The 231780-nt window shown below is 33.0% G+C and overlaps 1 protein-coding gene across 1 annotated transcript; it reads left to right on the top strand.

Annotated features, from left to right (window-relative positions):
• Positions 1 to 89032: 89032 nt before the first annotated feature.
• MESK2 (misexpression suppressor of KSR 2) lies at positions 89033 to 214951 on the top strand. The gene is made up of 9 exons (XM_077446076.1): positions 89033 to 89160; positions 96128 to 96217; positions 166833 to 167032; positions 176399 to 176519; positions 201912 to 202053; positions 203748 to 203894; positions 203983 to 204264; positions 204354 to 204438; positions 214671 to 214951. Exons 2-9 carry the CDS (start codon positions 96180 to 96182, stop codon positions 214847 to 214849), a joined length of 1194 nt encoding a protein of 397 aa, XP_077302202.1. The 5' UTR covers positions 89033 to 89160; positions 96128 to 96179; the 3' UTR covers positions 214850 to 214951.
• The last annotated feature ends 16829 nt before the right edge of the window (positions 214952 to 231780 follow it).

Below are 231780 nucleotides of genomic sequence, written 5' to 3'. Positions count from 1 at the left end.
GATTCATTTCTTCTCCTATTCTATTTTTCCAATATTTCCAATATTTTTATACTTTAGTTTAGTTATGTAATGTGCTATTTAATCATATTATAGCTTTCATTCTTTTCCTTTTCATTTGTTTATTTTGTATTTACCTTTTTCATTTGTTTTATATTTGTAAATTTCAATTTCTTCTTATATTCTATTTTATAACCTTTTCCAAATATTTTAATACTATAGTTTAATTATGCAATGTTCTACATATTTTGTCATGCCTTTATTCTTTAATTTTTAATTTGTTTTCCTTATATTTATCTTTTTCATTTTTGTAAAAATCTATTATTGGACTCGGATGTTACATATATTATTTATTTACTATTTGTTTTTTTTTTATACATATCTATGTACATCCTGTCTGTTGATTTTTCAATTAATAAAATAAAATAAAAATGGTCACCTTTTTATTTATCCCATATTAATTGTATTGAGAAAGTTCATCTTAAATTTATTAAATCCGTACGCTACCTTTTTCCTACCTATACCCATTCTACTGTTTCCGATATTTTAAAAATTCTATCTTTTAACAAAAAGTTTCTGTCAGGCGACGACATACTGATGCTATATTCTTATTTAAGCTCATAAATGGTTTCCTTGATTGTTCTGATTTACTGAATAAGGTTAATTTCACAATCCCAGTTCGGTACTCTAGACACGTTGCACTCTTTTCACTCGATCCTTTCAATACTTAATGCCCGATTCACCAGATGCACAAATCTTTTTTATCCACCAATTTGTCAAAGCAACACTTCTTTCAATAGTGCAATCGTTCGTATGTGCCGTATTTACGATAGCTTTGATGATTGTCCTGACCTCTTTAGTGACTCTTTTAGTATTTTTAGGAAAAAGGTGAAGAAAATAATATGTGGTTGATTTGCTTCTTCACCCTTATAGTCTTTCTTTTTTTTTAAATCTTGATGTTTTTGTAATTTTACTTTTTTATATCACCATGTGGTGCTCACTGTAAATGGAATATTATATTTTTATTTATGTTTATTATTATTTTTTGTCTCATTATACAACTTTATTTTTATATTTTATTCTGTATGTGTGCCTATTTAAATAAAATAAATAAATAAAATACTAATTCCCAAAAATATTCTTATCTGCAGCGCGTTTATCGTATGTTTAACGGAGAGCTGAATGAGGTTGATCTATTTGGTATTTCCCTACATCAATTCAGGTCTAACATCAAGAGAATCTTGACCGATTGATTCATTTCTTATCCTATTATATTTTATAACCTTTTTCCAATATTTCCAATATTTTTATACTTTAGTTTAGTTATGTAATGTGCTATTTAATCATGTTATGGCTTTCATTCTTTTCCTTTTCATTTGTTTATTTTATATTTACCATTTTCATTTGTTTTATATTTGTCAATTTCAATTTCTTCTTATATTCTATTTTATAGCCTTTTTCCAATATTTTAATAATATATTTTAATTATGCAATGTTCTATTTTGTCATGTTATAGCCTTTATTCTTTTATTTTTCATTTGTTTTCCTTATATTTATCTTTTTCATTTTTTTTTATAATGTTTGTAAAAATCTGTTATTGTACTCGGATGTTACATATATTATATATTTACTATTTGTTTTTATACATATCTACATCGTGTTGTCTGTTGATTTTTCAATAAATAAAATAAAATAAAATAAAATATCTCTGCGAGTGGTCTGGTTCACTGCATCGAAAGTCAAAAGATCCTAGAGCAAAGGTCGGATATCAAAGATCGAAAATCGAAAGATCTCAAGTCGAAAGATGGAAAAGAATGTATTCATGGTAAACGGTACTATGTATGTATGTATATACATACCTTGAAAAATTCGAAATTATTCGTTTATCATGCATAGGGGAGAGTGGTGTACATATGGACGAATTTACCCGTGGACAATGACTTTATTTCGGTCGGGGAAAATATTTTTGCTACACAATGTTCAAATTCGAATTATGAACATCGAATATTGGCAACATTCAATCCACCTTTTGGTGCCGCGCGCTGCCAGATTCGAGTTTTTTCGAGAATTTCGTTATTTGGGACTCAAAAGTAAATATTTACCAACGAACTGTTTGTTTTTTCATATTTATTAAAATAACTATTCATACAATATATGCATTTAGTTTTGTATAGTGGTTACGACGGTATTGGTAACGACGATATCTGTGTTAAAACGTAACCACAAAGAAGTGTATTTTAATATTAGTTGAATATTTTGTTTTGTTGTACCTTTGGACATTTATTTGCTTGTACCTCCGGACGCGTCCAGAGGTTAAGGTTAGAGGTTTCAAGTATTATGTTGCTGAAGTTATGAATAATCCGATCGAAAATGATATTGAAATTATTTCTTGTGGTCGATGACAAAAACAGATTTCTTGTGGTCGATGACAAAATTAATATTTGTCAAGAGGAAATTTCTGGGAAATTGCCTCCTCCTCGAGTGGTAGGCCAGTCTGGGAGACTCAAATCACAGTTGGAATTTAATGTAGACCTTGAGAATTTCAACATTGGATGAAATAGTTTACTTTGTATAAATTATCATATCTGTCCAAAGGTACAACATACACTGTCCATAGGTTCAACATAGTGTTGAACCTTTGGACAATTTTTTTGTCTCTATTATTTTTGCAAAAAATAAAAAAACTGTTATGCTATCATTAATTTTTCTTTTTTAATTTTAATCTTGAATATTCAACCTATCTAATGACATTAAAAAGTTTGTATAAAACAATAAAGTTGCTGAGCTATGAGTGAAAAAGCGAAAATTGTCCACAGGTACACCACTCTCCCCTACATATGAAAAACGGTTAGTATACATATATGTATATATGTATCAGTGGCGTGCGGTAAAAGTATCTCTCCCCCCGTCGTACATCCTCACTTAATTTGCGCGAGCAGGATACAACAGGAACAAGAGGAACAGGCTTTTCCTCCCATATCTGCGCGCGCACATTAAACAAGGCTGTATGACAAAAAGAGAGATAATTTCACCGCATGCCACTGATATATATATTATATATACATAGTACCGTTTACGATGCACCCTTTTTTTATCTTTCGACTTAAGACCTTTCGATTTTCGATCTTTGCCTTCCGATATTTGCTTTTTCGACCTTTTCACTTTCCAAAATACAACTGGAAGATACACTTCAACTGTAACCTATACATATGTATGTATGTACATATGTAGTAAGAGATGGACCAACTTTTTCAGAAAGCATTGCATGGCGTTTAAATTGCTATATATGTACCTATACTATACTAGTATTAAGTGTGATGTTTCTAAATAGCAAACAGTAAATTTTCATAGTCGACTAACAAATAAATGTACTTATTTTGCATGAACTAACGACTATGTGCATAATAAAATAATAAATAATATTATGAAAGAATGTTTTTTCCGTACTCCACAGACGATGGAATACTAATAAACTTTGAAAACGCGTGTTTTTTAAAGTTCTTGCCCTCTGGATTTGAAGAGTGATTAAATATATTTTTTTTTAATTCTTAAAACTCGGACCATCGGTCGAGAAACACTGATTTATAAGGTTTAAATTTGTTTCCTATATTGCTTTGTTGAATTCCTAAAATACGCAATGTATTGGTATATTGCCATTTTCCAATTCCCGGGACTCGAGCTGCAGCTCTGGATCATTCACGGAATTCTTGTTATTTTATTTTAATGAAATACATATACACATACATACATTATACTTTACATATATATTTTAGCGTACAATGTCCAAGTTTCACATACATTTTTCCTATTACGCTCTAGATTAACATTAGAATAATATGATTACTAACCAAATTAAATTAAAATTGTAAAATAGAAAATGATCAGTAGATCAGTAGCTATTACAATAGATATAAGATGTATTGTGAACATAATTTCGTAATAATAAAAATCATTTAAAAATCAAAAAAAAAAATATATATACATATATTTTATGTGTAAATTTATATAATTCCTCATCGCACGATCTGGTACAATCTGGCTGAACAACCGTCTCGAACTCCGACGAAAAGGTCTTTCAGACTGTGTTTGTTGGGGGAAGGTGTGGGGGGGGGCCTCATGTTGAGGGTTTTATAATTTGACTTTATTGATCTTTAAATTTGTAAATATGTTTATTAAATCAGAAGTTATTAAAAAAAAAGAAAAATTAAACAACACATAATATACAATATTACTAGTATTTTAAAAACCTGATATTTTATACCTATAAAAATTATTTGAAAAAGCTTCTTAAAAATACTAAAAAACTAATTTCCGTGAATTTTACGACCTTTGTGTATATGCTTTGTTGTTTCATTTTACTGAAGTGCAATCGAAAAGTGTTCTATTTTTTTTTTTTTTTCTTTGTTTGAGCGTTGACAACTTGAACATTATTTTTCGGAATAATGCAAAAATAATAGTCTTGTACAATATAATTGTGAAATAGTTTTATTAAAAAACATGCAATACCTGGAGCTGGAAATGAGCATTGCTGGGACTCGAATCATTGAAAATTCCGGGAATTACCAGGAACCGATTTTCGGATCGATCGAGGTCGGAAACAATACCTAACACACATATATATGTATATATATATATATATATATATATATATATATATATTTATGAACCCGGCATGCGTTGCAATGCCACAATAACGCATGCAATTCCCGCTCCCGTTCCCGTTTCCGTTCTCGTTCCTATTCCCATTTGTCGGAAAAATGCAGGCAGCGAACACATTTGAAATTATTCAATTATTTGTTTATTTTGCAATGCCATTCATTCCAGTTTTTCCCGTTTCCGTTTCTGGTTTTACACGAATTAAGTATATGGTTTTCCGATGCGTGAGCAGACCACATACTCCGGTTATTTTCATAAACTCCTTTGCAGTAAAAGAGTTTCCAGTCTTGCATCCCGTTGCTCGTCTGTTTCTTTCGTACTTCAGGTGTAGATTGACCAATCGCTTGGGTGGCATAATTAATTGAATGTTTGTATTGGTATTGTAAATATTCCTTTGTTTTTGTAAATTTAATTGTTCGTTGGTTTTCGTTGATCGTCTGTTTTTTCCGTGACTTACGCGAATACGAATTTCCTTTCTTCAATTGGCAGGCGTCGCGTTTCAAATAATGGTTGTAGTTGGCGGACTTGTACATATATCGCATTTCAAATAATGGTTGGAGAAAACAACGTCTTTTCAAAACCGTGTCCAATAACGCATGCAATTCCCGTTCCCGTTTCCGTTTCTCGATACGTTTCGATAAGTGAATGTTTCAGTTTCAAATTAATCTTCAAAATAAGGCTTCGCTCGGTATTTGTAATATAAACCGCTTAAACATGACTAATCTAATAGCAAAAAAAATAAATAAATTTAAAAAATAATTAAATTACTGTTTAATTTTTTATGTCTCTTATATGTTTACATACATATATACCAGGAAGGCCTAACAGGTAAACCCTAATGCGCCTAACAGGAAAGCCTAACAGGTAAACCCTTCCTGAGCAACAATGCAGCATTTTTATTACATGAGTCGCTAAATTACGAGACACTGACATAATCAAATAGTGATAGTCATAAATCATACTTAAATAGTAGTGACATAGTGGGTATGATGGGCTTTAAGCCAAATTAATGGAGGAACCGTTTCAACAATGAAATCAGATAAATTGGCAAACTCTGATAGGAAACGATCGACTTGGAGTCACAAATATCCATGTCTGACTGCAGCATTACAGATAACTCAGAATAAATTCTTCTCAATTGAGGTCAACTCAATATTTACCTATTGACTTATATTTGGGTCGAATTTGATAAGTTTTGACTGATTAACGAGAATTCAAAATTCCCGATACAAATGGTTGTTTGTATGGTGGAAGCGTTATTTTCAGAAAATCGTAATTTTATTCACGTTCCTATGATTATTTTGAAAATGAAGGTTTGTTGAGAGCTTCCCTTGGTATGTACCTTTAATTTGAATGCAAAACATACCTAAAAAAGTTTCGAATTTTATGAAATATAAGGAGGCCAAAATGACCTGTTTATTTTGACGCAGAATGTCATGTTTCATTATTTTTTCTACAATCATATATACTTATATTCTTTTATTTGTGTTTATTTCATTTCGTTTCATTCCTAGACGTAAACAAACCCCATGAGACGATGGGATATTCCGCCTACGGAAATATTTTACAGCGAATATATGAATGCTTTGAATTTTAAAACCAGACATTTACAATTCTGTCAAAACCAATTACGAAGAACGTACAAAAGAAATACATTTGATTGGTAACTACGCAATGAAGGGAACGAGTCTTTACCTACATATGTATATGTAGATTCAACTTGGACCGCCATTGCAACAGAATAATCGATCGAATGTACATATGTATGAATATTGAATCAAATATAATACATCGGTGAAGCATTTCAATGGTGAATATTCGGATTTATAAGATGTCGTTGTAGGATTATTGGTAACCCCTAGTATTAGAGTGCTCTCCTCCATTAAATCGAGTAGCCCATTTGTCAAGCACATTTTCCACTTTTTGCATGCTTATCTCGATAACTTTGACGACTTCCCTTCAGATTGAACTACATATTTATGTATATACATACATTCATACATGCAAGAATAACTTCGAATTTTAACAGTTCAACATCAAGTTTAGCCCCCATCATTGAAAGTTTGATTCAATTTAATTTATAACTGAAGGTATTGTTTCTTTAACGTTTGAAGGACGAAGCGTCGAGATCGAACGAGTGTCCCAAACTGGGGTCGAGTAAAACCCCAGCATTTTTAAATCAAAATACAGCTTTTCTCAATACAAATGGGTTCAATATATATCTTATCAATCATTTTATACATTAACATAAAAAAGTTTTAGTCCTATAGCATGTTTTTGACTATCAAATTTTGACATCACCACGCAAACGCACATAGGTAAGACCAAAAGGCGACTGCATGACTCAATAGCCACGCGACAAAAGTGACGAAAACAATAGCTTGCGAAAATATAGCTGTCTCTTTCTCTTGCATTGATTCATCAATCAATAAGAATATGCAAGCGAATAGTCAATAATGTGAATTATCGCTACCGCCTTTAAATCATACTTTAGAACGTAGAAATGTATAAATGTATTTTTTTACGATGTACCCCTTTTCTAAATCATACAAAATCTAATAAAATAAATTTATTGTAGTTCATTCTAAGAATACAAGAAATATAGGGTGTATAGCTTTGAAAACCATATAGTTATTATGAAAAACGTAAAAATTAGGGCACTTGCATACCTCACTTCGGTGAGGGAGGGTAAAAAACAATATATAATAAAAACATTTGGAGAAATTTCATCACCATATGTACCAATCTGGTTTAAAAATGTGCCAGTAGTGTCGAAAAATCTCTGGACAATAAAGACTTTCCCCCAATATTTGATTGCTCAACTGATATGGCGTTTGTTCACAATGCTATTGGTTGTGTAATTTGGATGATCTATTCACAAAATACTGTTGCGTAGGGGTGGTTTCAGGATCCAAATGAAAGGCAATAGTCGCTTCACAGAATTTATTCAACGATTTAGAAGGTCTACACATAACCACCACTCACTCCAGAATAATCTGATCTACCGTGTGTACCTCCTTATAAAGGACAAGTTGCACACCATTCCCCGATCCATTTATGTACATATCTATTGCCTGGGCACGTACAGGTCTACCATGCTGATTTGGACGCACTCGCCATGATTTGAGAACTCCAGCGTATCCTTTGTTCGGGCACTTACTGAGTGCCGTTAGCCTAATCCGGGGAATCTATTGTTCCCCTAAGAATGGACTTAGACAGTGGATCAAGACTCAATCATGCTCCCACGTTACAATACTATACCAGCTGCCTTTCAAGGCCTCAATATGATAAAATATCTCGGTGGTTGCGTTATTGCTAACCACCGAAAGCTCCCGGGATCAAGCCCTGCGTTGACCTCGATTGAACAGAATTTATTTGGAAGTATTTTTGTAGTACTGCTGAGCATACTTGGATATTTGTGACTCCAAGTCGATCGTTTCCAATCAGATTTTACCAATTTATCTGATTTCCGAAAAATTAGATAGAACGCAATAATGATAAATTAAGAATTTATCGTTATTTACTTTTGAATTTATTCACACTTTATTGAAACTTAAATAACAAACATAAACATATTAAATTAAAAATATTATTAAATAGGCTTTTGAGCTCATTTTACTATTATGATGTACATAAACATTAGAGTAATATAATACTATGATTACTAATAAAATAAAATTAAAATTGTAAAATAGAAACTGATCAGTAGATCAGTAGCTATTAAAATTTAAAAATCAAAAATAATATCAAAGAATCTGCACAAATTCAAAGGTACACTTTCAAATTGAATATACGATTCTCATTTTTTTATCATTACTGTGTTCTATCGAATTTTTCTTATACATCAGACCTGTTGTTAATATTTATATGTATTTTTTTATTTATTTTCTTGCTTATACATATGCGTTGCGCAATTTTGTCGCCGCGCTGTTTGTGTTGGCGTGATTTAATCACTGCGCGGTTTCGACCAAGAAATTTTATCCCGCGCGCCTTTGTCGGGACACCAATTGCAACACTGTAAAAAAAAAAATTTATATTTATTGCAGCACTGTTTTAAACTCAAAATGCAATTTGAGCGTCTTATCATCTGCAGTAAAAATGAGATGAAGATTCGTTTATAATTAATTTATGTTAAGAGACTTAATTCAACTATACATACATGTTACAATAGCTAGACGTCTTTTATATAATATTAATCGATCGAATTCAAATATGATTCCGTCATTGTGTCACTTTCAAATGAAAAAAAAAATAAATAAATAAAAAAAAAAATATATATATATATATATGTATATATATATATATATATATATATATATATATATATATATATATATATATATATATATATATATATATATATATATATATATATATGTATATGTATATGTATATCAGCGTCGATTTCTATGTAGCTATTTTCGTCTGTTCGTTATTGATTAAAATGAACAACAAATTCATTATAAATATATATATATATATATATATATATATATATATATATATATATATATATATATATATATATATATGTATAATGAATTTGTTGTTCATTTTAATCAATAACGAACAGACGAAAATAGCTACATAGAAATCGACGCTGATCTTTGGAAATCCCGAAACGGGGAACCCAAGAAGTCTAAAAAGTGCTCGGGGTTTTAACAAGAACGATGACCGTTCCCACATAAGGAAGGAAACGAAGCCTTGCAATATTATGGATAGGTATATAAAACGTGAAATTTAATTAAAGTGTTTTCAGAATTTCGAAAATCGATATCGCACAGGTAAACAACAAACCGAAAACATGTGAATGCCGAAACAAAGTTTCGAATCATACCATTCGTTGTAGCGTAATAATTACATATTGTAACACAACTGTTGTGTGTTGAGATTAATCTCGCACACACTCGTTCGGAAAACTGTCGTTGGAAAAGCCATTCTAAGCAAAGTTTTATGTATGTATGTATGTACATATGTACTACATACGTTTATTGGAAAAAATTATGTAAATAACTGTATCCCATACATATGTGTAAATGAATACTTTGTTGCATATCGATATCGTTGCATACTCTGTAATCATAGGTGATTAGGTAAGGTTTTTTTTTATCCTTTGAAATTATTTCTTGAACACGTCCTCTATATATTTATTTATTTTTACATTGATATATACCAGGAAGGCTTGAAAGGAAGACCTGAATGCGCCTTCCTGGACAACTAATTACAAACAATGCAGCATATTTTATTATAACATAAATCACTGTGTTTCCAGACCTGGAAGAACACGAAATAACAATTAATTAATTAATTAATTAAATAATTAATCTATTGAGACATCTATGGATTTAGATGTTGTATATAATTTTTACAAATTATACACACAATAAATACAGAAGATTTGTGACAGCAGGAAAAATGATTTTTTGCCAATTTTGAGGAACCGTTTCAACAATGATCAGATAAAATTGGCAAACTTTGATAAGAAACGATCGATTTGGAGTCACAAATACCCCCAAATCTAACCAGCATTATGGCGGATTGAACCCACTGATCACTTGGTGCTAAAAATACACGCTACCATTAAGCCATACTGCTGGCTTAAAATATATCTGCACGCACTTGTGAAATCATCTGTACTGTCTGGAATTCGCATCAGTCGCATTGATTTGGGCATATTAAGTTATTAAATAAAAAAAAATTAAATTAATGTGTCGGTTCTGTGTTCGATCCACACGCGGTCGAAGTTTTTTCAAATACCTTTTAAATATTCAATATTTATATCTAATTGTTTAATATTTATGAATGTACGAAGTACATATGTACTTCGAATCAAAACGACTATTATAGTACGGCGAGCGTTATCTTAGACAGACAGACACACAGAATAGCGATATTTTTATTTTATTTTGTTATGAAAATTTACAGTTGTATTAATGACGAAATTGTTAACAAAAAATAATAATTAAAAGAAAAATCATTATATATTAGATTATTTTGCAGTTAGAAAAAACGTTAGTATGCTCGATCTATACTCTGCGATTTAGGTCAAAACTCACCCCCTGGAATGTTTTATTGTTGTATTGACATAAGTTTAACAGTGATTCACATATGTATGTGAAGAATTGTAGCGGAAATTCGTCGAAATAATATTATAAGATCGTACGAATTAACAATGATATGAAGACACGTCCATTCACAGCTGGAGTCTACATAGGCATGCGATGCCGTAAGATTTTTGCGCCTTTAGCCTTCTTAGGGTGACTCGACAAAGCTGTGTACGACAATTCGGCAATCAAAATTGGAGGTTGTTCGTGAGTATTTAAAATTGTTGAAATATCGTATTGTAATAATATTTTCAGTTTTAGCGCAATTGATTTGTTTTAATGGTATTAAATCCCGAATTCCCAAGAAGTTGAATTATATATTTGTTGATAGAAACATCTAATTTTCAAAATATTACAGTAATAGTCCTGGGAAGATTTTTTACATATGGTAATTGGATTATTAGTCACATCACGATCGCCCAAAAGACAACTTTTGCCATGAAATCGCGGCTACGGTATATTTGGCACTCGAATTCTCGTTAGTATGATAGTGATCGTTAGTATGATGGACTTTTCGGCTGCTAGATGTTCCGTTATAGAGATTTTAGTGTCTTTTGGGCGAGCGCTCTGTGACCAATAATCACCGAACCCATGAATATATGTATTAGGTGGAGACAAGTACTCTATCAAAATAGCCTATACACGTAATAGCCCAAAAAAAGAAAAAGCCCCCACATTATGTATTTATATCGTTGGTTTTTTTTAGTCTTAATTTAATGTATGTAGTTTTTTAATGTAATTTGTGTAAATTTCAAGATCACAAAACGGATTCAAACTTTAATTACGTATTTTTTTTAAAAAACAGTTATCGAAAATACATATTTATATAACTCAATCTCCGTTTATAATAACCGACACATACTGAATATTTATGACTAGATAAAAGTAGTGCTAACTGTTTAAACTGGGACCATTTAAACATGCATATGTATGTATGTATATGCGGGCTGTATTGTCCGGGCTACCATTTGTCGTCGCCCAAACAAAAATATTCACAAATAAGCTCCATTTATCTATAATTTGTATATACATACATTCATGCAGACAAATATTGGCCTCACATATCGGATGGTTGCCTGTACAAATGTACATATACTCGGGCAGCGCCGGGTATATTGACCTTAATTAAATACATATTATGATTTCGCCCTCACATTAACAATATATTCGGGCATTGTAAATGTATATACTATATACATATAAATCCGATCCCTGTATTGTGCTATTTATGTACACACATATGTACATATGTATGCATGTCAAACGCATAAATTTGATTCGAAATTCAATCACGGATATTGCCACAGTCAAAATAGTTCATGATAATATTACAATTGAACGGAGTTAATGAAATAGTTCGTTTGACGAATCGCATTATTATTGGCCAAATCAATAAAGCTGATTTTGGTTTCGTTCTAAGAATCTTGGTGACAAATCTGAATGAGAAGTCGTCAAAAGCAGTGCACCGATTCTCAATCTGATATACCTATATAAATATGAATGTTTGTTCATTTCTTCGATGTATAAATCTACAGTTTTCAACATAGAAACACTAAGTTTGGTACACCATTTATACTCCCACGTCCTGTGGGATAGATACAAAATTAAGAAACCTTTTAAACATATATGTATATATATATATAACGTGGTGACCCGACGTATGTAGCTGCGCACGACAATACCGCGCCGACAAACCGCGCCGCCAAACCGCGCCGATAAACCGCGCCGACAATGCCCCGCAGAATTGAACAACAAAATGTATCAAAAATACGTTTTTTGATTTTATCCGGGTTTGATTTGATTTTTAAATGCATTTTATTATTACGAAATTATGTTCACAATACATACATCTTATATCTATTTTAATAGCTACTGAGTAAAGACAGTAGTGACAAATATGTATGTAGAGGGGTGGGTAGTCAATTTGTGAGGAACTGTTTCAATAGTTAAATCGGCAAACTCTGTACTGTACTATGTACTGTTATGTTGGAAAAATTGTTATTACTTTTGTAAAAAAAAATAATCTAACCATATGTGTCGCCTACATTATCATTTTCAGTGATGACATATTCAATAGAGGTTGTTATATGTATTTGTGAAGGCTTACACCCACTCGTCGGGAAAGTGTGCGAATTCAACAGACAGTACATAAATTGAGAATAGGGTTGAGTCTTTATAAATACAACGACCTCTACCAGGCCCGAGAGCAAGGAATAAACATACAATAAAGTATTTATTTGCCGAATTTATTTCATATAATCCTCTTAAAGGACTTTCGCACTCAACCTCAAAGTCAGAGTTTCATTATCAAGTATCATATATTACATATATTCAGTCAAATTATTATTTGTTGGTACAAATGCCCTCGAAAGTCGTATCGAAAGGGTGAATTGTACATATGTATATGTAAGTTGTCTAAGTACCGAAATCGTTCTGTCTTGTCGAAATATTAAAACATACCTCATGCACTTGAAACAATGGCTCATACAATTAATGAATTATTCTTCGTATATCGACGATATTATGAAATAAAGCATTTATCTAAACTTCAATTTTTGTTTAAATTTTAATAAAATGACACATTGAACGCAAAAAAAGTATTGATTTAATTTGCGATGATTTATTCTGGACCACGTAGTATTAAATTTAGCAGATTTTATTCGGATGATTGATTTTGATTTTTAAATACTTTTTATTATTACTAAATTATATTCACAATACATTTTATATCTATTTTAATAGCTACTGGTCTACTGATCATTTTCTATTTTACAATTTTAATTTAATTTGGTTAGTAATCATAGTATTATATTATTCTAATGTTAATGTACAGCATAATAGGAAAAATACCTCAAAAATTTATTTACAATTCTTATAAATGCTCATAATACATCTAATACATAATATTAATAATTAAAGACTCTCTAAAGTCGATGATCTAAAGCAGATTGTGTTTAGGTAATCTTTAGAAATTTATGTTTTAAATGTTAAGTTTTTAGGTTTTTTAAAACTGGGTTTTCTGCTTTACATATTTTCAAAATTCTTAAACAGGTTTTTAAATTTGGAAAGTCAGTTTTCAAATATGTACTAGACATAATATGCAACAATTTTTTCGTGCAAAGGTACAAAAGCTATTTTTCAAATATATTTCGAAAAAAATATACTCATGTATGTATACTCGTTCTTGAAATAAATTCCAAATTCCAAAAGGATATAATTTATTATTTTTTATTTTTTATGATCATTCGTTTTATGATCATGTCTGTCACTAAAATTACGTGACTCAGATGCCTAATTACAAGTATTTTATAATTTCTATCGGATATAAAATAAATAAATAAATTTTAATAAAATAAATATAAAATGTTACAAATATGTACTTATATATTTCACATGCCGCTTTGCCGATGCGGAGATCTCGTGCGCGGCATTGTCGTGAGCGGTTTTGTTAGGGAGCTATACATCGTAGGCAACAATATCTACGGCAGACGAATAGCGTTGTTTGTGGATCCAATAGGTTATACGATAATTCGCTTAATTTATACATACATAGACTAATAAATTAGCATGTAAAGCAAATTAAATATTCCCACTTGTTTGAGTGGGCGGTCTTATACTATTTCAAAAGCATACTCGTAAAAACGGATGCTATAAAAAATATAGTTCGGAATCTTATTGCAATGTTACCATGGAAGCGTATAAAATATAAATATAAGGTATGGCTTTTTTATCACGCGTTCAAACTTATGGTTGCTTTGATTTTTTATCGTTGAAAATAATTTCCTATAGGCTTATAAATAACGCATTCTCGTTCGGAAAATGGAAAAGTGAATTTTCACGGGTGAGAATGAATTTCCCGTTGGATGATTCGATTGTGACCCGCATTTGCATTTATATGATATAATATAGTGTAGTGCTCACTTTGCATAGAGAAATTTTATTTTATTAGTATTCTAAGTCTCGTGGTGTCATACATATGTACATATATTTCCGTTACGTTAAATTTCTAGAATAAATATAACAAAATTCAAAATCATTCATAAACATTGAACTGGCGTGATTAATCGTTGATGTTTTCATTTTGAAAGATATCAACGATTAAAGAATTTAAAATAAATTATTTAGATTTCGAAATGAAGTCAACGAGATATTGAGACATGGGTATACTTCAGTACGCACTCAAAATCAAAATACAATTGTATGTAAGTACAATTTGCAACAAAACAGTTCGTGTCAATGGATTACGTCATCGGTTCATTGCGTATGTTACGCTTGATAATAAACCGTCTCCACTTTCACATTCGCCAAATCGATGAGAGTTCACTGATTTTCATACATTTCAATTGATTGTGTGACAGGTATAGACTGTGAGGCTTAAGGTGGATATTCACGTAGAGATTTGCCTGCAAACAAATCGGCAGACTAGCAATTTTTCAAATAACCTGTTAACCTTTGTCAAATCTATTTTCTAACCATAAGATTTTTGAAACTAAATTTTATCATTATTATATTTTCTAATTGATAAAAATTTCATGGATACGTTTATAAAGTCTATTTATACCATCCAACAGTTCACGGCTACAGCACAGCACAGCACCGCACGTAAACGACAGTTGCTATTCATACTATTCAGCAACGCACGCTTCGGCACGTTCAGACAAGTTTCGACCGAGTGAAAGGCAAAATCGGCTTTCATATATGTACATTACAGAACGTGACAATACAATGCAATATTGCTTGGGTGGTATCGTTGAGTCAATATTGTCACAATAAGCTATTTCAATGAAAATACTCATATGCGCATGCGCAAATTCGTTAGTACGCGTGCACTCGCTACTATGACGTCATGCGTGAATATTTCCACAGTGGCCAAATAAAAAGGTATTTTGCTTGATATGCTACGGTGATAGGTACTGATGTATAGTATGAATAGATTTTGTCAACTGCTGCCGTTACGCCTACGCCACGTTAGACATGTATCCATATAAAATGTATATTTTTCGTACTGGTGGTTACGTACAGCTTCCGGTACGTGTTGTGCTAGTATGAGTAGACTTTTAATCTTAAATAAGACATAATTTTGGCAGAAAATTCATCTTAGATGTGTAAATATATTTAAATGGACAATCAACAATACAAAATAATCTTATTTTGCGCTCTACTGTCGGCGCGCTAAAGTCGAAGTGCCATATAAAAAGTCGTCATCATTACTGTATTTACATACATACATGTTTAAAACATTATTAAATGATGAATATTATAAATAAAACACTTTTTTTAAGTCATTAAATAATGAGCTCAAAGTTTTTATCTATGTTACATTGAAATTATAATTTCACTTACTCGAGCAGTGAGTACGGATGTAACAATAGAATTACCAATTTACTTGTCAGTGTCAGTGAATTTGTAATTCGAACGCAACGACGTACACGCGATAGTGCACGTCATACTACCAACCCTAACTCAACCTAAGCTATATTAACCTTAAATAAATAAAACCAATCCTAACTTAACCTAACGCAACCTAGCCATATATAAATAAAACCAATCCTAACTTAACCTAACCTAACCTAGCCATACATTAATAGCTGTCGGAGTGAGGATGGAGAAGAGCGGGGCTGTGACATGGGGTGGCGCGATTCGTGTCGGCGACGCACTCACAATAATCTTAATAATAAAGGCATTTCATTATAATCCAACTGTCAAAAATTATAAGTTCACTAATAGAGGCCATTGAATATGTAATTTAAAATGTAACTATACCCAGTGAAAATGTAATTACATAGTAAATAAATTATATTTGTCAAGTCGATTTCAAAATTGCATTATATAAAAATTGTTCAAATAACAATTTTCATAAAGGAAGTCAATGGGTTTGTCCTCGCAGTATATACAAATGTAAAGGTATATGTATGTACATATGTACATACGTATCATTGCAATCAGAGTCCCTTCAAAATATTTGTCTGAGACCCTACAAGAGACATATTAAAGACAAATCTCTCGACGTAGTTTCAAGCTTAGAATCTAAAACATTCTATGCATTATTTAATATTGTGTTGAGTCCTTGAAAAGCAGTATACTCATTTTTGAACCCGAGTGATTGTATAGGTATTGTAAACTAAAGCCGTGTCCCAGCCTTGCAGTTGGTAGACAAGTTGCTCATCGTTGAAAAACAGCAATGACAAAAAAATTCCTAGTAAATTCAGTCAGACTATTCCTAAACGGAGATGTACATCTCTGCTGACAAATCTCCTCGTCAATGTCAAACTCTATTTTCTATTGTTCTTCTGAACATAATGCGTCTCTCAAACGATTGATACAGTAGAACATACATGCATCTACAATAATTGCACAAATTGGCGTAAAATTAAAGCACGGTAAGGTAGATAATCTGAGATTTACCATCATTATTCTGAAAGTCTGCATTTTCAGACCGTGCTTTGTTTTATATATGTACGTTCGACACGAGGAGCGGCGTCGTCGTGTCAACAATGAGATTGGGAAAATTCAAAATCTTGTTAAAACTTTTATTTCATTACTTTGAATTCCGGTTGGTTTGCACGTCGCGTAAGATTGAATTATAACCTTATTTTCTCGCCAAACATTTGAGTTGTTCCAGACGCCTAGTTTTTATGGAAATCCAACCCATTACTTTCCAACCCCCCCCCCCCCGTGTCTTCTAATGATCGTCTCTACAGATAATTTATTATCTCTCGCAGTTGAAGAGCTCATAAAATGTGAGACAACCGTCATCTACGCATTGTGGCGATGAGTATTTTACTTTAGTAAAATCGCATATCGTCACTGATGACACTGTTCGACAAATAACGATTTTTTTTTGGTTCAGAGACAAGATATGACTTTTCTTATAGATCTATGCCCAGTACATACGAATCTGGTAATAAAAAATGTTGATTGGCTCAAGATTCGGAGATGTACAATGTGTTTTTTAAATCGCGCGATTTTTCTATATCTTGGTGTTGTTCGGTCGATGTCTCAAAATCTGTCAATTTCATGTTCAAAATGAATATAGGAATCTATAGTCGGGTATTTTATTTCATTTTTTGTACTTTTCAGCTTTCAAATCTCTCTAATTAGTCGTTCAGTTCAAATCAAAAGTCAAAAGTGCGTATTTTCACTTGGGATTTTTATCCACTGTTAATACTATTTTATATTCAGTATTTTCTATTGAAACATGTTTATTGAGATAGTGTTCTGGCCACACTATTTTTTGTTTTCGTTTAAAAGGGTTAATTGGAAGTGTGCCGAATTTTAAATCTTTTATTACCAGATTCGTGTTTACTGGGCATAGATCTACATATAAGAAAGTCAAATCTCGTCTCTGAACCATTTTTCGTGTCGAACAGTGTGATTAAAGGGCGGATAGGAAGCGTGTTTTTTCCAGGAATCAGGGCATTTTGGGTCTATTTACAAAGCTAGAGTGCAAAAAAAAGGTTCTTCATAAAATTGGACAAAGCACAGCGAAAAATTAACATTGAACGGCACGCTTCCGGTCCGATCTCTACTAATGATCATAGACAATGGTGCCCTGCGCACCATTGTCCATTTTTATGGTGAACCTCTTTTTTGCTCTCTAGCTCTGTAGTTTGCCCTGTTTCCTGGAAAATAGCCCCAACATGTACATGTTATCGTATTCACCCCCCCCCCCCACTCGACCCGCAATTTCCAATCACATTTTGTTTCAGTTTCGCATTGTATTTTGGTCAAGAAATACAACATTGTTCTGATGTACAATACAACATTGTAAGTTGTTGTAGAAATACAACATTGTAAGTTGTTGATATTATTAATTTATTTACGGAATACATATATGTATATATATATATATATATATATAAATATATATTTTATACTAGTTGTTTTACCCGTCTTCGCTCAGTATTTATAATATAAACAGCTTAAACATGGCGAATCTAATAGTAAATATTCATTTATTTTTTTATTAAATTTATTTGAAACGAAAAAAATATAATATTCAACCAATTGAATTGTCGCCATAGAAACTTTGTATTGTTTAAGAAATTCCCAACCAAAGATACAAACTAGCATACAAAGTCTCTTTCGAAATTATATATTAGACTAATTGAAATTTTTATGTTTTAGACGATAAAAGTGTCAACGTCATGTTACGGACAGCAAAACTTACTGTTATAGTATTAAAGACTTTGCATTGAATTATATTATAATAATATTAAATATGTATAATAGTCAAATAAGAAATAATTTAAAAAAATATATATTAAAAGTTATTTTACGTCCTTACGATGTTACAACACATTGCACGAATGCGACAGCAAGCTCGATAAGACTAAAATGTAATATTAGTTGTACATTAAGGTTTCCAACAGGTCTCTTTTCAAGAGAACATTTCTGTATTTTTATTTTGTATTGCATTTAATTTTGTATCATATTGTACATTTCGTATTTTATTGTGTATTTTTGTAGTATTTTGTATTTTATTGTAATTTTCGAACAAGCCGGCTCTACTTATATAATAGCTATTAATTAATTTAAAGAACATAATGCTTAAAATGTTTAATATTTCATATCTTAAATGACACTGTTTCTTATAATCAAAACTTTTATTCATTTAAATAGGTTTATACTTTATACATTTAAATTGCCAATTAATGTTATTGATAACTATATAATAACCTTATTGTTAACATATTATATAAATTAAAAAATAATAGCTTAAGACAAGAAAACAAACAACATTCTCTTGTTTTATTATCGACCCAAACTTTTTACTTTATTTTAATTAGTCAGACACATACTTTTGGTTTCCACGGTTCATAGAAATTATTCAACGCTAATATTAGATTTCCTTTGATTTGGTTATAATAATTATAATCAATATAATCGTCCCCGTTTTGCTTAAAATATATTTTTATTTTATTAATTATAATAATTCTTTGAAAAATATAAAGCAGTTAGTTGCCCAGTTTGGCCTCGGAAGTGATTAAACTTTTAATTCATGCCCTAATTACCATCCTCTCTCTTAGTATCCTCTCTCCTCATCCTCATCCTCATCCTATCTCTCTCTCTCTCTCTCTCTTATGGATTTTCACTGTATATGCATATTATTATTATTTAAAACATATTTGTTATTATAAATTAAAACTAGCTCATTTTCTCCTAGTTCAAAAAAATTACCATGATATTTTATAATTTAAAAATAGTAAAAGATTCAATCACTGTGGGAACAAAGTGAAATTTATAACTAATCATGTGAATAAATTCCACATTCAATTGTCATTTAAATCTGTTTTTCGATTTCTGTGAGAGTAAAATTAATTTGAACGAAGCCAAAACAAATGGGGTATCTATAAAAATGGAACCATTTTTTGTATGTATGTATGTATGATTGTGAAACAAATTTTAGAATGCCAGAAGTATTCGTTATTTTTATTTTTTTTTTATTTTATTAATTGAAAAATCAACAGACAGGATGTACATAGATATGTATAAAAAAAGAAATAGTAAATAAATAATATATGTAACATCCGAGTCCAATAATAGATTTTTACAAAAATCAAAAAGATAAATATAAGGAAAACAAATTAAAAAGTAAAGAATAAAGGCATGACAAAATATGTAGAACATTGCATAATTAAACTATAGTATTAAAATATTTGGAAAAGGTTATAAAATAGAATATAAGAAGAAATTTAAATTTACAAATATAAAACAAATGAAAAAGGTAAATACAAAATAAACAAATGAAAAGGAAAAGAATGAAAGCTATAATATGATTAAATAGCACATTACATAACTAAACTAAAGTATAAAAATATTGGAAATATTGGAAAAATAGAATAGGAGAAAAAATGAATCAATCGGTCAAGATTCTCTTGATGTTAGACCTGAATTGATGTAGGGAAATACCAAACAGATCAACCTCATTCAGCTCTCCGTTAAACATACGATAAACGCGCTGCAGATAAAAATATTTTTGGGAATTAGTATTGAAAGGATCAAGTGAAAAGAGTGCAACGCGTCTAGAGTATCGAACTGGGATTCTGAAATTAACCTTATTCAGTAAATCAGAACAATCAAGGAAACCATTTATGAGCTTAAAGAAGAATATAGCATCAGTATGTTGTCGCCTGACAGAAAGATTGTTAAAAGAAAGGATTTTTAAAATGTCGGAAACAGTAGAATGGGTATAGATAGGAAAAAGGTAGCGTAAGGATTTAATAAATTTAAGTTGAACTTTCTCAATACAATTAATATGGGATTAATAAAAAGGTGACCAGATAATTGAGGCAAATTCAAGGTGAGACCTTACAAAGGAAAAATAAAGTAATTTTAGTACATAAGGATCATTAAAGGGTTTTGTTGAGCGGAGTAGGAATCCAAGAGATTTAAATGCTTTGTTGGTAATAAAAGAAATATGTTCAGAGAAATCTAGTTTTTTATTGAGTATTACACCAAGATCCTTAACACTTTACTGTCCGCTCACGCGTATATGCGTGAATAAAAACTTTGAGTAAAAGTCCGCTCACGCGTATATACGTGAATAAAATTAGCTTGCACTTTGTGTACATACACGCACACAAAAGCAAATTCCCATACATATATGTATGCATACATATCTATATGTATGTATGTATATCTATATGTATTTATTTTAACGCTGAGATGATCTCATCATCGGTTAAAGGTCATCTGAAAATCTTGAATTACTTTTTTTATATAATAGAATTTTTGAATTGAGAAAAAAAAATTTAAATATTCTCATCATCTTAACGATATAATTAATTGCAAAATTTAAAATGCAATAATTTTTTGTACCAGGGTAACCATCCTTTTTTTATAGAAAAAAATTTTTGAAGTGGGAAAAAAAATCTTAAAATATAGCATCGTCTTTAAGCTATAAATAATTGTAAAAATTAAAATAAAATAATTTTTTGGACTGGGGTGACCAACCTTTTTTTTTACAACAAAATCAGATGAAGTCAGAAAAAAAAGAAAAAATATTAAAATCATTTTTGGGCTATAAATGATTGCAAAATTTTAAATATAATAATATTTTGACTAGGGTAACCACCCTTTTTTTATTCAAAAATTTCTTCAAGTTGAAAATAAAATTCAAAAATATTCCTATAGTTTTTATGCCACAAATGATGACAAAATTTCAAATAAAATAGTTTTTTGGAGTAGGGTAACCAAACTTTTTATATAACATTTTTTTTAAAGCTAGAAAACATCTAAAAATATTACAATCATCTCTGTGATATAAATTATTGCAAAATTTCCAATATAATAATATTTTGACTAGCCTTTATTTATTCAAAATATTTCTTCAAGTTGAAAATAAAATTTTAAAATATTCCTATAGTTTTTATACTATAAATGATGACAAAATTTCAAATAAAATAGTTTTTTGGAGTAGGGTAACCAAACTTTTTATATAACATTTTTTTTAAAGCTAGAAAACATCTAAAAATATTACCATCATCTCTGTGATATAAATTTTTTGACTAGGGTAACCAGGCTTTTTATACAAAAACTTTTTTCGAGTTGGAAATAAAATTTTAAAGTCTTAATGCTATAAATATTGCAAGCTTAAAATATTACTTTTGAGGCAGGGCTTACCAATCTTTTCATACAACAATTTTTAATGTGAAAAAATAATCAATATAATATGTAAGTAATGTTTAATGACAATTTATTATTATTTTAATTTAAAAAAATAAATAAACTTAATTTAAATTTTAAAATTTGTATATCGTTGTTAAAAAATTATTTTTAAAAAATTTGAATATTTAATAATTTTAAAATAAAATTAGATCAAATCAAGATACAGTTAATAATGTATGTATGTTTAACTTTAAGCGAGAAAAAATCCAAAAATATTCCCATCGTTTAAATGCTTTCAATTATTCTAAAATTTAAAATAAAATACTATAATTTTTTGACTACAGTAACCAGCCTTTTTTATACAACAAAAAAAATATTAAAATATTCCCACCGTTCTTATACAAAATTTAAAATAAAATAGATTTTCAAAATAAATTAGATTATTTTGTCAATTAAAAAAATTCGTTGTATAAAAAAGGCTGGTTACCCTAATAAAATTTATAGTATATTAAATTTTAATCATAAAGATGATGGGAATATTTTGAGATGTTTTCTGACTTAAAAAAAATTGTTGTATAACAAGGTTGGTTGCCCTTGTCAAAAAATCTATTTTATTTTAAATTTTGCATAGGGACGATGGGAATATTTTTCGATTTTAATCTCACTACAAAAATTTTGCAAAAATTTATAGTATTTTAAATTTTAATCATAAAGAAGATAGGAATATTTGTAGATGTTTTCTCACTTAAAAAAAATGTTGTATAAAAAGGATGGTTACCTTAGTCCAAAAAATTATTTTATTTTAAATTTTGTCATCATTCATAGGCCATAGCATAAAAACAATGAGAATATTTTTAGATTTTATTTACAACTTGAAAATATTGTTGCGTAGGGGTGGGTGGAGGATCTAAGTAAAAGGCCAAAGTCGTTTCACAGCATTTATTGGTGATTAAGGAGATACACGCACTGGCAGTGCTCCGTCCAGAATGTCTTGATATCGCCTTATAAAGGATAGGTCTCTCAGGGCATCTTCAACGTCCGATTTGCTTGCCTATTGTTATGGTCACGTACTAGATGTCCCACGCTACCGCTGTGGGTTCTGAGAACTCTACCGGAATGCGACCCCGAGTTACCGCTACTCCCGCTAAGTGCATTCGGGGGAGATAATCCTCGAAACCAATTATAACAGTCACACAGTCTCTGGGACGCTATTCGGCCTAATCCGATTGCACTTACTCGGCCTAATCCGAGTGTACGTAACAATATTTTTTGTATACAAAAAGGCTGGTTACCCTAGTCAATATTTAATCATATTTTAAATATTGCAACTTCTTCAGTAGGATTCATCATTGGTGAGTATGAATGTAAGTAATTAAAAATATGGTTTGTACGTTCAACCAGCTCACTCACTTCTGGGGTATGCTGGTATCACTTCTGGGGTATGGTGGATGCTGGTGTTGTCTAACACTAACCATACTTTTTCAAGGTTAATACTTAATCTTTGAGAAAAACCGAGCTTAACATTATTATTTTGACATCTTGGTCTTGAACTTTCGCAATTTACAAAAAAAAATAAAATGTCGTCTCGTAATTATTAATGGCTAAAGAATATTTTTTAAATAAAAAATTTAGAGAATCACCGAATCAAAATTGTTAATGTATTTACATAAAAAATACAGTTTGAGAATAATTCTTGGAAAATAAATTTTATGACCTCTTAAAAATAGTTGCCTTTTTGAAAACCAAAATATCGCTTAATATCTTTAAAAAATTTAAAACACAGATGATACTGTTCTCAAGGATTCACTAGTTGATTTGGGATACTAAAAAAATATACTTATACTTTACAGTTAATTTAAATTAAACCCAAATATCCTATTTAAACATTATCCTAAGCAACTATTATTCCGAAGCAATTACAAATTGTCTCATTTTCAAATGTGTCAAAAATGATTTTATTCTTCACATTTTTGGAATTTTGATTTACCATGGTCTGTCTATTACTGTCCACTACTACAAACTTCAGTTTTATGCTATTTTTATATTCATAGGCTATTCGGATGACATTTACGTAATTTATTATTTTTTAACATTAATTCGCGTACTCCAGTTTAAAATCCCTGGTTTTAATTTTTAGATGTTTGCAGAGTGATATAATTAACACTGTTTCAAAATATCACTACAATACAATCATTATTCTAGAAGTAATCAAATGCACAAAAAAGGCTTTTTTTCTATTGAAACTGAAATCGGCCCGGATTCTGGTGAAAATGGTCGCGCACATTTCCGGACATGGGTGCAAACAATCCACGCGTCAAAGCGGGCGGTAAGGTGTTAACACCTTACCGCCCGCTTTGACTAAATATAATGTTACATGAAGAAGTATCTGTATTAGAGATAGAAAGGTTAATGGTAGAATTACTATTGAAAGTGGAGTCAAAATAGTTAGTAAATAACAGCAAAAATGGTACAGATTTCAGAACCATGTGAAGCCGACTTATTTCCATAATACATTACGGAAGGATATGAAGAGGAGGTATTTTTTTTTTAATTTATATATGACCAAAATGATTTGGGATTAGTTTTAATATTATTTTGAATTAGAGAAATATAATTTTTTAAAGCAGATTAAAGAATATTTTTTAATTCGAACTCTTAATAGTGAAAAACTTTGATAATCTAAGGGATTTGAATAAATTTTAAATTTTTTATGGAATTTGTTTTTTTCTTTTATTATTTTAATAAGAGACGATGTAAACCAAGGGGGATATTTGGTACGTTTAGATTTAAGAGTAAAAGGGACGTGGCATTCAATAATATTTCGTAAGGTATCGTAAAATTTTTTACAAGCTAAATCAATATTTAAATTGGACAAAAGTGAATTCCAATTGATATCGCTTAAAATTGGAATAATTGTAGCATAGTCAGCTTTTCTAAAGAGGAAAGTTTTATTATAATTATAATTCAAGGGTGAAGATTTGTTGTAAATTATTGAGATGCAAAAGGATAAATGATGGGAATCTTCATGGATTAGCGTAGAGTCAGCACGAGAAATATATAAGGGGAAACTACTAATAGCTAGGTCAAGAATACGATTATTAGTATTTGATAAATAATTGTATTGATAAAGTTTATTATAAGATAAGAATTGAGTACAGGAAAGGGAAGAAAAATTAATACAATTGGAAGGAAATAGATGCAGATTTGAGTCGTATTTTGTCCAATCAATAGTGGGAAGATTGTAATCACCGAGTAAAATAAATCGATCCTCTGGATAATTGGTTATTAGATCAGATACTTTATTTAAATGGGTAACTAATAGAGTTTGGTGAGAATTACCAGGAGGAATATAAACAGTACAGATATTTAGTTTAAAAAATTTAGTGGTAATAGTAATCCAAAGGTCTTCTGTGGAAGTTAACCAATTATTTTGAATGACAGAGGGTAGATTATTTTTCACAGCTATGATTACACCACCACAAAATATTTGGTTATGAAGAGAATAATCTCTGTCACGTCGAAACACCTGATATCTGGCATCAAAAAACTCACTATTATTGAATGAGTCATTAAGCCAAGTTTCTGATAGACAGATAATATCATAATTATTAACTAATACATTTTGAAGAAAAGAGTCAGATTTAGTTCGGAGACCTCTGATATTTTGATAATAAATGACAAGACGATTAGAAGACATTGTAAAAAAGGAAGTAGATAGAGCACGTAGTGATATAAATATAAATATCCATATGCATAAATGAAAATAGATATATGCATATAAACATACACATACTTGCATACACAGATATGGAATTATTGAGCAAACCATCCTTGGTGATACCAGTTGAAATGCAAAGGTATACATAGACACAAGTATAAAAATGAACTCGCACCTTTTTTAGTTTACGAGTAAAATATATGTAAATAGCATAGTTATATAGTAATAATAAAAATAATAAATTATATAACCATACGTATATAATTGTTTGCACATACATTATAAGATGTGATGCAGACCAGTAGACAATAAATGCATAGATAATTATTAGGCTATTAAAATTTAATATCGCACTTAGTCATTTGATTTTGCAAAGATCTGATTCTTTTGAGATTTGTATGATGTTGGAGCTTGCACTTTTTCTAATCATAATTTTGCAATCTTTAACCCACAAGTACATAGGCGTAGTTATATTCAGTTTTCAATTGGCGTGCTCGCTTCAGTAATAATTTATTCGTTGGCGTAGGGTGGTGGGCGGGCCTGGAATATTGATATCCTTGGTGGTGATGCCGCGATCAGCAGGTCCTTTGACCACTGATGACGTGTGCACAGTGACGCCCTCTCGCTGTTGCTGTTGCTTTGAACCTGCAACGCCCTGGGACGGGTGCGGGTGCGGTTACGGCCGCACACGGTGTATGGTGTCAATATCTGTGTCGCACAACTTGTGACCCACGACACCACATATAATATAGACACTAGATTTTCACCCTTTTTCATGGGTATGCCGGATATTTCTACATTGTTTTTTCTACAGAATTGATCTTGCAGATTGTTTTCTTGTTTCAGTTCAACAATAGTATTTTGCGCCTCAATTAAACCTTTATTTACATCAGAAAAGCAGGAAATTTTCTTTTCAGCAGTGGTTAGTCTCCCATCAAATTCGTCAGACTTAGCCTCTATTGTGAATAATTTATTGTTTATGTCTGTGATTACAGATTTTATGTTTTCAAACTCATTTTTCATGGTATTAAAGTCTGCTCGAAAGCTTTTAATTTCATTAAGTATATCAAATAAAGATGGCTGAGGACTGATGACTGAGTCTTGAGAACTGAGCATTAGCGATGAGGACTGAGACGGCGGAAAGGGGTTAGGATGGATACGGCAAGAAACGCATCGCCATTTTTCCTTATTCTTTGACGTCATTTTTTTGTATTTTGTTTCCGAAATCCCCACACAATCATGGTGGTAAGGTTCTTCACAAAGCTCGCACAGCACATAATTAGTCAACAACACAACACTTTTGCATTTATAGCAAATCATTGTTAAGTATTATTAGTTATTAGCGTCACAATTTATAATTTAAATAAGAGAATATTCTCAAAATTTCGCACAAAAATATGTATGAAATAAATAGTTTTTTGTTTAACAATGTTGCATTATGCTGTAATGTTGTAAATATGCTCTGGGTTCGAGAGTTAATATATAATTTCAGAAATCAGTTTGATCACGTTCGTTGCCAAACGAATATTATTTGAAGAAACAAAAGAACTTTTTTTTTTTTTTTTTTTTCTTCTTTTTTTTCCAAGTGAAAATTTTCTTTAAAATATTACCTTAGAAATCAGTTTAACCACTGTATTTAATCACAATTGCAAAAATTTTAATCAAAAATTAAAGCAACACCAATAACTCTACACAATATGCAAAACACGACACCATTAACCGACAATATTTACGAAAAAAGCATCCAAATAGCGGACGAGCAAAACAACGAACCAGCTAGTTATTATGCTACCTAGCAACTATGCATAGGGTTATGCTATGTATCCCTATGCATATCCCTATGCATAATAACTATGCTAGTTATTATGCATATGGATATGGCGTGACGACCGATCGTGTCGAGGAAGCGGGGGGAAGCGAGGTAGCGAAGAAGTGGGAGGGGTGCCCCTGATATTGATCACCTGACTAGGATTGGTTGACGTCAGCGTCAGATTCGCTGTGCTGAAAAGTACATACATCCACGAAAACGGCTCCCGGAAAGATACACTGAATTGCACTGAATTATAGCGCAGTTTCGAAAAGTCATAATTTTCAAAGGCGCTCAAAAAGAACTTATGCAATAGAACTCCACAAAAAAAAAGGTTAGCACCCTCGGATAAAATTCAAATACCCCTTGTCGCTTTTTTATGAAATTCTATTGCGTTAGTTCTCTTTAATCATCTTTGAAAGTTTGGATGTCTCGAGAGTGCAACTATCTCGAGTGCATTTTTTCCGGTCACTCACGAAAATTCATTCATAATTTTGACACGCGCGCGCCCGTAACTATAAATTAAAATTACATTACACTTTATCATCATATTTATATAATATCGCTATTCTCTCTGTGTGTATGTGTGTGTATATGCGATAATGCTCGCCGTACTATAATACCGTTTCGATTCGACATATGTACGTCATAGTTAAAACCTACCAAAATAATGTACGAATATAATAACGAAAGAAAAAAACTTATATATATATACTGTTTGTTCCCAATGGTTCGTCTAGGCAAGTCTCTGAGCATTTAGCGCCGTCTATTGAAAAATTATTTAATTAATTAATTTTTCTATTGTTTATATGTAGGTGTAGATAGATAGTTTTACCATTATTTTTTCATATTAAAAAAATAAATGTAAATATATAATTAAATATATTTAAAAGGTATTTGAAATAAATACGACAGCGTGCGGATCGAACACGGAGCGACACATTTTTTTTTTTTTTTAATTTAATAACTTAATATGCCAAAACCAATGCGATGATATTTTGTTTAATTTTACTTTTTAATGATTTAATATGCCCATGCGATGATATTTCATCGGGTCCAACACTAGTTTATACCTATGAATATATAACTTTATTTTAATTCATGTATCAATCTCTTTCCGAAACTACCCGTTAAAATCAACGGGTCAAATAATATACATACATATATGATATTAAAAGTACCACTCAATTCATATAATTGTGTTAATCGTATACATGATAATTAAATTTTTTGAATCTGAAAAGACAGATTTGACCAGCTTGATTGATTCTGATTGAACTATGCGACAAACGAATTGCTAGAAACTTATCTACCAATTTGTTTTCAGACAAATTGTGGATTTGAATCGCCTTCTAATGACGCGGCACACTTAAAGTCAACAAAAAAACATGTTCAGAGCCACACCTAAAGTGTTTCGCAAACAGTCTTATAATTGAATAAAACTTTTCAACCTGTAGGAGCAAATAATGCAACGCCGAAAAAAAGATCAACTTTGTTAACTTTTGAACATCTTGTCGCTTTTTGCGTCTCCTACCCGTCTTACTCGGTGCTCTCTCGCCTTCGACGCGGTCGGTTTTTAATGGAAAATGTTTTGCTCGAGTTTTCAGCCGGTTTTCAGCCGGTTTTCAGGGCCGCTTAACCGCGCCAGCTTTTTACCGCCGCGGCGGCTTTAACGGCGCCCCCCAATTCAAACTTTAACAATTTCCAGGGGCAGAACAGAGCGCACGCGCCCCCTGCCGCCCCTCCCCTCCTTGTATCCTGCCTGCATGAGCTCGTATGTCTTCCCAGAAACCCTCAGAATCCACCCCTCCCCTCTCCGCTGAAAAAATATACACCTCTGAAAGCTTTCCGGTTCTCGCAAGTCTCCGCGGCGGGCCAATAATATGCTCTGCTTACTTATTCAGATTGGAACATCGCCTACTTTGCTTTCGGCACTGCGACTGCCTGTATACTGTCGTTATGATATTTGATGAGAGTATGAGATTGGACGTATAACTACATATGGGCATATATTCGAGAGAGTGCAATATCGACAGTGGAATCAGTTTTGTTTGAAGTGCGAATTTGATTCTTGCGAACTCGATCAGTGCATAGACGGGCCATCAGAAAAAAATTCATTTTTATTATATACTAGCTGTATTACCCGGCTTCGCTCAGTATTTATAATATAAACCGCTTTAACATGATTTATCTAATAGTGAAAATTTTATTAAAAAAATTTTTTGTTTTTTTTTTTTTTTTCCTTCTAGGGCTTCGCCCTCGGTGCCCCCTGAGCCTTTGCACTTATAAAATAAATCGAATCAGCGCCTATGAATTGATAAAAAAATAAATCTAATCATTTGTTCGATGACGGCTGCGCCCCATTAGCTATTGCTATTGCCGTTTAGGGCTTCGCCCCTCTACGCCCCCCTTAGCTATTGCCGTTTAGGGCTTCGCCCCTCTGCGCCCCCCTTAGCTATTGCCATTTAGGGCTTCGCCCCTCTGCGCCCCCTGTGGTGCCCCCGGAGGAACCCCATGGGGGTGCGCCCCTTGCGCTCCCCGCGGGGTCCCATGCGGCTGAGCCCCATAAGGTTGCACCCCCTTCGGGGCCCCATGCGGCTGCGCCCCCTTCGGGGCCTCATGGGGCTGTGCCCCTGTGGCGCCCCTAGCGGGGCCCCCTAGAACTACACCACCTGCGCCCCCTTTGGGGCCCCATGCGGCTGCACCCCATAAGGCTGCACCCCATAAGGCTGCACCCCATAAGGCTGCACCCCATAAGGCTGCACCCCATAAGGCTGCACCCCATAAGGCTGCACCCCATAAGGCTGCACCCCATAAGGCTGCGCCCCCTTCGGGGCCCCATGAGACTGCGCCCCCTGTGGCTCCCCTGGCGGGGCCCCATGAGCCTTCATCCCTTGCGACCCCGCGGGGACTTTGAATCCATTGAATCGAAAAAAATCGAATCGGCGCCTATGAATTGAAAGAAAAAAAATCGAATCATGTGTTCGATGCCGTCACCGATCTACGGACGATGAACCAAGGATACATACATACATTCATATATACAAAGTCTCTTTCCAAATTGTATATTAGAGATGTATGCGTTATTATCTTTCTTATTTCTATACTAGTCATATTCAATATCATTGAATATTTATTTATTTACTAGTAGAATAAGGCATGCAATTCCCGCTACCGTTCCCGTTCCTGTTTCAAGTGATAGTTGGAGCTCAACTAACGTCGTGTCATCATAAACCAACTGGTAACGTGGTTACCAATGAACACATTTCCTTGACTACATAATGGCGCTTCAAACTTTCGCGTACTCTTCTCGGGCATGCATACAACAAATCTTGAAAGTTCCATCGAAATCGGTTCTTTGGTTTAGAAGCCTATTCGAGACATACAGATAGACAAAAATTGATTTTTATTAAAAAAAAGAATATGTATATACATAGTTAGATTCTTTGTCCAATTATATTATATCACTGTATGTTTAATTATTTATTGTCCTATTTAGTCATATTTTAGTTTTCATTCTTTTCTTTTTCATTTGTTTGTATGTACTTTGTAAAAATTTATAATTGGGCTCAGATGTTCTTTTGTTATATTTATTCTTTGTTTTTATGAATTTCTACATCTGAAACCTGTTGATTTTCCAATAAATAAATAATTTCAATACACATACATATGTATGTGACCTTGGACTTGAAAAGTGTATTTACGAGATTTTTCACAATCTCACGGGTACAATTCCACCCAAATACGATTCTTATTTTATACCGTAGTAATTACACGATAAAAACGGGGTTTTTCATCCGCGGATGCTGCAAGTCAACACTTACATACGTGAGACGAATCCTTATGGCAATCGACGCAACTGGGACCGTTTCCCGTGCGAGAACATCCTAATTTTCAACGCCATATTGCCACGCCCATGTTCGCATTTAAAATGTGAATGTTTAGTATGTTTCATTGCCTCGCATACATTATTTATAAATTTCGATCACAATGCTCACCGAGCTCCCGACGCGGCGACAAAAATAAAGCGAAGATTCCTGTGGGACTCCTCCGGGAAAAACAGGAATGGCGCGGCGCTCCTTTAACCGAACTTTCAATTCAATACTACATATGTATATAAAACGGAATATTGATGGATTATGATTTTTTTAGTTGTATTTATGATGAAATCATTTAGTATATTTACATTTCAATGATGGATATGTACATATACATATATCTCATTGAAGGTTGAGGGAATCTAAAAACGGTATCTCAGATATCTTCATATTTATTTATTTATTTATTTTTTACATATATACCAGGAAGGCCTTACAGGTAAACCCCAATGCGCCTTCCTGGCCAATTACAAATTACAATTACAATGCAGCATTTTTATTACAAGTCGTTGAATTACGAGACACTGAAAAACTCGCAAATTAACGAGACATCTATGAATTGTACATACATTTTATTGTACGTTAATCAAATAGTGGTGACATAGTAGGTAGGAAGGATTCTTTTTTAGCCAATTTTTAAACGGGAACCGTTTCAACAATGAAATCAGAGAAAATTGGCAAACTCTGATAGGAAACGATCGGCCTGGAGTCACAAATATCCAAGTCTGACCAGCAGCACTACAGATGTACTAAGAAAAATACTTTTCAATCGAGGTCAGCTCATGGGATCGAACCCGGCGCCTCTCGACGCTAAGCAGAAGCTTAACGACCGAGCTATGCTGCTGGCTAAATATGAAATTGTAGGGTTATTATCCTTGGCTATATCCTAGTGCATTCCTATTTGGAGTCTCGTCTCATTGGAGTCTCGTCGTGTTATGTTTCTGGGAAAGCACTTTTTTAAGCTATTAAATGGAATAGTACACAGTCCTCAGGATCTTAATGAATTTAAGTTTTATGCACCTATTAAGTTCAGGGACCTGAGGAATCGAGTGATTTGTTTTCTCCTCCTGTGGCTCGCACAAATATGTTGGCAACGTCTCCAATATCTAGAGCGATATACAATCTGCTCAACCGGGTTGTTGGTGAAATTGACCTCTTCAATGTAAACTGTGCTAAACTGGTTGAGTGGTTGTTGAGCAACGCCAGTGGTTGATTTTATCAATTATACATGTCAATGATTTTTCCACCAAGATATAATAGATTGTTGTTATAATTATGATTAGGGTTATTATTATTATGATGTTATAATTGTATGACTAGCCACAGTGACGAGTTAGAGCTTTCTGTAATATCACTAAAATAGTTAAAAATAAAAATATGTATATACGGTCGGTCTCCTTTATTTCATTTCACGGATGTTTGCATAAGATATAAAATAAATATAAGATATATAATATACGCGATTTCTATTGGTAAACTGAAATATTCTTACTTCTGACTTCTGATTCACTCAACTAGTGAATTGAGTTGGAAAAATAAAAAAAATATTTTTTTTTATTTATTTTTTAAAAAATTTTATATTTAAAAAATATATATATATATAAAATCTAGAATCCTGCGGCTGCGCCCTCTGAGGCTGCGTCCCCCGCGCCCTCTTTGGGGCTCTGGCCCCATGCGGCTGCGCCCTCTGCGCCCCATGAGGCGTAATGCGAATTCGATTCCTTTTTCAGATTCCGATTAATTATTAGTATTCGTATTGTAACTTTATTTTAAATCGTATATCAATTTATTTCCGAAACCATCCGTTAAAATTTCAACGGGCATAACAATAGTATGTATATAACAAGTGAGCGGACAGGAAGCGTGGTGTTCATTGTTAATTGTTCGCGGTGCTTTGTTAAAGGTTCGCCAAACCTTTTTTTTTTGCACTCTAGCTTTGTAAATAGACCCAAAACGCCCTGATTCCTGGAAAAAGCACGCTCCCTATCCGCCTTTTATACATAACATACATTTAGCCAGCAGCATAGCTCGGTCGTTAAGCTACTGCGCCTAGAGGCGCCGGGTTCGATCCCATGAGCTGACTTCAGACCTGGATATTTGTGACTCTGGGTCGATCGTTTCCTATCAAAGATTGCCAATTTTCTCTGATTTCATTGTTGAAATGGTTCCCGATTAAATTGGCTAAAAACCTTCCTACCTACTATGTCACCACTATCTGAGTATGATTAATGTACAATAAAAAGTTATGTACAATTCATAGATGTCTCGTTAATTTGCGAGTTTTCAGTTTCTCGTAATTCAGCGACTTGTGTAATAAAAATGCTGCATTGTTTGTAATTGGCCATGAAGGCGCATTGTGGTTTAGCTGTATGGACTTCCTGGTATAAAATGTAATAAAAATAAATAAATAAATAAAGACGAATTTTAGTATTTTTGTTTGCCTAGCAAATATACGTAGTATACTAATAATGGTACCCTATATCATATGGAGTTACAGCCAGGGATCAATAGAAAATTCAGTTTACTAAACTGAGTGACGCCGGGTGGTTCAGCTTGTTCTCCGATAATCCAAATATCAGTAAGTACGTTTCAATTCTCAGGATTTGAACCCAGTACACGATCGACACTAGCTCAGTGTGTCAGTAGGTACAATTTCATTGATTGTCGGGGTTGAAAACGGTTGCGTACCTTTCCCCTTTCTCCCACTCTTTTTTTTGTTATCCTGTCATATTATTTTTCGCGTCGTCGTCTTTATTTTGTGCTGGTGTTGTTGTTTTTTTTTTTATTTTATATATTTTTTATTTATATTTTTTTTCCCGTGGCACGCGTCTTGTCTTGGCCGCGCTGCTTACTTATTTATCATTCCGTGTCATACGAGCTCCTCTCCTTGCATTGTGTCACGGTTAATCTTCCCTGTCCCACCCTCTCCTCCCTCACAAAAATACGTACCCTACCCCCCTCTCTGAGGTATAGCAAAGCAAAAAAGAACCCCCACTCCTCTCCACTTCTGCTTTGCCTTAACCCCGTGCGACAGAACGTTTTTATTATATGGCTTATGCGCAAAAAAAAAACTCGTTAAATATACAATAAACAACGTATACCACTTCGGACGATCGAATTTTCAATTTTGCGGGGTTTAAATTCCAATTTCAATTCGTATCAATGGTGAAATTGTTCTATAATCAAATTAGAACTATATCCTATGTTGCGTGAGACTTACTAGAACCGAGCATGCTGTCGCATTCGTGCAATGTGCTGTAACATTGTAAGGACATAAAATAATTTCTTTATTTTTTTTAGTTATTTCTTATTTAACTATATATGTAATATTATTTCAATGCTGTTGTACCCGATGACATATCATCGTATGGGTGTTGGCATATTAAGTTATTAAATAAAAAAAATCAAAAGAAATGTGTCGTCGGTCATGAATTCGATCCCCACGTGGTCGACCTTTTAAATATATTTAATTTAATATTTATATTTAATTTTTTAAAACGAAAAAAATGGCAAAAACTACCTACCTACCTACATATGTACATGTAAACAATATAATATACCAATAGAAAAATTATTATTATTAAAAACATTTTCAATAGATGGCGGTAAATTCTTACCCAAGCGGAAAGATTGGCATCGATTAGTATATATAGAAGTTTTTTTCTTTTGTTATTATATCTTTGTATACGTTTTAGAAGTGACGTACATATATGCATATGTATATATGTCGAATCGAAACGACTACATATAATGGTACGGTGAGCATTATCTCAGACAGACAGACACATAGGCAGAATAGCGATATTATATATACATATATATATATATATATATATATATATATATATATATATATATATATATATATATATATATATATATATATATATATATATATATATCTATATATATATATATATATATATATATATATATATATATATATATATATATATATATATATATATATATATATGCATATATATATATATATGTATGATAATTCAATGCAAGGTATTTAATAATATATATAATATCATATTACTGTTATGCTGTCCATAACTTGACATTGACAATTACTTTTACCGTTTAAAAAATATGAATTTCCATTAATATAAAATATATTCATATTTCGAAACTAAATTAATAATACCAACAACTTACGCATGTTTTATATTAAAATTTTATTAATATAAATATATCAAAATACTAAACACGAACTCAAAATTAAAAGTAAAATTCTACCGAAAAGCTATACGCACGAACAATGTTTTATTTTTGACCAAAATGCAACGCGAAACTGAAACGAAATGTAATTGGTCATCGCAGGTTGGGTGGGGGGTGAATGCGATAGCATGTAAATTTTACGTAAATAAGTGTACATCTTAAACCGATTCGACTATACATTATTGTAATGTTATCTACAATGGTGTCATCATTTAATAATATGGAAATCAGTGTAGGTTGGCATATGAGAGGTCCTGGGTTCAAGCCCTGGTTAGACCTCGATTTAAAATAATCATTCGTTGTATGATTTGTATCCGAGTTTGCAGATTTAATTGTTAAAACAATTTCTTACAAATTGGTTACCTCCTCTTAATTTGCCACGATTTTTTGTCGACACCGCGACATTAGCGCGCAGTAAGGTACCCTGACAAAAGCGCGCCGACATAAACGCGCAAGACATAACTATAAAACAAATTTAGTTTTTCCAGTTTCTGTACAAAAATTACTTTATACCAGCGGTGTTACCCGGCATCGCTCGGTGCCACTTTTGACGGTTTCTTTCGTTTAGCACGGTTATAATAAAAGTAACTTGAAATGGAAATGCATTCTATGTAGTAGTGACGATACCAAAAAGATCTTCATTTGTTTTTTTATTAACTTCTTTTTACTTCTTACTTAAAATAAAATTGCCTACAAATCGATTTTTGCCAACAGTATGCCTCGGTGGTTGGGCTTTTGCTTAGCGTCGAGAGGACGCCGGTTTCGATCCCGATCGACCTCGATTGAAAATAATTCATTCCGAGTATTTTATGTAATGCTGCTGGTCAGACTTGGATATTTGTGACGCCAGGTCGATCGTTTCCTATCAGAGTTTACCAATTTTTCTGATTTCATTGTTGAAACGGTTCCAGATTAAATTGGCTAAAAACCTTCCTACCTACTATGTCACTACTATATGATTAATGTACAATAAAAATGTATGTACAAACAAATAAATGTATCGACACTTTCGAGTTTTCAGTGTCTCGTAATTCAGCGACTTATGTAATAAAAATGCTGCATTGTTTGTAATTAACCAGGAAAGCGCATTGGGGTTTACCTGTTAGGCCTTCCTGGTATATTCGTATATACATACATATGTATATACAAATAAAAAATAAAATAATGTAGACTAAAAATAGCAGGGTTTTTCTTTCTGAACGACCTTTTGTTTCTGATTTTTTTTTAGGTAATGATTATGTTAAGCTTTAAAAATGCGTTTTAAAATAAAGCAAATGGGAATAAATCCTCATTTATTTTAATATTGCGCGCTTATGTCGGCGCGCTTATTTCTAAACACCCTGATCGTCCCAACAAATTATTGGTAAGCAAAAGTTTATCTACATATGATAGTATTTACATATTTTAAATTTTGAAAAAACATGTTAATGGAAACCCGCTTGATAACTATTGCTTACTATTCTGAAGTACGGTCTGTTATTATATAGAAAAGGCAACTTTCGATAACAAACACGTTAAGGAAACAAGTATTCGAATCTACAAAGGCAAATATGATATTGCATTCATTGAGCAAATCGATCCCCTGTTGCATTGTTATTTATATTAATATAATATGTACGTCGAAGGAGCGAATGCGGCAACTAGGACCTTGTATCCTTTTGAGTTCAAGTTCTCATTAGCTAGAAATAATGGCTTACTTTGATGTCGACTAGTTAACAAGTACTCTTCCGTCTTCCGAAACGTAATCTATCGACGTCTACAACGCATACAGAGTCCTCCATTATTATCAGAAGACAATATCGTCCTTTGGGATGCTTACCTGGATACGTAGCCCGTTTCCTACATAATGTATGCACAATAACTATTAATTGTTTTAGTTTCTTGATAAATATACAAACAGACACAATATTTCCAGCTAAAATAAATTGCTTAAAATCAGTAACATAAAAAGTTTACACTCTTAGGATAATAAGGTCACTAGCAAATTCATCGAATGTTTCTATGAAAGGACTTGTATCGTGACAAAACGTCTACGGACAAAAATTCGAACGACACAACGTCTAGGACAAAATGATAACGCGACATAATGTCTACGGACAAAATGATACTGTAAAAAATAGTCAAAATACTTTTAATTAAGTGTACCAACTCAAAAGAAGAAAAAAAGGTTCACAATAAAGAAAGTGGAAAAAATCATGGTTTTCTTATTAGTACGAAGAATTCAAAAGTTGTTATTGAATTGTAAATAGGTTTTTGAGCTCTTTTTCCTATTATGCTGTACATTAACATTAGAATAATATAATACTATGATTACTGACAAAATTAAATTAAAATTGTAAAATAGGAAATGATCAGTAGATCAGTAGCTATTAAAATAGATATAAGATGTATTGTGAATATAATTTAGTAATAATAAAAAGCATTTAAAAATCAAAAATGAAAAGTTATCATGATATGTACAGTTTGTTATTTATGATCAAATTTCGATTATACTGGCATATCTAATAGTTTTTGTTATAGGACGTACATAGATCTACCTTACTACAAATGTGAATATTTTGAATATTTATGTAATCAATTTGTCCGTAGACATTATGTTGCGGTGTGTTTTGTGAAAGGTTTCGATGATTATAATAAGATATGTATACCCTTTAGGTATAAACGCAAACTAACAAATGACAGTTTAAAATAAAATAAAAAAAAATTATAAAAATAGACCACAGGCCACATTGAATGTCGTCTATTGTCATTACATAAATATTCTACTAATATATGTACATATTTACATATTTACGTTGCAGCTAAATTTTGAACAAAAATACTCCTATTTTTTTCCAGCTTCCTTTAAGATTTCATCCAGACGTACAGCAAATTCCCAGTCTTGTACTTTTCATGCCTCAAGTGGAAGGCAATTGCACTTGAGAACAACCGTTCAAAATCATCGAATTTAAAGAGTATCTAAATAACATATAAAATGTATTATGAACATTCGATAAGAATTATAAATGGATTTTCAAACTTCTTCTCCTAGCATCTGAATTCATTTAATTATAGTTATAACTAAAATACGACATACAAAACATTAAAAAAGGAAAAACATAAACTAACTACAAACATCATAAAATAAACATTGTAAAATATAGATAATGATCATTGGACCAGTAACTATTATATAAAATAAACTGAATAGTCAAAATTATTTAAATTATATTTAACGCGTATTTTTACTATATAAATACAAAAATTACATTTCACTTCAACTGAAGAATCCGTCAAGAAAGAAACGTGGACTTGGAAATTGATGTCAACATGCTTATTATATCTGTACCTGAAAGGTTAAGCATCCTATATACATATGTATGTACGTGTCCAAACTTGTTATCATTTTTGTAGATCTATTAAAGAGTACATATATGAAACTACATATAATATGTCCTGAGTAAGTTTCTTGTAAAGTTAGTAAAATGTTAATCGGACAATACATACAATAAAACAGTACATGTATGCATGTATGTATAATATGAATATAATATAAACATGCATTGCGTCAGTGCGATGATTCTCAAGAATCGTCCGGTGAAAGTGCTACTTTCTTTCCGTTCGAAGAATACAAAAACCGACGACGATTATAAGAAAGAAGAAGGAGTAAAAGAATATGAAAAAAGAGTTGGCATTTTCTTAAGAAGAACACATTTTCTAATTACGCGTAATTACATCGAATCACAGACTCGTCGCGTCGATGATGAAATCATCGTGCGATGTGAATTTTTTTTGTCCTCATTGTGTAAATCCTATTTCGCAACGTTCGCGTGCAAGGTTGAGAGCAACCTGACATTTTATTTATATCATCAACAAATTCTATATATAATATTTTGTCAGACATCCATAGAGGGGCTCGAAAGTTGGACATTTTACCATCCTGAATTTAATTAGTTACTAATTTATTTGGTAGAGTAGTCCAAATTTTAGCCACTCTGTTTAAAAAGAGGACTCTCTAATTTATTTGCAAGAAATATCATTGTGTAATATGAAAGTGTGACCTCTCAGATGCGTGATTTTGTTGAACGATAGAAGATTAATCATAAGACAATAGCGATTATTATTTATAAATGTTTCATTAAAAAAGTATCGTTTTATTTATTTAAAAATGGACATAATATTATTTAAAAGGGAGTTTTTTGTTATAAAATCGGAGCCTCGAGTTAGTAAAACCCGGAGACTCCGGGACAAAAACCAGAGATGTGACAACCGTAGAAAAAATGGCCTTATATATGTACATACATACATACGTAGATATGTACCTACATACATACATTGTATGTGCGCGACTTTCGATAAATAAAATTATTTTATTTAATTGTGAGTACTTTATTTTATTTGAGTTGAAAAGAAATCGTCTGTTCGCTAATTGATCTAATAGATTAATTGATGCAAAAATTGGTCAATCTCTCTTTACACCATTAATGACCATTAACGTCTCTATAAAATATTTGATTTCTAATATGCGAATGTATTTTATCGGTGTTTGTTTGCTTGAAATAATTGGTCGTATCAAATTTTCTATCCAAAACAATCAAACATCTTTAAAAATATTTTGTGTGATACATCTATAACATCAAACTCCGTATGTATGTATGATCATATGGATGTCTGTATTTAAATATTTAATCAAAATAATAAAAAAAACTGATATATTTTACAATTTTTTTCTTCTTTGTTGGCATCATAAGCAAATGGGCTTGAGACTCATTGAACTATTTTTTTAATATTTTTTAATTTAATTGTATTGTACCAACAGCCTTATTACCTAGAGTTTTATAGCACATAGCCTTATAGCTCACAGCTTTATAACCCACAGCCTTATAGCCCACAGCTCTACATATAACCCACAACCCTATAACCCACAGCCTTATAGCCTACAGCCTTATAGCCCACAGCCTTATATCCATAGCCTTATATCCTACAGCCTTATAGCTCACAGCCTTATGCCATACAGCCTTATACCCCACAGCCTTATACCTCATAGCCTTATAGCCCACAACCCTACATATAACCCACAACACTGTAACCCACAGCCTTATAGCCAACAGCCCAAGTTACAGCTAAATAAGTTAAAGCCAAAGCACAACACTAGTTACAGCCAAATTAATTACAGTTATATAAGTCACATAAATTACAGCTCCATTAGCTACCGCTACATTCATATGTAAGCTAAAGCTTTATAGCTTACAGCCTTATAGCCTAGATTCTAGGCTATAAGGCCTAGGCCTAGGCTAAGCCCTAGAGCCATATAACTAACAGCCTTGTCGCCAACAACCACGTAGCCTAAAACCATACAGCGTACAGCTACATGGTTTACATATACAATATATATGTATAGTTTACAGCCACATAAGTTACAGTCACGTAAGTTACAGCCACATTAGTTACAACCAAGTCACAGACACATAAGTTACAGCTACATTATCTACCGTCACTTATTATTTTTTTTTTTTTTTTGCATATATATCAGGAATGCCTTACAGGTAACCCCAATGCGCCTTCCTGGCCAATTACAAACAATGCAGCATTTTTATTACACAAGTCGTTGAATTACGAGACACTGAAAACTCACAAATTAACGAGACATCTATGAATTGTACATAAATTTCATTATACCTTAATCAATTTTAAATAGTGGTGACATAGTAAGTAGGAAGGATATTTAGCCAATTTTAACGGGAACCGTTTCAAAACTGAAATCAGAGAAAATTGGCAAACTCTGATAGGAAACGATCGACCTGGAGTCACAAATATCCAGCACTACAGATATACTCTGAAAAATTAATTTTCATTCAGGGATTGAACCCGGCACCTTTTTGACGCTAAGCAGAAGCTTAACGACCGAGCTATGCTGCTGGCCTAAGCTACAGCCACATAGTGTACAGCTACATTGTTTTCAGCCACATAGTTAACAGCCTGAGTAACTTAAAAGTTATCAATGTTTATTGATAACTTTTAAGTTATGGGTGTTAAGAGGGCTGTACACCCGAAACCTTAATTTTGTTGCCGTTCCTTTCTTCGATATATATATTGAGTGAATGCGACAGTTTCGCTTCGACCAGATAATACCTATTTTAAATCGACAAAATCGAGGTTTCGTATTCTCCTATTTTCTCCTCCAAATCTGGACCAATTTTTAAAAAAATTTCATCATCGGTATGAGAAAGATATTTTCTGTGCAACTATGCGCGTATTTTTTTTTAAATCGACCGTTAAATAAGCACGCTGGACTCTTTTCGTGGGTGTAAAAAAGAGGTGATTTTATAGATGTTTGGCGGCTCCTAGCTCCTATAAAAAATAACTAATCAAAAAAATAAAACGATAGATGCATCCCAATGGTAGATATCCATAGCATATTAAAAAATAATTTCTCTAGTGCCATAATTGAGGAAGGGAGAAGTATAGTACGTTTGTATGGACAAGGCGCTCCTGTCCAGCCCTCTTAACTATATAATTCACGTTACACTATTTTGTAAAACAAAACGCTTCTCAGTAGATTTTTTTCTAATGGTAAAGTGAAAGTACATAAATGGAATGAGAGCAAATATTCAAAAAGTAGTAAAAAATATACTATATTATTTTCTGAGCACAATTTTTGTAAATTTAATTTTGAATAAAATTAATCTGCCACGTTATTGATTTAGTGGTACGTAATGGAAACTTATTTGAATTTAGTGGTCCGTGAGATCCAAAAAGTTGGCGATCGCTGCTCTGAACGATCTTATGCTAAATTTAAGATTTCTATGTACAAATTCACAATAAAGCCTCGACATAGGCTTTATTGTGATTTTTTTACAAAATTGAATATTTTTGAAAAATCTCCTCTTTTTACTAACCTATTCTTACTTTTTAACATCCCAGTTGGTAAATCTATATATAGCTTATAGCTTTATTTTAAAAAAATATGTAATAATATTTTAATAGTATATATTTATATCTCAAATGCGCATATAGGGATTTATATTTATTGATGTTCGATAAAAATTTTCGTCCTATACCAGAAACGAAAGAAAAAATATTTTCTATGTGTCTGATTGGCACACATATATATGTACATATGTATGTATTAATCTGTGAAAAACCGCTACTATTGACATATTTTTAGAGATTTCAAGTACGTAATGTATGTACGTATTTATAATTATTACATACACAACTACAAACTTCAGTTATTTCCAATTATTGAAGTTCTATTTTTGATAAGCTTTTATCCACTGATTTTATTTAGCATACTTTCTTATGGCACACCTGCAATTTCACAGTCACACGTGTCACTGAAACATCACAAGATTCTGCACATATTTTATGGGTGCACGTGTCGTCGTGGTATCATTTGTCGTGGGATGTGTTACACTTGATGGATGGTCTTGTCACTCAATAAGTAAGCCTATGTCTTCGGGGACCCTCATCCACAGCCTGCCGAGACGATCGTTATCGTCGCTGTTATGACCATCATCATCCTTGTCTTTTGTCTCTCTTTTTTTTTGTTGTTTTGATACCGGCAAGACTAGTTTTGCGCGATCGAATCGAACGATCGCGTTCCGGTTTGTTTGATTGTCAGTCGCACTGGGATAGCGTTCCGGATCGTGTACTCCGGGTTGAATCCCGTTCCGGTCAAGGTGAGCTCGTCGAATTCCACAATCTAATACCAACTTGCTTGCCTGAATCAAAACACCTCGATTCTAACTGATTATTCCGTTTTATTATTATTATAAACTGAACTACGCATGCACATATATGTATTTACTGTTGTTGTTGTTGATGTGCGCATAGGTTATGTTCTTGTATAATATTATGTGTGTCCACGAATGAATGAGGCAATCGCTTGGGGCTATGAGTGATTCTTAACCTATTTACAATTCGTTGCCGTCTAAAGAGTATACGCTGCCTTTTCCTTATATGAATTTGTTTTGATTTTTAAATGCTTTTTATTTTAATAGCTGCTGATATACTGATCATTTTCTATTTTACATTTTAATTTAATTTGGTTAGTAATCATAATATTATATTATTTTAATGTTAATGTACAGCATAATAGGAAAAAGAGCTCAAAAACCTTTTGTTTATATCATTTATATACTAATGAAACGCATATTATCTATGCTCGAAAATATACGTCATATATATGTTACAGTTGAAGTTGGAATATATATTTTGACTAGTTGGAATATTTTCCATCGAACCTGGTACCAACTACCGTTATATATGTACATACATAGTTACGCTGACCATGCGTCCTTTATTTAAGAGGACAGTCCTTTGTTTCATTGCCCTGTCCTTTAGATCTATTTTAGCCTTAACTCGGAAACTGATCAATATTTACTAAATTTAACCCTCAGAATTCGAATAAGACAATGATTTTTGTTTATGAGATAATAGTGGTTTTACCCGGCTTCACTCAATATTTGTAATATAAGCCGCTTAAAAATGACTAATCTTATAGTAAACATTTTATTAAATTTATTTGAATATTGTTTTTTTTATTAAATTGACTGTCACTAACAAACATACATATATAGTAAGTCTCTTATAAAAAATTATATGTATACGAAATTATATGTATACCAGAATCCGGCGCCTGCGCCCCTCTTGACTGCGCTCCCTGCGCCCCTCTTGACTGCCAAATTTCTTTCGAAATTATATGTAAACCAGAGGCGAATTTGTTGTCATATAAACTTTGATTTGTTTTTGTTTCCCACCCAACTATAGTTACAAAGACTCTTTCGAAATTATATATTAGATGAGCGTTTAAAAATTGCGCAATTTTTTTTAGCTTTTACAGTCTTCTATTTTTTTTTTTAGCTTTTACAGACTCAAAATATAGAATTGCTATTCCAAAAGTGAGTATTGAATTCAATAGATGTTTTCCGTATTGATTTCTATTTTTTATAGTTAAAAATATAGTTTTAAAAACTTGAGAAGTTAAAAATATACTTCTTTTTTACACATTTTTTCCCGCGATGTATGTAATGAGCTAATTTCGCAAATCTTTCACTTTACTGCGTTTATTGGTTTTCTATCTCAATATTTTTTATCTAAATGTACACTAATTCGAGCGGTAATATATAATAAATGTTATTTTACGGTATTTTATAATAAATTTTACTAACTTATAAAGCATTTTTTTAAGTTGTAAAATGATTTTTTATACATACATATGTCCTATAAAATATCTCAAAAAAATTTGGTCCTCGTAGTTATGGTTGAAGTGTATTTTCAGTTGAAATAATATTTTTTTTTACTAATATATTCCGTTAGTTTAATCGTACGGCTAATTACATTCCAACTGGTCAAAATATATTACAACTGAAAATACAGTTCAACTATAAGTTGGTACTAGGTAAGGTGGAGAGGTTAGATTTTCGTGAAAACGTCACTCGGCTAGTAAATTGAGTTGGAAAGCCACATTTTTTTTGTTTTGAATACATTCTTAGAGTCATCGTAATGCGGTACTCACTACATCTTGGTACACATTTTTTAAATAAGAATCAAATGTACATATTATAACATACCTACATAGTATTCAAGTTTAATTATTAGTATTGAACTGTATGTGAATTGTGTAAAAACGTACCTACATACATTGGTACCTATTGTGGAAGTAAATTCTCTTTATTTAATTATACATAAGTTCATATCAGATTAGAAACAGTTTGGGGAGATAGCTCTGAAGACACGGAAAAGGCGTGGTAGAGTCCATACCATCCCAAGTGCGCATGAACCCCATATTCTCACTTTATGTAGTTTCGTGCTATGTTTCAGCGTTGTAAATTTTCATGACGTGCTATTACATCCAAGTAGTTCACTGTATTGCCCATTAAGTAGTTTTCACCTTAGAAAAAATTAGACTTCAAAACTTTAAAGAGATGTGTATATAGGGATAGTCATAGTGGCGAGTGCACACGTACTAACGAAAGTGCGCGTGCGAATATTTTGATATTTAATTTTTATCTTTGTATCTTTTGTTTTTTCATGTATACCTAGCAATAGTGACGCCCTGTAATATATCTGTAATATCACTATAGCTTAACTGTAATAAATAAATACGACGCAAGCAATATTACGCTTTATTGACGCGCTCTGTAGTGTATATGTAAGCTGATTTTGTAAACGAAAACAAGTCTGAACTTGCTGAAACGTGCGCTGCTGAATAGTATGAATACAAGTAGTCTTTTCCATGCACTGATGTGCCGGGCTGTTGACGTGCAGTGCTGGATAATATGAATAGACCTATACAAATGTAATTTGAAATATTTATCTATAATATTATAATTATGAAAAAATTGTTCGATTGTATCACATTTCTAAAGGGGGCGGCATTTTGAACTTTGCCTAAGGGCGGCAAATAATCTCGGGATTTTACGGCAAAATAAGGATCATTACAACATATGTACATTCATATTCATAGCAAACTACTTTCATACATATATTTATATACATATATACTGATTATTTCGAGGATAAACGCTTATAGACTAACCGCATTGTGACAGTAATAGGAGGGTGAGATGATTATGTATATGGAATCATCTTAACGATTAAGTCAGATAAAATCAGCAAATACTCAAAGAGATTGAATCCAGTTAATGGTAGTATGTATAGGTACATCCTTGCAGATTTACATACTGTATGTGACATATACTGCAGATATGTATATAAGTAATAAAAGCCACAACCGCAACTATACATATTGAATTTCAAACGCACAATAGCCTCATCGCAGTGTTGCCGTTCACAATCGCATCGAATCATTCATTGTTGTTCATCATTCTGATCATCCAACAGTCGCACCTACGTCCAGTCATCTACCAGCAGTCCTACAGTCAACCATCATGCAGCATCCAGAAGTTCCACAACCAGAAGTGCCTCAAATAGCTCAATACATAAGTGGATCGGTGAAGCAGGAGCAAGTTACCACCACGGATCAGAGATCTTTCACGGTACAGAGTGTGGAGCACAGCAAAGCGACAATGGTGACTCAAAGGTAAGTGGCGGATCATATATTTATATATATTTTTGTACACGTGGTAAATCATTAGAATGATTGTGATTCGAAACTGTTGAAACTACGTATGCGGTAACTAGGACAATGTCCAGCAGGTAGTTCGGTAGTTTGCAGATGCGATTGATGCAATCGTGATGGAGAGGCACTCAACCGTCAATTTGACGCACGGTGAATGTCTGATGTGTGCAAACTGTTTATGTGTTTTGGCAATGTGCTATCGGCTACGAGCGTCTAATGAGGATTTCTCTAGTTTGCTGACTGTTTTTGAATGTCGCTGGAATCATTTGATTGCTTCACTCTTATTCGAAATTGTCAGATGACCCTGAAAAATCCTGAACCAAAGTAAAATAATGAATATACACACTATTTAATCAGTCTCGTGTACACATGTCATATCATTGAATCACACTATTATGTTTGTGAACTACATACATGCATATGTATGTATGTATGTCAAAGCTACAGGTATTAAAACTACTTTTGAAATAGGTACATATATTATTGTATTGTTGTCAATAATGGTAAACATATACGAAGATATGAATCTCTTCTGTTATTTAAGAAAAAATTAACTCTTTCAATTTATATCTGTGCAAATACATAGTATGACTCATATTTTAAACTATTGACAACTTCCTAGAAATAGTTCTAAGGAATATCTCAGAAAAAGATGGTCGAGGAAAATCTAAATGAGTGTTATTTTCCTGTTAAATCAATTTTATAAAAAAAAATTCTGGTGTGACCAACTCATGACTTTGTCTATGTATTTGAGGAATATAAGAAGGTTATAAAACAAAATTCGATATTGAATCGTACAGACAGTTAATGAAATACTAATAACTATGACAGCGATACAAATTGAGCGCAAATGTATGGAAACTTGCACAAGACGAAAGTTCTAATTGTGGTTGTCGGATTTTGTTCAAATTTTTTTTAATAATTAAAGTATTATAATACACATTAAATATCAAGAAAATACAAATAATTTATTAGATCAAAATAAAATAATGAAATATTGTTTAAAAAAAAAATACTACTTCCGGTTTACGAATTCTAACCAAAACCTTATCAGCTCTAATTTAGTACATAAAAAATACAAATATAAATTTTCAGCTTGATACGTTCAGGGGTGTGGGCAGAATAGTGGGCACAACATTTTTGACCTTTCTAAGAGGAAAATATCCCACTTTCGGTTCATTAAATTTAGTGATTTTTTTATTATTTTCATTACATTGATACAAGAATTATACTTGAATTTTTTTGTGAAGAACACATATTTAAGGGGTCGAAAAAAGTAGTGGAGGAAAATCGAAAAGAGTAAACTGCCACTTCCGGTTGAGGGATGATTACCAAATTTTATACATAATTTGTTATTACGCTTCGACTTCTAGATATGAATTTTCAGTTCAATAAACCAAAAGGTTTCTGAGAAAAACATAAAAAAACCTCGATTCTCCGGAGTAAAAGTATTACTTCCGGTTCAGATAAAAATATTAAAAATTATAAGGTTATAAAGATTATTATTTCTATTATATCTAAAAAATTTCAGTCCGATTCAGTAAGCGGTTTTGGAGATAATTGAATTCAAAAACTTAAAAAAAAGAGGACACCTATAAGGGGAGGTACCATTTTCAGTCAACTTAAAAATTGGAAAAAAATTTACGACATGTCGATAAGAATTTTAATAACCGATACTAAGTTTCAGCTCGATAGAACTAACGGTGTAACGGTTCCCCAAAATACACAGACACACACTAATTTTTTCAAGATCATGAAAACGTGATCAGTAATCGATTCAGTCAAAATCTCGAGTTCGAATTTTCACATGGTCATAAAACATCATCTATTGTTACTACGTACATACACAGATAAAGTAAAAATATCTTTCGATCGTATCATTGAAATCTAGACATTGAAATGTATGTATGTATGTATATTCTATCAGCTTAATTACACCTACATATATTTATATATAAATATGTATATTGAGGCAGACAACGTAGGAATTGAATGATTGAAAGGGCGAAAACACATGGAGTGGTACGTGGTACGTATTTTCTTTAGATATTTTTAAACATGCGAAACAACGCAGCACCCCTAACTCATATACATGGTACACAATCCGAAAAATCCCCCCCTGAAGTGTTTTCGGTGATATTTTATCCTTGTATTTATCCTTGCTTGACAGTGATCGATAACGGTGAATCCCGAATTCGAGGAAATATAGGAGAAACTTGTCGGTTGCATATGGATATGCATACACGTGCGACCTTCCAATTCTACACGTGCAAGTATGATACATATATGTACATATGTACATACATACATCCGAATTCGGTTTGAGGAACACCCACTGTTTACGGCCCCAGCGGAAAGCTCATAACACATACAGTGTGTGTTCGCCCTTATGATACTAACAGACGGAACGATTTGTCCTCGCAATAATTTATTAATATTTGGAAAAGACGACAATATTATATTTCCCCATGATGCTATTTTCGGGTTGCCCTGAGCGACACACCTATGGTATTAAACGTGTACATATATAAATGTATATATTAGTAGCAGTATTACCCGGCTTCGCTTGGCATTTGTAATATAAACCTTAAAAATGACTAATCTAATAGTAAACATTTTATTAAATTTATTTGAATAGTTTTATTTTATATAAATTTATTTGAATACTCATTTGTTTTTTATTAAATTGACTGTCACGAACAAAAAAACATATATAGTAAATCTCTTATAAAAAATTATATGTTCCCTCCTGGCGTCTGCGCCCACTATGGCTCTGCCCTCAGCGTCTGCGCCCTCTTGAGCTCCGCCCTCGGCGTCTGCGCCCCCTAGGGCTTCGCCCTCGGCGTTCCTTAGGACTCCGCCCCCTATGGCTTCGCTCTCGGCGCCTACTCCCCCGGGAACTTCGAATCCTTTGAATCGGCAAAAAGCGAATTATTGGTTCGATGACGTCACGGATTTCTACGAACGAAGGATACATACATACATGTATACAAAGTCTCTTTCTAAATTATATATTAGATAAATTTTGAAATAATATTCAAGTGGTAGGTAGGTTTTTTTTTTGTTTGTCCGTTGTGCAAATCTACGTTTTTCAATTCAAATCCACCAAATTTGATAAACTACATATCTCGCAGTAAACTATCTATCTAAAATCGTAGACTGTGTTTGGAAAGGGGTCAAGAGTCTTAACTACTCTGAAAACGTTACATTTTTCGTTAAGCGTTCGTTCAATTTTCACCAGCCTGAGCAAAGCCGAGTAATTTAGCTAGTACATACATACATATTTTAAAAAAAATGTCTGATTCTCTCTATATTCTCTTATATCTCAGACATGCTTTACCCAATATAAATTAAACTTTGGATGATACAATTCATCAGTGGCGGACTGGCCATACAAGCGAACATGCCCGATGGCATGTGGGCCCCACTATCTGTTAGAAAATATGGGCCCTCAGTAAAATTAAATAACTTTTTATTAAATTAACTCATCAACCAGCGATTTAAATTAAGTTCATACTTTAAAAATAACATTTGATTATACTTCGACGATATAGTAAGATTTAAATACACAATTTTAAACAGTTTCCATCCACACATCCATGTATATAGAAATATAGGATAGGGGACCCCTCCCCAAAATCCCGATTTTCGATTAACATTAATTGAAAATATTATGCATTTTTTTCAGGGACGTAATTTGGTGGGGGGCATAGGAGGGCACTCAACCCCCTAAGTTAAGGAATAGTGTGAATTTAGAAAATATTATGAATTTAATGATTAATGAGATTCTATGGATCTATGAATGCTACGTTTATTTCTTATGTATGTTACTTTTGGGTAACTAATAAAATAATCGCTGCCATGTGCTTTGAAAAAAAAAATTATTTTGGTTTTTAAGTGGTATGCCGTGGGTAAAATTCTTAGAAATTGTTCATTCTATAGAAAGGTCCCCTTTACTTTATTTCGCCTCAAAAACAGATGTGTAACGTTTATTTTTTCAAAAGTTTGTATATTTTTTGTTTTCAAGAAAGATTTTAAATTAATATTTTACTGAATCGGTTCAATCACAATTGATTTTATTTTTTGCCGTATTTTTATTTTATGTATTTGCAGACGTCCATTCTCTCACGAAACAACGAATGAGATGAATTTAAACTTCATGTGTAACAGATTCGGTCCAAAAAAAGTTTTAGTTATTTAATAAAATTGCTTTCTGACCAATACCTTATCAAATTTAGTACACAAAGAATACAAATATAAATTTTCAGCTTGATACGTTTAGGGGTGTGGTAAAAAATTTTTTTGACTTTTTTAAGAGGAAAAAATTCCACTTCTGGTTAATTAAATTTGACGATTTTTTTTAATTATATTTTCATCACATTGATACAAGGAATTATACATAAAATCGTGAAGAGCAGACATATTTAAAGGGTCGATTAAAATAGTGGAAGAAAAATCCGGTAAACAGCCAACAGGAGTAAACTGTCACTTTCGGTTAACGGGTGTTCACGAAATTTTATATATAACTTGGCATTAGGTTTATAATTATAGATATGAAATGTCAGTTGAATACGTCGAAACAAAAGTTTCCGAGAAAAAAATAAAAATACCTCGATCTTATAGGGTAAAAGTACTACTTCTGGTTGAGATAAAAATATTTTTTTATTTACATACATATCCATATATAAAATAGTAAAAATAATAAAAAGACACACAGAAACACACTCAGACACACAGAGCCGCACACATTTTTTTATATTATGTAAACGTGATCAGTGATCGATTATGTGAAGATTTTTGGAAAAAAATTTTCGCCTGCGGCGCTTTTTTCACTTTACATAATATTTTTTCAAAAATAAACTTATTTTTTTCATATTTATAACTCAATAAAGTGTATGCAAAGAATATTTTCCATTTTTATTCCGATATAAAAAATATTTTTTGAAAAAAAATTCAATTTGACAAATCTTTGCCTGCCCTCCCCAAGAAAAAGCTGAAATGACGTCCCTGATGTTTTCTACCGAAAGTAAAAGCCGGTTTTATGCCGCATTATTTTATGATCCATTCTATTTACCTAGGACAAGGGTTAAAACGAAATATACAATGTAATTTATGGATCTATTTTGCTTTTGCCGTTTTTATTGTACCTAAATTTGTTTATTCCCATTTTTGAAAATTTTATTTATTTTTTACCCTTGATTTTTAGCGTGATGGAAAGAAGAAAATTTTGTTATATGGGGGGGGGGGGGACAAATTTTTTTAACCCTGGGGGCCCCCTTTTAACTCCTGGCATGCACTAATTTCAGTCCCAGTCCGCCACTGCAATTCATATATGTATAATATTAAATATCCCATTGTTTGATTAAGAGGGTTGTAAGTTCAAGCAAACCAATAAAATAATAATTAAATTTTGCATATTATCTATATCTAAATATGTACTTATGTATGTTTATATGTACACATGTTTTACCATGATCACATTACAAGTTTTACCGCCGAGGGACACCTATGGTATTAAACTAATACATAAGTCTATAAAGTTATAGATTATAAATTTGAAATCATATTCAAATCATGGGTAGCATGGATTTGCCAATTTGATGAGGAACCGTTTCAACAATGAAATCAGAAAAATTGGCAAATTGTAATATAAAACGATCGACTTAAAGTTACAGATATACAAGTCTGACCAGCAGCAATACATAAATACTCGGAATAAATTATTTTCAATCGAGGTCAGCCCACGGGATCGAACCCGGCTATCTCTCGGTGGTTGGCATTAACGCAACCACCGAGCTATGCTGCTGGATATATATTTACGTAGTTGGACTATTTATTCTTCGTCGCAATAGTACTAGTAGGTAGTAGGTAGAATATCTAAATTTGTATTAAATAATAAAGAATTTGATTTATCTTTCGATGGGCCATATCAAAATATTTTATTAAAAATGTATTGGAAATTTTGATTGTTTTGCTTTTAAGATCTTTTTCTAAAACCGTTTGTTTATTTATCAAAAATGATTCGGTTAATTGTATTTTTTCAATACTAGTTATTTTTTTCAATGTACATGCATACATATACATATGTTACAGTTGAAGTGTAACTTCCAGTTGTAATATATTTTTAATAGTTGGAATATATTCCATCTAACTTGGTACCAACTACCATTATAGTTGATGTTTTTTTCAGTAGTAATATATTTTGACTAGTTGGAGAATATTCTGTCTAACCTACGTAAAGTTGATTCATATGGCGAATTACATTCCAACTGGTCAAAACATATTACAACTAAAAATACAGTAAGTTCGTATCAGGTAAGATGGCAAAGTTAGGTTTTCGTGAAAACATCACTCCACTAGTAAGTTCAGTTCGAAAGCCACATTTTTGTTTTGAACACATTCTTAGAGTTATCGTAATTTGGTACTCATTACTTTTATTCGTAATACCTAACAAATATTAACGCATTATTCAATTCTAAAGCATTTTTAAAAACATTAAAACTGTCAAACTCAACTGTTATATTACAAGGTTTTGCGCTCGAAGAGTTTTAATATACTAGTTGAATTGTATTCGAATATGAATGACCTAAAACGCCAGTTGGAATATATAACAACTAAAAATATACTTTCAAAAATATTTTTTCATCCAATTTATCCAAACACGATTGACTTTTTCCAGAGTTAACGTACATACACACATATGTACATAAAAAGGTATTTCATAGACTCAAAACATTATTAAATAATGTAACGAACGTTTTAGCTTTACTACGATCAAGATATTTTTACCAAAACCTTTTCCCCAAAATCCATCAGTCAATTATTAACTGCTATTTATGTAGGGTTGTCAGATGTCAGTGACTTTACAGATCAACTCAAAGTCGTCACTATGGCTACAAGTATATTCTGTATACTTGTCTACAAGTATATTTATGTATATTTTGAGTTAAAAACTTCTGTACGAATTTAAAAAGTAGTAAACCGGGACATTTGGGCGCCCCAAGAGGTCTGGATACCGGGACACGAGACAAAACTGGTGACGATCCCGATTACTCGGGACGCCTGACAACCCTAATTTATGTCAATGTGATCTTAAAATCGTATTTCATAAAAGATTCTTAACTGTTTTTTCTCCGATCGTATCAAAAAAAGTTCACGCATCAAACAAATCGTAAATAGTCTTTCAAGTCGATTATGAACATCTTAATCGAGCATAATCAGTAGTAAAAGACGAGCGATCTTCGTCATATTCTTACATCCTCACCACCAAAGGGTCCTAAGGTGAGCTGACCAATTGGTCGACCGCTGCAAAAGGATCTGGCGACCGGAAAGGGTTAAATTTGATAGGGTCACACGTCTCGGAGCCCACATCGGCCGACTGACGTTTATCCCCGGCTATGAAAAGCGCGATGAATATTTTAAGCGGTAGGGGGCTCTCACACCCTCCGAGGACCCGGAGGGAGGCCCAGATGGGGGGTCAGTGGGGAGGAAGCGGTACATCGGTTCAGGGGTGTAGGGTGTGGAGTGTGGAGATCTCCACATTGCAGATCGTGAAAAACGGCCGATTTGTATGCGAGCCGCGCGAACACTTATCTCCGATTGGGTAGACGCGATACTCTTCAGAAAATGCTTCAGATCGAACGAGCTAGTGGAGACTGGGGTTGGACTATGTAGTATGTACATTGCACACTGCATTCGGCTTCGTATCGGAGAATTGATTAACAAGCAGTTGATGGTGTTTCAAACTTTCAAACTCTCAGCCTCTCAGCCGAGACTGTCGAGGGTCTTACTTGTGGTGTGAGGTTAGATAGAAAGTTTCTGGATTAGAAGGAGTAAATTTACCGAACTGGAGAATCCATATTGTTGTACATAGACTGATGAATCTATAATACATGTACATATTAGCGAGCAGTGTGGCTCGGTGGTTGCGTTTATGTTTAGCACCGAGAGGTTGCAAAAACTTTTCATTATTTGAAAGTTTAAAAGACCTAAAGATATACATATTGTTGCGAAGGGGTGGGTGGAGGATCCAAATAAAAGGCCAAAGTCGCTTCACAGCATTTATTGGGTGATTAAGGAGATCCACGCACTGCCAGTGCTCCGTCCAGAATGCCTTGGAATGTCCAAAATACCTGCTTATAAAAGACAGGTCGCTCAGTGCATCTTTCTCGACACGTTTGTTTACCTATTGCTATATTCACGTATCAGATACTCAGTCCCACGGTCTCGGCATGCAGTTCCACGCTTTCGCGCTGTCAGTTCTGAGAACTCTAGCGGGAAGTGGCCGAATTCCGTTACCGACCACTAAGTACATTCGGGGGTCTCCATTATTAGCCGACAGCACTTTGGCATATGCTACAACCATCATTTAAAGCCATTCTTCATCCACAACTGGATGAGGGCTTCCATTTGTCTCTGTTTTGAGCAACTCTCATCCATCTCTTTCCACACATTTTTTTTTGTTTCCGTTCGCCCATCCCTGTGGTCTTTTACGTTCTCTCGGGTACCATTCCAGCACTTCTTTCGTCCATTATTCTAACCACGTGACACACCCATTTCCATTTCAAACTCTTCACTCTCTCTACTAAATAACATGGCTCAGCAGTATGGTTCGGTAGTTGCGTTTATGCTTAGAACCGAGAGGTTACCGGTTTTGATCCCGTTATAATCTTAATTACTGCTGGTCAGACTTGGATAATGTTGACTCCAAGTCGATCGTTTCTTATCAAAGTTTGCCAATTTATCTGATTTCATTGTTGAAACGGTTGCTCCATCAAATTGGCAAAAATCATCCCACCCACTATATCACAAATATCTAAATTTGATTTATGAACAATATGTAAAAAAATATGTACGAGTCTAAATCCATTAATTAATTCATTGTTAATTTCGTGTTCTTCAGCTTTCGAAATACAGTGATTTAGGTAATGAAAATGCTGCAATTTTTGTAATTAATTGTCTAGGAAGGCGTGCTGGCGCCTACCTGTTAGGCCTTCTTGGTATATATCTAAAAATTTATATCTAAAAGTTTATACCTAAAAAATAAAAATATATATATATATATATATATATATATTAGGCTCAAATGGTAGTATTCGAGTAGTTATAAGACAGGAACAAAGAAGTGGAAGGACCTGTTGTTGCTTTGATTATTATTGATTAATAAATTTCAATTCTAAACAACTTTGACCCGGTTTCGGTTGATTTCATTTGAACAAACGCTTCGTTATTGTAGTCGGTGTATACAACAAAATGAGCACTGAGGTCACTAGAACCGGTCAGATCTTTACTTTTTACTTCTAGAAAGCGTCAAATCTAATAAGTATATAATCTAAAAAATGAACGACTTGTTTTTCTAAGTAAAGTAATCTTGTTTATTAATCTAATGATACTTGTTTATTAATCTAATGATACTTGTTTATTAATCTAATGATACTTGTTTATTAATCTAATATATAATTTCGAAAGAGACTTTTTAAGTATGTAAGAAAATATGTAATGTTGGTTCGTAAATCCGTGACGTCATCGAACAAATGAATATTCAAATAAATTTAAATAAAATAAAACTATTCAAATAAATTTAATAAAATGTATACAATTACATAGATTGGCTATGTTTAAGCGGTTTATATTTTTTTTACCGAGCGAAGCCGGGTAAACACACTAGTATATTATATTTATATACATATATGATATGTAGGTGCTGTGTACACGTACATATGTACATATATGGAGAATGATTCTGAGTTTGCAGAAAAGTTTAAATTTATTTTGGTTTTCCAATAAGTGCTATTCTCTCAGTGAAATTATTAAACAGGCTCTCAAACTTTTTCGGGTGTTGATCCGCTTTAAGGTTTTTATTAGTTTCACTTCGATAATTAGCCTAACAAACTTCCTACACTTTTCCGATCGCTTTTAAACTCTGCCATTTTGCGAGGTTTGGCCGCCGATAGAGATTTAAATTGGGTCCACTAAGTCGATGGTGAAATTATAATCGTAATGAACATGTTTAAGAATCCAAAAATTTTGGACTTGTTTGTTTGAATTTCTGTCTCCAACTCGTTTAGTCAGATTTTAATTGTTTAAACGCCTATGTATAATTTTATTATGTTCAGACTATATCTTATAAAATTTGCATTATAGGCTCTCATACATATATATTTTTGCTTCACTAATTGATTATATTAATGAATGATAAAATGTTTATATTACATCAGCGGTTTCCAAACTTTGTGCTACTACGCTTCCCTAAAAAAATTTTTTTTTTCCGTGCCTCCCTACCTTTTATTTTTTAATAGATATAATAATATAGACACGTTTTAAATAATAAACCTTTATTTAAAAATAAAATACTGAACTCTACAATTGACAGAATAATAAAAAGGTTTTGCTATAACATAAATTTATACGAACACGTATATTTATTTTTATATTAAATTACTAATTAAACTACATCTAACACATCAAAATTGAATGCGAAGGATGTTGTTGTTTATTGGCACAAAGTTTATCAAATCTTGGGGGCAATATGGAGAGTGCCACTCGTAACTCCTTTTCGACTATTAACCTGGCTCGATATTTGGTTTTCATTGCAGCTAGTGCCGAAAAGCCCGTTTCGCATAAATAAGACGTTACGAAAGGTAGCAGCACTTGAATTTCTTTCCAATACAAAGATTCATACTCTCCACTAGGATTCATCCAAAATTTAATTATGGTTTCATTTTGAAACTTTTGTTTTAGTGAGCTATCGCATGATAATTCTATCAATTTTTATTTTTCGATGGTTGTCAGCTCGAATTCGTCTTCTTCATTGTAGTTAAATGGATTCTGTATCCACAAAAACTTTGAGAAATCAAGGTCTTTGAAATAATTGGAAAAATGCAGCACTAAAACATCCAAGTGGTCGGTAAAAATATTTTTACTTGCTTCAATATTGGCTGTGGCCCAGAAATCTTTGGAAAGTGAAAACCTATCCAAATCATTCTTTTGTAAATTTGATTTCCATAACTTCAATTTTTTAATGAAAGCTTTTACTTTGTCTTTTTGAACAAGTGGGTGTATTTGTGATCCCTGCATTGATTTATTTAAACCGCTCAATTTTCCAAAAATTTCAACCAAATAGGCAAGTTTAACAATACATAAAATTATCGTTCGTCCACAAATGTGCCTTTTCATGTTGGTTTTCTTCGAGAAAGGTTGCTATTTCTTCTTTGAGTTCAAACACCCTTTAGAATCATTTTTGCACGAGATAGCCAGCGAACTTCACAATAATACAAAAGTGAGGTATAATTAGCTTCCATATCAGCACACAGCTTTGCAAACAGCCTTGCTCTCAAAGGACTATTCTTAATGTAGTTTATAATTTTTATAACTTTTGTAAAAATGCTGTTCAGTTCCTCGCTCATATTTTTTGACAATAGAGCTGCTCTGAGAATCATACAGTGCGTCCAGATAGCATGTGGTGCTTTCTTTTTGATCAATGCTTTAAGACCTGCTTTGTGTCCGGACATTGAGTGAGCTCCGTCGGTACACAGTCCAACGCAATTATTTCACTTTATGTCGTTTTCTTAAAAAAAACTGTCTATTATATTAAAAATTTCAATGGATGTGGTCTTCCCAAGAATGTGTTTGCAAAATAATATATCTTCTAATATATTATTATCCGCGACATATCGAACATATGCAATTAAATGGGCATCTTTAGCTAAAACAGAGCGTTTGCAAAGGCGCAATTTTTAAAATCTTCTTCTCCGGATATTTTTTTATAGGAATTAAATGTATATATAAAAATGAAAGAAAAATAAAAATAAACATTCATGCCTTGAATTTTTACTGTTAAGCTACGATATGAAGTTTTATTTATTTGTAGATATTATGGTATGAAAATTATTTTTTTATTAAAAAGTTTTGGCGCCTCCCAGTTTGGAAACCGCTGTATTACATTATAAGTGCTACGACTAAATGCGAGCACATTAAATTTTTACAGATTTCTGCTCGGTCTGGTTTATCTTTGTTTTCAACCATCCGATTTCGACTTTCTGGCTTCATTTTGGACTGAGAACGTCTTATCTGAAATGTGATATTTTACGAACCATATATTATATTATACATATATATTAATAGTTTTTAAGTGCTTTTGAGATTGTTTTGCACATGTAAAAAAAATAACTAGCACGCCTTATCTACATACATACATATATCAGGCCAAAACTCTCCCTCTGGAGTATTTTCCATGCATTGATAGGTCTCACAGTGATCGAAAACGAAGATTCCCATATTGAATAAATGTAGGAGAAATTTAAAGCTCATTTTTATAAGCCTTTTTATTTGTTGTCTTAAAAATGATATCCAAAAATATTCGACAAAAATTTTTCACTTATTTTTAAAAGGAAACAGATTGAAAGTTCATTACTAATTCAAGCAATTATTACTGTAAAATCTGATCAATTTAATATGTTTTAGCATTGTTAAGTCTAAAATTTAAGATTTTGTAATTTTTTAACTAATTTTATCAATAGCTTTATAATTAACTAGCTGTATTACGCGGCTTCGCTCGGTATTTTTAATATAATCCGTTTAAAAATGACTAATCTAATAGTAAACATTATATTAAATTTATTTGAATAGTTTTATTTCATATAAATTTATTTGAATAGTTTTATTTTATATAAATTTATTTGAATATTGTTTTTTTTATTAAATCGACTGTCACGAACAAACACACATATATAGTAAGTATCTTATAAAAAATTATATGTACGCCCCTGGCGTCTGCGCCCCCTAGGGCTTCGCTCTCGGCGCCTTCGCCCCCGGGAACTTCGAATCCCTTGAATCGGAAAAAAGTGAATTATTTGTTCGATGACGTCACGGATTTCTACGAACGAAGGATACATACATACATACATATGTATATACAAAGTCTCTTTCCAAATTATATATTAGATTGACAGTTTTTTCATTAAATTTTCATATACATATATATATATATATATATATATATATATATATATATATATATATATATATATATATATATATATATATATATATATATATATATATATATATATGTATGTTTACTATCCTAAGTACTCATATCTGCTTGGATGAAATATACTTTTTTTTCTTCAAAATGGCATATATCATTATGCAGGTGCATATGCACATACATACATACATTATATTCAAACGTGCAAATTGCAAAATTGCAATCGAACGTCCAAGTGTGAAGATTTGCATGCGAATGCATCCTAGACGAGTGAATGCAAATGACTTTTAGTGTTGGTCCCCAATCCGCTTGGACGACGACGGTCAGTATACATATGTACATACATACATATGGCCCTGATCGACAACACCGAAATAGAACAATGGCTTGTTCTACTGACCGTCGATTTGGCCAACGCTCTGACCTTTTTTTCACGCTTTCTATGGCGAATATATAAAAATTTCGCGCGCTTTTTCGCACCCAGCCCACGTAGGCCGCGTATATACTCGCTTCGGATTAAGATTCATAGTGCAGGTTGTTGTTAAAAACTTTCAATTTCGATGTTTTTGTATATGTATTTTGAACTATGGTTAGGCAAATTTATAAAAAATATACGCGGCTCAAATTTGTTCCTCAATATTTTAATGAAATGAATATACAGCGTAACTTTCAAAATACCCAAAGTAAAACAGAAAACGAATCTATATACACACGTACATATATAAAATTTAATGTTTGTCTGTCAGTCTGTCTCGAATAGGCTCCTAAACCACTGAAACGATTACGATGAAACTTTCAGGATTTGTTGTATGCATGTCTGGGAAGATTACTGTGAAAAAAAACGGGAAATAATATTAATAACTTAATAATAATATTCGTAATTCGTATTATCGACGCGAAAGTATGAAGCGCCATTGTGCAGTCAAGGATATCTGTTTGTTGACGAAGCAACGAAAAATTAACAAATACAAAAACAAAGGAACATTTACATTACCAGTGTTTTTATTGATAGGTAAAGTAGGAAACTACTATTTCATACAGAAAAAATAGCCAGTCGTGAAAAAACGTACCCGTTCCTCTTGTTACCTCCACGCCAACAACTACGACGATTCAAATAATTGCCTAAGATACCTATGTAATCAAATTTAAAAATTTTAATTTAAACAAGATAATAATCACGACCAAACTGGAGACAATCTAAAATGCCTCTTCTACATATCAAAAAGTAAGTTCTTTAAAAGTTTTTTTACTTTCTCAGTCTTAATTGATGATCATGATCTTGAAAATCTGTATAGTGCTGCCACAACCATGTCGCTACAAACTGATGTGCTTCTTATTCTCTCCACGTCATCAACTATCAAACATACATATGTAAATTCAAACTTATGTATGTATGTACATAAAACTACTTTGCTTCAAATTCTTCTTTCAAACCATTTTTGTGTCTTGGATCGAGAATCATTCCTGATTATTTACACCAAGTGTTGGCGCAACGTTAGACATTTGAGTGCTTCCCTTTTGGCGAAAATCAAAGATAGCATTGACCGACACTGTACAGTGCATACTCAATTGAATTTATTTACTCGCTGCAAATTACAAGGCAAACTTGACAAAAGCAATGACCCTGACATTTCACATTTAGAGTTTGAGACAAAGTGCAGCTAAAATGAAAGCCACAATGCTCAAATACAACCACACATGACTCTAGCATACGATATTATCAATATAATACATATGTACGTACATCAAATCAAAACAACAAATTTACATGCAATCAATCGACACGTACCCATGCAAATTTGTGCAGATTACAGGGTCACTCGTTTCAGATAATGATTCCTAACTAATGAATGCACGTCAAATTTCCGACTATCGAGAACTTATCGACACTGTCCTTGACCTTTAAAAAATTACACGTCGTCACTTGACAATCATTATCAACTTTATTTATTGTATTATTGCATTTTTTAATTGATCGATGACATTCGGGTCAAGGTTTTTGGCAAATAAGTATTTATCTCGCTGCGCATATTATATAAAACTCACCAATTTATGTCACCAAGGAAATGTTGTTTATGATGAACGTACAAATTCCATCGATGACACCTAGGTTGTCAAATATTGTATACTTTGTCCTCCTTCGTCAGTCTATTCTAACAGCTATGATAAACATCTGAATTATGCAATAGTTTCAAAACAGATTGACTTTTGTCATCGTTAGATCAGTATAAAAGAAAAGGTTCGCTTTTAAATACTTGAATATTCTGATGAAATACTGGTTTATACTATTTTTACCATGGTTTCACTACAGGATTGCCCCAAGGACACCCAAGACCAACATGACCAACAAATACAAAGAGAAAGTAGATATTCATCACTAAAATGACCAGACAATAGTCCCGACTTACAACCTATCGAATATTTACAGGCTATTATAAAGCAAAGGGAATAAAAACAACACCGTGGGGCAAATTATGAGTTAAAAAAAACTGTTGAAAATGTATGGTTTGCAGAAATTTCGGACGACATACTAAAAAAAGTCGTATTGTCCCAGCCGGCAAGTACCATCCCATCATAGAAGCAAGACGATTGTCTAGTAATTATTATATTACTATTTATTGTTGTCATATGTCCATTGCCTATGTATTTTAATTCATAGAAAAATATATACTGTAATATTATTTTAGCTAGAGACATTTGAAATACATATAAGAAAAATGCCCTATTTTGCATGTTTTTTTAAAATTCGTATCACGCCTTAATTTAAAAATATAAATAATCTTTTTTAATCGTAAAACATGTTAAATAGTTGAAATCAAATAATAAAACCAAAAAAACTTGTGTATAGCTTCATGTAATTAAAAAAAATCGAAAACATCGAACAATTGAAAGTGATGCGATTTCTCTGCATCTTACTGTACATATATACAATATATAAATTTATAATCTTATAAATAAAACCGAAACGGTAAAACGATCAAATTAATAATCATATTGAGAGTGTTTACCTTTCCTATTATTAGCGCAATTCATCCAATCCACTATGCAAATCCACAGTCTTCAATTAGGACGAACCAAATTTAGTAGACTATCATAGAATACGATTTTTTATTAAATGTTTTTTTTTTTACTTTTAGAACAACACTTAAAAACCAGGCGATTTTATTTATTTATTTAAGATTAAGTTTAGACCACTGCGGCATTACAGGAGTCCCGAATGCGCCACAATGGTTGAAAAAATACAGAGAGATGATAAAACTAAAAATATATGTCACAGTGAAATTATATTTCAAGTGAAAATATATTTTCCTGACATTTCAGTGAAATCATAACCAGTTTCATTTTCAGGGTTGGTTTTATTAATTTTAGATTATATTGTTAAGGTTGGTATTATTTAAGGGTTAGGATAGGTTAGGTTAAGTAAGGGCTAGCCCTATTCATTTAAGATTGGGTTGTTAGGGTTAAATTTATAGAGTTAATAGTTTTAAATTCATTGTTTGATACATTTTCACTGTTTGAATTGATGAAAATATATATTTTCACTTGAAATATGCTTTCACTGTAACACATACATATATACACAGACAAAAAATACATTTATACATGATCATAAAAAACAATAGCATTATAATAATTTATTTATTTAAAGTTTGGACCATTGTAGCATTACAGGTTTAATTCATAATGCGCCACAAAGGTCAACAATATAACAGAATAATAACAATAACATAATAACAGATAAAGTAAAAATCTCAAATAATAAAATACAAAGTAGGGAATGTCTTGTACCTATAGCCAACACCAATATATAATAACCAGCCAGCAAATGCAAAAAAATCCCAAATGGAAAAGGGAAGATCAAAATTTCATTCATTTGTCATATTCAATTATGAAAATAATGATGAGCGCTGGCTAACAGACAAATATTTTTAAAAAATCTCCGATAATCTACGCTCTCTGAGATGGAAAATATCACATTCAGGCTCAGCAGCAACGATTTTATTGAGAAGTCGGATAGGTCTTGGAATAGAAGCCATTCGATAAAGAACTGTGCGAGCAGGAGGTACAACCATCAAATGATGATGTTTACCACGCACATAATTATTAGATTTGACTAGTTTAATATAATTGTATGACCACAAAAACGAATTACGTAAATCCGGCATGTGAATGGCAAAAATTTCCAATTAAAAAAAAACTCTCGGCTTTTATTTATTAATCATTACACACACAGATCAAATCTCTTAGCACGTGCTAAAATTTCAACGACATTATGCTCCATACTGTAGGACAACTTTTGACCTCAAGCACGAGTGTACTTTTGCCAGAGTGTTTTGGATTCGCCGAAGAGGCTTTTCACGCGAGGGCATGCAATATACGTTATCATAAGCAAGTCGGTCATATTTCCTAAGTTACTTTTTACTCCCAACCCCCTCACGAAAGCAGGAGGCTGGAGGAGGGTGAGATTTCGCGGTGCTCTCCGTATCATATCCGGTGCAATTTATTTCAATTTGTCCTAGCCAGGATGGGCGGGTAGCGTTTGAGCAACTCCAAGTTTATGACCGGGCAGAGTTGGGTGTCGTGCCAGCATCCGATAAATAAATTATGGTCTCGGACCTTCACCAGCCCTTCCTACGACTCATCTCTTGGCCTTAAGACTGTCAAAGGAAGAGAAGTGGAGTTGAGACCTGCCATTTTTGGCGAGCGTCCCGAATGTCTGCGGGATTCAGAAGAGTCTATTGTCGACTCTTTCGAAACTATAAGGCGAGGTAGCATTTCCGGTCAACTTAAAAATTTACATCGTATCGATAAGAATTTCAGTAACCGATAATAATTTTCAGGTCGATAGGACTAACGGTGTTCAAATAATCTACAAAATTCAGAGACACACACATTTTTTCTAGATCATGAAAACATGATCATTGATCGATTTCGAGTTCGAATCAGTCAAAATCTCGAGTTTGAATTTTCGCATGATCACAAAACTTCACCTAGTGTTATTACGTACATATATAAAGTAAAAATATTTAGATTAAAAACCAGCCCTTGTAAATGAAATAAAATATTAGAGCTGGTTCAATAAATGCAAGATAGATCGAGAAATAAATGTGTAAAAACATATGTATATATTTTTGACTTCAAATATTCGTTACGTAATTAATTATACGTATTTTAAAGCGATAAAAAATCTCAATCAATAGAAAAAACATCTGACTATTGATTTTAATACTCACTTTTGGCATAACAATACTAGATCTAGAGTTAAAGACTGCTTAGTTGAGATTGAGACTGAGTTAAAGACTGATTAAACTTAATAAGGGTTGATTAAGCTCCACTTCGGTAAGTAAAACCGTGATTTTTTTTGTTGCTCAGTGTGAATATAGCATTGAAAAACTAAATCGAACGTTCGATTAAAATTCACTAGTTTTTATTGTATTAAATTGTGTTGTATAAAACATCATATTCGCAATTTCAACTGTCAATTATTGAAATTTGGATATGAATCCCGTCCCAATTTGGATATGAATAGGAAAAAATTACCGTCGTATATTTGTTCATTAATTTACATTGTGTATGTCGTAAACACGTATGAATAGACAAAATTAGATAATCAGATTAGATTACAATTTTTCCCATCCAATCATATAATATTATGATTCAAAGAAATTTCCAACCCCAAAACATCAATTTGTAGCCTTTATATGTGCAAAATAATAGTACCAATTGTCATATTTACGTATTTATCATTAAGCGGATTGTTCGCTTTATGAAGTATTCATTTGATGGAAAATTATGATTTGATATGTACGTACATTTTTCACTGTGTATATAATTCGTGTTATTTTCGTTTCTATTTCCATTAAATAAAACATATACGTATAATTAAATAAAATATATTTGTATTCCATTTATTTTATTCCATTATATATACGCATTCCATTTATTTTAGTTTATTCCATTAAATAAAATATATACGCATCCCAAAAATAAAATTATAATATCAACAACTTGCGTATTTTATATTAAAATTTTATTAATTTATATATCTATTTAAAAATACGAAACACGAACTCAAAACTAACAAAAAATAGAAGTCAAATTCTACCGACCGCTATACGCACGGACAATGTTGAATTTCTTGACCGAAATGCAATGCGAAACTGAAACGAAATGTAATTGGCCATCGCGAGTCGTGTCGGGGGTGAATTTGATAGGATGTACATTTTACGTAAGTCAGATAACACAAGATATAGTAGACAGAAGAAAGTAAAAACTTTGAACCAATATTTACATAAATTAATAGAGGAATATATAAAGTAAAACATCTTGACACCAAATTCGATGATGGCTCAATTCATAACCACCCTAAATATAGAGTGATCGCGTGCATATTGTAGGTATGTAAAATTGGATGAATGAAAATTGTCCAATACTTATGTATACAACGCTTATTAGCCAGCAGCATGGCTAATGAGCGTTGATACTAAACACCGAAAAGTTACCGGGTTCAATCCCCGCGATTAAAAATAATTTATTCTGAGTATAATCTTTAATACAGCTGGTCAGACTAGGATATTTGTGACTCGTAGTCGATCGTTTCCTGTCAGAGTTTGCCAATTTATCTGATTTCATTGTTGAAGCGGCACCTCCATCAAATTGGCAAAAAACCATCCTACCCACATATCACCACCGTTTGAATATGATTTCAAAAATTTATTTATCTATTACATATAGTATGTCTATTATGTTTATATGTCTGGTCACAGTGACGCGTTAGAGTATTTTGTAATGTAACTTTGTGGCTAATCTATCTACATATACATATTTAAAAATCAATGTTTGTCTGTCTGTCACGTATGCTTTCCTATACTAATCAACCGATTGCGATGAAACTTACAAGAGTTATTGTGTGCATGCCCGCGATGGTTTCTGTAAAAAAAATCGCCCAACAACGGGAACGGGAACGGGAAAACAGGAATGAGTGGCATTGCAACGTAATAATTTCAAATGTGTTCGCGTCGCCACCTGCGTTGTTAGGGTAAAATAAACAAACATTTAAATAATTTCAAATGTGTTCGCCACCTGCTTTTTCCGACAAATTATCATTACTGTAATTTAATTTGATCATTAATTATTAATTTGAAACTGAAACATTCACTTATCGAGAAACGGGAATTGCATGCGTTATTGTGGAATAAATAAATAAATAAATAAATTTGTATAAGGCCGATGGTTCTAAACAGATTCTTTGTGTCAAATCAATTCTATGCTAGACTTAGATCAAAACATATTGTTACGTATACTAAAAAGAGCCGCCGAGTAATTGCGATCGGATTAGGCCGGGTAGCGTCCTGAGAGACCGTGTGACCGGTGTAAGTGGTTTTAAGGATTAGCGACAAGCTAAGTGCATGTAGGCTAAACAATGGCGACGGAGTTGGCTGGTATTGGTCCTTTCGCAGAATTGACCTGTACCGTGTCGTGGGAAGACATATCCGTACGTGACCATAACAATAGGTAAACAAATTAGACGTCGAAGATGTCCTGAGAGATCTATCCCTTATAAGGCGATACTATGTCATTCTGGACTGAGCACTGCCAGTGTGTGTATCTCCTTAATCATCAATAAATGCTGTGAGACGACTGTTGGCCTTTTACTTGGATCTTCCACCCACCCCTACGTAACAATATTAAAGGGCACAAGAATTAGACCAAACGATGACGGCAAGGGTGACGATGCTTAGGGCGAAATCACACAGCAGTGAATGTGGCACGTGGTTTTTAGTAGAAACTTTTAAATTGTATGATACAAATTCATTGAACCACCGGCACTTCCCGCCTCAAAATGACCCTCCGGACCTTTTTCAGTAAAATTGTATGCTTGTATTTATCCTTGCTTGGCAGTGATCGATAACGGTGTATTCTATATTCGAAGAAATGTAGGAGACCACCCACGGCGAGGAGCCATGCACGCGGTGTGCCATTCATCGCTGTATATTTTCTTAAACTTTTAGCACAAGGAGTATGGGAAAAAAATATAGAGTGAAAAAAGAAAAAGTTATAGACGTTTAAACAATTAAAATCTGACATTGCGAGATGGCGACAAAAAGGGATATCAAGTAAGAAGAGGCTAAAACGATCAAATTGAACGAACAATATGACAGATAGACGTCAAAAAGGATTATGACGGAGTATATTCAAACGTGTCTATTACGATTATTTTCCACCATCGTAATGGCGGACGTCATTTTCACTTATATTGCTGACCAAACCGAGCAAAATGGCAAAGTTTCAAAACGATCGGATAAGAAACCAAACTTCGTCACACGACCAAATCGTTTCTGAAGTAAGAAGAGGTTTGTAATAATAATAAAAAGAATTTAAAAGATGCAACTTGGAATTGGAACACGCGTATCAAGATTTGCAAACATGTACCTATGTATATATAGCAGCAGAGGTATCTAACCCAATAAATAGTCGACAGTAGAAAGTAAAGACGTTGAGCCAATTCAAGTGTGTGGAATACAATGGACGAAAGCCAAACTAGGATTGGAGAGGAAGTAGAGCATCTTGAGCTGGCAATCATCAAATTCAACGATGACTATCAGTCCATTCTGAAACTATGTACCTGAACACATTTCTGGTATGAGTCGTGGCATGCACATATATTATATGTAGAATGTGATGACCCAGAATTGTCCGATGCATCGGTCAGTTGTCCAAGGACGATGCACTCTACCCATGGTTGTAAAGCATGCATTGTACTTGGTGTATGCCACACATCCCATTTCTCTTCTGACACCGTTTCGGCATTTACGGCCTTTTACTTTCTCCCGGTCGAAGCGGGTCGCGAGACGATAGAAATCTTCAGAGACGAGAAAACCGGAAGGCGAAACGTTCAGCCTCGGGCGAACGCACGAAATCGAAAACTGGCCCGACGAAACGCATAATCTGGACGACATTGGCCAATTTGGCCAATCTAGGTTGACATCGGTGACGCAAGGAGTCGACCGTCCTCTGGTGAAAGTGTGACTTTTTTTCAATCGGTAATATATGGGGTCGTGTCGTGGCAAAAAAGCTTCTTCGAAAGGTCAAAAATTTTGTCGATTTTTTTCTTCGGCTTAATCGCTAGCAAATTTTTTGTTTTGATACACCATACAGGTTTTACACTCCAAATTGAACATTTTACACTTCAAATTGCGGTCTCCGTGACGAGACAGAATGTTAAATTACAGAAAACGCAAATGCAAATGTGCGGTTGTTGTTGTACGATATTCATGAACAAACTTCTCGTTCTCCGGCAAAAGGGTCTCTTAGACTGTATTCGTTGGGGGGGGGGGGGGGATGGTGGCCTCATGTTGAGGGCTTTAAGGGTCAAATTCCTTGACCTTTAAAGCGGGCTTAGAATATTAAAATAAAAAAAATAAGAGAGAAAAAAAGTAAACAAGAAATGATTTGTAAAATGTTTAATTTGATTTGTAAAGTGTTCAATTTGAAGTGTAAAATGTTTAATTTGATTTGTACAGGGTTCAATTTGAAGGGTCTACGTGACGAGACAGAATGTTAAATTATAGAAAACGCAAATATCGGAAGGCAAAGATCGAAAATCGAAAGATCTTAAGTCGAAAGATCAAAAAAAAATGGTGCATGGTAAACGGTACATACTCATTTAATTTGCGCGAGCAGGATACAACAGGAACAAGAGGAACAGGCTTTTCCTCCCGTATTAATGTGCGCGCGCAGAATGTATAATATGTACAGAATGTATATAGTATGTATACACATACATAATTAAGATGATTTTAAAATTTTATTATTTAACAAAAACTTCCCTGTACATGCACATATGTATGTATACGCAGTTAAACAAAAAAGATACATAGAAACATATGTATGTACGTAAATTTAATTTATAAAAGTACTTCTTTTCCATTCACCCACCCCTGTGGCCTTTTACGTTCTCTCGGTTAACATTGCAGCACTTCTTTCGTCCATTATTATAATCACAGGAGAAAAAATCCGTAAACAAAATTATATTTTTGACTTTTAAAATTCGCTAGACAATTAATAAATTTTCTTTTAAATTAAGTATTTTAAAAGAAAAAAAAATTAAAATAAATAGAAAAAACATCTGACTATTGATTCCAATACTTACTTTGAGCACAGCAACACTCGATTTTGAGTTAAAGACCGCAAAAGCCAAAAAAAAAATGTAAATTTTTTAAACGCTCATAGCTCGTAAACGATCGTGAACAAATAAAAATCATTATCATATTCGAATTCAATGGGTCAAACTTAGTAACGATTGATTAGTCTCCGCTCTGGTAACTCAAAAACGTGATTTTTTGTTGCTCAGTGTAATGAAAGCCGTTCAAATTAATATATAACATTAAAATAAATAACATTTTAGATGCAACTGTTTGATATAATTTAACACTTGTTTTTTTTATTCGACATGTAAACATCAATACATTTCCTCATCACTACAGATATCAATTTGCATCTGTATCGAACTTCAAACTATGATGGATGATTTCGTTCCATTCTAGCCGAACATTCTCTTACATTATACATATACATAGGTATGTATGTATGTAGGCAACTGCGGTTAGAAAGAAGAGAGAGAAAAAACCATTTCAAAAAAATGTTGGCCATCGCTTCGGGTGCACTTTATTAGAAAACTGAGTTTTATTTACGATCGTAGCCAATTTTACAAGTGGAGCAAGCGATAAAAAATGAAGTCGGATTCGGTATATCAAACGCGGTCGAAGTGTAAAATAGCTTCGGAAAATGTAGTAAATCCGACACACCTCGCCAAAATACATACACATGCATACATGTGCATATGTGCACATATGTACATTTCAGATTCACTCTCTCGGTCTTCTCCCCCTGTGATCTTTTTTTTTCCTTTTTTTTATCGCTTCAATGCGAATGTCATGTTTTTGCAGAGATACGTATGAGTTTGGGTACGGCGATGATCTCTGCGAGGTTATCAATCTTCAGATAGACATTTCTTGTTGTCACGATGCCCAATCTTTATTACATGGCCTCTAGTGAATAATCTATCGACAAGGTCAAGTTTAAACCGGTCACTCTCCGAGCCACGAGTGCACTTGTTTTTAAAACGGAAAATTCCCAAGTAATTAATTGTCCTTGATTTGGCGGAAGTTAAGTTGAGTGCTATCGAAATTTTTCGTCACACTGAATTTGTCCAGTCATTTTGCCGAATATGTGGGCTGAAATCGTAAAACAAATTGTGCCATTAAAAATCACAAAAACCACAAACTCAAAACTAACAAAAATAAGAGTCAAATTCTACCGACCGCTAAACACACGAACAATGTTGTTTTTCTTGACCAAAATGCAATGAGAAACTGAAACGAAATGTAATGGGCCATCGTGGGTCGAGTGGGGGGGGGGGGTAAATGCTATAGGGTTTGACTATAAAATGATACATATATATTTCGATATTGTTTTTAAATTAAAAATGCCACTTTGTCTGAAGAAGAAGATCTTTGACCAATGTGATATGCTGGTTCCCGGAAAGATGCACTAAATTTCATTGAATAGTAGCGCAGTTTCGAGAAGTCATAATTTTCAAAGGCGCTCAAAAAGAACTTACGCAATAGAATTCCACAGAAAAAGATAAGCACCCTCGGATAACATACAAATACCCCCTTGACGCTTTTTTGTGGAATTATATTGCGTTAGTTCTCTTTGAGAATCTTTGATAGTTTGGATGTTTCGAGAATACAACTATCTCGAGTGCATTTTTCCGGTCACCGTAATTTGCTAGTATTGATGTGAAACTTTGAAATTGTATGCCCAAATGTTACATAAAGTCCAATGCACTCGAACAAGTATGGAACCATGTATGTTCAGTATAAGGAGGAGATATAGGAATTGGAATGCGTGAGTGAGAAATATGATAAGGGTAGTTGATATAGTGGAAAGAGTGAAGTCATTGCAATGGCAATGCATGTGTCACGTAGCTAGAATCATGTACGAAAGAAGTGCTGGAATGCTGCCTAAGAGAATGTAAAAGGGCGAAAGGGAGCTGGATGAAATTAGAAAAATGTGTGGGGTGCTATGGTTGAGAGTTGCACAAAACAGAAATTAATGGAAGGGTGTTGGATAGGTCTTCATCCAGCAGTGAATGGTGAATGGCTGTAATTGATGATGATACACTCAAAGAAGTGTTTAACGCTGTATTTTTGGCGGAATAATGAGGAGAAATAGGAAACAGAATACTTGGGTGAGAAGTATGACAATAGTGGTTGATATAGTGGAGAGAGTGAAGAGATTAAAATGGCAATGGGAGATTTACATAGCTAGAAGAGTGGACGAAAGAACTGTTGGAATGGTGCTCGAGAGATTGTAAAAGAAGATGCATTAAATTAAAAATAGAGATAGATGAGAATTGCCCAAAACAGAAAAGAAAGCGTTTTAGAGAGGTCTTCGTCCAACAGTGGATGGTGGATGACTGTAAATGATGATAATAATAATGTATTTCTTCTATAAAATTCTTCAAATATGTCAATATGGCCCACAATACGAAATCGATCACGTGAATGAGAATTTACTAGAACTGAAATTTACTAAAAATAAAAACAAACCATATTTTGTAAACAAATTTTCAAACCTATAAAAAAAATTTAAAGAATCGTTGTAAAGTATGTATGTATTTAAAATATTTTTAAAAATTGCCAATTAAATATTTCACGCTACTTTTGGCTTGCTGTATATTATAAATATACATATATAATGAGACTGCCTACATAACTGTACATATTGTGTCATTTAAAAAAGATAAAGTAAAAAAAATAAATTAGAGTTTTTGTTATGTTAGTACATTAAAAAATGACATCGTAAGTTTAAAGCACAAAAAAAGTGTCGAAAAATTGATCTTGTGATAAGAAGAGGCGAAATTAACATTTCTTAAACAGATAAACCTGCAAAAGGGTGATTTAAAAACGTAAATTTTCCACTTTAGGTTCGGAGGAGACTGAATGCAGGGTAGGGTGGGGGAAGGGGGGGGGTGGTTTTAGTCATCGAAAAGTAGAGGTAGAAGATAGGGTGAAAAAGGGGTAAAGTGAGAGAGGTGGAGCATATCTCCCCGCAGCCGAGGGCTCCGCTGAAATGCACCCTTGAGCCTAGTTTCTGCATCTTTTATAAAGTTAAGAAACTACCCCTCCTCCCCCTCTCCCTTCTCCGCGTCGACCTCCCCTTTTCACTCCTTCCGCGAAAGTAATTCTAAAACAAAAAGTATTGTTCGCGTTGAAGTAGTCATTGCCAACTTTGAATGTGCTTATAATCTTCTTTAACGGTCATACATACATATTATATTTGATTTTATACGATACACTTCAAAACTTTGAATGAATTTGATTCAATTAAGACTATATAAATACCAGAAATGTTTTAATAATCAATTGCTAGAAAGTTACTGTCAATAATACTAATAGAGATATTGATAGATTATGTATATACATTATTATATTTGTATGAGAATACTGTTTAGGTATAATTAGTTACATTTTTTAATTGAAAAGGCCTGTTTTATAATTGTTACAATAAAAATGTGAACACTTTCGTATTTTGCAGTCTGATAATTTCAAAACTCATTAGTTAGAAATATGTATAGTTGAAATAAAGTCATTAAGTACTACTTTTATAGTCGAACATAAATGCTAATAAGTTTATCTGATGTGTAGTAATATTTAACTTATTTTATTTTATTTATTTATTTACACTACAAATTTATAAACCTTCTTTGTACAATATAAAATAATTAAATTTAATAATAGTAAGGTACATTTCAAAATATATCACCAAATTACATGTTTGCTTTTATATTACGTGTTTCAGTTTTTTACAGTTCACATATGGTCATTTTAATTCTCTGCATTGGTTAGATATTGTTTTTACAAGCCTCTTCTATATTTCACTTCGCTAATTTGATTGGGAAAGTCTGGATGGAAAAATGCATTAAATAAGAATTAGTTTGTCAACTGGAATAGAATGTATGAACATATTGTTTATTCATTGATTTTCTTCAAAGTTATATGTAATTTTAAATTATATACATACGTGTTAGTCGGTATACATCATTTGACAATTAAAACCAATTGAGAAAATAATTTAAGTATTGTTAACAGTTATACTTGAACAGCAGCACCATCTTGAGTTGAGCCAAATAAGCAAAGAGCTTTTAACGTTCCCCTACAATGTTATTGAAATAAAAATTAAAATAAATTTTATTTTATATTATTCATCAATATCTAAAATGCACAAATTATGATACAAATTAGCATTTTTAAAATTAAATGATTAGACATTTTTTTTAATTTCTGAAATTATGAAGTTGAGTTTCACTCAATTTTCTCAATAGCTAAATGTCGTAAAATCTATATAACTATATTATGCATACATATATACTATATATAAAATGAAAAATGTGTTTGTATGTTTGTTTGGCGTTTAATCTATCAAACCTTATTTTACTCCCAGTGGATTTGTCATGATCTTGGAAAGGTAATAAAGAGATGCACATATAAAATATGAATAATTTAAAAAAGGGTTTGTACAAAAACCGACTTTTGAATATGCCAATTTCCGATTTTCAAGCATTGAAAAACTTAACAAAACCCAATAAATAAACTTTATATTAGATTCAAGAAATACTGTTTCAATAATGGATTTTTTTTTAATTTATACGAAAATAAATAAAACACGTGTAATTATATGTAATTTATACGAAAATAAACATAATAAATATTATATAATACTGCCGAATTTTCTGCCACATTTATTCTTGTTGTATTAAAAAATGGAGGAATTTCATTAAAACTCATGTCAAATTTAATATGTTATCTCGGATATATTGATAATTTTTAGACTTTTAGCAATCATAATTTTTTCCATTATTATTTTATGGCAATCGATTTTTATGACTGTTATTTATTAGAAGATAAATTTTGCATGAAAACGGGGCATCATTATGCCTTCTATTAGAAAATTAGATACTACAGCGGTATGTCGGGGCAAAAACGAATACCAGCTTCTTTGAAGGCAAAACTGTGTTTAATTCAACAGAACATATATGTATATTCAAGTGGAAATATTAAAAAATATTAATATGCATCAGCTAATTTTTATAAATAAAATAAAACCGAGTTTTTTAAGGCTAAAACTCAATTTTCAAATATAACGAATTTAGTTTTTGCCATTTTAATATACATACATTAATTATAATGACAATTCTGTTATCTGGTGAGCTTTATGTATGTAGTTATTTATCATTTAGAATTGACATATTTCAAATATAAGTCACAATTAGTCGATTATTTTCCGGCACTGCCAGGCACTTACGGACTTTGTGAGGCATGTTGCATAACAACACTCTCATTTTTATCGTTTTGAAGGTTAGCTCTTTGATTCCAAGCACTGTGGCCTTCCAAAACTCATCTAGGTTAGAATTTAGGGTACCGGAGAATAGTAGGTATACATATCAGATTTGGTGATCCTAAGTCAAAATGTGGCTACGCATGGCGGACAAACTCACTTGCCGGGCATTTTTGTATGAGAGACTTTCAATCCCAGGCAATGAACCTTTCCAAAACACATTCAAGTTCTAAGTTAAGGCGTTTTGTTTGAGCATTTTATCTGAGCCCTTCCAAAACCCATCTTGAAATGGTGTGAATACCAAATTTGATCCTAAATCAAACTGCCTATTGTAAATCTCACGCTTATTTTTCCAACTGTATAAGAAATACAATAAACAATCATAAAATTGCTGAACACTAATGTCATATTTTATTAAAATCCATAAAACTGTCGTATTCATTTGAAAAGATAAGTATCCTACACTTAGGGTTGCCAGATTTATTGATATCCAAACTGGGATATTTGAATAATTGAATATACTTTACTAGTCGGTAACTATATTTCTGAACAATGAGAGATGTCAAGTAGTTTATCTAAGACTGGGAATTTCAACTGTTCTGAAAAGGCCTTTAAGGACGAGAGGCTTAGCGGGGACAATCCTGAGATTCCGAGACGCCGGCCAGACTTATCTAAAACCAAATAAGACTGATTATTTCCAAACGTAATGTGACACAAACACTCACAACAGCATCTTATATTTTTAAACCAAGTTTACTTCCAATAGACTTTAAGATTTCAAACAAAATTTGGTGCAATTCCAGCATTTGAGGCGCAGAAGTATTAAATGTACTATAATTTGACTGTCATTTGTGTTTATAAATCAGTAAATTTAACATTAATCATCACATAATAATAATGCATTTGAATGTGCACATCATAACTCGAACGAGCCCGACTTATCACACACAAGAACAATACTTGTTTTATTCAATATGTTGTGAAATTGTGTGGACTCGTGTATACAGTTAGCACGTACCATTAAACTTTTCCAAAAACAAAATCACGTGTTAGTATGATTAACACTTACCTCAGACATCAACTTACAACCAAAACGCCAGTGGCTATCGCCGAGAATGGAACAATCAGAATCTGCTCGAATTTACCGCAACTGGTAAGACAATACTTATAATTTTCAATATAAACTTCAGACTATCAGTATATATATATATATATATATATATATATATATATATATATATATATATATATATATATATATATATATATATATATATATATACATATATGCATATGTATTTGGTTCTTCATAGGCTACTGATTTAGTCGATATAGTCTGCAGTTTCATTCTTTGAAATAAAAGTAATCAAAACCTAGTGTTCAGAAAGTTGTAACATTCCGATTTTGTTCACATGTGAAGTGCGATAAAAATGGAATAATTTGAAGTGATAAAAATTTAGATTATAAATATGCATAAGTATATGCACAGTATTATACACGTGTATATCGATTGTGTATGTAGTTTGAAAATTGCTCTACTTCGAATTGAAATTTAAATCTACTCGAGTAGATTACTTGTTGCGGTGAGTTTTTTATGATTTCTTTTTAAGAATTTAGATACACCATTTTAATAATTGTGTATGTAGATTTGAATGATCAAGTTGTGATTGTTTTTTTGGTGTGCTTTATATTAAATTATAATTGAATTGATCAATTATCGACCATATTTTATAAATAAAATATTGTAAGAAAAATACATGGTAAATTTTAATTATATAAATTAATTGAGTGCATTTTAATAATTTTAAAACCTTTTAAAATTATTACTTTGATAAATCATGACCTCAAACTGTATAATTTGTATGTGCATGATACATAAATAATTTTATACTTGTATATATATATATATATATATATATATATATATACATATATATGATTATTATTTATTAAATATTCAAAATTTAAACAATTTTTTAGATAAATTTTAAACATTGCGTCGAATTATTATTGCTACCTCTGCGCCATCTAGTGGTTTACACACAAAGCTTTTTGAGGTGTAATAGTTGGAGACTTGCCCGTATAAAAAATAATATAATTGCCATATTGAAAAGTAAATATCATAGCTGTAATTTTATATGTTAATAAAAAATATATTGTTTCTTTTTGAAAATTAATATTTTCGTTGACATTATAGTCATTTTATAATAATATTTATCAAATTTACAAAACACAAAATATAAACATAATTTTAATATTATATATATTAATTTAAAAATGAGTTAATAATTTAAAATGCATTTTGGTTAAAAATTAAATTGAAAAAATGATAATAAGTTATTTCATTTCATGAATAATTTGATTAAACATTTAATTAAAATAAAAATAGTTACACCTATGTATTATATTATATTATAAATTTAAAAATTCTTCTAATAATATCTTCTACATACGTAGAAAACAATTGGGTAGCATATACAATGTAACATACACTAGTGTTGTGCCCGTTGAAATATCATCGCATGCGTTATAGCATATTAGCTATTAATTAAAAACAAATTAAAATAAATGTGTCGGTCCGATGTTTGATCCGCACGCGGTCGTATTTTTTTAAAATACCTTTTAAATATATTTATAATTGATTGTTAAGCTACCTACCTACTTACATATAAACATTATAAAACACCAGTAGAAAAATTTATTAATTAAATAAATTTTCAATAGTTGGCGCTAAATGCTCAGAGATTATTTGTCCTGAGGAAACATTATATGTATATATGTATATATACAGAGGTTTTTGTTGATCTACATATTATTATGTTCGTATTATATTATTCGTACGTTTAGTTGACAATGTTTTTACATACATATGTCTAATCGAAACGACTTTTGTACATAGTACGGTGAGCGTTATTTCACACGGACATATACACAGACACACACAGAATAGCGCTAATATATATATAAATGATATATGATTGATGATACATCATCTTACGAAAAATATTTTTTTATCATTCTATAAAGATTTACCATTTTATAATAAAATATTATTATTACATAAGGAACATTTATATTCCAAAATAAAATGAGGTTGATTATAATTTTTAAATTGTATAATATTTCAACTAATAAGGTTTACATACATTATTTGACATTTCAATACATTTTTATTATTCTTTTTATATATGTATGTATGTATGTATTTACACATTTTTTTATGCATTTTTAGCTCATTTGCCATTAAGATGAATTGTGTTTTTCCGTTATGTCTTAATGGCTCCCATTTCTGATTTCTTTGTATTATTTACTTCTCAAAAGATTTTTTTGGGAATGAAATACATGTATGTACATATGTAACTTAATTCAAAACATTTATTCACAGCCGTAGCTGAAAGGTAAGTGTAGTTATTTTTATGAAAATTTTCCTACAAGACACATTTTATTTGCATATTAACTGGTTACAAACACGCGCCAGCATATGTAATTTTGAAAATTGAACCTTACATACTTGAGGTTATATTATTATATACACATTAATATATGTACATATGTATTATAATACATACATCACATAAATGTTTTATTTTTATTATATATAATATTATTACACTGCCATAAAAACATTATATCTGTGACTGTTTGTAATTACAAGATTGTGGTAATTAATACCAACAAGTAACATTTCGGTAACAAGCTATTCAAAATCCAGTTTTTGCAATGATATTTTGGTTTTATTTTGAATTTATAATCGAACAGTTGATTTTGTGATCATTTTCATTTTTGAAAATTAAAATGTCACCTTTAGTAAATCAGTTTTAAAAATATGGCGTATAATCTTCTGGAAGTGTTTAGACTGATAGGGAACAACAATACAGGCTTAGGGCCGGGCCGCACCGTGCAACTTTGTCGGCCGACTTGTTGCGCGACACGAAAAAATGTATGGAAATGTGTGCGACGAACAAGTTGACGAGTGTGGCATGTCCCAACCAACTGCATGCATTGGTCTGGTCGCCCTCAACCAAGTTGTTCGCTAGTTGAGCGGTGCGGCCCGGCCCTTAGGTTTTGCTTCATGCAAGAGGAACTACATACATATGTATATATATATATATATATATATATATATATATATATATATATATATATATATATATATATATATATATATATATGTATATATACATATATAGGAAATGTGCAATTGTATATTGGCAGATTTCAATTTGACAAATTGGTCAATGTCAAATTAAAAGAGACCAAGTACAACTTTTTGACCCTGCATAATGTTTTTTTTGACTTGTGACAAAAAAATGTAATATTTTGGAAACTTAATATATTATTTTAATTGCAAAAAATCAACAAATATTATTTTTATATTAAATTATCACTTTTATTAAATAGGAATCTTTGAATATATTCTTTTGTTTCCATTATTACGTTTTTTTTTTCAAATATAATCAAATAAATGAATACACGATTAGAAATCTAAGATGGAGCTCACATAAATCATTAAAACGAAGTCACGACGACGTAAAATAATAGTATTAAATGGCGGCCACTAACGTAAGTCATTGCTATTATCTTTTAAGTCATGATTTTAATTTGCAAAATATTTAAAAACCCTGCGAAGTTCTTGGGATCGCAGCAGATTAATGTATTCCTGTGCCGTTTTATGAATGAAAATTTATATTTTCGAAGCCTGAATATTATTAATATTATTCAGTTATTTTATTTATGACTAGTGTTGTGCCCGTTGGTTTCAACGATTGCCTTCGGAAAGGAATTGATACACGAATTAAAATTAAGTTGTAATATGTGTTATATATAAATATAGTGTAAGTTTATTTATAGGCGCGTGCCTATTATTAAATGATGCGCCTTTCGCCCGTGTCGAAATGATGAATTAATGTGTGTGTGTCTTCGTGGATGTGTGTATGTGTGTAGGTTCCCGAGCATCTGACGCTGACCTCACCAGTTCCAAATCGCTCAATATCAGGAGCACATGTCAGACACAGATCCCCACTTCCCCGCTACCCCGCTACCCCGCGTCTCTTAGAAACGATCGAGCGTCACGCCACACCCCAATGCATAACATATACTCCTGCCATTCTAAAATTTGTTTTTTTTTTTTAAATCTCCAAACTGGTCGATGCGTCCGCCACATATCCACATACATACATATATTGCGTCCGTTTTTTTATACATATATGTATTATACACAATTTTATAGAATTCCTCGTTTTTCTTTGAACACAATAATTTCAAAGTATACATTTTACAATGTCGTTTATTAAAGTGTTATTGAAATAAAAATATTAACATTATTAAATTATTTTATTTATAGTACAAAATCACCGTATGCAGTGGCGTACCATCAATAGTGTAGGCCGTAGTGTAAACTTTGAAAACTTAGCACATATGAAATGATTCATGATTTAATTTTTGAACCCAGAAGAGTACGTGTACTAACGATTAAGTTGGTATGCTGTATTACGGTGTATTAATGAGTAATTAATGTGGTTTAAAATGCTAAGCGAGTCTTATTGTACATTGTACTGTACCACACGTCCTTTTACGAATTGACGCATGCATGTATTTACATAAATCATGTGTTTAGCACTACAGACGAATTTTTTTCGGTGCTTGTTCAATAGCCAGCAGCGTGGCTCGGTGTTTGCGTTGTTACTAAGCACCAAGAGGGCGCTGGGTTCAATCCCGTGAGCTGACCGCGATTGAAAATAATTTATTCTGAGTATAATCTTTAATGCTTCTGGTCAGACTTGGATCTTTGTGACTCCAAGTCGATCGTTTCCTATCAGAGTTTGACAATTTATCTGATTTCATTGTTGAAGCGGTTCCTCCATCAAATTGGAAAAAAACCATCCTACCATTATGTCACCACTATTTGAATATGATTTCAAAAATTTACTATCTATAACATAGATGTCTCGCTAGTTTTCTTATATATAGTATTTGTATTATGCTTATACATATGTCTGGTCACAGTGACGTGTTATAGTATTGTATAATGTCAATGTGGGTAATTTATTTATTTATTTAAATAAATAAATTATTAAGGGTCAAGTTAAGCTCTCGAAAACCAAATATTACGTTTCGCTTCGACAATAATGCCATTTTTCGACGCGTTGAAAACACATGGCTCAGTAGCATATATTTTTAAAATTAATTCTTACCTTATAATGGAAATGAAGATGTTTCAATAATAGTCTGAAAAGGGATATTAATTCCATTATTATTGAATAAGTATAAAACCTATGAACGTATTGAGACGAATATATGTACATAGACAAGTGATATTAGATAGTAAGTTTAGTTTATATTATAGCTCTAAGTTATGTATATTATAATTAGCTTTCTAAGTTATTCTAAATAAAGAAATATAATAAAATAAATAAATAAATATAGACTTCAGAACGCGCGCGAGTACTGATGTGATCACTTGAGACATCTGTTGATGAATTTTCGAAATTTGAAGTCGCAACGAGGTGTAACGGAACCTTAATTAAGCACCGATTACACTGTTCGACAAATGACGACTTTTTTTTGGTTCAGAGACGAGATATGACTTTTCTTGTAGATCTATGTCCAGTAAACACGAATCGGGTAATAAAAAATGTTGATTGGCTCGAGATTCCGAGATATATGTGTTTTTTAAATCGCGCGATTTTTCTATATTTTGGTGGTGTTCGGTCGACGTCTCTAAATCTGTCAATTTCCTGATCAAAATGAATATTGGAATCTATAGTCGGGTATTTTATCTTTCATTTGTAGTACTTTTCAGCTTTCAAATCTCTCTAAGGGGTGGTCCAGTTCAAATCAAAAGTCAAAAGTACGTATTTTCACTTGTGATTTTTTCCCACTGTTAATACTATTTTATATTGAGAGTTTTCTGTTGAAACATGTTTATTGGGATAGTGCTCTAGCCACATTATTTTTTGTTTTCGTTTAAAAGGGTTAATTGGAAATGTGCTGAATTTTAAATCGGTAAAATTGCGAGTTAACATCTCGTACTATTATTAACTCGTATTTACACGAATCTGAATTGAATTAATAGGTATGTATAATATATTAAATTGTCTTTATATGAGAATTAAATAAAATTCCACTTATAAAAATCACATTTCGACTATTCTTGTGGATTAATAACAAAAATTCGTTTATTTTATCGACGTAAGCCAGTTATCAAGAGAATTTTTGAAGAATAGTCGAAATATGATTTTTCTAAGTGGAATTTTATTTAATTCTCATATAAAGACAATTTAATATATTATCCCTATTTGTTCAATTCAGATTCGTGTTAAGGGGGTATTCTAGTCTAGAAATGTGAAGAAATCGTTTTTTTTTTCTTTCATATTTTCAAAGCTTAAACCTTTAAGAATATGTCCTTAAGAGGATTTTTCAAAATTCAAATTATTTTCGGAGATATAGCTGCTTTAGTGACGTGGCATCTGACCGCCACGTAAGTTAACCCGAAACTTTAAACGCATTTTTCTCGAAACTACTTTTTTCGAGACGGTTGACATGATATCTCAAGTTCTACTAGACCAATTTACTTGAAATTTAGTGTGATTCTATACATTCCTCTATCGCATGACCTAGAACTATGACAAAATTCTAATTTTTACTATTTTTAAAAAATTCGGAAAAGTCAAAAAAACTGGTAAAAAATAGACTTTTTATTTCAAACAACCGCTATTTTGCGAAAAAAAATTTGTTTAACTTTTCCGTAGTGCATGCCATAGCAGCATTTGGTTGGATTAAGAATTAATTTGCTTTTTTAATTTTGGAATACTAGGAGGGTTGGAATCGTGTCAACCAGGGCGCACCATTTTTTTGAGACCCCTCACTTCATCAGCCTGTAACTTTTTGAATTTTGAATTTTATCCTTTGATTTTTTTTTTCTATGTATTCTTCAAACATTTATAAATATTTGGTAAAATAATGGCTCCTAAAAATATTTTTTGTTTTTTTTTTATTGCACCTGAAAAAATACCTTAACGAAAACAAAAAATAATGTGGCTAGAGCACTATCCCAATAAACATGTTTCAACAGAAAACTCTCAATATAAAATAGTATTAACAGTGGGAAAAAATCCCAAGTGAAAATACGTACTTTTGACTATTGATTTGAACTGGACCACCCCTTTGAGAGATTTGAAAGCTGAAAAGTACTACAAATGAAAGATAAAATACCCGACTATAGATTCCAATATTCATGTTGAACAGGAAATTGACAGATTTAGAGACATCGACCGAACAACACCAAAATATAGAAAAATCGCGCGATTTAAAAAACATATATTTCCGAATCTCGAGCCAATCAACATTTTTTATTACCAGATTCGTGTTTACTGGACATAGATCTACAAGAAAAGTCATATCTCGTCTCTGAACCATTTTTCGTGTCCAACAGTGTTATTAATGGTTGAAATTTCATTCTTTATCTGCTGGTGCATTCACTTTCACTCACCATTAGAAAAATTAGTATTAGTTTAATTTAGTCGATAGTACAATTACGTACCATTGATCAACATGCTCTTTCTTTTTTTGTTTTAAACACTAATGCAGTTCAGTAGCGCACATAGGATATTTTTCTAGGGGTGGTCTAGCCTAGGGTGGCACATATTTAGCATTAGTAAAAATTATAACACGAGGAGGATTGTAAAATTGAATCTATGTAAAGTAAAGGAAAGGAGACCGCGCACTTGGACCATGCAATCAAACAATTTTTACCATTTTGTAGGTACACATTCTGAAAACGAAGATGAGAAATTTTACAAACTTTTACTTTTATTTGAATATTTATTTTCAAATTAAAAATATAGTATACTAGTGTTTTTAGCCGGCTGCGCTCGGTATTTGTAATTTAAGCCGCTTAAACATCACTAATCTAATAGTAAACATTTTATTAAATTTATTTGAATAGATTTATTTTATATAAATTTATTTGAATACTCATTTGTTTTTTTTTATTAAATTGACTGTCACGAACAAACAAAAATATATAGTAAGTCTCTTATAAAAAATTATATGTACGCCCCCGGAGTCTGCGCCCCCTAGGGCTACACCCTCGGCGTCTGCGACCCTTAGGGGGCAAAGCCCTAGGGCTTCGCCCTCGGCGCCTACGCTCCCGGGAACTTTGAATCCTTTGAATCGAAAAAAAGCAAATTATATGTTCGATGACGTCAGACTATCGACTATTAATTAAATTGACGAAAAATACGTAGGTACATATGAATATACAAACATACATACGAACAAACTTTAGTGTTTTATATGTAAGGTTCATTTGTTCGATGACGTCACGGATTTACGAACCAACAATTAGCTACATACATACATACATATGTAGTTATAAAGTCTCTTTCGAAATTATATATTAGATAGTATACATATATAAATATAGTATATAGATCGATTATAGGAGCCGTACGGACCTACTGGACCGCTCCACTGTGTCTTGTTAAAATGTCAATCATTGAGCGAGCATTGACTAAGAATCCCTGCCTTAGTGGAATACCCCAAATTTACTATTCATTACCAGAGATAGGCGCGGAAGCGTGCTTTTTCCAGGAAACAGGGCAAACTACAAAGCTAGGGAGCAAAAAAAAGGTTCATCATAAAATGAACAATGAACGGCGCAAAGACGCGCCGGCCTATACTTATTACCAGATATCGGCGTCGAAGTTGCTTTCATGCACAATAAATGGTTCACTATTGTTGATTACTATTGTCCCACAAAGTAAGAGAGCTAAAAAAACGATTGACCATAGTAATTGACAATAGTGAATCATTTTTTATGATCTCTGCTCATTATACGATACATTTGGCACAAAAAATGGTTCACTATTGTCAATCATGCTTTTTTGCTCTTTTTCCTTCTACATTAATGGGGGTATATTGTTATGAACACCAAGCCAACGCTTAAGTCTACTCATTACACAATTTTATTTTTTTGTGACGTTTTATCGGAGAGTAAATACATTATGTATATGTACATATTTCAAAGTATGATGTGTAAAATTCTTTAAACTAAATTAAAAATATATCGATCTATTCTATTCTACAAAACTATATCAAGTTAAAAACAGAAGTTCTTTTTGGTTTTATTCGATTTTGCAGGACTGCTCATCAATAGAAATTTGCTGGGGCTTGTCGGTTCTTAAAACAGTAAAATTTTCAAAATACAAATACATGTTTTTAAATTTCGTAAACCTCCGATGTCTAATTATGAGTATGTTTTAATAATCGCGTTATGTTAAGGCGCGGGCGATACGGTAGATCGCCTGGGGAACTTTCTCCGAAGTTTGCGCCATTTACTTATCCTCGTTTAGTTTTAGGCAAAATTAAAGAATTAACTGGAAAAAAAGGTTTAAAACACGAGCAATTTTTAAAGTGAAACATTGTTATTTTTTTCTGATATCGATCCAGATCCTGTTCATAGTGGTTTCGAAAGCCCGATATAATTATATTATAAGATGACTTTTGACGTAATATGGACTATAGCCGAACCGCTTTAGCATGAGACTTACATGACATGTACACGCTATCGCATTCACCCCCCCCCCCGTTTAATTAATTTAAAAAAAAATTCAACTTATATTATTCCGCAAAAATCTTGGTTACAGAATATACACATGTCACCCAAAAACTCCACCATTCGAAAGCCATCCAAGCGAAATATTCGCTATTTTTGTGGCAATAATCGCAATTTGCGCAATAATCCGTCTACCATATTTTACGATGGACACGTTTGCTCATGCCGGCTGAGCTATTTTAAATGCTCTGGTTTTAAATATGTATGAAATGGGTACTTAAACCTGGTTGATTTATGTACACGTGTGTGTAACATGGCGCCCGACAACATAAAAACCAGCAGCGTGGTCTAGTGGTGGGTATTGAATTCTTTCGTGCTTGATGTCACGGGTTCGATTCCTACTAATAGTCTCGTTGTTGGCCAGACTTTGGTTTATCGAGGTCGATCGTTTCTTATCAGAATTTGTCAATTTTTCATTGAAACGGTTCCTGTAAAATTGGCTTTTCCTATCCAATTTTCGATTCGAAAACCTTGAGTTATTGTTGTATCTCAGGTTTCGCCAGATTTCTCACCATAGATGTCTCTGTGGTTATTTATCGAATGTAAAATTCGTATTGTTTCGATTGACATGTGATAATTATGAATTTAGATGTCTCGTTAATTATGAAGTTTTCAATGTCTTGTAATAAATTATCCGGTGCTACTTTAGTATGCGGTCTACCTTAGCATTCGATATAACTTTGAATCGCAGTCGATTATTTTTTGTTATTTGTATCGTAGCAACGAAATGTTTATTACAATTTTTATTTTTTCCTGCCACATAATGTTGTCGAAGCATTTCTATCAAAATATCGTCAGCGGATACATATTTCGTAACCAAATCTTAAATGAATAGGGCCAACCTTAACTTAACCTAACCTATCCTGACCCTTAAATAAATAGGTGTTGGCTGCTAAGATAAGTTTTTTTTTGTGAAAATATTGATGAAATAAAACTTAAAAAAAAACTTATATTAGCAGCCAACACCTATTTATTTAAGGATCAGGATAGGTTAGGTTAAGTTGAGGTTGGCCCTATTCATTTAAGATTGCGTTATTAGGGTCGGTATTATTCAGTCTCAGTCTTAACTTAACTTGACCTAACCTATCCTGACCCTTAAATAATTAAGTGTTGACTGCTAAGATATGTTTTTTTTTTTTGTGAAAATATTGATGAAATAAAACTTAAAAAAAAAAGATGTCTTAGCAGCCAACACCTATTTATTTAAGGGTCAGGATAGGTTAGGTGAAGTTAAGGTTGGCCTTATTCATTTAATATTGGGTTGTTAAGGGCGCTACAGACGCTCTGGTATATCGGAGCGTTATGTCTTGCGGCGACCGATGTTGACGCAGACCGTAGCGTGTGTAGGAACTTTCACCGTCAGGTCGAAGCGAATACAGTACGCCGAACGTCGAACCAAATTCTGTTCGTTCTTCGCACGGTCTGCCAATAGACATACCGCTCCGATATTCCAGAGCGTCTGTAGCGCTCTTTAGGGTCAGTATTATTCAGTCTCAGTGTCACACGCGAGAACTGAGACCGCATATTAAAGTAAAAACGTGAAGGTAGATCGCATGCTCATTTCGCTGCATGCTCATTTCATACTTTTGTCTCGGCTTTAACCATTTTAAACTTGCCAGAAAGATCCAACTCAATTTTAAGAATTGCCAATCATCAATGTACATCGAAATGTCATCTGCACAACCCCATGAATATCTCGTCTTTCGTACATGCTGAAATTCAAACAGTTAAAATGCAATCGAAATGAGCATACAGCCGGGCGATTTGCAACCATTTGCAGCAAACCTCTAAAGTGTATATATATATATATATATATATATATATATATATATATATATATATATGTGTGTAGTCACCGGAGCCTGAGGGGGCCGTGTATTGTTCAAAGGTTGTAAATGCATTGTTAAAGGTTTGCCGAACAATGGATAGCACTGTGACTATCCTACCTCTATATATATGTATATATATATGTTACACCGAATCCATGAAATTGTCTATTACAAGCATTCGGCAAGAGAATCGCCGAATGCGTGAAAAATGCAAGCACGTTGCCCAGTTCACGGATTCCGTAAATTCTTTGCCGAATGCGTGAACTGGACAGCGTGTTATATTATAACCAAGTGTCAAAGTGACAGCTGAATAAGGATGTTTAATTTAGTTTAATTTACATATTATTATGTATAATATGATTACATACATATGTTTCACTGTTAAAATAATGAACTAAATGTATAAAAATGGCATTAATTTATGTATAAGTCATATGAGATGATCGAAATATAGGTATGTAGTCATATTATACATAAAAATATGTACATTAAACTAAATTAAACATCCTCATTCAGCTGTCACTTTGACACTTGTCCATGCTGTCCAGTTCTAAAAAACAACACCGGAGCGCTGCTGTCTATTTGCCGACTCCATGCTTTGAGCAGACAAATTCTTGCCGAATACACGCATTCAAATTTTGCCAAAAAAAATTTGCCAAATCCGTGAACTGGGCAAAATGCTTGCATTTTTCACGCATTCGGCAATTCTCTTGCCGAATGCGTGTAATAGACAATTTCACGGATTCGGTGTAACATATATATATATATATATATATATATATATATATATATATATATATATATATATATATATATATATATATATATATATATATATATATATATATATATATATATATATATATACATATATGTGTGTGTGTGAAGGTAGACCGCATACTAAATTAGCCATAGTGAGGACATGGAGCTAATCTGTAAAAAATAAATAAATAAAATGGCGCCCACCACTACCGCGAGTCATCGCGAAAGCTACGACACCGATACGTACGTCAAATATTGGACAAAGTTCCCTTTTGACGTTGCGATAAGACGGTGTGGCGCAAAGGGTTCGGCCCGTCAGCTGTCGCCGTTCCCTGTTCGTCTCGCAACTTCCACGAGCCGTCATTCGTCGCGCGAGTTCTCGCGGAGTGGACGTCTGTCTCGAACGGCACGGCACGTTGCTCGACCAACAAACGCACACACGCACACACGCGAACTTCACTCGCTCGAAGATCATCTGTGAAACATCAGCTCGCAGGTAAGTCGCATCAATTATATGTAACTCTCAATCGACTAACAGATCAACAGACCCGCACTAATCGACAGACCACCTGTCTCTCCTACCTTGCCTCAGCCCTCGTCTCCCCTCTTCAGAGACGATCGATCGCACCCCGGGTGAGTAATGGTAAAAATAGTATCGTTTTGGAACACGCTGATATATATATATATTTAATATATATATATATATAGTATATATGGTGGACGCACACGGACGCACCCGTCCCGATGGCTGAACCGATCTGAACGTTTTTGTTCAGCGCAAAGTTGCGATTCGCGTTCGAATTGTGGCGGGTGATTTTTGGTTGCGGTCTCGTTCAGGCCTTAACGTCGATCGTTACGACCATGCTCGCTCTATCTCTCTGACTCTTGTGTATTTCCCTCTCTCCCCCCGCCCCCCACCGGAAGTTCGAAGCTGTGGCGTGTTTTAAAATGTATGTATATTTGAGTAAATTTTCGAATTAATTCCTCTGTGTGAATGAATGAATGAAATTCAATGAAAAAATTGCATTTGAGGTGAAAATTTCAATTACGTCACATTTTTATTTATTTCAAGCTATTTTAAATACGATGAAGTGTATGTACTAATTTTGAAAATAATCAATTGTAGCGCATTTTTAATATGATAAAATTTCGATTGAAAAGTTTTTTTTTGTTTTTTTATTTAGGCTATATTGACTTGATTTGCATTTACATGTATTCCATACGTATATTATATCTTAAGTAATCATTTGAAAAAAAAGTTGCACAAATAAGCTTGATATGATGTATGTATGTAGAAATGTTAAAAAGTATAAAAGTTTCAGTTATGCGACGTTCATAGAAATATGCTGTGGTCGAATTTTTTTAAATCAATATATTGATTTTTACGCCACTGTGTATATTTTCGTAAGTTCAAATTTTAAATTATAAAGTATGAATTTGTTTGTTGTTTTTTTTTCAATTTTAGCATAATTCGTATTAAAATTGTCAATAACAGCTTGCTAAAATTAGATAACAGCGTTGGGAGTCGATGGTGTTTTAAAAAAAGATTGGTTAATTTGGCATGTATGTATTTTTAGTCCGGTCGTATAATATATTTTTAGGAATTTTTACCTAATCATTCGAAAATAATTAGTTGCACATATAATCTTGATAAGATTTTAATGTGTGTAAGTAGAAAATTTTCATTTGAACGGTCTGAATAAAAAAAAAATGAAAGTTCATAAAAATGCGCTGTAGTCGATTTTTAAATCAGAATAATATCATTTTATGTACATATGTACATGCATAAAAGTTCACTGTTACATTGCTATGCTTTTCAATGTTGAAACAATAAAAAATGCGCCGCAGGTGAAGATCACACGCACGCCGCTGCTTCGAACGGTTTGCATGTAACGATTTTTTTTAATTGAGTCCATTTTTTTTGCTTATATGGAACTTTTAACACCCGAAAAAAGGGAACGTTTGTATTATGCATTACTTTTTAATTTTGCACGGCGAAGATGGTCGAAAGTTACGCACCTTTTACATATTCCATCCGAATTACATAATCCGTTCGGGTGGGGTATTTTTTTCCCCTATCTAAATACGCTCTCGAAGTGGGCCATTTTAGCTCGAATAGTTTTCAGATGATTAAATTATATGCATAAGGTGTTGTAGTTTGTTAGGATGTGTGTAAATGATCATTATGTACTTTTTATTATGGTCGAATGCACCATTATATGTACATATGTATGGATGTATACTCGTAAGTTTCTTTGTTTGCAGTCTCTTGACCTTTTCTTGAAACGGATTTTAAAGCAGACACCTTCGTATTTATTACGTTTTTAACGACTTTCAAGCTTAGTCTCATATTGAAAATTTCATTTAAATATAAGGATAAAAATTTCAAAATGAGAGAAAATATTATATGAAAGATTGAAGAAGTTTTTAGTAAATCTTCGAATCCGTTTATTATTTTGTGAGAAAATCTGGTTTGTATGTATTTTTTTTGTATTTAGTGGAAAATTTAAGATTTTATGCGGATTTCAACCATCTTTGCCGAGCCAAGCATGCGCATGAGCAACCTCACCAAACATCCAAGCTTTGTCGATCGATTGTTGAATTATAATAATTGAAAATACACACACACACACACACACCTTTCAGTATAGCAGCTTCCTATTCCTCAGTGGCAGAACTTCTGGAACACTATTATATATAAAAAAAATCAATTTAAAAAAAAAATTATATAAAAAAATCATAATTTACTAAAATTTTTGGTATGGCTTTTATTTTTTACTTGTATTTCGTCCACATTTGAAAAGAATTAATATAATAAGAAAACTAATTTCTTTTTTTTTACTATATTATTTTGCCGAAAAAAAGTGGGACCCTATTCTAAAAATGTACTAATGTTAAAAATTACATAACTTAGCATTAAATGACTCAATTTGGCCACATTGTGGAGTTATCACTTTGGTTCCTACGCGATATAAACCCATTAGTGCCGTTACATTTCTGTAAATATGCATATTTAGTAACAAAAACTTTTTTTAATGTTTTACATTTTTTCAATCAAATTACGTAATAATATAATAATATATCTACATTATATTATACATGTATTATCGATTTTATTTTTTATTTTTCGGGGCCCTTTTCTTGCATTGGCTGCCATATATAATAAGTAAAAATCGGCGCCAGAGTGCTTTTGCCCAAAAAAATGGGTCAATTTCTATAGTAAACCTTTTTTTTGCTCTCTGACCTTGTAGGACAATAGTAATCAACTCTCTTTCCTGGGAAATAGACCCGGAGCGCCGAAGTATAATAATCAGAGATAGGCGCGAAAATGCTCTGAATCGGGATCCTATTGTTAACCTTTAAAGAGTAAAAAAAAAGGTTAACAATAGAAATTAACAAAAAAAAAACCCATTTCTTTCAAGCTGGTGCATCCTAGCGCCGCTCACTGCTAATAACTAGAGGTAGGACCGGAAGCGTGCCGTTCTTTGTTTTTTGTTCACCGTGCATTGTTCATTTTTATTATGAACCTTTTTTGCACTCTAGTTTTGTAGTTTGCTCTATTTCCTGAAAAATAGACCCAAAACGCACTGTTTCCTGGAAAATGCACCCTTCCGGTTCTACCTCTACTAATAATAACTAGAGGTAGGACCGGAAGCGTGCTTTTTCCAGGAAACCGGGTGTTTTGGGTCTATTTTCCAGGAAACAGGGCAAACTACAAGGCTAGAGAGCAGAAACAAAAGGTTCATCATAAAAATGAATAAAGCACGACGAACAATGAACAATGAACCTATTTAATAATAACTGACCAATTAAATTTTAAATGTCAAAAATGGGCTTCCGGAAACCGAATGGATGACAATGCATGTAAAATGTACGAATATATGTATGTACAACACAAATAGGCCAAGATTTTTTCTTAATTTTTTTTGATCAATATTTAAAAATCGGTTCTGCCACTGCCCCCCCACCTCATCAACGTCTCCTCATCCCATCCCAATTATTTTCGGAAGTATGTTTTTTTTATGATTTTTATTTTTGTCGCGCTGGCATGCCTGGCGGTTCGCTGGGGGGTTCGTACACGTCCCTGGAGCATGTGTACAGGGGAACTACCCTGCCCCAGCCCAAGATCAATGGGGGCGTGCTTGACACCCTCAAGAGGGCCATCTCCAACACGGTGTCGGGGCCGAGCGCCACCGGCGGGGGCTCCGACCCCCTCATTACCAACGGTGACCCCTCGGACAACGCGGTCATCGTCGGAAGGTAGGTCACCACCATCGAACCACGACCATCCCCCATACATCCACCATAGCAATCACGTGCCACACCGTAACCGCAAACTAACATTTTTTTTAAACCCACAACCCCCCTCCCTCACCCTCAACCCCCCCTTCATCTCACCCGAAGATTCGGTTTCGATTTGCGCGGTCTACCGCACGGTTGGATCGTGTAACATTGTACGTGTACGTGCAGCGCTCGACGAATCGCAATTGTCTGAATGTGTGTGTGTACAGAGAGAGAGTTCATTTAGTTGATATGTACGTACATATGTTTTTTGTCAAATTGAATTGTTCATACAAGTTCATTTTTCTTCTATTCTAAAGATGGGTAGGTAGAATGTATAATATGTATATAAATCCAATTTTCAATGTTAAAAAATATGAGGAATTAATTGATCCTTCGCTTTACTTAAAAGGGACGGATCGAGCAATGGGAAATATGGATATTTCGCAATGTCATTTGCCAGTTAAAAATTGGTTTATTTTATTATGCATCGCATTTTTTGTTAACTGGGCTATAGTAAGTTGGGAATATATCATAAAATTTTTGGTCTATATTTTGATAATTCGCTACTATTTTTTTAGTGAGGGGTTCATCTCGGTAGCACAGTCTAAATTATTCACAGATAAAACACGATTTAAACTGAAAATTATTGAAAAGGGCATTGTTTGAATTTCAACTGTGTTGAAATGGTGGGTCAAAACCGCTCGGTCGATAAGCGCCTCGTCATAACCGCGCCAACATAACCGCGCGGCGACAAAAGTGCTCGGCGACAAAACCGTGCCAGAATATATTAAGTCGAAATTGATATATATATATATATTTTTTATATATTTTGGCGCGGTTTTGTCGCCGAGTTGTTTTTTCTGGGGCGGTTTTGTCAGCGTGTAGTAATTTCGAGGCGCTTATTGACCGAGCGGAAAAGTCGGAGTTCCGTTGAAAGATAGACTGGGATACGGGGAGGCTGGGAATTTTCTTCCTAATTATATAATATGTACATATCAAATGACTGAATTGAAGTAAATTTAATATTACGCAAAGTAGAAAGGGATTCATTAGCTTTTATGTATGTACATACATTATATACATATTTGAAGGGGAATGAAAGGAAAAAGGAATGCTGTCAATTTTGAATGGAATCTTCTCAATAATAGCGTTTTTGACTAAGATTTAGCATAAAAAATCGTTTTTAAATCTTCTGTCATTTCAATTTTAGTACATACATAGGTACGAGTGATTTCGATCGATTGCGATTCTGCGAGTTATTCGTCTTCTGGTTCGATTATTGCCTTTTTACGAAGCGAATATATCACCGATTGGCAAAACGGCCGATTTGTGAATTTTTCACATATAAAATATTTAAATTTAATTTATAAGCATGTACATAATGTTATTCCGAGTCTGCGCAAATCGAGGCCGCCTTCTGTACGCATCGTCACGCTAATTTTGAATCACGTATAATATAAATTTAGAATTAAACTCTAAAATGTAAAATTTCACCAGAATTACTTACGTATTCATATTTATCGCTTATCTGTAATGTTTAATTGACATTTTCACACGTGCGAGTGTTTATTGCGTCGTTTTCCATTTTTTTTTTAACTAATAAAATTTCATTTTATTAGCGCACCTTGCAGTACTTTCTAATACGTCATTTTTTCCTACATACATACTTACTTATATGCAGTATTGGTGACAGTGTGAATTGTTTATTTTATTTTTTTCATTTAACATTTGTTATATTGATCTTCCACGCATTGACTAACGTTATCTTATCATTGTCGATCGCGATGGCTCTCAAACAGTACTGTAATCGGTTGTTGATGTAAAAACCCTTTCAATATCGAAACTTGGCATCTATGTACATATGTATAGTATTCAATGATTAACTGTATAAACAAATTTTGTTTGCTTTACAAAAATATGAAAATAGTCCAATTTCTTGGAATAAGATTGTAAACATACATCATATGTACATACATATGTATATGTGTTTTAACTAAATTCATTAATCATTTAGATAGATTTTCTTTTCTTAACCAACTTGAAGCTTATTTTCGAAAAAATGGAAAAACAAATATTGAATACCAAATTCAATAGTTTAAAAGTGAAATAAATTAAAATTTAGTACTAAAATGGTTACGATTAATATGTATGAAAATATTTTTTTTGCCATAGTTGACGTAATTTTGAGTTTTCCTGATGGGACTAACCCAAATAAATAGATAAAATATTGATATCTGTACATTCATTAAAAAAAATTGTGCAATATTAAAGCAATTTCGCAATATTAAACACTTTATTTATTGTACTCAAATCTAGTAAAAAATCAAAATCCAAAAATCTACTGGCAATTATTTATTACATATATTTATGAAATTATTAAATTAAATATATAAAATTTTTTGATCAAAAGTTATTAAATATTTATAAAAAATATTTAATATTACTAATTATACAGTTACTTCTCCTATAATATTTGTTTCGCAAAAATTTGGGAAAAATAATAAAAAAAAAGGTAAAAGAAAATTATGAAATTGTAAAAAAGCATGATACATAATTTATGCCCTTTTATTCTACGCCTCTTTTTGTTGGACCAATCTAACGCTCTATTTTCAAGTGTATTAACACAACGGTGGCCTCTGACTCATATGTGTATCATGTTGGTTGCAAAACGCTTACTGACCGCTTCACGATGATTCACGACTGCGCGAATATATTTTTCAGTCCGCTGATATCTTTTTGTATCACGTTTTCGTCTTAAACGAAAATTTTATTATCGGCTACAACCGATTGATATATTAGCGGAATATATCAGCGGACTGAAAAAGTTCGCGCAGTCGTGAATCATATACATATGCATCAGCGGCCAGTAAGCGTTATGCACCCAATACGATACAAATATGAGTCGGCGACCACCATAAAAATGCACAAAGAGTTTAATCATATATCAGATATCAAATAGGTAACCACATGGGTTGGGTCTATCAGGCAAATGTTACATTGAATTCAATACACAGGAATTCTAAATTGAAATTGTAAATTTAAAAATGTCAATCGAAAGGGTCAACGTTAATGGGCGAAATTGGGTAGTTTGAGAGTCACAGCTTCGTGTAGAGTCGGCTAGCCAATGTACGATCTTCCAAGTAGTACCTCAAATAGTAGGAATCGGTCTCTTGTTGCAGACAAGGTGTTGCCACGATACAAGGGCTTTTGAACACGAACAGAGCCACCAATATGCCGACCACAGTTGCAGAAGAAGCAGCCCTTCTCGGGTGAGTACCGTCACCTTGTTCCAGACTTGCATTGTCCTATTTTTTTGTGTTGTGTCCATATATAATCTTTTTTTGTTTCAATAAATTCAATAATATATATATATATATATATATATATATATATATATATATATATATATATATATATATATATATATATATATATATATATATATATATATATATATCTGTGTATGTTGTTTTCCATTCGGCAGAGTTTACGTATCGTTGTTGTAATCGGGCTTGGGTCGACTTGTTCGCGGCCCGGCCTGGACGTTCTACAAGTAGACCTTTACGTGTTTGTTCGAAAGACATTTTGGAATTGAATTAAAATTTTAACATTCACCAAGATGCATATGCACAGTGGTGTAGTCGGGCCATGTCGCCGCCCTGGTACTTATTTTTGACCCAGGTCGCCGCCTCTTGTTCTAACACTCGATGACCACAATCGAATAGTAATCTGAGCACATTCAAAACTTAAAAGACGTCTATTATTATTTATTGGCTTTTTTTTTATCTAAAACCACACAAAACTTCGAAAGAAAACATTCTTACGCAAAAACATTCTTATAAAAACTATTGACCATATGCACTTGAGGATAGATAGAATGGGGGAACTCCGCTTAAATGAATAGTCATCTCTAAATTCACATGTTAAAGTTTGATAGTTTTTTGACATCATAATTTTAACAAGTAAGAATATTTGTTAACTACCAACATTAGGATAGAACTTTTTTTAGTAAGGAAAAAATCGGGGGGGGGGAGGGGTCGTAAATATTAAACACCGATCTGGTTCTTTTTTATTTAACACTACACCACTGCATATGCATATACTAAAATGTGCATATGCAAGGATGTGGTTTGTGATTTCAAATTCACCAAATTTGTTTGACACTTTTCGGTCAATGTGCACTTGCATACATATGCACGTATGCTGATTGCGCAATATACATATTGATCCAATTGAGATGAAATATACATACATATACAATGTATGGTTTTTACTGATAATCTTGATTTTTTTCTCGCTGGTTTCAAACCGGCTTCTTCCTTCGTCCTTCCATATCGTCAATGCCGTTACTCGGATGAATCTTCCAGTGTTTAATGATGCATTTCGAGTTGCAACGGTAAAATGCTGCGCGGTTTTTTTTTACTTTTCTTATTGTTTGCGAGCTCGAATTTCGTAACAATGCGCTTGTGTTGCGCAACATTGCGACTAATTGTTTCCAGTGAATGAATATGCATACGTATGTATACCAACGGCACGTATCGCAGTAGTATCTATTGTAGTATTTGTCGTGATCGCACGAATGAAGTTGAGTTTGCTTGAAGTATATTTAATTACTTAAGCGTATCAGCTTTCGAAATTTGCCAATACGATGTCGATTGAACTGCAAGAAGGATGATAGTATAAATTTATAACATTATTATTATAAATTCGAAATTTTCATATATATAAAAACGGACGCGATGTATTTATGTTTGTGGGTGTGTGGCGTACGCGTCGACAAGTATGGAAATTTCAAAAAAACAAGTTTTAGAATTCCAGGAGTGCATATGTATATGTTGTACCTAGAGATATTTAATAAAATAAATACACGCGAACAAGGCGGACAGCCAATCAGCGTGAAGAGGTCCACGTGGACTAAAACCTTTGGCCAATTAGAACAACGACGACAAAGGGCATAACACTAGTATTTAAATAATAATAATAATAAAGGTTGCTAATTTATTTGGAATCGTTGCAAAAATGACATCAGATAAATTGGCAAAATCTGATAGGAAACGATCCACATATTTTTATTTTTATTTTTAAAAGTATTTTTTTGCTACAATGTCTTTAAAGTTGTCCAAAACGAGACGGTGGCCAAACATTTAAATTTAAAAGAAAAAAATCACAAATAAGAAAAAAAATATGATAAAAAAGAACGTTTTAAACATTTTAAAATTATAATGCAAAAAATATAAATTTTAAAATAGTAATAAAATGTATTCAAAAATATATTCAAGGCCAGGGATTGAGTCCATGACCTCTCAGTTGGGAGCATTATACGCTAACCACTGAGCTATGTTGCTTGTTCATTTTTAAATATGTAAAAATTGAGTATATTTTATTAGAAAATCTCTCATTTCCTTGCTAGTACGAATGGTGGTATGAAATTCCACCATTTCAGAAAATTATTATAAATAATTTATTTAGTAATGAAATACCGACGCATATGATTTTAATGGTGACCAGATAAATGCACTCGAGATAGTTGCACTCTCGAGACATCCAAACTTTCAAAGATGCTCAACGCAATAGAATTCCACAAAAAAGCGTCAAGAGGTAGTCGTATGTTATCCGAGGGTGCTAAACTTTTTTTGTGAAATTCTATTGCGTAAGTTCCTTTTGAGCGCCTTTGAAAATTAGTACTTCTCAAAACTGCGCTACTATTCAGTGCAATTTAGTGCCTCTTTCCGGGAACCGATTATAGTAGCAGTCAATGATGGCATATATGTATATGTATGCAATTTTGTTTATGCACTGCGCAGTGTGCACAAAAGTTATATAGTGTGTGTTGTTCTTTGTATGCTAGTAATATTTCTGATCGATATAAGTTGTGTATTTTTATGCCCACTGTGTAGGTATATGCAATGGCGAGTGCTAATAGTTGTTTCGTTAATCGTTCTTGCGAATAATCGTGGGTTTCAAAACCGGCTTTCTCCAGGATACAGGACTCCTCCTACATCTTCTTTAGCTCGAGTCATTTCTACAGTTACTCGGATGGCTCTTCCTGTATATAAACTGTTGTACTTAAATATGTGTACTTTTATAATATGGAAATAGAGTGAGACTGTGAACGATACAGTGTCTCATAGCATGCAATAAAAATGTGTGTCCTTATGTAATGTTTGATCCAATCGAGGTGCTAAATATTTTCCGAAAAGTGAACTATGTATATTTGTTTCAACTGAAGATTTTTACTCGTAAGAAGATGTGGGTTTCGTTGCTTTTCAAAAGCCCGTTTGACAAACTAGACAAAACGTTCTGAACGATTCAAATCTTTGCTATTTATAATAAAGTCCACCGCTTTCTGATTAAAATTACGTCAAACCTCAAGATATTTCATACAGAGTTGAACTAGTCAACATTTTAAGGAAGGTACCCATCAAAAGGAACACTTGAGCTGTGATAATTGCTCCAGAAATAACTCCAGTTCACTCGACTGCCACTAATTGTGTATGCATCATCTTGGCTCAAATATTCCTTCTCCACGGCATCATTCCCTTTGGGTTAAAAATCTGAAAGATTACCAAAAGTCAAAACTCAGTATTAATTCATATACAGAAATTTTCAGTCTAGTTGAGAATTCTAAAATGTATAAATGATCCACAACTAATTATGTAAATAGGGATGTTTTGTATTTGCTGTTGGTTCTTATACATATATTGGTGCTGGCTGTAGAAACAAGATATTCCCTACTTTGTATTTTATTATTTGATATTTTTACTTTATCTACTATTATTATAATGCTATTGTTTTTTTTATGATTATCTATAAATGTATTTTTCGTCTGTGTATACGCATATGTACATACATATATATTTATATTCTTCTCATATCTCTGTATGTTTTCGACCATTGTGGCGCATTAGGGACTCCTGTAATGCCACAATGGTCAAAACTTAAACTTAAATAAATGAATGTACAAACTTCATCTCGGCTGTAAATTTCGTGATGAAAGTCTCGTAATCTAATATAATTCTCTTAAATTTATCAGAAATTTTCGATATTATAACACACTTATGTGCATATGTATATATGTATGTATTTATTTAAGTTTGGACCATTGTGGCATCCCTAATGCCCCACAATGGTCGATAATATAACAGAGAGAAAAAAATATATATACTGTATATACATATGTATATACAGTCAAAAATACATTTATACATAATACATACAAAAATAGCAGGTAAAGTAAAAAAAATATCAAGTAAACAGAATACATAGTAGGAGATATTTTGCATCTACAGCCAGCACCGATGTATATTATATAAGAGCCAGTCATAAATAGAAAATATCCCTGCGAGGCCCAAATGAAAGAGAGAATATCGAAATTCCACTCATATATTACATTAAATTATGAAAATAATGATGAGCGCATGCTACCGGACAAATACATAGGTTAAAATAATCTGTGATAACCTACGCTCACTGAGGTGGAAAATATCACATTCAGGCTCAGCAGCAACGATTACATTGATAAGTCGGATAGCTCTTGGAATAGGAGCCATCCGATAACGAACTGTGCGGGCAGGAGTTACAACCATCAAATGGTAATGTCTACCACGCACATAAGTTCATATGTAGGTACACAAAGCTCCAACTATTCCAGCAACGACGAGCATGACAAATTACCACGTAAAAGCTGGAGAACAAAATGAATTATTGAAAATTTTCTCCAAAGTTCAAGGAAATTATACCCAAGCATATACATATGTACGTACATATCTTCCACGTGAATAGGTTAGTGATACCCAAAAATATCACCAACCGTATAAATCTTGTTGAAAATTCGTCCTCTGGAAACCCACCCACCTTCAACCCGCCATTTTCTAATTAATATTGCAAAAAGCGTCACTTCCAACTGTAAAACTGTGACATTTCAATCCCTCGAGACTTTTTGTTCGTCGTGGCAGATTTTCTCGGCGCTTTCAAATTAATTACTATCTACGAGCTACGCGCTCCCGTAAAACGAGGGAAAGAATATTTTGCACCGCCTCTGGCATTTAAAAAACAAATAACAAAAAAATAATGCAGCAGTCTCTATCGCTACTCTTCGTGCACCTGCATATTTAATCCCGCCGCGTCGACCCGTACGAAAAGCTCAGCGTGATATTGCATTTTAATTGCATTGTTCCAGCGCATTCGCGTGGAAGCTTACGCTAGAGTAAGTGGTTGTCCACAGAGTGCAATATGATGTAACGTAATAATTTATAACTCTCTGTCGCGTTTTATATTACATGTTTGCGACGGAGCCTGGGTCGTTGTGGTCTCATATTCTGATGGAAACGTTCCGTGTTTTATCGTACATACTATATATGCAGTACATAAATTGTGCATTACACTCATGTATTTATGCATTTGAAAGAATTTTGCAACGCAACGGTGATATAGTCTCAATACCCAATTGTTCAGAATAGTGATTTGAATATAGTGGAATCTCGCATTACGAGCGACTCGACTGACAAGTGTTTCGCAATACGAACAATTAATGCTCGTGTATCAAAACATCGCTCGTTTATCAAGATTTTTGCTCGTAATTCGAGACACCACTGTATTGCAATAAATTAAACGGATTATTGAACGTTGGTATGATAACATTTCATAATACACTCCAGTTGATTGGATTTTCACAGTGCGATTCAGAAATTCGAGATGAATGCGAAGCATTTCGGTATTTTTGATTGATTTTTATAAACTTGGTCAAAATATTTTTTGAATCACACTTGAAAATATTTTAATTTCGATTTCGCGATTTAATTCGATTCGTTTGAAATTGCGCGGACCGAACTGGGCGTCTGAATTATTATGCATAATTTATAAAATTCAAAACTTTGGAGTCATGGAGAATGAGAGGAGATTTAATAGAAGTTTATAAAATATATATATATATATATATATATATATATATATATATATATATATATATATATATATATATATAACCATTACAATAATTGTCGTATGATAAACTTTCTGACGTTTAAAAATAACACTCATCTGAGAATCCCTCTGAAATGGAGTGGCTAAAATTTGGAATAGTCTATCCAATGAACTAGTTAACTTAAACCTTTTTAAAAATAAACTTGATGATTTCTTTCAAATAAATGTGTTTTTGTGTTCTTTTTTATCTTTATTTATCTTGTTTGTTTATTTTATTTTATCATCGTCTATTTTGAGTTGTTAATATTTTCTTTTCGGTTTTCATTGTTTTTTTTTTTATTATCTTATTTGATATTTGTATTTCTTTACTGCTGTGTGTATGGGGTCCATCGCCTTTCCCAAGTATTCTTAAATTAATAATAAAAAGAAGGGAACCATATATTGATTTTATTTTTAGTACTAAATTCATGGACCTAGAATATAAGCGTTAAATCTTTTCTATTTACCAAAATTCTCACCCTGACTAATTAAAATAAATTAAAATAGTGCACGTGCCAAGGACTTGTTTAGGTTGATAGTGGAAGAAGATAATGTTGTTTGTTATATTTCCGCTAGCTTTTAGATATTATTTAATTTATATTCATTCAATACGGCCAAAAAGATGCTGCTCCGAAATTCGAGGTCTATTTCTATCATTTACATATGTACATACATAAGATACATAAATGAAGATACGGAATTTAATTTAAAAAAATGGGATTAATGCATTTGTAAATGTACATATGTATATATTTTAATTTATATAATAATTGCCAATTTCCGTTGAACCTTCTAACCGATGCACACGATTTGCATAATGTGAGTGCATTTCGTCACATCGCCGCTTTGTGCAGCTCTTGCTAATTAATTTTAGCAGTTCGTTTGACTTTCCATACGTACGCTAATTCTCCCGGTGTGCATTTCGGCGTCACTTCTATGCAAATTTCCCGCTGGAAATTCAATTCCGATCGTTCCGTTATTTGTATGCAGTCTCAGGCCAAATATCAACCGGCTTAAATTAAAATATGTGCAATAGATTCAAATTTTAGCTGTAGCGTATTCTGTATTCAGTATTCTGGCTTTAAAGCTTCAAATTAAGGCTTTTAGGCATTAATTCGGTTTGATTCGCACCGTACGTTTTTCACGATTATATTTCGCTTAGGGGTTGCAAATTTTCTGCTCGGCAAAGGTTCTCAATCTGCAGACGATGATTCGAAATATTCGCGTGCGCGCGTACTTTTGTGTTTCTTCATTAATCACCCGTTAGCGGGCCATCAATCATTTCGCGAAAAACTTTTTTTCTCCATCGCAGCCTCTTTTTTTAATGTGTCTATTTGCGATAATTCTTCGTCCTTTATTTCCCACCCAACCCCCCGGAGATTTCCCCCTCCCCTTTGGGCAGATCGTGACTCTTCGGGAGCGATAAAAATCACATTAACCAAATTTATCTAGCGCTTATTGGATTCTCGCGTTCGTATATAATATGCATAATGGTCTATCCGACTGAAGGTTTATTATTTATTTATTTTTTATTTCTATCGAACATGTACACTCGGATTTACAGATCGCTCCAAAGCGACAAGTGTACTAATACAGATGCAATGCAATTAATACAAGCATTTTATACAATGCGAATTCATACAAACATCATTCACAGTGACATCATGGAGAAATTTTTGCTGTATTTTATTGTAGAATTTGGCGAACCTCAAGACACTAAATAACTTGAGATTCGAAAGGAGATGCCAATTTGTGAGAATCGTTTCAATGAAAATCAGAAAAATTGGCAAACTCTGAAAGGAAACGATCGACCTGGAGTCACAAACCAAGGTCTGGCCAGCAGCTACTGGTGGAAACCGAACCGTGACCACTCCACTCTAAAGCATAATATGCCAAACACGCTGCTGGTTATTTGAAAATCTTTTTATTGTTCGCAATACACAAAGGTCAATAATCCAATATATATTTTATGTAGTTGCTGATCATGTAACCATTATCCGTTTTATACTTCTTTGTTGTTAATATTTATAATTTTTCTCATTTTAGTATTTTCAGGTATAATATGACAAAGATTTCTTTGTTTATATTTTATTTGAATATACTAGCTTTCAGTGGCATAGCCCGGGAGTCTGTTGTGTATCTATAATATTTATGTATGACATTAACCGAAATTTCTATACGATAAATCTAAATAGATTAAATGATTTTTTTAAATATATGTATACATAAATCTTATTATTCTTATTTCCATTTTATTTCAGCACATAGCTAGAAATTTTATGACAGCAGTATAGCTGGTTGGTTGCGTTAATGCTAACTACCAAGAGGTTCTCGGGTAAAAACTCCGGGTTAACCTCGATTAAAAAAAAATAATTTATTTCTTTAGTGCTGCTGGTTAGACTCGGATATTTTTTACTCCGAGTCTATCGTTTACCAATTTACCTGATTTCATTATTGAAATGATTCCTCATCAAATTATCAAAACCATCCTACCCACTATTTGAATATGATTTCAAAATTATAATCTATAAATTTATACACTTATGTATAAGTTTAATACCATATGTATCCCTCAGGGATTAAACCTGTAATGTCATCATGGTAAAACATGTGTACATGCAAAATTTAATTATTATTTTATTGGTTTACTTGAACTTACATACAACCCTCTTAATCAAACAATGCGGTATTTAATATTATACATATATGAATCGTATCATGCAAAGTTTGATTCATATTGGGTAAAGCATGTCTGAGATATAAAAGAACATAGAGGGAATCAGAAATTTCTTTTACATATGTATGTACTAGCTAAATTACCCGGCATTGCTCAGGCTGGTGAAAATCGAACGAACGTTTAACGAAAAATGTAACGTCTTCAGAGTAGTTAGCACTCTTCACCCCTTTCCAAAAATAGTCTACGATTTTAGTTAGATAGTTTACCGCGAGATATGTAGTTTATCAAATTTGGTGGATTTGAATTGAAAACCGTAGATTTGTACAACTTACAAATAAAAAATATTCACATTTATAAAGCAGATATGTATATACGAAATATTTCGAAATATATATTCTCCTTGTTCCATCCACGCTACATAACACGTTCTATATATTATATGTAGGTACATTCAATTACATACATGCATAATTTTCAATTTGAATTAATGTAAAAAGATTCGGTGGCCATCTGCCAATAGACAAGTTGGGCACGAATTACAAACGTTGATTTTCTTACACTAAAATTGAATTTCCTCACTGGAAATTTTCCAATTTTCCCATTGGAACGTTGCTCGCCCATTTCATACCATGTGAAGTTAGGGGGGGGGGGGGTTTATCGTCTGGCCCGTTTTGACCCTTTGCAGGCCGTTGTGAAATAATTGCGCGGTTTCAGGAGTAACTTAGTACTGCCCGAGGAAACTTTCGTTCGTTCGCCTGTTTCGCGGAAAACTGTTTTTCCCCGCCGGTTATGTAAGTGCGATCAATACGCGAAACTCGCACTCCGATACTGAACTTCCCGCAAACAGCACTTGCTAACTTTTCGACATCGATTCACAAACACAAACATGCACAAAAGTAGGACTGGGAATTTTTGCGACTGCTTAAAAATTAATTTGTTTGTTTTCGAACCCGTTCGCAAGCTGGAGTGAGGGGTAGTTGAATGTTTTCTAGCCGGCCTAATTACTCGTAAACGCTTTATGGACCGTTAACGTTCGAACTAACGGCTAAGGGAGATTTATCGACACTTCTATCCATTCTATCGCTTATGTATTTGTGTATTATTTATGGTGTTTTCGGAATACGATGGCACTAATAAAATTTGATGTTTGGATGTGTGTATGTGTATGTGTAAGTTGTCTCGAATGTACATACGTACATATATACATACATGCTCATAATTAGTCACCGGACCCAGAAGGTGCCGCGTATTGTTCAAAGGTTGTAAATGCATTGTTAAAGTTCCATTTGTAAATCTTTAATCCATTATTCCATTGTTGTAAATTAAATTAATTTAAATTAATCCATTGTTCCATTGTTGTAAATCTTTTTTACAAAAGATTTGCAACAATGGAACAATGGATAGCACCGTGACTATCCTACCTTTGCTCATAATACATCTAATACATAATATTAATTAAAGACTCTAAAGTCGATGACCTAAAGTAGATTGTGCTTAGGTAATCTCGAGTACAATGTGATTTGTCAGTTTTACATTGAAAAGTGCAGATTTGCATAGTTGACAAAAAAAAAACAAACTAACGAACATTTGTCTTAATATTAAATATTTAGTACTAAATTTTAGTACATGTCATAGTTTTTATGTAATGGAATGATAATTTCGCTACGTAATGAAACAAAACCGAACTTTTTTAGGATTTGAATTCAAGAAAATGGATTTTTAATGCTTAATCCAGCTTACATAAGATTTGAATTCAAGAAAATGGATTTTTAATGCTTAATCCAGCTTACATAAGACGACTCTTTGTGGCTTGCGAAATTTTTTTTAATTTCATTCTGTTTTCGCTTCTCCAGCTATCCGGTTTTGGGATTTTGAAATACATGGTTGTTAAAATGAGATATTTACAGTGTTTTCTTCCTTAATCTTCCCATTTTTGATTGATATTTTGTTGAACCAATCTCGGTATTTTAATTGTCATTTAGACCGCGAATCACGATAATTTAAATTGTTTTAAATTCCTTTCTATCCCTAAGCCCGAGCATTTTCGGTCAAAACCATTTTTTACAAGTGGCCCAATACATTTGTCCACGACTACATATTTTAATAAACAAATTTTTCAAAATGTGTTTAATAATTGTATATCGAATACATGAATATCGTCTGACAAAAATGACTCGATGATTTCTTAGTCACGGTGACCGGAAAAATGCACTCGAGACATCAAACTTTCAAAGATGCTCGAGGAGAACTAATGCTATAGAATTCCACAAAAGAGCGTCAAGAGGTATTTCTGAGGAATGTTATCTGAGGGTGCTAACCTTTTTTATGGAATTCTATTGCGTAAGCTATTGAGCACCTTTGAAAATTAGAACTTCTCAAAACTGTGCCACTATTCAGTACAATTTAGTGCATTTTTTCGGAAACTATTAATCATTGCGTACGACTGCCATAGTCGTCATGCATAGAATGGCGCAAACAGAATACTTCAGTACTTGAATAAATATTACAATATATTTTTATGGTCGAAAACTCGATTTACAAATTCGCTGAGTACTGTGAAAGTGGCCACGGGCAGAGGGCTAAGAATTACGTCATCGAGAATAATACTTTTCAATGGCCAGTCGTCCTTATTCAGGAAAATGATCGACTTTGAACATACTTCCTTTTGTTCAGAAAAATTCAGAAAATTGAGAATAAAAATAATTGCATCAATGCAATTTGTATGGTCAAGGATTCTCCAACAGACACAAACTGGAAAATAACGATGTATATTCAAGTAAGCTGGAGATTGTATTTGGAGCCTCAATCTGAGCGATAAGTGGTGTAGAAATGAATTATATTTATTCCGTTGTACGAAGCTTTTTTCAACATCCCCTAAGTTGGGTCTATCTCTCCAGAACTTTAATTCAGATGACGCTCATAAGCATAAATTAATTATATCCCTTCTCGGCACCGCTTTTTGTCCGAATCGCCGATATCGTTTTTGCCCACACTCGACCATAAAACGCATTAGTGCGGAATTTCGTCATCAACGTTAACTACCTACATAGTTTACTATCTATCCCATTTACGAGCTCTGGGGGGAAATTTGCATTTTTTCGATCTATAGTTGGTCCAAGTGTGCACACCAGGAAGAAGACGGTGGCTCTCGGAGTTGTCGTCTTTGCTTAGGCAGCTCTCTCTTACACGGGATGAAATTTAATTATAATTAATGCAAATTGCTCCAGCTTGGAGTGACGCCGTTATACGGCCATAACACTTAACCCTTAAGCGACGGCGCGTTGAAAAATCACCTCAGGAGAAAATTTCAGCACGGCAAACTACTCCACTTTTCGTCAGACAGTCTCACTAAATCTGACAGCTAAAAATAAAAGACGGGGATTATAAACAGTCTGAAGTACTATGTAGCTTGTTAGACTAGCTAATAAATCTATAGTACAACAAAAAAAATCGCATTTATTTTATGAGCTGACTTTTTTGTTAAAGAGATCCTTAAAAATTTACATTGTTATTAGCTTCAGTATAATGGACGAGTACATGTATTGCCATGAGGCATGGATTATAATTACTTTGGCGAAGTTTTGTATTTTTAAGCCTCAGAGAATCCGTATACGTTGTTCTTTAAAAAAGTACTGAGGTAGACTGTTCGCAAAGTTTGAATCATACTAATAAATTCATAACTAATTCTTCATTGGGAAACGCCGGGTATATTTGCTAAAATGCTATAATAAAAATCATTATATGTATATATTATCGAGTGACGAAATTATTATCATATTATTCGTTGGAATATTTTTGCATTCATCTTTTTTATCTTGCTTCTGATGAATTCATTGAATATTTTGATTATTAATGACATGTTATATTAAAGATAAAGTCCAGGACAAATGTTCATGCGAATTTTATATGAAAGATTTATGTTATGTAAGTTTTTTTTATTAAAAAAAGATGACGAATATAGATGATCCGCTGGATGATGATGAATTGAAAACAATGTGTGGAATGCAGAGTATGTGAATTTTTATAAGATGGGCAACGATGGAACAGTAACAGTAGGTGTAGAAATTTCAATAATAATAGTGATGATATTCGTTTTCTTTATCATTAGCACAATGTCACGTACAAATATTGAACATGACTATAAATATACATATGTACACGTACTTCATATGAGCTAAAAATGCTTTATTTTCTTTCAATTCAGAATAACTTTACGATGATTTAGAGATGTATCATCATCTTGATTGATATTATAGTCGATCCTTACGAGAAACGAGCATACTGTCGCATTCGTGCAATGTGTTGTACCGTTGTAAGGGCGTAAAATAATTTCTTTAATTTTTTTAAATTATTTCTTTTTGAACTATATAATATTACTACAATATAATTCAATCCAAGGTCTTTAATAATAATATTACTGTAAGTTTTTCTGTCCATAATATGACTTCACACTTACTTCTATCGGCTGAAACATATAAATTTGTATAAATATAAAATGCATACGTATTCCATAAATAAATTAATAATATCAACAACTTACGTATTTTATATTCAAATTTTATTGATGTAAATATTTCAAAACACGAAACAAGTCTCATGCTAGATCGATTCGATTACAGCAAAATTTGCAATAGGATTTTAACTTTTTTCTTTTCACATCATATGTAGATCACCGATGTTGTGATCGTTTACCCGTTGAAAGGCTGTGGGTTCAAATTGCAATGTTAAAATATAGATCGATTTTTCCCGATGGTGTTAAAGTGTTTAGTTTGATAATTATTGTTGAAACAGATCTGTTCAAAATTTGATACTTACCTATCAATATATCAAGTTCTACCAGCTCCAAAAGGCAAACGTGAAACCACTCGGGATAAATACCTGTCTTAAGGCTACTTAAGGCTAAGGTTGGATACGGTGAAATATGCCTTGAAAAAATGTATCTACTATATTATACCTATAGATCATGCCTGATGAATCTGACTACCGTTTTCTGCAACTCGACTCCTTTCCTCACGAAATTTGACATAGAAACGAGCTATAAATCTTAGTCATGGTCGACGTGAGTCTTTTTTTTTTCGTATTAAAATATTTATACACTGTCCTTAACGTTATTACCGCGCGTGTTCCCTTTTTTTTTATTTGACGACTTTACATCTTCAGCGAGCAGCAGCACGTTTTTCACATAGCAAAATTATTACATCACGTTTTTCATATTGAAAAATTTGCGTCGAGCAAATAACCTCCCTCTCCCTCTTTCTTCATTCCGTATTTTTCGTAGCGGAAATGAGCAAACTCAAAGGGTTACGTACGACCTGCCAGGTAACCGCCAATTGTTAAAAAATTTGTCCCATACCAAGAAACGGAAGCATATTCTGATTTATTATTTATTTTCCGCTTCACTTTGTTCGTACTGGAATTTGGTTATTGCGTCAAAATGAGATCGCCGTCGTTTGCGATTTTTTTTTTGCACTGATAGCGTATATTTTTCCGAAATAGATTTTCTGGCATACTTGCGTATGTAGTCTATTGTGATTTTCCGATGAAATTTTAGCGATTTTTCCTTTTAGGTTGTTTGGCGCAAAAGTGGGTGCGGGAAATCGATGGGAAAATGAAATGTGGTGATGGTTTTGACCCCAAAAGGAAAATGACGAAGGACGACTACTTCCATGCACACACACACTCATATGCACCCTTCAACTGACATCCTGAGGGGTTTCCCTTTTACGATCGTAGAAAAGACGTTGAAAAATCGCGTTTCGTAACATCGAAAATATGTAACGACCTGTTTTACCGTCTACGTGTAGTTTATTTTATTTATTTATTACATACATACATATATTACCTAGCATTTCCCAAAATTTACATATTTTTTATGCACAGCCTTATATATGTATATCATCATAATAATTCATATTGAAAAGTGAAAACGTTTCTGCACATTATTTTTATATACAATCAGATATTTGTCGTTCCCTTTCGTAACTTTAATTATTAAATAGAATTTTAATAATAATTGCCGAAACTAATATGCCAATATAAATAAATGCTTAGGCGAAAAACTGTATGAATTTTGAAAATACTCTTCTCCGAACAGTCGCCCATTGAGCTCATATCCCACACCAGGCTTTTTCCAACATCCGAAAAAATTTTTGTCTTCTAAAACCCATTTAGGTTCTAAAATAGAGTACAATAATATGTACATATATATCAAATTCGGTTGTCTCAACTTGAAAACTGTGGATTTACAAACATACATAGTACTTAGTGGAAAAGCATATAAACATTGTTCAACATATATTTTAGGGATTCTGACGAATCTTTTAAAATATAATGTGCTTCGTTTAAGACGAGTTGAAACCAATGAAAAGCATATAATATAGATTTGGCGTGTACGTATGTATTTTTCATGTTCGCTACTGTAAATATTGTAGTGGGTTTTGATGGAGCGTTTTCCTTTCATGCGAATTCGTGACGATTTTATTTTCATTTTTTCGTTCATTGAAGTTATCAAATACTCGATGTATGTATTTATGTATGACAGGTCGAAATTTATATTCAATCAAGCGATAGTTCGATTCATCATGTCTCCGTGCGCAATACCTGACAGCTTTTATAAGTTGTTTAAATATGACAATAAATCACTCCCCGTTGACTGATTTTGATCGATCGCAATGATTTTGCTTCATATTCCTATTATGATAAGATTTTAATCTATATGAATTCCTCACCATCTACATATGTATATACCTTTCGCTTAAGTTCTCGTATGCTACCGGTCTTTTCTCAATTTATATCCGACCATTTTTTCAACCATCGGTACAGCGTTAAGTATTCAATGGAATGATTTTTTATTATGACCAATTAAATGGATTTATACTAATTAAAAAAATGTATATACCTACATATAATAAAATAAGAAGAGACGTGTGTAATAAGAAATTAAGGTGGAGTAGATTTTGACGAATTAATGCATTTTTAATCAAATATGCCACTTTGCCTGAAGAAAAAGATCTCCGATCAATATGTTTCACCAGTGATGACGCATGGATGTAAAACTTAGACATTGAACGCCAAGATGCTACACAAAGTCCAAATGCACTCATATAAATATGACTTGGCATAACGAGGAAAGACAGGATACGTGGCTGAGAAGTATGTCAAGGGTAGTGAATATATGTATGTACATATGTTGTGGATAGAGTTAAGAGATTGATTCTAGCCACGTGGCTAGAAGAATGGGCGAAACAAGTGCCAGAATGGTACCCGAGAGAGTGCAAATAGGTAAAAGGAAGACTGCAGGGAAGATGAGTAGATGAAATTGAGAAAATGTGTGGGGCGAGATGGATAAGAGTTGCGCAAAGCAGAGAATAGTGGAAGCGTTTTGGAGAGGCTTTCATCAAGTTATGGATATGGCATGGTTAATGGCTGTAGATGATGATGATGATGATGACATAGAATAAGATAAATTTTCTCTTATTTATGGTTAAGTATGAATGTTTCCGTCAAATTGGGTCATTTTGGCCTGCTTATATTTCATACTAGTTGTTTTACCCGGCTTCGCTAAGTATTTGTAATGTAAACTGCTTAAACATGGCGAATCTAATAGTAAATATTAATTTGTTTTTTTATTAAATTTATTTGAATCGAAAAAAATATTCAATCAATCGAATCGTCGTTATAGAAACTGACTTATTTTCGATTCCTAACAAGCTTACAAAGTCTCCTTCGAAATTACAATATATTAGATTGTATAATCCACGTCTTTTTTCGGCATTTTTTGTTATTCAAATTAAATGTCGGGAACATGAAAAACTACTAGTGAAGTAAAAATATATATGAGAGATAATGAGAGCCTGTAATGCAAATTTTATAAAATATAGTGTGATAAAGTTAAATCGCGAATCCAAAATTCGCATTTTTCGTTCCCGCCCAATTTACAGTCTATAATACAATGTAATCGATATGTACACCTTTTTATTTGTAATATTGAAACTTGAATCTATGCAAAATATATATGTATGTATATATTTCTTTTATATGATCTTGTAAGGCTTCCGTTTCCACAGTTGAGCTTTGCCTCGATAGGATATTGGTTTCTTTTTTTTTAATATAATATTTCATCGTGTTCAGCGGTACATAAATCGACTTTGATTATTGTTAGAGGTCATTATCGCTTCTATTGCTATCGAACCGTGAATGATACCACAATCCAATTATGCAAATTGAATTATCCGTTTGTTAAGGGATAAAATAGAGGGTAAGAAACTTTTACAGTTTCAATTACGAACGTTTATTGTTTATCGTTTGATATACACAAACGCATAAAAAGAATTCGGATGTGACAAAACCACGACTTTATCTATGTATTTGAGGAATATTAAAAGGTTACAAAACAAAATTCGATAGTGAAACATACATAAACGTTCACACGTACCGGCTATGAGGGCATTTTCGATTCAAATTGAGCGCAAATGTAGGGAAACTTACACAAGACAAAAGTTTCACTTCCGGCTGTCGGATTTTGTTCAAAAATCATAAACCAGAAGAGGAAAACATTCCACTTCTGGTTTATGATTTTTATTAAATTGATACATGGATTGTACTTGAATTTTCTCGTGAAGAGCACACATGATTCGAAAAAAATGGTGGAATAAAAATCAAACATCTAAGCTGCCACTTCCGGTTGACGGGTGCTCACCAAATTTTATATATAACTTGTTATTAAGCTCAAACTTCTAGATATGAAATCTCAGTTCTATACGCCGAAAGGTTTCCGAGAAAAACATAAAAAAAACCTCGATCCTTTAGATTCCGGTTGAGACAAAAATATTTTAAAAATATTATGGTATGAAATTTATTATTTAAAAAAAAGTTTAGGAGATAATTGAAATCAAAAACTTAAAAAACGGACACACCTACATATAAAGGGAGGTACCATTTCTGGTCAACTTAAAAATTTGAAAAAAATTAACGTCGTATCGATAAGAATTTTAGTAACCGATACTAAGTTTCAGTTCGATAGGATGAACGGTATTAAAAAAATCCTCAAAATACATAGACACACTCACACACATTTTTTCTAGATGATGAAAATGTAATCAGTGATTGATTCTGAGTTCGAATCAGTCAAAATCTCGAGTGCGAATTTTCCCATGATCACAAAACTTCATATATGTACTACGTACGTAGTATATGAAAGTAGTAGTTACTACGTACATAGATACAGTACCAACAGAATATAGACCATTTACTGCTGATTTGTTTTCAATTGAAATAAAATTTTACTTTCTGTAACGTTCAGTCCAATGAACAATGATATTTTGAATCTTTGAAGGGATTTTCCGTCATTTGTAGAGATCTTTCGCCCGTCGCGTGTCCTCAATCGTTTAATTTTAATGATACAAATTGTTTCTAAAGAGGAAACTCTCGTTTCTGTCGCGTCGTTACGCTGATTGTACTGCTGATCGGCTCTGGTAATAATGACGACGATGATGTCACTCGCTCGTCGCTCCTGTAGATTCATAGGATTTTCCTCGCATCCGGGGAAAATTCGCCGTGTGAAAATTAATCGCTTCCGACCGCTCGAATTTCTCGACAATTTTCAATTAATGCGAACCTGCCGTGGATTTTGCGGGGTTGTTTCGGTCGAGATGGAGGTGTTATCTTCGCCACCCCAGCTCTCCAAAGATCCCCTACCCCCTGCTCCCCTACCCACCCTCCAACTCGTCGTCTGGTTCACATTCCTTTCAAATCTGACGAATTTTCGCTTCTGAAAATGTCAAATTTGTATTGCGCTAATTGTGTTTGGAGTGCGAATTTCACAAGGAATGTCAAGATTGTTTCAATGTCATTATGCTGTGCGTCGTGATATTTTCAAATTTTGTTTTAGAAATTTTTTTTTCTAACAAAAATGCATATTGACGAAATGTTTCTAGCTGCGAAATTTGTCGCAATAAAAATATTTCAAGAAAGGCGATTTTTTTATAATGCAATCAATATTATTTGACCATGATATTTGTGACAATGAAAGACGCTTCGACAGAACCTACATATAAGATATCATTGTTTATTATACTATTAGACACTTTGGCAAAACGTACATGCTGTCCCATACACCGCCTCTCGATCAATAGCATTTCGTACAGACAATAGAACATTGTACGTGCGAAATACTATGGTGTAAATGATAGGGTGTAAATGTAAGTGTTTTCCTTTATCGGATGGCATATAAAAGAGAACTTTCAGGTGGCAATAATAAAGTTAATTTATTTTTAAATATTATATTTTCCCATGATGATATTACGGGTTGCCCTTGAGCGACACCTATGATATTAAACTTGGGTGTTCCCCAAACCGAATTCGGGTTTAGTTGCACGTGCAGAGTGCATATGTTTCTCCTACATTTCATCAAATACGGGATTCACCGTTATCGATCAACTGTCAAGCAAGGATAAGATATCACCGAAAACACTCCAGGGGGTGATTATGGGAATGTGTACCATGTATATGGACTAGGGGTGCTGCGTTTTAAAAGTATCTAAAAAACACGTACAACGTACCACTCAATGTGTTTTCGCTTTAAGGGCCGGGACGCACCGCTCAACTCGCGAACAACTTGGTTGAGGGCGACCAGACCAATGCATGCAGGTAAATGGGACATGCCGCACTCGTCAACTTGTTTATCGCACACATTTCCATACAATTTTTCGTGTCGCGTAACAAGTCGGCCGACAAAGTCGCACGGTGCGGCCCGGCCCTAACGCGTCACTGTGACTAGACATACATACATACATATAAGCATAATACAAATACTAGATATATAAAAATAAAGACATATAAGCATAATACAAACACTACATATGTTTTATATATAAGAAAGTTAACAAGACATCTACATATTTTATAGAAAATATATTTTTTAAATCATATTCAAATAGTGGTGACATAGTGGGTAGGATGGTGTTGCCAATTTGATGCGGAACCGTTTTAACAGATAAATTGGCGAACTATGATAGCAAACGTTCGACTTGGAGTCACAAATATCCGAGTCCAGCAGCACTACATAAATAATCGGAATAAATTATTTTCAATTTAGGTCAACTCAGGGCTTGAACCCGGGAACCTTTGGATGGTAAGCATTAACGTAAACAAAGAGCTATTTTTTACAAACATCTTCTTTCTTTCATTTACGATCACTAGTCAAAAAAAAACTTGGGCTCTTATCCGATCGTTTTCATACTTTACCATTTTGCTCGGTTTGGTCATCAATATAAGTGGAAATGATGTCCGCCATTACGATGGAGAAATAATATCGTTTTAGACGCGTTTGAAATTTGAATTTCTGAAAAGTGCCTGACGTTTATCCAGTTTTTAGTTTTAAACATTGACGGCGGCAGTAAAATAAAATTATTGGTATTTTTATTCAAAATAATAATTTTATATACAAATTATAGAAGAGGTATATTTTTAACAAACTTTTTTTTTCACTCTATATTTTTAAAGAGCTATTGCTTATGTGCACTGTTTTGATTATATTTGATTCTGATCACTCGATTTATTGTATATATATTTTTTTTCTGTAAATAAAAGCTGTCAGTTGGTAGGAAAATTGTTCGGTCATTGAGAAAAAGTTAGGACTGGAAAAAAGGATAAGTCAGACATTTATTTGTAAACATGTTTCCCCTTCAGTGTTCATACTATATATGTATATATACGGATGTCGTGACTTTTTGAAGCGAAAACGTATTTGCGCACGCTAGAGTGAATTGGATTTCTGCGCCTGGACGCTTCACAAAAGTTGCACCCCCACTCCTCGCAGCCGCAATATAAATTATGCGCCAGGAAGTTTCACTTCTGTTTATGGTATAATAGTGAACGGAGAATTCAATTCAATGTTCACTAATATAACATGAACTCGGCTTGTGATTTTCTCAAGCCTCAAGCTTGAACTTGTGGCTCGGCTGAAAACATCATTACGGTGGAACACAAATGGATATTATTAAAAGGACGCTCGCTTGCGTTGCCGTTGTGTTTTGCAAAGTAATTGCATTTTGCAAAATTTAATCTCCAAGTGGAGACTGAAATGCATTTTCCGTATTGCTATTGCTAGCTAGCTGCAACGTTGAACATTGAAATGTTACGTAAACAAATTTAATTATAAAATGTATGCTTGCATATGTATCTATTACACGTATTTCCTTACCGTTTTGACAAACATTGTATGACAGCCACATGTGAATGCGATCAATTGATATGCAAAAGCGTTGCTCGACATGGGTCGATTGCGTTTTAGAAGAAACGCAACCGCGTGACATGTGCACAACACAAGACGATCATGAACGTCACCTTGACAAGAGCAATTTCGCATGCATAATATTTGAGAAGCGCTGAGGCCGTCTCATGTCTCATCTCGTCACTCGCAACGATTTCTGAAGGCTTGTCAACATTCGAACCAATAAATGTACACATCTTTCTCTTTAAAACAAACTTAAGATTTTAACGAAATTAGATTAAGCCACCCTTTTTGGACCCGAAAACGCGAAATAAATAGTCTTAAAATGATTTGGCATTGAATAAATACATCTACATGCATATATTATAGCTAGCAGTATGGTTTAATGGTAGCGTGTATTATTTTAGCACCTAGTGATCAGTGGGTTCGATCCGCCATACTGCCGGTTAGATTTGGGGGTATTTGTGACTCCAAATCGATTGTTTCTTATCAGAGTTGGCCAATTTTATCGGATCATTTTTGAAACGGTTCCTTAAAATTGACAAAAAAATCATCTTTCCTGTCGTCACAAATATTCTGTATTTATTGTGTGTATAATTTGTAAAAAATATGTACAAAATCTAAATCCAAAGATGTGTCAATGGATTAATTCTGTAATTAATTGTTATTTCGTGTTCTTCAGCCTCTGCTGGAAATACTGCATTGTTTGTAACTACATACTTGTCCAGGAAGGGTCTTCCTGTCAAGCTACATGCATAATTACCACATGCATAAACCCAATAATGCTTCTATCTTGATTAGACATAAAGCAAAATTTAATATGAATTTTTAAATTAATGACAATAACCCCTTTTGCTGAGTGTCGCTCGGTATATAATATATACATATATATTTAAATATAAATATATATTATATATTTTGGATATATGTATGTATATTATAAATTTCTTCGAGGCATATCTCGAAGTTTGGGGTGTTCGTATACTACCACTATTAGTTTGGATTGAAACGTTTGCGAACTCTGGCTTTCGTATATATGAGTGTATACTTTAGGTATGCATAGTATGTGTGTATGTTCGTACATATGTAGTATACATATGTAATTTGAACAAAGCGAACGAGCCCTAGTCGCACGATTACCTAATCGAACCGCAAACTTCCGCAGTGTATAATGCTACTATTATAAATAATATATACTAAGCATACATATTTCGTATTTATGTATGTCGTCTCAATCCTATCAACGTATTGCATATGGCTATGACATATCGTACATACATATGTATCACATTTGCATGTTCCAGAAATAGTGAAACACAAAAGTATGCAACGGAGAAGTGCAATTTAATTTGACAGTTTTTTTAAATCAATTTTTGACCCAGTTTTATGTAGTAATTAGCCAATAATAGCAATTCACGAAATTACATATTTTATGAAACAAGTGTTTCTAGGCTTGGTTTTTTCATGAATTATAAAACACTTACATTTTGACAAAATTTAGTTTTAGATTAAAATTCGAACGGTTTATTTCTTAAATTAGAAATAATTTATTCGTTCATCTACATATAACCTACATAGAACTGTCCTGAGTAACGCCAGGCTATTTAGCTACTATATTATTAAATTGAAATGGCATTTTTATAACTTATAATAAATTATGAGAGTCAAATATTATCCATGTTATTTTTTTGACAACATCCTTATTTCAACACATGAGGTTTTGTCAGTACTTCACAATTGTCACATTAAACATAAATTTGCATTACTTAATATTTTATTTTTAAATGCTTTTTATTATTACTAAATTATGTTAACATAACATTTTATATCTATTTTAATAGGTACTGATCTACTGATCATTTTCTATTTTACAATTTTAATTTCATTTTGTTAGTAATCATAGTATTATATTATTCTAATGTTAATGTACAGCATAATAGGAAAAAGAGCTCAAAAACCTATTTACAATTATTATATACATATGCTCATAATACATCTAATACATAATATTAATTAAAGACTCTCTAAAGTCGACAATCTAAAGCAGGTTGTGTTTAGGTAATCTGTGTTTATACCTGAAGGGTATAGACCTTTTTTTGTAATCACCGAGACTCTTTACGGGTGTATTAGTATGGTTATTAGTGATTCTGTCATAAAATCTACTGGTTTGTTAGTAATGTCTGTAACTAACGGAATATTATTTAAAACTTTATATAAAATTATTTCTAATATATAAAAGCACATTTGCATACGTTGTATGTATGCTTCTTACAATTTTATCTCGCGTCAAAATTCAAACTTGCGTTTCACTGTAATTAAATTAGCAACGAATATACATTATAATGTAATAAATTATGTTTCAATAAAGCCCCCGAAATAATTTCGGGTCTATAATTAACATCGTTTCTCGGACCTTCGTCCTCAGGGACATAAGTTTAATTTTGAACGTTCGTTGTTGCGATATTTATCGCACAGGTCGTGTTCAGTTAAAGAACCTACATATGTACGTAACATAAAACAACACAATTGTACCGCTTGCATTCGCTAATTTTGTTAATCGTTTCATCCACTTAAATATCCATCTCGATTCGACACTTGAACGGTTTCTCGATGTCGGTGAATTAAAACTTTAGCGCTTTTCCACGGTGGGTTTTCCTCGAGTTTTTCCGGATTGATTTATCGGACGTTGAACACTCGCTTAAAACCTCCCCCTCCCCCACTTCCTCTAGAAGGAATTGAATCGTTGGTCAAATTAAGGGAATGGTTGCACTGTTGGAGGAGTTGCTTTCAGTTTATTTATTCGATCGTTGAGTTTTTATGAGACGTTGAAAAATGAAATTTAATTTTGTTTTGAGTGAAAACTTGATGTTTCAATGTTTCATTTAACAATATATTCCGTTGATGAGACTTTATTATATCGGGATATATATATGAGCTGTTATATTTGAAAGTGGCGGAAGTCCAATTTTCAGTTCCGAAAATACTATTTCTGTTCGACTTAATTCATAAATTGTTATCATTTAATTTAATTCAACATGTCCAAAATCTCGAAAAAGCGGATTAAGCGTATTGGAGGCCACCAGTATTTATTAAATATTGTTAAATGCAAAACTTTGTATTTAATATTTTGCGAAATATTTCTCGAAATGAAGAAAAGTGGACGTATGCCACTTTCAAATATAATGGCTCATTACAAACGTATGTATATATTAGAATATTTAAAAAGAACAATAAATATATACTTATATATATTTAAAATTTACATATATTATATATACTGATCGCTACTAATGTTTCCGCTTGGTAGAGAATTTACCGCCATGTATGAAAATTTATTTAATTAATTAATTAAATAAATTTTTACATACATATGTAGGTGGTAGGTAGTTTTTACCATTTTTTTCATATTAAACAATTAAATATATAATTTCGAGAGAGACTTTGTATGTAAAGTTTAAAGGTTTGAGTAAGAGCATCGAAAACAAATTAAACTTTCTATGATGACGATATCGACATCGTTGTATATGTTTTTTTTTCTATTCAAATAAATTTAATAAAAAACAAATTAATGTTTACTATTAGATTATTTTGCCATGTTTAAGCTGTTTATATTACAAATACCGAGCGAAGACGGGTAAAACCACTAGTTAAATATAAATATTAAATTAAATATATTTAAAAGGTATTTGAAAAAAATTCGACCACGCAGGGATCGAGCACATGACCGACGACACATTTATTTTATCATTTAATAACTTAATATGCCAACAGCCATGCGATGATATGTCATCGGGTACAACACTAGTAGTGCATATTTTCGGTGACCTGTCATATCACTATGGCAAATATCAGAGCATCGCAACCTGCGTGCCTCGGCCCTTTTTGTACCGTAGGCACCACTTTGATCTAACGCGTGCCAGCGAGATCGCGTGTGATGGAGAAACCCGAGTTAGTTAGCGTTTTGACACCTATGTATGTATGGACTAGCTAGCGACTGTCGATAAAGTTCATATGTATGTATGTATGTACGTAGCTGACAAACTATACGAGTCGTAAACAATATGTACCGGGAATATCAAGAGGTTGCGTGGCTCTGGAATATATTATACATGTGTACAAATGGTTTCTCTTTGAAATCATGCATGTATTTACATACGTCAATATTGTTACTGATCCAATATAAAAATTTCAACTTGATAAGATTGATCGGTAGTAGGAACAAAGTAGTGCGGCGACAGATCTGGTAGACGCATCGCTGTCACCAGATCGTCAACATGTCACATCACACGATCTAGAGGGAATTGCACTCCCCAGTAGTCTACCCCCCTACGTGCGTGTCGGTTTATTTAAAGTTTGTCGTTTTCGGTTATATCGATCGAAGGGTGGTCGGAGGGCCGGGCGGCGTGCGACGGCGCGCACCCGCCCTCTGAGTGCAGGGGGCGGAGGCGCCACCCCTCAACCCCTGGGGGCCCCCGAGTCTGCCCCAAAAGGCGGCCTGCAACTTCGATATTCGATTCCTATCGAAGAAAAGTTTCATATTGTTGTATCTTTGAAGCCCTCAAGACAGTTTCAATTGTCCACTTTCAAATATTGTATAATGCCCGTGGGCGACCAACGCTCGAAAGGAGTATTTTGTTTCGAGAAGTTTTACTTTGGCGCTTCCATTCACTACTCAAATCAGGGATGGGGCTATACTGTAAACGATTTATTAAATAAACTACATAATTTCGCCTTATTACAGAATATTTTGGTTTTCTTGCTGAAAAATATTATAATTAAACAGCAATATGCAAAAACTATATAATTATCAGTAGTTATGTATGTATATATAAGCGTAAGACTAAGTTTCTTCTTCTGCTTCTCAATGCCCTGTCCGCATCCCGACATTGGCGACCACCTCGTCAATTATTTGAAGATATCCGCATTGGTTCGGATTAGCTCTTCGGCGCTCATATCGGTCCACGTGCGCATGTTTCGAAGCCAAGACAACTTTTTCCTGACAATCCATTTTTTACCTTCTATTTTCCCCATGGTTGTCAAACGGAGAAATTCGTATTTTGGACCCCGTATCATGTGTCCGAGGTACTCCACCTTTCTCCGCTTGATGACAGAAACAAGTTCCCTGTCTCTCCCTATCATGCCGAGGACAGCTTCTTTTGATATTTTTTGGTCCACGGGATCTTCATCCTACGCCTGTATACCCACATCTCAAAAGCTTATGTCGCTGATCATCCTGGTCTTCAGAGTCCATGTTTCACATCCATGTAGCAACACTGGCCAGACGTAGCTCTTCGCGAATCTCAAACGCGTACGAAGATTTACAATGACTGAAAATCACCAGGTCAACTTTTTTTTTCGTTTCATAGTATTTAACGATATAGATTAGTATGTTTGCTATACATTATAATTTATGATTTACATGGAGTAGAGAATAGAAGTAAGTTTTACATAAAAAATTCTAATAAATGCATAAAAACGGTATATTATCTAAATTTTTAATGTCTGGAATTAAATATTATTATTATTAAAAAAAAATCATCATATGCAAGAGAACCTCGATAGTAAAATTGCAATTTGATTAATGTCTTTCATATTGAAAATTTCAAAAAAAAAATATAGATAAAATCAACTCATTATAATTTTATATCATTGTTTTATATATACGTATGCTTATTTACGTAAATATGAAGTTTATATTATATAAAATGTAATTGAATTTTATGATAGATTCATAAAACTAATACATAAATGCGCATTAAAACTTAATAACTTTTAATTTTATTATAATGAGTCACGTCTAAAAAAAATACAACATGGTAAAATATATGTTTAAATAAAATAAAAAATATATGCTATGAATTTAAAAGAATTTAATTTACTGTGCTTATGAAGACCAATAAAAAATTTCAGAATAAACCTCATGCTTTTGAAATGTACTAAAAATCCTTTATGTGAGTAAAATATTTCAAAATCAAAGGTAATGAAATAAAATTCTCTCAGCACTCTAATGTTTTATGGCTCTGCGGTAAATGGCTTTTTAACCGCATCGGAATATCGCAATTAGGTTTCGATGACGTCATTAGCGGCACGTGAAAAATATTACGCGACCGGCGAAATCGCATTTTGGTTGACTTTTGCGACGCGAATCGTCGCTATTTTGGGCTTACGTCGATATTTCGATCCGATTCGTGTACTATTATACTATGTACTACACGCTTTTCCGCAGAAAAATGGAAAATTTCACATGAACCCGTATACGTATACGTACATACATACATATTTTGATACATTTCCGCCGACGGCAGTTCGCATATAATGTTCTCTTCTTTCTCGGAAGCGATTAAACTTATTTGCGTTTTTGAAATTGATATCATTTTGGCAAATTTCCGACGACCGGATACTCCAGTTTACGCCCTGCGTCTGGCTATATTGTGAAAGCTCTTTCCCTGGAAATTTTTATATTTATATTATACGGGCTTGGGAAACTTCGAGGTTTCATATTTGTAATACGGCGGAAAAAAAATCTACATAATACTGTATTGGATATGTATTGAAATATCCTCTATATTTTATAAAGTTAAACGATTTACTCCCCTGGCGAGATTTTGATGCTTTTAATATTTAAATTGGCCTATTCGAGTCGACAGGCTTTTTCTCTATACCTGACGTTCGGCTTTATGATAGGTTAAACTTAAAGCCTTGAAATATACGAGTCACTTCTGTCCTACATTTTGTCTTCAATTTTATCTTCAATGACACAGTTTTACAATTGAAGTTTAGGCTTTTGTTCTGTTCATCTTCTTTATTTCAGTCTTTTAACTTTTATTAAAGTACATCGCCTAGAGATATTTTAAAGACATCGAGGTTTTTTCAGAGATCAGACAAATGTGTTGACAGATTTTGTTTAACATAAGATTTTTTTTGATAGTATTTTCACTATGTAGGCGTATCGTTGCCAGCGAACCTACTACAGATAAACTAGCCGACAAATCTCTTCTTCTGTTGGTTTTTGCTTCACGAAAGTGGATCCTGAAGAAATGTCTATCGATAACTAAGCCTTTATATTTGTGGCGGAAGACCAATTCTCAGTTTCAAAAACACTATTTCTGTTTGATTTAATTCACAAATTGTTATAACACTTCTTTTAATTCGATATGTTCAGAACCTCAAAAAACGCCAAATATGCTTATCACTAGTATTTTTCAATATTGTTAAACGCAAAAAATTATATTTAACGTTTGGCGAGATATTTCTCGAAATGAAACTTTCAATTATAACGGTTCAACCGTTGCTTTTGTTATTTTCATAGTAGTAATGTTTTGGGTCGAATTTTTCAACATATTCTTGATGAATGCACTGATTTTTAATTAATTCATATTCTTTTATAATATAAATTGGAATCAATTTCTTGAACATATAAAATTAGTTTACTTTTCTGTTGAAATTTTTCTCTAGAGTTTCCACAATCTGAGTACCATTAACTTGCAATCTTGTTAGATTAGACAAAAGGCCTCACTTCATTGTTGTTTCGTGCTTATTGAATTATTTAAAAATATTACAAATATATGAACATAGCCAGCAGCATGGCTCGATGGTTGCATTGATACTAAGCACCGAGAGGTCGCCGGGTTTGATCCCGTGAACTGACTGCTATTGAAAAGAATTTATTCTAAATATAATCTTTAATGCTGCCGGTCAGACTTGTATATTTTTGACTCCAAGTTGATCATTTCCTATCAGAATTTAACGATTTATCTTATTTTATTGTAGAAGTGGTTCCTCCATCAAATTGGCAAAAGAAATCCTACCCACTCTGTCACCACTATTTGAATATGATTTCAAAAATTGACTATCTATAACATAAATGTCTCGCTAGTTTTCTTATATATAGTATTTGTATTATGCTTATATGTATGTCTGGTCACAGTGACGCTTTAGAGTGTTCTGTAATATCACTGTGGCTAATCTTACATATAAAACACTAAAGTTTGTTCGTATGTATGTATGTTTGTATGTACTTATGTATTTTTCATCAATTTAATTAATAGTCGACAGTCTATTGTTCTGATGTCATTGAACAAATAATTCGCTTTTTTCCGATTAAAAGGATTCGAAGTTCCCGGGGGCGTAGGCGCCGAGGGCAAAGCTCTAGGGCTTCGCCCCCTAGGGGGCGCAGACCCCGGGTGTGTAAATATATTTTTTTATAAGAGACTTACTATATATGTATATTGTTTGTTCGTGACAGTCAATTTAATAAAATAAACAAATGAGTATTCAAACAAATTTAAGCGGTTTATATTACAAATACCGAGTGAAGCCGGGTAATAAAGCTAGTAAATAGCTACATATGTAAATAGATAAATAAAACCCCGACTTACTACTGGGTGCACAGTTTGAAAATCTCTGTATGTATTTTCAGACTTCCCTTCTATTGTTTAAATGCTTGCATGCTCTGATTTTGCGCTCGAGCCAAAAGTTGTACGTTGCATTGAGCCACGCATCGACTAAGAAAATTGTCTGTTGATAAATCCACAGACTTTCGTAGCCAGAGATTTATCGTCATATCGTCGAATTTCTCTATCGCTATTATTTATGCAACACAATGGACGTGTTGCAGGTCTGCCTCGGAAACTGTATCATGCGAAATCTCGTCGATACACATTATTAGGTAATCTTGATTGCTACACTTCGGGTGGGTTGCGGCTTATCGTAACAACCTCGCTTTCTGCCATATAGCGCTATTGTAATCTGAGCACAATAACCGGTGTCCATTGTTATAGGGTTCGTCCACACGTATGTGTACTCAATTAGAGATCTCCATTTCGAGCGCACGTACCTACATTAAGTCGAGTGCTCTGCTAATTTGTTAATTGCGCGTTATAGAGCCGCTTGGGTATATTGCTGTACGAGGCGACGCATTTTTATAGCGATTATTATACGTACGACACTTCTTTCTACAGTTCGAGGTCGACGATTATGTCTTTTCTTATTCTTGAATGCTGAATTTAGAGTGTTAATCGGTAGCGTAAACAGTCGTCGAAAGGTCTTAAGTGGACGTTTAAATAGCTGTCCGTGTCGAGTTCTCACTGTGTTGTACTTTTCAATGGAATCGAATCCGTCTGGCAAATAGGATAATACCCTCCATTTGGGTTGGTGTGTACGTGGGTGTCCCAAATTTTTCGCCAGTGCTCCCCAAAATCACTTTTGCCAAGAGTAGTCGCAAATTTTTTATTAAAATTGCTGATAAAATACTTTTCTGCAGGGCCATCCGTGTACGTTTACATGCATTACTACTAACTAACTATCAAAGCCTGCTTTAAAGGTCAAAGAATTCGACACTTATGAAAGCTGGACCCCAGCGCCTTGTCCATACAAACGTATTAGACTTCTCCCTCTTCAATTATGGCACTAGAGAAATTATTTTTAATATGCTATGGATATCCACCATAGGCATGGTTTTATTTTTTTAATATTTGATTAATCAAAAAATCAATTAATCAAAAAAATAGAACCATGCCTATGGTGGATATCCATAGCATATTGAAACATAATTTCTCTAGTGCCATAATTGATTAAGGGAGAAGTCTAATACGTTTGTATGGACAAGGCGCTGGGGTCCAGTCCTCTTGAAGCCCTCAACATGAGACCACCACCCCCCCCGCCGCACGAATAGCCGCAAGAATAGCCGCACATCACTGATATATACAAAAATCTGAACACACTGAACATTTCTATATATGTACAGTACAAAATGAACAACAACGCATAAACTAAATAACTATATGCACTCATGCATTTTTTATGTGGTTTTGTCCCAAGATCGTGTGTCCGTACCGGTGTTCAGAAATATGTAAGATAAGCCCAACCGGTCTTGTTTTTTGCAAAAATTAGGCAGCAGCCAGTACAATGTGTCCTAAACCAGATGCAATTCAGCGTTACCCCTTCCTTTTCAAACTTTAATGACCAGCACATTGGAACGCATCCCTATATTTTCTTTAAAATTACAGAAAACTTCATTGGACCAGAGAGACTAAGCTAGTCTCCTAAAGTCTTTTAATTAAAATTTAAAAACATCAATAATTCAAATCGTTGTCCACATTGCTCACTTCATATTGATGAGTGAAGTTCAGAAACCAGAATCGGCCCTAAACTGGGGTAGTGGTAGTGGATTGTTTTGGTATGGTCCGTCACGTCGTCCGCTTGCACGGATTTAATTCGGTTCCCTTCAAACCAGACAAGCCATTTTTTAATTTACTTGTCTCTTCAAGCGTTGATGGAATTAAGAATATTCTGATTTGTACCTACCTAACATTCTGAACTATTTTTTTTAAATAACATCTATTTATACATAACTTTTTGATTTAAAATATGCTAAGGGACTCGAATCGATTCCCTCTTAACAAATCAGTGCGGAAACAAAAAAATGAGACCTTGGAATGCTACATTCTCGATCGATTGGTCGGCAAATCAGTCAGAATATTAAGTTTTACAGACAGACATAGAAATATAGGCTACTATTGTATAGCTTTTGAGATGCTAAAAGTTGAAATTCTGCTTATATCTGCCCGCCACTCATTATGTACCTATACTAACTTTCAATTTAAACCTACATCCCTATAAGCCGAATATGAATGTTCGCTCGTCAATTTGACTTGCTAAAGTTAACCGCAGTATTGGCAAGTTCAGGCGTTGGGTCCGCGGGCGGTCTGCTTGACGCGTCGATTTCAGCACATCTTCCGATTTTCAAATCAGTTGAATGTCTTTCGAGTATGTCGGTGGTTCATACTATGTGAATTAGTAAATTGAAACCCACAACTTTCTCCGTATAGTCTTCTAAATTGTCCGATTTTCCTCGACATCCACTTTGGCGAGCGCTGCCTTTCATTCATTTGTACACATTGTTCAGTTCAACTTGACCGGTCCGTTTTCGACCCGCCCTTTGTCTGGGGATGGGTTCCATCAACGTTGGTCTTCTCTATCTCTCTCTCTTTTCCGAAAATTACAAGTTGTTACAAACGTGTATGCTCCTCGTCTCGATCTGACTTCGCTTTGTAACGAGCACGTATGTATGTATGTTATGTACGTATGTTCAAATTGGACGGTTCACTTCGAGTGGAACAGTACATACATATGTATATATATATATTCACGTATAATATGTACTATGTACGTGAACGTGTCATTCTGGTTGATATGTGATTCTGCTTAACGGACAGATGGGTAATTCTTTTAGGACGAGAGCATTGGATTTTCTCAGATGTTGGTTTATATATGTATGTGTGTTCTTTGGGGGTTGTGTAATAATATCATTGGAATATGGTAATTTAATTTTCGAATTATCGACAGGCAGCCGAGGCAGATTGTATTTACAGTTAAGTTAACATTGTCATTACGGTATACATAGTTTGTTTGTTTTGGAAACACATAAAGTTTGAGGTAGAGGACATTTTAACCCTTAAATCTTGAACGTGCTCGAATTGTGAATGCGCGATCAAATCTTATCTGAATGTGCTGAATATCGATCAGATTGTATATATTTGGCTATTTTTTTCAACCCGTTTTTGAAAGATTTCAAAACTGTTTATATAAATTAGACTTTAATTTTTTTGAATATGAAAAGTTTCAACTGATATAATATTAATATTAAACTGGTTAAAAATTTCAAAGTATTTGAATCTAAATTTGTGTTGTCAGATGTATTAAAATTTACTTAATTTATATGATTTATGATATTACTATAAATTTCTAAGTCTCTTCCAATATTTCTTCTTTCTCTGTCTTGAATCAGTGCCCTCAAGTTGGATGTATTAATCATCTGTGCTTCTTAGACGGTATATGTAGTTAAGCCATATATTGACTTGATATCATTTATTGTTCTATGTTACCAAGAAATTCCTTGATGTCTGAGTACTATCCTTGTTGTACATATATCTTGCGTATCTTCTTGTTCAATCCTTTACCTAAGACGAGTGGACGAGGTGAAGAAAATTCTCGCCCTGAACAGAAGAAGAGAAATGTGTTGAGGAGAATAGATGTTTAATGGTTGAAAATGATTTTACCAACAGTTACACTGTGTACAACATCTCAGAATTTGCTAGATGATAAGAGGTTGTCGAATAATACTCGAGACAGTGTGTAAAAATGTCGTGAGTATATGAATGGACGAAGTATTAACAATGTATAAGAATATATGGAAAAGTGTTTTTCAGAAGAGAGAAGAATAAAAGCGTTTATAAAACAACATCCAACGGAATGGATGGTTGGGTTGGGTTACGTTAGATCACATTGTATAAAACTTCCCACAAGTTGCTAGAAAATTGGATAAAAAGGTTATCTATGGTACTCGGGAGGGAGTAAAAATGGTGCAAAGAGATTAGTTTACGAAGTATTGAAAATGCGTAGGGATATATGGAAAAAAAGTTACTTAGAAAAAAAAGAATGGATATAATTAGATTTTTTCAACAATCATGTTATGTAAAACTTGTGACAAGTTGGTAGCAGATTGGACAAATGGTTATCAAATGATGCCCAGAAGTGTGTAAAAATAAATGAGTGAACGAAGTGATGAAAATTTGTAGAGACAGATGACATAGAATTGTGTTGTTGACGACATAATTTAGCAGAATGGATGTTTAGCGATTGAAAATGATTTTTCACATTATGTAATACTAGTAACAGGTTGCTAGGAGATTAAATAGATTGTTTCGTAAGGTAGGTAACCAATAGAGTGAAAGCCGCGAAATGAGATGGGAGGACGAAGTAATGAAAATGAATAGGGATGGAAAAGTATTACTCAGAACAGAGAGAAAAACGGAAACGTGCCGGAGATCATCCGGGATGACGAACGTCTGCAAACGACGATAACGACCATTCGAACTCGGCGAACCCAAAAAGTCTACGTTGAAAAATCTTTCGTACTAAATAAACCTAAACGAGACCCGTCGACTGCACTCAATCCCGCGTACAACGAGCACCTCGCATAACGAGGGGGATCGGCGGAAAATTCGCACGTAATGAACTGGTAGAAATCGTCAGAACAAAAGAATTCGGCAACATTTTTGTTTCGGCGCGAATTCCACACTAATTGCGGACCTCCGGCGCACTAATGAAATTCCTCCACGGCTTCACGAGACAGACAGGGATCAGGATTGGGGAGGCGGGAGGGCAGATTCGCTTTTCCGGTTTTGTTCTCAAAAGATTTTCCCGTCACACTCGCTCCGTCTGTCATTGTTCGGTGCGAATTTCCACGACTATTCACGAGCCCACAAAGACGACGCGTGGCCGTCGGAAAAACAGCCGAGGAAACTAATCCCCGAATATCCATTCAATTCGGTCTCAATGGCATCGGCATTAATCGATTCGTCGAGCTTTATGCGTGTGCCCGGCTCGAGGAGATAATTCGTTGATGGATCGTGTGTCGATGAAAACTTTCTAAAGGGATTCGCATACGATATGCTTAATACCCCCCCCCCCCCCCGTAATATATTGGACGTGGAAAATTGCTCGGAAAACATTTTAATTTATGAGTTTTTCCGGTGTCTCGCATGTCGTATGAAGTCTACGCATAATAACCCGTCCTTACTTTAAACGCAATCCTGATCTGATCCACGAAACCCAATTAATCAGACCTTCGCTTTAACGATTACAATTAATCAAGATAATGATAATTCTATATATATGTACATACATACATACATACATATGTTATTGTAATGTATGATTTGACAGTACATAGTTCTGCTTTTTACTTTATCGAACTCGGAATCGATCACTGATTCGTTGTCGTTATCTAGAAAAAATGTGTGTGTGTCTGTGTATTTTGAGGATTTTTTGAACACCGTTAGTCCTATCAAACTGAAACTTAGTACCGGTTACTGAAATGCTTATCGACACGACATAAATTTTTTTCAAATTTTTAAGTTGACCGGAAATGGTACCTCCCCTTATAGGTGTCCCATTTTTTTAAAGTTTTTGAATTCAATTATCTCCCAAACCGCTAACTGAATCGGACTATTTTTTGAATATTTTTACCTGAACCGGAAGTAGTACTTTTACTCTAGAGAATCGAGGTTTTTTATGTTTTTGTTGAACTGAAATTTCGTAACCATCCGTCAACCGGAAGTGGCAATTTATTCTTGTTCGATTTTTTTATTTCCTACTAGCGTTTTTGAAAATTTAACTCTGATATAGTATTGTTATTATATGAGCTGTTATGTTTGAAATTGCTGTAAGTCGATAAAGTAATTGTCAACGTCATGTTATGGACTGCAAAACTTACAGTAATATTATTAAAGACCTTGCATTGAATTATATTGTAATAATATTATATAGTTAAAAAATAAATAATTAAAAAAAATAAAGAAATAAGTCCTTAGAATGTTGGAATAGAAGTTGAAATTTCAACGGGTGATTTTCAGAAACCAATTAATACATTATTTAAAAAAAAGTTACAATATAATAAAAAATTTTGGAATTGAGACCGGAAATAGAACCGCACCCGGAATCAAAACCGAAATCGGGATCGGAAATTGGAATCGGAATTGGAACCGGAATTGGAATCGCTATAGGAACCGGAATTTAAATCGGGAATCGGTACCGAAATCGTAATTTTTATTTAATTAATTTCAATATTTGTATTTTTGAAATACCCATACTTGTCGATGCACTTGCCACATACATACAAACGTACCCACGAACATCCCGCCCATTTTATATTATTATACAACACGTTTTTGTATTGCGAATTTTTTGATATGTTTATGAAATGAGCAACTTCATGAATTACCCATACAAAAATTACCTCTTTGTTTGCTCTTTTTCATTCAGCACTATTAGAACGTTTATTGTTAATTGGGATTGCCTTAATGACAATTCTACCTATACTTATGAGTCACCTTACGGCACAGCAAGTAAGCCTTTTTACTTGAGAACTCAAATCGAAACACTGCCAGAACTTTATTTATGTTTATAATTGATGGTTCAGATGAATTTCTAAATGAAGCCTAAAAGAGATTTTTTTGCGGCGAAATTTTCTTCACAAGCTTCTAAGTTGCGTAATGTTTGAGCATGACTCTGACTTTATTAAGTTTCGACCTTTTGTTGTGGAAACGTGCGAATTGTCAGCAATCACTTCCTCTCCGTCTCTCTTTGCGATATTTTCCATTATTTTGATTGAGTGAATTGCGCAATAATGGTTCACGTAGTATATTTCTTGTGTCCACAATGGTGGCAAACAAACCATTTTCTCGAAAAGCTGAAGCAACATTGTCGTAGCTCGGGCAAACAAACAATACCTACTCGTTCGTGTTCCAACATCGATATTTGTGACATGTTTTTCAAAATAGATACCAACTAAGAACGACGAAGCCCCACAATTCCAACACCACGTGCATACATGTGTACATATTTATTTGTATACAACTGTGCTATTTATATTACATAAATGTTATTTTCGTTCTTAGCCGAATGATTTCTTTTTTTTATTGTGAACTAATTTACGTCGTTGAAACTACGCGAGAACAATTTAAGCTACTAAATACTTTCAAAGTCCCCTTAAATGTGATAATGTTATCAGATTTCCTTTCTAGAACATTCTATCAGTGATGTCAATCCCAATGATTTGTCTCAAATATACGATTGCTTCGATTAAACAAAGCTTAAAATACTATCTTAGACTTAAGTCCTTCTGCTGGAATACATGAAATTGGAGTTTTGAGCTTTTTTCAAATTATGTCTCAAAACACTAACAATAAGATAATATTACATATATGTACATACATACATTTATATATATATATATATATATATATATATATATATATATATATATATATATATATATATATATATAATACTACCAAGAAAAATAATGTTTGAAATAGATAAAGATCACTGACTGTATCAGTAGCTATTTAAGTATATTGAAGATAAATTGTTAACATTATATGAGCAATACAAAGCTTTTGAAATCAAGATCAAATGTAACGAGTGCAAAATCTGATACTTTCCATGATATCTTTGTTTTCTAATAACATTCCTTTGACTCTTTTTAAAAGTCTTTTGAAGACAAGTCAGACATACAAATCTGCTACGATTTATTATTTGAAGCTTTCAGATATCTATTATATTATAAGCACATCTTATTTTCTTATTTAATTCAATATTAACAATCCTTTTCAAACAATCAAACAGAGTCCTTATTAGACATCACACTTTCCATATCATGAGCAAAGTATTCGCATCCTACCCATATAATGACATCTTGGTTTGTAATTTAACTTCTAAAGAAGTCGTCGTAAATGTTTCGATGTGTTACTTAGGTATATAAGATTGATCCATAATCATTGCTTCAGAAGGTATAGGTAATCCAAAATTACAAAAAGTATCTATTGATTCGATCAATCTTTTGTATATTGTATGATGCTTATCGTATTTATTCAGCGTACTTATGCACATATATATGTGCATACGTAAAACTCCCTCATTCTTCTGGGTCAGCGCATATTGTGCTAAAAACTGGTACCCACGGCTATCTTCGCCTCGATTCTTGCCTTGTTAGAACAGTGTGACAATTTCTGTGAACTTTGGGTCGATTTTCGACGAATCGTTGTCGTTTTAACATACATAGTTAGGTCAATAGAGTGTTCTATGTATAATGGAGCGCTGCCTACGGGAATCGATATCGCGGTGTCTACGTAACTCCAACCCCCGTCTCCAACTGGCGAGGGTTCCATCGTCAGGTTGCCATGCGCCACCCAGGAATCCCATTCCTCGTCTCGTCTCCACATCTGGCCGGGGTTGTATGTAGACAACGATGTGGTATGCCAAGTTTCGCGCTGAAGTCACGTCGCCTCCGAAGTTTTAAGGTTGCGGTGTAATATGAACAATCCAGATGTCAAACCGCATATACGGTGATGGTATCAAAATAATTTTTGTTTCTATCAAGTGTGTTTATATTTAAATCTATTTGTCTCGAGTGTGACTATTTTATTTTCTTGTCATATTGGGTCAAAATAGGTATCTGCAATTCGTCGTTATTATCAAAAAATATATACATACCTAAACATATGAAAATTTGAAGACATATGTAAACTCGTATATATGTATATTAAAAATAAAACAACAAAAAAAGAACAATGAAAATAGAAAAAAAATCGAAACAAAAAAATATATACATATGTATACATATAATACGTAAATGTTGTTATTATATACATAAAAAAATTAAATCTTTCAACTAACATGCGATTAATAATGATTTTAACGAATTTACGTCATTTTAAAAAGAACTGCTGGAACAAACCAGACGTAATTGGAGTTTAAATAAAAAATATGTATTTTTTATGTTCTCAAAACTTTTTCGTGTATTTTTTTTTGTTAATGGAGTTTTACAATTACTTTCATTACCCGAAATGGACTTCTCAATTTGATTTTTTACATTTCATTCGAAAAAGTTTTGGCGTTATACATATACGAGTTACTCGTAATAAATAGTTGAGTTGGAAAACATTTAACTAAATCCATTGTCTTGTATAATACGAATTAAACTGTACTTTTATCTACTATATATGTATGTATATGTATATAGGTAAATATGAATATATGTTTATTTTATCTACTGTTTAAATCTACAGTTTTAAATTTAAAATATAGTATAGATACATTTCTGAAAAGATATTTTCTAATTTTTACTCGCCCGAGCAACGCCTGGCTATTCGGCTATATACTAAATACATAAAGTTGAATGTTTGTTCGATCTACAAACATACACTTTTTCATTTAGAACCACAGAATACCATTTATCACCTTATGGTACTTAAAATTAGACCATAAACGGTTTTTCGAAGGGTCAGAGCACAGGTCTAAGAACTCTCCATGCAATTGTATTCTCCAATTTGCACTCGACTGAGCAACGCCGGGCAATTATGCTATGTACTATATAAAGTTGAATGTAATTTCTATTGACAAACATACACCTTTTCATTTCAAACCACAAAATATATCAACTGGTGACAAAATATATCTAAACTTAGAACATTGACAGTTTTTCGAAGGGTAGAAGCTCGAATCAAAGCTTTTTTCCAATTTGCACTCGCCTGAGCAACGCCGGATAGTTCGACTATATACTACATATATATAAAGTTGAATGTTTGTTAGATTTATAAACGTACACTTTTTCTTTTAGGAACACAAAATATATCACATTATTGTACATAAACTTAACCGTACACGGTTTTTCGAAGGGTCAGTGCTCAAATCAAAGCACCCTCCGTATATTATTTTTATTTAATTTGCACTCGCCTGAGCAACACCGGGCAATTCGGCTATATGCTATGTATATTTAGAAATACAAAATCTTATATATTATATCACCTAAACTTAGACTGTGCATGGTTTTTGGAATGGTTGAAATTCAGATCGAAAACCCCCCTCAATATAAAATTTTATTCCATTTTTTTCAGCTTTCACTCTTCCGATCAACGCCATACAATTCAATTACATATAATATATGTATATTTCTATTCATATTTCTAATAAAGAGCTTTAACAATGACATATGTAGATACATATATATTTCAAAGGAAAGAGCTCACAGACCGTTCCGCTTCTGCATAAATAATAGTCGTGCATTAAATATGACCTGGAATTGCAACTCGTATTCCAGACACAAAAGCATTTGTACGTACACATGTATGCATGTATGTACAAAAATGAGGACGCCAGTCTGTCTGCACGCAATTGAATATGCACAAGAGAAGTTTTTCCGATCTGCGGAAAATACAGTGACTTTACCGTGCGCGTTTCCACTCTGGTGCCGATGCAACGATGCACCGGGTTTTCCTCGCTTTTCCGAACATAATCGACCCGTGTGAGGTCACAGGCCGTTGGCCTCGCTCGGATTGCACACGCGAGAAAACTTGCTGGCTCGCACACAGTGCACTCAGAGTCATTACAATCATTCGATTAATCATTCAATATGTACACAAAGCAATGCAATGCTCCTTGTTTGATGTTTGCAATACAATTTAGCTAAACTACGTATATTGATTTTCAATGCTTTGATTTAGACTTCTGATTTTTAATACTTTTTACTATGCCTATATGTATGTATGTATATTTACATATGTTCACGATACTTCTAAAGTCTATACTACATATATTACATGCTTTTTGTGTGTTTAGTATTTAAAATATATAAAAATAGCGGAAAAATTGCTTTTGTCCACAAAAAATAGTTCACTATTGTCAATTACTATTGTCCTACAAAGCAAGAGTTGACAATAGTGAACAATTTTTTGTGGGCAAAAGCAACTTGTCCGCCGATCTCTGCTGATAAGCAAAGTCGGAATAAGATAGTTTGAGTCTGAATTGCAAAAAAATAAAATAAAAATCAAACAAGAAAACATTCATTTCTACGAAACATTATAATTCTTTATACCTGAAACGTACCTACTTCACAGTATTTGAATGTTTGGGTTTGGGCTATTTTTTACAAACCTCCTTTATTTAATAAACATGCAAGCTGTGCTGGGGATTTCGGAAGTGCTGGTTTTTTTAACTAACAATTAATTAATTTAAAAAAAACCGGAAGCATCGGTAATATCGGTGTCGTTCTTTTTTTTTCTTTTGATAATACTGATATCGGAGATTTCGGTATTTTTGCAATCCCTACAGATTTGCTTCTTCACTTTAGCCCTAAAAGTACTGAAAGACTCAGCAAAAAGGTCGGTACAATCATCCATACCGTCGTAAAGACGGCATATACATATGTACGTGCGATTGTACTGTTAAATGAAGGGTTGCTATGACAAATTGGCGAATAGAACAGATTTCTACATCTGGTGAATCGGGCATTAACGTTAAAATTAATTTCGTTCAAAACAGATGTGTCAAGGATACCATTACCAATCTTGTATAAAAGTAACAAATCAGAAACCCTTCTGCAATGAGGCAAACTAACGATCTTGAAAAAAGAGTCTGTCATTATAAGTTTGTCCAATGCGCCTTCCTGGACAATTAATTACAAATAATGCAGTATTTTATTATTACATAAATCACTGTATTTCCAGAAGCTGAAGAACACGAAATAACAAATAATTAATTAATTACAGAATTAATCCATTGAGACATCTATGGATTTAAATTTTGTACATAATTTTTACAAATTGTTTGTTAGATTTGTGACAACAGGAAAGATCATTTTTTTGCCAATTCTAAGGAAACGTTTCAACAATGATCAGATAAAATTGGCAAACTCTGATAAGAAACGATCGATTTGGAGTCACAAAACCCCCAAATCTAACCAGCAGTATAGCGGATCGAACCCACTGATACTAAACATATACGCTACCGTTAAGCCATACTGCTGGCTATATATATATAGCTTTATTTTAATTCGTGTATCAATTCCTTACCGAAGCTATCCGTTGAAATCAACGGGCACTACAAACTATTATCATTAAATAAATGCTTCAAATTATAATGATACGTCATATTTTTGTCGTACGTCATTCTTTCTTTTCCGTATACACACAACAATGTGTGAAAATTGCGAACCTGTGCGGAAAATTTACCCAGGCATTATTCCAGGAGAGTCTCTCGGGTGCTACATTGTCTAGTTGTTCTCGACTCGGCAGAGTACCTAACCGGTCGCAAGGGTTTAGGAGTTTCAATTAAATAAAGCGCGCCTCGAGAGCTTTTTTGCCATTTGAAAAGCTTTCATCTCGCGGAATTCGAAACGGCTAGATTAACACTCGAGCTCTCGCGTTTTGTTAGCGTCGAAAACAAAACAATAAAAAAAATGGAAATTCATTGCAACACTCCATCAAGTGACACTGTTGGATAGTGATATAATTTTTTCCACATGAATATGCATACATATTTAGGTTTATTTATCAAATGCGTCACTACAACAATATACATGTATGATACATAAGTACTAGTGATAGGCTCTATTGCATATATTAGGTGCATTAGTATACAAACGTTTATACGAACAAAAAAACATTTTAAGGGTGCTCATTGTCGTTCATATTATTTTGGACTTGGGCAACACCTGCTACATCTATGAGTCGTTATAATCAAATATATAATACTCATATTTTATTTATTTAAGTTTAAGTTTGGACCATTGTAGCATTACAGAAGTCCACAATGGTCGAAAATGTAAAAATATATGTATACATATTTTAGTTTTACATAGATATATACCAGGAAGGCTTGACAGGAAGACCCCAATGCGCCTTCCTGGACAATTAATTACAATCCAGCATTTTATTATTACATAAATCACTGTATTTCCAGAAGCTGAAGAACACGAAATAACAATTAATTAATTAATTAAATACAGAATTAATCCATTGAGACATCTATGAATTTAGATTTTGTACATATTTTTTACAAATTATACGCACAATAAATACAGAAGATTTGTGACAGTAGAAAAGATGATTTTTTGTCAATTTTAAGGGACCGTTTCAACAATGTTCAGATAAAATTGGCAAACTCTGATAAGAAATGATCGATTTGGAGTCACAAATACCCCCAAATCTAACCAGCAGTATGGCGGATCGAAAACACTGATCACTTGGTGCTAAACATACACGCTACCATTAAGCCATACTGCTGGCTAATATGTATATACACAGATAAAAATACATTTACACATAATCATAAAAAACAATAGCATTATAATAATAGCAGATAAAGTGAACACATCAAATAATAAAATACAAAGTAGGGAATGTCTTACACTTATAGCCAGCACCAATATGTAAGAACCAGCCGCAAGTGCAAAATATCCCTGCCCAAATGGAAGAGATAGGTCAAAATTCAATTATGAAAATAATGACGGGCGCAGGCTACCAGACAAATAGGTTAGAATAATATCCGATAATTAACGCTCACTAAGGTGGACAATATCACATTCAGGCTCAGCAGCAACGATTTCATTAAGAAGTCGTATAGCCTTGGAATAGGAGCCATCCGATAAAGAACTGTGCGAACATGAGGTACAACCACCAAATCATTATGTCTGCCACGCACATAATTATTAGAAACATAAAGTCCCAACTGTTCCAGCAACGATTACTTACGTATTACCTCGTAGAATCATATAACCATATAACCAGAATAATATAACCAGCAGCGTGGGCTGGTGGTTAGCATATTATGCTTTCGAGCAGAGTGGTCACGGTTCCATTCCCACTAGTAGCTGCTGGACCGACCTTGGCTTGTGACTCCAGGTCGATCGTTTCTTATCAGAGTTCGCTGATTTTTTTGATTTTCATTGAAACGGTTCCTGTAAAATGGGCATCTTCTTTCCCATCTCTCTTGCAAATCTCAAGTTATTTACCGTCTTCGGGTCTGCCGATTTGTACAATAAAATGCTGCAAAAATGTCGCCATAGATGTCACTGTGGATGATGCATGTATGTATGAACTCGCAGTGTACAAAGGCTGTTATTGATTGTAAATATTGATCGTATCGTCGCTTTGGAGAGATCTGCAAAGGCATATAAAATACCGAAAAGTCTTGCTGGGATGTTTCAAATTCGAGGGTTCTAAATTGAAAACTGTCATTCACCTTTCACATTCACCTTTAAGTAGTAGATAATTTGAAATTACTTATATTTTGTATATATACACATATTTATAAAAGCATTTGAGTATCGCATTTCAACATCTCCTTCCCCAGTATTAAAATTATAAAATCATTATCTTATTACACGAAGTTGAATCGCACTTCTCAAATTACAGTTATTAAATTCCACCCGCTAAACTTCTCTACATTTGTTTTTGCACGTAAATCGATCGGCTTACCTTCATAATATAATACATTCAAACGTATACATTATATGTATATACGGTCATACAAATAAATAAATAATAATGATTTTAAATTAAACATTGGGTTGTGCTCATATTGATTTGTGCAAAAATTTGACTTTTAATACATTGATATTTTCTTTCCTGTTTAGTATAATGAAATTTCAGCTAAAACTCATCCAAACGATCAAACAATTTACCTTTATTTCGATCGTTCTTTGTTATTTAATGCAATTTTTGAATCAGCGTTTGCAGCTTTCGTTGATATAACTGTAAATCTACAGTGAATAGGTAACGGTTTCATTCGCCATCTGGAACCATATCTTCAAGAGTTTCTTTTTTCATTCAAATACAATTGAAACTATTCGTTTTCTGCTTATGTTTAAAATTACTTAAACTATTAAAACTTGTAACATTGTAATGAATAGTAGACAGTGTGAGCAGTCGTAATTTGAAGTTGCAAACGCAACGTTAGAAAAGATTTAAAATGCAGATTAACTCCACCAATACTTATTTCGATGTTGGTAATATAGAACTGTTTTAAAGTAAAGAAATAATAAACCTAAATTTATTTTCATATAGTATAATATCTTTCATTTTAGTTTACTTTAGTTTATGGATTGCATTTGGGCGAATGATCGCCGTTTTTAAATCCAAAATGCCACTTTGGCCCGAAGAAAAAAAACTTCGATCAATGTGTTTTTCCAGTAATGACCAGAGATTGGTGGCCTAGATGCTTTTACGCACAAAAAATGGTTCACTATTGTCAACCTTTTTATTGCTCTCTTGCTTTGTAGGACGATAGTGAACCATTTTTTGTGGGTAAGAGCAACTTGGCCGCCAATCTCTGGTGATGACTTATGTATGTTTGATTTTGATTTTTGAATGCTTTTTATTATTACGAAATTATGTTCACAATACATCTTATATCTATTTTAATAGCTACTGATCTACTGATCATTTTCTATTTTACATTTTAATTTAATTTGGTTAGTAATCATAGTATTATATTATTCTAATGTTAATGTACAGCATAATAGGAAAAATTTATGTGAAACTTGGACATTGTACGCTAAAATATTACACAAAATCCAATGCACTCAAAAAAGTATGGAACTCTGTATGTTCGGCATAACAAGGAAAGATAGGAAACGTTCGTGGGTGCGAATTTTGATAAGGGTAGTTGACATAGTGGAGATAGTGAAGAGATTGAAATGGCAATGAGCGGGTCATGTGGATAGAAGAATTGATAAACAAAGTGCTGGAATGGTACCCGAGAGAATTTAAAGGTGAAAAATATCCTTTAGGAAGATGGGTGGATGAAATTGAAACATTAAGTTAAGAGTTACACAAAACAAAGGCGAGTGGAAGGGCGTTGAACAGGCCTTCATCCAGCGGTGATGGTGAATGGCTGTAAAGGATGATGATGATGATGAAATAAACGATCGTCAAATCTATAACCCAGCATATTCAAATGCTTATATTAAGCTTCCAATTGTCTTTCAAGGGGTTCAATTTAGGAGTCACTGATCTATGTATGTATTGTATCTCTCCAACGAAAGGAAAATGGTTAGAACTGATAAGTCGAATAATTAAAACATCATTGCTTTTTCAAGTTTATGTAGTTGTTTGATGCTTTTATAATATAATATAATATGTATATATGGGCTGCTAAATTTTCATTTTCATTAATTATGAATTTAAGCATTGTGGAGTGAACATTCTATTGTGTTTCGACACAACAAAAGGTATTTATCTCGTCTCCTCGAGTTCGCTTCTCGTTAACCCCTTCCTCGCCAGGAGCTCCCGGCTTACGCTCACGATTTTCAGTTTTAACGAGCGCATTCAGATCGTTAAATCTTTAATCCATCTCGGAAAATAGGGGTGGGTGGGCGCCTTTGTTATTTTTTTTAAACGTATACAATACATATTTTTAATGTACATTGTACATATTCGAAAGTACACGTACACGTAATTAGATTCAGGGTATATTATGTAGAACGCGACACGCAAATCTGATTGGTACTGAAATATGAAGGAAAAAAACATGAAACCTTTCTGTTTCATAACAATGAAAAATATGTAAAATTTTGTTTGTAATATTTGGCTTCGAAGAAAATTACTATTTTGAAGTCTTTGTTACGACACAAAGAACTTTGAACATGTGAGTCGCTTTTTATGAAAGCTAATTAAGTTTGTTTTTTTTTTTTGGTTTATGAGGCATCAAATGTATAATATAATAATATAATAAAATCAACGAAAATTATGTACATATTTCTTACTAAAAAAAGGTTGGATTTTTTTTCATTAAGCTAATAAATGTAGTAAATAGATTAATTAGGTTGAAGTGAGGTGCATTTGAATTAATTAAAGGTTTGTATAAATGTGTTATGTTAAAAGTGAATCTTCTGTTGAATACTAAAATGCTCACTTTAACTAGAGTAGTATAGATGAAATCACAGAAAACAAAATAAATACATACATTGAAAGAGAGATATGATTTTCATAGCTATAGTCGACTTTTCGCATTCGTGCAATGTTTTGTAATATTGAAAGATCGTATAACAATTTCTGTTTTTTTTTTTTTATTATTTCTTATTTAACTATGTATATAATATTATTATTATAATATAATTCAATACAAGGTTGAACAAACATGACGTTGACAATTACTTTTATCTTCTAAAATATATAAATTTCCATTACTATAAAATATATACGTATTTCATAAATAAATTAATAACATCAACAACTTACGTATTTTATATTAAAATTTTATTAATTTAAATATTTCAAAAAACGAAACACGAACTCAAAACTAACAAAAAATAACAGTCAAATTCTACCTACCTCTATACGCACGAAAAATAATGTATTTCATGGCATTATTGTCATAGCATTGATCATGCGTACTAGCGGTTATTTTACACGTGCAAAATGATACGCTATGCCTACAACTATGTATGTATGTGTCTGCGCTCTGACAGGGCTTAATAAAGGTCACTGGTGAGATAGGTAGGTGAATTAAAGTAATGCACGAGGTAGGAAGCGAAGAATGGATAATGCTGGCATTAACATTTGTAGTGAAGCATATTGATAGTAAATTTTTAAAATCGTATTACTTTTTTTCAATCGTAGAAGTAATAATTTAATTCGAGCACGTTTCGAAGAAAAAGAACGCAAAAGCGATCAAGAATTAAGTGCGCCCTTGCTTTGAAATTGATCCATTATTTCAAAGGTTTCTCATAACGGTATCTTTATGAAAGTCAAGGTTTTTCATTTACGTCTTTGAATACTTTATTTCAAGCATTTGTGCTTGCTCTACATTATGATTTATTAAACTGTACTTTTTCTAGAAATAATCATTAACTCTACATTTATTTTTTAATTCTATCAATTCATTATTGATAAACATGTGTATACTACATTTATTTAATATCTTTAGTATTTATTTATTTTTTATGGCATTACAGATTAGCTCCAGTCGTCACTATGGCTAATTTATTACAAGACATTGAAAACTAATAACTAACGAGACATCTAAATACATAACTATTACATACATACACATGTAAATCGAAACAATACCTGACATCTATGGTCAGATATTTCAAACATCGTATAAATACAATTAGTAAAAGTTTTCATATAACACTACGAATTTTTACATTCGATAAACAACCACAGAGACGTCTATGGTGAGAAACCTGAGATATAATATTACAATAATTCAAGGTTTACAACAGAAAATTGTGAAGGAAAAGTCAATTTTACAGGAACCATTTCAATGAAAATCAGAAAAATTGGCAAATTCTGATAAGAAACGATCGACCTCGACAAACCAAGGTTGGCCAACAACGAGACTCTTAGTGGGAATCGAACCCGTGACTTAATGTTAGTAAAAAAAACACTGCTAATTAATAAACATTTGAAAAATACTGCGATACACAAAAACAACATGATCCTTCGTCTTTACATAGCTACAAAAAAATCTCTTGATTGATAAGTTAATTATGCACCGCTTCGACCCGCACCACTTTAGGCCAAATCGATCACTTTGACCCACTCTGATGGCAATTTTTTTTTAATACTAATTGTTTTCGAGCCGCCCAGTCAAAATTCAACGTCGCATTCGTACAAATCCAAATCCATTATAAACATTAATCAGAATAGATTTGGTAATATGAGCCAAGTTCAATTTTCAGTTCCAAAAACCAGTGAATTTCCCAGAACTGTAAAAAAAAATCTCGTAAAAAAAAGCATAAAGTTCTGTCATTATCAAACATGCACCATCTTCTCTACTATTCTCATATACAATTATGTACATATATGTATACTTACCCATTATTACAAGCCTTGTCCAATCTTCTATTGATATATTGCGTCATTAGAACGCAATTGTAACAATGCCACAATTTTTATAGTATGAGATTATTTTTGCTTTGATTGAATATGACAAAACACTAGTGGAAGATAAAAGTCAAAGGAACATGAAATTGAAAGACAGTGAATTATAACTTTATATTCCGTTTCATATTTGAACCACATATATTATGTTATATTTTCTATCCATTGTCATTTTATTATGTCTATAATATGTACATATGTACACCTCTTTATGCAAAAGCCCTACTTCTTCCACTTGCTTATTCTCAGTAGTATCTCATTTCAATATTTCGATAAGTTTACAAACGCAAACTCACTAGGAAACTAATACAATACAAATTTCCCGTGTTTCTCGACACACCCTCGTGTCATCAGATCGAGATACGTACATATTACATATAATATAAATTCGAATTGTAGCTTATCGACCACACCCATTAATTGTCAGGCGTGCTATATACACATGTGTGTATGTATTCTTATTCAATAGTTTCGAATTGAAATCATATCGAGTGTTGCTTCCAGAAGTGGCAATCGTCGGAAGTCTTCCATTAAAATGTTCCTTTGCGGATGACGATTGATTGACGATCGCTCGCTTCGCTTTGGCACTTACTAGTTAGTAGTCGTCTTATTTTCTCACTCTCCCTTTTTACGTGTCAGGGTTTCTCCTGTGCTTCGTTTTCCTTTTTTTTTTCGCTCGACGGAATTTTCAGTTCCCACTTGAAATCGTGTGCAAGTTTATGAATAATTAATGAACCTCGGTTCTATCTCTTCCCTCTCCGCCTGTATAATGAGCGAACTTCGATCGCTCCAAGCCTGAAAGTGATACGTATCGAATTTATTCCGGGACACGGTTCTGGGTACTATGCCCTGAGATGAATGTAGATATGATATATTATATATATATATGTACACTTACATCTCTATATTATATTTTGTATGATTTGTTTTCTAATCTAAAACTACATTGAAAAGGCGTGTAAAGGTACAAACGTATAAATCACACGCGTCTGAGAATTCCGCTGTGAGTGCCATGCCGGTCGATTCGAGTTGAAAAGTACTATCCGAATCGGTCATCATGTGTATACATATGTTACAGTGAAATTATAATTTCACTGATGTTTCACTGAAATCATAACCAGTTACACTTTCACTTGGAAAATCCAGTGAAATCATTTCAAATTACATTTTCAATGGCCCTTATCAGTGAAATTATAATTTTTGACAGTTGGATTATGATAGTGCGTCGCCGACACGCATCGCGCCACCCCCCGTCACAACCCCGCTCCTGTCCATCACCACTCCTCATGGTCCACTATATGTTTCGATTTGGGTTATTTTGATAACGCATTTGTGGGACTGGATGTGGAAGCAAACATATCATAATATCGTAGCAGCTAACACTTATTTACTTGAGTTGGTTTTATTTGTTTAAGGTTAGGTTAAGTTAGGGTTGGCAGTATGTTGTAATTCTATTGTTATATCCTTACTCACTACTTGAGTCAGTGAAATTATAATCTCTCTATTAAATTATAATTTCACTGACAATGTCACTGTATCATATACAAAATATGGTATTAAAGTCATCTTCCTCTCGACCCGGTCATTACTTTGTTCGTTTGTGCTCTAAGTCTTAACATACATATAATATGTATGTAGGAACGGTCTGTTAAATGGTTTTTCTCTTCGCGAAGAGTTAATCTTACATCGTCTTCTAATTTTCGTCGATTAAACTTGTCGATTGTTCCAGGTCTTATTCCTTTTAGTACAGTCGATAAAATTTTACAGTTTCTAATTTTCGTTCAGCTTAATTGAGTGCTTTCATTGAAGAAGATTAACGCTTTGTTATTCTCGCGATTCTCTCTCTTGCCTTTCATTCCATCTGCTGCCTGCATTCTTAATCCGAAAGTCGCCATAATTTGGTAAACTGTGAGGGATTTTGTAATGGTAAATTTATTCATTTCACTTATCCATCCCCTTATCCCGCTCGGGTCGAATTTCAATGCCTCCACTCATCTCAAGTGAGGCTTATGCTTGTCTTCTTTTATGTACTCATCCGCAGAATGAGCACTAGACAGCTAAATTTAGATCTCTTAATATTGTCTTTTTTCGTTTCAAACTCCAAAGCTGCTTGTTAAGATAAAGCTTTGGCAATTGTTTTTCATACATAACACTATATCTGCAAAGGGCTAACAGGTAAACCTGGATAGTTACAAACATCGATAAAAAAATTACAGATCATCATAGAGACATCTAAGGTCAAATTTGACAAAAAGTTTATCGGTCTCCGTGACGAGCCAGAATGTTAAATTACAGAAAACGCATAAAATTAAAGAATAAAATTTCACGCCACTGATGTGTATATATTATATTATTCTTAACTTTTCTTCATCACCACATACATAACTTCTTATTGGGTAAATCCTTATTGGTTATAATTTTGACATGTCTGTAACGGTAAACGGATTTATTGCGCAAGTGGGGAGAAGAAGACGCGATTTTGAAGTTTTAAGATTTGCATAGATTATTTAAATGAAATTAAATTGAAAATAAAATTATGAACCTCACAACTAAAAGGAAATCGTTCCACTGATGGAATTCAATTATTGTTAAAAATTACAAGTATGAAGAGCTCGCTTGTCGTTGGCGTAATTACATATATTAACACTTCGACGTCCGCATCCGACGAAAACAATATTTATTGTTCTCAATTTGGAATTGCGCTTTATCTGCGCCCGCTGGTTCGATTTGGTGATTTTCTCGTTATTTCGTTCCTTATTTATTATCGCAGGCGACATACTTTATTTGACAATAATTCGACGAGCAGTCGTCGAAAATAAAGTTGTTTTCGCAATAAATTTCGAGCAAATTTTCGAAAATCGCAAGCGCGTACGCGTCGTCTCGCACCGAAGCGCAAAATTGCCAATATCGAAAACGTATACGTCGTAAATTACGACGTAATACGTAAATATAATGTTTAACCGTGTCAACTTTGAAGTGTCTTGTGACGTTTCAAAATTCATACATCATCGATATTTTACATATATAATATATATGTATGTGCCTTTTGGTAATGATATATTAATAATATATAATGTAAAGATACATATTATATTCGATCATATCATCAGCTTACGGTGAAAATGTATTAATTTACTTATCTACATATTTTGATATATTTAGTAATCGAGGGAAATTTTTCATACATAATATGTGCATTTTCACAAATTGTTTTAATTTGATATATTCAGATTTGCGGAAAAGTAAAATAAATTTATTACAGGCTACCAGTATTTTTAAATATTGTAAAACGCATAACATTAAATATTTCGAAATGAAGAAAAGTGAACTACGCAACTTTTAAATGTAACAACTGTATGCGTATTTTAATCAAATCCATTTTATAATATTCAAATACATACATGAATGCATTACAAAATGTTATGAAATTACTTATTTTATAATGTTTTTACCTATTATAATACAATTATAAAACTATCCATGGCAACAAATGTGATATCCAGAATGAAATATTATAAACGATAAATTCTGTACATTGATTTATTTTCAGTGTGGAGTTTGAAAAAGATTCTTATCGTGATTTATGGTCATAAAAGCATTCTTACGTGCTTTTTACATACATACTTGAAATAATAGCACGTTTTTAGGACCAAATCATAAACAGTATATATGTAATGTAAGTAGTAACAAAGGCAATTATAGTACACTAGTGGCCTCGGTGCATTCAAATTCGTACTTGTTGTTTATAGCGGTACAAAAAACACGTCCGACCGCGCGCACGCTGTCGTCGGTGGCCACATGTTGTCTCACTCGCTCTACCAGTTTATTTCGCATTTATTCCACGATTTGTAAAACGCGCTCTTATTTCAAATACAAAAAAGTATTAATCGTATCCATAACGAACAAACGAACGGATGTATTTTGGAAAAGATAAAAAAAAAGTATTATTCCAAAATTTAAATTATAAATGTCATATTTTTAAACATATTCCTTTATATGTAAGTATTGAATCATTGCGGAAATCTTTAACAAATTTGTACCTTTACGATTATCCATTTTGTACATTGAATACTCGGAAACGCTCGTCAACTCAACGAAAAAGAAAACCATGAAAATAATAGAAATGATACTAGATTTTCGTGTATCGCATTATCTTGTAAAGATACGTATCGGAAACGATTACAAGCGACGTTTATTTTATTTTCCCGTCGTTATTATTTACGAAATTACCTTCGGCGATCGTATCTCGTGCCGTGTCCGATTTGTCAATTTACGATTATTTTTATATTTTTGTCGAAATCGATATCGCCGAAATGTCTGCGCGAAACGTATCATATCATATTATATTATGATTGTGTCCGGTCGTGCGACTGTTAACGAAACTGTTGTCGCGTGTAATCGATCGCCCGACGAGACCTACACATGTACTTACGTTCAATTATGTCACTTCGAATTACGTACACTTATACTATGATTATTTCTATTATTGTGTATTTCTTATTTGTATGTTATTTGTATTTGAAGATTTCTGTCTTGTATTATATAATATTATTAGATGAAAATCAACTTACACTGCCTGAAATTATATCTATATATTCATATATAAAATTGAATGTCTGCTTGTCTGTCTGTCTGTGTCGTATAGGCTCCTAAACCACTCAACCGATTACGATGGAACTTTCAGGATTTGTTGTATGCATGTCCGGGAAGCTTACTGTGAAAAAAAAACGAGAAAAAACCTCTTAATAATATTCGTAATTACGATTTTACCGACGCGAAAGTTTGAAGCGCCATTGTGTAGTCAAGGAAATGTTTTCGTTGGTAGCCACGTTACCAGTTGGTTTATGACGACACGGCTTTTAAGAGACGTTAGTTGAGCTCCAACCATCAGTTTGAACAGGAACGGGAACGGGAACGGGAATTGCATGCCTTATTCTTGCATTGCAACGTATAACGGGTTCAGCTAGTACATAATAAAATACTTGTGACAGGCCTGAAGAAATTTCATCAGGTGCATTATTAGAATAGAAATTTTTAAATTTATATCCATAAGGAGAAATAACTTCTTAAAACTTAATCGAAGAAAGTAATATTTTATTATATTTTATTTATATTTTTATACCAGGAAGGCGTAACAGATAAACCCAATCCGGCTTGCTGGCCAATTACAAAATAATAATAATAATCATTGAATAAATAGTTAATAATACATCGATAATAAATGTAAATGATATTACGATATACATATAGTTAATAATATATCGATTCCCTAATAATATGAAAAAATAGACATTTCAGCTAATTGATATGAGTGTGTGTGAGTGTGAATGTGAGCGCTGCCAACTAAAAACCATATGATTTCGAAAGAGATTTTGTAACCATGTATTTAAGGTTTGGGTGGGAACGTCAAAAAAAAATCAAAGTTTCTATGAGGATGATGTCGATATCGTTGAAAATTATTTTTTTCCGATTCACGTTAATTTAATAAAAAAAACAAATGAATGTTTATTATTAGTGCAGTCGGGTAAAACCACTAGTAATAAATAACGCAAAATCCCTATAATATCATATTTTGTATTATATTATATTAAAAAACCATTTTCAACTTATGACTAGACAGCGGGCAATATGGTTTTAAGCTGTTATGATCTTCGTAGACAGCCTTTTTTTATTATCCTCTTGCTTTTAGCACTGTTGGAACGTGTATTGCTATTTAAGATTTCTAATGACAGTTTTTTTTGGCATAAAAAATAGTTCACCATTGTTTTATTTCTTAGTAAAACCATGTTTTTTTTGTTCTCTTGCTTTGAACACTAACGGAGCGGTCTATTTTTATTGTTATTTTCAAAAGCATTCGCGTCTAGCCGTCCTTTACTTATGACCAGCCATAGACAGTCGACGGATGCTTTTCGCAAGAAAAAAAATGGTTCACTATTGAAAATTTCTTAAAAAACCATGGTTTTTTTGCTCTCTTGCTTTGAACACTAATAGTATAAGTATAAACAGACTAAATAAAAGCGATTTTTACAAGCTTTTTATTAGCTTCACTTTATTGGTTCAGTGACATTCCTGGCTGACAAAAATTGTGATCTGATTTTGAACCACTTCCACTCTTCAGATCGCTTTGGAATCTTACCGACATACGAGGGTTAGTTCACATTGAAGTTTGCCAATATCTCCGACATGAAACTAGAAGAGTTTAATCATCAACGAACTCATTAAAAATTAGATCGAAATCTTGTATCAGATCGGAGTGACATCAGCTAGCTATCCATACGCCTCTTTCTACCTCATATTTGCAACTTTTTTTACTCTCATTTTTAAAGTATTTACTTTTCAACTTGCACACATCCGGAAAATTCAGCTACAAATTCTATAAAGACCATTTACCAGAATTCTCAAGACATAATGACGGACCTGAACTACACAACCCTACTATTCAACAATGGATTTACCCTTTCAGCATTACCAACTAACCCTCGTTAGGAGAAACAGACCATACAAACAATACTTCACCAAAATATAAACTAGCCTATATAGAACGAGCTTCGCAAAAAAAACACTTTCATAACTACCCCGCCCGGTTCTCATATAAAACCCTCCCCACCCCCCCCACCCCCCTCTCCCACCACTGCCACTTCCAGGAAATTTTGGATGTGATACGCATTCCACCGATATGTCGGATATATAATATAACTATACCCACCCAACCTTAAGTGCCGGGGGTGAAAAAAAAAAGTTTGCCAAACGTATGTATGTGCAGGGGTGGGTTTTTAGAGCTGCGATGTTTACACTGGGGCGTGTCGGCAAATTGACGAAATAGCTACCACATTCTGGGTAAATTTTGTAATGCGATCGACTTCCATGTTGACATGGACTCACAATGAACACCCACTCACCCTCACGACCCTCCCCCACCACAGAACGTTCTCGTTCTGTTGTTACGAAATCCTGTCGGTTTTTTCGCGAACGTACAAGTTTTTTCCTCCACGTTCTTCTGTGTACTTTCTACGTGACCCAGGGGTGGTCCAAGACTTGATGGGATGTCGAATGGTTGGGGTTGTTTGATTTTTTGCTATCTTTTTGTCAATTTGTACATCTTACATATATTTATATTACTAACTAACTTACTGACTATATTACTAACTAACTAACCGAGAGATTCTTTGACAGAATCACTTACGAGTCAAAAACCATACTAACAAACTTATAAAGAGTCTCGGTGATTACAACAAGATGTTTAAAACCCTTCAGGTATAAACACAAACTATCAAAACATCATATGCCTTAGATCGTCGACTTTTCAGAGTCTTTAGTTAAAAATAGTATTATTAGGATTGAAATTACGATATTCTACATGTTTAATGTGACGGGTAGGAAGGAAGTAAAGCAGCAGCCACCAACATGGTCGAATCGGTCCTATGTATAAAATGTATGATGAATATTTATTTAAATTGTAAATAGATACATTATAAGAAAAGTAATAATGCGTATAATAGATAATGATCACTGGATATATTGTTATAGCATAAAAATACTTCGTAACCTATGCAAATTACTGGTTCGTTTGTATAATTCATTATTATGCACTCAATGATATTATTATACTAACGTTGTACCCGATGATATTGTTACGTATACTAAAATGAGAGGTTAGTAAAGAGCCGCCGATTAAGTACAATCGGATTAAGCCGAGGCGCATCCCTGACACCGTGCGACCGTTATAATTGGTTTCGAGGATTATCTGTTAACTAAGTGCAAGTAAGCTAAACAATGGCGTAGTAGCGGCACTCGGTCGTATTCCCGTCCTGAGAGATCTACCCCTTATAAGACGGTACTTAGGCGATATCAAGACATTCTGGACTGAGCACTGCCAATGTGTGTATCTCCTTAATGATCAATAAATGCTGTGACACGGCTTTGGCCTTTTACTTGGATCCTCCAACCACCCCTACCCAACAATATGTTTATGTATCATCGCATAGGTGTTGGCATGTTAAGTTATTAAATAAAAAAAAATCAATTAAATGTGTCGTCGGCCATGCGTTCGATCCGCATGCGGTCAAATTTTTTTCAAATACATTTTAAATATATTAAATTTAATATTAATATTTAATTGTTTAATATGAAAAAAAGGTAAAAACTACCTACATACCTACATGTAAATATATAAAACACCAATAGAAAACTGGTGTTTTATATACATATGTATGTATATATTTATTTTATATTATATAGTTTTATATAAATAATATAAAACACCAATAGAAAAATTAATTAACTGATTATATAATCAAATAAATTTTCAATAGATGGCGGTTAGCCCTCAGAGACTAAGGAAACATTGGTAGCAAACAGTATATATAGAAGTTTTCTTCTTTTGTTATTATATTCGTATTATATATATGATACCTCTTGTTGGCAGTGGCTTAGCTGTGACATACATATGTACGTCAAATCGAAACGACTATTATAGTACGGCGAGCGTTATCTCAGACAGACAGACAGACACGCATAATAGCGATATTATATATTATTATATTATATTATATGAGCCGTTATATTATATACAAATTACAGCATGTAATTCAGTTTTATTATAACGTATACATATTGTACATATATGTACATATTATAAAATTTACATTAAGTTAATTTATAGTAAGTTTGGTGGTTGCGTTAATGCTGACCACCTAGAAGTTTATTTCATATAAATGTATTTGAATATTCATTTGTTTCTTTATTAAATTGACTGTCACGAACAAACGAACGTATATACTAAGTCTCTTTCGAAATTATATGTATACCAGAATCACCCCCGGCGCCTGCGTCCCCGGCGCCCTCGCCCCCAGCGCCTGCGCCCCCGCGCCTTCGCCCTCGGGGACTTCGAATCCTTTGAATCGAAAAAAATCGAATCGACGCCTATGAATCGAAAAAAATTTTTTGTCTACGAAACAACCAACCAAGGTTACATATATGCAAAGTCTCTTTCGAAATTATATATTAGATATATGTATGTATATACAAGTTTAATTCCATAAGTGTTGCTCAGGGGCAACCCGTAATGGCATCATAATATGAAATGAAAATGATGTATATTGTGTGTAGTATACACTTGAACTCTTATATGTACATATGTACATAGTAGCTAATCCCTATAATTTCAATGCAATTAGTCTTCGCCAATTTCAACAAAGCTTGTTAGCTTGACCAACCCTGACGCAGCCAACGTTCCATCAGTGAACGACAACCGGTGGTCGGGGGGTAGTCATGAATGTTTTTCAACCCCTTTCCCACCCACTACGCATTGTATGGCGAGTTTCCACCTCACAAGACGTTTTCTCGCCTGAGCCTTTTTGTCCTCGCGACATGTACACGAGCGGGTACCTGAATTTTTATTCAACGTTGCGCATAAGCGTGTCCTTTTTCCGAAATCAATTTTCGCATTACTTACAATGGCTACATACACGCCTTACATTACATATGTACATATGTACATTCGCATGTAAGAGGCTGGATCTTCGAGATGCGTGTTTTATTATCGGAAAGGTCGAACAAGCCGTACAATATCTGTATGAATGTATGAATATCTTTCAATACAAGTACCCTGAACAGGCTGAAGGCATACATACATATTCTATTTATATATAAGTACACACATATGAGACTGAAATATTGTGATATTGTATCGTTAGTGTGTTATACCGATGTACTAATAAGATATTGTCTATTTTTATTGCGCGAGGAATGAGTGGGTTTCTGAATGGTTTTAGTATTGTTTGTTCGCTAGCTTGCTGAAGATTAATGTCGGTCGGTAAATTGACTTTATAACTTTTTGATCTGAATTTGTTCGCTCTTAAGTGGATGTAGTTTAATTTGATTAATCTAATTCGAGAGTTAGCCTGTTTGACGCTTTTAATGGATTAAGCTTCATTTTGTTCGTTCAGAAACGCTGTCGGATTATTTATTATTTGACTTAAAATTTTAAGTATCTGGAAAACGGCATTTGTAAATAATCTCACGGTTGAAGCTTTAATCCTAAAATTAAATTTAAAATGGTGAAGACAGGTCGAAATGGAAAAGTTCCTTCTAAGAATATTTTTATTTTATTTTATTTCACACACACAGGAGTGCCTTACAGGTAAACCCACTGCCGCTTCCTGGCCACAAAAATTGTACATTTGAAACAAGTATTATACTAAGTAAATACATATGAATTAAAATGCACAGAGACATCTATGGTTACATTTATAAATTTGCAGCATTTTATACAATTCAGCGAAATTCGAGATTGCTGACCACTCGATATTTTCGAAAAAATAGGTAAGGTTGCCAATTTGTTGGAACCGTTTTAATGAAAATTTGATAAATTGGCAAACTCTGATAGGAAACGATCGACCTGGATTCACAAGTCCAAGATTCGACCGGCAGAAACCAGTGGGATTTGAAACCCGTAACCACTTAGTTCAAGGCATTGTATGCTATCCATTAGTACTATGCTGGTAGTTTTGAGTAAATGAATAATTCATATGAAGATTTTTCATCTTCTCCTATGTGTTTCTGGACTTAATGAATATATGTGATGGAAATTTGTAATATTCTACAGACAAGATCTGTCTGTCCTTTCTCTTGAACCTTGCCCTGTTCATGGGCAAGGACTAGGAGTTTACGTGCCGACTTGACTTTGCACGTAATTGTTTGGAAATAGTCATCACATATGTACATATGTATGTATGTATGTACACATAAATAATTATTGAATGTGGTTTCTCATCACGAAGACGTATTTAATAAAACTATTGAGTTTTGTATTGTATTATATTACATCCTTTCCTAGTAAGTATTTCCTCCCCTCGAAAAAAGTTTCCGTCAATGTTTCCAATATATGATATAGTTAAAGTTTTTTAACTTTTTATAGGGATGTAGAATGAGAAATTTTAAAAATTACATCCCCAAATCAAATTACAATTATTTTTTTTTATTATGTATTGTCTCAAAATTTATTACTAAGTTTTGGGTCGTTTCAATTAATTATTTTAGCAATAAAAAGCAGTTAATTGCCAAATAAATTTAATTGAGTTGAATATTTTTATTTAAGCATTATTTTACGTATTTTGTTTTTTTTTTTGTAATTGAATGATATTTTTAACAGTTAGTAAATACTCTTTTTAAACAGAAAAGATAATTAATTCAACATATACACAAGTATTACGAAAATTTGCATTTAATAGCATTCATTAGTCAATCCCTAAAAATATATGTAAATTAATGGCTTGAAACTAATTTTAAAATGATTTAATTACTACATATGTAAATAACGGCCTATACCTAATATGTACATACATACATATTCATACGTGTACATATATGTAGTTGTCTATTATTTAGTCTTTGCAACATGTTATTATTATTAGAGCAGGCTTTTCCAAACTGTATTTCCAAACTAAACGCGAAGAAAAATATTAATGTTATAATATTTAATGCAAAAGGTAAATTTGCATCATTTGACAAGAAATCACAATTTTAATCTTAAATGTAAATATAATATAGTATGTTTTGGACAATATTTTGAAAATATTTCTACTGATGATTTATATCATCATTTACAGCCATTCGCCATCACTTCTAGATGACGACCTCTCCAACACACTTCCATTCGTTTCAGTTTTGGAAAAACTCTCATCCATCTCATTTCACACATTTTTTTAAATTCCATCCGTCATGTTATGAACGGCAAAACTTACAGTATAACTAAAAGATTTTTTTGATTGCAAAATATTCAAGGTATTCCATTATATTTCAAGATTTTTTTAGTGCCCCTTCATCGAAAAAGTTTGTAAAACTATAGCAGTGGTCGGCAACCTACTGCCCGCGGGTAATTTAATAAAAATAGTAAATATTGTTTTAACCAAATATTTAAAAAAACATTAAAATAAATTTTTTTACCAAGTCTTTGCAAAGGTTGCCGACCGCTGCCCTATATTAATGGAACAAATTGAATTCATTAATTCATGAAACGAAACTTTCTCCAGTCCCGAATAACAATAAATTAATTTATAATCGAAAGCATTCCAATCTAAAATATTCGTATTTAGCGACCCGGAGAGCTTATTAATTTAATTATAATTGATAATACCTTGCTTTTAAAGCAATTATATGATATACTAGTGGTTTTACCCGGATTCGCTCGGTATTTGTAATTGTTTCATTTCATTTCCATTAATAGTCACTAGTTATTATATAAATATTTTAAAATAAAAATCAATCAACTTCAACTCTCTACATTTATCATTCGTATTGTAATAAAACATGTGAACAGCAAATTACGTACATTGCGCATTTTTCTCTTGGTGAAATTGAATAAGTTTCTTCATCTAATTTTGTCATTTCTTTTTTACTAAAAAAACCCTTATTGGTTCTCCCGTCGTTTACGACGCATTAGCGTGACCCATTTACGGCAAAGGTTGGGCCACACTGCTGCAACGATCTATGCGATAAGCGTGTAACGAACTTTCAACACGAACGCCGGGTACTTTTATTATTTCCGGAAATTTTCGCCTCAATTTTTGTTTTTTTCCTCGTCAATTATATATTCGACCGAAGGACATTCGCATTTATTATTGGGCGTGTACAAATATAAGAGATGATTCGAGGATATGTTATACATCAGGGTTTCCCAAACTTTTTGTGCAATGGAACACTTCGCAAACCTAGTACAAATTAAAAAAATGTTACTAAAACACATATTTAATACTAAATATTTTTAAATATAAAACTATAATATAATGCTAACATAAAAATATGAATAAATAAAGCACTTGAGGGCTGGATACCCGAAACCTTAATTTTGTTGCCGTTCCTTTCTTCGATATATATATTGAGTGAATGCGACAGTTGTGCCTCGACCAGATAATACCTATTTTAAATCGACGAAATCGAGGTTTCGTATTCTCCAGTTTTCTCCTCCGAAACTAAACCAATTTTAAAAGAAATTTCATCATCGGTATTAGAAAGATATTTTCTATGTTTGTGTCTTCGTATTTTTTTAAAAATCAACCGTTAAATTAGCATGCTGGACTCTTTTCGTGGGTGTAAAAACGAGGCGATTTTATAGATGTTTGGTGACTCCTAGCTGCTATAAAAAAAACCTAATTAAAAAAATAAAAATAAAATAGAAACATGCCTATGGTGAATATCCATAGCATATCAAAAAATAATTTCTCTAGTGCCATAATTGAGGAAGGGAGAAGTGTAATACGTTTGTATGGACAAGGCGCTGGTGTCCAGCCCTCTTAATGACTTTGATGATTTTGAGTCCATGAATTGCATATCTTCTTGATATCAGGCACAATATTGCTAAGTTGCATTCTAATATACATACATATATGTAGTGTGGCGTCGAGCCTGTTCCTGCACTTTGACTTCGTTGCAGCATAATAAGAAAATCCCACTTCGCATAAATAGGTTGTAGAAAATGGAAGTGAAACAATAATAGCATGTTTTGAAAAATTGGGGTACTCTTCTGACGAACTCACACAGACATCATTTAAAGGTTGATCTTAATATTTTTGTTTCAAATGAGAGTCACTAATTAAATCAATTAGATTTTCACAGTCACTTGCGCTTAAGCCTACTGGCTTAGCTTTCACGGAAAATTGATTCCGAACCCAGGAATTGTCCTTACTAGTTTTCGGAAAATATTGCAAACGAGTTGTCTTCAAGTTATGTAGATGTTCTTTGGAAACTTCTTCATCTATGTACTTTTACTGATACTACTTTTACTGATAAATTAAATTTAAACATCAGGGGAAATTGATCATCACTCGCCTTTCAATATGAAGTAGAGGATACTTAAATGTGTTGCAATTTACCTATATAAAAGCTATTCAAATTGTCGCGGAACACCTATTCAGGTTCAGCGGAACATTGGTTTGGGTAACCCTGCAGTATACATAATACATGCATACTATTACTTTGGGGGATACATCGAATGATATACGAATCGGACCACCTCTACGTGAAGATTGCATTCGAAGTATATTTATTTTTGTTATTAGATGTTTACGATGCAATTTGCAGTACCTTCACGCCAGTACTTGGATAGCAATAAAGACCCAGAGAACGAACCAGCGTTCCAAGATAACGTGAAAGATCCAACTTGCAATAATTCAACCTTCCGTGTAAATTCCCCATAATATACATACATACATACATATGTATTCATACTAAAGCCTTTCAAATATCTTCAGACGAATGTATCATATTAAAATCGTACATATTGCATTGCATTTAAAAGCTGGCTGTCAACCTTGTATCCGCCATCAACTACTATGGTCTCTATATAGTCGTTTCATCATATATAAAATGTAATAAAACTTCTTATTTTATTTTATTTCAATCAAACATTCAATCAATTGAGTCGCTAAAAAGTGACGATGCAATACGATCAATACAAGCATTTATATGTACAATGCGAATTCATACAAACATCATCCACAGTGACATCTATGCAGAAGTTTTTACAGCATTTTATTATACAAATTGGCAAACCTCAAGATGCTGAATTGGAAAGGAGATGCCAAATTACAGAAACCGTTTCAATGAAAATCAGAAAAATTGACAAACTCTGATAGGAAACAATCGACCTGGAGTTTCAAACCAAGGTCTGGCCAGCAGCTATTAGTGGGAATCGAACCGTGACCAATATGCTCGAAAGCATAATATGCTAACCACTAGTCCACACTTATATTTACATATTTAATATATTTTAAAGATAGCAAGTGCTAGAATTAATCCAAGTGTTGATTTTTTGGTCAATCAATGTATGGAATTAGTTAAAATTCAAATTATATATACCTATATTGGATTCCGTTCTGAAATGGTTTGTTTTATTAAGGGTAATTCTAATTGGGGGGCGGTTTGGTTTTTGGACAATTTATCACGGCGATCAATTGTGGTGATAAACTAAATGTACATAGTTGGTAAATAACAAGAAAATATATATTCGTATCATCATAATTTACAACCATTCACCATCCACTGCTGGTTGAAGGCCTTTCCAACACGCTTCCATTCGTCTCAGTTTCGGGAAATTTTCATCCATCATATACTATACATTTTTTTTTAATTCATCCACCCATCTTGCACCTTTCTCTCGGATACTATTCGAGCACTTCTTTTTTCCATTTTTCTAACATTACAGAATAATTCTGCACCACCAAGATAAACAAATTGAAACCCCTATTAACCCACCTACTTAGCGCCTATTGATTCGTATCTCAAACCATTGCGTCATGTGTAGACAAAATCTACGAGCGATTATAGTCTTGATAGGTTGTATAACTTGTTGGAAGATGCATCGTAATGGAGGAAGTAAAATGTAATATTTGAGGACCCGATTTAGATTTATAAAATATAAAATAATAAGGTATTATAAAAAATATCTTAAGCACGTATATCTGAGATTAAATAAAAAAAAAACAATATCCATATTGTATAGCGTACGTTTTAAACTCGACTCTTTTTGCGTATTATTTTTATTTTTGTAATTTTAATTTTAATTTCGCACCGTGACAAATTACATGTAATTTTTTTAACAATGTCGGCGACAGGAGAAATGAGCACATTGTGAAAATTCTCGGCTTTGTTATCTCGCGTGTTTGTTTTGTTTTTGCTGCTGCTGTTATTTAGATAAGGCGAAAAGCGTTGTGCAGACATGATAAACGCGCATAACAATCGTATAAATATTACACCAACGAATATAATTAAATAAATAGATGTAAGCGCCGTATAAATAACCCATTTATACGATTTTAATAATTTCTATAATGGAGCATTATCACATGCTATCACGTAATTTATAATACAATATTTAATATACAAGATACAAAGATATTTTTCACCTCGAACATGCACTATTATATGTATTTCAATTATTATTCTTCTTTATCTTTGTGCAATATTGGGTAAGGTTAGTTCATACGTTTCGTATACATATGTACTTTCTAAATACATATGTATGTTATAGTCGATCCGATGTAACGTTAGAAATACGAGAACCGTGATGCTGTCGCATTCGTGCATTTTATTGTAGCATTTTTAAGACGTAAAAAATATCTATTTTTTAATTACATATATAATATTATCGTATATATAATAGCGCTATTATATGTGTCTGCGATAACGCTCACGTCACAATATGTACGAATATTATAGCGAAAAATCAAGAAAAAACTTTTATATATCCTGTTTGCTACCAATGTTTCCTCTAGTTACAATATAATTCAGTGCAAGTTTTTCTGTTCATACATGACGTTGAAAATTACTTTTATCGTCTAAAAAATATAAATTTCCATTAATATAAAATATATACGTATTCCATAAATAAATTAATAATATCAACAACTTATGTATCTTATATTGAAATTTTATTAATGTAAATATTTCAAAATACGAAACACGAACTCAAAACTAACAACAAATCAAAGTCAAATTCTACAGATCGCTTCACGCCCGAAGAATGTTGTATTTATTGACCGAAATTCAATGCGAAACTGAAACGAAATGTAATTGACCATCGCGGATTGAGTGGGGGGGGGGGTGAATTTTAAAATGTTACATCTTTTTCATGCAAAAATACTACTTTGAAAGGATTCTGAAAGTACTACATACCTACATATATAAAGTTCTGTCATAATCAAACATGCACCATCTTCTATTCTCCATCCATGCACTATTCTCATATACAATTATGTACATATGTATACTTACCCATTTTATTACAAGCCTTGTCCAATCTTCTACTGATATATTGCGTCTTAAGAACGCAATTGTAACAATGCCACAATTTGTATAGTATGAGATTACTTTTGCTTTGATTGAATATGACAAAACACTAGTGGAAGATAAAAGTCAAAGGAACATGCAATTGAAAGACAGCTAATCTGAAGTGAATTATTACTTTATATTCCGTTTCATATATGAACCACATATAAGAACGCGTTATATTTTCTATACATTGTCATTTTATTGTGTATAATATGTACATATGTACACCTCTTTATGCAAAGCCCTACTTATTACACTTGCTTATTCTCAGTAGTATATCATTTCAATGTTTCGATAATTCTACATGCAGTATGGATATTCTGATGTAGGTACTTTCTTTGGGATTTTTAAAACTTTGTACGCTCTTCGTCAAAGTTGTTATGAAACTTGCGTTCCCAAGTCAAAAAATTTCAAACAATACATACATTGAGCATTTTCATACGTCCACTTTTTCAATTTTATAACTTTACTTTTACACTCTGGAATTCTATTTTATATCGCAGTTACAGTTTGACCCAAATATTGAACAAATAGAGAAGCGTCACTTCTGCAAAAAGTTTCATTTCCCAGTGCAATCTCTCGTTATCCGGAAAAGTCTCCGTTGAACACAAATAAAAAAATTGGGACCAAAAGTTCGATCTAGTATTATCTCCACTCGAAATAAATTCATTAGTGCAAGATGGCTGATATTTCATTCGAAACAGTAAATAAACGTGGTTTGATTTGATCGTTTCTCCGATATGTACCTTCATTAAAGGTTAGAACAAAATATACCTTTACCTCATTAAGATCCGAAACTAAAGGATCTAACTCTAAATTAAACATATTCTTTGAGATATCCCAAGAGTCTTCTTCTTCCTCTTCCCAAGAATCATGTTCCTCACCCACCTCGTACATACATAGTACATATATCCCGTATCAATTTATCGTCCTTATATCTAAAAGTTTTCACTCCAAAAACTGGGTATATATATATGTAGAATCATGGGTCAAACTCGGAATAGAGGAGTTGTGGCTTTTGAATGAAATCGTGGAAACTACAAATTGAATTACTAATTTAGACTGACTCACCAATACCCAATTTATGCATATCTAATACTAAGTGCTTTCTATCTTTTAATTTTTATCATCTTTAAATCAAATTGAGGAGAGGTCTGATATTTGACAAATCCGTTTCGCCAATAGTTCGGATAATACCAGTTAGCTCAAGCTGGCAACTGCACGTACATAAATAGCAGTACGAAAAATATTACATCTGTCTGTCTGAGATAACGCTCGCTGCACGTACGTACATATGTATGTACTACGTATGAATGTACGTCATAGCTAAACCACTGCCAAAACGTATATACAATACAATAACAAAAGAAAAAAACGTCTATATATACTATTGTTTACCAATAGTTCTGCTTGGCAAAGAATTTACCGCCATCTATTGAAAATTTATTTAATTAAATAATTTATTTTCTATTGGTGTTTTATATTTTTTACGGTAGATTATTAACCTTTTTACATACCTCCTTTACGTTTCACTTACGATTACAATTCAGGAAAAAGTTGGCCTCTTATCCGATCGTTTTCATACTTTGCCACATTGCTCATTTTGGTCATCAATATAAGTAAATGGATCCTCCGCCATTACGATAGAGATAAAATATCGTTTAAGAAGCTTTTCAAATCTGCCCGGCGAGATACTCGGTGACGTTTACCGTTGACGTTTGTTTATTAGTTTTAAACATAGATGGCGATAGAAAAAAGAATTATTGGTGGTTTTATTCAAAATAATAATTTTATATACAAATTATAAAAGAGGTATGTTTTTAAAAAACTTTTTTTTTTTCATATTAAACAATTAAATATATTTAAAAGATATTTGAAAAAAATTCGACCACGTGGGAATCGAACACATGACCAACGAAACATTTCTTTTCATTTTTTTATTTAATAACTTAATATGCCAACAGTCTAGGGATCCGAATATACGAATACCTTTTATACGAACTTATTTTTTTTTATTTTCAATCTACAGCACATTTAGTTCTACATTTTTGATGTTACGTATAATGATTCTCTTAAAATTTTAATAATATCTTGAACTTCTTAAAACTACAAATAAATAATTTAAAGCTACTATTCGGAATTAGAATATTTACGATCCTTAGCCAACACCCATGCAATGACATTACAACACTAGTTAGTTATAAATAAAACGAACGAATACACTTGCCCGGCGTCGCCCGGGTGTTTTTGTATGGTAGTCCTTTGATTTCGGACTACGAGGCCTTCTATAAGCCATCTACGGTCTAAGCTAAAAAATATAGTATGTATTGATTGTGGGAGTATGTCAGAGTCGGAGTGGGAGTCGTGTTTTTGTTAACGACTCCACAGGCATGCCACATAAACTGCCGCTATTTTTATTATTTCTTACGAATTGTTTCCTCACGTAATATGCACGCGTCACGTTGACACAAACGTGAGATGTATGACAATAATGTCACTTGCCAGAAACGGAGGTCGCATCTGTCAAGGGTGATGTCCTTTCGATACGATCGACTCCTACTATGTAGACTGTACTTCTGCTAATCATAATCCAATATGCAGAGAAAGTATACCCACCGTTCGAACTATTTTGGTCTGGCACGCGAACAATATAATCCATTAGAGCTGTCGTAATGTAATTTATATGTATAATGTATGATATGTTGGATTAAAATCAAATTTGAGCAATACGTTCGCATACGCAATTAACTACCGGCAAAACTTCGAGGCTGTTTCCAATGAAGCATTATAAACGAGCCGTGACCCATATGGAGCAGTGTGCTCCGTCAATACTGACTGAAGTTGACCCTCGACATAGACCAGTTTGCTCATTTTTCACTGAAAATGTATCATATTAGATGTGTGAAGCGACTCAAGTCGGGATCTACTTACATACATACATGTTTAAGAAGTCGCAATACATAAAAGTATTGTTCGATTGGTCATTCCTCGCCTTCAACCGTTCACAAATTCTGATGATATTATTTATTTTTTACATATATATACCAGGAAGGCCTTACAGGAAACCCTAATGCGCCTTCCTGGCCAATTACAAACATTGCAGCATTTTTTTTATTATTATAAAAGTCACTGAATTACTCAGATACTGAAAAACTCGCGAATTAACGAGACATCTATGAATTGTACATAAATTTTATTGTACATTAATCAATCTCAAATAGTGTTGACATAGTAGGTAGGAAGGATATTTAGCCAATTTTACCGGGAACCGTTTCAACAATGAAATCAGAGAAAATTGGCAAACTCTGATAGGAAACGATCGACCAACGATCGATAGAAAAATTCTTTTCAATCGAGTTCAGCTAATGGGATCGAACCCGGCGCCTCTCGACGCTAAGCAGAAGCTTAACGACCGAGCTATGCTGCTGGCTATGTATTTTAAATTTATTATATATGCATGTATGTATTTTAAGTTGTAATATATTCCAACTGGAGTTTTAGGTCATTCATATTCGATTACAATCCAATACACCTTCAACAATGTGCGCCCGTTGTAATATAAAAGTTGAGTTTTGACAGCTCTGATGTTATTACGAATGCTTTAGAATTCCATAATTGCTGGGTATTGCGAATAAAGGTAATGAGTATCGTATTACGATAACTCTAAGTATGTGTTCAAAATAAAAATGTGACTTTCCAACTCAATTTACTAATCGAGTGACGGTTTCACAAAAACCTAACCTCTCCATCCTATCTAGTACCAACTTATAGTTGAACTGTATTTTCAGTTGTAATATATTTTGACCAGTTGGAATGTAATTGGCCATATGAGTCAACTTACGCGAGTGAGACGGAATATATTACAACTGAAAATACACTTCAACTATAACAGCAGTTGGTACCAGGTTAGATGGAATATGTGCAACTGGAAGATGCACTTCAACTGTAACATGTACACAAACTCGTATACATAGTACAGGTTACTAGTTTTTATTTAACCAGCAACATAGATCAGTGTTTAGCATATAATGGTATCGATTGCGTGGTCACGGGTACTATCCTGACTTTGTTACTGGTTATGTGACTCCAAGGTCGATTGTTTTCTTTCAGATTTGCCAATCTGCATTAATTTGCATCAATTTATCTGATTTCATTAACAACGGCTTCAGAAAATTGGCAATCCTGTCCTTTTCCTCGCAAAATTCTCATCTCATAATTTTTTGATATCTAAAAATACTGCGAAAATGTATTCATAGATGTCTGTCGTTGATTAATACTTATGTACAATGTTGATCATAGATGTCGTGTTAATAAAAATGGGTGTATACTTGTGTAAATAAATAATGTATTTATTTGGTCACAAACTTTGTTTGATTTTAACAGAAAATAGATCATCAGTAAGTTATATATTATTGCTTACTTGCTGTGAGCATTTCATTTACCGGTAAATGATTAATAATTTGTCCCGTTACCGGTTTAACGGTTTTTGTCGGTAAATGAAAAAATACGTGGATTTGATAACTGTGTGTGGTTACTTTTCCTAAAATCATTTACTTAAATAGATTTTAGGAAAAATAAATGTGCATTGATCAGGTTAATGAGGTGAATTATGTCATGTAAATACATCAAGTTTATTCGTGAAAATTAATTGAAACAACCGTCTGTTATAACTAATTGAAACAACTATAATTCGCCATTTGCATCAATTTTAATGCAATATCATACAATCATATATCTGCATGTGTACTTTATTCGCGATGAAATATTTGCCGATGGTCAAATATTTTCCGAATTACCGGTAAACCGGCAATGTAATCCGTACTGATTGGTTGACCTTGCTATTGTCTGTACTTAAGCGGTTCACTGACCGTTCTATATAATATACTATTATCACAAAATTTTCGTAAAAGATACTGATCATTTATTGAAAAAAACGTACCATTTTGATTTTGAAATACTTTTCATTATTACTTAATTATGTTCACAATACATCTTATATCTATTTTAATAGCTACCGATCTACAGATCATTTTCTATATTACACTTTTAATTTAATTTTGTTAGTATTCATAGTATCGTATTATTCCAATGCTAATGTACAGCATAATAGGAAAAAGAGTTCAAAAACTTATTTACAATTCTTATAAATGCTCATAATACATCTAATGCATAATATTAATTAGAGACTCTCTAAAGTCGACGATCTAAAGCAAAACTTACCATTTAAATTTTTGCTTTCGTCGAGAATCTGAAACAACAAACTACTTTTCATTTTTATAATTCATTTATTATTTAAGTTAATTATGAAAAATTTAACCACATATGAACAGACTCAGACAAGCCGTACCGCAAAACTACATACATAGATACATATATATATATATTTAGCACTTTGGGCTTAAAGCAGGTCTATATAACACATATATATGCATAAATTTGTATATGTGCATATTATTAATTACCTGCTAATACAGATGGGTCGAGTGTCGAAGCGTAAAATCAAAAAACCGTTCAAAAACTCATGCCATTATTTTTTCGAATAAATTTTTTCACTTCTATCAGGGACCTAGACCTTTCATTCACAAGCAGACCAGTCTACCGACTCAGCTATCGTTGCGGCTTTCCTCTATACTCTGTTTCTGCATACAAACCACAGTACGTCCGTCTCTGTCTTATCTGCTTGCGTGAAAAAACAAACTGTAGAAATCCAATTGTTGACTCCTACCCAGCAGGAGGCATCAATGGAATTTAAACGCCTGCCGCACACAATACTCTCTCAGAGTCGCTTTGTTCCGGAACAAATGCTGTGACTGTTCGTATTGTGGGTGGCGGACACTAAGAGCCTGTTAGTGGAATGAATGCAACAGTGACGTCTAGCGGCACCCCCTCTTTTAGGGACTAGGGCAGTATTTCAGAAAGCTTGTACTAAATGTTTCTTATGTTTCTTTTTGCAGCACGATGCCGTCAGACAGCATGGACGACATAGAGCTGAAGAACATTCAGCTCCAGTTGCCGATGGCTCGTTGCTTGGGAGGAGGAGGTGCTCCTGTTCCAGAAGAGCGCGTGCAAACAGATCGTGGACTTCTGCTTGTAGCCGTTCAGGGCTCCAGGTCCAAGCCCGCCATCATCACCTATCATGACCTGGGTCTCAACTGTGAGTCGCACACCCACCCACACATTCATCTCTGGAATAACGTCCTGCACTACAAACGTCTTTTTATTAGTAGGGAACCACTATGGTGTGTCGAAAGTAGGTCGTGTGTGTGTATGTAACATGCGACGTTTGTCCAATTAGAACGAATAACATAGTCGCTTAATGGATTGCCTGCCATCATTGTCTACATAGTGTTCCAGTAGTCACATACAGTGTGACAACATTTTGATCACTATTTTGCATACAAACATAAATCTTTCAGTATGAAGTCTGACTTACATAGATCTATTATAAATGGTACTTGCTCTAAGAATAATAAGATATCGTTTTATAAATTGTGATACGTATGTATAATATTTAAACATTTTTTTTACAAGTCACTCTCTGCTTCACTCTCTGGTCTGACAACATATGTATATTATATCCTACATTGTTCCGATAGTTGTGAAACTTTGCCATTTTGCGCGGTTTGGTCAACAATAGATATTCAAATCAATTCCGCCAATACGACGGTGAAAAATAATCGTCATAGACGCGTTTAAAAAATACAACAATTTCGACCATCTTGACGTTTTATGGTAAATAGTCTCCCGTTTTGTCGGATTTTAATTGGTGAGAACACTATTAACTGTTGGCCAAATCTTGGTTTGTGACTCCAGGTCGATCGTTTCCTTTCAGAGTTTGTCAATACTTCTGATTTACATTCAAACGGTTTCTGTAAATTGGCATCTCCTTTCCAATCTCTCTTGCAAATTTCAAGTTATTCTGCGTCTTGGGGTTCACCAATTTCTGTATATATTTGATGGAGAATGTCACTGTGGATGTTGCTTGTATGAAAGCGCATTATATAAAAATGCTTGTATTGATTTTATTATTGTATTGTATCTGTATCAGTACAATCCTCGCTTTGAAGCGATCTGTAAAGGCGAGTGTACATGTTCGATTGAAATAAATAAAAATTAAATTAAATACATAGTTGCGATTCTTGAGCATCTTGAACGCCAGAATGCTGCATAAAGTCCAGTGCATACAAAAAAATATGGAACGCTGTATGCTTAACATAACGATGAAAGATAGAAAACGGAATACGTGAGCTAGAAGCAGTGGCGGCTCGTGCATAGGAATTGCGGCGCTGCGGCACACCCAGAAAAATTACAAAAAAATCGCATTTACAGCTTGTATTTAGATATATTTGACATACTCATTAATAATGATTATGTCAAATATCTAATCATTATTATTTAAATTAAATTCACAAGTTGTAAATGTATACAAATGTGATTTTTTTGTATTTTTTCTGGGGGTGCTGCAGCGCCGCAGTTCCTATGCACGAGCCGCCACTGGCTAGAAGTATGACAAAGGTGACTTAAATCCGGGTCTAGAAGCTAGAAAAACGGACGATAGATTGATGAAAGCAGTTCTTGAATGGTTCCTAAGATGTACAAGGGTACAAGGAAGGGCACAGAGGAGATGGGTTTATGAAATCAGATGTGTAGGATGATATGGATGAGAATTGCTCAAAACAGAGACGAATGGAATCGTTTTTTGGAAAGGCTTTCTTCCTGCAGTGTCGCCCGTTCCCTTCAAACCCGCGACAGATCGATTTTAATGTCTGTAAAACTGAAACTACTTTTGAAATCATCGGATTGATTCGCACTTCTTTTTTGTTTCGGAAGAACAGATGCGTCGAATCTCTCGAAATTGCGATTTTACGTCGAGACTTCGTCGTAAAGTTAACCCTCTAAGTTACGCATTAATTAGAACAACCGTCGTAAAATTTCAAACGGGACTTTTTACGGCGACAGAAGAGGAGAGAAAGTAAAAAAAAATAAATAGGGAAAGAGTGAAAGAGAGAGAGATCAATATCAAGGTTTCGCATAAGTTATCAGACGGATCGATATAGCGTTTCGGTCGTAATTGGATTATGGACATTATGCATACACACACGGCCGTGCGTTAATTAAAAAATATACACATATACATATGTAAATATGCAAAGAATAAATATTTCGACTGTATCTATTTGCAGAGTGGCATTGGGGTAGAGGGAAACCTTGAGCGACTCTGTTCCACTTAAATAGACATTAAATTAATGGTGTACGAATCGGATCGATTTTCACCCCTCGATGGATTTTACCAATTTTGTGACGTTATTCCAGAGAAATGATTAAAATCCCATTTATTACCCCGCTATACGTCTTTGGTAGTGGTTAACAACCGATAAATTGAAAATTTCACTTCAAAGCTACATATTTCATTGACATTTCTGCATAATCAATTTTGATTTTACTTTTGTAGTTGATCCGATGTAGCGTGAGATACGAGAAACGAGCATGCTGTCGCATTCGTGCAATGTGTTTTAACATTGTAAGGACGTAAAATAATTTGTTTATTTTTATTAAATTAATTCTCATTTAACTATATCATATTATTACAATATAATTCAATGCAAGGTCTTACATAATATTATTGTAATTTTTGCTGTCCATAACAAGACGTTAACAATTACTTTTATCGTCTAAAAAATATAAATTTCCATTAATATAAAATATATACGTATTCCATAAATAAATAAATAATATCAACAACTTCCGTATTTTATATTAAAATTGTATTAATGTAAATATTTCAAAATACGAAACACGAAATCAAAATTAACAAAAAATAAAATTCAAATCCTACAGACCGCTATACGCACGAACAATGTTGTATTTCTTGACCAAAATGCAATGCAAAACTGAAACGAAATGTAATTGGGGGGGTCAATGCGATAGCATGTACTCTTTACTTAAGTCTCATACTATTATATATCGGTTCGACTATAAATATTGTAGTTTTAATTTTTTCTCATGATTTATCTTGATTTTACAAACACCAAAGATTTTTATAAACTTGAAATTCTATAAAATAAGTATTAGGCAATTACATTCTATACAAATTCGTCGACTTTGGTTCGTTACAATCAGATGTGGCAGAGATATTCTTGTATAAGCATAAACAGACTGAGTAAAAGCGATTTTTGTTTGCTTCAGTCTGTTTGTTCAGTGAAATTCCTGCCCGTTAAAAAATTGTGATCTGATTTTTAACCACTTCCACGCTTCAGATCGCTTTGATATTTTACAGACATACGATGTTTAAATTAAATTGAAATAAGCCAATATCTTCGACATGAAGCTTGAACAGTTTAATCATTAACGAACTCATTAAAATTTACATCGGAATCATGTATCAGATCAAAGCGATGACAGCTAGCTATAGAAAGGCGAGTATGGGCTCGCCTTTCTACCACCCCTTTGCAACTAATTTCAACATATTGCCTAAAAATTTTAAAGATATTTTATAGAATGTAGGTTTACATATATGTAATTTTATTATTTTATAATAATTACACACAATTTATTCACACACAAAAGTATATAGTACTATTTTTCATATGTGCGAACTATTTTTGTATTATTTTTATCATTTTTGCTGCGCATTTATATTACACGTGTTTTGAATCTGTCTTTAAATGGCGAAAAGTCATCATAATTTCAATTTTTGTGTGAATTTGCTGGCGTATTATTTTATGTAATGTATGCGAACGGCTTAAATCAACTTTTCCGTGTACAGTGAGGCTTTTCCAGCAAACTAAATGCGGATTTAAACTCTAAAATCATCGCAGAAGTTGGACGGCGAAATCTCTTTAGTATTTCAACCCGCTAACTGCCAACTTTGAACACGTTCTCGCCATCCGTTTACGTCAGTGTCGGACTTTTGGTAGGTATAATACTTTTGTTTGCTTTTGTTCTCCCCGGTGAAGCTATTTAATTACTATGATATGTGCATAGACTGTGCAAAGTTTCGTCAAAATAATTAAAGCAGGATATTTATTCTAAACGTAGTCCAATTTCACCACGTGAAAAATTAATGGTATTCATACATACCTATGTTGTGCCAGTTTTGTATATAATCGCCTGTTTGTATAAAATTATAATCATAATATATATAAACACGGAAGAATGTATGTATGTATGTGTGTATGTACGTGGGTATGTTTGTATGTGGGTATGTGGAGAGTGCATCGACTAGTTTGGAGATTTCCAATTAACAAATTTTAGAATTAATTAGAGTTGTAATAATCTACTATACAAAACACTAAAGTTTGTTCGTATGTGTATGTATTTATGTATTTATGTACCTACATATTTTCGTCACAGTCTGTTGTTCTGACGTCATCGAACAAATAATTCGCTTTTTTCCGATTCAAAGGATTCGAAGTTCCCGGGGGCGTAGGCGCCGAGGGCGAAGCTCTAGGGGGCGCAGACCCCGGGGGTGTACATATAATTTTTTATAAGCGACTTACTATATATGTTTGTTTGTTCGTGACAGTCAATTTAATAAAAAATACAAAAGAGTATTCAAATTAATTTATATAAAATAAAAACTATTCAAATAAATTTAATAAAATGTTTACTATTAGATTAGTCATGTTTAAGCGGTTTATATTACAAATACCGAGCGAAGCCGGGTAATAAAGCTTTCCGATTTCGATGACGACTTTGGTTTCGACTTTAATTACAATTACGATGACGAATCAACAATTGTTTTTGTTTTTCATTATTATTATACGTATAACTTTATTTTAATTCATGAAACAACTCCTTTCGAAACCACCCGTTTAAAAATCCACAGGCATAACACCAGTATATGTACATATTATAAAAATGAATGTTTGTATGTATGTATGTATGGATGTCTGCTATGTAAATCCACAGTTTTCAACTTATTATTACCTATTTTTGTACACCATCTCATGGTGTGTAACTTAACTTACCGTGGATGGCTTTTAGCAGGCCTTGGAGTTCGAAACGGAAGGACTCTCAGACGAAAACGTCCGGGCAAGTGTGTTTATTTAAATCCAATTAATCAAATTTTTCCCATCCGATTAAATTTTGAATATTTCCAATTCAAACTGAGCTGATATGAAAATCAGTAGTTGCGTCAAGGCTAACCACTGAGAGGTTCCGGGCTTAAGTCCTAGGTTGACCTTGATTGAAAATAATTCATTCGGAAGTGTTTCTGCAGTCCTGCTGGTCAGACTTTGTTATTTGTGATTCCAAGTCGACCTTTTCCTATTAGAATTTGCCAATTTATCCGATTTCATTGTTGAAACGGTTGTTCGTCAAATTGTTTAAACCATCCTACCTACTATTTTTGACCACCGTTTGAATATGATTTCAAAGTTTAATACCATTGGTGTCGCTCCAGGCAACCCGTAATTGCATCATGGAAAAAATATGAATTTTATATATAAAAAAAATCATTTACTTTCAATATTTTGCATTTTTTATTTGTAAAAAATGCTTGAAGGATTTGTCAAATACCAGGCACCCTCTTCAATTTGATCTAAACGCGAGAAAAAGACAAAAATGGAAACATCGCAATTAATATCTGTAATATTGAGTCACTATAAGTGAGTAATTCAATATTGATATTATATAATACATTATTAAGTAGAAAATAAATGCAATTCAAAAATGTGGATTACCCCAGTCGAAAAGGCACGACATTTTGGTTTAAAGTGTGTGTCTTGTATTAAATAGATCTTTCGTCTGGAGAATGTATGTATGTATGTACATATATGCGAATAGATACGTCAGGATTTGCATAGATATCCCTGTTTATGTGTTTTATTTTGGTTTTTGCAAATCAGTTAGACGTTCCGGGAGAGGAATGGAGATCTTATTTGTATGTGGTGTGCTCGGTGCTCGAATGAATAATAAAGCGTTCTCCTGCCATGAATAAAACATGAGTTAAATGACACTGAAACGATTCGTACAAAAACGGCTAAAAGGAAGAGGACAACCCTTAACCAAAACAAACACTATCCGACCCTTTTGAACTTTTCGAGCCAAGAATTCAACCGTGTACGCAGCTCTGCAACAACGATCCACCCCAATTAATGTATCTTTGTGAATCTTTTTTCGATATTATAAAATTTGAATCATATACATGTACAGTCCAAGTGTTCACTCCGGTTCGTTCGTGAACATACTAGTTTGTTCATACGCGAACTATTGGTTTCAGTTTAAGTGCTCACAGCCGAAAGTATTGTAACGTAGGAACATGAGAGAGAGAGAGAGTATCCACTGTCTATGTGCATTCATCGGTGAACAATAGAGACCCCCGAATTAGGCTAATGGTACTTGTAAAGTAAGTGCCCGAACAAAGGATACGCTGGAGGTCTCACAGACCTGGGCGAGTGCGTGCATAAACAATAGACTCGCCAGGGTAGACCTTGACAGTAAGTGCCTAGACAATAGACACATTAATGGATCGGGGAAGCTGTGCTACGCAACTTGTCCTCTATAATGAGGTACACACGGTAGATCAGATCATTATGGAGTGAGCGATGGTTCCGTGAGGACTTCTGAGATTGTTGAATAAATGCTGTGAAGCGACTTTTGTCTTTCATTTTGATCCTGAACTGACCCTTACGCAACAGTATCTTCGAATAGACTCACCAGTTGTCGTAACTTTTAGTAGATGTCAAATCGCCAAATATTTAAAAGAAAAATCCCATGGAACCTCATTACGACGTTGTTATAATTCCAGTTGCCGCCAATATTAAAATTATTGAAATCTAGGGTAAGCTTATATTCATAAACAGACGATTGAGATTACTTAAACTTATATATGAATGAAAAAATCAGTTCATTTGTCAATTTGTTCTTTTGTGGACACTATAACTGACCAGATTGGTTTGCGTATAAAAAAACTAGTACGAAACAGTGGATACTCTCTCTCATGTTCTCACGTTACAATAATTTTGACTGTGAGCACTTAAACAGAAACCAATAGTTCGTGTATGAACAAACTAGTATGTTGAAGAACGAACGAAATGTACACTTTGACTGTAACGTATAAACAATTTAAAAGTTGTTAAACCTTAAATTTGATAAATTTTATCATTATATTCATAATCAGTAAGTTCGAATCACACTGTGACGTTTTTATAAAAGAGTAATATACATACATATACATATATTTTTCCGTATTTCTTATCGAATTAATTGGACTTAATTTAAATAAATTATATAGGTCTTTGAAATTTGATGGGACATTTTTTTGCCGAGTCTCTCGAGTGGAATTGATGAGGGGTGTAATTCAAAGTCGAAATTGAAATCACTCTTAATTTAAATGATTAATTTAATTTGCACTCGAATATTTTTTATATATTCATCCGTATTTGAGAGCTGAATAATATACATGCTAAATAATTAAATACACAATTTTGTTTAAAATCTCAATATCCGTTGAAAAATAAATAATAAATAAAAAAGTAAGTCACGTTTTGAAAAAAACATGTCGCCATTATGCCCAATGTCACCTTTTACAATATTTGAAGGTAAACAGTCCTATCTGTATATAAGATTATTTTCCGCTCATATAAATATAATAATTTTAATTAAATTTTGAGGCAAACAGCGACTGATTATAAAACAAAAATGTGGCATAAATCTCTTGCAAGAGGTTGCAATAAAATAAACAAATATTTTGATATGTTGCGAACATGAACGCACACAAGATCTTTAACCTATCAAGTACAGAAGGACATGTATAATTTTACAGATTAATTTTTGAAATGTTTTACATTCCAACATTGAACTGAACTTATAGTTTACATAAAATAATATTGTATTGTATACTAGCTTTTGAGTTAAAGACTGCCAAAGCCAAAATTCTGTAAAAAAAGCAAGAAAAATCATTGTCATATTCGAATTCAATAGGTTGAATTTAGTATGGATTGAAGTCTCCGCTCTGTTATTACTTTATCTATGTACGCAGTAACAATATATGAAGTTTTGTGATCATGCAAAAATTCGAACTCCACATTTTGACTGATTCGAACTCAGAATCGATCACTGATCACGCTTCATGATCTAGAAAAAGTGTGTGTGTGTCTGTATATTTTGAGGATTCTTTGAACACCGTTAGTCCTATCAAACTGAAACTTAGTATCGATTACTAAAATTGCTATCGATACGACGTTAATTTTTTTCAAATTTTTAAGTTGACCGGAAATGGTACCTCCCCTTATATGTAGGTATTCTTTTTTTAAGTTTTTGAATTAAATTATCTCCCAATCCGCTGACCGAATCAGACTGAAATTGTTTTACATGTAATAGAAATTATAAATTGTATACACTGATATTTTTTTTTAAATATTTTTACCTCAACCGGAAGTACTACTTTTAGTCTAGAGAATCGAGTTTTTTTATGTTTTTCTCAGAAACCTTTTAGTTTAATGTACTGAAATTTCATATCTAGAAGTTAAAACTTAATACCAAGTTATATATAAAATTTGGTTAGCACCCGTCAACCGGAAGTGGCAGTTTGTGCTATCAAAAGTTCATAAGAGTGCAGTAGATCGCGCCGTGATCACTGACGAAGCAATTTACGCATGCTTGTTTGTTAACGGATGGCCGGGCGAAATTAAAAAATCAATAAATAACACTAAATAATGACCAAAGTATTATATCGTGTAAATGCTGAAACTGCTAGCGACAATAACAACCTCGGTTGTGGTTCATATATCAATTCCTAAATTCCAAAACCACCCGCTGAAATATCAACGGGCTCAACACTGGCTATACAATAAATATAATCTATGAAATTCGATTGTCAATCAAATAAGACATTTTCGAAATTAATCCTTATCCAACAAATTTCTCAACGGCTTAACGACCCCTAAAATCGTTACGTTTAATTCTATCTGCAATTTTTTGGCACACAGCGCCTTTTTCGCATCGATACATAATAACATCGATCAGAACGTATCGTATATAACTGCACAGCTATTTTCGCATTAAATTGAATTATAAATAATAAAAAAAACAACGTATGCGGTAAATTTTTGCCTCGTGTTTACTCTTGCCGTATGAATAATAATAATTTACATTTTCATGCAAATTTGCGCAGTTGCGAATTTTCACAAAATATTTTAAGAAAAAATTTGCTTATGCACACATTACCATGTATGTATGTACGTAGTATTTATTGCAATTTTATTACTTGCGAAATTTTCGCTCGGCACGTTGCGAGGTTTTTCTATTATTACACAAAAAAATTGTTTGTTCGCCGAAGTGAAACTTCTTTGGCGTTGCGGAAGTGGTAACGAAAAGTGTGTGGTATTTTATTCGGACTTTCGTCCAATGGGCAATTTTAAAAGGCCGCGCTTCCGCTCGCCCCGCACCGCAACCCTTCAAAGCCACGGAAGTTTCACTTGGACCGTGCGTGACCTCACACTCTAGGTTTTTTTTATTTATTTGTCTCGTTTAACAAGAATCGACATTGATTTCGGTCGTTTTCTCTCCACAACAGATGTGTCTAGCTTCCAGGCGTTTTTCAACTTCATCGACATGCGGGCCCTGCTTGAGAACTTCTGCGTTTATCACGTGAACGCTCCAGGACAAGAAGAAGGAGCACCAGCCCTTCCAGTCGAGTGAGTATGATTAAAAAAAAAAACGTTTTAAGCATAATGTGATATATCATGTTTTCCATATACACACGCACACACCATACAGGGCGTTTTGCGAAATGTAATTAAACAAATACTAAATTTCGCTCGGCGAACTTTTTTTTTATTTTTTTCATTGTTTGTGTTCATTCTGACTTTTCTGATTTATTTATTTATTTGCGGTTTTACCTTTGACTTTATTGTCGTACACACACACACACATGACATAACAGGTAGGCAAATCAAGCTCGATGTACACACTTGTTAAAATATCGACTACTGCTGGCAGTGAAAAAGGTTAGGACAGTATTTTGCGCACTTTACGACGCTTCATTGTGTTTTTCCGACCTTTCCCTTTCGCAATTTTCACGTTTCTGCGATTTTTTACAATCCACCACGTACGTATACTATGCATAAATAAGCACAGTTACTATTTTTACCTTAATTGATTTGTTCAGCTTCCATTGTTTGGCTTTTCCATCAACCAATTAATATTCTCGTTGAACTCTCTGGTTTTCAAGTTAACTTCTGTCACGTTTTCCTATTGATTCATTGCGTTTCAAAAGTGTATAAACTTGGCCTATGATATATATACATCTCTATCTATTTGAATCGTTATTAAGGCAGTTCAAAATTTTCCAACGATTTTGGTAAGATCAACTTTTGTTGCCAACGTATAATATAACCCAATATATTGAATTATTGGTAATGAAATAGGTGTAAATAAAAAGTACTCACATTCATACTATATGTGTATGAATTTCATATACAAAGAAATCAATTTAATAAAAAAATGAAAGTAAAAAAAACGCATAAGACGGAAGAAACATCGGTTTTCCCCACAGCACATCAAAATATGTGTAATTCAACTATTGTATTGATGATTTTTATAAATAAATTATTAAATTTCAATTTATTAGTCGATTTACTACAATAAAATTGGAGACTCTAGTTGACGCATACCGTAATACTATTAATTAAAAATAATAATAAGTAGTCGGAGTCGGTTGATTTTTTACGACTCCGACTCCACAACCCTTCTCATTATAATACATATTTATAGCTTTTCCTGAAATATCGGCATATTGGTACAGTTATTTTTGGCTTCATCCAACTGGCTATTCTATTCTCATTAGATATTTCAATACCGGTATTACTGAAACTGGTTTTTAATCAAAATTTGACCTTCAGTACTTCCGATAGTACAAAACAGACTACCGGTAGAACCCAAATATAATAATTTCCACTTTATATTAAGTTAATTGTTCTTTGAATTTAGAAGAAATGTTGTATCGACTAGTTTGTATGGATCAGCCGAAAAATTAGTCTAAAATCAACGTCCTTTTTGACCTGCTATTCAATGGAGCCGTTAATAAATTAATTTAAATTAAAAAATAAAAACACATTGCGTATTCCGAAAATATCTCAGATCAAAATAATGAATGATTAACTGACAATTGATGTTTTATTGTGAAGTACGTAAATAAACTGGTAGATACCGGTATTTCCGGTATTGAACAATTTTATTTTGGTAGAACCGATATTGACAATTTTAAGTATTTTTGGAATCCATTTCTCATGTCTAAATGTTAATCTTTTCATCTCAACGGTTTATTCTTCTTGTTTTACATTTCGGTAGATTTTTTTCTACAGAAACTTTGTCTCTGCCTTTTCTCAAATTTGATTAAATCCTATCAATGAAAATGGTTTCAGATACAATACTAAGATCGATCTTGAAATACATTATTATCTTATTTAAGAGTCAACACTACCCTCCGTCTCTTTTTACTTTATTTCATTTGCATAGAAACTTTTCTCAAGAAACCTTCACTATGCCATTCCTCCAGCTTAATGAAAATCTCTCATTGAAAATGGTTAAAGTTTTAATGTCGAGATTCATCTTATTACTACACCACCTTCTGGAGAGTATACTTACTAATTGATCTTACAATTTAATACGGGTACAAACTTTTCTGCAAAAGTCTGCTATTCATACTTCTAGAAGGTATTTTTCCATATTTATATATCAAGCCTGTTTTTTTCGTTACCTTCAAAACTTCTAATTGTACATATATTCAGGCTATATTATAGCCTTATTACTTCATATTAAACACAGCACATCTGCTCACTTTTGGTTTGGATCTAAACGAATTTAAAATCTCAAGACCTACCCAACTAAATATTTTACGACCTCTCTGACAGAAATTTGTTTATCTACGATTCTAATTCCATTGATGGAACTTATATAATACCTTCTTTGTGTAAATAATGCGTTAAGTTCTTTGTGTACAGACGATCAATACTAGACTTTCTTGTCTACTTATACTTGTTTGATCTGGATTTAAACGACCCCAAAATTTAAAACAATCTCTAAGATATTCAATCTTGCATATGTATATATGTACTTATATGTATATAGGTACATAACCTCAGTTTTGCTAAATCTTGGCCATGCCCCAAGACCTACCCCTGCTTCAATCAACTTAACTAAGACTCCTGCAACAGAAATCTGTTCAAATGCCTATATATCTAATTCCATGTATTGCTTTTTCTATAATATAATACCTTCTTTGTGTAAAGAATGCGTAAAATTAATACAGCTGTGTACAGACGATCGATACGACACTTCCTCATCTACTTATACTTGTTTTATCTGGATCTAAACGACCCCAAGATTTAATATTTTTAATCTTACATATGTATATAGATAGGTACATAACCTCAGTTTTGCTAAATCTTGTCCATGTCCCAAGACCTACCCCAGTGCTAAAACTTGCTTCGATCAACTTAACCAAGACTCCTGCCAAAAAAAACTGTTCAAAAGCCTATAATTCTAATTGCATTTATTGATTTTTATAACATAATAACTTCTTTGTGTGACGAACGCGTACAGTTCCTACAGCTGTGTAGGTATTGTACGATCAATACAATACCTTTTCCGAGATAGATTTTCATTTTAGATATGGCCATTCTTCGGCTTCGCCGTGATATGCAACATAAGTGAAGAATGCCTTATATCGAAGACGGTAAAAATGCACCGGAATGCAACTCCAGGTGCATTTTCCAGAAGTTATTTTGTACTCTAAAGGTCTTTTGGAGCTCGTGAGCAGACGCGAGGCGCCATCGCCATTCGTCGTTTGGCACCTTTCCAGGCCCCATTAATAAACCGATGGGGTTTCAACCCCAAACCCCCCACGTGCCATATAAGAACACTAGCCATCGATCCTTCTCTCTGAAACTCGTTTCAGACATTTTCGCTCGTAAAGACGACTGTAAAAATGTCCAGATTTCTCCACTTGCCGATTTCGTATAATAAAAGTCACCGAGACCCAAAATGACGCTCTCACTGTGTTACTATGTACTTACATACATACATACGACCTACATGCATATCTAAACGAGTTGCTGCTTTAATTAATTCTTCATTATCTTGTACATATATTTACTATTTAAACATAATAATAAATATACAAGCATACAGGTTGGTGGTTGCGTCAATGCTAAGCGGTTCCCGGTTCGAGCCTTGAGGTGACTTCGATTGAGAATAATTTATTTTGAGTATTTATGCAGTCCTGCTGGTCAGACTTGGATATCTATGACGCCAAATCAATCGTTTCCAATCAGAGTTTGCCAATTCATCTGATTTCATTATTAAAACGGTTCCTCATCAAAAAAACCACCCGATCTACTATTTGTCACCATTATTTAAATATGATTTCATATTTATAATCTATAAATTTATATATGTACAATATTAATACCATGAGGTTTCGCACAAAGAAAGTTCGCAATATGCATCATGATAAAAATATATGTAAATAAAAAAATAGTCAGAATTAACAATAGTTTCATACAAAATTTCATACGATTTTAACATAGCTTTGACATAACAATAATAAACCAACAATTAATTATTGTTACTATAGTTGATTTACGAAACATTCGTGCAATGTGTTTTAACATTGTAAGGACGTAAAATAATTTATTTATTTTGTTTAATTATTTCTTATTCAACTTATAATTATTATTACAATATAATTTAATGCAAGGTCTTTAATACTATTATTGTAAGTTTTGACGTTGACAATTACTTTTATCTAGTCTAAAACAAATAAATTTCCATTAATATGAAATATATACGTATTCCACAAATAAATTAATAATATCAACAACTTACGTATTTTATATTAAAATTTTATTAATGTAAATATTTCAAAATACGAACTCAAAACTAACAAAAAATAAAAGTCAAATTCTACCGACCGCTATACGCACGAACAATGTTGTATTTCTTGACTGAAATGCAGTGCGAAACTGAAACGAAATATAATTGGCCATCGCGGGTTGAGTGGGGGGGTTAATGCAATAGCATGTACATTTTACATAAGTCTCATGCTGGATCGATTTGACTATAAGTGTCATTTAAATGTTCAAAAATTCCATGCAACATTAACCTTTATTAATATATGTACGTAGTTCTACATCAATAGAAAAATCTGTCAATTTTTCCACTTCAATTCCATTGTATGTAAATGTGTCGGGAGCTTTGAAGGGAATAGTGCCAAATTATAATTGCAAATTTATCGATCATATCCGACGAGGCTTTCCATCATAATCGAAATTCATTTTCCGATAGTTTTTAATCGAGGCCCCGATTCGCACTCAACGAGTGAACTTTTCCATTTTCCGACACGTCTGCCTCCTCCATCAAAGTCTAATCAAAACGCGCGACACACAAATTACTTTTTATCGCCAATTTGCAAAACGGTCCCGAGCAATTGCCAAATTGGAGCTCGGGAAAATATCCCCGTCCCCACTTTCGATTTGCAAATCGATTACGATAACACTTTCGCAATTGAAGCGACATACTGTCGAAACTTCTGAATCAATCCATCATCATTATAATTAATACATGTTTATTTTAATTGCTATTGATTTTGTCCATTTCCCATTTAAATAAAAAAATTTTACTACCGAAAGTGTAACGAAACGATGCACCCCCACTTCTTTACGTATTAATAATAGATCTAATTTGATGTTTGTCAGAAATAATAGCAAAAATATAAGCTTTTGGTCACATTCAGATGTGCTCAGTTTCATTTGGAACAATTTCTAAGGCCAATATTTTAATCAGTTTTCGGGTAGTATTTTATTAACAAAATGGTCATTGTTATATTATTAAATGTTAGTATAAATAATAAAATCTGACGTATATTCGCCAGAACAAATAGCAATGTTTGTTGAATGGAATTGTCTATCAATATCGTATAAAAAGTAATACTGGCCATTTGTCAAAATAATGACATCTCAGCTAATATTCTATAAAAATTAGTAAAATAATTCTATCACTCACACATTTTTATAATAAGCATTTAAATATAACCCACTTCCTATTGAAAATATGTGATGAAAAACGTTAATATTTTACTGAATAACTAAATAATCAATTCATTACAAGAAGTGATTCTAAAAGAGGCATGCATAATACATACATACATATATGTGTATTTATTATGTATAATGTATAATACATTTATATAATTTATATCAATACATAAAATACATTTAAATAATACTAATAAAATGTTGAAATTTCATTGCCCAGGCAACAATATGCTGTTAATTTAGTACTTTCACAATCTTAAATGCAGTGTTCATACAGTAAGTGAGATTTTCCTTATATACTGACGGCTTAAATCATATACTTAAATATCACATCTCAATAGTTTTCTAAATCACCTGTTATTTCAAAAACGTTATTATATTACTAATATTCATGCACTCTGTCTGTCTAGTGAGACATTTTATATGTATGTAAGTACGTACATATTTGCATTCGTGACGGTCTCGTTAACACATTATTATCGGAGCGATAATGGTGATGATTGTTCCACGTACATATGTATGGGTATATGCATATATATGGATGTAGACATACAATATTAATATGTCGCACACAATATACACATGTATAATACGCGCTAGAGAGTTTTGTGCAAATTTACTTGTTCGAAAATGACCCACAATCAATTGAACGAATCAATTGACTTTTCAAATCAAATATGCAATTGACAAAGTCGACTCTTCAAATCAAATATGCAATTGACAAAGTCGACTCTTCAAATCAAATATGAATCGACAAAGACGATGTGTTGTAACATTGTTAAGGACGGTAGCATAATAACTTCAATTTGTTTATAATTATTTCTTATTTAACTATATAAAATTATTACAATATATGTATGTAATTCAATGCAAGGTCTATTATAATATTACTGTAAGTTTTGCTTTCCATAACATGACGTTGACAATTACCTTAATCTAGTCTAAAACAAATTAATTTCCATTAATATAAAATATATACGTACTCTATAAATATATTAATAATATCAACAGCTTACGTATTGTATATTTTAATTTTATTAATGTAAATCTTGCAAAATACGAAACACGAACTCAATACTAACAAAAAATGAAAGTCAAATTCTACCGACGGCTATACGCACGAACAATGTTGTATTTCTTGAAACTGAAACGAAATGTAATTGGCCATCGCGGGTCGAGTGGGGATGAATGCGATAGAATCTACATTTTACGTAAGTCTCATGCTAGATTGATTCGAATATACATACATAGATGATGATATACCCGGCGCTAAGTAAAAGTATTATAATGTGTAGATATTTATTTGCAAATGCTTGTCTGTCGTATTGGTTACGATAGTCTTCGAGACCAGCAACGTGTTTGTCGAAATATAAGGCATTTATTCACTATAGGATACAATCAGTCAGGATATTTTAGTTCAATGCTGTATTTTATGGAATGAAATCAATAGTTTATAATAAACCAATTCGTAGTTATTAGATACCATATGTTTTTTTTTAATTGTGTAGTTTCGTTGTATGTAATAATGGGTACTGGAAGTAATCACAGATGGAAATGTATGTTGATTATATTCATGTAATCCAAGCAGTGCCGGATGAATTTGATAGTATATTATATTTAAAGAAGGAAAAGTTGTATAACGAAGGCTAAGGCAAATGATGCAGTGCCTAGAAATAAATCAAAAAGTACGTTTCTGAAGTCTCAATGGAGAAAGTTATGAAAAAGTGAAGAAAACTTTATACTTCCAATTACAGTCTGACTCGAATTTTAAACGCAGCGCGTCTCAATACGGTTCTAATTATTTTTAATGATTAAAATTCAACAGCTAAAAATGTTTTCAGTTTTCATTTTAAATCTCATAAAAATTATTCAAAAATGGTTAATTTGTTCTTTGGCGATCAATACACTGATTTAATATTATTTATTTTGGTATTTTTGAAGAAATCGACTCAATCAGCACACCTTACCTTTCCTCTCCTTGTTTTTGAAGATCAAAAAGTTATTGTATTCTATTACATACTTAGATATCCTGTATTTATGGATTGTAAAGAAATCATGATAACACTGAGCAATAAAAAATCACGTATTTTACTTACCGAAGTGGAGACCTAGTATTGTTGTGCCAAAATAAAGGATTGGAATCAATGGTCAATAGTTAATAATATTTAATAGTTTATAGTTAATAATATTTAATATTTAAAAGTTAAAATCAATATTTAATAATTAAATTAAATAGTTAATAATATTTTTTCTCTAGTTACAATGCATTTATAAGACCAGTTCAATATTTCACTACGTTTACTAGGGTTGGTTTTCAATCTTAATATTTTTTATTTTATCTGAATGTACTAATTCGAGCGTTAAATGATTTTAAATTACAATATGAAATATTGTATATTGTGCTCGGGGCCTGAAAGCGAGTGAGATGGAGTGATGCGCTCTCTATTCTTCATCTTGCTCTCGCATTATACATACAACAGCATTTTTTAACTCAATTGTAAATCATTAACCGCTCGAATTAGTATGTTTAGATAATAATAAAAAAATATGAAGATAAAAAAGAAAAAAATGCGAAATAAGCTCATAATTACGGACTAAAAGGCGTAAGAAAAAGTACATATATTTTTGACTTCTCAAATTCGCTGGAAAATATCCATAGAAAAAATATTCGACTATTGACTTCACTGCTCAGCTATGGCAAAATAATATTTGAGTTAAAGACTGTAAAAGCCAAAAATTCAATGGGTCAAATTTAGAAAAGATTGATTAGTCTTCGTAATTTTTTTTTTGTTATTCAGTGTTTTTTGATTTTTGAATGTCTTTATTATTACTAAATTATGTTCACAATACATCTTATATCTATTTTTTAATAGCTTCTGATCTACTGATCATTTTCTATTTTACAATTTTAAATTAATCTTGTTAGTAATCATAGTATTATATTATTCTAATGTTAATATGTACAGCTTAATAGGAAAAAGAGCTCAAAAACATATTTACAATTCTTATAAATGCTCATAATACTTCTAATACATAATATTAATTAAAGACTCTCTAAAGTCGATGACCTAAAGCAGATTGCTGAGTGTAATCAATCAGTATTTTATTAAAAGATATAGATCTTGTACGAAAAAAACTGTAAGTTGTGAAAAACCGTGTTATAGAAGGACGTTCATAAGAAAAAAAATTATAGAAATAAACTTACCTTGTGTATTGTATTTCTCAAATCTTTCAACCTTTCGAAACCATCGACGAAAAAACTCTTCTCGAGTCTATTACCTTATCGAATCAATACATTATACATTATTAGTACATTATTAGTTACATTATTAGTACAGTCGTGGAAATGTCCGTCTTATATTTTTGATTCATAGCTTCAAAGCAGAGAATTGGTAACATTTTTGCACGTTATTGTACATATAACCTATACATATGTAATATTTCATATCTGGATTAGGTTTTTTGCCAATATCATCGTCGGCTGCAGGATCTTCGAGACCCCAATCTCGGTTGAGCTAGGTCACCTGTGACGTCACCATGGGAAAACACCGTGACCCAATTCGCGGAAAGAATGGCAATAATACGCGATGCGAATGAAGATACATACACATACGTGTACGTTATCTGAATTTTTACCGATTTTTTCGAGTGAAAACGTGGCGGTGGGAAGAAATCTGTAGCTCGCGTGTAATTTATGGCGTTTTGAAGGGAAATTTCGTACCTTTCTTTGCGCGGGTGGGCAGTTCGGAAAACGTACATGTTTCAAGGAAAAATCTTATCGATTTAGGCAAGGACGTTTGCTAGAAAAATACGCATTAACATAACCCTTTCGTGACGTGTGTGCGACCCCTCCTTTTCCTAGTGGGCGCATTTATTTATGAGCGTTGTTATAATATAATATAATATAATGGTATAATATAATTGTACGGGTTGGTGTGTGTGTATAATTTCGGAACTTAACATTTATGTATATTTGTAAATACGTAGTTTCAAGGATAAATATACTATAGTATATATGGATACAAAGAAATTACATATAAATACCTAAATATTGAGAAAAACTACATCAATTACCCAAATTATGAAGCTATTATCTTGTGCTTTAAGGATACGATATACATAATGTAGAAAAGTCGAGCTTAAATACTTAATATGAAATTTCGTTTCGTTACGTTAATAGGCACAATCGATATGTTCCAAATGTTTTCCTATACATTTGTCCAGTTACATATACATATAACTATTATTGTAAATAGGTTTTTGACCCCTTTTTCCTATTATGCTGTACTTTAACATTAGAATAATATAATACTATGATTACAAACAAAATTAAATTAAAATTTTAAAATAGAAAATGATCAGTAGCTATTAAAGTGTATATAAGATATATTGTGAACATAATTTAGTAATAATAAAAAGCATTTAAAAATCAAAAAATATATAACGATCGATAAATTAGGACGTACCGTATACATTTTCCTAAAAAATAAAAAATAATATATAGAATTGACAGTAAATGCGAAACACCATTGAATAAAAATTGGTCGTTTCTATTATTATATTGTCATAAATGCTATGATTTGGAAATGAATTCATCAAAATGATCAACCCTTCTCAGAAATTTTGTATGTAGATACATACAATGTATGTATGGACATTGCCAAAATTCTATTGATAACTGGCTTACCTCGATAAAATAAACGAATTTTTGATATTAATCCACAAGAATAGTAGAAATATGAATGTGAAATTTTATTTAATTCTCATATAAAGATAATTTAATATATTATCCCTAATAATTCAATTCAGATTCGTGTAAATACGAGTAAACACCAGTACAAGCTTTTTGCTCGTAATTTTACCGATTTAAAGTTCAGCACACTTCCAATTAACCCTTTTAAACGAAAACAAAAAATAGTGTGGTCAGAACACTATCTCAATAAACGTGTTTAAATAGAAAAAACTCAATATAAAATAGTATGAACAGTGGGAAAAAATCGAAAATACGTACTTTTGACTTCTGATTTGAACTGGATGACTACTAAGAGAGATTTGAAAGCTGAAAAGTACTACAAATGGAAGATAAAATACCCGACTATAGATTCCAATATTCATTTTGAACAGGAAATCGACAGATTTTGAGACATCGACCGAACAACACCAAGATATAGAAAAATCGCGCTATTTAAAAAACACATGTATCTCTGAATCTCGAGCCAATCAACATTTTTTACTACCAGATTCGTGTTTACTGGGTATAGATCTATAAGAAAAGTCATATCCCGTCTCTGAACCATTTTTCATGTCGAACAGTGTAATTAAACAAAATAAAGAAATTATTTTACGTCCGTACCATGTTAAAACACATTGCACGAATGTTTCGTAAATCAACTATAGTAACAATAATTAATTGTTGGTTTATTATTATTGGTCTGTAGGATTTGAATTTTATTTTTTGTTAATTTTGATTTCGTGATTCGTATTTTGAAATATTTACATTTACAACGTCATGTTATGTACAGCAAAGCATACAGTAATATTATTAAAGACCTTGCATTGAATTATATTGTTAAATAAGAAATAATTTGAAAATTATTTTACGGCTCCTTTTCAGTGCAAACTTTCATTTTTAACATATTTAGAAAGTTGATTTTTTTAGTAATAACATGAAAATGAACGAAATTTTCTGTTCCAATCCGTTCAAAATTTTCAATAGTGGTGATATTGTTTGTTTCGACTCGACTTTCAAATAAACTTTGCTCTTGAGCAGCTGGTAATTTTCCGAATCAATATTTCGCTTGTTGCGTCACGGCAACATTTCGCACACTCCTCCGCCTGGCGCGAAAAGCCTTCCCGGGAGGGAAACCTCCCAATGTGTCCCGGGATTCCGGGAAATTCGGGAATGTGTCGACGTATGTACGTTTCGACATTGTTTCAACGCTCGCGGCGATATCGACGAGCGGTTAGTTCAGCCCGTTGAATTTCCCAGACTTTATTTTCCCCCTCTATTTTTCACACCCCCTTTCCACCGCTTCTTCGAATCTTACATTCGAATGTAGGCGTTCGACCTCTTTTTATTCTTTTACCTTTGAGCCGGAGACGAAGTTTTCAATTCCGATGCTGACAGCAAACTTTTGACTTATTCACCATTCGACCTACATTCATACACACTTACTTATGTCAACGTGGAAAATGTTTACCGATCGAAACGAGAGAGCACCGCATTTTCACGCTTGGCAAATTGTAGCACTTAAAACGGAATTGGAAAAGGCTTCATTTTTACTGGGAGGACTACTTAATCATAATTGGGTTTCTTTCAACTAACCTTGAATTGATATGTGTAGCATTTAATTTGCATGGAGATACTACGCGTTTAATTCAATAAGTCTTGGAGAAATCTGGTGTTCTCTGAAAAATGTCTAAAAATGAATTTTAATACTTAATAAGTCCAATATTGGACCATGCATGCCACCTTGTTAAATACCACACCAAAATTTAATATTTTTAATCAAGATTAATAACAACTGTCTTTACATACATTGAGTTGTCTTGTATATAAATAATGATATATTTATTATATTTTGGTAGCTTTTTTTCAATATGTACATATGTATGTATTTAAAAACTTTACTCTGAAAAGTGATTCATGGTTTGCATCTAACTTGCAAATTGGTCTATAAAACAAAAAAATTCGGGTGTGACCAACCCATGACTTTATCTATGTATTTGAGGAATATAAGAAGGTTACAAAACAAAATTCAATATTGAACTAATAACTATGATAGCGATACAAATTGAGCGCGAATATATGCAAATACTTGCACAAGACAAAAGTTCTACTTCCGGTTGTCGGATTTTGTTCAAATTTTTTTTATTATTTAAAATCAGTATAATTATAATACACATTAAATATCAAGAGGATAAAAATAATATAAAAGGTCAAAATAAAATAATGAAATATTGTTTTAAAAAAAAATACTACTTCCGGTTTACAAATTCTGACCAAAACGTTATCAAATCTAAGTTAGTACATAAAGAATACAAATATAAATTTTCAGCTCAATACGTTTAGGGGTGTGGACAGGATCCAGGCGACAACATTTTTATCCTTTGTAATAGGAGAAAATCCCACTTCCGGTTCATTAAATTTGGTGATTTAATTTTTTAATTTTACTTAAAATCACTATCTTTATTATACACAATAAATATCAAGACGCTTAAAATAATTTAAAAGGTCAAAATAAATTAATGAAAAAATAATGAAATATTGTTTTTAAAAAAAATACTACTTCCGGTTTACGAATTCTAACCAAAACGTTACCAAAACTAAGTTAGTACATAAAAAACACAAATATAAATTTTCAGCTTAATACGTTCAGGGGTGTGGACAGGATCCAGGCGACAACATTTTTGACCTTTCTAAGACGAGAAAATCTCTCTTCCGGTTCATTAAATTTGGTGATTTAATTTTTTAATTTTACTTAAAACCACTATTTTTATTATACACAATAAATATCAAGACGCTTAAAATAATTTAAAAGGTCAAAATAAAATAATGAAATATTGTTTTAAAAAAAAATACTACTTCCGGTTTGCGAATTCTGACCAAAATGTTACCAAATCTAAGTTAATACATAAAGAATACAATTATAAATTTTCAGCTTAATACGTTTAGGGGTTTGGTCAGGATCCAGGCGACAACATTTTTGACCTTTCTAAGACGAGAAAATCTCTCTTCCGGTTCATTAAATTTGGTGATTTTATTTTTTATTTTTACTTAAAATCACTATCTTTATTATACACAATAAATATCAAGACGCTTAAAATAATTTAAAAGGTCAAAATAAATTAATGAAAAAATAATGAAATATTGTTTTTAAAAAAAATACTACTTCCGGTTTACGAATTCTGACCAAAACGTTACCAAATCTAAGTTAGTACATAAACAACACAAATATAAATTTTCAGCTTAATACGTTCAGGGGTGTGGACAGGATCCAGGCGACAACATTTTTGACCTTTCTAAGACGAGAAAATCTCTCTTCCGGTTCATTAAATTTGGTGATTTAATTTTTTAATTTTACTTAAAACCACTATCTTTATTATACACAATAAATATCAAGACGCTTAAAATAATTTAAAAGGTCAAAATAAAATAATGAAAAAATAATGAAATATTGTTTTAAAAAAAAATACTACTTCCGGTTTGCGAATTCTGACCAAAATGTTACCAAATCTAAGTTAATACATAAAGAATACAATTATAAATTTTCAGCTTAATACGTTTAGGGGTTTGGTCAGGATCCAGGCGACAACATTTTTGACCTTTCTAAGACGAGAAAATCTCTCTTCCGGTTCATTAAATTTGGTGATTTTATTTTTTATTTTTACTTAAAATCACTATCTTTATTATACACAATAAATATCAAGACGCTTAAAATAATTTAAAAGGTCAAAATGAATTAATGAAAAAATAATGAAATATTGTTTTTAAAAAAAATACTACTTCCGGTTTACGAATTCTGACCAAAACGTTACCAAATCTAAGTTAGTACATAAACAACACAAATATAAATTTTCAGCTTAATACGTTCAGGGGTGTGGACAGGATCCAGGCGACAACATTTTTGACCTTTCTAATAGGAGAAAATCCCACTTCCGGTTCATTAAATTTGATGATTTTATTTTTTATTTTTACTTAAAATCACTATCTTTATTATACACAATAAATATCAAGACGCTTAAAATAATTTAAAAGGTCAAAATAAAATAATGAAAAAATAATGAAATATTGTTTTTAAAAAAAATACTACTTCCGGTATACGAATTCTGACCAAAACGTTACCAAATCTAAGTTAGTACATAAATAATATAAATATAAATTTTCAGCTTAATACGTTCAGGGGTGTGGTCAGGATCCAGGCGACAACATTTTGACCTTCCTTCCGGATGCTTCCGGAAGGGAAAAAATCCCACTTCCGGTTTATTAAAATTAGTGATTTTTTTTTATTTTAATCACATTGATACAAGAATTATACTTGCATTTTTTCGTGAAGACCACACATGTTTAAGGGGTCGAAAAAAATAGTGGAAGAAAAATCGAACAAGAGTAAACTGCCACTTCCGGTCGACGGACGCTTACCAAATTTTATACATAACTTGGTATTGAGCCTTAACTGATCGATATGAAATTTCAGTTCGAATAATCAAAAGGCTTTTGAGAAAAACATAAAAAACCTCGATTCTCTAGAGTAAAAGTACTACTTCCGGTTCAGATAAAAATATTTAAAAAATATAAAATTATAAAAATTATTATTTCTAGTACATGCAAAAAAAATTCAGTCCGATTCAGTTAGTAGTTTGGGAGAAAATCGAATTCAAAAACTTAAAAAAAAGAGGACACCTATAAGGGGAGGTACCATTTCCGGTCAACTTAAAAATTTGAAAAAAATTTACGTAGTGTCTATAAGAATTTCATTAACCGATACTAAGTTTTGGTTCGATAGGACTAACGGTGTTGAAAAAATCCTCAAAGTACACAGACACACACACAGACACACACACAGACACACACACAGACACACACACAGACACACATACAGACACACACACATTTTTTCTAGATCATTAAAACGTGATCAGTAATCGATTCTGAGTTCGAATCAGTCAAAATCTCGAGTTCGAATTTTCGCATGATCACAAAACTTCATCTATTGTTACTACGTACATAGATAAAGTAAAAATAGGCTAAGAATTCCTGATATGTCACTTTTAATTTTTGTTTTTCAATTCGACTTTATTAAGTAGGCATTAGGGCAATTGCTTATGGCTATTTTCAACTTCATAGGAAATCTTTTTTTTTGCTCTCTTGCATTCTGCACCATCCACCCTATAGTCATAAGTAGTTTTAGACGCTCGATGGATGATTTTTGCAAAAAAAGTGGTTCACAATTGTTAATTTATTAGAAAAACCATGCTTTTTTGCTCTCTTGCCTTGAACACTAATGGATCGGTCTATTTTTATTTCAAAAGCATCCTTTCTACGCCGATCTTTGATCATAAGTGTCTAGGGAAAGCTACTTTATTGATTTTTTATGTCTAAAATAATGCTAAAATATATAAGACCAATTTATATACATTTTTATTCGAGTTGTCTAAATCTATGTAGGTTTATTCAAAATAATAAGAAATAATAAGTCCATAAATTGGCTAAATTAAATTACTAATGCGGGTTTGTTTCTGTTTTCATATCCTATAACGGCACATTAGTAACTTTTTAAAGTAATGTAAGACATTAGTTGAAAATTAAAGATCGCTAGTTTACAATAGAAAGGTATGTAGTTTTTTATGTTGATTTATTGCAATTTTCAAAAAAGTTAGATGATTAAAACTTGTGAACTTATCACCATTGTACATAGCAATTCCTTTCCAAGACCACAACCCGTTGAAAAATCAACGGGCACAACACTAGTTTAAAACGTTTTTCTTGTATATTTTGAGGTTAACGTATACGATGACCCTAATCTGCCCAGATTCAATTCCACAAAGCGATTTCCTCTACCGTAAATAAAAACAGAAACAAAGAAAAGAAGAGTTGCCAAAAAACTCACCACCGCGACCTGGGGAGCTGTAAAACTAACAAAACAGTCCACAACTTCTCAAACTGTCTCACACTTTTTTCGACAATTAGTAAACCAGTCTCCACAAACAAAACCGAGAGAGGGAAAAAATCCGAAGATTAAGTGTAATTTATTAGCTGAGGGAGGGGGTGGTCGATGGGAGGGTTTATAGTACAGTCTGGCAGGGGGGGGGGAGTATGAGGATTGGTCGGGCCGGGGCGTACGTCTGCATTGCAGATGGTATTGTTATCGATGTGGCGCTGGTCGTGTCAGTAGGAGGGTGTCGCCCCTCGCCACAGATTGTGGGGGCCCTCGGAGCCCCCGGGGGCGCCGGCTCCTTCCCGGTCCGGCCCCATTTTTTCCCCCCTCACTCCCCCTGTCTGTCCGTTGCGGGTCGTAAGTCGGGATTTATACGATCGGTGGCGCCGACCTCGTTCTTTCGCATGTGGGTTCCGATTTACAGTCTGAGCACTGATTCGGATCGGATCGAAGTTAGCCAACTTGAGTGGAAGCTTGAACGATTGTCGGCAGTTGGGTAACAACGAAACTTTCAGCTAGGCTCCCGACTCCTTAAGTGATGTAATTTCTGAAGGACGCATGCTAGACAGACCCCTACGTCTTTCGCATCTGGCTTATTTCAGTACAATTAGCTCGACGTTTCCTGATTAATTTTCTTCTACAGTAGCTAACGTTGGTTATTCTTCAGTGTGAATTACTAATTTAAGTATCCTGGAGCACGTATTCAGAACCCTCGATGAAAAATTGCTAAATAAGAAGCACGTAGATGAGCTCAATGTATGAAATGATAGTACGTATAGGAGCAAGTCTCTATTCCAGCTCAATATAGTTCTTGTGGAAACACACGATTGAGTAGTTATGCCAAGTTAGGTCAAGTTGGCTAAGTAACTACCACATTTAAAAAAAATAACAGAAAGAGTTGAACTTAATCTTTTGGGAAATATACTGGAGTAGGTTCTTCAGTAGCTATCGCTGGTTGTTCTTGATTGAATTACTAATTTAAGTATCCTGAAGCACGTATTCAGAACACTGGATGAAAAGTTGCCGAATAAGAAGCAAGTAGGTGAGCTCAATGTATGAAATGCTAATGCTTATAGGAGCAAGTTTCTATTCCAGTTTAATATATGTAGGCCTTTTTGGAAACACACGATCGAGTAGTTACGCAAAGTTAGGTCAACTTGGCTAAGTACCTACCACATTTTTTTAAAACAAAGAGTTGAGCTTAATCTTTTGGGTAATATACTTGAGAAGGTTCTGATAGCTAGTCACCGGAGCCTGAGGGGGCCGTGTATTGTTCAAAGGTTGTAAATGCATTGTTAAAGGTTTGCCGAACAATGGATAGCACTGTAACTATCCTACCTCTACTGATAGCAGCATTAGATAGTTTTCTTAGAAGCACCCGAATAAGTGGCTATTCATCTATTCATTCATTTATAGTTTTGGACCATTGTGGCATTACAGGAAGAACCTAATGCGCCACAATGGCCTACATTTGAAAAAGAAAATAACACAAAAGTAAAATACAATAACATGCATTAAATAAAAAGCAGAAAAACATGATAAAAAATTGTAAACGAAGAAAGAAAAGAAAATAATACAATAAAATGAAGATAAGGTGAAAAAAATCAATTAAAAGAATAAATAAAATCCTCAAATCCTATTCTTAGTTATATTAAGTTAATCTAGCTGGGAAAGAATTCTTGAAAAAAGTTGATAAATTATATTAGCAGATAAAAAGCAGAGATTCGGAAAAGTAGATCATGCAGTTCAATCACAATAGAGTAGCTCAAAGTACTGAAATATAGAAATATCTAAGTAAATAGTAGGGAACCACTTATAATTTCAATTCATATATTCATTTTTAGTTTACTTCATATGTATATGTTTGGGCACGTTTGATCATTACAAATTAAAGTATGTGATATTTTAGAAAACTAGAACTGAATAAGGTAAAAATATATCCAATGCTAATAGTAGGCGATGAACATATGATAGATCGCACTCAAACCAGTACCTGGTATATTCTTAGTGAATATTATTATTCAGCAGTTGTTCTATGTATCTACACACATACATATGTAGATAGAAGATGGCTTATAATAATATTACTGTCCTTTTTTGTTGTCAACACCTTTAGAAATACCCAGAACATCTATTATTAACAAATACTAGGTGGGTAAAAGTCCCTGTCACGCTTCACACTGCTATTAATGTATATATGTAGTAGGAGAGGCACATAAAAGGTAAAACAAAAAAAACAACAAGCAAACATTCGGAACACGCATTTCGGACCCAGTAATTCGTTTATCCGTAGTGCGATTGCCGGAAAATTGGAATACCTACAAGACTAGTCACCGCCGAAACCGGACTGGACAAATTGAATTACCAGACCCATTCAATTTCAAAATGAGACTGGACATAAAGGGCAACTCGGATGTGTTCTAGAATTGGATCAATCATTCGTCGTCACTCAGGTGATGTCAACTTTGTATATGTAGAACCATCCCAAGTTAAACGAAACCGACAAATTCCGGTTCAAAGACGACCACATTCGATTTTATCAAAAGATTGATTATTACTCAAGATCCCAAAGGGTGCAAAACTTGCTAATGAGAGTGGTGGGTGTTTATTGAAGGGCGTGTTTATAAGGGAGGAGTTCTGCATACTGGGACCGTTTTTATTTGCGCTTCTAATAGGCTTTCCTCGTTTTGACTTTCTTTAGTTTCGATCGATCCCAAGATTTCTTAGGTCGTACTTTTGAGTATTAACTCTAACTAATGGTATTGTTATAAGTTGTATCTATGTACATAAATAACTAAACAAGAAGTTGCCAAAACTATCCATAATTCCATATACCTACCACTGAAAATTATTTCTGATTGTTTCGGACTCATTAAGAGCTCTCGCAATCTGCATCTCCTTCTTGTTTCATCTACAGCGCAATCCATTAGGGCGAAAACACACTGAGTGGTATGGAACGCCACGTGTCCTTGGCTTCCCGTTGTGACTGTAAACAGTGAGTGTTCCCCAAACCGAGTTCGGGTGTACGTGCACGTGCAGAATGCATATATTTGGGAGGTTCGGTGATTACTGGTCACAAAGTCACTAAAATCTCTATTACGGAACATGTGGCAGCCGAAAAGTCCATCATATTAACGATAACTATCATACTAACGAGAACTTGAGTGCCAAATATTGTGTATTCGCGATTTTCATGGCAAAAATTGTCTTTGTGACCACCGCAATGTGACGAATAGTCCAATTACCATTTGGGAGGTCGCACGTTTATGTATATCTGTTTATGCATATTCTTCAAATATGGGATTCACCGCTATCGATCACTGTCAAGCAAGAATGAAATATCACCGAAAACACTCCAGGGGGTGATTTTTGGGTCTGTGTACCATGTATATGGGCTAGGGTATATGGGCATGTAGTTTTTTCGCATGTTTAAAAGTATCTAAATTGAAATACGTACCGTGTACCACTCAGTGTGTTTTCGCCCTTAGACTATCTCCTCCTTCAGAATGGCCTCAACCATTTAGCGAAATCTTTAAAATCGGACACTCCTTTCTTAGGTTTATACTAAAATAAGTCGCTACTTAAGTCCAAATCAAATGTCATTTCAAAGAAATTTTTTTGGACTCTTCAAAGCTCTCAAAATCTGACTAGAAATCTGCTTCTTCTTCTTGTATCACCTACGATTTAATCGTCTCAACCATTTTGCAGAAGATCAGATACTCCTTTATATATACATATATATAAAACAGTTCCGTGACAAAATGTCACACAACTTCTACGACAAAATGATAACGCGACATAATGTCTACGGACAAAATTATAACGCAACATTATGTCTACGGACAAAACGATAGCACGACGTAATGTCTACGGACAAAATGATACTAATAAACTTTGTAAGATTTTGTCCGTAGACATTATGTTGCGTTGTCATTTTATTCGTAGACATTTTGTGGGAGACGTTGTGTCGTTAAACGTTTTGTCATAGACGTTGTGTCGTTACACGTTTTGTCGTTGTGTCGTTAGGGCGGTTTCAGACTAGCGTTTTATACGCGCGTATAATCTCGTTTTTTGAAGTGCATGTAGGCGCGTATAGGCGCGTCGTTTTCCATACGCGCAACTCGTACGAGCGTAGACGCGCTTATAAGCTCGTATTATCCATGTTGATACTAAATCACCACTACCGGTTCGAACGAAAACGCCGGAATAAGCCCGTGTACGCGCGTCCGGTTTTTTGAAGCCCGAAAAGTAGCGCGCGTGTAAGCGCGTATGCCGAAACGACGGTATACGCGCAGAAAAATACGCTAGTCTGAAACCGCCCTTACACGTTTTGTCATTGTGTCGACACCATATAGAACAATATCTGTTGACCAAGCGGCTACTCTACGCCTGTTCTTGTTTCATCTACGAGATAATCCAAACAAGTCTGCCTTCTTCTTCAAATAGCTTCAACCATTTAACAGTATCCGTATGTGTAGATTACCGCTACTCAAATCCTATGTCAAAAATTTCAAAGTATTTATTTTGGACTCACTCTAGAACTCTCACAATATAATTAGAAATTTGCCTCTTATTCTTGTTTCATCTACGACACAATCTTAAAAGGGCTGTACACCCGAAACCTTAATTTTGTTACCGTTCCTTTCTTCGATATATATATTGAGTGTATGTATATATTGAGTGAATGCGACATTATATATCAATATATATATTGAGTGAATGCGACAGTTGCGCTTCGACCAGATAAAACGTGTTTTAAATTGACAAAATCGAGGTTTCGTATTCTACTATTTTCTCCTCCAAAACTGGACCAATTTTTAAAAAAAATTCATCATCGGTATGAGAAAGATATTTTCTGTGCATCTATTGGCGTATTTTTTTTAAAATCGACCGTTAAATAACCACGCTAGACTCTTTTCGTGGGTGTAAAAAAGAGGCGATTTTATAGATGTTTGGCGGCTCCTAGCTCCTATAAAAAATAATTAATCAAAAAAATAAAACGATAGATGCACCCCAATGGTGAATATCCATAGCATATTAAAAAATAATTTCTCTAGTGCCATAATTGAGGTAGGGAGAAGTATAGTACGTTTGTATGGACAAGGCGTTGCTGTCCAGCCCTCTTAACAAGTCTGCCCTTTCCTTCAGAATAGCTTCCTATCTTAGGTATAGAGAACAAACCGCTACCCAATCTAAAATCAAATGCCAGACGTTTCGAAGCAACATTTGCACACCCACTACATCCTCTTCGTTCGGATTATGTGACGAGGCATCACTAACGCTATGTATGGATATCTTTCCTTTCGGGCGCGCACGCAATGACTACTATAAATAACAATGGGCGGTTTGTTACTATTTTTGAAATCCATATCCATATCTGAGGAGGCGATCGCCGAAACAATCGATCGGTGCTCGGCCGTTCTTATCTCCGCTGAATGTTTAATGTGCGCTTTGACCGACAGGTGATTGACTGCGCGTCATGTCGCTTGACGGCGCTTCGGCGAGCTCCGGCGCGAAACATATCCCGGCACTTCGGCGAGCTCCGTCGCGAAACTCATGGCCAACTTGACTCCTAGGGGCCCTCTATTGATTTCTCGATTACGGCAGCCCTAATCCGGGCCGGCGGACCGTGACTCGCCGTCGAGAGTGTCGTGCAAGAAGGGCCCTCCCCGTTGTTTTGAATCGGTTGCCGTGACTACGAACCGTCACGTTACACACGGACAAAGAAAAACGGTCGAAAAGTAGGCCGGCCGTGCCGAATGTCTTCGATCACTGTTGCCTCGAGAGGCAAACAATGTCGCCTTTCAATCGGTTCTTGAATCGGTTGACAGGTGCGGTGACACGACGGCGAACCGGTTGACGCAAAATCTGAACACTGTCCCCTTTCTTCTGACGGAGTCAAACCCAATCATTAGTAGATACTCTTTCCATCCGGCCAAGCTAGAGCTGACCAACGATTCTTGGCCTGCAGGCCGCCTGATTGAAATGTCAATGATGAGAGATCTCTAAGTCAGCCAATAATTAGGCCTGATTTATTTTGCATACAGCTGCAAACTACAACCACGAATTTTCGTGCACCATTCCATTATCAAATAAAAGAAATAATAAATTACTTACTAACTATAAGAAATTATAGTCGATGTAGCATGAGACTCATGGTGCTTACGGACTAAACCAACGACGATTTTGGGCCAACTTTTTAACCAGCAGTAGCGTACAAAATATCGAAATAAAAATTAAATTTTAAAATTGAAATTAAATATCAAAATCAAACTAAAGAGCGAGATTGAGCAAAAATTAGATCATCGTTGATGTTTTGAATTATGACGATACCGCATTTAAAACTAGAGAAATATTATAATTTCTCTGCGTACGAGCGAAAAAAAATATTGTTAAAGTCGTCACGAGATGTTACTGTATTTCCACTTGGAAGATCGATAAAAAAAAAACAATTCATAAAAAAACGCGGTGTCGGATGTCGGTGATTTGTCAAAGGGTTTTTTTTCTTTCGTCGAAATAAAATTAATAATCACACATTATCCGATAAATTTTACCTCTGAAATGATTTAATTACTTGATTTATTTCGACGAGAGAAACAATTGAAGAATAAAAAAATCCGTTTGATGTGACCGACAACACCCCGGGTTAGCTTCCATCGTTGGATCACCCATACTAATACATGATATATTCTCAGTAACTGCGCATTACGGGGAAGTAAAAATAATAATTCTTTGATTTTTTTTCGATCTTAGTGCGTATCTTCGTAAGTCAAAACATCTTCGACAAACAAAAGTCGAGGATTACCTGTATGTGATTGTTGATGATCTAATTTTAGGTCAATCTCGAAAATTTATTTAAATTGTCCATGTTCTGTTTTAACTTTCAATATTTAATTTTAATTTTAATATAATGATTATAATTTTATTTTGATACTTGAATTTAATTTTAATATAATAATAACAGTTTTAATTTTGATATTTAATTTCAATTTTTAAATTTAATTTTTATTTCGATATTTTGTACGCTACTGGTTTTTAAAGTTGGCCTGTGGGCCGTTCGTTGGCGTACGCACCATCACGAGAACCAAGCATGTTGTATCATTCGTGCAATGTACATATTTTGACATTGTAAGGACGTAAAATATATTTTTTTATTTATTTCTCATTTAACTATATAATATTATTACAATATAATTCAACGTAATGTCTTTAATGATATTACTGTACGTTTTGCCGTCCATAGCATTACTTTTATCGTCTAAAAAATATAAATCTCCATTAATATAAAATATATACTTATTCCATAAATAAATTAATAATATCAACAACTTACGTATTTTATATTAAAATGTAATCAATGCAAATATTTCAAAATACGAAACACGAACTCAAAACTAACAAAAAATATAAGTCAAATTCTACCGACCGCTATACGCTCGAACAATGTTGTATTTCTTGACCAAAATGCACTGCCAAACTGAAACGAAATATAATTGGCCATGAGTAAAGCCCGGACCCAGAGGGTGCCGCGTATTGTTCAATTATTGTAAATGCATTGTTAAAGGTTCGCCGAATGTTTTTTTTTTTTGGACTCTAGCTTTGTGAATAGAGCTAAACCGCCCCGATTCCTGGAAAAAGCATGGTGTCTATCCGCAGTCTAGCCATGAGGGTCGAGTGGGGGGTGAATTCGAAAGCATGAACATTTTACGAAAGTCTCATGCTAAATCGACTACAGACAAATATATACTACATCAGCGAGCTTTTACACTCTTAAGGTCTGACCGCACTATACGACAATCGAACGATCCTTCACTTCACAACAGTGCGCGACCAAATATTGTTTGTATGGAATTGTATGAGACATATCGCACTGCGCGACAGTCGCATGACGTAGAACGACACCTTGCGTCAAAGTTGACTTTTCGACCAACTTTGACGGAAGGTGTCGTTGAGTGTGGGGTTGCCTTGCGACAATTATTCTCCTTCTTCATATCGTGACTTTGAAATAGCATGTAGCCATAATCTTTTGGCTTTTCTCGATTGTTCTTCTTTGTCGCATATCAAAGATACTATAATAGCGTCCGTTTCGTCCATTTTGCTCCGAGTTATCGAACGAATGATTGACATAATTTACGCATCGCATCGCTGTCGTTCAAGTGCGGTTTACCTAATATTTTCGCACACTGTTGTGAAGTGTCGGATCGCTCGATTGTCGTATAGTGCGGTCAGACCTTTAGCATGTACATTATGTCGCGCTGTCATTTTGTCCGTAGACTTTATGTCGTGACATATTTACGAAATGATATAGTATATACATATTTCCATTATTCGAATCGTTTATTATTACCATGGTACGTTTTTATTTCGAACAAATCTTCCGTCACAACAGACACAGCTTTTATGAATAAAATATCGCTGAAAACGACATTGTATTTTTAAATTATACTGAAGCATAGCAGAACATACTCTTTGCTCATTGTTTTTTTTAGTTAATTTTATATGATATTATATTACATAACTCCTAAGAGTGCTCCCACTTAAAATTGCATTACTCAGCCATAAAGATATGTCGACGAGAGAAAGATAGACTGGCAAGAAATTGCCAATACTAAAATTCTATTACGAACCCCCTTTTCTTTATACACACACATACATACATACATACATCCCGTTCCAGAAAGTCAACGTCGTTCCAGAACCAGGACACGATATACGGAACACGTCCCACATGCGTGTCGTTACATTTTGAGCTATGTCCTATAATAAAACAATTCATGAGTTATATACTACATATATATTGTGTGTGTGCGTGTGTGTACTTTGACTGTGTCTTGCTTCTGCATACTATGTATTTTTCATGTGTTTTATATATGTACGTATGTGAGATATCATCTTGTACTTCAATTCTTTATTATTGTGATTGTAATAAAACTTTTGCGGCGAATTTGAAGCTGAAAGCGAGTGCTGTTTGCTCTTCAAATCTTTATTGTTACACTGAAACTGACACGTATACACATTAGAGTGACCCTCACTTTGCTGAAAAATTAGATTTTTTATATAATACTTTTGGACACTCTTTTATATGTAGAATATTTATACGAATTACATATATCTGAACTTTGAAACAGTGCAATTTTCAATTGAAGTTTTTCCTATGTATTATATTTTGATGGAATTGAACGGTTGCACTCGTTTAGGTTTGCGATGTATTTAATATGAAGGATGAAATTGGATTGTAGAAATGATCGAAATTTTTCAGCAAATTGAGCATTATGTACATATGATGTTTGTGGTTTTGTGTAGTTTAGTTGTGTAATCCTTGATGACTTTTCAGTTATGTTTATCCAACGATGGACGAGCTGGCCAATCAATTAAACTGCGTTATGATCCATTTCAATCTCAAGTCTTTTATCGGATTTGGAGTTGGTGCTGGGGCTAATATACTCGCTAGGTTTGGATTGGCGCATCCAGAAAAGGTAAATTTGACTTTAGTTTTATTATATAATATAATATGTACTTTTTCGACTGATTTTGTAAAGAAATTTCAAGACTCGTATTCATGTTTATAAAGTTAGTTAAATTGTTTAAACATCAATGGATATGAGTATAAATTTCATTGTACATAATAGATCAAAACTATGTATGTACATATTATAGTTTAACGTGGGTTGTATTATTTTTAATATTAGCGGAGATGTGAATTATAGTTTTGACATTTCAAAGGTTTTGACAGTTCGTAACCAGCAAAATAGCTCAGTGGTTAGCGTATAATGCTTTCAACTGAAGAGTCATGAGTTCAATCCCCGTCTAGGTGTTGCCGGCGTTAGCGTATAATGCTTTCAACTGAAGAGTCATGAGTTCAATCCCCGGCTAGGTGTTGCCGGCCAGACCTTGGATACATGAGCCGTTATATTTGATGTTGGCATAAGTTCACTTTTCTTCATTTCGAGAAATATTTCGTATTAAATAAATTGTTTTGCATTTAACAATATTTAAAAATACTGGTGGCCTATAATACGTTTATTCTGCTTTTCCGAGATTCTTGACACGTCGAATTAAAATGAGTGATAGCAATTTATCAATTAAGTCAAACAGAATAGTGTTTTTGGAACTGAAAATTGGACTTCCGCCACTTTCAAATATATAGGCTCATATGTACATATTGCACTCTCGAGACATCCGAACTTTCAAAGATGCTCAAGTAGAACTAACGCAATAGAGTTCCATAAAAAAGCGTCAAGGGGTATTTGGATATTATCCGAGGGTGCTTACCTTTTTTTTGTAGAATTCTATTGCGTACGTTCTTTTTGAGCGCCTTTGGAAATTATGACTTCTCGAAACTGCGCTACTATTCAGTGCAATTTAGTGCATCTTTCACGGAACCGTACATATTACTTCAGGTTGATGTTTCCTATCAGAGTTTGTCAATTTATCTAATTTGATTATTGAAACGGTTCAGAAAAAAATGATGAATAATTTCAAATTAATTTGTCGCATATTGAATTTGTTGATATTAAAAATATGCTTAAATAAAATATCACCGAAAACACTCCAGATGGTGATTTGTACTGGTTGCCGTAGGAAAGATAATGCGTGCTAGCGTTTTTTTTACATGTGTTTTCGCCCTAAAGAAGTTTGAATGCAGTGAATGATGATTACTTTAAAATTAAAAAAAAAACATTTAGATGATAAATGTATGTATAATGCTGTAGATTAGTTGTGAACAATAGCAGCATTGTGTACACAGAAGGTTTCCCCTAATATTATCAATTCGATTTAAAATCAATGTCAATATCAACATATCAACCAAATTAGATGCGATTTGATCTATCATATTGATTTTAGGCCTAACTTATTATACATATATATTGGGTTCACAAAGCGCTCGCCCAAAAGTCACTAAAATCTCTATAACGGAATATCTGACAGCCGAAAAGTCCATCATACTAACAATAACTATCATACTAACGAGAAATCAAGTACGAAATATACCATATTTGCGATTTTCATAACAAAAATTGTCTTTTGGGCGATCGTAATGTGACTAATCCAATTACCATATATTGAAATGTATGTAAATGGTTTATGATTATTGATCATTCCCATACTTGAAGACTACATATGTACATATATTGTATTGTATTATGATACTTTTGTTTAACATTTTCAGGTCGATGTGTTGTGCTTAGTAAATTGTGTCTCAACCCAAGCCGGCTGGCTCGAATGGGGCTACCAAAAGTTGAACGCTCGGTATCTCCGCTCCAAAGGAATGACCCAAGGTGTCATCGACTATCTGATGTGGCATCACTTCGGAAGGGTATTATTACATCGACAGCATCCAATTCGAATCCATTCCGAGTGGAAGACGTTTCATTTTTAAAATGTGTCAACTTTATCTATTCCAGGGTACCGAAGAGAGGAACCACGACCTAGTCCAAGTTTACAAATCCTACTTTTCACAGCACGTGAACCCGACAAACTTAGCACTGTTGATCGACTCTTACGCTCGCCGTACCGATTTGAATATAGCTCGGGGCGAGAATGATGGAGCTCGTCGTCGACCCGGAGTCCGCAGCACAACCCTCAGCATGCCCGTCATCAACATCACCGGGTCTCTGAGTCCGCACGTCGACGACACCGTCACCCTCAACGGTCGCTTGGACCCGACGAACTCATCCTGGATGAAGGTTCACAGATCAGACCAAACGATCGAATCCAACTATGATCTATATACTCTACACAACTGTGTATACTCACCGCTGTGTGAATGTTTCAGATATCCGACTGCGGCATGGTATTAGAAGAGCAGCCGGCTAAAGTTTCCGAAGCTTTTCGATTGTTCTTACAAGGCGAGGGATATGGTAAGTCAAAGTGAATACACAACGCATTTCATTAAATTAAAAACAACAACAAAAAAAATACAGTTTAATTTTCGAATCTCCGTACTCCATTATATAAGACGGCCTCTTTAGTGCTGAGTAGTTGTAATATTTACTAGGCCGAAATTCAATATTAATCAAACATTGTATTCGAAGCTGCTAAATGTGTTATTTTTCTCCACAATGATGTATTTAAAATAGTTCAGTAGGATGTGTAAGGTACATACGACTATTTCAAATGTTACCGTAGCGATATCTGCTTCATTTTAATTGTACATTTCACGGTATGAATAACGTAGAACAACATAAATATAATCTCCATGTAAGTGTGACAGTTAATTCGTTTATGTGTTGCATACTATAATAGTTGTATATGAAAAGCATCGTCGATGTTGTGAAATGAGTTTTGATGAAAATCTAAAAAAAAAAGGTTGTGTTCTTGTAATGTTATGTAAAATTTTCGAAATTCATTTGAATCGGTGGTGAACTGTGTAGGATTATATTATTAAATTTGTTAGAGCTGTCACTAGTCCGGAATTATCTACAAATCACCTCTGATTTTAATGTTTTATTATTCAAATTGCAATATTATATGTATAGCATATACGTTAGAGTGGTCCAAACTTTGCCGAAGCACTTTGATTTTCCAATAATCATAAACAAGTTTCTTATTGAAAGTGTCATAGTTTTTATTTTCTTTCAAGAATATAGAACAGGTAAGAAAAATTTGAAATAAAATTTATCAACTATTTTTTTGTTGAATATTTTTTAGAAAAAAAAAAACAATCGCCTATATTTACAGTTGAGATATTGATTCACGCTTATCCTACATTCCTAAAATAATAAAATATTCAGCTGCAAATACACTGAATCGTACGGAACGGGCGTGCTCGTGGTTTCCAGCTGGGATGGGCGTTTCTTCAAGTCTTTGTTAATTCGTTACATTTATTCAAATATGGGAATCACTGCTAAAGCTATGTTAAAATACCATCGAAAACACTCCAGGGGATGAGTTTTGGGAAGATCGCGATGACACAGACTAATCTACCAGTGTTTTTTTTTTGCATGTGCAAAACTATCTAAAAAAAAACGTGCCGCTTTCAAATAGACGTTCTCTAAGAGACTTAAAAAAAATAAAAAATAGCTTTTGCCAAAGTGAGTACCATTCTAATATATATTATACATATATACATATAATAGTACTCTCCCTAGGATATATTAAGCTGAAAGAAAGTAATTTTCAGGAAATTTCACATCAAAGTATAATATAATAAGGCTCTATGTATCTATATGAGCGAAATTGCTGTGAAAAGTATTCTTAAAAACTGTTATATTCTGTGTAATATTCTAGGGAGAACACTACATATACATATATATATATATATTTAAATTATAATACTTTTTTTAAATAATAACCAATATAATTTCGTGTAAATTTTTTACAAGAGCATGTGAGTTGATTTTTGCGAACAAATAATATTGAATATTGATGGAATTAAAAGATTTACAAGACTTAAAAAGTAATTATATAAAGACTTGAGTATTTTCTTATGAATTTAAAAATGCAAAAAAATATTTTAAAAATAAATACATACGACTGTCGAAACGCTAATTCGTTTGCCGCATTCGTTCCATTTGAGTCATGCATTCATTAAAACCAATTGTATTTTTTATACATACGTATGCATTCAAAATAAAAATAAAAAATCAAGAGCAAAATCGACTCAAACTATGACCCAACAATTATGATTGTTATTGTATTGTATTAACATTTAAAAAAAATCAATTTTATAAACCAACATACATACAATATACATATATATATATATATATATATATATATATATATATATATATATATATATATATAAATATTGATATAATAAAGGTGCACACGCTCACCGATATCTGAAAGGATCGAGGATGAGAAGATCACATGCAAATCCGAATTTTTTTCAGACATTATTATATTATATATTATATGCAGAACCAATAATCGTTTTTTCCCTTATCGGAACGATGACAATTTTTATAAACACATAGGTGCTTTTGGAACAATGTAATAATAACTAATGATATCCACGTACGCATTTAAAAATAAAATAATATTTATGTAATGTACAAAAAAAAAAAATCAATGACGATTTTCATTATAAAGCGAGACACACCAACTGTTATCATCGACCGTTGAAAATTTTTATAAGTATATATTCTATGTATACATATACATATTTTTTATTGATTTTATCGTCGCTCCCCTGAAATTGCTGTCGATAATTTCACCCTGAAATATTATATTTAATGTGGCGACCGGAAAAATGCACTCTCGAGACATCCAAACTTTCAAACACGTTTAAGGAGAACTAACGCAATAGAATTCCATAAAAAAGCGACAAGGGGTATCTGGATGGGGTCTACTTCACGGCACCGAAAGTGAAAAGCCCGAAAAAGCAAATATCGGAAGGCAAAGATCGAAAATCGAAAGATCTTAAATCGAAAGATCAAAAAAAAAGGGTACACGGTAAACAATACTACTATGTATATATTAAATATATGAGTGGCATGCGGTGAAATTATCTCTCTTTTTGTCACACAGCCTTGTTTAATGTGCGCGCGCAGGATACGGGAGGAAAATCCTGTTCCTCTTGTTCCTGTTGTATCCTGCTCGCGCAAATTAAGTGAGGATGTACGACGGGGGGAGAGAGACTTTTACCGCACGCCACTGATATATATATATATATATATATATATATATATATATATATATATATATACATATATATATAGTGCCGGTTTTAGGGAGGGGCTAGGTTGGGCGGCGCCCGAGGGCGCCAAATAAGTTAGGGCGCCGCTCGATGCGTCAATGGCGCTTTAAATTTTAAAATTAGAGCCCCAAAAGACATACAAAATTTTAGATTAGAGCGTCAAAGGCGAATTTTTTTCTAAGAGTGTTTAAAAAAAATTGCCCGAGGGCGCCATTGGGTGTAAGGCCGGCACTCTATATATATGTACTAACCGTTTTTCATATGTATGCATGGTAAACGAACATTTTCGACTTTTTAACATTCGGTGCGGTGAAGGTCACCCATCTGGATGTTATCCGTGGGTGCAAACCTTTTTTTGTGGAATCCTATTGCGTAAGTTCCTTTTGAGCGCCTTTGAAAATTACGACTTCTCGAAACTGCGCTACTATTCAGTGCAATTTAGTACATCTTTCCGGGAACCATTTATTGTATTAAGATGAGGCCCACACGCAATGTTTTTTGCTATATACACACATATATAAATATATATATATATATATATATATATATATATATATATATATATATATATATATATATATATATATAAATATATATAAACAAATAAATGCATGACTATTTTGCCATATATACGCTGAATGTTCATTGTTGTCAATTGATGATTGTTTTGTTTAAGAATCGATTTGTATAATTAAACTTGTAAGTCATTTTAAGATTGATGATTGAGAATAAAGATGCTGCTGAATACAAAATGAAAAAGACGATACAGTATTGCCTTTATATTTACAAAACCCATATTTTGAAGCACTCTGTATTACACAAGCACACTCATACGTTTGTTTTCTCAATGGTACCACAATTCTTGCTGTTTTATAACGATGCAAACGATCGACAAGCGCCAGACAGACTGAACCACAGATTAACGACACGTGTACCTTATGCGTGCGCACTGCTCGCACTTACACTAAGCGAAAGTCCCGACATACACCTACCCTGTATACGTTCTGTGCTTCTGATACTTTAGTTCCGAATTTTTTCCTTATTAAATTATTAAAAACTCGCCAGAAAGATCCAACTCAATTTTAATAATTGCATCTGTGCACATCGAAAGGTTACTCGTCATCTGATGTGCAATTTTTCATTCGTGAAGTCGAGAATTGCGTTTAAAGCAGCCATCCAGTTGATCTGTGCTTCAATCTGTCTGGCGCTTTTCGATCTTTTGCACCAAACCCGTTTTATAAACGTGCTGTATTTATGATTTGACCTTTTTTCTTGTTGATTTGTTCGATTCACTCTCTCTCTCTCTCTCTATCGTATTGTTTTGAATAGATTTCGTTACATATGTATATATATGTTCGATTGGCTGTCGATAGAATGGTGAAAATGGTATCATTGTTGTATCTTTTTATTAGTTTTATAATAGAGCTTTCGATTGCATTCGCCTTGATTTCTTTTGTGACTGAAGGACTGGCAGCACTGTTTGAAATATATTTTTGAGTATTTCGCTTTTGGCAAACATAGATTTTTTAGTACTCTTCGATGATTTCGTTTATTTCACACGTGCATATATGTACATAATAAGTGTGTGTTATTATTTCGATCCGATGACACATAATTTATTCAACACACGACGCTATGCACAAAGTTGATTTGTCATTTTTTTGTGTGTGTCATTCACGTTCAATTGCATATTTTTAATGTGATAGATGAAACATAATTGTTTGGTTCTCCTTTCTTGTTTTTCAATCCACTTATTATTTTGTTCGAGTCGAATTTTTGATACTGGATCACCGAGACAGACACACACGCTTTTGGTACGTACTCTTATTATAACGATAGTGTGGAAGATGTTGCTTTGTTATTTTAATCGTAATTATTATAAAGTAGATTGACGGTATAGTTAGATTTTATATTCACATATTGTCTTTTTATCACATCACTTGGCATGTACGATATATTACATATGAATCTACTTGTTTTTTCACCGAAATCGATCGATTAAATGTTCTTCTTGTCATTTCAAGCTCATGTCGCAATAATTTTGTCACACTAATAGTTATTTACAAAAGAAATAACATCATTCATTTAACTAATTATACGTATAATATAAGTTTTTGTTTCGTAATGAGTCAAATTTTCCTTCTTTTTTTTGTATTTTTCTATAGTGAATAGCCATTTAGAATGTATATATGTATGTATGTACATTGTATTTATATTACATATCTATACGTACATATTTTCAATATTTATATGACAAAAAAAAATTATTCAAATTGTAGTCATGAATTGTTCATTCGGCTTTTTTCTTTATCTATTTATAAATGCTTATTTTATTTTGTATTATGTATGTTTATTATGAAAAAAAAATGTAAAATGCATTCATTGTACTGATTTTACAAATAGATTGATCAATTTATTATATTCAATAATAAAATTGATTTAATTTCGAAATTTTATATACTGTTTTTATTTGTTTGTAAAACTGCAGTACATTATATGATTTATTGTTTGAATTTTTGCCATAGTGGCAAATTTACATGTATGATTTTTAGATTGGTGAATTTTCCACTGACGAAACTATTACGTCTGTATTATTAATACTTTAATATTAATTTCTAAAAAAATCATTTTGTACAATTGTCACTATTAGTATATAATTTAACTAAACTTGAATAACCTGGTTTTTTGTACATTTGAGTAGCTCTCAATGCTGATTTTTTTTATATACATACATATATTTCAATAGTACAAATCTTGTGCTAAAATTGATAGTCTAATTTAATATTTTAAATATGCAGAATATTTCTTAAAAAGTGCAGTCTTTTATTATTTTTTTTTTTAAACAAAATAAATAATTCCACAAGAGCCGTAGTGTGAGGTGGGGGGGGAGGGGGAGATAACCCCGGGCACAAGATTGAAAGGCCAAAACTGTGCTGGTAATATTGGGGATTTTTTTAAATGTTTTTAAAATATTAATGAAATTTTACAATTAATTTTTATTTAAAATGCATACGAGCGCCTAAAGGAGGAGCACCATTCGCCATAATTATTTAAAAAAATGGCAATATTCTCCATTTAATTTACTTTGCTCATATTAAATGAGGAAATGAATAATTAGATATTTTTCATAAAAAAATTAATAAATAAAATAAGGGGGGGTATCGCTAGTAGCATGTTTGCCCCGGGAGCAAACATGCCATTAACAACTAGTAACTAACTAGCTAGCTAAGGCTCTGAATTATTTTTTTTTCATTTCATGCTTATTTTACATTCCTAAAGTAATACAATCAAAATATGAAATTTTTAGTATGACTTTTTTTGGTAAAAAAAAACCATTTTTAGTAAAATGGTAACTACTCTGATGTACCTACTTGTATTATATTATAAAAACCTATCATTATTGTATCAATAGGTAGCTTGATTTTTTTTGTTGTTATATTGATTCCATTTGATTTGTAGCGAAATGTTTTTATATACGTATGTAATTTGAATAAGAAGTTTTTGCGTTCGATATTAAATCGTCTTATTTCCGATTGAAAATCGCATCCAAGCGGAAGATTTGTATTGTTTAGCTCTACGTCTTTTTATGTACTTTGGATTATGTTTTTGATTTTGTTTCCATTGATTATATTTTCGATTATTTATTTCTACATATTGCTTACTCTTCTTATCAGTATATTTGCTTTATTTTTTACATTCATTTATTTTATTTTTTTGTTTCCTGCTTGTAGCGGTCAATGCGCTCCATAAATTATCCAAGCACCTGTGATGACAATTTTCTTCAGAGATAATTAGCAGTAGCGCACATTTACATTAGGGCTCAAATCCATTCTCCGTAAGTTCAGTTTTATGCACATTATATTTTACTAACATTCTTCTACTAAACACATATTCTACAATCACTTAACGTTGTAACCACAGCTGACTACCGGATCTATTATAGCTGGTAATTTGTTCAAGATAAACACACAGATGGACCAAAACTCGTGTTTCCTAATTGGATAGGTCATCTTTGAACATTTTTTTTCATGCATACATACATACCAATTGCCTAAATATTTTTTTCCATTTTATTTATCTATTGTATCATCGTATAACAGTTTTTTTTTGGGATTCAAGATATGCTCTAAAATGTCAAACTGACATGTATGTATGTATGTACGTAATAAATATAAATCTTGAATACATAAAAACAACTTATAATACAACTATGGCCGAATCTATCATCTATCATGAGACTTACGTTAAATTTGCATGCTATTGCATTCACCCCCCCCCCCCTCCTCGACATGTGATGGCCTATATTATAATATTATATGGTTTAATAAGAAATAATTTAAAAAAAATAAAGAAATTATTGTACGTCCTTTCAATTTTGAAAGCGACAGCATGCTCGGTTCTCGTAAGTCTCACGCTACATTAGTTTTATTTCAATGCAATTCTACGAGCCACTATTATGGAAGAAAATATTAAAAGGTGCATTTTGTGCATTCGATCGATCTCGCAGTCAGCATGTTCACTTTCAGTATCATCTCTATATTACGAGTAGGTACGCCCATTCGTTCACAAATATAATACACTCCAACGTCATAATTCGATCATCTCAATTAATCGATTTCATTTTAAAATTGCTTATCCCAGACGGCAGAGTCTTGTTTTTCTTTTTATATATACAATATATATATACATATACAATTTTCAAAGACAGCTTTGTTGAAACATTGGTTGTTTCATTGGGTGTTGAAACTTAACAATACGACGACGACAACTTATTCATTTCCTCACAAAGATTATTTACTGTGTGTGAATGCATTTCGTTATTTGAATTTCGAGGAAATGTTATGTGTGAGGTTCGTACATAAAACATACATAAAATGCAAGTGTTAATTTAAATGAACCCATGTTTTTGAGATGTCAAATTATCATTATCTGTAGTGTTACTTTTTTCAATGTTTTTACCACAAAATGCTTTTTTCTTTGACAATGATTAAAAAAACTATTGTATTTGGGTTTTTGTGTACATTTGTTTGTGTTTTGGTTTTGTTTAATTAAAGGAGTGTCTTCTTATCAAATACTAACATTATGAAAGTATACTTTTTATATGTGAAAAACTAACCCCGATATATATATTATATTTGCTTATATGCACCGTTCTCTCGTTTCAGGGATTTTTTACTATTCGAATCGGATGTGAAGGTGAAACAACTCGAACAAACAAACCGTTCATATTTTCTACTTATGTGTATTGATGAGTTGCGACACTCTTGCAACCGATGACCACACTTACATTATTGTAGAATCTATATTTGACAGTACCGAACTGTAGTTTCTCACTTTTCGGTTCCGATACATCTAGGGTTTCCATTTTCGTAGTGAATCTTGACTCATTTTAATCCAACAACTATCGCCATAGTGACTTTTATGTAGACATTCATATATTCAAATATGCTATGTACTTAGTTTTGATTGTTTCTATTTAAAATTTATAGGATGTATGTTTCAGATTAGATTTTATTCTGTTTCTTCCACGAAATATACATTACAATTATTTATATCTGATCTAAAGTGGATTAAAACAACGCTAGATTATCACTATTCTTGTTGAGAAATATAGAAAGATACAAAGATAAGTGTTTCAGATTCCCCGAGAGTGCATATTCGTAAATAACTAATGGATATTTTCAAAGTTCTTGTCCGTTATCGGTATAATGTGTCCTAACTTTAATATTATATATATATAACATTGATCATTGACTTAAGAAATTATCACCAATAACAGAGAAGTGACTTTGTTTTTTTTGTATTCCTCTAAATATCTATATAATATAATATAATAAATCAAAATAATTAAATAAAATAAATTATTCGATTGTTCATATTATATTATTGAACATTAAAAGTCTTAATTTATTTGAAATAAATTTTAGTATACCCATATACATATTCTATAGCTCTCTAGTATTTAGGAAATAGTTAATTATCTATAAAAATGTTGTAGAAACTAGTTAATTGCTTCTATTGAATTAATTAAATTGATACGTCGATACATATGCATTCTTATCAATACAATAATTTGAAATCATTTTCATACAATTGTTTTATATTATGGAAACAGTTATCAGACATGCAAAAATCACTATAATTTGTTCGAATCCAATGACGTAGCTTAATAATAACCTTGAACTTTCTCTTGATAGTCAACTGGATTCTGTTTGAAGATCTGTTATAACAGTGATGTATATTATATATATAACATTGATGGCGAACTTATGACCCGTGGGTCAAACACTGACCCAAGACGGCTTTTGAGTGACCCACGTGTTGACAAGTGAAAATTTATAAATATTACTAATAACCTTGAAAGGGACATGTACCGGTATTGGCATTTTTAAACAATTTAATAATACATTTAAAGAAATGGATATCAACTTACAGAAAATTGTTTGTGCAACAACAGACGTATAAACATTATATACTAGTTGTTTTACCCGGCTTCGCTCGGTATTTGTAATATAAACAGCTTAAACATGTCCAATCTAATAGTAAACATTTTATTAAATTTATTTGAATTTTCATTTGTTCGATGACGTCACGGATTTACGAACCAACAATCGTTACATACATATGTAGTTACAAAGTCTCTTTCTAAATTATATATTAGTGATACGTATAATGTTGTCACACGAGACGGAATTCAAAATAGGACTCCATTGATATAAAATTTTAGCGTTGAACTTCATTTTTTGCTCTTCACTTGTAAAAGTATAGTAAAATAAGAAGAAAACGTCAACTTTTTTTGGAGGATCAACTGTTTTCTGTTAACAAATCTTTGGATTTCCAAATTTATTAGATATTCATTTTATCCCCCCTTCAAATAACTTCACTGACTTAGTGACCCACGCAGTGCCGGTTTTAGGGGGGGGCTTGGTTAGGCGGCGCCCGCGGGCGCCAAATAAGTTAGGGCGCCGCATGATGCGCCAAAGGCGCTCTAAAATTTAAAATTAGAGCGCCCAAATTTTAGGTTAGAGCGTTAAAGGCGAAATTTTTTTCTAAGAGTGTTTAGAAAAAATTGCCCGAGGGCGCCATTTGGGTGTAAGGCCGGCACTGGACCGACAGGGCTAGTTCTATAAAAATAACTCTACTTCTAAAACAGGTTCGCCATCACTGATATATAAGATACTCTTGTGAGCATCCTGAAGTTCATAGCTTGACTGTTTGTGTATAGAAAGTTTTCGAAATCTGCAGATCTGCAGTCAAAGGAAAAATTTAATCTAAAGAAAATAAAAACAATGAGTTGAAAGCATGTCAGTCAAATTAGGCTCATAATCAAAATCGAAACGTTAAATTCGCCTACAAAAGAATGCATGTCTATCTCCGTCCGATCGCATTGTCGTTGTTAGAGACCACGTTGTGCAGTGACTAATGTATTGTTGTGAACTTTCTGTTTAGTTGCTCCTCTATCCCCAACTAAGATTCACGCATACCGTCGAAGCTCGCTGGAGGAGCTGCGACAGATCATAATGAAGGAGCAGGAGAGACAGAAGCAGATCAGGAATCGCTCCTGCGCAGACCAGTCGCCCATCATCCACATCACCGAAAACCCCATCTCAGAGGCCGTCGCCTGCTAATTGCACTTTTGTCATCATCTCTATATATATATATAAATATATATACACATAAATATATAAATAATCTATGTATATCGGCCACATTGCCACGCTCACTTTGTAACAAGAGACAACCCGGAGAGTAGCGTTAAACTTGCATAGTCCTTATATCTTATATGTATGTGTATATGTAACAATATCTACATATTATTCTGAAATTTCACTTCATATTTAAAACGTAGAACCTACATACATATATACAAATAAACATAGTACTTGAATTGTGCCCGATTTTACCCCTTACCTGCCTTTGACCACTCAACCACTGCCTTTCAAATCTTACCGTTCAATTTCTTATCGTTTCCTGTTAAAAGAGCTGTACGAAGTGAAATTTCTCTTCAATTTTCATCTCCTCCCCCTTACAAATCCCATATGTGTATTTTAAGTAAATGTGTCAATTCAGTAAATGCACACATCCATATATGTAGTTGATGTATACACATACTAATTTGACGAGTGAATGAAATGTACCTATACTAGTAAAAGTGTAAAATTTTATATATTGTTCAGTAAAAATAAGCAAACATGAACAGATGTGAATCTGTTGTATAATAAATTAACACTTTTACTAGTAGATCTGTAGGCTAGCCCAAAGGCTAAGTGTAATGTAATACTAATATATCAAAACGATTTAAAATTTGTTCAAATATTAATTCCGATTGACAAAAAAATGTGATTATAAGCTTTTTTTAATTGTCTAATAATTAAATAAATTTACTACAAATAGTAAACATTTTTAAATTCAACACCCGTTGACTAGTATGTGTATATGTATACTGAATATTACTCTTTTACTGAAAAATACATTTATATATTATTGTTATTATTATTATTATATATTTCTATACACTTTCTGACTATAACAATATGTTAAAGTTATATTTTCAAGTATTTTTATTATATTTTGAACGTGCTGAAAGATTCAAAGATAACACATAATACAACGTAGATTAATTTTGTTTTATTATTTATAACTGTAGATACACACTTTGGATCTTTCCGCACGGTATGATATTTAAACCACCATATTTTAATCACAACGAATATACATTATTACTTTAATCGAGAGGAAATAAATCATCATCGTCCAAATAATGTAATTTTTTTTTTCATTTATTCTTATATTTATTGTTATTGTTGTTTATTGAAACCATTCTTTTATTATTGACTGAATTTTTTAGTATCGTCTCAGATGAATCATTAATCTAATTATTATTGTAATGAATGTATTAATGTGTAAGATTTAACTAAAGAAATTTAAACTTAACGATTATTTCGCACTATTTATTATAAGTGCATATTGCATAAAATTAAGATAAAATTTTGTTATTATATTAATGAATAGCAAATGATATGTTGTAATTATTTGTCGTACACACACTTATATAACAATGTGTACCAATTTAAATTTCATATTTGTCCGTATGATATCTAGTGTTGCCGCTTTGAATCTCTCGTCTCTTGTGACGTTTTAGAGAGAAGAATAATCGAACAAACACTTTAAAACACACACACACTTATAGTTTCATTTCGACATGATAGTGTCTCTGCACGAAATGCGCTGCTAACAACAAGGTAGTTTTATAGCATCAGACCGGGGAATGTAATCAGACCGGGCCCATAGCCGATGACTCGCAGGTTTAAATATAATAAACATGTAATGATAATTAGAAATAGCCGATGGTGTTGTGTATTCGCCGAAGAAGTCAGCTTATTTGGGAATAACCAGCATGTGATGAATAAAATAACACGTTAAGATTAAACGATTTAAAGGCCGGCACTGGTTATTAGGTTTACATTGTTTCAAATGAAAAGCACACACACACACCTTCTTGCGATTTGTTTTATCAGCTGTGTATAATCTGTAATTTCGTTCGATTGCTGTAATCATTTTTCATTGAAATTGTAATACATATCGCCGTGTTAAGTTATGGTAGGTTCGATCGACGGAAAACATCGCGTGGCGTACCCAATACTTCTGCTATACATAGTTTGAGAGGCAAAAAGGTGCTCAGTCTAATAAGGAAATAGATAAAATGGTGCTTATTCGAATTGAATTGACTTTTCTTTCAATATACATTTGTATTTTATACATACATTGGAGCAGTGATGTCCAATCGGTAGTTTAATATAATCAGAGGTAGGGACTTATCAAGCTATATTCATTTTAAGGGCGAAAACACACTGACAGGCACGCGGCACGTGTTTTTTATTGATACTTTTTAGCATGCAAAAAAAACCAAGCATATCTGAGGCACGCAGTCCCGAAAATGACCCCCTGGAGTGTTTTCGGTGATATTTTGTCATTGTATTGATATCAACTTGACAGTGAGTGATAACGGTTAATCCCCATATTTGAAGAAATGTATGAGAAACTTGTCGAAATAATAAGATTGTACGAATTAACAATGAATTGTGAACGATCTTTCTTGACTCGAAGACAAGATGTGCCGTGCCATTAATTTCAATGTGTTTTCGCCTTAATACTCAACTTAACCTAACCTCATATAATTAGACTACAAAATATGTAGTCAGAATATAAAAATATTAGACAATAATTAGCAAAAATGATTAATATTGACCCAATTTGACTAAAAAAATAAACTGACCAAATAATTCTATTAATAATGACCATTTGATGACAACAAATCAGAATACAGTGTTTCTTGTTTGCAATTTGGCAACGTTAAGTCCCGTACCTCTTATTAAAATTAAAGCTAGGATCTTTCGGCTAAATGACAATCATAAATCAAACGTACTAACAATTTGTCGTCATTTATGTAGTAAAATAACTCATTGATAAAAGTTTGTTCTTTAAACTGAGTACTATTTTTTATTATAACACGAGCAATGATTATAAATAGCGAAGGTTAGATTAATTTTAACGTATCAATATATTACAGTTTTGAATGATTTAACATGTTTATTCAATCGATAGATGTATGAGATGTAACAATAAGTTAATATTGACCGGTCGATATTTTTAAACAAATATGCGATTTTTTCACCAAATCTTCGTTGGATTTTTGTTTCATTGTACATTTAGATTCAATTGGGGGGTGGAGGTGAGTCTTTTTCATGATTAAAACGGTCTTAAACTGGCAAAAATTTGGACATCACTGATATAAAGGATGCTATCATTGACATTCGGTGAGACGCCGATGTTGAAAAATTCCCATACTTTCATGCCCGTTCTTGTTTCATAGCGCTGTTGATGATAGAATTGTCAAATTTTCTATTATTATTATACTTAAACCTCTCAATGTTAGAGTAGATTGGCAGATTTAGCACGGCTTCGCGCGCGAACAGTTTTAAAAATCAATTAAAAGTCACATATCGTTGAAATTTCAGCAATATATGTAATATCATTATCATTATTGAATGTTTGCATTGACATATAATCAAAAAAAACGCAGATCATCGACGGAATTGATTAATTTAATAATTAAAAACAAAAAAAAAATCAAATAAACATGCCTACACTATGTATTTATTTATATAATCATTTGTAATTATTTTTATTTTTATTGTGACTATATATATATATATATATATATACACTCATATACATTTATATATATATATATATAAATATACTGTTTGTAAAACTTATCTATTTATGCTTTGATTGTTAGCATGTAAACACACATGTAATGAATATAACCTACCCCATATAATAAATAGCTTGTAGTAAATTAAGCCGTCACCTTTGTAAACAAATATCAGCTCATAATAATCATCGGGTTAGTTCTAATCATACACCATCTTGGATACATTTGTGCGCGAGGTGCAGTCGCTGGGTTACACCTCGGGTGGATCGCGGGACCTTTGGTTTGTTTGGAAATTGGAAAGAACTTTGCGATCGCACCTCGTTTAATGTATGTACATATACATTATATACACATTCCACGTGTATGTAATCTATATACGATAAGTGTTGGAGTAGTGATATGAAATATGAAATATTTTTGTTAAGTCATTATTTTAAAAAATTAACCCTGTATTTTTGAAGTTGATATGCGAAGTAAATTATTTTGCATATTTTATAGTAATATATATATATATATAGTGGAGAAAATAAAAATAAAAATTATGAATAATCATAAGGATAAATGAATAAATTTAAAACAAAAAAATATGTCACTTATATTGTTATATCTATGAAAAAAATTATATGTACGCGTATATTCATGTATGTATATCATTACAAGATAATATATATATATATACCAATACGATACAGTATGAAAATAAACTTAGTGCCTGCAAAACTATTTCCACAATGGTTCATTTGCTCGCTGTTCAATTTAACCCTTCATGTATGACGAAGCAGTGTTAGTATCGTTTATTTTACAGTATCTCACACACTTTAAATAATGGGCACCGAGTAAAAATGCCGTAACGTAGGAAATTTTCATCTTGATCAACTTTAGATGTTATATTAAAAAAAAAAAGCTTTTATTCTTACTGAATAAATTTGCAAAACTTTCAAGTCTCTATTTTATTGAGTTCAATCTTATCATTTCGATCCTCTCCACTCATTCCCATTGAATAAACAAACTATAATCAACACCAAATGCAAATCATGAACGAATTGCCTGATATTTTTGGCTTAAAATGAGATCTTAAGTGGCGTAAGGAGAATCCCTAAATATTAATACATATATTTTAAATACTGAAAACACAAATATTTTCATAAATGGTCACAGTTTATTTTATTTTATTTTATTTATTGAAAAATCAACACAACAAGATGTACATAGACATGCATAAAAACAAAGTAAATATATAATATATATAACATCCGAGTATAATTACAAATTTTTACAAAGATAAACAAATGAAAAGGAAACGAATAAAATTTATAACATGACTAAATAGCACATTGCATAACTAAAATAAAGTGTTAAAATATTGTAAAAAGGTTATAAAATAGAATAGAAGAAGAAATGGAAATTTACAAAGATAAACAAATGAAAAGGAAAAGAATAAAAGCTTAAACATTCGTTATAAACACATCTAATATATATATATGTAATTTTGAAAGACACTTTATATGTATGTAAGTTTTGGTTCATAGAATCCGTGACGTTATCGAAAAATTAAATTTTCTATGACGACGATATCGATTCCGTTTTCAGTTCCAGATCCAGATTCCTTTTTCAGTTCCAGTTCAGGATTCCTTTTTCTTCTGTTTGAATTCCTGTTTCAGTTACTGTTCTGGATTCCTGTTTAAGCGGTTTATATTACAAATACCGAGCGAAGCCGGGTAAAACCACTAGTATCTTATAACAATATTTTGTTTATATTCCTAAATTTGAAAAGCAACGCTGTGAGTCGTCGACTCCGAGACTTGTCGACTCCAAGGACACATGACTTTCTATACCACTCGGTGAGTTTTCGCCCTTATTGCTTCTTGTGACATGAATTTGGCCTTAGAAGAAATTCAATCGGTCAATCCAGACTTAGTGAACTTGCAATGTTAAACTTGAAGAAGCTCAGACATTGTCTTTAAAACATGTGATGGCAGAATTTGAAAATTTAAATACAAGGACATTTACAATTTCATTTTTGTAAAACAGTTTTTAGTAACTTGCATTCGGGCCTAATTTTCCTAGTTACGTCACTGACAGTGTCCTAATATGAAAAAAATACTCTTAGGTAAGTAAAGTTGAACCTGAATTACTCCACGAATCTTGTATATCAAGTGACAATTTGCATATATCAAATGTTAAAATAATATATGATTAGATGTGTGGTAAAGAGTATGAGATACACTAGAAAATATATTAAATGGTTTGGTTAATGTGATGTGATGAAGAACGTTCTGGTAAAATAAAAATAATAAAAAAAAACAATCAAATTCATCAGTAAGGGGACTTACTTGACTAAAATATAAAGCTGGAATCTTAAAAAACTTATATAGTGTTGTTTTCTTTTGTATAATGCTATGCACTATCATTCTTAGCTGACATCTGACATTAAATCAAATTATCTGAGAAATTATGGGTGAGTATTAATAATCAAATGGTAAAGTTCATTTGATAAAGTTAAAATTGTTACGTAAACAAAAATAAGAACAGGATACCGAGTACGCACGTAAATCAATTGTCAAGTTCAAAATTTTAGCCTTGAAGGTATCTGAAAATGACTAAAAATAGTCTCAAAATGCGTAAATATATTATTTATCTACTTTCAAACACATGTATTGGAGTTGAATTCACTTCTTCAAATACAAAATGACTTGTCGTATTGTTATACTGTAAAAAAATTATAATCAAAGTTACATTTTATCAAAGACCTTTAAAATTTGATACGGTTATATATAAGTACATATGTCGAAAAAGGGAAATTTTAGAATTAGCAATGAATTTAATTGATATAATATAATTGTATTATTTACCAGGGCTGTGGAGTCGGATCAAAATTTACCGACTCCGACTCCAACTAGAACGATTTTAGTAAGATTGACTTTTTTTGCAAAAGTATAAAATTGTTAGTAATAAAAATAATATTACAGCAATTTTCAAAATATAAAAAATTAAAATAATTTAATGAATTATTTTAAAAATTGACAATTAACATAATTTATTGAATTATTGGTAATGAAATGGGTATAAATAAAAAGTAAGTAAAACATACATTCATAGTGTATGTGTATGAATTTCATACACAAATAAATCAATAAGAAAAGTGAAAATTAAAAAATAAAAGAATGAGACGGAAGAAACAATCGGTTTTGGCCACAATGCAACAAAATACCTGCAATTCAACGATTTTATTTATAATGTTAATTAAAATCATGATTTTTATAGACATTAATTTTAAATTTATTAGTGTATTCACTAATACACTAATAAATTTAAATAATAGTCACACATTGAAGATCCTACTAAAGATAATACAGGGCAGAATTTACTCACGGTGTGAAGAGGCGATTAGCAGAGAGCAGTTTGGGTTCAGACAAGGCTTGGGTACCCGAGAGGCCCTTTTCTGTATGAAAACACTACTCCAAAGATGCAGAGAAGTCCGTAAACCTGTGTACATCTGCTTTATAGACTTTGAAAAGGCCTTTGACCATGTCCAACACGCTCGCCTGATGGAAACATTAAAAAATATTGGCCTGGATGACAAGAGTTTCAGATTGCTACGAAATATTTATTGGAATCAGACTGCAGTAGTACGTGTCGATGATCAATTCACTGATGAGATTCCTATAGAACGGGGCGTCAGGCAAGGATGCATCCTATCACCTACTCTTTTTAACACCTACACTGAATCCATCTTCCACGATGCTCTCCAAGAGGCGGAGGGCATCAAGGTGGGCGGCGAGACGATCACCAATATAAGATATGCTGATGACACGGCACTAGTCGCTGAAAATTTAGCAGACCTGCAAAGATCTCTAGACCGTGTACATCAAGAAAGCAATCGAAGAGGTCTGCGCATAAATCTAAAGAAGACAAAATTTATGATAGTAGATAGAATGCAAACAGACACCGGGAATCTAACCTTGGATGGAGAGGTGATAGAAAGAGTAAAAAGATTCAAATACCTGGGTACCTGGCTGAATGAAGAGATGGACCCAGATGAAGATCTAAGAATCCGCATCGAGATGGCTAGAACAGCATTTGTAAAAATGAAGGCGGCGCTTACAAACAAGCATCTCAATCTTCATACGCGGTTGAGATTCGCGAAGAGCTACGTCTGGACAGTATTACTACACGGATGTGAGACGTGGACTCTGAAAACCAAGATGATCAGCCGCATTGAAGCTTTTGAGATGTGGGTCTATAGGCGTATGCTGAAGATTCCGTGGACCAAAAAGATATCAAACGAAGCTGTCCTCGGCATGATGGGGAGAGGCAGGGAACTTGTTTCTGTCATCAAGCGGAGAAAGATGGAGTACCTCGGACATATGATACGGGGTCCAAAATACGAATTTCTCCGTTTGATAACCATGGGGAAAATAGAAGGAAAAAAATGGATTGGCAGGAAAAAGTTATCTTGGCTTCGAAACATGCGCATGTGGACCGATATGAGCGCCGAAGAGCTGTTCCGAGCCGCTGAAGACCGATGCGGATATATTCAAATAATCGACGAGGTGGTCGCCAACGTCCGGATGCGGACAAGGCATTAACAAGAAGAAGTGTATTCACGGTAAACGGACTACTAGTCATATGTGAACTAGTTACAGGACAACCGGTCGCTCTAGATCGGTCACACATGATCACCCGTCACACTAAAACTGGTCCCACCCGAAAATTGGTCACGACAAAACTGGTCACACCCAAAAATTCAAAATTGATCGATTTTTTGGGTGTGACCAGTTATTTCGTGACCAATTTTCGGGTGTGACCAGTTTCTCGTGACCAGTTTTAGTGTGACGGGTGATCACGTGTGACCGATCTAGAGCGACCGGTTGTCCTGTGACCGGTTCACATTTGACTAGTAATCACCGAACCGCATTCACATACTTCACTACAACTTACACTACTTACTACTATATACGATAATACTATTAATTAAATTAAATAATAATAAAAAGGAGTCGGAGTCGGTTGATTTTTACGACTTCGACTCCACAGTCCTGTTATTTATAATTTTAACAAATGTTTTGTGTGTGTACAGACTCCAGGGATGTTCAACTCGAGAGCACCCCGGAAGTCGGTTTTGTGAGATAGCTAGTGGTAAGCTTGGGCGGGGCTGGTTTCCTCAAGGTGCCTTCCTTCGTCGTCGGTGGTCTGGTCTCTGCTGATGTCGGCTGCTCTGCTCTGTCCCTTTCTCCTTCGTAATGTGCGGGGGATGCGTGATGTGAAAAAAGGGGAGGAAATTGTATAATAATGAAAACAGGTTGTAATTCTGTTTGTATGGTGACTGTATTTTATATATATATATATATATATATATATATATATATATATATATATATATATATATATACAGAGATCAAGCAGGGGGGACAGGGGGGGGGGAGTAAACAAAGTAACCACGCGTGCCTTTTGAGGTTAGCCACGCGTAGCTCAGTTGTCTGCCTTCTGGACGAAGACAGACCAGGCTTCCTCTGGTGCACACCGGACCAACACTGGAGCTGGTCTCCAAGTATCGTCACAACCCTCACCAGCCTCTAGCTGGTGATTTCGGTGGCGAGGTGTTTACGTGAAATACCGGGGTGTTTACGCGCCAAACCGTAGTCGAGAACTGTCATTTGTGTGCCAACCGCTGTCTCAGGGTGGCCAGCACAAAAAATATATCGGCCAAATCGTGGGTCGTAAGGTCACGAAAGCCGATCATCAGACATAGTCTGAACAGTGTGTAACAAGATAATATAAGTATAATGGATCTAAAATATGTATATGTTATTGTGAAACTGTAATTGTCAGTGAAATTATAATATCACTAACTCAAGCAGTGAGTACGGATATAATAATAGAATTACAACGTACGAGTTCGAATTACAACGTACGAATTCGAATTACAACGTACTACCAACCCTAACAACCTAATCTTAAATACATAAATAAAGAAGGTACGTAATTAAACCAATCCTAACTTAACCTAACCTAACCTATAATAATATTACAATAATACTTCCTAATGAAGAGAGTAAACAAAACAAAAGTCAAACCAATTATTACACTGGAATGTAAATATTCACATTTTATTCTCACTTACATCTAAAAATCTGTATTAATTCAAAACCACTGATCAGGAATATGACAGTAATATTATTTCTTATTTCTCAAAAAGTTTCTTAATTAAACTGTAGTAAATGGAAATGATTAAAATCAACGTATTAAATTATGATTTAAATTTTGAATTTTTGTTCATAGAATAAGTTTTAGTTTTGTTTCTTTTGTTTTTTTTTTCGTTCCATTTGGGAAATATAATTTTAATCAGATAATCATAGCCATGGAAGTTGCGTTTCGGACAAGGCTGTGGAGTCGGAGTCGCGTTATTTTAATCCAAGAACCAGGTGAGAAAAATTCACGCTCAGAGCCCTAATTTAATTTTAATTTAACAATTTTACCCTAAACTTTATCCGTATGTGGTATGTTTAGAATACATTTTACATTTTTGCAAGAAGATTTAAAAGAAGTGTTCTTTTATAAGGCGTAAGTCTTTTTTATCAACCAATAAAGGATGAATGACTATCGCATATTTTGAAAATAAATTTAAGTACCTACTATGCTACATGTAGTATGAAACAGACTAATAGGATAATATATTTAAAAAAATGTCACTTTCGGTTGACGAATCTGCACCCATTTTAATACGTTACTTCATATTAAGTAAAACTTACTAATATGAAATTTTAATTCGATACACCGAAAAATTTCAAAGAAAACGCCTTTAAGAGGGCTGTATACCCGAATCTTAAATTTTGTTGCCGTTCTTTTCTTCGATATATATATATATTGAGTGAATGCGACAGTTGCGCTTCGACCAGATAATACGTATTTTAAATCGACAAAATCGAGGTTTCGTATTCTCCAATTTTCTCCTCCGAAACTGAACCAATTTTTAAAAAAATTCCTTATCGGTATGAGAAAGATATTTTCTATGTTTGTGTGCTCGTATTTTTTTAAAAATCAACCATTAAATAAGCACGCTGGACTATTTTTATGGGTGTAAAAAAGAGGCGATTTTATAGATGTTTGGCGGCTCCTAGCTCCTATTAAAAATATCTAATCAAAAAAATAAAACCACAGAAACATGCCTATGGTGGAAATCCATAGCATATTAAAAAATAATTTCTCTGGTGCCATAGTTGAGGAAGGGAGAAGTGTAATACGTTTGTATGGACAAGGCGCTGGTGTCCAGCCCTCTTAACAAGTCTGCCCTTTCCTTCAGAATAGCTTCCTATCTTAGGTATAGAGAACAAACCGCTACCCAAGTTAAAATCAAATGCCAGACGTTTCGAAGCAACACTTGCACAAAAAAAATATATTTAAAACAATATATTATCGTATGAAATTTTTATTACTCATTTCATGTGAATGAAATGAGTAATAATATATTTTATACGGATTGAGCTTCAGCTCGATCCGTATAAAATATATTTACTATTGCAAATTATTTCAAAATGTTATATTTATGAATAGCAGATATGCATTCTTGTACCACTGGTTCTCAAAAATTTTTTAATCACAAATTTATGTATTTTTTACCAATTTTCGTCGACATTTTAATACGTTAAAAAATATTTTGAAAAAAAATCTCAATGTATTTGCTTATATTCTTTCAATGAAAAATTAAAATAATAATAAATTTGCATTTGAAAAAATTTTTAAAAAGTTCTAACAATTAACATAAATAAATATATAATAAATAAAATAATAATAAAAAAAAAATAATCATTCAATTGAATTATTTTAAAATAACACAGTGTGATAAAATTTTAGATAAATTCTTGTAAAAGTTGTTCACATTATCTAAAAACATACATGATGTAGATCAACGTTTCCCAACCTGTGGTACGCGTACCACATGGTGGTACGCGGTTGATTGTTGGTGGTACGCGGAAAAAAATCAGTAATGGTAGACATGCAGGAATCTCTATCGTAATGGCGGAGGCTCCATTTACTTATATTGATGACCAAAATGAGCAATATGGCAAAGTATGAAAACGATTCGATAAGAGGCAAACTTTTTCCTGAATTGTAATGTTAAGTGAAACGTAAAGGAGGTATGTAAAAATAGAAATATTTTTTATATCTAATATATAATTTCGAAACAGACTTTGTAAGTTTATATATTTGTTTGGGAACTTCGAAAACAAAATAAATTTTCCATGACGACAATTCAATTGGTTGAATTGTCTCCACAAAAAAATTTGTTTGACTCCGCAAAAAATTTTTTTCTATAAAATTTCTTACCAAAACAGATCTACATATTGCGGGTATCCTGTCTTCACATTCCTTACCATGCAAATACTATATATAATAATTACACTTGCAAAAACAAATTTCATGAAATACAATAATTTTTATATGGTGGTACAATTTAGCGTTATGTACTACCAAGTGGTACGCGAGTCAAAAAGGTTGGGAAACGCTGATGTAGATGAATAGATTCAAAATACGTCCAATGAAAATATCATATGAAAATTAAAAAAGCCTATTGAATTAAATCAAAGTGTGATTAGCAGAAAAACAATCTTGAAAACTGTTTAAAGATAATTGGAATTTCATCGTAAGAAGCAGGGCTGCGGAGTTGGAGTCGGGGGTCGTAAATCTCAATCGACTCCAACTCCTTTTTATTATTTTATTTAATTAATAGTATTACGGTATGTATCAACTAGAATCTCCAATTTTATTGTAGTAAATCCACTATTAAATAGAAATTTAATAATTTCTTTGTAAAAATCACGAATTTAAATTAAATTATAAATAAACTCCTTGAATTGCACGTATTTTGACGAGCTGTGGCCAAAAACGATTTTTTAATTCCTTTAATTTTTTCTGATATTTTGAAAATCGTTATTTCTTTTATTACTAACAATTTTATAAGTTGGCAAGAAAAGTCGATCTTACTAAAATCGTTCAAGTTGGAGTTGGAGTCAGAGCCGAAGTCAGTAAATTTGAAGGGAGTCCACAACCCCGAAAGCAAAAAAAACCCAGGCAAACATTTGGATTTACGATGTTAAATTGTTTGGAAACGAATTTTAAAAAATGTTTGTGACATTACAAAACCTATCATTAATGTAAAATTTGAAGATGTATAAAAAAACATTATATTACAAAGATAGAACGCAAAAAGTTTGAGAAACAGTCGTAAAATCGTTTAAATACTCTATACTTAAATTTATTTTATTTGTTTGAAAATCAGTTTCAACATTGAAAAAAAGATATTCTAAAAAAGTTTGAGAATTACTGATAAAAAATATTTAATAATAATAAATTGTACTTGTGAAAAAATTGAGAATACGTATGAAAAAGTAGTCGGCGATACGTATGAAATATATATTTGTGAGATATTTCGCATAATCTATATATACATACATATATATGTATATAAAATTGAACGTTTGTTTGACTGTTTGTCTGTCCGTCTGTACCGTATAGACTCTTAAACCACTCAGCCGATTACGATGGAACTTTCAGGATTTGTTGAATGCATATCCGGGAAGCTTACTGTGAAAAAAAAACGAGAAAAAATCTTTTAAGAATAATATTCGTAATAACGATTTTACTGACGCGAAAGTTTGAAGCGCCATTGAAAGAAATGTGTTCGAAACCGTCAAAGAAATGTGTTTGTTGGTAACCATGTTACCAGTTGGCTTATGACGACACGGCGTTGAAGAGACGTTAGTTGAGCTGCAACCATCACTTGAAACGGGAACGGGAACGGAAACGGGAACGGGAATAGAAACGGAAACGCAACGGGAACGGGAATGAGAACGGGAACGGGAATGAGAACGGGAACGAGAATGGGAACGGGAACGGGAACGGGAACGTGAACGGGAACGGGAACGTGAACGGGAACGGGAACGGGAACGGGAACGGGAACGGGAACGGGAACGGGAACGGGAACGGAAACGGGAACGGGAACGGGAACGGGAACGGGAACGGGAACGGGAACGGGAACGGGAACGGGAACGGGAATTGTATGCGCTGTTGGGGCATTGCAACTAAGGTTTCTGTATTCCCGGACTTTTTCAAATCCCGGGACACGGGACGGAGCCCGGTATCATTCTCGGGAATCCCGGGACACATAAAAAACCTTTTTTTTTTCAATATAGTATATTTTTTATTAATAAAAAAAAATATTAATTCGAGGTTATTTTTGTTTACGTTATTTTGCATATTTGTCTTTGATAACTCCTTATTTAATTCTTCATTCATCGTCAAACGCATAATTGTTTCATCTTCATCCGAATCTAAAACAGTTTCTTCCATTGTGGAATCGTCAATACAAGAAGGATATACTCGCTTCATAATAGTTTCACCATAGGATATATGTACATTCGCTTTTATTACAACATTTAAAGAATGTTTGTTCGGTATAAAATTAGAATTATTTAAAATTTGTGTTAAAAAAACAGTTTTAGGCTCTTATTTCTTCGATTTTAATTTTCAATTCTCGGAATAATTCATCAGTACGGTCAAGTCCGATTTTGGCCAAACGCACAGAACCATTATGCTTATGAAACTTCCACGTTCGGGGAATGCGCTGTACTTACTGCTAAACAACAAACCTTTGAGAATATTTTACGATTCTTTTTTGTATTTGATTTATTATTTCCCTTGTTACAGTCTATTTTCAAGATTTTTTTAAATTCAATTCCCGGGATTCGAGATAAGAATTCCCGAGACACGGGACAACAAAAATTCCGTGAATTCCCGGGAATGTCTGTCCCGGGTCGACCCGGGTCAGAAACCCTAATTGCAACGCATGCCGGGTTCAGCTAGTTTTAATAGATAAAAAATATATCATAGTAATTTATGATGAAATTATTTAATTATTTAAAAAAATATATGGGGAAGGCGGCAAAGCCGATAAACCCACGGGGTTTGACTTATTAAAATAAATAATAAAATAATAACAAAAATATTTATATTTATAAAATAAATATTAGATTTATAACGTAGCATAAAATATTAGATTTATTTTAAGATAATATTTATAGTATCAAAATATTCATGAAATAATAACAAAAGTTGACACAAATGTTCAACGACAAGACAACGCTGACACCTGATGCGGAATTGGCATTGTTTTGCATGTGTCAAACTGGCACAACAAAACGCGCATTTCGACCCTCGTATGTGGCCAGTGCGCGCCACTGCAATGGACACTGCACGTGCTGAGTGCACTTCGCGTGCAAGCGCCATGGGGTCTTCGTGAGATGTAGTCGTCAGTGCAATGAGAAGCGCCGCCTAGTGCGCACGCGTCGAAACTCGCGTCTGACAACTTTTTAAACATACATATTAATAATTAAAAACGAAAAAAAGCATTACACGAACACAACCCTCCAACTGTCTGCCGGTGGGGGTAGGTTCGACTGCGCAGTCTAGTGAGCGACTTCATGACGCACACCACTCCGGTCGCGTTCAGGTGCAACAAGTGTGCTTCCACCACTTGAATATTATTATGATTTGAACCCGCACCCCCACCGTGACGTCATGGGGTTGTACAATTTGCTGATGATGGGTATCGTCATCACCCTGGCCGTCCCAGTAGGCGCCTCCGAAGAAGCGGGAGTCACCGAAGAAAGAGGTCAGTTTCAATTTCTCCGCTTGAAACGATTGAAACTTTTCGGGAATTACCGGGAGTCCCGGGACGTTTCGGCTCGCGTTCCCTACGTTTGATAGTCGATTTTGCGATGTATTTATGTGTGTGTGTGTGTACGTATATTGTACATACATATGTGCATTCCGTCACGTTCGATGACTGAAACTTTTGCTTAGAAAATGCATCTCTACGTGTTAGTGTGTGTTTTTGTGCATTTGAAATATAGCACATAAGTTTTTATTTTATTTTTTTATTTCCTTAATGTGTGTTTTGTCATATTGATTTTATTGGGTATGGTTTTTAAATGTCGGTCGGTGAAGTTTAACTTAGATAAAAAATAGATTAGGTTTATTAAAAAAAAAATGTATTCGAGTACAAATGTACTTATACATTTACCGTCAAATTTCATAAATCGATAAACGGTAAATGATTTTTCCTACTACCGATATATGTACTGGTATTTACCTGTAAATGAAAAAAAAATCGTGGATTATATTACATATACATATAACGGTAATGTGGTTACTTTTCCTAAAAACGTTAGCCTATCGAATTTAATCTAATCGAATCGTAAATAATTGAAAATAAATATCGGGTGAATAATGTCATATAAATACATTATGTCAAGTCGTAATAATAAATAAATTCTATTTTTTAATTTTAATCAATAAAATTTTACCAGTATTTACCGGTAAACCGCAATCCCTACTCATGGTGAGTTTTGTTGAATGTGCCGAGTCGATTTTGAAACGCTCTTTATTATATATAGTTAATGAATTATTTAAATATGTTCACAATACATCCTAAGTCTATTTTTTTAATAGTTACTGAGCCAGTGATTACCGTCTATTTTCCAAAAATTTTACTTTATCTATGTACATATGTACGTAGTTTTTGCTAGTAAATTGTACAGTATTATCTTCTTTTAATGTTAGTGTATATACTAATGTACATACATACATACATTTACAGGATAATGAGAAACATATCTTAAAAACATATTATATTTACAATGCCAATATTGTATTGGGCGGGTTTTAGATGTATGGGAGACAAATATTATAATAAATCATTAATGTACATACATACATATGTCCATATATTATATAATATATCGGGCACCTTCACAGGTGCGAATAATGTTCAAGGTCGTCTGGAAGGGAGTGTTTGAATGATTTGAAATTTATATATATATATATATATATATACATCCATATACATATGTGTGTCTATTGTATCTAAAGATCGATATTCAAACGGTTGAAATTGTTTGGTGCTAATTTGAGATTTTCGTGGAACCGTCTCGATTCGCGAGACAAATTCCCACTTATATTATTATACTAGGATCGTACATATTGGACACAATTTTCCACCCGATTCAATGCAATACATATATTTAATAATATGCGTCTGAAATACAGAATTACGTATAATACCCACATATGTATAACGTGGTTTAGTATCAATATTGACCTTTGTATATATATATATATATATATATATATATATATATATATATATATATATATATATATATATATATATATATATATATATATATATATATATATATATATATATATATATATATATATATATATATGTAATTATGTACTTATATGTTTATGTATGCACATAATTTCAGTGCGCTTTAT

Source organism: Arctopsyche grandis, chromosome 2 (genome assembly GCF_051622035.1).
Source record: "Arctopsyche grandis isolate Sample6627 chromosome 2, ASM5162203v2, whole genome shotgun sequence".
Taxonomy (NCBI): domain Eukaryota; kingdom Metazoa; phylum Arthropoda; class Insecta; order Trichoptera; family Hydropsychidae; genus Arctopsyche; species Arctopsyche grandis.
The sequence above is the reverse complement of the archived record's forward strand: the minus strand, read 5'-3'. Positions and strand labels throughout refer to the sequence as shown.

Coding starts and splice junctions, on each gene's coding strand:
- MESK2 (XM_077446076.1), top strand. CDS start 96,180: ATGCCGACCACAGTTGCAGAAGAAGCAGCCCTTCTCGG. Junction 96,218..166,832: donor GAAGAAGCAGCCCTTCTCGG/GTGAGTACCGTC, acceptor TTCTTTTTGCAG/CACGATGCCGTCAGACAGCA. Junction 204,439..214,670: donor CTTACAAGGCGAGGGATATG/GTAAGTCAAAGT, acceptor CTTTCTGTTTAG/TTGCTCCTCTATCCCCAACT.